This window comes from Saccopteryx bilineata, chromosome X (genome assembly GCF_036850765.1).
Source record: "Saccopteryx bilineata isolate mSacBil1 chromosome X, mSacBil1_pri_phased_curated, whole genome shotgun sequence".
Lineage (NCBI taxonomy): Eukaryota > Metazoa > Chordata > Mammalia > Chiroptera > Emballonuridae > Saccopteryx > Saccopteryx bilineata.
Genome location: NC_089502.1, coordinates 96,507,515 through 96,795,872, shown reverse-complemented (window position 1 = coordinate 96,795,872; position 288,358 = coordinate 96,507,515). Strand labels below are relative to the sequence as shown.

Sequence of the window (288,358 nt, the reverse complement as noted above, 5' to 3'; positions counted from 1 at the left end):
TCCACGCACCTACCGTATGTCTTTTGATTAGATCATTTAAGACATTTATAATCAAGGTTATTATTGATATGGAGTTGTTTTTTGCCATTTTATTCTTTAAAGCTGTATTCCTCTTTTGCTATATTCTTCTTCCCCTTTGATATGTTTACAGCAGGCTCCTTAGCATTTCTTGCAGCATTGGTTTGGTTGAGTGAATTACTTGAGTTTTGTTTTTTGTTTTTTTGGGTTTTTTTTTGCCTGGGAAGCTTTATATTTCTTCTTCAATTTTAAACGATAGCCTTGCTAGATAAAGTGTCTTCATTGTAGGCTCTTGTTCTGCATTACTTTGAATATTTCTTGCCATTTCTTTCTGGCCTCAAGTGTTTCTGTTGAGAAGTCAGATGTCATTTTGGGGGGGCTCCTTTGTAGGTGATAACCTTTTTTCTCTAGCAGCTTCTAATATTTTGTCTTTATCACATAGCTTTGGCATTTTAATTATGATGTGTCTTGTAGATTTCTTTAGATTTCTCCTGAATGGAGTTCTCTGTACTTCTAGAACTTGTGAGATGTTTTCCTGCTTTAATTTAGAGAAGTTTTCAGCTATGATATGGTTGAACAAAATCTCTATCCCTTGTTTTTTCTCTTCTTCTTCACGAACGCCTATGATGTGGATATTATTTCTCTTCATGTTGTCACAGAGCTTTCTTAGATTTTCCTCAGACTTTTGAGTCTCTTTTCTTTTTTCTGCTCTGCTTCTGTGCCTTCATTTATCTTGTCCTCTAACTCGCTGATTCAATTCTCAGCTTCATCCATCCTGCTTTTAATTTCTTCCATTCTGTTCTTCATTTTGGATATTGTATTTGTCATTTCTGACTGGTTCTTTTTTATTATTTCAATGTCCTTTTTTATATTTTCTATGTCTTTATTTAGGTGTTCGTAGTGACCATCTATTGTTGTTTTCAGATCTTTGAGCATTCTAACAATCATTATTTTAAACTCTGCATTTGGTAATTTGGTTATATCTGACTCATTCAGGTCCTTTTCTGGGGATTTCTCTTGATTCATTTGTGTTGCATTTCTCTGCCATCCCATTTAGTTTGTCTATAAGAAGGGTGTGGCCACTGGTGTCCAACGGTTGTGGCCTCTGTGTTCCCTAGGTGTGGTCTGTCTGCAGGCCCACCACCCCCTCTGCCACTGCTGCCTAAGGCATTTGGGTATGGGCATTGCCATTGCCAACCCACTGGGGCTGTCGCTGTGGTTTTTGCCTCTCCTCCACAAGAAGAACTGTGATCACGTGCCTGGGTCTACAAGGCTTGGTGGCTTCAGCCTTTGCCCCACCCTCGCATGAGTGGTTATGCACATGCTTGGGCTGCAAGCCTCGGCACCACAGGTACGGGTGAGCACCTTTGCTCAGCTGTGTGTCTCCACATGTTCTGGGCTTCTGTCCCACCCCTGCGGGAGGAGCCCACCCTGGTCAGCTGCAAACCTCTGTTCCACAGGCTGGGTGGAGCTGGGTGGAGCTGGGTGCCTGTGCTCAGTTGCGGGACTTTACCAGTTCTGGACTTTCTTCCAAACCTTGCAAGAGGAGCCAGTTCATGTGTCGAGCTTCAAGCCTTGGTTCCACAGACCTGGGCGAGGCTGCATGCCTGCACACCCTTGCTCAGCAGCGTGTCTCTGCCCCTTCCAGAGCTCCAACCCTTTCCCTGCAGGTAGGGTTACAGGTGGACCTGCAAATGGGCCTGACCACTTTTGCACTTTCCCTCTGCCACTGCTGCACACCTGGGCCTCAGTTGTGGCCGGCCAGCTTCTGCCCTTGCCGATGGAACTGTGATTCCACTTCCCACCACCACCCACCCTCGGGTGATCCCTCAGCTGTGTGGGTAGGGGCGCTGCATCTGAGATCCTAACACTCAATACTGTAGTCCCGAAAGCTTCCTCCTTCTAAGCGACTCTGCTCTGAGTGCTGCAGGACAGCTTGTTTGACTGTTGTCCTGCTTCCCTCTGCTGGTATTGCTGTTTCCAGGGGAAATATTTGCTTCAGATTTGGGGAGTGACTCAGCCCAGGGGTTACGGTGGCTGTCCCTCAAAGTGTTTCTCCTTGTGCCTCCTAGATTACACTCTCTTCCCACTGATTTGTTCCTCTCCTTTCTCCTGTCCCCCAGAGCCTCAGGTGGGTGGTTGTGAGAGAGGTTTTCTGTGTGGTCCCTTTAAGAAGAATCCTGGTACTGAAAAATCTGTCTCTTTCTCACAAACGGTATTCTCACTTGTTTTGCAGCTAAATACTGTCCCTACGCCTCTTCTAGGCTCTGGGGCTGAGGGCTAGGGCTTTGTTCCTGAGGCTCAGGACCCTCCCCGCTCTGCTAAACTTACTTCCCGACACAGGAGTTTCTCTGGGCTGCTGTTTGCTTTGGGGAGCTGGGCAGGCCTCTGCGTTTCAGCTTTTCCTACCAATCTCAGTGTGGCTTCTTTAGTGTTCCTTGTTTAAAGAGTCCTCTTAGTTTAGTCCAAAGTTGGTTTTTCCAGGTGATGGTTCTTAAAATTATGTTGTAATCCACTTTAGTTCTGGGAGGTGGAAGTTTGTACGTCCGCCTACTCCATCTTCTTCTTGCAGCCAATAATTATTTTTGTGTATCTTGTTAATACTTTCCCTACTGCAAAATTTTTATTGATTTGCCTTTCACATTTAAATCTACAATTCTGGAATTAAATTTTGTCAATTGGGTGTGTTAGATATCAATATAATATATATGCATAAAAAATATATTTTTTGCTTAATCCCTTAATCTTCATTCAACCATCCTTCCATCAGTACATGAGTGGATAAAAACTGTGGTACATTTACATAATGGGATGCTTTAGCTATAAAAAAAAGAAAGTAGGGAAAAGAAAATCTTACTTTTTGTGACAGCACTGATGGATATGGAGATTATTGTGCTAAATGAAATAAGACACTCAGAAACAACAAAAACAATATAATCTGGATTCTCAGTTTCTGAGATTTCATGAAACATAGCCTTTCAGCAATCTTAAGAATATGAGTGGAGCACAGAGTACATTCCTAGCAGCTGTGGCTGATGCAATGCTGTGAGAATACTCTAGCTCCCAGAACCCTTCTGGGCATACCCGAGAAGGGAGCTCACCCGCTATAAAGAAGTGACTCATTGCCAACTGCACAGCTCCCTGATCTTTTCAGCCATTGGCTTTGAAGAACATGCTGTAACACCCTATAGGCTGAACCTGTATATATAAGCTAGCTTACTTCCTGAATAAATCAGATCTGCGTCTCTGAACCTGGTCCTAGGAGTTGGGTCTTTGCGTCTTCGTCGTCCTCACTCCTGGCAGGACTTGTCCACAACTGGCACCCAATGTGAGGCAGGGACCTAACCAGCATCCAAGGGACAGGTGAGTGAGCCTCTGCAATGGAAAACCTTCTCCCTAGTCTCGAGCCCCACAGGCTCAAGCCCTGCACACCCTATTGCAGAGTAGGTGAGTTGAAGTTTGTGAAAAGGATCTTTGTACTTACTGGGCAACTTTCTCTGGTCTCAATCTGTGGATTGCGGATGAGACTCTCTGGGACCCGGATACTTGGACTTGAGCTCTCTGATGCGTTTGTTCGGCTGAGGTGCATGGGGGGCAAACCTTCCCTCTCGACCTCACTTGTGCCATATTGGCAATACATGCCTGTTTGACCAGTGCTCCTGCTGGGGACCCTCTGCCAGCACCTAAGGTCTTACAGGCCATTCCTCTTTCAGAGGAACCCCTAGCTCAGTGTTTGCCTCCCCCTGTAGAGGAAGAAAAGGGTTGGGCCAACAATTTTGATGGACTTGATACATTAGAAACCGTGCCATCAGCTCCGCCACCCAAAGAAGTGGAAGTCACTACTTCTGCATTCCCTGCCGAGGCTCAATGCCCCACCCCAGCCTCTCAGATGCCATTTTCTACCACAGTTTTAACTCCAACACATGCTGCAGACCCATGGGTCAGCCTATATGCCCCCATGTGTCAGCAAAGAGATATTTCCCATGCAGCATTAGGACTAGAGCCCCCTCACCTTTTTTCGGTCAATATAAACCCTACCGCTGCATGACCAGGAAAGCTATCCAGGAAGATGGCCTTCATTCCCCCTATGTTCAGCAATTACTTGAAAATATCAGTGTTGATTTAAATTGTCCCCATGATTGGGAAACATTAGCCCGAGCAGTCCTTAGCATGGGAAACTTAATTCAATGGAAAGCTTTATACAACGAGCAATGTGAAATAATAGGTGAAAGAAATCAAAGGGCTGCTATTAACCTTCCCCGGAAGCCCTCAAAGGAGAAGGGAAATTTGCCTCCCCTGCCGTACAGGCTACCGGAACCCCTCAGTATTAATCAAGTGCGCCTATGTGCCACTAGAGCATTTACCCAAACTAATGCTCATGGAAGGTCCTTAAAGCTTTCCAAATTGCTTCAGGGTCCCAATGAACCTTTTTCAGATTTTCTAGGAAGGGTCCAAGAAGCTGTAAAGTGTAAAGTTACTCACACTGATGCGGTCCCTGCTCTAACTAAAGAATTGGTGTGGGAAAACACCAATAGAGAGTGTAGACAGGCAATACAGCCAATTAGAGCTGTACCCCTAGATGATTGGGTTCTTGCCTGCTGAGATGTGGGCAACAACTCAGCAGTGGCCCTCGCTACTGCTCTTGCAGCCCAGTTCAGTGTCTCCCATTAGGGGAACCAACTGACACAAGGAGCCTGCTTTTAATGCAAGGGCACAGGACATTTTGCACGGCAGTGCCCTAACAGGAAAGGGAGGAATGATAAAAAACCACCTTCTGTGTGCCCCCGTTGTAGAAAGGGATTTCACTGAAACCAAGATTGTCACTCAACCACCACCATGGATGGAAAGCCTCTAGAGCCTTTAAACGGGAAGCAGGGCAGCTCTCAGCCCCGCCTGTAAGAGAGCAACTCCACACAGGAGTCTTTTGGACCTTACCCTTAACCCGGAATAAGGCTTTTCTAACCCTGCGAGTAGAGGGCCATCCCATCCTTGGGCTCATAGATTCTGGTGCTGATGTTTCTGTAATCAGAGAGGAAGATAAAAGGGAAGTCTGGGCCATGCAGCCCAAACTTTTAGTACAAGGAGTTAGTGGAGTACGATGGGCCCAACAAGCCATACGAACACTCCATTGGACAAATCCTGACAGGGTGACTGGAGTTTTCAGCCCTTTATTTATGACTGAATTGCCACATACACTTTGGGGATGGGACATCCTGTCTTTACTCCATGTCTCCATTAACAGCCAGCCCCCTCCCCCAATTCTAAAGGCCACTGCTCAATTAAAAACGCTGGAACTCATTACACTTATATGGGATACCGACCAACCAATTTGGGTTGAGCAGTGGCCATTCACAGTCTCTAAATTAAAAGAATTACACAAACTAGTTCAGAAAAATTAGAAGCCAAACATATTGAGCCTTCTACTAGTCCTCATAATTTGCCTGTTTTTTGTAATTCAGAAAAAGCATCCGAAAAATGGAGATTCCTTCATGATTTAAGGGCTATTAACAAGCACATGGCAAAGACGGGCACTTGACAACCAGGCTTACCACATCCCTCTGCAGTGCCACAGGCTGCCCATATTAAAACTCTAGACATAAAAAATAGTTTTTTCTCAATCCCCCTCTATCCGGAGGACAAGCCTTATTTTGCTTTTACTGTGCCTTCTATTACTCATGCCCTTCCAGCTCAAAGGTATCAATGGGCAGTCCTACCGCAAAGCATGAAGAATAGCCCCACCATTTGCCAGTATTATGTAAGCACGGCAATGCAACCATTACAAGAATGGTGCCTCATCTACCATTATATGAACGACATATTAATAGCTCATGTCAATCCTACAATCTTAGAAGAATGTTACCAGCAGCTCATAACTAATCTGAATGTCATTGGGCTTTCTGCAGCACCAGAGAAAGTACAGACCTTGCTGCCCTTTACTTTCTTAGGGTACTGCATAGGGGAAGAAATAACACCTATTGCCCCTATACTCGCAATCCCTCAACAATGCTCTTTACATGAATTACAAAAGCTATGCGGCCAAATAAACTGGATACATGGATATCTATCTATTTCTACTGCTGAATTAGACCCCCTATTCTCCCTTTTTGTGGGTGACATAGAGCCTACTAGCATCCGCAGTCTAGCTACTAAGCAGCAAAACAGGTTATAGCAAATATCAACACTGCTATTGGCTCTGTTTCGACAGCTAGATTAGAACCTGATCAGCCAATCTCAGCTATTGTCCTAGCCACAAAAGGCACTCCTACATGTGTCCTGTTTCAAACAAACCCCTTTATTGGGTACATTTAGCATATAGTCAGCTATCTAAAATCACCCCCAGCAAGACTGCAATCTACATTCTTGGCCAGAAGCTGTGGTGAGCTTCTGTCACCTTGTATGGCCAAGAGCCTGATGTACTTATTCTGCCAATTCCTCTTGACCATATTCAATTTCTCTTAGCCAATGATTTAGAAATGCAGACACTGTTAGCTAACTATACTTGACAAGTATACAATCACCTCCTCAATGATTGACTCTTACAGACCCTACAAAGAGTCCCCCTACAAACTACCCCTCATTCATATCCAGCATCTACCCCTCTTCCACACAGCATGCTTGTGTTTACAGATGCCAGCCAGTCCTGTTGTGGAATAGTGTTCAAAGCACAAACGGAACACACTAAATTCCACAAATTTAGTTATGAGGGATCCGTACAAGTAGGTGAACTACTAGCTATTTACTATGTGCTACACCTTTGGCAACATCGCCCCCTTAACATTTCTTCAGATAGTGCTTATGCAGTACAAACACTCAAAGACCTTGCCCATTCCACCTTCCAGCCCAAGCAGACATTACTAGATAGGGCTCTCAGCCAGCTTAAAGAACTGTTGGAGGACCGTCAACACCCTTGGTATATTCAGCATCTTTGCTCCCATTCTGGCTTGCCTGGCCCCTAGTGGCAGACAACACACAAGTTGATTGCCTAGTTTTAACAGTCTCTCCTATTGAGCAAGCTAGACAACTTCATGCCTGGTTTCATATGTCTGCCCATTCTCTCAAATCTCTCTTTCCCCATCTCACTCACGCAACCTGCAAACACTTTGTTCATGTATGTAAACAGTGTGGTCCTTTATTACCCTTAGGTCCCCTACAACCACAGGGTGTCAACCCTCAAGGCTTACAGCCTAATGCTGTGTGGCAAATAGACGTCACTCATGTCCCCCAATTTGGCAAACTCCACTACATACACGTAGCTGTAGACACCTCCAAAGCCATCTCAGCCATAGCCTTAGCAGGAGAAAAAACTACACATGCAATTTGTGCCCTTCAACAGGCCATGCTTCGCCTTGGTGTACCTTGGGAAATTAAAACTGACAAGTGGGCCCTGTTATACCAGCAGCCAATTTAAAGCCTTTTGTTCCCAATGGCAAATCACACACCGCCTTGGCATTCCTTATAATCCCCAAGGACAAGCCCTTGTAGAATGGTGACACAGAGACATTAAGCTTTAAATTCAAAAAGAAAGGGGGGATATGCCCTGGGCCTCACCCGGAGAAGTGCTCCTCAGTGCTGTATTCACTCTCAATTATTTAACTTTTGATTCTGAAGAAGAAACTCCCACTTATAAACATTGGGGAGGCCTTTGTAGTCAATCCAGCCTGTTGCCGTTAGTATGCTGGAATGACCCAGCCACAGCTCAGTGGCAGGGACTGCACCCCCTTCTAACACAAGGGAGAGGTTATGCTTGTGTTTTTCCAGAAAATAGCCCACATCCAATTTGGATCCCAGGAAGAAACCTACCGCCATTTCTGGTGTCCCAAGATGACCCCACCAATGACGCCTCCAACACCTGCAAACTGGTCGGTTCAGGAGATGGCCAGCCTCAGCCTTGATGAACAGCCGCCTAGAGGAGGCCAGTTCTCCAGGAAGAGAACTCATAAACAACGAGCTCATAACATAACCTGGGAAGATATGAAGGTGCTAGATGAACAGGCTCAAAGATTAGCCCCTGATGGACCCCCAGGTCCAGGCATTCTGTTCCTCCTCATGTGTGCCATTATCACAGCAAACTCCCAGGCATGAGGATATCCTCGTGTCTAAGTGGCTGTTTCCCACCCTGGCATAATTATGCCTGTTGAAATTAATAGCCCACAGTTTCTAGCAATATGTTCCAGTAACTGCTCCTTTAGTCTCTCTTGTGATAATAGTGGCCAGGAATCCCAAGAGTGGAATGGCACTATATGGGGTAACTTCAGTGACCTAATGCTACTTAAGTTTAATAACACCATCCCCTCAGAGGGATGGGTCCTCCTTCAAAATTATACTATGGGGACTTTGCTGAAAATGGTACTACCAACCAAGGCTCAGTACTTGGCCTACAAGCCCTCCTCCTTCTACCTACCAACAGCTGGGCCCACCCTGCTAACCTTGCCTTCCCAGGTTTACCTCTTTGCCCGTTTCTGTATGACAAACATCTAAGAACACTCCTGAAAGAAGGAAATCCCTGGAGAGACTGACACATTGCCTCTGGCCCAGATGTGTAGACCATCAACCTTGGAGTTTGGCATCAGAAGCTGAGAGACAGAATGGAACCATATACAGTACACAGCCTGCGGCAAGCCATCCGTTCTGTGTTTGGACACTGGGACCTTTGTGGGAAGGGGGTGTGCATGGACCTATGGCCATTTTTTACAATCAAAATGGAACTGTGTTTAACAGCACTAGGAAGTTCTCTGTAACACAATGGGAGGGAAATGACATCCCAACCCCTAGGAGGAATCCCCTGTTTAAGACTCCTGTTCTATTTCCTAACTAGTCAAACATTACAGAAGCTTGCTTCATTGTTTAATCCAGATTATATATTAGCATATATTATAATAGGTATTATAGTTATTTTAGTTCTACTAGGGTTTCGTTGCATAATGCGTAGCATTCAGAAGCTACAACAACAACAAGCTGTCATTCATCAAGTACAAATGGCCTTAATTAAAACAGAAGGAGATGTTGGTGGAACGCAGAGCACATTCCTAGCACTTGTGGCTGATGCAATACTGTGAGAATACTCCAGCTTTCAGAACCCTCCTGGGCATACCCAGGAAGGGAGCTCACCTGCTATAAGGAAGTGACTCAGCTCCAAACATGCAGCTCCCTGATCTTTTCAGCCATTGCTTTTGAGAATAATCTATAACACCCTGTAGGCTGAACCTGTGTATATAAGCTAGCTTACTTCCTGAATAAATTGAACCTGCATCACTGAACCTGGTCCCCAGAGTCAGGTCTTTGCGTTTCCGTCGTCCTCACCCCTGGCAGGACTTATCCACATAAGAACAGATTAAGTTGTTGCAAGGCTACTTCATAACCCAGTTCATTCCTTATTCATATGATTTTCTTCACCATATTTCAGTTTAAAGGTCCACTGCTGAACTACTGTTTCAATGTACACATTTAGAGTTATACAAAGGGATCCCTTAAGTGAATAAAATTAAATTTATGCAGCTGTTCAAAAGAATGAGATTAATTTAAATGTAGTAACATGAAAAAGCACCAATGACTTACTATTAAATTAAAAGAACATGGTGTAGGTCTATATGTGTAATATGATCTCGGTCATTATTTGTATGTATGCATGAAAATTATCTGAAAATATGTCTAATAAAATGTTAAAGTGGTTACCTCTGGAAAGTGGACAGAGGAGAGAGGACAATTTGCTTTTTAAAAAAATTATTGTATTAACATGGTTTCAAGTGTCCCACTCAATATTAGAAGATGACTTGCTTTTTATATTATACTCTACTGTCATGTTTGAATATTTTATTCCTGTGGATATATCACATTACATAAATAAAATGAAAAATAAACTCCCCAGATATAATTTCTAAAGCTTTTCATATGTGATACGTAGATATATCCAACTATTATCCTCTTAATATTTGAGTTTTTATTGTAGAAAATAAAGTAATAATGTTATATTAAAGAATCATCCAGACAGCAAGATGGCAATGGAGTAGGTGGACGTACCAACTTTCACCTCCCAGAACCAAACTGGATTACAACTTAATTTTAAGAATCATCATATGGAAAAACCACTTTAGACTAAACTAAGAAGACTCTTTAACCAAGGAACACTGAAGAAGCCACAATGAGACTGGTAGAAAAAGCAGAAAAACGGATAGGGCTTCCCAGCTTCTGGGAGCAAACAGCAGCCTTGATAGACTCACATGGCAGGAAATGAGTTTAACAAAGAGGGGAGGGTGCTGGGCCCAAGGAACAAAGCCCCAGCCTATAGCCCCAGAGCCTAGAAAAAGCATATGGACAGTATTTGGCTGCGAAACAAGTCAGGATACTGTTAGTGAGAAAGAGAAAGATTTTTCAGACCCAGGATTCTTCTTACAGGGACTGCACAGAAAACCTCTCTCACAACCACTCACCCAGGACTCTGGGGGATGGGGAGAGATCAGAGGACCGAAGTAGCAGGAAGACAGTGTAATCTAGGAGGCACAGGGAGAAACACTTTAAAGGAAAGCCATCCTATCCCTTGGGCTGAGTTACTCCCTAAATCTGAAGTGAATATTTCCTCTGGAATCAGCAATACCAGCAAAGAAAAGCAGGACACCAGCCAAACAGTACCTTTCCTGCTGCATCCAGAGCACAGTTGCTTAGAAGAAGGGAGCCATCAGAGATAAAGTATTAAGTACTAGGGTCTGAGCTGCATTGCCCCCACCCACACTGCTGAGGGGGACAGGGAGAGAGGAGAGAACTGAAGTAGCAGGAAGAGAGTGTAATCTAAGAGGCACAGGCAGAAACAATTTGAGGGACAGCCACCCTAACCCCTGGGCTAAGTAACTCCCCAAATCTGAAGTGAATATTTCCCCTAGAACCAGCAATACCAGGAAAGGGAAGCAGGACTCCAGCCATGCAAGCTGTTCTGCAACACTCAGAGCAGAGCCAATTAGAAGGAGAAAACCTTAAGGACTACAGTATTGAGTGCTGGGGTCTGAGCTGCAGCACCCCCAACCACACTGCTAAGGGCTTGCCAGAGGGTGGGCAGTAGCAGGACGCAGAAGTGCAGTCTTGGCGGGGGCAGAGCAGGGTTGGCCATGACTGAGGCCCGGCATGAGCTCAGTTTTGCCAGGCAGGGGCTGAAGGGGTGCACAAAAGCAATCTGGCTGGCTGCAGACCCACCTGCAATCCTGACCACAGGGGAAAGGTGAAAGCCTGGGAACGTCAGAGACCTAAGGTTGAGAGTGGCCATGCAGCCCTGCCTGGCCCGCAGAGCTGGGGCTTGCATAACTTGCAAGCACAGCTCCACCCATGGGGGCAGACCAAAATCCTGGGAACAGGTGGAGACCTGCAGCTGAGCACAGGTGCGCAGCCCCACCTGGACCATGGATCCAGGGCTTGTGGCCCAAAATGTGTGAACACAACTTCACCCACAGGGGTGGGCCCAAAGCCCAAGAACAGGTGGAGACCCATGGCTGAGCCAAGATGCTCAACCCTGCCCACAGTGTGGAGGCTTGTGATCTGATGCATGAGAACAGCTCCACCCATGTGGGTGGGGCAAAAGCCAGGGAATAGGCAAAGACCTGCAGCTGAGGAAAGGTGCTCACCCCTTCCCATGGTGGCAAGGCTTGCGGCCTTGGGCTCGTCACACAGCTCCATCCACAGAGATGGGGCAAAGGCCAACTCTTGTAGACCCAGGCACATGAACACAGTCACTTTTATGGTGGAGAGGCTGAAACCACAGTGACAGCCGCAGATCTCTGAAGCTGGGAATGCCCACACCTGAAAGCTGGAAGCAGCAGCAGAGGAGATGGTTGGCCTGCAGACAGACCTCATCTAGGGAACACAGAGGCCACACCCATTGGACTCCAGTGGCCACACCCTTCCTATACAGGCAGAGAGAGAAGGAAGAGAAATGCAACCTAATGGAATCAAGAGAAATTTTCAGAACAGGACTTGAATGAATCAGATATAACCAAATTTCCAGATGCAGAGTTTAAAATAATTATTGTTAGGATGCTCAAAGACCTTAGAACAACAATAGATAGTCATAATAAACAACTAAATAAAGAGATATCAAGTATAAAAAAGGATATTGAAATAATAAAAAAGAATGTCAGAAATGACAAATACAATATCAGAAATGAAGACCACAATGGAAGAAATTAAAAGCAGGATGGATGAAGCTGAGGATCAAATCAGAGAGAGGACAAGATAAATGAAGGCATGGAAGCAGAGCAGCAAAAAGAAGAGACTCAAAAAGTCTGAGAAAACTCTAAGAGAGCTCTGTGACAACATGAAGAGAAATAACTTCTGCATCATAAGGGTTTCTGAAGAAGAAGACAAAGAACAAGGAATAGAGACTTTGTTCAATCAAATTATATCTGAAAAATTTCCTAAATTGATGCAGAAAAAAGTCAAACAAGTTCAAGAAGCACAGAGATTCCATTAAAGAGAAATCCAAAGAAATCTACACCAAGACACATCATAACTAAAATATCAAAGCTAAGCAATAAAGAGAAAATATTAAAAGCTGCTAGAGAAAAAAAGGCTATCACTTACAAAAGAGCCCCCATAAGAATGACAACTGAATTCTCAACAAAAACACTTGAGGTCAGAAGGGAATGGCAAGGAATATTCAAAGTAATGCAGAACAAGAGCCTACAACCAAGACACTATCCAGCAAGGCTATCTTTTAAAATTAAAGGAGAAATAAAAAGCTGGTCAAACAACAACAACAACAAAAAACCTTCAAGGAATTAATCATAACCAAACCAATGCTGCAAGAAGTGTTAAGGGGCTTGTTGTAAAGAGATCAAAGGAGGAAAAGAATATAGCAAAAGAGGAATACAGCTTTAAAGAATAAAGTGGCAATAAACAACTACATATCAATAATAACCTTAAAAGTAAATGGATTAAATGATCCGATCAAAAGACATAGGGTAGCTGCATGGATAAAAAATAGGACCAATACATATGCTGTCTACAAGAGACACACCTTAAAACAAAAGATGCACATAAACTGAAGATAAAAGGATGGGAAAAAAGTATTTCACGCAAATGGAAATGAAAAAAAGCTGGGGTAGAAATACTTATATCAGACAAAATGGACTTTAAAACAAAGGCTATAGTAAAAGATAAATAAGGTTACTACATAATGATAAAGGGAGCAATCCAACAGGAAGATATAAACATCATAAATATCTACGCACCTAATATAGGAGCACCTAAATATATAAAGCAGACTTTGATGAATATAAAGGGTGAGATGAACAGCAATACTACAATAGTAGGAGATTTCAAAACCCTACTAACATCACTAGATAGATCCTCAAGAAAGAAAATTAACAAAGAAACAGCAGACTTAAAGGACACACTAGATCAACTCGATTTAATAAATATCTTTATAATCTTTCAACTTAAAGCAGCAGAATATACATTCTTTTCAAGTCTCATGGTACATTCTCTAGGATAGACCACAGGATAGGACAAAAAAGTGATCTCAACAAATTTAAGAAGATTGAAATCATATTGAGCATTTTCTCTGATCACAATGGCATGAAACTAGAAATTAACCACAACAGAAAAACTGGAAAACACTCAAAAAGTTGGAAACTAAATAGCATGTTACTAAATAATAAATGGGTAAAAAATGAGATCAGAGAATAAATAAAAAAATTCCTGGAAATGAATGATAATGAGCATACATTAACTCAAAATTTATGGGACACAGCAAAAGCAGTCCTGAGAGGAAAGTTCATAGCATTAGAGGCATAACTCAAGAGGCTAGAAAAAGGTCAAATAAACAACTTGACCCTGCATCTAAAAGAACTAGAAAAACTACAGCAAGTAAAGCACAGAGGTAGTAGAAGGAAGGAAATAATAAAGATCAGAGTGGAAATAAATTACATAGAGTCTAAAAAAACAATACAGAAGATCGATGAAACCAGGAGCTGGTTCTTTGAAAAGGTAAACAAGATTGATGGACTTTTAACCAGACTCACAAAAAAAAAAAAAAAAAAAAGAGAGAGAGGACTCAAATAAATAAAATTTAAAATTAGAGTAAAGAAATAACAACTGACATAATAAAATTCTAAATATCGTAAGAAGATACCATGAAGAACTGTATGCCTAAAACCTAGACAACCTAGAAAAAATGGACAAATTCCTTGAAACATATAATCTTCCAAAAATTAATCTGGAAGAATCAGAACTCCCAACAAAGAAAAGTCCAGGACCTGATGGCTTCACATGTGAATTCTACCAAATATTCAAAGAAATAACTCCTATACTTCTTAAGCTATTTCAAAAAATTCAAGAGGAAAGAAGACTTCCAAGTTCCTATTATGAGGCAAGCATAATTCTGATTCCAAGCAAAGACAAGCAAAGACAACACCAAGCAAAGACAACACAAAGAAAGAAAATTATAGGCCAATATCCGTGATGAATTTAGATGCTAAAATACTCAATAAAATATTAGCAAACCAGATCCAGCAATATATGAAAAAAATCATACACCATGATCGAGTGGGATTTATTCTGGGGAGGCAAAGCTGGTACAATATTTGTAAATCAATCAATGTGATTCATCACATAAACAAAAGGGAGGAGAAAAACCACATGATAATTTCAATAGATGCAGAAAAAGCATTTGATAAAATCCTGCACCCATTCATGATAAAAAATCTCAGCAAAGTGAAAATACAGGGAATATACCTCAACATTATAAAGGCCATCTATGACAAACCCACAGCCAACATCATACTCAATGGGCAAAAATTAAAAGCAATACCCTTAAGATCAAGAACAAGGAAAGGGTGTCCCCTTTCACTATAGTTCTGGAAGTCCTACCCACAGCAATCAGACAAGGAAAAAATTGGAAAAGAAGAAGTAAAACTATCGTTATTTGCAGATGATATGATATTGTATATAGAAAACGCTAAAGTCTTAGTCAAAAAACTACTGGATCTGGCCCTGGCCAGTTGGCTCTGCGGTAGAGCGTCGGCCTGGCGTGCGGGGAACCCGGGTTTGATTCCCGGCCAGGGCACATAGGAGAAGCGCCCATTTGCTTCTCCACCCCCCCTCCTTCCTCTCTGTCTCTCTCTTCCCCTCCCGCAGCCAAGGCTCCATTGGAGCAAGGATGGCCCGGGTGCTGGGGATGGCTCCTTGGCCTCTGCCCTAGGTGCTAGAGTGGCTCTGGTTGCGGCAGAATGACACCCCGGAGGGGCAGAGCATCGCCCCCTGGTGGGCAGAGCGTTGCCCCTGGTAGGCGTGCCGGGTGGATCCCGGTCGGGCGCATGTGGGGGTCTGTCTGACTGTCTCTTCCCGTTTCCAACTTCAGGAAAATACAAACAAACAAACAAACAAACAAAAAACCCCAAAACTACTGGATCTGATAATTGAATTCAGCAAGGTGGCAGGATATAAGATTAAAACTCAGAAATCAGAGGCATTTTTATACAATAACAATGAACTTTCAGAAAGATAAATTGAGGAAGAAATCCCCTTCACCATTGCAACCAAAAAAATAAAGTACCTAGGAATAAATTTAACCAAGGAAATTAAAACTTGTATTCAGAAAATTATAAAACTTTGATAAAAGAAATCAGGGAAGATACAAAGAAGTGGAAGCATATACCATGATCATGGTTAGGAAGAATAAACATCATTAAAATGTTTATATTACCCAAAGCCATTTTTTAAATTCAATGCAATACCAATTAAAATACCAATGACTTACTTCAAAGATATAGAACACATATTCCACAAATTTATATGGAACCAAAAGATAACAAGAATAGCCTCAGCAATTTTGAAAAGGAAGAATAAAGTGGGAGGTATCACACTTCTGGATATCAAGTTATACTACAAGGCCTCTGTACTCACAACAGCCTGGTACTGGCATAAGAACAGGCATATAGATCATTGGAACAAAATAGAGAACCCAGAAATAAACCCACATCTTTAAGGACAACTGATATTGAACAGGAAGTAAGAGCATACAATGGAGTAAAGACAGCCTCTTCAAGAAATGTTGTTGGGATAATTGGAGAGTTACCTGCAAAAAAAATGAAACTAGACCACCAACTTAAACCATTCACAAAAATAAACTTAAAATGGATAAAAGACTTAAATGTAAGCTGTAAAACCATAAGCATCTTAGAAAAAAACATAGGCAGTATGCTCTCTGACATTTTTTGCAGCAATATATTTGCCAATGTATCTCCACGGGCAACTGAAAAAAAAAAAAGACAGGATAAACAAATGGGATGAGTGGATTAAAAAGCTTTGGTACATATATACTATGGAATACTACTCAGCCATAAGAAATGATGACATCAGATCATTTACAAAAACATGGATGGACCTTGATAACATTATACTGAGCAAAATAAGTTAATTAGAAAAACTAAGAACTATATGATTCCATACATAGGTGGGGCATAAAAATGAGACTCAAAGACATGGACAAGAGTATGGAGGTTACGGGGTGTGGGGGAGGAGAGGGAGCGTGTTGGGGGTGGGCAGATGCACAAAGAAAACCAGTTAAAAGGTGAAAAAAGACAATTGCACTTTGGGTGATGGGAATGCAGCATAATCAAATGTCAAAATAACCTAGAGATATTTTCTCTGAACATATGTACCCTGATTTATCAATGTCACCCAATTAAAATTAATTTAAAAATAATAAATAAAAAATTCCATAAATAAAAAATAAAGAAATGCCCTGGCTGGTTTGCTCAGCGGTAGAGCGTCGGCCTAGCGTGCGGAGGACCCAGGTTCGATTCCCGGCCAGGGCACACAGGAGAAGCACCCATTTGCTTCTCTACCCCTCCGCCGTGCCTTCCTCTCTGTCTCTCTCTTCCCCTCCCGCAGCAGAGGCTCCATTGGAGCAAAGATGGCCCGGGCACTGGGGATGGCTCTGTGGCCTATACCTCAGATGCTAGAGTGGCTCTGGTCGCAACAGGGCGATGTCCAGGATGGGCAAAGCATCGCCCCCTGGTGGGCAGAGCGTCGCCCCTGGTGGGCGTGCCAGGTGGATCCCGGTCGGGCGCATGCAGGAGTCTGTCTGACTGTCTCTCCCTGTTTCCAGCTTCAGAAAGAAAATAAATAAATAAATAAATAAAGGGCAAGATCAACTGCAATACTACAATAGTAGGGGATTTCAATACCCCACTAACATCACTAGATAGATTCTCAAGAAAGAAAACTACCAAAGAAATAGCAGACTTAAATGATATACTAGATCTACTCGATTTAGTAGATACCTTCAGAACTTTTCACCCCAAAGCAGCAGGATATATATTGCTTTCAAGTCTCATGGTACATTCTCTAGGATAGACCACATGTTAGGGCACAAAAATGGTCTCAATAAATTTAAGAACAGTGAAATCGGACGTCAGAGTAATGGTGGGGTAGGAAGCGATACCGATAAATCTCCCCCAAAACTCAACAAGATCTTCAACCGGAAACAGAAAAACCTATACTTGGAGCTTCCAGATGCTTCGCAATACACCCAAAGGTATGGTTGAGTGAAAAATTGGCTAAATATATAACCAAACCCCAAAGGAAATAGGGAGTAAGAAATGCTCCGCCTTCCTCACTAACCTAAACAGGGCGGCTTTCTCTGGTAACTGTGAATATAGAAACTGAGGCGGGCAAAGGGGGTGAATAGATCCAGGCCACGACACAAACGGCTGAACAAGGCTGTGGCACGGAGATCCAAGCCGAGGAAAATCTGATCCTGTGGCAACCCGGGCAATACAAGCTAACACTAGCGCCAAACCCAAACAAAGAAAGACAAGCGGAGCGGCCATTTTACCCGGTCTCCTGGTCGGTGCGCAGTTAGTGGGTGAGAATTTCTTCCTAGGCCTCGAGAGTGGGTGCCCGTGTTGCCCCATGGAGAGGCAGGGTCAGAGGCCTTTCTGTGGGCCGAGGGCAGAGTCTCTGGGCAGCCCCAGCACCCTGGGAAAGCCACGCACGGGAGAGAGTGAGAACTAATTCCAACGGTGGAGATTTTCCGTGCTGGAGGGTGTTTCACTCAGAGGGAAACGCGGCCGGCCTCATATCCTGGTTTGCGCATGCAGATAAGGAGTGAGCGATTCCTCCGAGTGCCTCGGCAGTGCGTGCCCATGTTATCACACAGAGGGGCAGAGTCAGGGGCCTTTGTGTGGGCCAAAGCGGAATCTCGAGCCGCCCCAGCGCCTTGCAAAAGCTGCGCACGGGGACGGAGCGAGACTCAATTCCAACACTGCAACTTTTCCCTGCGGTTGGGGGTTTCACTCAGAGGGTGAGACTGCTGGCCGGATATCCTGGTCGAAGACAGTGAGTGAGAGTTTCCTCCAAGTGCCCCGGAAGTGGGCGCCCGCTTGTGTTACCGGACAGAGTGGCAGAGCCAGAGGTCTTTGAGTGGGCGGAAAGCCCGCCTGATTATGCTAGCAGCTCTGACTGACTGAGCCTTACCCAGAGCCCTGTGCTGAGTGGAAATAGAGTGGGAAGTTGCCAGCTCTTTGAGCCTCTTACTATCCAGGCAGAGGCAGCAGCAACCCCATAGCTGGATTATCAGGCTACTAATTGAGGAAGGAAAGACTAGGAGAAAGGCTCCAGGAACACGGACTCTCTCACTGTCGGAGCCTATAAATGCTAATGTGCTTCGACTGCCAACGAGACTAAAGCACAATACATGACATTGCCATAGAGACTTATCAACTGCAAACCTCTACCTGAGCGTGCCAAAGGGGCAAAACCCGGGGTACAGAGTCACCGACCAGGAAGAGGGAGAGAAAAGAAAAAGCAAGAAGATAACCTCTCAAAATCAAGAATAATCTGCAGACTTTATAACCTATCCCATTTTATTATATTTGTTCGTTTGTTTCTCTTATCTTCATTCTTGATACTTTTTTTCCTCCTCCAATTTGGCCGATTAACTCTACCGGTCTTACACTCTCCTCTCCTTGAACTACACTACCCATAAGTGTTACATCTCCCATTATCTTTTCTCATCTCTTCCTTTCTCTCTATGAGGGTTGCACTCCAAAACCCTTAACTCTCTCTCTCTCTCTCCTTTCTTTTTTCTTCTTTTAGTGGTTCCCTCTTTTTTTCTCTCTCTCTCTTTCTTTTCTCCCTCTATATTAGTTTCTTCCTTCCTCCTTTACATCTCCTCTCATTCAAACCTCAATAACAAACAAATTATCTTATCTGGGACTCAAACTTATGTTTGTGGCATTTTGGGGGGTTTTTACTTCACCTTTTTAACTCACTAGCAGTGCTCCCATTCCTGGCTCTCCATATTATCTAGTTCTTGTTCCACTAAATACAATAGTAATTTTTTAATTTGTCCCCCCATTTTTCCATTTTCCTCTTATTCCTCTCATCATAACTCTTAGACAACCAACACCTAAAAGCAAATCATTTTATTCTTGACCCAAATTTATGCCTTATTTGCTTTTTGTGGGTCCATACTCTCTTTTTTTTCTTTTTTTTTTTTTTACCCCTTTATTACTTTTCCTTAATTCAGGCCCTCCATCACAGGCATTGTTTGTTATAATTCACAGTCCACCACAAGATTTTCTCAAGAAAGAGGGGAGAGGAGAGGAGAGAAAAAAAGGAGGGGGGAATAATCTTTTTTTAAAAATTTTTATTTTATTTTATTTTTCTTTATTTCATTATTAATTTTTTTTAAAAAAACAACTCTTCAATTTTTTATTTTTTTATTATTTTTTTAACTTTTTATTCTTTATTAAATCTCATTAATACTATCAACAAACCACCCTCAGATGCCATTAAGGAAGAGAAAATCAAATATCATGGATACAAAAGAAAGAGAGGTACCACAGCTAGATGAGGAAAAATCTATGGAGAAAAAATTTAATATATTGGAAACCTTGGAGCTAAATGACAGAGAATTCAAGATAGAAATCCTAAAAATCCTCCGAGATATACAAGAAAACACAGAAAGGCAATTTAGGAAGCTCAGAAAACAACTCAATGAACACAAAGAATATATGTCCAAGGAAATTGAAACTATAAAAACAAATCAAACAGAGATGAAAAACTCAATTCACGAGCTGAAAAACGAGGTAACAAGCTTAGCTAATAGAACAGGTCAGATAGAAGAGAGGATTAGTGAAATAGAAGACAAGCAACTTGAGGCACAACAGAGAGAAGAAGAAAGAGACTCAAAAATTAAAAAAAATGAGATAGCCCTACAAGAATTATCTGACTCCATCAAAAAGAATAACATAAGAATAATAGGTATATCAGAGGGAGAAGAGAGAGAAAATGGAATGGAGAACATACTCAAACAAATAATAAATGAGAACTTCCCAAGCCTGTGGAAAGAACTAAAGCCTCAAGTTCAAGAAGCAAACAGAACTCCAAGTTTTCTTAACCCCAACAAACCTACTCCAAGGCATATCATAATGAAATTGACACAAACCAACAGCAAAGAAAAAATTCTCAAGGCAGCCAGGGAAAAGAAGAATACAACATATAAAGGAAGGCCCATTAGATTATCATCAGATTTCTCAGCAGAAACTCTACAAGCTAGAAGAGAGTGGACCCCAATATTTAAAGTCCGGAAAGAGAGGAACTTTCAGCCACGAATACTATACCCATCAAAGCTATCCTTCAAATATGAAGGAGAAATAAAAACATTCACAGATACAGAAAAGATGAGGGAATTTATCATCAGAAAACCCCCACTCCAGGAATTACTAAAGGGGGTTCTCCAATCAGATACAAAGAACAAAAAAAAAAAAACAGAGCCACAAGTAAAAGCTCCAAGAAGAACACAATAAAACCAAATTTAAACTGTGACAACAACAAAAAGAAAGGGGGGGAGAGGATGGAGATTAACAGTAGCAAAGGACGATGGAGTGCAAAAGTACTCACAAAATAGTTCGCTACAATGAACAGGGTAAGGACCCTTTTCATTACTCAAAGGTAACCACCATTGAAAAAACCACCACAGAAGCACATGAGATAAAAAAGATAGCAACAGAGGAAAGATGTATGGAATACAACCAAATAAAAACAAAAGAGAAAAACGAAAGAGAAGGATCAAACAAGACACAAAACTAACAAAAAGCAAGATATAAAATGGCAATAGGGAACTCACAAGTATCAATAATTACACTAAATGTAAACGGATTAAACTCACCAATAAAAAGGCACAGAGTAGCAGAATGGATTAAAAAAGAAAATTCAACTGTATGCTGCCTACAGGAAACTCATCTAAGTAACAAGGATAAAAACAAATTCAAAGTGAAAGGCTGGAAAACAATACTCCAAGCAAATAACATCCAAAAAAAAGCAGGTGTAGCAATACTCATATCGGATAATGCTGACTACAAGACAGGAAAAGTAATCAGAGACAAAAATGGCCATTTCATAATGGCTAAGGGGACACTGAATCAAGAAGACATAACAATTCTTAATATATATGCACCAAACCAAGAAGCACCAAAATATATAAGACAGCTACTTATTGATCTTAAAACAAAAACTGACAAAAATACAATTATACTTGGAGACCTCAATACACTGCTGACGGCTCTAGATCTGTCATCCAAACAGAGAATCAACAAAGACATAGTGGCCTTAAACAAAACACTAGAACACCTGGATATGATAGACATCTACAGGATATTTCATCCCAAAGTGACTGAGTATACGTTTTTCTCCAGTATACATGGATCATTCTCAAGAATTGACAATATGTTGGGCCACAAAAACAACATCAGCAAATTCAGAAAAATTGAAGTTGTACCAAGCATATTTTCTGATCATAAAGCCTTGAAACTAGAATTCAACTGCAAAAAAGAGGAAAAAAATCCCACAATAATGTGGAAACTAAACAACATACTTTTAAAAAATGAATGGGTCAAAGAAGAAATAAGTGCAGAGATCAAAAGATATATACAGACTAATTAAAATGACAATACGACATATCAGAATCTATGGGATGCAGCAAAAGCAGTGATAAGAGGGAAGTTCATATCACTTCAGGCATATATGAACAAACAAGAGAGAGCCCAAGTGAACCACTTAACTTCCCACCTTAAGGAACTAGAAAAAGAAGAACAAAGACAACCCAAAACCAGCCGAAGAAAGGAGATAATAAAAATCAGAGCAGAAATAAATGAATTAGAGAACAGAAAAACTATAGAAAAAATTAATAGAACAAGGAGCTGGTTCTTTGAAAAGATCAACAAAATTGACAAACCCTTGGCAAGACTTACCAAGGAAAAAAGAGAAAGAACTCATATAAACAAAATCCAAAATGAAAGAGGAGAAATCACCATGAACACCGAAGATATACAAAGAATTATTGTAGAATAATATGAAAAATTTATGCCACTAAATTCAACAACCTAGAAGAAATGGATAAATTCCTAGAAAAATACAACCTTCCTAGACTGAGTCAAGAAGAAGCAGAAAGCCTAAACAGACCTATCAGTAGAGAAGAAATAGAAAAAACCATTAAAAACCTCCCCAAAAATAAAAGTTCAGGCCCTGACGGCTATACCAGCGAATTTTATCAAACATTCAAAGAAGACTTGGTTCCTATTCTACTCAAAGTCTTCCAAAAAATTGAAGAAGAAGCAATACTTCCAAACACATTTTATGAGGCCAACATAACCCTCATACCAAAACCAGGCAAGGATGGCACAAAAAAAGAAAACTACAGACCAATATCTCTAATGAATACAGATGCTAAAATACTAAACAAAATACTAGCAAATCGAATACAACAACATATTAAAAAAATAATACATCATGATCAAGTGGGATTCATCCCAGAATCTCAAGGATGGTTCAACATACGTAAAACGGTTAATGTAATACACCATATCAACAAAACAAAGAACAAAAACCACATGATCTTATCAATAGACGCAGAAAAGGCTTTCGATAAAATACAACACAATTTTATGTTTAAGACTCTCAACAAAATGGGTATAGAAGGAAAATATCTCAACATGATAAAGGCCATATTTGATAAACCATCAGCTAACATCATATTAAATGGCACTAAACTGAAGGCTTTCTCCCTTAAATCAGGAACAAGACAGGGTTGTCCACTCTCTCCACTCTTATTTAATGTGGTACTAGAGGTTCTAGCCAGAGCAATCAGACAAGACAAAGAAATAAAAGGCATCCATATCGGAAAAGAAGAAGTAGAGGTATCACTTTTTGCAGATGATATGATCCTATACATGGAAAACCCCAAAGAATCCACAAAAAGACTACTAGAAACAATAAGCCTATACAGTAAGGTCGCAGGATACAAAATTAACATACAGAAGTCAATAGCCTTTCTATATGCCAACAATGAAACAATTCAGAACGAACTCAAAAGAATAATCCCCTTCACGATTGCAACAAAAAAAAATAAAATACTTAGGAATAAACATAACAAAGAATGTAAAGGACTTATATAATGAAAACTATAAACCATTGTTAAGGGAAATTGAAAAAGATATAATGAGATGGAAGAATATACCTTGTTCTTGGCTAGGAAGAATAAATATAATCATGATGGCTATATTACCCAAAGCAATATACAAATTTAATGCAATTCCCATCAAACTTCCAATGACGTTTTTTAAAGAAATAGAGCAAAAAATCATCAGATTTATATGGAAGTATAAAAAACCCCGAATAGCCAAAGCAATCCTAAAGAAAAAGAGTGAAGCTGGGGGCATTACAATACCTGACTTTAAACTCTATTTTAGGGCCACTACAATCAAAACAGCATGGTATTGGCAGAAAAATAGACACTGAGACCAATGGAACAGAATAGAAAGTCCAGAAATAAAACCACATATATATAATCAAATAATTTTTGATAAAGGGGCCAACAACACACAATGGAGAAAAGAAAGCCTCTTCAATAAATGGTGCTGGGAAAACTGGAAAGCCACATGCAAAAGAATGAAACTGGACTACAGTCTCTCCCCCTGTACAAAAATTAACTCAAAATGGATCAAAGATCTAAACATAAGACCTGAAACAATTAAGTACATAGAAGAAGACATAGGTACTCAACTCATGGACCTGGGTTTTAAAGAGCATTTTATGAATTTGACTCCAATGGCAAGAGAAGTGAAGGCAAAAATTAATGAATGGGACTACATCAGACTAAGAAGTTTTTGCTCAGCAAGAGAAACTGATAACAAAATAAACAGAAAGCCAACTAAATGGGAAATGATTTTTTCAAACAACAGCTCAGATAAGTGCCTAATATCCAAAATATACAAAGAACTCATAAAACTCAACAACAAGCAAACAAACAATCCAATAAAAAAATGGGAAGAGGATATGAATAGACACTTCTCCCAGGAAGAAATACAAATGACCAACAGGTATATGAAAAGATGCTCATCTTCTTTAGCTATTAGAGAAATGCAAATCAAAACGGCAATGAGATACCACCTCACACCTGTTCGATTAGCTGTTATTAGCAAGTCAGGTAATAGCAGATGTTGGAGAGGCTGTGGAGAAAAAGGAACCCTCATACACTGTTGGTGGGAATGTAAAGTAGTACAACCATTATGGAAGAAAGTATGGTGGTTCCTCAAAAAACTGAAAATAGAACTACCTTATGACCCAGTAATCCCTCTACTGGGTATATATCCCCAAAACTCAGAAACATTGATACGTAAAGACACATGCAGCCCCATGTTTATTGCAGCATTGTTCACAGTGGCCAGGACATGGAAACAACCAAAAAGCCCATCAATAGATGACTGGATAAAGAAGATGTGGCACATATACACGATGGAATACTACTCAGCCATAAGAAATGATGACATCGGAACAATTACAGCAAAATGGTGGGATCTTGATAACATGATACGAAGCGAAATAAGTAAATCAGAAAAAAACAGGAACTGTATTATTCCATATGTAGGTGGGACATAATAGTGAAACTAAGAGACATTGATAAGAGTGTGGTGTTTACAGGGGGGGAGGGGGGAATGGGAGAGGGATAGGGGGTGGGGAGGGGCACAAAGAAAACAAGATAGAAGGTGACAGAGAACAATCTGACTTTGGGTGGTCGGTATGCAACATAATTGAACAACAAGATAACCTGGACTTGTTATCTCTGAATATATGTATCCTGATTTATTGATGTCACCCCATTAAAAAATAAAATTATTAAAAAAAGAATAAATTAATGAAACCCTCAAAAAAAAAATAAGAACAGTGAAATCATATTGAGCACTTTCTCTGATCACAATGGCATGAAACTAGAAATCAACCACAACAGAAGAACTGAAAAATACTCAAACACTTGAAAACTAAATCGCATGCTATTAAATTATGAATGGGTTAACAATGAAATTAAAGAAAAAATAAAAAATTCCTAGAAACAAATGATAATGAGCACACAAGAACTCAAAATTTATGGGACACAGCAAAAGCAGTCCTGAGAGGAAAGTTCATAGCATTACAGGCATACCTTAAGAAGCTTGAAAAAGCTCAAATAAACAAGTTAAGCTTGCATCTTAAAGAACTAGAAGAAGAACAGCAAGCACAGCCCAGAGGTAGTAGAAGGAAGGAAATAATAAAGATCAGAGCAGAAATAAATGACATAGAGGCTAAGGAAACAATACAGAAGATGAATGAAACAAGGAGCTGGTTCTTTGAAAAGGTAAACAATATTGATGATCCTTTAATCAGACTCAGCAAGGAAAAAAGAGAGAGGACTCAAATAAATCAAATTAGAAATAAGAGTGGAAAAATAACAACTGACACAACATAAATACAAAGGATTGTAAGAAAATGTTATGAGGAAATCTATGCCAAAAAATTAGACAACCTAGACAAAATGGACAGATTTCTTGAAACATGATATTTTAAAAATCCATATAGAAAAATTAGAAAACCTAAACAGACTGATTACACCAAATGAGATGGAAACAGTTATAAAAAAAACTCCCAATAAACAAAAGCCCAGGGCCCGATGGCTTCACAAGTGAATTCTAGCAAATATTCAAAGAAGAACTAACTCCTATCCTTCTCACGCTATTCAAAAAATTCAAGAGGAAGGAAGACTTTAAGCTCTTTTTATGAGGTGAGCATAATTCTTATTCCAAAACCAGGCAAAGATAACACAAAGAAAATTATAGGCCAATATCCCTGGTGAATCTAGATGCTAAAATACTCAACAAAATATTACCCAAATGGATCCAGCAATATATGAAAAAAAAATCATACACCATGATTAAGTGGAATTTATTCTGGGGAGGCAAGGCTGGTACAATATTCACAAATCAATCAATTTGATTTATTACATAAACAAAAGGAAGGAGAAAAACCATGTGATAATTTCAATAGGTGCAGAAAAAGCATTTGATAAATGCTTTTTATCAAATCAGCACTCATTCATGATCAAAACTCTCAGCAAAGTGAGAATACAGGGAACATACCTCAACATGATAAAGGCCATCTATGGCAAACCCACAGCCAACATCATACTCAATGTACAAAAATTGCAAGCAATTTCCATAATATCAGGAAAAAGGCAACGGTGCTCCCTTTCACCACTCTTATTCAACATAGTCCTGGAAGTCCTAGCAACAGTAATCAGAGAAGAAAGAGAAATAAAAGGCATCAAATTGGAAAAGAAGTAAAATTATCATTATTTGTAGATGATATGATATTGAATATAGAGAACCCTAAAGTCTCAGTCAGAAAACTACTGGACATGATAAATGAATTCAGCAAGAACGCAGGATATAAAATTAATAGTCAGAAAGCTGAGGCATTTTCATACACCAACAATGAACTGTCAGAAATAGAAATTAAGGAAACCATCCTCTTCACTATTGCAACCAAGAAAATAAAGTACCTAGGAGTAAATGTAACCAAGGAGATTAAAGACTTGTACTCAGAAAATTATGAAACATTGATAAAAGAAATTAAGAAAGATACAACATTAAAATGTCTATATTATGGAAAGCAATTTACAAATTCAATGCAACACCAATGAAAATAGCAATCACCTACTTCAAAGATTTAGAACACATATTACAAAAATTTATCTGGAACCAAAAAAGAACATGAATAGTCTCAGCAATCTTGAAAAGGAAGAATAAAGTTGGTAGTGTCACACTTCCTGATATCAATTTATACTACAAAGCCATTGTACTCAAAATAGCTTGGTACTGGCATAAGAACAGGCATATAGATTAATGGAACAGTGCAGAGAACCCAGAAATAAACCCACACTTTTATGGACAATTGATATTTGACAAAAGAGGTAAGAACATACATTGGAGTAAAGACAGCCTCTTCAACAAATGTTGTTGGGAAAATTGGACAGCTACCTGCAAAAAAATGAAACTAGACCACCAACACCATTCACAAAAATGAACTCAAAATATATAAAAGACTTAAATGTAAGCTGTTAAACCATAAGCATCTTAGAAGAAAACAGGCAGTAAGCTCTCCGAAATCTCTCGGAGGAATATATTTGCTGATTTATCTCCATGAGCAAAGGAAATAAAAGACATGATAAACAAATGGGACTATATCAAACTAAAAAGCTTTTGCACAGCTAAAGACAATATAAACAAAATAAAAAGAGAAACTATACAGTGAGAGAACATATTCAACAATACATCTGATATGGGGTTAATAACCAAAATTTATAAATAACTTGTGAAAGTCAACACCAGGAAGATAAGCAATCCAATCAAAAAATGGGCAAAAGAAATGAGTAGACACTATTCAAAGAGAACATACAAATGGCCAATGAACATATGAAAAAATGTTCAACCTCACTAATCATTACAGAAATGCAAATTAAAACCACAATGAGATATCTCCTCACACCAGTCAGAATGGCGCCCATCAACAAAACAACACAGAATAAATGCTGGAGAGGATGTGAAGAAAAGAGAACTCTCCTGTCCTGCTGGAGGGAATGCAGACTGGTGCAGCCACTGTGGAAAATATTATGGAGATTCCTCAAAAAATTAAAAATCGAACTGCCTTTTGACCCAGCTATCCCTCTTTTAGAAATATACCCCAAGAACACCATAGCACTGTTTCAAAAGGAGAAATGCACCCCCATGTTTATGGCAGCATTGTTCACAATAGCGAAGATCTGGAAACAGCCCAAGTGTCTGTCAGTGGACGAGTGAATTAAAAAGCGGTGGTACATATATACTATGGAATATTATGAGGCCATGAAAAAGAAGGAAATCTTACTTCTTGTGACAACATGGATGGACATGGAAACTATTATGTTAAGTAAAATAAGCTAGGCAGAAAAAGAAAAATATAATATGACCTCACTCATTTGGGGAATCCAATGAACAATTTTAACTGAGGAACAAAATTGAGATAGAGAAGTGATCAAAGGGACCTCCGGAAAAGAGAACAAAGGGTAAGGGGATGATAAGATGGGATAAACCTGAAAGGAAAGGGGGAGGGCATTTTGGGGAGGGGAGGCAAGGGAAATATTGTGGGGAATACGGGGGAGGGGGAAGCATTTGGGGCAACACTAGAATCTGTGTAAACACAATAAATTAAAATGAATAAAAATATAATAATCATAAAAAGAATCATCCACAATTGAGCTTTGCATTCATTAGGGCAGTTTCACACAAATGAAATATATGATAAGGTCAAGACCCATTAAACGTCAGTCAGAATCTGACAAGGGTTGTTTCACAAAGTTTTAAATTGCAGATCTGGCACTCAATGCCTTTCTGTGGTAATGCAGGTGGTCAGCAATAAACAATGAATATGCTAGTTTGTTCAGTCCTGTCACCCCTATAAAAAAACCTTCCTTTGAAAGTGTCATATTGATGATGGGTTACTGATCAAATTTTCATAAACAAGACAGTGAATACAAATACTTTATTATTCCTTGGTTGGCATTTATTTTGTTAGGTCATTTTCATTTAGTTTGAATTTGGTTTCATTCAGGTAATGTAAAAATTTTAACATATCATAATCCTAGAAAAAAAACATTTTTTTTCTCCTTGGCTATATAAATAACAATATTCAATGTAAAATAAAGCTCAAAGATCCAGCCACTAAATACTGTTTGATATATATCTTCCCACTCTCTTTAGCTGTGAATATATATTTTTATATTTTACATATTGGTTTGTGTTCGTATTTGCTCACAGTCTATCACAAATCTTTTCCCGTAACATTCAATATTGTAAAACATGATTTTTGCCTACTTAACATAGTTGCCCTCTATTTTACTTAACCAACCTTCTATTATTAGACATTAAAAACTATTTTAGTCCTTTAAATTTCTCTATACAAACTGACATACATAAAATTAATTTATTTTACTTTTTATAAAGATTCTTAGAAGTATGAATGTGAGTTTAAAAGATATAAATACTTTTACTTTTAATGAAAGTTGTTCTCTGGAAAAGTTATACCAGTTAAGTCTTACAAGGCCTATAAGTTTCAATTTAGTTTTACATTATCACTGTAACATCATTTTTTTATCTTTATCAATTTGGTAAACAGAAATAGTGTATTGGTTTAATTTGTATTTATGTGATTACTAGCGAGGCTGAAATTATTTTGTTGTACATCAGTTATAACCTTGTTTTTTATTGTAGTCCCAAGCATGTGGTAATGGGGTAGGTAGACACTCATGAATAACTCAAAAACTGTTCATTGATAAACTCTGTTGCAAAAATTTCTTTTAAAAAAAACTTGAACATTTAGATTTAAAATGTAGCATATTGCTTCAAGTTTTTCTGCCTCAGAACTTTGCTTATTTTTCCCTTTCTATATTAAGGATATTTTTGAGAAATAAAAACAAATGTAAAGACAACCGACTGAATGAGAACATATTATCCAATAATACATCTGATAAGGGGTTAATATCCAAAATTTATAGAGAACTTATAAAACTCAACACCAAAACAACAACAACAACAAAAAAAAAACACAAAACAACAATCCAATTAAGAAAATGGGCAAAAGACCTGAATAGACACTTCTCCTAATAGGACACACAAATAGTCAATAGACATAAGAAAAGATGCTCAACATCAGTATCATTAGAGAAATGAAAATTAAAAACACACTGAGATATCACTTCACACCTGTCAGAATGGCTATCATCAATAAATCAACAAACAAGTGTTGCAAGGATGTGGAGAAAAGTGAACCCTTGTGCACCTCTGGAAATGCAAATTGGTGCAGTCATTGTGGAAAGATGTATGGAGTTCCTTCAAAAAATTAAAAATTGAACTGCCTTATGACAGCAATTTCACTTCTGGAAATATAACCAGAGAATCCTGAAACACTAACTCAAAAGAATATATGCACTCCTATGTTCATTGCAGTGTTAATTATAATAGCCAATATTTGGAAGTAGCCCAAATTTCCATCAGTAGATGAATGGATAAAAAATTTGCACTACATTTGCACGATGAAATACTACTCAGCCATAGAAAAAGAAGAAAATCTTGCCCTTTGAGACAGCATGGACGGACCTGGAAAGCATTATGCCAAGTGAAATAAGCCAGCCAAAGAAAGCAAGTTACGTATGATTTCACTCATATGTGAATGGAACCTAATAAACAAAATAAACTAGCAAACAAAATAGAAAAATCCTCATAGATAGAAAAGAGACTGACCGTTGTCAAAGGGGAGGGGTGTTGCAAGGCTGAGTGAAAAAAGTGAAGGGATTAAGCAAAGAAAAAAAATCATAGACAATAGTATGGTGGCTACCAAATAGCCACCATAAAGGGAGGGGGAGTGAATGGAGAGAGAAGAGGATATAACAGTGATAAATGGTGATGAAAGAAATGTTGAATTCAGATGGAGAACAGACAACACAATATACAGATGATGTATTATAGAATGTACACCTGAAACCTGTAAAATTATATTAACAAATGTCACTTCAATAAACTCAATAAAAAAGTAAAACAAAACAAAACAAAAATAAAGGTCATGGGCACAGTTTTGCAAAAACTGCATATTTAATAATGACAATCGCAAGTTCACTTGAATCTGTATTCAAAAACATTCTCAAGGATACATATTTCAACAGTGTAACTTCTTTTTTACATGCAAATTGTATAAATTGAGATTGAAATTAGCTAGCAAGGAAGCAAGACTTTTTGGCAAATACAGTATTTTTTTTTTAATTTTTCTTTTATTAATTTTTTTTTAGAGAGGAGAGAGAGAGAGAGAAAGAAGGGGGAGGGAGGAGCAGGAAGCATCAACTCCCATATGTGCCTTGACCAGGCAAGCCCAGGGTTTTGAACCAGCGACCTCAGCGTTCCAGGCCGACGCTTTATCCACTGCGCCACCACAGGTCAAATACAGTATTTTTTTGTCTCCTGGGAATCCTCTTTTTTACTTGATGGCATTTAACTTTCCTGCATTCCACACAGAAATCTGATAAATAATGATTTACATGCAATTTCAGATTTTAATGTGAATGTACCGAGGTAACGCAGAATATATATAATAACTGGAATTAGAGATTCTACATAAAATATGCTTGACTCTTGAAATAATTCATTTTATTTGTGATTTGTTTTTTGTCAAATTACAAGAATGTACTGTTAAAAGAGGATATTATTTGGTAACCTTCATCTCTTAATAGAGACTGTAAATTGTAATTAATCCACAATGGTTAGGATAGGATTATTTTCATTAATTGAATAATAGGATATTCAACTCTCATGGGGCATGGATTTTCAGTTTTAAAATTCAGCAAGATGCCCTTATCACTACATTTAAATAATTTTTATTTTTAATTTAGAAGACATCAGGATTTTGAAATTCCTTAGTAATGTGTATAATTATTAAACTTAATTGTATAGTGTTCCTAGAATGATCAGAGTCAATGTTTTAGTGATCCTTTTATCTCCTTGAAATTAACTTGTAATTTGGTGACAGACTGAGATTTTGTTGTTATTTTTTCATAGTTTGTTTATGGGAAGCCAGTTTGCTGTGTATTATTTTTGTTAACCTCGAACAAAATTTGAAGCCGAAGATAAGTAATTTTTAATAGGCTTAATTATATCAGGTCCTCTTAATCTTTAGCCTCTTCTTTAGAAAGTTGTTCTAGCAAAAAATAAAAAATATTTTTGTTTTATTTATTCTAGCATGCTGTAGTTCTCATATATATTTTTTGTTAAACTATGGTATTTTTGTTACATAACTTGCGCACATACTAATCAATAATCTCTTAATTTTGTGGAAGGAAATTGAAGCAACTTAAACCATTTGCTAAGGTATTCTTATGAATTCTTTTTTTAAATCTTTTAAAAAAATTATTTATGGGCCCTGGCCAGTTGGCTCAGTGGTAGAGCGTCGGCCTGGAGTGCAGAAGTCCCGGGTTCGATTCCCGGCCAGGGCACACAGGAGAGGCGCCCATCTGCTTCTCCACCCCTCCCCCTCTCCTTCCTCTCTGTCTCTCTCTTCCCCTCCCGCAGCGAGGCTCCATTGGAGCAAGGATGGCCCGGGCGCTGGGGGTGGCTCCTTGGCCTCTGCCCCAGGCGCTAGAGTGGCTCTGGTCCCAACAGAGCGACGCCCCGGAAAGGCAGAGCATCGCCCCCTGGTGGGCAGAGCATCGCCCTCTGGTGGGCGTGCCGGGTGGATCCCGGTCGGGCTCATGCAGAAGTCTGTCTGACTGTCTCTCCCCGTTTCCAGCTTCAGAAAATACAAAAAAAAAAATTATTTATGGACTTTTAGAGAGAAGAGAGAGACAGAGAGAGAGGAGAGAGAAATGGAGGGGAGAAGCAGGAAGCAGTAGTAGTTACTTCCTTCATGTGCCTTCAGCCAGAAAACCTGGGGTTTCAAACTGGAGACCTCAGTGTTCCAGATTGATGCTTTATCCACTGCACCACTACAGGTCAGGCTTCTTATGAATTCTTAAGTTTTACACATTGTTTTTTTTTAAAGAGTTATAGTTTTTTCCCTTATTTATAGTTTAATTTTCTAAAAGTTGTCAGGAAATATAGTATACATAGTTTGAGGCAAATAGGTCTATAAGATGCATGGAAAAAGGGAGCAGTTATTTTTAACTTCTTCCCCTTGACTCCCAACCATCCAAATTTCCCACTGTCCAGAGACAACCAACTTTGACTCCTTTCCTTCTTTCTTTCTGTATCTGCCTCTATATTGTTAAATAAAATCCTTACACTGCTACCTCTTGATTGTAAGTGCTAAAAGTTGTTACCCCACCATCCTCTACAAATTCAGTACCTTATTTTCACAATATAGCTACATAGAAATTTCAATTGAAACAATATTCAGTGTTTAGTTATTATGGCTGTGTAATAGTAGTTAGTCACAGCTATTTTTTCTTTACTGCTTAACTTTTTGTTTTCCCTGGAGTAAGTAATTTTCTTGTTTCTTTGATTAGTTTTCTATGTAAATACAAATATTAATATATCACTCTAAGACTCATCTCCATCCCTTACCTCAATAAATTTGAATATATTAGATATTCTATAGTTTTTTTCCCTTAGGTATTCTATAGTTTTTTTCCCTCCTGAGAAATTTCTCTCAGGAGTTCCAATTTGCTTAAATATGGACAGCTTGCTACCTAGGCATACTCATTCATTCTAGACTATCTTCACCACCATTTAAGACAGTGGTAGTCTACTTGGTCCCTACTGCACACGAGTGGGTGTTCCAGCTTTCATGGTGGGTGGTAGTGGAGCAACCAAAATATAAATAAAAAGATAGATTTAACTATTATAAGTTGTTTTATAAAGATTTATTCTTCCAAACTTAGCAAAAATACAACATAAAGTACTTGATAAGTAATTAATATTTTATGCTTTAACTTGCTGTAACTCTGCTTTATAAATTTTATAAAGTAAAGTTACTTCCATACTTTATAAATCACCATTACTGTGGAACTGGTGGGCGGTTAGAAAATTTTACTACTAACAGAGATACAAAAGTGGGCAGTAGATATAAAAAGGTTGACTACCCCTCGTGTAGATGATGTTTTTCTGAGTTGGTACATTTCAAATCTATATGGTTTTGTAAAACAATGTCACTACAATAAACTGAATTAAAAATTTTAGACTCTGATATACATATATACATATATATGTAATATTTTCTTTGCAGTTAGCATGTGCTTATAAAATATTTAAATTGTAAATACCCAAAATTATATATATTCAAAATATTCATATATATATTTATTAATTTGCTATATTCATGCTTATGTTTACTGTTCTTCAAAGGTATTTTGCGAAAAGCATATATATATCTTGGCATACTAGCACAAGTATCAGTCTCAGTACTCTCCTCTGTAAAATGAGAGTGATGATCTCTATCTGTGAATTGCTGGCATCCCTGGATCTAAAGGTATTTGAAAGATAATATTTTTTAAAAGAAACTTGTATAATGTGATCTAAAGTTAATTTTCTAATTTTTAAAATTTCTTTCCAACTGTAAGGTTGTTTTGAAAATGAGACCTTAAGATAAACAGAGAAATTAACAAAAACTGATTACTTGTAATATTGGAAGTAGCCCAAATACTTTAAACATATCTTCAGCATGCACGATGCAGAGCAAAGGGCAAGCTAATTGTCAAATTCTTGTAAAGGGATTTTTTTAGCTACAAATATTCCAGTAAATGGCATCAAAATTTGGATTAAAAAATACTCCATATTTGTCTTTTTATTCAAGTGTTTTTCTTGTGCAAAACTTTGCAAATGCATACCATAAACTGAGATATAAATTGCAGGTATAATTTTTCTTTAATTTTATATTTAGTCCTGGAACTAACTAAAATGTAAATATTGAAGAATCATGAGTTGTTTTCTTATTCAGAGCTTAGTTTTGTAAATAGCTGTAGGAGAATACAAATAGTTTAAGAGGCAAATATCAATAGGTATAAAGACTTACGGATGGAGCAGAGTAACAGACATCCCTCTATACCATTCCTGTGTTCCACAAACACAGGGCAGTAAAGAATAGAAAGGAAGGAAACACCATCAGCAAAATAATTCTAGAACATTTTCCAAAACTGAAAGACTTGAATTTACAGTTTAAAGGAGCTCAACACAATAGACCCCCCCCCCCAAATAGATCCACATCAAGGCAGCTTTAAGTCACTTGGAACACAAAAGAGATTTTCAAAAATGCAGCTTTCATATAAAGAATCATGAAAATTATAGCATTTATTTTTTCACAGCAATGTTAAACCTAGGAAACAATGGAAGTATGCTATAAAAACACGAAGGAAAAATAATTTCTGACCTACAATTCTACACTACACACAGTGAAACTATGAATTAAGTATGAAGGTGAACTAAACCACCTATAATTTAAAAAACTTTAACTTTCAGTCTCTCTTTCTTGGGAAACTACTGGAGTATTTGCTTACCAAAAAAGGCAACAAACCATAAAAGAAAAAGATATAAGAAAAGGCAAGGAGAACCAAGTCAAGAAAAAGGAAAAAAGAATACCTTAGATCAGGGGTCCCCAAACTTTTTACACAGGGGGCCAGTTCACTGTCCCTCAGACTGTTGGAGGGCCGGACTATAAAAAAAAACTATGAACAAATCCCTATGCACACTGCACATATCTTATTTTAAAGTAAAAAAACAAAATGGGAACAAATACAATATTTAAAATAAAGAACAAGTAAATTTAAATCAACAAACTGACCAGTATTTCAATGGGAACTATGCTCCTCTCACTGACCACCAATGAAAGAGGTGCCCCTTCCAGAAGTGTGGTGGGGCCCGGATATATGGCCTCAGGGGGCCGAATGCGGCCCCCGGGCCATAGTTTGGGGACCCCTGACTTAGATGGTGGTGAAGATAGTCTAGAATGAATGAGTGTTCAGTATGCCTAGGTAGCAAGCTGTCCATATTTAAGCAAATCGAAACTCCTGAGAGAAATTTCTCTGAAAAAAGGGAAGAAACTATAGAATACTTAATATATTCAAATTTATAGAGATAAGGGATGGAGACGAGTCTTAGAGTGATATATTAATATTTGTATGTACATAGAAAACTAATCAAAGAAACAAGAAAATTACTTATTCCAGAAAAAACAAAAAGTTACGCAGTAAAGAAAAAATAGCTGTGACTAACTACTATTACACAGCCATAATAACTAAACACTGAATATTGTTTCAATTGAAATTTCTATGTGGTAACATTTTCTTCTTTATTAGTGCTGAGTAGTATTACATTGTGTAAATGTACCACGGTGTTTTTATCCACTAATGAGCACTTGGGTTGTTTCCAGATCTTGGCTATTTTAAATAACGCGGCAGTGAACATAATGGCACATATATTCTTTTGAATTAGTGTTTTGAGTTTCTTTGAATACATTCCCAGAAATAGGATTACTGAGTTATAAGGCAGTTTCATTTTTAAATTTTCAGATAACTCCATACTGCTTTCCACAATAGCTACACCAATCTGCATTACCACCAACAGTGCATAAGGGTTCCTTTTTATCCACATCCTCACCAACATTTGTTTGTTGGCTTATTGAAAGTCATTTTGACAAGCATGATGTAATATGTCATTGTGGTTTTAATTTGCATTTCTCTGATGATTTATAATACTGAGCATTTTTTTCACATTTCCATTGGTCATCCATATGTCCTCTTTGAAGAAGTATCTATTTCGTTGTTTTTTGTTCATTTTTTAAATTGAGTTGTATCTTTGATGCTGAATTGTGTAAGTTTTTATATATTTTAGAAAATAACCCCCCTTATCAGATTCTTATCAAATGTATCATTGGAAAATATATTGTTTCATTTAGTAGGTTCTTTTTTTTTATATTTTTGATGGTTTCTTTTGCTGTGCAAAATCTTTTTGGTTTGATGTAGTTCCGTTTGAATATTTTTTTTTTTGTTTCCTGTATCCAAGGAGATACCATATTTTCCTATCTATAAGATGCACCTTTTTACAAAAAAATTAGGGTATATAATCTGGGTGCATCTTATATGGTGGTTGTAAAAGTGTGGCATTTCAAACGCCATAGATGAAACTGAGGATGAGGCAATATATGAAGACAGTGATTTGTCTTCAGACACAGATGAGCACAAGCTACAGGATGGAAGTTTTTACAGTGATGAGGAGTTGTATGAATTTTATGATGAATAAAACTTGAGTTCAATAATTTTATATGATACATTTTTTAAAATTTAATTTAGGCAATTAATTTTAATAGGGTAACATTGATCAACTAGAGTTCATAGATTCAGAGAAAACATTTCCAGATCATTTTGACATTTGATTATATTGTATACCTAACACCCAAAGTCAAATTGTCCTCCATCACCTTTTATTTTGTTTTCTTTATGCCCCTCCCCACCCCTCCCTCTCTTCCCTCCCCCTCCCCCATAACCACTGCACTCTTATCTATGTCCATAAGTCTCAATTTTGCGTCACACCTGAGTATGGAATCCTACAGTTCTTAGTTGTTTCTGATTCACTTATTTCACTCAGTGAAATGTTATCAAAGTCCATCTATGTTGTTATAAATGATCCTATGTTATCAATTCTTATGGCTGAGTAGTATTCTATAGGATATACATACCATATCTTTTTTATCCAATCTTCTATTGAAGGGCTTTTTGGTTGTTTCCATGTCTTCCCCACTGTGAAAAATGCTGCAATGAACACGGGGCTGCATGTGTCTTTATGTGCCAATGATTTTGAATTTTGAAGGTATATACCCAGTAGAGGGATTGCTGGGTCACATGGTAGTTCTGTTTTTAATTTTTTGAAAAACCACTATACTTTCTTCCATAATGGTTGTAATGCTTTACATTCCCACCAACGGTGAATGAGGGTTCCTTTTTCTCCACAGCCTCTCCAACACTTGTTATTACCCATCTTGTTGATAAAAGCTCATCTAACAGGTGTGAGGCAGTATCTCATTGCATTTCTCTAATAGCTAGTGAAGATGAGCATCTTTTCATATATCTATTGGCCATTTGTATTTCTTCTTGGGAGAAGTGTCTGTTCATGTCCCCTTCCCATTTTTTTGTTGGATTCTTTGCTTGTTTGTTGTTGAGTTTTGTAAGTTCTTTATATACTTTGGATATTAGCCCCTTATCTGAGCTGTTATGTGAAAATATAATCTCCCATTTAGTTGGCTGTCTGTTTGGTTTTTTGTCAGTTTCTATTGTTGTACAAAAGCTTCTTAGTCTGATGTAGTCCCATTCATTTATATTTGTCTTTAATTCCCTTGCCTTTGGAGTCAAATTCATAAAATATTCTTTAAGGCCAAGGTCCATGAGTTTAGTACTTATGATTTCTTCTATGTAATTTATCGTTTCATATCTTATATTTAGGTCTTTGATTCATTTTGAATTAATTTTAGTACAAGGAGACAAACTGTAGTCAAGTTTCATTCTTTTGCATGTGGCTTTCCAGTTTTCTCAGCACCATTTATTGAAGAGCCTTTCTTTTCTCCATTGTGTGTTTTTGGCTCTTTTATCAAGGATGACTTAACCATATATATGTGGTTTTATTTCTGGGCTCTCTATTCTGTTTCATTGGTATGAGAGTCCATTTTTCTGCCAATACCATACTGTTTTGATTATCATGGCTCTGTAATATAATTTGAAGTCAGGTGTTGTAATGCCCCCATATTCATTCTTTTTCCTTAGGATTGCTTTGGCTATTTGAGGTTTTTTATAGTTCCATGTAAATCTGATGATTTTGTTTTCCATTTCTTTAAAAAAAAGACATTGGAATTTTGATGGGAATTGCATTAAATTTGTATATTACTTTGGGTAATATGGTCATTTTAACTATATTTATTCTTCCTATCTAAGAACAAGGAATATTTTTTCATTTCATTGTATCTTTTTTTATTTCCTTTAACAATGCATTGTAGCCCTGGCTGGTTGGCTCAAGATAGAGCATCGGCCTGGCATGCAGAAGTCCCGGGTTTGATTCCCTGCCAGGGCACACAGGAGTAGTGCCCATCTGCTTCTCCACCCCTCCCCCTCTCCTTCCTCTCTGTCTCTCTCTTCCCCTCCCGCAGCGAGGCTCCATTGGAGCAAGGATGGCCTGGGTGCTGGGGATGGCTCCTTGGCCTCTGCCCCAGGCACTAGAGTGGCTCTGGTCGCGACAGAGCGACGCCCCGGAGGGGCAGAGCATCGCCCCCTGGTGGGCAGAGCATTGCCCCCTGGTGGGAGTGCCGGGTGGATCCCAGTAGGGCTCATGCGGGAGTCTGTCTGACTGTCTATCCCCGTTTCCAGCTTCGGAAAAATACAAAAACAAACAAACAAACAAAAAACAATGCATTGTAGTTTTCATTATATAGGTACTTCACACTTTTGTTATGTTTATTCCTAGGTATTTTATTTTATTTTTTTGCAACTGAAAAAGATATTATTTTTGTGTGTTCATTTTCTGAAGTTTTGTTGTTTGGCATATAAGAAGGCAATAGACATCTGTATATTAATTTTGTATCCTGTGACCTTACTGTATTGGTTTATTGTTTCTAATAGTCTTTTTGGGGAATCTTTGGGTTTTTCTATATACAGGATCATATCATCTTCTAAAAGTGAAACCTTTACTTTTTCTTTCACAATTTGAATGCTTCTTATTTTTTTCTCTTGTTTGATTGCTCTGGCTAGAACTTACAGCACTACATTGAATCAGAGTAAAGAGAGTGGACAATCTTGTCTTGTTCCTGGTTTTAGAGAAAAAGTTTTCAGTTTTTTGCCATTTAAAATGATGTTAGCTGATGGTTTGTCATAAATGGCCTTTATTATGTTGAAGTATTTTCCTTTTATACCCATTTTTTGGAGTGTCTTAAACATTAATGGATGTTGTATTTTATCAAATGCCTTTTCTGCATTTATTGATAGGATCATATAGTTTTTGTTCTTTCTTTGGTTGATATGGTGTATTAAGTTAATTTTTTTAATGTATGTGGAACCATCCTGTGATTCAAGGATGAATCCCACTTGATCATGATGAACTATTTTTTTAATGTGTTGCTGTGTTTGATTTGCTAGTATTTTGTTTAGGATTTTTTCATCTGTATTCATTAGAGATTTTGGTCTGTAGTTTTCTTTTTTTGTGTTGTCCTTGCCAGGTTTTGTTATAAAGGTTATGTTGGCCTCATAAAATGTGTTTGAAAGTATTGTTTCTTCTTCAATTTTTTGGAAGACTTTGAGTAGAATAGGAACCAATTCATTGAATGTTTGATAGAATTCACTAGTATAGATGTCTGGCCTAGGAATTTTATTTTTTGGGAGGTTTTTGATAGTTGTTTTTATTTCCTCCCTGACTGAGTCTAGGAAGATTGTTTTGTTTTTGGAATTTGTCCATTTCTTTTAGATTGTTAAATTTGATGGCATATAGTTTTTTATAGTATTCTATGATGATTCTTTGTACATCTATGATATCTGTGGTAATTTCTCCTCTTTCATTTTGGATTTTGTTTATATGAATTCTTTCTTACCTTATTGAGTCTTGCCCAGGGTTTGTCAACTTTATTGATCTTTTCAAAGAACCAGCTCCTTGTTTTATTGATTTTTTCCACAGTGTTTCTGTTCTCTATTTTATTTATTTCTGTTCTGATTTTTATTATTTCCTTTCTTCTGCTGGTTTTGGGTTGTCTTTGTTCTTTTTCTAGTTCCTTAAGATGTGATATTAAGTTGTTTACTTGGGCTCTCTCTTGTTTGTTCATATAAGCCTGTAGTGCTATGAACTTCCCTCTTATTACTGCTTTTGCTGCATCCCAGAGATTCTGATATGTTGTGTTGTCATTTTCATTTGTCTGTAAATATCTTTTGATCTCTGCTTTTATTTCTTCTTCGACCCACTCATTTTTTAGAAGTATGTTGTTTAATTTCCACATTTTTGTGGGTTTGCTTACTTCTTTCTTGCAGTTGAATTCTAATTTTAAAGCTTTATGTTCAGAGTATATGCTTGGTATAATTTCATTCTTACTGAATTTGTTGATGTTAGTTTTGTGTCCCAACATATGGTCAGTTTGTGAGAATGTTCCATGTACACTAGAGAAAAATGTATACTCTGATGTTTTAGCATGAAATGTCCTGTAGATGTCTATTATATCCAATTGTTCTAGGGTTTCATTTAAGTCCAATATTTCTTTATTGATTTTCTGTTTGGATGAACCATTTAGAGCAGTCAGTGGTATATTGAGGTTTCTAAGTATAATTGTGTTTTTGTCATTTTTTATTTTTAGATCAGTTAGTAGATGTCTTATATACTTTGGTGCTCCTTGGTTTGGTGCATATATATTAAGAAGTGTTATGTCTTCTTGATTTAATGTTCTATTTATCATTATGAAATGACTGTTTTTGTCTCAGATTACCTTTGCTGTCTTGCAGTCAGTATGGTTAGGTATAAGTATGGCTACACCTGCTTTTCTTTAGATATTATTTGCTTGGAGAATTGTTTTCCAGCCTTTCACTTTGAGTCTGTTTTGATCATTGTATCTTAGATGTATTTCTTGATGGCAGCATACAGTTGGATTTTCTTTTCTGATCCACTCTGCTACTCTGTGTCTTTTTATTGGTGAGTTCAGTCCATGTACATTTAATGTAATTAACACTTGAGGATTTTCTATTGCCATTTTATATATTGCTTTGTGATAGTGCTGTTTCTTGTTTGTTTCTTTTCTTTTGGTTTTCTGTCATTTTTTGTTGTTGTTGTTTGATGGTATTCCATATTTACTTCCTTTGTTTTTTTTAAGACATGTGTTTCTGTAGTGGTTATTTCAGGGGTGGTTACCATTTGGTAATAAAAAGATATATATCATAGTCATTGTAGTCTATTATCTCATGAGTAATTCTGAACTACATTCTCCTTTGCTTCTGGTAATCTTTGTGCTCTCCCCTTTTTTGTTTCTGTTGTCACAGATTATGCTTGTTTTTTATTTTATTTATTTTAGTTTTTTTTTGTATTTTTCTGAAGCTGGAAACAGGGAGAGACAGCCAGACAGACTCCCGCATGCGCCCGACCGGGATCCACCCGGCACGCCCACCAGGGAGCGATGCTCTGCCCACCAGGGGACAATGCTCTGCCCCTCTGGGGCGTCGCTCTGCCGTGACCAGAGCCACTCTAGCGCCTGGGGCAGAGGCCAAGGAGCCATCCCCAGCGCCCGGGCCATCTTTGCTCCAATGGAGCCTTGGCTGCGGGAGGGAAAGAGAGAGACAGAGAGGAAGGAAGGGGGGTGGAGAAGCAAATGGGTGCTTCTCCTATGTGCCCTGGCCGGGAATCAAACCCAGGTTCCCCGCCCGCCCACCAGGCCGACGCTCTACCGCTGAGCCAACCAGCCAGGGCCGATTATGCTTGTTTTTATTGTGATCTTGTTGGAGCTTTTACTTCTGGTTTTGTTTTGTTTTGTTCTTTGTATCTGGTCAATAACACCATTTAGTATTTCCTGAAGTGATGGTGTTCTGGTGATAAATTTCCTCATCTTCTCTATATCTGTGAATGTTTTTATTTCCCCTTTGTATATGAAGGATAGCTTTGATGGATATAGTATTCATGGTTTGAAATTCCTCTCTTTCAGTACTTTAAATATTGGATACACTCCCTTCTGGCTTGTAGAGTTTCTTCTCAGAAATTTGATAATAGTTTATATCTTGTATTCTTCTTTTCCCTGGCTGCCTTGAAGACTTTCGCTTTGTCATTAATTTGTGATAATTTGATTATGATGTGCCTTGGAGTAGGTCTGTTTGAGTTAAAGTAACTCGGTGTTCTGTTTGTTTCTTGAATTTGAGGCACTAATTCTTTCCACAGGCTTGGGAAGTTCTCATCAATTATTTGTTTGAATATGTTCTCCATTCCTTTTTCTCTCTCTTCTTCTGAGTTACCCATTATTCTTATGTCACTCTTTCTGATGGAGTCAGACAATTCCTGTAGGGCTTTCTCATTTTTTTAATTTGTGAGTCTCTCTTCTCTTCTCTCTGTAGTATCTCTAGTTGTCTGTCTTCTATGTCACTAATTCTCTCCTCTATCTGGCATGTTCTATTAGCTAAGCTTGTTACCTCATTTTTCAGTTTATGTATTGTGTTTTTCATCTCTGTTTGGTTCCTTTTTATAGTTTCAATTTTTTTGGTTAAGTATTCTCTTTGTTCGTTAAATTGTTGTTGTTTTTTTGAGCTCTCTAAATTGCCTTTCTGTGCTTTCTTGTATTTCCAAGAGTATTTTTAGGACTTCAATTTTTAATTCTCTTCAGTTATCTTCAAGGTTTCAAAGTAATTGAAATTTTTTAGAGACTTTTTATCATCTACCTGAGCTACATCTCTGTCTTTTGTATCCATATTTGATTTCTTTTTCCTTTATTACATTTAAAAGTGGTATTTTAGTAACATTAATAAGAGATAATTTAAAAAATAAAAAATAAATTAAAAGATATAGTGAAAAAATGAAAAATCTATAATGATAAGTGGAACAAAAACTACAGAGGACAAGGAGCAGGAACTGAGAAAAATTGACAAAAGAAATAAAAAATGAAGTAAAAAACATGCAAAATGCCACAAAGAAAAATATAAACCCAAACTATATTAATTTGATAATAAATGGTCAAATGGGAAAAAAAGAAAAAGAAAAAAAAAAAGAAGTAAATGTTCCTGAAATAAAACCCTCATAAAAAGCAAGAATAAAAAATGTAACAACTATGGGTAATGAACTTCAAAATGAAAAGGGAAGAATAAAAAGTAAAGAAAATAAAATGACCAAAATGAAAACAAATTGTTATAAAAATGTAATTTTTTCCTGATTTTGAGAGTTAGATTCTTTCTTTTTTTAACAAGTAGCACTGTATATTGGTTTTTCCCCTGTGGGGCTCTTGGGCAGAGGTTTGTTAGCATGTCACTGTGGCAATGATGTAGGCTGGGCCTCAGTCCCATTTGGTAGGTGGGGCTTGTTAGGGCTTGAACACTCTGACAATGGGACTCTCAGTTTTTTAGGTGCCTCTCCCCACGTCTCTCCCACCTGAGCTAGCAGCCTGGGGACTTAGCTATGAGGTTTGCCCCAGCCACTGTTTTCAGAGCAAGAGACTCTAAAAGCAGTCTGGTCCTTCCTCCAGTACTGCTCAAAACACAGTTCTGGGTAAGGCGGTGCCAACGAGAGCTGCCAGAGAGAACAGACAGACCTGGAAGCCAATCAGATTTATCACCTTTTCAAGGGCCCACAGACAGTTCTAGCACATCCCATTGTGCCGTGGGCTAAGAGCCAATTGCAGATCAACTGACTTTCTAAGGACCCCTGGCTGTGTCTAGCATGCCTCAGTGAGCCACAGATCTAATCTCCACAGGCTTATCTCTCATGCACTGTTTAATAGCCCGCAGCAAGTCACATGCGAACCCAGCCCCCAGGACTCCAACAATGCAAACAGAGGCCTGCACCTGCCCATTCAGTCGCACAGCACCTGTGATCTCAGGCAGAGCCAGGAATGCACTCAGAAGCCTGCATTGGTCCCACAGAAGCACCCCATTCAGGCAGTCCCAGGCCCAAGGACCCCAGCCTGTGCCACGTCCTGCACTGGTGATAATGTAACTGGGAATACACAAAGCTGCTGGTGCCAGTGCTGGCTCAAGCGGGCACCCTACACTGGTTACCTTAGGTGGAGCTTGCCGCCTTAGTGCACGCCCTGCTTCTGCAATCCCAGACAGAGCTGGTATATTCTCTCTTCTTCCTGTGCATCCACCCTAACTCAGCTCCTTCCCCTCTGCCTCAGACCCTCTACTTCAGAGGCTCCAGATGAAAGCACCCTTTCCTCAGATCAGCCAGGAAAGCAAAATACCCCATTCTTTGTCGTATTTTCTTCATATTTCTGTGTTCTCTATTCTGTTCTATTGATTTATATGCTTAGTTTGTTTCTAAAGCCATGTGGATTAAATATTCAGCCACCTTTTTGCCCAATCATACCTTTGTCTGGTGTGTGTACATTTCAGGTGCTCCTGAGATTTTTTCTTAGTGTTTAGTTGTTGAATTTGTTGAAATTTCAAGGGGAGAGATCAGGAGCAGCCCTCATGGTGCCATTTATCTGATGTCACTTCTGTAAGACATTTTTTTTCAAGTTTTGGGCCCCAAAATTAAGGTGCATCTTATATGTGGATTTGTCTTATATATGGGAAAATACAGTATATTGGCAAAAATATTGCTACAAGAAATGTATGAAATTTTACTGCCTGTGTTTTCTTCTAGGATTTCTATGGTTTGTGACTTATCGTTAAGTCTTTAATGCATTTCCAATTTATTCTTGTGTATGGTGTAAGTTGTGGTCTAATTTCATTTTTTTTGCATGTATCTGTCCAATTTTCCCAACACTATTGGAAAGACTGTCTGTACCTCACTGTGTGTTCTTATCTCCTTTGTTAAATACTAGTTTTCCATAAAGGTGTGGGTTTATTTCTGTGTTCTCTGTTCTATTGATTTATATGCTTAGTTTGTTTCTAAAGCCATGCTGTTTTGATTACTATGCCCTTGTAGAATAATTTGATACCAAGTAGTGTGATACCTCCAACTTTGTTCTTTTTCAAGATGGCTGATGCTATTCAGTGTATTTTGTGGTTCTGTATTAATTTTTGAAATATTTTTTCTAGATCTTTCAGATATGCCATTAGTATTTGAATAAAGATTGTGTTGAATCTCTAGATTGTTTTGGGTAGCATAGACTTTTTAGTGATCTTGATTTTTCCTATCCATCAACACAGTATATGCTTCCTCTTATTTATATATTTCTCAATTTATTTCTTAATTATATTATAATTTTCTGAGTACAGGTCTTTTACCTCTTTGGTTAAATTTTCTGCTAAGTACCTTATATTTTTGTTGTTGCAGTAATAAATGGGTTTATTTTCTTATTTTTCTTTGTGATAGCTTATTATTAGTATATTAAAATGACATTAATTTATGAATATTAATTTTTTATTCTACTATTTTGCCAAATTCATTTATTAGATGTAGTAGTTTTTTGGTGGAGTCTTTAGGATTTTTTATATACAGTATAATATCATGTAAATAATGACAGATTTACTTCCTTTTTTCAAATTTGGCTGCTTTTTATTTCTTCTTCTCTGATTTCTTTGGCTAGTACTTTTAGTACTATGTTGAATAAAAATATAAGAATGGTGTAAGCACACATTCCTGTTTGTTCCTGATCTTAAGGGAAATGCTTCTAGTTTTTGCCCATTGAGTATGATGTTTGCTGTAGGTTTGACATTCATGTCCATTATTACATTGAGGTATAATTTCTCTAGTCTTTTTTTTTAATTTATTCATTTTTTTTTAGAGAGGAGAGAGAAATGGAGAGGGAGAGACAGAGAGGGAGAGAGAGAGGAGAAAGAGACACAGAGAGAAGGTAGGGAGAAGCTGGAAGCATCAACTCCCATATGTGCCTTGACCAGGCAAGCCCAGGGTTTTGAACAGGCGACCTCAGCATTTCCAGATCGACGCTTTATCCACTGCGCCACCACAGGTCAGGCCTAATTTCTCTAGTCTTTACTGAGAGTTTTTAATCATAAATGGGTGCTGGATTTTATCAGATGCTTGTTCTGCATCTGTTAATATGACCATGTGATATTTATCTTAATTTGTTTATGTAGTGTATCACTTTTTTGATTTGTAAATATTGTACTAACTTTGTGTCCTCAAAATAAATCCCACTTGATCACAGTGTATGATTTTTTTAATAGATTGCTGGATACAGTTTGCTAATATTTTGTTGGAAGTTGTAGCATCTATTTTCATCAGGGATATTGGCCTGTAATTTTTTCTTTGTAGTATATTTATCTAGCTTCAGAATTAAGATAATGCTGGGGCTTGTAAAAAGAGTTTGAAAGTCGTTCCCATTCTTGAATTCCTTGGAATAGTTTGTGAAGGATATATATTACTTCTTCTTTGAATGCTTGATAAAATTCACCTGTGAAGCCATTCAGTCCAGGAGTTTTGTTTGCTGGGAGATTTTTTTTTTGGGGGGGTGGAGTTTTGTTATTGCTTCAATTTCATGAGTTTTAATTGGTATATTAAGATTTTCTGACTTTCTGGTTTAGTTTTGAAAGATTGTATATTTTTAGAAATTTTTTATATCACCCAGGTTGTCCAATTTGTTTGCATATGGTTGTTCATAGTATTTTCTTACAATATTTTGTATTTCTGTGATGTCTTTTACTTCTGCTCTTTTACTTCTGATTTTATTTATTTGGGTCTTCTCTTTTTTTCTTGATAATTCTCTTAAAAGGCTTTTTAAATTTTGTTTATCATTTCAAATACCAGCTCTGGTTTTACTAAACTTTTGTATTTTTTTAAATATCTATGTCATTTATTTCCACTTTAATCCATTATTTTCTTCCTTCTATTTACTTAAGGTTTTGTTTGTTTGTTGTTATTTTTTTATTTTTTTTATAGGTGTAGGGTTAGATTGTTTATTTGAGATTTTTCTTGTACCTGAGGTAGGCCTGTAATGCTATAAACTTTCCTATCAGAATAGCTTTCACTGTATCCCATAGATTTAGGCTGTTGGGTGTTCATTTTCATTTGTCTTTAGGTATATTTTTATTTCCTCTTTGGTTGCATGTTTTATCCACTCATTGTTTAATAATGTGTCATTTAGCCTGCATGTAGTTGAATATTTTTCAGTATTTTTAATGTAATTGATTTCTAATTTCTTACAATTGTAATCAGAGATGTGTGATATGATTGCAATGTTTCCTTTAAATTTATTAACACTTATTTTGTGTCCTAACATGTGGTCTTCATTTGAGAATGTTCCATGTGTACTTAAGAGAAATTTATATTGTTGCTTTGGTGTAAAATGTTCTGTAAATATTAATTTAAAATATCCAATTCAGTGTGTTGTCTAAGGTCACTGTTGTCTTGTTGGTGTTTTTTTTTTCTGTTTCTTTGTTTTAGTCTGAAGGGTATATCTATTGAGTTCAGTGGGGTGTTAAAATCCCCTACAATGAGCAGATTTTTTTTTATTTATCCCTTAACGTCCACCAGGGTTTTATGTGCTCAGAAGAGACTAATTTTGAATTTTAGTACTCTTAGTCTACATTCTTAAGACTAGCACACACACAAAAAAGTTGTGAAGCTTGAACACTATGCAAATTTTCTAAATAACTAATTTTGAGAATTTGATTCTTTAAACATTTATTGGTGTCTACTATGTGCAAGGCACTGTGCCAGATGCTAAGGAGGTACTAAATTTCCTTCAATAAACAATTTTAAAACTCAATAATTAAACATTTAAGTCTTAAGGTAATATTCTCCATAAGTGTAGACAATGTAGGGTGACACAGGTTTTGTCCAGTATGTAGTTTCATGTGACAGGCTGGCTCAATTTTCACCAAACCCAGCCTCTTTTGAAGATGACAGAGTAAATTTGTCAAGGTAAGTTGTGTCTGGGGCTGTGCTGAAGTAAGTACATGCAGACTGACAGGAGCCAATGGTTAATATTTCTTCAACTTTATGTTGAGAGACATCATTTCATTTGCTTGAAATTAGCCATAGTAAATAAGTATATTTATATAATTTTAATCAACAAATTATACAAATCATGAGCTTTATTTTGTTTAATTTTGTTGCTAAATATTTGCCACTCTATATTTGTCATTTCACTTAACTAGAGATCCAGTTGCTGAACATTTATTAGCACACAATTTGTTGTATTAGATGTTGTTACAAATAATATCAGTCTCTCCATAACTTGAAACAATAAATTTTTATTTCTCACTCACACCACCATGTAATATCAGCAAACAGGGAACTCTGCTCCAGTCAATAACCCAGAGATCCAACTCCTTCCATTGTGGAGCTCCATTATCATCATATGACTTCATTTACCCTGGAACATCTACTTAGAGATAAAACATGGGTGGAGAGAACACAAAGAAGAACACTTCATTTCTATGCACTTTCAATAATGAGAACTAATTACAAGGCCTCACCTAGATGCAAAAGAAACAGCAAATGCTAGACAGTGGATTGACAGAGGAAATAACTTCTTAAAACAATAGAAAGGCTGAGCAAGTTTATTTTTTTCTTCTTCTGGACTTACAAAGACTTAGATTTAAGAAGTAGTAATTATGCTGAACAAGCCCCACTTATGCAACAGAAATTTAATCATTGTATTGATCAAAACAAATCACAAGATAAGGCCATATTCAAGACAAGGAGAAGGAAGCATGATCTTTTGATGGGGGAAATGGCAAAGTTACATAACAAAGGAGCTGAAACACAAAAAAGCCTGACTTTTTTTTTTTAAAAAAAGATGGATTTATTGATTTTGCAGAGAGAAGGGAGAGACAGAGAGAGAGAAAGTGGTGGGGGAGGAACAGGAAACATCAACTCATAGTAGTTACTTCCCATATGTGCCTTGACTGAGCAAGCCCAAGGTTTAAAACTCTTTATTCACTGCACCATCACAGGTCAGGTAAGAAGGCCTGACTTTTAATAATCACTCACACCACACCAGCAGAATTCCAGCAACAGTATTCCCTCTGTTCTTGAAGATACTTTGTGACTTTAAATACCTGTGACAGAGGCCCTAAAGTTCAGTTTAAAGTAGTTTGCCTGATACCTGCAAGACTTAGGGAGAAACCAAAATTTTCCCATAGCTTAAATCTACTGACCTTGTCATAAGTTTCTACATTTACTCTGATTTGTGTTCCAGCCATTTGTTTACTGATCATGTCTTCTTTAACAGGCTACTCCCTTCTTGAAGGAAAAGACTGGATCTTACTTGCTTATATATCTCCAGAAGGATCAAGCATAACTGCACAAACCGGGCTTCAATAAGTGTTGATCTGAATGTTGATCAACTTTTTTCATGTAATCTTCCCTGATAGATAATTATTTCTGATTACAATATTGATTTTCATTCAAGAAAAAGGAAAAAAAAGTGCTGAGGTCTCTTAGAGAATTACTAAAAACTATCCTTTTTTATCTAGGCACACTGTTTCTAACAGGCAAATACCATCTTTCATCTGATATCTATGTTTGTGTCTGGACTTCTAAGAGCAGCCCAAAGAAGGCCAAATACTTACTGGGTCCGGAGAGAACAACAAGAATTGGAATCAAAATTTTCTGCAACATTTTTTTTTAATTTCAAAAAACACAAGGGTATGTAGCCTCAATATTGTGAAGGGCTATGAGCCCTGTCTGAGGAAACACCATACAAAAACAACAAAAGAAAAAATAGCTCACGTAGCATGCTTGACTATAGTATACTCAATCACACACATGCCTCTACCCCCTACCCCTTTTTGAAGTGGCTGTAGATTATGGTAAAGCCATTGGAAAAATTGTAGTAATTTCAATTGTGTTCTACTTGGCTCTGTGCTGCCTCATGACACCATCAGAAAAAAAAAAGGTGTGTGTCAATATACACACTGTTAATTTCGATTCACTCTTGTCCTTTAAATGTGTTTGTAGGACACCCTCTACTCCAGTGATCACCTGCTCATTCTAAGACAAGGCCTTTTAAAATGAGTTTGAACTTCACCAATCAAATTAAGTAGGATATTCATGCAGTTTTAATTTCTCCCTTTTCCAATCCTAGTTTTGATTTGGAAAATTATCCAGTCTTCTCAATCTACTTGTCTATAAAATCAGGTTATCTATTCATATAAAAGAGAAAATCCATGAAAAACACTGATTTTTAAAAAGACTTTATTTATTAATTTTAGAGAGAACAAAGAGAGTGACTGGAAAGGGGAGCAGGAAGCATCAACTTATAGTAGTTGCTTCTCATATGTGCTTTGACTGGGCAAACTGGGGATTTCAAACCAGTGACCTCAGCATTCCAGCTTGACTTTCTATCCACTGTGTCACTGAAAGTCAGGGGAGATTTTTTTTTCAGAGATGACCAAGCTTGTATCAGATTTTAGGCTTTGCCCAGGCACCTAAGCTGAGTAATGTTCCCTCTACCTTAAGTTTCTCTCTGGGACAGAAACAACCCAGTCTTGTCTCACTGCCCATGTTTTACCTTGCTATGCAATTTTTTTGCCTGTACATTAAATATTTTATTTTTCATATTTATTGTCTGTCTTTTCCACTATAATGTAAATTTCATGAGGGCAGGGAGATTTTTTTTTGTGCACTGCTTGTTCACTGTTATAACCAGATAGGAAAGCACCTGGCACATTTCAATACGTATTTGTTGAATGAGTTAGTAATTGTTTCTTACCCATTATGTAGAGCAAATATCTTCATTTTAAAAATGAGAATATTAAGGCAGTGTTTTTATGCTCCTGACATCCAGCATTTAAAAAAAATAAAGTCTCCAATGACTAAGTGTGGTTTTTTTTTCTCTCCCTCAGGTGTGACAGGAAGTGGTCTGGATGTCTTTTTGTATTTGTTAGTAGTTAAATATTTATTTTAAATGGAGTGAGTTATTTGCATTTGAACTAAAAACCTTTAAAATAAATTAATAAATAGCCACCCACCTGACCAGGTGGTGGCGCAGTGGATAGAGTGTCAGATTAGGAGGTGGAGCACCCAGGTTCGAGACTCCAAAGTCTCCAGCTTGAGTGCGGGCTCAGCTTGAACCCAAGGTTTCTGGCATGAGCAAGGGGTTACTCTGTCTGTTGTAGCCCCCCAGTCAAGGTACATATGAGAAAGCAATCAATGAACAACTAATGTGTCGCAACAAAAAACTAATGATGGATGCTCCTCATCTCTATCTGTTCCTGTCTGCCTGTCTCTATCTATCCCTCTCTCTGACTCTCTCTCTGTCTCTGTAAAAAATAAAATAAAAATAAACAAAATAAATAGCTACCCGAGTGACGTCACGGAAATGGCGCCGTGAGCAGCGCGTCCGACAGCTCTCCCCTAAATCACAACAAATTTATCAACTAGAAACAGAAAAATTTATCCTCGGAGCATACCGGAGTTCCACACAAACTGATAGCGAAAGGACTGTTATCACTTGAATCTGAGAGACGAGGGTGTGGAGGAATCTACCGCAGCGACGTTCATTCAAGCCGCGAGGAAGTGCGCCTGTGGTGAGTCAGCCCACATTTGGGAGCCGCGAGCCGCCGCGCGCGCACCTGGTCCAGTTGGGCACCGCTAACATTCCCAGCGGCCCGCACACAGCGAGTGAGAGTCGCCAGCCACCGGTGCCTGGAGCACCCCATTCGCGTGCGTGCCCTGGGCATTCCACGCGCCCAGAGCGCCTTACTGGCCCGCACACCCAGGTGCTCCATTATCCTGCGCCTGGTGCGATCCAGCCGCCAGCGGCAGGGTGAGCGGGAGAGGCTTGGGAGATTCTCTCCGTGGGCGGGGCACCTCACCCAGCCATTCAAGCTAACAATCAAGCGTTGGGGGAGGGGCGCACGCAGGCAGCCTAAAATACCTTCGGAAGCACAGCTGCGACCCAATCACTGAAATTAGCTTAACCCATGAAATCTGCGCACCCTCGGTTCTAATTGATAAGATCTCTCTCAGTTCAGCGATCCAAGACAAGAGGCGTGATATTTTTTAGTGCCTCTCGCTAAAGGGGCGGGGGCAACTTCTGATTGATAGAGCCTCCATATTCAGGGATAAACGCTAACAAGAAGGACTTGGCAGATAATAAGATCTATACTACACTAGTCGCAAGCAGAGACTAGTGCCTCTTCTTCCCTGCAAAAACAGGCTACAAAGTGTGGAAAGCCTGGGTTGAGAGGTCCAACTAAATGATAGGTGCTGAACAGTCACCTTGACAACAATTGACTCCCACCCCCGCCTGATTAAACTGGAGGCCCTGACTGTCAGAGCCTTTCCCAAAGCCTTGCACTGAGTGGGGATAGAGTGGGGATTTCCCAGCTCTTTGAGCTTCTTACTCCCCAGGCAGAAGCAGTTGCAGCCTTATAGCTGGATCACCAGGCTGCTAATTCAGAAAGGGGGGACTAGGAGAGAGAATCCAGGAAAGCAAACTCTCTCATCGTTGGACCCTGCAAACGCCAACAAGCCGTGACTACCAGCAAGACTAAAGCCAATTATATGACATTGCCATAGAATCCCATCAACTGCAATCCCTACCTAAGTGTGACACAGGGGCAGAGCCTTGGGTACAGAGTCACCGACCAGGAAGAGGGAGAGAAAAGAAAAAGGAAGAAGTTAACCTCTCAAAATAAAGAAAAATCCACAGACTTTACAACTTGATCCACTAATTTTTTTTTTTGTTGTTGTTTCTTTCTTCTGTCTTATTGCCTTTATTTCCTCCACATCGGTTCTTCTATTCTCTGCCCATCTTATGCTTCCCCTTTCTTGAACTACACTACCCATGAGTGTTGCATTTTATTTCTCTTCTTCATCCTCACCCTCCTTTAAGGTTATACTCCAAAACACTTAACTCTCACTCTCTCCTCTTTTGTTTTTTGTTTTTTTTTTGTCTTGCTTTATTTTGTTTTTTTCTCTTCCTATTTTATTTCTTCCTTCGTTTTTCTCTTTTTCTTATTTTTTCCTTTCTATTCGTTTTTTCTTTTCTCATTTTACTTTCCTCCCATATAATCCTCAATCACGAACAAATTAGTTAATTTGGGACTCAAGCCTTTTTTTTTGGCTTTATTTCTCTTTTTTGCTTTTGTTTTTATTTTTTTCTTGTTTGTTTATTTTTGTGGCATTTTGGGTCCTCCCAACCTAAGGTCTCCATTGTATTTAATCTTCGCTCCACTTAATACAACAGATTTTTACTTATTATTTTTATTTTTTTCTTCTTTATTATTCTTTTTTGTTCCTTTTTTCTGGTTCCCTCTTATCCCTCTCATTATTTCTCTTAGTTGACCATCACTTACAAGCAAATCATCTTATGCTTGTCTAAGATTTTCTTCCTTTTTTTTTTTTTTTTTTTGCATTTAGTAGGTCCCTATTCCCTTTTTTTGCCCCTTGAACTCTTCACCCCAAATCAGGCCCTCCATTATAGGCACGATATTTCCCTGAGGAGGGAAAAGGAGGGAAAGAGAAGAAAGAAAAAAGATGGAAATAATAAATTATTACTGTTTTTTTTGGAGGGGTGTTTTACCTTTTTTTTTATTTCTCTTTTTTTATTTTTTTTTACTTTTTACTCATTATTAATTCTAATTAGTGCTATCAACAAGATCACCCTCAGATGCCGATAAGAAAGAGGAAATCGAATATTATGGATACAAAAGAAAGAGAGGTAACACAAATAGATGTGGAAAAATCTATGGAGAAAAGACAACATATTGGAAGCCTTGGAGCTAAATGACAGAGAATTTAAAATAGAAATCTTAAAAATACTCAAAGATATACAAGAAAACACAGAAAGGCAATATAGGGAGATCAGAAAACAACTCAATGAACACAAAGAATATATTACCAAGGAAATTGAAACTATAAAAACAAATCAAACAGAAATGAAAAGCTCAATTCACGAGCTGAAAAACGAGGTAACAAGCTTAGCTAACAGAACAGCCCAGATTGAAGATAGGATTAGTGAAATAGAAGACAAAGAACTTGAGGCACAACAGAGAGAAGAAGAAAGAGACTCAAAAATAATAAAAAACGAGAAAGCCCTACAGGAATTGTCTGGCTCCATCAGAAAGAATAACATAAGAATAATAGGTATATCAGAGGGAGAAGAGAAAGAAAATGGAATGGAGAATATACTCAAACAAATAATAGACGAGAACTTCCCAAGCCTGTGGAAAGAACTAAAGCCTCAAATTCAAGAAGCAAACAGAACACCGAGTTTTCTTAACCCCAACAAACCCATTCCAAGGCACATCATAATAAAGATGACACAAACCAATGACAAAGAAAAAATTCTCAAGGCAGCCAGGGAAAAGAAGAGTACAACATATAAAGGAAGGCCTATTAGATTATCATCAGATTTCTCAGCAGAAACTCTACAAGCTAGAAGAGAGTGGACCCCAATATTTAAAGCCCTGAAAGAGAGGAACTTTCAGCCAAGAATACTATACCCATCAAAGCTATCCTTCAAGTATGAAGGAGATATAAAAACATTCACAAATACAGAAAAGATGAGAGAATTTATCAACAGAAAGCCCCCACTCCAGGAAATATTAAAGGGGGTTTTCCAACCAGATTCAAAGAACAAAAGAAAACAACACCAAAAGTAACAGCTCCACCAAGAACACAATAAAACCAAACTTAAACTGTGACAACAAAGGAAAAAAAGGGGGGAGAGGATGGAGATTAACAGTAGCAAAGGACGATGAAGTGCAGAAATACTTATAAGATAGGGTACTACAATGAATATGGTAGGTACCCTTTTCATTACTTAATGGTAACCACCCTTGAAAAAACCACCACAAAAACACTTGACTTAAAAAAGGTAGCAACAGAGGAAAGAAGTATGGAACACAAACAAACAAAAACAAATGATAGAAAAACAAAAGAGAAGAATCAAACTAGATACAAAACTAACAGAAAGCAATTTATAAAATGGCAGTAGGGAACCCACAAGTGTCAATAATTACACTAAATGTAAATGGATTAAATTTACCAATAAAAAGACACAGAGTAGCAGAATGGATTAAAAAAGAAAATCCAACTATATGCTGCCTACAAGAAACACATCTAAGGAACAAGGATAAAAACAAATTCAAAGTGAAAGGCTGGAAAACAATACTCCAAGCAAACAACACCCAAAAAAAGGCAGGTGTAGCAATTCTCATATCTAATAATGCTGACTACAAGACAGAAAAAGTACTCAGAGACAAAAATGGTCATTTCATAATGATTAAGGGGAAGTTGAATCAAGAAGACATAACAATCCTTAATATATATGCACCAAACCAAGGAGCACCAAAATATATAAGACAGCTACTTATTGACCTTAAAACAAAAACTAACAAAAATACAATCATACTTGGAGACCTCAATACACCCCTGACGGCTCTAGATCGGTAATCCAAACAGAGAATCAACAAAGACATAGTGGCCTTAAACAAAATACTAGAACACCTGGATATGATAGACATCTACAGGACACTTCATCCCAAAGCGACAGAGTATACATTTTTCTCTAGTGTACATGGAACATTCTCAAGAATTGACCGTATGTTGGGCCACAAAGTCAATATCAGCAAATTTAGAAAAATTGAAATTGTACCAAGCATATTTTCTGATCATAAAGAATTGATGATCAGAAACTAGAATTCAACTGCAAAAAAGAGGGGGAAAAACCCACAAAAATGTGGAAACTAAACAACATACTTCTAAAAAATGAATGGGTCAAAGAAGAAATAAGCGCAGAGATCAAAAGATATATACAGACAAATGAAAATGAAAATACGACATATCAGAATCTCTGAGATGCAGCAAAAGCAGTAATAAGAGGAAAGCTCATATCACTTCAGGCCTATATGAACAAACAAGAGAGAGCCGAAGTAAACCACTTAACTTCACACCTTAAAGAACTAGAAAAAGAAGAACAAAGACAACCCAAAACCAGCCGAAGAAAGGAGATAATAAAAATCAGAGCAGAAATAAATGAAATAGAGAACAGAAAAACTATAGAAAAAATCAATAAAACAAGGAGCTGGTTCTTTGAAAAGATCAACAAAATTGACAAACCCTTGGCAAGACTCACCAAGGAAAAAAGGCACAGGACTCAAATAAATAAAATCCTAAATGGAAGAGGAGAGATCACCACAGACATCATAGATATACAAAGAATTATTGTAGAATACTATCAAAAATTATATGCCACCAAATACAATAATCTAGAAGAAATGGATAAATTCCTAGAACAATACAACCTTCCTAGACTGAGTCATGAAGAAGCAGAAAGCCTAAACAGACCAATCAGCAGGGAGGAAATAGAAAAAACTATTAAAAACGTCCCCAAAAATAAAAGTCCAGGCCCAGACGGTTATACTAATGAATTCTATCAAACATTCAAAGAAGACTTGGTTCCTATTCTACTCAAAGTCTTCCAAAAAATTGAAGAAGAAGCAATACTTCCAAACACATTCTATGAGGCCAACATAACCCTCATATCAAAACCTGGCAAGGATGGCACAAAGAAAGAAAACTACAGACCAATATCTCTAATGAATACAGATGCTAAAATACTAAACAAAATACTGGCAAACCGAATACAACAATATATTAAAAAAATAATACATCATGATCAAGTGGGATTCATCCCAGAATCTCAAGGATGGTTCAACATACGCAAAATGGTTAACGTGATACACCATATCAACAAAACAAAGAACAAAAACCACATGATCTTATCAATAGATGCAGAAAAGGCTTTTGATAAAATACAACACAATTTTATGTTTAAGACTCTCAACAAAATGGGTATAGAAGGAAACTATCTCAACATGATAAAGGCCATATATGATAAACCATCAGCCAACATCCTATTAAACGGCATAAAACTGAGGACTTTCTACCTTAAATCAGGAACAAGACAGGGTTGTCCACTCTCTCCACTCTTATTTAACATGGTGCTAGAAGTTCTGGCCAGAGCAATCAGACAAGACAAAGAAATAAAAGGCATCCATATCGGAAAAGAAGAAGTAAAGGTATCACTTTTTGCTGATGATATGATCCTATACATCGAAAACCCGAAGGACTCCACAAAAAGATTATTAGAAACAATAAACCAATACAGTAAGGTCACAGGATACAAAATTAACATACAAAAGTCCATAGCCTTTCTATATGCCAACAATGAAATATTAGAAAACGAACTCAAAAAAATAATCCCCTTCACGATTGCAACAAAAAAAATAAAATACCTAGGAATAAACATAACAAAGAACGTAAAGGACCTATATAACGAAAATTACAAAGCATTGTTAAGGGAAATCGAAAAAGATACAATGAGATGGAAAAATATTCCTTGTTCTTGGATAGGAAGAATAAATATAATCAAAATGGCCATATTACCCAAAGCAATATACAAATTTAATGCAATTCCCATCAAAATCCCTATGAGATTTTTTAAAGAAATGGAACAAAAAATCATCAGATTTATATGGAACTATAAAAAACCCCGAATAGCCAAAACAATCCTAAGGAAAAAGAATGAAGCTGGGGGCATTACAATACCTGACTTTAAACTATATTATAGGGCCACGATAATCAAAACAGTATGGTATTGGCAGAAAAATAGACACTCAGACCAATGGAACAGAATAGAAAGCCCAGAAATAAAACCACATATATATGGTCAAATAATCTTTGATAAAGGGGCCAACAACACACAATGGAGAAAAGAAAGCCTCTTCAACAAATGGTGTTGGGAAAACTGTAAAGCCACATGCAAAAGAATGAAACTCGACTACAGCCTGTCCCCGTGTACTAAAATTAATTCAAAATGGATCAAAGATCTAAATATAAGACCTGAAACAATAAAGTACATAGAAGAAGACATAGGTACTAAAATCATGGACCTGGGTTTTAAAGAACATTTTATGAACTTGACTCCAATGGCAAGAGAAGTGAAGGCAAAGATAAATGAATGGGACTACATCAGAATAAAAAGTTTTTGCTCAGCAAGAGAAACTGATATAAAAATAAACAGACAGCCAACTAAATGGGAAATGATATTTTCAAACAACAGCTCTGATAAGGGCCTAATATCCAAAATTTACAAAGAACTCATAAAACTCAACAACAAACAAACAAACAATCCAATTAAAAAATGGGAAGAGGACATGAACAGACACTTCTCCCAGGAAGAGATACAAATGGCCAACAGATATATGAAAAGATGCTCAGCTTCATTAGTTATTAGAGAAATGCAAATCAAAACTACAATGAGATACCACCTCACTCCTGTTAGATTAGCTATTATCAACAAGACGGGTAATAGCAAATGTTGGAGAGGCTGTGGAGAAAAAGGAACCCTCATTCACTGTTGGTGGGACTGTAAAGTAGTACAACCATTATGGAGGAAAGTATGGTGGTTCCTCAAAAAACTGCAAATAGAACTACCTTATGACCCAGCAATCCCTCTACTGGGTATATACCCCAAAACCTCAGAAACATTGATACGTGAAGACACATGTAGCCCCATGTTCATTGCAGCACTGTTCACAGTGGCCAAGACCTGGAAACAACCAAAAAGCCCTTCAATAGAAGACTGGATAAAGAAGATGTGGCACATATACACTATGGAATCCTACTCAGCCATAAGAAATGATGACATCAGATCATTTACAGCAAAATGGTGGGATCTTGATAACATTATAAGGAGTGAAATAAGTAAATCAGAAAAAAACAAGAACTACATGATTCCATACATTGGTGGAACATAAAAATGAGACTAAGAGACATGGACAAGAGTGTGGTGGTTACCAAGGGTGGGGGGAGGGAGGACATGGGAGGGAGGGAGGGAGGGAGAGAGTTAGGGGGAGGGGGAGGGGCACAGAGAACTAGATAGAGGGTGGCGGAGGACAATCTGACTTTGGGCGAGGGGTTTGCAACATAATTTAATGACAAAATAACCTAGACATGTTTTCTTTGAATATATGTACCCTGATTTATTAATGTCATCCCATTACCATTAATAAAAATTTATTATAAAAAAAAATAAAATAAATAGCTACCCATTGTTAGATTCAGGGAGTACTGGAGCTGCCAAAGAGTGTAACTATTGCAGGAACAGTAAGTGCTGATATGGCTCCTGTGAGGCTGGGAACAAAGAAGGTCAGAGACCCTTATCAGAAGTTTAGGTTTGAAATTCGCCACTAAGCTAAAACCGGCCCCTGTTGCTATGCCGGCCCCTGTTGCTATGCTGCGTGTGACCTCCCTAGCCAATAGCTAAACTGCCACATCTGCTTCTGTCTATGCTTGCTCACTTAGGATATATAAGGGCTTGGCTGTAAGCTCCAGGCGCGGCTCCCATTTGCAGCTCCTTGTGGGCACGGTGTCTCCGGACATCTCGAGAGTTCACCCCTGCGCAGGTTAAACTGGCCAATAAAGTAACATGTTAACTCCTGAAAGTCTCCGACATTTGTTCTCGTACCCGGTGGATGCTACATTTTGGGGGCTCGTCCGGGATTCTCCCTTGGCGGAGTTTTGGGTTGGAGACCGGAAGGACAGCTTGAGCTGAGTAAGTATTCACGGAGGATCCTCATTTGGTTTGGTTTTGGGCTCCGGAGCATATAAACCTTAGGTAGTAGGTGGGACGCTGCTGGTAACCTACCCAGGGCTTTCAGAAGCAGGACGCCGCTCTCTGAAATTTGGATATTTGGATTTGTTAACTTTGGGAGTGACCAGTCACATTAGGAATCCGTTTTGCGCTGCGCTGCATTTTGTCTGAGCTCAAATGACTGAGTTGAGTGTGAGAGAGACAAGTGTGTTTCTTGTGTTAATAGTGTGTGTTGCCTGTATCCTACCCTTTCTCATTATTCCTGAGTCATCTAGGATGGGACAACAGGAGTCTGTGCCGGGATCCCCACTCGAGTGCCTGTTGAAGAATTTTTCTGATTTCCAGAAGAGGGCTCAGGGGTACGGAGGTCCGCAGCCAAGTCCAGGTTTCCTCCCGACCTTGAGCCAGCTGGAATAGCCTGCATTTAATGTAGGATGGCCCACAGAGGGCACTTTTGACCTTCCAATTTTGTTTGCTGTCAGAGCCATGGTCTATAGGGCTCCCCACCCAGACCAATACCTGTATATGGATGTGTGGGTAGATGAGGGCAGCCATTTTGTCTCCTCCTCCGGGAGGGCAGCCATTTTGTCTCCTCCTCCGGAAGGGCAGCCATTTTGCCTCCTCCTCCGGGAGGCACCGCTGGCACCAGATGCTGGCCCACGGGCACCTCCTCGCCTCATCTATGTGCCTTTTTCCACTAGTGATTTATACAATTGGAAACATCAGAATCCCCCATTTTCCGAGAAACCTCAGGGACTAATATCTCTCCTTGAGACCATTTTTTAGGACCCATCAGCCCACATAGGATGATTGTCAGCAGATTTTACAAACCCTCTTCACTTCTGAAGAAAGGGACAGAATAATGAGAGAAGCAGCTAAGGCAGTATTAGGAGAAGAAAGGGAAACTTAGGAGGGAAGAAGGGAAATAGAAGACGTTCTCCCATCTCAACCTCCTACCTGGGACCCTAATACCGCTGGGGGAAGGGACGTGCTCCTCCAGTATCGCTGGGCTCTGTTGAGAGGGCTCAAGGCAGCAGCTAGAAAGTCAACCAACTTTAGTAAAGTAAGTAAAGTCATCCAGGGAAGAGAGGAATTCCCAGCAGCCTTTCTAGAGAGACTCATAGGGGCTTATAGAGTATATACCCCTCTAGATCCTGAGGCAGAAGAGAACAGGAGACTAGTAAATATAGCCTTTGTGACTCAGGCCGCTTCAGATATTAGAAAAAAGCTTCAGAAGATTGAGGGGTTCGAGGGAGAGAATAGAAGCAAGCTATTAGAGATAGCCCAGAAGATGTATGTCAATAGGGATGATCCGGAGGTTGGCAGGGCGAAGGAAGTTGCCAAAATTCTGATTGCTGCCACTGCCCAGAAACCTCCTCCCAAAGGGAAAAGGGGACAGCAAAAGGGCCAGGGCTCCATTTCCGCCAGCTCCCAGGAGCCCAATGGTCACCTTAACAGTCGAAGGAAAACTAATAGACTTCCTAGTCAACATGGGAGCCACCTACTCAGTTCTAAAGAAACCACAGGGCCAGATGCAGAAGACAACTACTAAGATAAGAGGGGCAACGGACAAAGCAGAAGCCTACCCATGGGCCACCACAAGAATTACTGACTTAGGTCGAGGCACCATCACCCATTCTTTCCTAGTCATTCCAGACTGCCCTTACCCACTGCTTGGAAGGGACTTATTGCAGAAACTTCAGGCCACCATAACCTTCCGACAGGAGGAAAGCCCTATGGGGAACAAAGAGGCAGAGGTCAGCATAGAAGTAATTGTCCTACTGTCTGAAGAACACTTACTTGCCACCGTCCTAGAAGGTAAGGAGGCTGAGGAAAGGGTTCCAGACACCCTGCGTGCCCAGGTACCTGAGGTTTGGGCGGAAACCAACCCCCCAGGTTTGGCTGCTCACCAACCGCCTGTCCTGGTGCAACTGCTTAGCACTGCTAGACTGGTTAAGATCAGGCAGTACCCGGTCCCAGCCCGAGCTAAACAGGGAATCACCTGGCACTTGCAACGCCTGCTGGAGGCAGGCATCCTTCGAAGGTGCCAATCAGCCTGGAACACCCCGATGCTTCTTGTCCAGAAACCGGGGAGCCAAGACTATTGTCTGGTCCAGGACTTGTGGGAGGTGAATGCACAGGTAGAGACTATTCATCCCACGGTGCCCAACCCGTATACCTTACTGAGCTCATTGCCTCCAACTCATACCTATTATTCTGCCCTGGATTTAAAGGATGCCTTCTTTTGTATTCCCCTGGCACCTCAGAGCCATGGGATCTTTGCCTTTGAATAGAATAACCCAGATAATAGACTAGTGGGGCAGTTCACTTGGACCAGACTACCACAAGGGTTTAAGAATTCCCCCACCATTTTTAATGAAGCCCTCAGCAAAGATCTGCAGGCTTTCCACTTCTCCCATCCGTCAATTGTACTGCTCCAGTATGTGGATGACATCCTCATAGCTGCCAAGGATAAAGGAGAGTGTGAGGAAGCTACCTTGGACCTGCTACAAGATCTCGGGCGAATGGAGTATCGAGTCTCCGCCAAGAAGGCCGAGATTGTGACGCAAACTGTAAGTTATTTGGGTTATAACTTACAGGGAGGACAAAGGACATTATCCAGCCAGTGAATTCAGACGGTCTTGCAGATCCCTGAGCCTACTAACAAGAGACAGGTACGAGAATTCCAAGGTGCAGTAGGATACTGCCAATTGTGGATATTAGGCTTTGCAGAACTAGCTAAACCCCTGCACGAACTGACCAGGGGTAAGGAAGAGCAGTTCACATGGACAGATAAGAAGAAGCAAGCGTTCCAAGCGCTGAAAGAGGCCCTGGCGGCTGCCCCACCTCTGGCCCTGCCAGATCTGGCCAAACCCTTTCAGCTATTTATAGCAGAAAAGGGAGGGGTAGCCTTAGGAGTACTGAGCCAGGAACTTGGGCTGTAGAAGAGGCCTGTTGCCTATCTGTCCAAGAGACTTGATCCTAGAGCCTCGGGATGGCCAACATGTCTGAGGGCACTTGCTGCCACCTCCATACTAGTCAAGGAGGCTAGTAAATTAACTTTAGGGCAGGACATCAAAGTCATTGAGGAACACTACATAGAGAGCAAGTGCTGCGAGCACCTCCTGACAGGTGGCTATCTAATGTGCGGCTAATGCAGTATCAGGCTCAGCTGCTGAACCCTCCATCTGTTCAGTTCCTCAAAACTGCTGCCCTAAACCCAGCGACTCCACTTTGGTCCACAGTTGCAAACAAATCCTTGACACAGTGACTGGCTCCCGCCCGGAATTAAGGATCAAGTATATAGGAAGGCAGACCTGACCCTCTTTACAGACGGGAGCAGTTTTATTAAGGATGGACAGCGACATGCAGGGGCAGCCACTAGGCCACAAGAAAGCTTTCTGCCATTGCTGCCTAAGCCAACGCTACCTCCGGATCCTTGTTATTCCCCAGAAGAAGAGCAGGAAGGGATGCAGTTGAAAGGGAAGAAAAATCAGCAGGGAGAGATAGAGCTTCCAGACTCCCGGCTCTATTTACCCCAGGGAATAGTAAGAGAAATAGTAGGAAGTATTCATACTAGTACCCATCTAGGACAAAACAAGCTAGAACAACTTATTAGGAAGTATTATGTAGGGCCAAACATCAGAGATATTGTCCACTCCATTGTCTCGAGGTGCAGCATCTGTGCCAGAGTAAATGCACAGAATAAGAAGCTACCCCCCTTTATAAGGTATTAGGGGAAAGCTCCGGGAGAACTGTAGGAAATAGATTTCACAGATATGACCCCTGGGAAGTCAGGTTATAAGTATCTACTAGTATTATTAGACACCTCAGGATAGGTGGAAGCATTCCCCACGTGAGGAGAGGCTGCTTCCACAGTCTGCAAAGTCTTATTAAGGGAAATCATACCTAGACATAGCATTCCCCTAGCCCTAGGATCAGACAATGGACCTGCATTCATATCCAGGATATCTCAAGAATTAGCCACGAAGTTAGGTATTAATTAGAAATTGCATTGCATTTATAGGCCCCAAAGTTCAGCACAGGTAGAAAGAATGAACAGGATTCTGAAGGAAACTATAATTAAGCTGAGAGGGGAGACCGGCGAAAACTAGGTTGAGCTCCTCCCTTTCGCCCTTTTTAGAACCAGATGTACCCCCTATCTCAATAAATAGACCCCTTATGAAATCTTATTTGGGCAACCTGTGCCCCTTGTACCTCGATTGACCAGAGGGGAACTAGAGATTTCTAATCATAATTTCCTCAAGTCCTTGCAGGCCCTGCTTCAGAGTAGAAAGAAAGGTCATTGAACTGAAAGCCTGCCAGGCTTCCCGGCCCCATCAAGGGATACGTCTATGCTGTAGAAAGTAGGACATAAGAAGGTTTTACAGGTTACTCAGCAAACTGTTCAAAGACTGTCCAAGAGGCACTTCTAGAAGTACACCACCCAAGGATTGACTCCCACATAGACGGGTCCACACACCATGATCCTGAGCACCCCCACTACTGCCAAGGTAGAAGGCATACCCGCCTGGGTCCACCGCAGCCAGCTGAAGCTTGCAGTCCCAGCAGAGACACCTTTGTGGACAGCGAAGACTGACCCCGCCAACCCTTGTAAGCTGACCCTGAGAAGGACAGCATGCCCTGCTTCAGCCACAAACCAGAAGTTAACTGGTCCACGCATGGCTAATGCCTAGAGGAACTAACTAAGGACTCTTTTAATCAGGCTTTAGGAAAAGGGAAACTAGGATAAAAAGAAAGTCAACTTAATTGTTACTAAAGGTTAAAGATTTTTAAATCAAGAGTTTTGACTAGAAAGGAATTGTATAGTTTTGATAATAGAAAGTATGAAGTGTAGAGGTACTTTTAAAAAGAAAAGGGAAAAGCAAGTTGTTATAAAGGCCAGTTATTTCTGGATAAGAAAGTGCATAAAAGTTGAAGGTTTATGTAAGTTGCAGAAGGTTTGTGCAAGTTGTAAGAAGTTAGTGCAGAGAAGAAAAATACAAGGCAGGACACGTTCCTTGTGTATCAGCCCTGCCCATATTGCAGGAAAGTATCAACAGTTTATTATCTTAAAACAGTGTGTGCTTGTGTACTTTTGCAAAGATATTGTACAAATGTGCTGAAAACATTGTAACCTTGTAGGTTTCGCCTATAAATACCCCTCTCCCCCTGAGCTCATCGCTGACCATTGTGAGAGGCGTAGTAGGCTAATCACTAGCCAGTGTATAAGACCCAATTAGCTTATAGCTACAGCTAAAGTAGAAAATTCTCATGAGCCCCAGCCTTATACCATTCTCCCCACTGATGAAGAATCAAGGGTTTGATTTATGCCCAAAAGAGATGGGGGAATGTTAGATTCAGGGAGTACTGGAGCTGCCAAAGAGTGTAACTATTGCAGGAACAGTAAGTGCTGATATGGCTCCTGTGAGGCTGGGAACAAAGAAGGTCAGAGACCCTTATCAGAAGTTTAGGTTTGAAATTCGCCACTAAGCTAAAACCGGCCCCTGTTGCTATGCCGGCCCCTGTTGCTATGCTGTGTGTGACCTCCCTAGCCAATAGCTAAACTGCCACATCTGCTTCTGTCTATGCTTGCTCACTTAGGATATATAAGGGCTTGGCTGTAAGCTCCAGGCGCGGCTCCCATTTGCAGCTCCTTGTGGGCACGGTGTCTCCGGACATCTCAGGAGTTCACCCCTGCGCAGGTTAAACTGGCCAATAAAGTAACATGTTAACTCCTGAAAGTCTCCGACATTTGTTCTCGTACCCGGTGGATGCTACACCTATTAAACTATTTATTGTGGGAGACAACCTGTAAGCTGACAGAATTCTTACAACCTACGGCTTAGTTTAAGACTAAGCTCTTCTCCACCCTTCTAATACTAAGGTCTTCCACACACCCTTTTAAGACTAAGATCTTCTCAACACCCTTCTAATATTAAGATCTTCCACACACCCTTATACAGTGGTACCTTGAGATACGAGTTTAATTTGTCCTGTAATAGAGCTCATAAGTCAGTCAACTTGTATATCAAACAAATTTCTCTCATTTAAAATAACAGAAATAGTCTGACCAGGCGGTGGCACAGTGGATAGAGCATCAGACTGCGATGCAGGTTAGAGACCCCAATGTTGCCAGCTTGAGCTTGGGCTCATCTGGTTTGAGCAAAGTTCACCAGCTTGGACCCAGGTCGCTGGCTTGAGCAAGGGGTTACTCGGTCTGCTGAAGGCCCATGGTCAAGGCACATATGAGAAAGCAATCAATGAACAACTAAGGTGTCACAACGAAAAACTGATGATTGATGCTTCTCATCTCTCTCTGTTCCTATCTGTCTGTCCTTATATGTCCCTCTCTCTGACTCTCTCTCTGTCTCTGTAAAAAAATAAAATAAAATAAAATAACAGAAATAGATTTAATCAATTCCAGCCCTGTGAAATATCCCCAAACCATCCTAAATTATGAAAAAAGACATGTTTGTTTTGTTTTGTTTTGTTTGTATTTTTCTGAAGCTGGAAAGGGGAGAGACAGTTAGACAGACTCCTGCATGCACCTGACCGGGATCCACCCGGCACGCCCACCAGGGGCAATGCTCTGCCCACCAGGGGGCGATGCTCTGCCCCTCTGGGGCATCACTCTGCCGTGACCAGAGCCACTCCAGCGCCCGGGCCATCTCTGCTCCAATGGAGCCCCGGCTGTGGGAGGGGAAGAGAGAGACAGAGAGGAAGGGGGGGGTGGAGAAGCAAATGGGTGCCTCCCCTATGTGCCCTGGCCGGGAATCGAACCCGGGTCCCCCCGCACGCCAGGCCGACACTCTACCGCTGAGCCAACTGGCCAGGGCCGACATGTTTTTAATTAAGAAACACACACGTATACTTTACCAATGCATAACAAAATATATAAAATAAAAGAAAAAAAGTGTAATTTAGTATTGTATTCTTACCTTGGAGATAGACAAGTGCAGCTAATGGAGGTGAATGGCAGAGGAGGAGGGAGGGAGGAAGGGATGCAAGCACTGTAGACACGTAAATTAAAACTGCACTTTCTTAACACTAAATGTAAACTAAACTGCATTTTCTTTACTTAAAAAAAACTAAAACTGCACTTTCTTTACTTAAAATAAAACCACAAAAACTTAATTGTAAAAAAAATGCACTTTTTTAACTTTAAACTTTACCTAAACTGGATATTATGTATTTTTCATTTAATCATCACCTGTTTTTGCCTTTTTGGCTGCACTTTCACTTGCAGGACTTTTGAATAACAATTTATCCAAAGAGGTTTGCTTTTGCCTGTCTTTTAAAATGTTAAGGAAATGCGACAAACAAGTGTCATTAAAAAGTGCTGAAGCATGACCAGTTGAAACTTTTTCTGGGACTTTCTTTTCAATGAAACTTGAAAGCTTCTCCCACATTGCCAGCATGTCTTTAAGTTCACTTGTAGAAATCCCTTCCTCCGACTCTACCTCCTCCTCACTACTAATCTCTTGCAGAAACTCCGTATGTTGGATCATCTGTAGCTCCTTCAACTCCTCAGTTGAGAGTTCCTCTCATGTTCCTCGATAAGCTCGTTTACATCACCCTCATCTACCTACAGATCCATCGACTTTCTGAGAGACACAATCTCCTCCATTGTTTCTACCTTGGTCTCTGTCTCTGGTTCAAATCCTTTGAAATCCTTGTCTGCAACAATATCAGGCCATAATTTTTTCCATGCTGAGTTCAAGGTTCTTCTTGTAACCTCTTGCTATGCCAAGTCAATAATGCATAAACATATCACAATGTTATAGTGATCTTTCCAAAACTGTTGAAGGGTTAGAATTGTATTCTCAGTCAACTTAAAGCAGCGACAAAACAAGTGCTTTGTGTAAAGCTTTCTAAAGTTGGAAATCACCTCCTGATTCATAGGTTGCAAGATTGAAGTCATGTTGGGTGGGAGATAGAGGACTTTCACAAATTTGAACTCATTGAGAATGTCATCTTTAAGACCAGAGGAGTGGGCTGGAGCATTTTCAAGGATTAGTAATGCTTTCATCGGGAGTTTATTTTCTTGAAGATATTTCTTCACTGCAGGACCAAAGACGAGATTTACCCATTCAAAAAAAGACTGTCATGTAACCCATGCCTTAGCATTGGCACACCACATAACCTGCAGTTCTTCTTTAAGAATCTTGTGAGTCTTAAAGGCTCGAGGATTTTCGGAATGATACACCAGCAGTGGCTTTACTTTACAGTCACCACTAGCATTTGCACATAATGCAAGGGTCAGATGGTCCTTCATAGGTTTATGGCCTGGCAGCTTCTTCTCCTTTGAGGTAATGAAAGTCCTTCGGGGGATTTCTTTCCAAAACAATTCTGTTTCATCACTGTTGAACACTTGTTGGGGGATGTAGCTTTCCTTTGCAATAAGTGCAGCAAAACATGTGATGTACTCCTCAGCTGCCTTAACATCAGCACTCACAGCTTCACGATGCTTCACCACCAAGTGGATGCCAGATTTCTTCTTGAAATTTTCTTTTTTTAAAAATTTTATTTATTCATTTTTAGAGAGGAGAGAGACAGAGAGGAAGAGAGAGGAGAGACAGAGAGAGAGAAGGGGGAGGAGCTGGAAGCATCAACTCCCATATGTGCCGTGACCAGGCAAGCCCAGGGTTTTGAACCGGCGACCTCAGCATTTCCAGGTCGACGCTTTATCCACTGTGCCACCACAGGTCAGGCCATCTTCTTGAAAATTTCAAACCAGCTATGACTTGCCTTAAATATATCTTCTGCTGCCTCTTTTGTGGTTGATGGTTATTTCTTCTTCAAGTTGCCATAAATAATACATGCCTTTTTGCATATTACAGTCTCATTCACTGTATCTCCTGCCAGCTCTTTCTCTTTCACCCACACCAGCAGGAGCTTCTCCATTTCTTCATGAATATTTGTCCTTAATTGGGACAGAATTGTAGTTCCTTTCACTGGATTTGTGCTTTTGATGGCATCCTTTTGTTTAAGGACGGTACAAGTTGTAGATGTATTGCGGTTGTACAGCCTTGCCAGTTCAATCACTCGTACACCACACTCATGTTTTTCTATTATTTCCTGCTTTACTTCTATTGACATCATTCTCTTCTTCTCACCACTGTCCTTTACACTCACTTTTTTTGGCTCCATGATAGCACCCAAAGAAATTTAGTAAAAATTGCAAAAATGATGCAAGAACAAGTACAGTGCATGAGATTTGAGTTGATTCTGCAAGTAACACGTGAGAAAGAACGAGATGCTGGTGTTGTGCTGCCGATATTAGACCAATGCACCAATGCGCCAACTAATGGCAGCTTCCCAAATCACAAGTTGTATCTCAGAATTTCGCTTGGATCTCAAACAAAAATATGGACTGAGTCGCAGTTTATATCTTAAAAAATTTGTATGTTGGTCTGCTCATATCTCAAGATTCCACTGTACTTATTATTCCTGGCACTGGACACTGTTTCTTCTAAACCTTTTGGATGGTTCTTTTCACAGCTTCCCATAATTTCCTCACATGCTCATGCTGATAAGTACTCTTCTAAATATAATAGTTCTCTCTTATATGTGGGAAATATATTTCAATTTGTATTGTAGATGCCTGAAACCACAGATATATTACTGAACTGTATATATCCTATGGTTTTCCTACACATTCATACATATAATAAAGTTTAACTTCTAAAATAAACAGAGAGATTAACAACAATAATAAAATAGAATTATAATGTTTTATTATAGAAAGTTATGTGAATGTCGTCTTGCTTTCAAAATATCTTATTGTATTGAGAGTATTTATTGCTCTCTATCTCTCTGTCTCTCTAAATATCCTATTGTACTATACTTACCTTTTCACTTAAAAGAAATAATTTACAGCTTCTGTTTGGAATATCCAAAATGCCAGCATCACTACATTTGGATTTGGGAATTATTAAGACATAAAATAAGAGTTATTTAAACACAAGTACAATATTGAAACAGTCAATCTGATAATGGGATGGGAAGCATATACAGCATGGATATACTGTACTGGACAAAGAGCAATTCATGTCCCAGGTGGAATGGAGCAGGATATTTCCACATTTCATCATGCTACTCATAACAACATATAATTTAAAACTTATGAATTGTGTATTACTGGAATTTTTTACTTAATATTTTTGAATTATGGTTGACTGTAGGTAACTGAAACAACAGAATATAAAATTGTGGTTAAAGGGGACTACTGTACTCCAGGGAAACCCTCTGCAGTTCTCCTGAAAATTTTTTTTGTACATCTCTCTTCTATCTACATGGTGAACTTTAGTTTCCTTCATCTTCCTTGATGCTTAGCTCCATTTCTTCAACTCAAGGAGTGTTCTTCCCCATCCCTGAATCCTTCCTCCTTGCACTGTAACCTGAATTCTTTCTTCAGGCAGTAAACAATGGCAATCACAGAGCTCATCTTCTTTGTTTTCTGTCTCTTAAGGATGACTGTCTTTATTTGTCTGCTGTCCAATGTCTTGAAAAACATTCCTTTATATATTTTGTGCCATTCCTTAGTTGTTTAAGATAGGGGGATAAGAGTGATGTCACAGAACTGGCAGCACAAGAGATACTCCAAATATGGCCCCTTAAAATTTCAACAAATTCTAAAACTGTGTGCAGAGAAAAAACAACAACAACAGATAAACCTGAAATATACATACACCAGATAGACAAAGGTATAACTGCACAAGAAGGCAGGTCAAATATAGAATCTGCTCACAGAAGAAAAAAAATCCAGAAGACTGAGTCTTTCTCTTTCTTCAGAAACCTAAGGGAAGAAGGCATTGTTGGCACAGACTTTGCTTCAGAGCCAAATCGGGAGAAGAGGAGATACTGGGGAGAAGGAGCTGAGATAGGGGCGATGACCAGAAATGGGGAGCAGGGCCATTTCCCGGTGTCTGTTGCACATGTTATTACAGGTGTTAGGTGCACACAAAGCCCATCATGTGTTCTTAAGTACTGCATGTGAATAGCTCATGGAGATAGGCCCAATGGGGCACTGGGGCATGCTTGATCAGCCCGTGCCACTAGTGAAGTTTAGTCTTGTGCTGCTGGACATGCTGCATCTGTGATCTCTGCCACAACTGCTCTCAAAGCTTGGACACAAGCTCATGGCACACAGCCCCTGCCCGGCCCAGGGCTGTGCATTTAGTGTTCAGAACAGAGGAGGAGGGACTGAACTGTGTCACCCCCGCCTCCCTGTTCTGCATTGCTCCCCTTGCTGTGCAAACAGTGGCTATGGTGAACCCCCCCTTAGCTGGGTGTCCAGGTTCTTCTCTCTTGTGAGAGGCAAGAGTACTCAAGCCCTTCATCTCCTGCTCTGTCGGGATGTGGGAAGGAGCACAAGTGGACCCCTGGTTGGCCACTGCTAGAGCCATTAAATTGCATAGCCCTAACAACAAGACCCTCCTACCAATGTGATGACCCCGTCTGCATCATTATGACAGTGACATCTCAGAAGAACTTCACCCAAGAATCTTGCAGAGGCAAATTTTGTAATATAGCGTTTCCTACCAGAAAAAAAGAATAACTGTCTCTTGTTAGGGTTATTAACATAACCACTCACAAATGTCATTAAAGAAAAAGAAATCAAATATGGATATACAAAACAGAGATGTAGCTCAGATAGATGATGAAAAATCATCCAGAAAAAAAATTTCAATTACATGGAAACCTTGGAACTTAATGACAGAGAATTTAAAATTGAAGGTCTAAAAATACTCAGTAAGATACAAAAAAACACTGTAAGGTAATTTAGTGAGCTCAAAAAACAACTTAATGAACAAAAAGAGTACTGCACCAAGGAAATTGAAACTATAAGAAAGAAACAAACAGAGATGAAAAACTCAATACACAAACTGAAAAATGAGGTAATAAGCTTAGCTAATAGAAAAGGCCAGAAAGAGGAGAGAATCAGTGACAAAGAAAACAGTGTTTTTTGTAGGGCTGGTTGAGCCTAGGTTTGGTGTTGTCTGCCTCCAATTTTCAGCTGTGTTATTTCTAGGTCTTCTTGGGTTGGCATCAGCTGTTATTTGTAATCCACTTTCTGATTTGGGCTGCTTTGAAGTCTTGATTTGTTTATTTTCTTCTCATTTGTCATCTTATTTACTGATCTCAGCAGGGGGCTTATTTGAAACTGTATCCAGGAATGTGGTGGGTGTAACCTGAGACTCTGGAGGCCTTATGTGCTAGTTACTCTCTCTGGGGGGGTGCTTTTTCCACTTCAGTAGGGGGAGGTGTATCTCAGATCTCCATGGAAACCTGAGTTACTGCTTCTCCTCCTCACTTCTTGTTTTCAGCTGTGTCTTGTTGTACTGAGTGGAGCTGGAGAGATATCTGGAGATGTATGATCCAGAAGCACTTTAGTCTTGTGTTATGTGGAAGGATCAACCCCTCCCCCAGCTATGGTTGCCTCCAGCAATGGATGAGTCAGCTTCTCAGGTCCTCCCATGCATTCCTCTGCCAGTCACCGTCTGTCTTTCTCTCCCCTTTCCTTTTGGAAGATAAGCCAACCCTTTCAACTCACCTCATTCCCAGGTTCCAGCAAGAGGCTGTGAGCGATATTTACTACTATTTTCCTCGGCGCTCCCTACCAGGCTCAGTGTGGCTTCTTTGCTTCTTGGTTTTTGAGAGCTGGTCTTGTAGTCCAGAGTTGGTTTTTCATGCTGACTGTTACTAAATTAATTTGTAATCCAGCTTGGTGGTGTGAGCTGGGAGTCTGTGCATCTGTCTACTCTGCTGCCATCTTCCACATTATAGAAATTAAGGCTTATCTAGAAGGAGAGCCCCAACCATCCACCCTGCCACCTGCTGACTTTTCTCCAGGTGTACCTAATCTTGTCTCTTAACTCTTCCCCAAACACATTTTATTAGGTCAACATAACACACATGCCAAAACCTGGCAAGGACAACACAATAAAAGAAAACTACAGACCAATATCTCTAATGAATACAGATGCAAAAATCCTAAACAAAATATTAACAAATTGAATACAATAACACATTAAAAATAATTCATTATGATCAAGTGGGATTCATCCCTGAATCACTAGGATGGTTCAACATACATAAAGTATTAACATAATACACCATACTAACAAAACAAAGAACAAAAACCATAAGATCCTATCAATAGATGCAGAAAAGGCATTCAATAAAATACAACATTCTTTTGTGTTTAAAACACTCAACAAAATGGGTATAGAATAAAAATACCTCAAAATAAGAAAGACCATTTATGACAAATTATCTGCTAACATCATATTAAATGGCAAAAAACTAAAAACTTTTTCTCTAAAATCAGGAACAAGACGAGGCTGCCTACTCTCTTCACTCCTATTCATCATAATACTGAAAGTTCTAGCCAGAGGAATCAGACAAGAGAAAGAAATGAAAAGCATTCATATTGGGTAAGAAGACTTAAAGGTTTCATTTTTTGCAGATAATATAATCCTGTATATAGAAAACTCCAAAGACTCCAAAGAAAGGCTATTAGAAACAATAACCAAAGGAGTAAGGTTGCAGGATACAAAATTAGTGTACAGAAGTCTATTTCTTTCTTATATGCCAACAATAAAACTTCAAAAAAGAACTAAAGTAAATAATCCCTTTTACAGTTGCAACAACAAAAAATATAATCAAATACCTAGGAATAAACATAACAAAGAGTGTAAAGGGCCTATATACTAAAAACTATAAAGCATTATTAAAGAAAATTGAAAAAGACACAGTGAAAGGAAAAAATATTTTTTATTCTTGGATAGGAAGAATAAATATAGTTAAAATGACCATATTACCCAAAGCAATACAAAAATTTAATGCAATTCTCATCAAAATTTCAATGTCATTTTTTAAAGAAATGGAACAAAAAATCATCAGGTTTTATAGAACCATAAAAAATCCTGAATAGCCAAAATAATCCTAAGGAAAACAACAACAACAACAACAAACAAAAAGAAACCACAAAGCTGGAGGCATTATAGTACCTGACTTCAAACTATACTACAGAGACATGGTAATCAAAACAGCATTATACTGGCTGAGAAATAGGCACACAGATCAATAAAACAGAATAGAGAGTCCATAATTAAACCACATATATAGGGTCAAATCATCTTTGATAAAGGAGCTAAAAATATACAATGGAGAAAAGAAAGCCTCTTCAATAAATGATGCTGAGAAAATTGAAAAGCCACGTGCAAAAGAATGAAACTTGACTACAGTTTGTGTCCTTGCACAAAAATTAACTTACAGGCCCTGGCTGGTTTGCTCAGTGGTAGAGCGTCGGCCTGGTGTGCAAAAGTCCCGGGTTCGATTCCCGGCCAGGGCACACAGGAGAAGCGTCCACCTGCTTCTCCACCCCTCCCCCTCTCCTTCCTCTCTGTCTCTCTCTTCCCCTCCCGCAGCCGAGGCTCCATTGGAGCAAAGATGGCCCGGGCGCTGGGGATGGCTCTTTGACCTCTGCCCCAGGCGCTAAAGTGGCTCTGGTCATGGCAGAGCAACTCCCTGGAGGGGCAGAGCATCGCCCCCTGGTGGGCAGAGCGTCGCCCCCTGATGGGCGTGCCAGGTGGATCCCGGTCGGGCGCATGCGGGAGTCTGTCTGACTGTCTCTCCCCATTTCTAGCTCCAGAAAAATACAAAAAAAAATTAACTTAAAATGAATCAAAGTCCTAAATATAAGATCTGAAACAATAAATTACATAGAAGAAAACATAGGTACTAAACTCAAGGAACTTGGCAGTAGAGAACATTTTATGAATTTGATCCCCAATCTAATGGAATAAAGACAAAGATAAATAAATGGGACTACATAAAATAAGAAGCTTCAGTACAGCAAAAGAAAATTACAACAAAACAAAAGACAGCCAACTAAATGGGGGATGATATTTTCAAACAACAGCTCATATAAGGGCCTAATATCCAAAATATACAAAGAATTCACAAAACTCAGCAACAAACAAGCAAACAATTCAATTAAAAATGGGAAGAGGACATGAACAGATACTTTTACCAAGAAGAAATACAAATGGCCAATAAATACTATATGAAAAGATGCTCATCTTCATTAGCTATTAGAGAAATGCAAATCAAAACTACAATGAGATACCACCTCACATCTGTTAGATTAGCTATTATCAACAAGACAGGTAATAACAAGTGTTGGAGAGGCTGTGGAGTAAAAGGAACCCTCATTCACTGTTGGTGGGAATGTGAATTACAACCATTATGGAAGAAAGTATGGTGGTTCCTTAAAAAATTAAGAATAGAAGTACCATATGACCCAGCAATCCTACTGGGTATATATTGGGTTGGGGAATAAGTTCGTAGCGTTTTTACCGAAGACTTTTATTTAAACAAAAAACAATAATTATATCAATAAGTTAATCAATTATATATTCGCCATTGCTGTTTACAACCTCTTCCCACCTCTCGACCAATTTGTTGATGCCGTTCCGCCAAAAATCGCCTGGTCTGGTGTCAAAGAAGTTGTTGAGCCAGTTTTTAAGGACCTCTTTGTTATCGAAGGTAACGCCCTTCATATGGTTTGACAGGGAGCGGAAAAGATGGTAATCGGTCCGTGCAAGGTCCGGAGAATATGGCGGATGCTGAAGGACCTCCCATTCTAGCTCTTGGAGTGCGGCTTTGACAACTTGTGCAACATGGGGCCTGGCATTGTCGTGAAGGAGTATGGTTTGACCATGTCGATCAGGTCTTTTCAGTCGAATAGCCTCATTCACGCGGTGTAGCTGGGCAATGTAGAGCTCCTTGTTGACCGTGGCATTCTTTTCGAGCATTTCCCAGTTCTTCATCGAATTCAGAAGGTCTTCCGCTGTGGCACGTGTCATCGACGTCAAAGTCGCCATTTTTGAACTTTGCAAACCATTTCTGTGCTGTAGACTCGCCTATGACACCTTCTCCATACACGTCGCAAATGTCCCGGGCTACTTCGGCAGCTTTTTGACCTCGATGAAAAGCAAAAAAGAGCAGGTGTCAAAAATGTTGAGTTTTGCCTCCTGGGTATTCCATTTATAAGCCTCAATACTAATAAAAAATTAAATAACTCAAAAATACAATTAACATAGTTTTGTAGAGCAGAAAGAGTTTTATTATCAAATGAATACTTACCCTTTGCCAAACAGCAAACAAATCGTTGTAAAATAAAAGAAAATATAAAAACGCTACGAACTTATTCCCCAACCCAATACTTCCAAAACTCAAAATCATTGGTATGTAAAGACACATGCAGCCCTATGTTCATCGTACCATTTTTCACCATGACCAAGACATGGAAACAACCAAAAAGCCCTTAAATAGAAGATCGGATAAAGAAGATGTGATACATATATACAGTGGTACCTTGAGATACGAACAGACCAATATACAAAATTTTTTTTTAAGATACAAGCTGTGACTCGGTTCATATTTTTGTTTGAGATCTGAGCAAAATTCTGAGATACGATTCGTGATTCGGGAAGCTGCCACTACTTGGCGCGTTGGCGCACGGGTCCAGTATTGGCAGTTTGGTATATGAGTTGACTGACTTATGAGCTCAGTTACAGAACAAATTAAATTCGTATCTCAAGGTACCACTGTACTATGGAATACCACTTAACCATAAGAAATGATGACATAGGATTATTTACGACAATGTGGATGGACCTTGATAACATTATACTGAGTGAAATAAGTAAATCAGAAAAAGCTAAGAACTGTAGGATTTCATACATAGATGAGACACAAAATTGAAACTTATGGACATAGATAAGAGTGCAATGGTTACGAGGAGGATGGGAAGGGAGGAGAGGGAGGAAGTGGTAGGAACAGAAGGGCATAAAGAAAACCAAATGAAGGGTGATGTAGGATGATTTGACTTTGAGTGATCGGTATACAACATAATCGAATGTCAAAATGATCTGTAGATGTTTTCTCTAAATCTATGTGCTCTAGTAGAACAATGTCACCCCTTTAAAATTAATTGTCTAAACAAAACTATAAAAAGAGAGAGAGATAAGGGAAGAACTAAGCAAAAGTGAGTATAGAAAAAAAAAATACTCCTATTTCTAGAGTGGTGAAAAGGTAACCATGGCTGGCATTGAGGGGAATGGGGTGGGACTGTGAATTAATAGGAAATTAGGCTACAGGGGTGATTGGGACCAGGCTAAAAAGGACTGTGAGCATTAAACCAAAGAATCTAGATTTTCATCGTTCAACAACCTCAATTTTCCAGCACAGAAGTTCCATGATTTGATGTGTGTCCTGGACTCTCTAGGAGAAGAAAGTAGCAAGAGGACTCTGCAAGAGACTGCTGAAACCATCCAAGAAAAGCTATGAGTTCCTGAACATGGTTGAGTATGCGGACTAATCCAAAAAACATTTCTCCAGAAGAATCTGCAGTATACAGTGACCAAATGCACACTAAGAATGAATGAGAGATAGACTTTAAGATAAATGCCTCTAGGTTTTTCAATTTGAGAGAATTGATAGGTGTTGTGTCATTAAATGAGATGAAGACAGCAAGCAGAATAGGTTTGAATTATCTTCGTCTCATTGCATTTGGTGCTTTCATGAGTTATTCAGGTGGAAAGTTATAGCAGCCAACTATTCAAGGAGTGAGATTTGAGAGTCAAGAGTACAATGTCATAGTTAGAATGAGCAAATTGGCTTGATCATAATGCATAAAACAAGAAGAAAATAATATAGCATTATTATTATCTGAAAAAACTTTAAAGAGGAATTTTGTGCTTAAAATATCAATCAAGCAAAGATATTTAAGCAGGCCAATTTCTAAGTATGCCAGTTCAGGAGATAAAATTAAGACATATATTCTTTCAGTGAGCTAAGGTATTTAAGGTATCCTCATCAACATTCATGAATTATGCAATTTTATATGGCATAATAATGTTCATCAGTGAAAATGAAAACATTAGACATTATTATTGTAGACTTTCTAAGCAGTGACCACAGGAACAGAAAAGTAAGAGGGTCAGCTACAAGAGATTCTCAGGAGTCAATGCTGAACTTTTTTTCAAAGAGTTGCTATTTTAAGGTCAGCTCCAATTTAAATGTTCTTGGCACTAAATAAACAGGAAGACTTGGGTAAGCCTGAATCAGCCTCATACCCTCAACTGATTTCATCAACCAAGACATATCTAACTTGGGCCATTTTATGAGCCTGTGAAAGTGAGATCTATTTGAGGAAGAAATAACTTAGTTTGACCTTCAAGCTGTGGAAAAGAAAACACTTGCCACTTCAGGAGGACTTCCTCAGAGGAAGCTCTGCCTCAGACAGAAGAAACCCACTGGCATTTTCCAGACATTTTTTGAAATGTCAGAAATATTGGCTGCAACATTTTTATTCATGAGGACTACACATTTGAGCATTATTGGTGGACAACTTGGTTAGTGCCATTTAGCCCAAAGTTCTTACTAGGTTTTTTCCTTCCTTCACTCGCATGGTCCAAGGTGAGTTGTCAGTGTCATATATTATGAAAAAGTTCCTGAAAATTCCCTTCTCCAAGGCTACAAGATATGGGCAAAGAAAATGAGGAACACATGTTTTCTGAATCTTAACCCACTACCCCAGACATGGGATAGTTCTATTCCTCTATTCCAGAATCAGACATCCCACAGCATGATCAATCAATTTTTAAACTGAGACAAAATTTGGTATTTTCATGCCTTTCAGAGTAATCGACAATATCAAGAAACTTGTTGTTCTAGTGCCACCCAATATGAATAATTTTTAAATACACCATAGATTACAAAATGGCTAGGGTTTACAACCATGCATTTTAAAATGTTTCTTTTTTATATTAGTGGAAGTTATGTCAGCAGAAATAAAATATGCACTAGTATACTCTATTCAGGAACCTCTAGACTGGCAAACACAATCCTGAGAATAGATAGTGTTGCTACCCATCCCAGAATAATTGAAAGTTACTTAACAAGGTAAAAGTTGATCTTCAAAGAGCTTAGAAATTATTGGTAAGAGGATTCTGTCCTGGAATCCAGTTTTCTAGATCCTGGGAAAAGAGTATTTAAAAATGATGGTGGAATGGCAGCTGTAGGCCACACTTATATATATCCAGTGCAAGTCTTCTACAATGAACACTTTGACTGAAATGTATACAGTACTCAATAAAATAAAAGCTTTGAGTCTTTTTTATCCAAAATAAACTATGGGTAATGACACATCTCCTTAAGGATGTAGTCCAAATGGTTAGAGAGAAGGAGCTCACATCAAAAGACGACAGCCCTTGTTGCAAACTACTACTGATCCCAAGACTTTTAACATTAGAAGTCACTCCCAAGCTTCCTTCCTTTTAAGGGTTATGGAAGAAAAACAGGGGCTATCAGCAAGATGTGAATTAATTAACTAAACTTGTTCCATAGTTAATATCTGGGCAATTGGTTAGGAAAAGAGACAGTGAGGAGCCCCAAATAAAACTATCTCCTTTACAGTTTTGCTTACTTAGAGGGTTATCTTTGGGAATATCTGGTGAGAGTTTACCTTAGAGGTATGAATACATTATATTACAGTTTTTTGTGGTCATTTTATTGGTTTTTACTACATGCCAGGTTTTATGCTAAGCATTTTATGAGGATGATTCTTACAAAAGATCCTGAGAAGTGGTTCGTATGTCTATTTTACAAGATGAGAAAACTATGAGTCCCTGAGATTAAGTGAATTAACCAAGGTCACTGAAACTAAATCCTACAAGAACCCACACTGAGACTGGTAGAAAAGGCGGAGATGCAGAAAGGGTCGCCCCGCTCCTGAGACTCTCACAACAGGGAGGGCTGTCCAGCAAGTTGTAGGTCCTCATCCCCAAAACCAGAATCCCAGGCTAGAACCCTGGAACCTGGAAGGGGCTTACAGACTATATTTGGCTGAGAAAAGAGCCTAGACACTGATTGGGAGAAGGAGGCAGAACTCTCAGACCCAGGCTCTGTATTAAAGGGACTACACAGAGAGCCTCGCTCACAGTCACTTTCCTGGAGCTCCAGGAGTGGAGAGCGGTGAGAGGACTAGAGTTGCCAGGGTAGAAAGTGGTCTCGGAGGCACAGGGGGAGACACTTTAAGGATGGACACCCTAAACCCTGAGCTGAGTCACTCCCCAAATCTAAAGTGAACATTTTTCCTGGGAACAGCATTACCAGTAGAGGGAACCACCAGAGGCTCACCTGCCCCAGTTAGAACAGGTACTTAGAGGAAGGTAGCACATTAGGGACACAAATGGGGAGTGCAGAGGTGTAAGCTACACCCCCCCCCCCGCACTGCTGAGTGCTCACCAGGGAAAGCGAGCCAGAGGTGGCAGGGCATGGCTGCGGAAGCCAGGGTGGTTTGAGCGAGCATGCACAGGCTGGTCCACAGAGTTGGGAACTGCCACTGCCGCTGCAGAGGTCCGGGCTCACATACAGTCCTGCTCCCTGAGTGGGCCTGCCCTTAGCAGGGGTAGAGGCCCAAGCGTCAGTGGAGGGGTACGTGCGGATATGCACGAGCCCGCCAGTGAGGACGGAAGTCGCAGTGGCCATTGTGTGTGGGGGTCCTAGCCAGTGTGCAAACCTGCCCATTGTGTGGGCACACCTCAGCGGCAGCGGAAGCCGGTTGACCTTGGCGGTGGTTCTAGCAGGTGTGCGCAGCCCCCCCCCTCCCACGGTGGCTTCTGAGGTCTGAGCCAACGCACAGACCTCTGGCGATGCAGATGAGCCCTCCGCAGTAGCAGAGGCTGAGGCAGCCCCAGAAGTGGTCCAAGCAGGTGGGTACGGCCCCACCCATGGGGGTGAAAGCCTCAGTGCCCGTGGCGGTGGCGCGGTTGGCCCTCAGAGGCAGCGGAGGCTGGGGCGGCCACAGAAGCAGTCCAAATGGGAGTGTGTAGGCACACGCGAGCCCAACCAGGGCAGTGGCAGCCACAGAGGCAGGCTGTTGCCAGCAGCACCTGAACACAAGCGCCCCTGGCAGCAACAGCAGCATTGGACCAGGAGATAGACCACACAACAGGAGCAAAGGGGCCACATCCACTGGACCTCTGTGACTACACCCTACTGAGTGCTAAAAAAAAACCCTCAAAATAAAATAAAATAAATAAAACATCTGGATAGAATAATACCTGAAGCTAAGAAGTAGGCCACATCCAATCCATACCTAATCAATGAATTACAGTACTGAGCCCAACAAGTAGCCAGCAAAAAGAGGCAACAGAAAGCAGATTTTAGAGGAATTTGAACTTTTAAAGAACTTCCTGCAGGCCACCAGTAGATAAAAGTAAGCCTAGGAGTACAGCTGATATTTACAATGGCACCTGGACACAGCAGAGGAAGCCACAATATCTGGAAAAAACCCATTATAAATAACTATGGACCTAATATAAGAGTACCTAAATATATAAAGCAGACTTTCATATAAAGGGTGAGATCAAAAGCAATACTATAATAGTAGGGGATTTCAATACCCCACTAACATCACTGGATAGATCCTCAAGAAAGAAAATTCACAAAGAAACAGCAGACTTAAAGGACACACTAGATCAACTTGATTTAATAGATATCTTCAGAACCTTTCACCCTAAGGCAGCAGAATATACATTCTTTTCAAGTGCTCATGGTACATTTTTTAGGACAGACCACATGATAGGGCACAAAAGGGGTCTCAACAAATTTAAGAAGATTGAAATCATATCAAGCATCTTCTCTGATCACAATGGCATGAAACTAGAAATCAACCACAACAGAAAAACTGAAAAATACTCAAACACATGGAAACTAAATAGCATGTTATTAAATAATGAATGGGTTAACAATGAGATAAAAAAATTCTTAGAAACAAATGATAATGAGCATACAACAACTCAAAATTTATGGAACACAGCAAAAACAGTATGAAGAGGGAAATTCATAGCACTACAGAAATACCTTATGAAGCTAGAAAAAGCTCAAATAAACCACTTAACTCTGCATCTAAGAGAATTAGAAAAAGAACAGCAAGTATAGCCCAGAGGTAGTAGAAGGAAGGAAATAATAAAGATCAGAGTGGAAATAAATGACATAGAGTCTAAAAAAACAATATGGAGGATCAATGAAACCAAGAGCTGGTTCTTTGAAAGGGTAAACAAGATCGATGAACCTTTAATCAGACACACCAAGAAAAAAAGAGAGAGGATTCAAATAAATAAAATTAGAAATGAGAGTGGAGAAATAACAACTGATACAACAGAGACACAAAATATTGTAAGAAAATACAATGAAGAACTGTATGCCAAAAAATTATACAACCTAGGAGAAATGCACAAATTCATTGAAACACATAATCTTTCAAAAATCAATCTGGAGGAATCAGAAAACCTAAACAGACCGATTACACCAAATAAGATCGAAACAGTTGTCAAAAAACTCCCAACACACAAAAGCTCTAGGCCAGATGGTTTCACTGATGAATTCTACCAAATATTCAAAAAAGAACTAGCTCCTATCCTTCTCAAGCTATTTCAAAAAATTGAAGAGAAAGGAAGACTTCCAAGCTCCTTTTATGAGGAAAGCATAATTCTGATTCCAAAACCAGGCAAAGAGAACACAAGGAAAAAAAATTATAGGACAATTTTCTTGATGAATTTAGATGCTAAAATCCTCAACAAAAAGTTAGCAAACCGGATCCAGCAATACATGAAAAAAAATCATACATCATGATCAAGTGAGATTTACTCTGAGGAGGAAAGGATGGTACAATATTTGCAAATTCATCAATGTGATTCATCACATAAACAAAAGGAATGAGAAAAACCACATTATAATTTCAATAGATGCAGAAAAAACATTTGATAAAATACAGCACCCATTCATGATCGAAACTCTCAGCAAAGTGGGAATACAGGGAACATACAACAACATGATAAAGGCCATCTATGACAAACCCACAGTCTACATCATAATCCATGGGTAAAAATTAAAAGCAATTCCCTTAAGATCAGGAACAAGGCAGGGGTGCCTCTTTTCACTACTTTTATTCAACATAGTTTTGGAAGTCCAAGCCAAAGCAATCAGGCAAGAAGAAGAGATAAAAGGCATTCAAATTGGAAAAGAAGAAGTAAAACTATCATTATTTGCAGATGATATGATACTGTATATAGGAAACCCTAAAGTCTCAGTCAAAAAACTACTGGACCTGATAAATGAATTCAGCAAAGTGGCAGGATATAAAATTAATACACAAAAATCAGAAGCATTTTTATACATCAACATGAACTGTCAGAAAGAGAAATAAAAAAAGCAATCCCCTTTACTATTGCAACAAAAATATAAAGTACCTAGGAGTAAATTTAACCAAGGAGATTAAAGACTTGTACTGGAAAAATTATAAAACATTGATAAAAGAAATCAAGGAAGACAGAAACAAGTGGAAATATATACTGTGTTCATGGATAGGAAGAATAAACATCATTAAAATGTCTATATTACCCAAAGAAATTTATAAATTCAATGCAATACCAATTAAAATACCAATGACATACTTCAAAGATATAGAACACATATTCCAAAAATTTATATAGAACCCAAAAAGAACATGAATAGCCTCAGCAATCTTGAAAAAGAAGAATAAAGTGGGAGGTATCACACTTCCTGATATCAAGTTATACTACAAGGCCATTATACTCAAAACAGCTTGGTACTGGCATAAGAACAGACAGTATAGATCAATGAAACAGAACAGAGAACCCAGATATAAACCCACATCTTTATGGACAACTGATATTTGACAAAGGAAGTAAGAGTATACATTGGAGTAAAGACAGTCTCTTTAACAAGTGGTGTTGGGAAAACTGGACAGGTACCTGCAAAAAAATGTAACTAGACCACCAACTTACACCATGCACAAAAATAAACTCAAAATGGATAAAGGACTTAAATGTAAATCGTGAAACCATAAATATCCTAGAAGAAAACTTAGGCAGTAAGCTCACCAACATCTATCGCAGCAATGTCTTTGCTGAATTATTTCCACAGGCAAATGAAATAAAAGACAGGATAAACAAATGGAACTATATCAAACTAAAAAGGTTTTGCACAGCTAAAGACAATATGAACAGAATAAAAAAACCACACAATGGAAGAACATATTCGACAATACATCTGATAGGGATTAATAACCAAAATTTATAAAGAACTTGTAAAACTCAACACCAGGAAGACAAACAATCCAATCAAAAAATGGGCACAAGAAATGAATAGACACTTCTCCAAAGAGGACATACAGATGGCCAATAGACAAATGAAAAAATGTTCAACATTACTAAGTATTAGAGAAATGCAAATTAAAACCACAATGAGATACCACCTCACACCAGTCAGAATGGCGCTCATCAACAAAACAACACATGATAGGTGCTGGCGAGGATGTGGAGAAAGGGGAACCCTTCTGCATTGCTGGTGGGAATGCAGACTGGTGCAGCCACTGTGGAAAACAGTATGGAGATTCCTCAAAAAATTAGAAATGGAACTGCCCTTTTACCCAGTCATCCCACTTATAGGAATATATCCCAAAGACACCATATCACCGACTGAAGAAAAGAAATGTACCCCCATGTTTATGGCCGCATTGTTCACAATAGCGAAGATCTGGAAACAGCCCAGTTTTCCATCAGTGGACGAGTAACCCCTTGCTTAAGCCAGCGATCTTGGATCCAAGCTGGTTAACTTTGCTCAAGCCAGATGAGCTCGCGCTCAAACTGGCAACCTCAGGGTCTCGAACCTGGGTCCTCCGCATCCCAGTCCAACTCTCTATCCACTGTGCCACCGTACGGTCAGGCTATTATTTATCACTTTAAATGTAAATGTCTGAAATGCTTCAATTAAAAGGTATAAGGTAGATGAGTGGATAAGTAAGTAAGGCACATATATATGCTGTCTAAAAGAGTCCCATCTGAGAATGAAAGATACACACAGACAAAAAGTAAAGAGATAGAAAAAGATATTTCATGCAAATAGAAATTTAAAAAGCAAGGATAGCAATATTTTTATTTGACAAAGTAGACTTTGAAACAAAGGCTATATAGTAAGAAAAAAGGAAGGACACTACATAATGATAGAGGGAGCAATCCAACAACAGGAGATAACTCTGGTGAACATATACACACCAACATAGGAGCACCTAAATATGTAAAACAAATCTTGATGGACATAAAAGAAAGATCAAGAGCAATACAGTCACAGTATGAGATTTTAACACCCCATTGACTTCGATGGTTAAATCATCCAGACAGAAAATAAATAAGGAAATAATGGTCTTAAATGACACATTAGATTGGTTAGATTTAACTGACATCTTGAAAGCATTTAACCTCAAAACAGCAGAATGTACATTCATCAAATGCACATAAAATGTTTTCTAGGATAGACCATGTTAGGTCACAAAACATGTCTCCATAAATTTACACAAACTAATATCATATCAAGTGTCTTCTCTGACAATAATAATGCGAAACTATAAGTCAATAAGAAGGAAAAAAAAAACCAAAAAAGCACTTAAAGACATAGAAGCTAAATAACATGTTGCTAAACAATGAATGGGTTGACAATGAGATCAAGGAACAAATCAAAAGTATCTTGAAACAAATGAAAATGACAACACAACAACCCAAAATTTATGGAACACAGTGCAAGTAGTTATAAGAAAGCAATTTATAGCATTAGAGGCCTACCTCAAGAATCAAGAAAAATTTCAAATGAACAATCTCATCATACATTAAAGAAACTTGAAAAAGAACAACTTTGAGTAGAAGAAAAAAAATAGTAATAATCAGAGCAGAAATAAACAAAATAAGGAATAAAAATACAAAAGATCAATGAAACTCAGAGCTGATTCTTTGAAAAGATAGATAATATTGACAAACCTTTAACCAGACTTGTCAAGAAAAAAAGAAAGATGACCCAAATGAATACAATTAGAAATGAAAGAGGAGAAGTAACAAAGGACACCAAGAAACATGAAGCACTGTGAGAAAATATTATGAGCATCTATAAGCAAACAGATTGGACAGTCTGGATGAAATGGATAAAATCCTAGGAACATGCAATCTTTGAAAACTGAATCAGGAAGAATCAGAGAATCTGAAGAGACAGATTACAGCCAGTGAAATTAAAGCAGTACTCAAAAAAAATCTTAACAAATGAAAGTCTTGGACAGAATGATTTCACCAGTGAACTTTACCAAAATTGAAAAAGGAACTAATACATTCCTTCTCAAACCATTTCAAAAAATTTAAGAGGAAAGAAGATTCCCAAGCTCAATTTCTGAAACTAGCATTATCTTAATTCCAAAACAAGAAAAAGACACTACAAGGAAACAATATATATAATATGTAGGCCAATATCCTTGATGAGCATAGTTGCTATAATCCTCCCCAAAATATTGGCAAACCAGATCCATCAATACATAACAAAGGTCATACACCATGATCAGTTGGGATTTATTTCAAGGTTGCAAGGTTATTACAACATCTGTCAATCAATAAATGAATCACACATTGTAAACACATAAGTGATAAAAATCACATGATCAGATTAATAGATGCAGGAAAAGCATTTGATAAAACTCAGCATGCATGTATGTTAAAAACTCTCAGCAAAGAGAGATTGGGGGTACATACCTCAACATAATGAAGGCCATATATGACAACCCACAGCCAACATGATACTCAATGGGCAAAAACTACAATCATTTCCCTTAAGATCAGGAACAAGACAGAATTGTCTACTGTCAACATTCATATTCAATATGGTACTGGAAGTCTTAGCCAGAGCAATCAGATGAGAAGAAAAAATAAAAGGCATCCAAATTAGAAAGGAAGAAGTAAAATTGTCATTATTTTCAGATGACATAATATTATATATAGAGAACCCTAAAGATTCCACCAAAAAAATATACTAGAATTGAAAAATGAATTTAGTAAAGTAGCAGGATACAAAATAAATATCCAGAAATCACTTCCATTTTTATACACTAATAATGATCTATCAGAAAAAGAAACTAAGAAAACAATACCTTTTACAGTTGTTTCAAAAAGAATAAAATATTTAGGAATAAATTTAACCAAGGATGTAAAAGACTTGTACTTAGAAAATTAATTACAAGACACTGAAGAAAGAAAGACAAAAAAGTGAAAGCGTATACTGTGTGCATGGGTAAAAAGAATTATCATCATTAAAATGTCCATATCTACAGCTTCAATGCAATTCTTATCAAAATATCAATGATATTTAGTTGTATTTCACACAACTAAACCAAATATTCCAACAATTTATAGAAACACAAAAGACTCCAAATAGCCACAGCAATCTTAAGAAGAACAAAGTTGAAGAATCATGCTATCTAATATCAGCTTACAGGGCATCCTCAGGTTATGACACAGTTCTGTTCCTACAACAGTGATGTAACCAGAATTTTAGTGTAAGCTGAAATACACCCTAGCCTAAGTCACTTACCAATCCTAACACAGTTGTAAAATCATAATCTAAATAATAAAAACACAATTAATTTACAAAAAAAAGGAAACGGACATAAATATAATGTACTGTACACTGTACTGCAGTCTTCCACCATGTGCAACCAAACCAGTTTGCCCACGTGGCCCGTAAGTTCAACACTAACAGTGTAAGCTGAAACACACGTCTCAACTTTTTTTCTTAATTTAATTTTATTTTTTTAATGGGGCGACATCAATAAATCAGGATATATATATTCAAAGATAACATGTCCAGGTAATCTTGTCGTTCAATTATGTTGCATACCCATCACCCGAAGTCAGATTGTCCTCTGTCACCTTCTATCTAGTTTTCCTTGTGCCCCTCCCCCTCTCCCTTTCCCTCTCCCTCTCCTCCCTCCCCCCGTAACCACCACACTCCTATCAAAGTCTCTTAGTCTCACTTTTATGTCCCACCTACGTATGGAATAATGCAGTTCCTGGTTTTTTCTGATTTACTTATTTCACTTTGTATAATGTTATCAAGATCCCACCATGTTGCTGTAAATGATCCGATGTCATCATTTCTTATGGCTGAGTAGTATTCCATAGTGTATATGTGCCACATCTTCTTTATCCAGTCATCTATTGATGGGCTTTTTGGTTGTTTCCATGTCCTGGCCACTGTGAACAATGCTGCAATGAACATGGGGCTGCATGTGTCTTTGCATATCAATGTTTCTGAGTTTTTGGGGTATATACCCAGTAGAGGGATGGCTGGGTCATAAGGTAGTTCTATTTTCAGTTTTTTGAGGAACCACCATACTTTCTTCCATAATGGTTGTACTACTTTACATTCCCACCAACAGTGTATGAGGGTTCCTTTTTCTCCACAGCCTCTCCAACATTTGCTATTACCTGTCTTGTTAATAATAGCTAATCGAACAGGTGTGAGGTGGTATCTCATTGCAGTTTTGATTTGCATTTCTCTAATAACTAAAGAAGATGATGTCTCAACTTTTTAAAGGCTTTATGGGAGTGAGCATCATAAACTTGAAATGTTGTATGTCAAGATTGTCATAACCTGAGGGCCCCCCTCAGGTTACTACATGTATACTACAAGGCCATAGTAATTAAAACAGCATGGTACTGGTATAAAATCAAACACATAGATCAATGAAACAGAATTGAGAGCCCAGAAGTCAACCCACACCTATATGGTCAATTAATATTTGACAAAGAAGGCAAGAATATATAATGGGGTAAAGACAGTCTATTCAATAAGTTGTGCTTATTTACTTGGACTAATGTGCAAAAAAAAAGAAACTAGACCTTCTTTTACTATACAGAAGAATAAACTCAAAATGGATTAAAGACTTAAATATTAGACACAAAACTATAAAAATCTTAGAAGAAAACCTAGGCAGTAAAATCGCAGACATTTCACATACCAGTATGTTTTTAGATATATCTCCTTGGGTAAAGGAAAAAAGAGAAAAAAAATAAACAAATGGGATTCCATCAAACTAAAATGTTTTTTGCACACCTAAAGAAACAATTAACAAAATGGGATACAACCCACTGAATGAAAAAAAAAACCATATTCACCAATACGTCTGATAAGAAATTAATATCCCGAATATAGACCTCAATACCAAAAATAAAAATTCAAATTAAGTTTAAAAATGGGCAAAGGAATTGAATATATATATTTAAAAAGGACATAAAAATGGCCAATAGACATATTAAAAGATGCTCAATGCAAATAATCACCAGAGAAATGCAAGTTAAACCCACAATGAGATTCACCTCATCCCTGTCAGAATGGCATTCATTAATAAACCAACACACAACAAGTGTTGCTGAGGGTGTGGACAAAAGGGAACCCTTGGGCTGGGAATGCAGACTGGTAGAGTCTCTGTGGAAAGCAGTATGGAGTTACCTCAAAAAATTAAAAATAGAAGTGTTTTACTACAGTGATTCCACTTCTGGAGATTTATCCAAAGAAACCCAAAACATTAATTTAAAAGTAGATATGCACCCCTATGTTTATTGAAGCATTATTTACAATAGCCAAGATTTGGAAGCAGCCCAAGTGCCTATCAGTAGATGAATGGATAAAAATATCTGTAGTACATTTACACAATGGAATACTACATGGCCATAAAAAAGATTTTCTCCTTTATGGGCACTTCTTTTTTAAGGACAGCATGGATGAACCTGGAGATCATTATGCTAAATGAAATAAACCAGTCAGAGAAAGACGAGTACCATATAATCCTACTTATATGTGAAATCTAATGAACAAAGTTAACTAACAAGCAAAATAGTGACATACTCATACGTAGGGAGCAGTCTTAAAACTATGGGGAGATGGATGGAGGAGTAGAACAGAAAGGAACAAATGAAATTTCATGGAAATGGACAACAATGTGGTGAATACCAGGGTAGGGGATCATGGTGGTTGAGAGTATGGGAGTATAAAAGGTGATGAACAAGGTTTGACTTGAGGAGGTTGTAATGCCAGTGGCTGAGGCCAGGCAGATTCACCCTGAATTTCAGCAGAGAAACTGCGAAGCCAGAAAATGTCGGACCATTTCCATTCATTGGAGGCTCGCAGAGCAGAGCTAGCAAAAAAGCAAAGGAAAACCGCTTTTTGCAGTGGAGGGCAAGGGATCGGGAAAACCCCATGATGGCAGCAGAGGGAATCAGGGAACCACACCTTGTGATGCGGGAGAGTGATCTGGGAGAATTGTCACCGAGGAAAAGCACCCATAGCTTTTCATAGAGACACACGCATAGCTTTCTGCCACAGACACACGCATAAATCTTGCGAAGTTCTTCAGTCAGGAAACCAGCAAGTAATCATAACCACAACTATTTTCCCCACAGAGATGAATGCACAATATGGTGTACAAAGATGTGTTGTAGAATTAGGCACCTGAAACCTATATAATTATGTTAACTAGTATCACACCAATAAAATCAATAAAAATTATTTTTAGAAGGACTTCAAGGCCCTGGCCGGTTGGCTCAGTGGTAGAGTGTCGGCCTGGCGAGCAGAGGTCCCGGGTTCAATTCCAGCCAGGGCACACAGGAGAGGTGCCCATCTGCCTCTCCACCCCTCCACCTCTCCTTCCTCTCTGTCTCTCTCTTCCCCTCCCGCAGCGAGGCTCCATTGGAGCAAAGATGGCCCGGGCGCTGGGGATGGCTCCTTGGCCTCTGCCTCAGGCGCTAGAGTGGCTCTGGTCACAGCAGAGAGACGCCCTAGAGGGGCAGAGGGACGCCCTAGAGGGGCAGAGCATCGCCCACTGGTGGGCAGAGTGTCGCCCCCTGGTGGGCGTGCCGGGTGGATCCCGATCGGGCGTATGCGGGAGTCTGTCTGACTGTCTCTCCCCATTTCCAGCTTCAGAAAAATACAAAAATAAATAAATAAATAAATAAAATAAAAGGACTTCAAATAATTTTTTATTGAACAATGGAATACTACTCAGCCATAAGAAATGATGACATAGTGCCATTTATGATAACATGGATTGATCTTGAGAACATTATACTGAGTGAAATAAGTAAATCAGAAAAAGCTAAGAACTGTATGATTTCACACATAAGTGGAATATAAAACAGAGACTTATGGATATAAATAAAAATGAAGTGGTTACAAGGGGGAAAGGAATGTGGGGGAGGGGGAAGGAGACTAGAGGGAATAGATATACAATATAATGAATAGTTCAAATGCTATAGAAATGTTCATCTGAAACCTATGTACTCTTATTGATCCAGTGTCATCCTGTTAATGTTAATTTTTTAAATAAAATATTTAAATTTAAAATAAATGAATAAAGAAATAAATGCACTAAATGGTGACTTTTCCAGCTCCAGCTCTCTTCTTGTCCACTGCTTTGATGAGACCCACAGCAACTATCTGCCTAATGTAACAGCACAACAGCCCAGAGGAGAATAGTTATATAAACTCTCAACATACATGAGCTTGCCAGGAACCATATCAACAATGGCAGTGTTATCAGATTAAAGAAGAAACAAAAATAAAACTTTGGGCCTTCTTTCTTCTTTCCAGAACAAGGATCAGCCTTATCCTTTAACTCAGCAAATTTGGGAATAATATGAGCTCTGTGATAAACCAGCACAGGTGCCTATCCAGCACTAATTTGTCTGGATGACTCAGGATAATCACCTGAGCCATCAAGTCAACTGCTTATATTGGTGGGTTAATTTTGTTGTCACCAGTCATATTGCCAGGACAACCGTCTCTGACAGACAGTCTTGACATTGAAGGCCATATTGTCCCCAGGAAGAACTTGATTCAAAGTTTCATGATGTATCTCAACAGACTTTACTTCAGTTGTAACACTTGACTGGAACAAAGGTGACTACCATGGTGGATTTGGGAACACCGCTCTCCACTTGACCCACAGGGACAGTACCAATATCATCAATTTTGTAGACATACTGGAAAAGCCAATGCAGGGGCTTGTCAGTTGGGCAAGTTGGTGGCAGAATGCAAAACAAAACTTCAATCAAGTGCATGGTTTCACTGGCATTGCCATCTATATGGGTGACTTTTCTTCTTTTTACAGAAACAATGAGAGAGAGAAAGAGGGACAGATTGACAGGAAGGGAGAGAGATGAGAAGCACCAAATTCTTTGTTGCAGCTCCTTAGTCATTCATTGATTGCTTTTTTTTTTTTTTTGTATTTTTCCAAAGCTGGAAACGGGGAGGCAGTCAGACAGACTCCCACATGCACCCGACTGGGATCCACCCGGCATGCCCACCAGGGGGCGATGCTCTGCCCATCTGGGGCTTTGCTCTGTCGCGACCAGAGCCACTCTAGTGCCTTGGGCAGAGGCCAAGGAACCATCCCCAGCACCCGGGCCATCTTTTGCTCCAATGGAGCCTTGGCTGCGGGAGGGGAAGAGAGAGACAGAGAGGAAGGAGAGGGGGAGGGGTGGAGAAGCAGATGGACGCCTCTCCTGTGTACCCTGGCCGGGAATCGAACCCGGGACTTCTGCACCCCAGACCGACGCTCTACCACTGAGCCAACCGGCCAGGGCCTGATTGCTTTCTTATTTGTGCCTTGACCAGGGATCTGCAGCAGAGCGAATGACCCTTGCTCAAGTCAGCAACTTTGGCTTCTAACCAGCAACCCTGGGCTTCAAGCCAGCTATCTTTGAGCTCAAGCCAGTGATCATGGGGTCATGTCATGATCCCATGCTCAAGCCAGATGAGCCCTCTCTCAAGCTGATGATCTCAGGTTTTCAAACCTGGGTCCTCCGCATTCCAGTCCGACACTCTATCCCAGGGGTCCCCAAACTTTTTTCACAGGGGGCCAGTTCACTGTCCCTCAGACCGTTGGAGGGCCAGACTATAAAAAAAACTATGAACAAATCCCTATGCACACTGCATATATCTTATTTTAAAGTAAAAAAACAAAACGGGAACAAATACAATATTTAAAATAAAGAACAAGTAAATTTAAATCAACAAACTGACCAGTATTTCAATGGGAACTATGCTCCTCTCGCTGACCACCAATGAAAGAGGTGACCCTTCCGAAGTGCGGCGGGGGCCGGATAAATGGCCTCAGGGGGCCGCATGCGGCCCGTGGGCCATAGTTTGGGGACCCCTGCTCTATCCACTGCACCATTGCTGGGTCAGGCTATGGGTAACTTTTCTACCTTGAACCAAGACATGTTAGCATTTTGCTTCAGCATGCTGTCATTATTACAATAAAAAATTGGCACAAATGCTACCATGTTGGAGTTGTATACAATTTTGTTAATGTAGGTACTGACTTCATTAACAATTTCCTCATATCTCTTCTGGCTATAGGGTGGCTCAGTGGAATCCATTTTGTTAAACACAATCAGTTGTATCTTACTCATTGTACAATTCAAAAGGGCATAATCAAGGTCTGCCCATTCCTGAAAATACTCGATTCAAATTCAGCAACACCAGCAGCAGCAATCAGGACAGTCCAGTGAACCTGATGTGTAGCTGTATTCACATTTTTAATAAAGCCTTTGTATCCTGGGGTACCAATAATGCTCACATAATGCTTGCTGGTCTCAAATTTCCACAGGTAGATATTAATGGTGATACCACACTCACATTCAGTTTTCTGTTTATCCAAGACCCACACATACTTGAAGGAGCTCGTCTCCATCTCAGTAGCCTCCTTCTCAAAATTTTTGATGGTTCTTTCGTCAATCCCACCACACTTTTAGGTCAAATGGCAAGTAGTGGAAGGCGTGCCAAAAACTATGCATCCAATGATGACACTGATATGAGTCTTTTTCTTTCCAATTTTGACTTAGATTTAGCTATGATTTTTGTGATACTTGTGCTCCGGTGGCAAATCCATTGTGAAAAAGCAATACTTAAGTAATTTTATTTTTATAAAGAACTGTTGCTTTTTCCATGGAAGGATGGAAGGAAAGAAGGAGAGAGAAAAAGAGAGAGAAAGAAGAAAGAAACAAAATAAGAAAAGAGGGAAAAAAGGAAAAAGAAAGAAAAGAGAAAAAGAAAGAAGTAGGGAATAAGGGAAGGAGAGAGCAAGAGAACAAGCAAAAAAAGGAGCAAGGAGGAATCTCCAAACAGATCACTGTTTCCCTTTTTGGTATTTTAATATGCTTTAATTGACACAAGAATCTGGAATGCTCTAAAACTCTGACTAAGGGGATGGCCTCCTTGGGTAATTTAAACATCCTTTTTTATTCATAACCTCAGCCACAAAGTTAAATTTGCACCCTGTTCTTTTTTTAAATACATGAGTAAAAAAATGCACTGAAAACCATTACTCTAGCCATAATGAATGATATTTCTCCAGATCTACTTTCTGACAAATAGTACATCCTAAACTAGGTAGCTGACTAAGTCGTTAGTCACAGAAACAGAAGTTTTTCATTTGAAGTCAGTCTTTCCCCCTCTGAGTTGGCCAGCCTGCCCCATCTGTTCTGGGACACTGGAGCTCTATGAGTAAATCAGAAACCTAACTTCAGGGGAGTGAAATACTCAGAGAAAAACCCCAGCATCCTGTACACTCTGACTGTAGCATAACACAAAGACACTTAAGAAAGAAAATGCAAATAACTTGACATAGTGTAAGAATTAGTAGCTTATGTGGCCTTATACTAAGGAGTCTGGGAAGAACCTAATGTCATCTCCCCTAACAGGGTTATGGTCTTCCGAAGTAAGGCTCTAATCCTTCCGCAAATGTCAAGTGATTAAGGGCCCTACAATGTTATGAATCACATATTCATATGAATGTGTAACCTGAAAAAAGTTTTCAAGAGAAGGAGAAAGAGAGAGCAAGAAGAATAATATAGGTTAGGGAGTACGTGTCAGACCCCAAATCAGATCCTTGGAGATTGAGGTGCCTTTAAGAAAGTTATTTTAGCCTGACCAGGTGGTGGTGCAGTGGACAGAGTGTTGTTCTGGAATGCAGAGGACCCAGGTTTGAAACCCCGAGAACGCCGGCTTGAGAGCAGGCTCATCTGGCTTGAGTGCGGGCTCATCAGCTTGAGTGCTGAGTAGCTGACTTGAGTGTGGGGTAGCTGACTTGAGTGTGGGATCATAGAAATGACCTAATGTTCAGTGGCTTGAGCTCAAAGGTTACTGGCTTGAGTAAGGGGTCACTGGCTTGGCTGGAACACCCCGCTCCCAGGTCAAAGCACATATGAGAAGGCAATCAATGAACAACTCTGGTGCTGCAATGAAGAATTGATGCTTCTCATCTCTCTCCCTTCCTGTCTGTCTGTCTCTGTCTGTTCCTCTACCCTTTCTTGCATGTGCACTAAAAAGAAAGTTATTTCACTTCTCTGAGCACCATTTGCACATGACAGTTTATCTTATTCAGTGATCTTACCTCTCTCTCCCTTTGCTTTCTCTTTATTCTAATTCTCTCTCTTTCTCTATTTTTTCTACAAGTATTTGTTGAGCTCCTGCTATGGCTTTGTTCTAGGCATTGGGCATATAGTGTAAACAAAATAAGCTAAGTCATCATTTTATGTATCGTACATTCTAGTGGGAAATATAACAAATAAATTCAGATGGTCCTCACTTGCATTTTTATGATATGCATTAATTTCAGTTACCATTGTTTAGTTAACAACAATTTCCCAATAGCAGAATTCAAATTTCAGTCAGCATTATATATTAATTCTATTAATTGCATAAACTACAAATTTTACTACTAGCTCTCCAGTTCACAAATCACTATGTAAATGACAAATGCATGTTATGGTCAGTGACCAATCACATCGCTTCTTTTCAGTCAATCAGTTACTGGTCACTGTTCATCTGTTGTTCAGTTCACACAAGAACAGCATAGTATGTAATTGTGTTGTCTCCTTGTCTCCCAGTGATAGAAAGATACTGTTGGAAAACAATTTAACATTTAAAGCACTACTACTATTAGGTAATAATCCAGGTTATTGTAATTCTCTGGAATGGAAATGTAAAAATTACATAATTTCATTAATTTGTCCAATGGACCATGAAATTATTTCAACTTTTAAAGCCTATTAGATGAGATTTTATTTATTTATTTATTTTTTTCTTTTAATACTTTTTATTTATTCATTTTAGAAAGGAGAGAGAGAGGAAGAGAGAGAAATGAAGGGAGAAGCAGGAAGCATCAACTCCCATATGTGCCTTGACCAGGCAAACCCAGGGTTTCGAACCGGCAACCTCAGCATTTCCAGGTCGACGCTTTATCCACTGCGCCACCACAGGTCAGGCTAGATGAGATTTTAGACAGGCTATTGGTGCTGCAACCATAGAAAGAGAGAAAGAGTGAGAGAAATTTTCATGCATTTTTTGCTGAATTAAAAAAAAAGACAAACGGTATGCAATTGAAAATATTCAAGCATCTAGCAAGTAGCATGCATATAACATATCGAGAACTTTTATTGTATTGTGTAACTAACTTTACAGGTTTCTAATCAAAGGTAAATGGAGATATAGAAGAAATAGCTAACTTGTGGGAATGTGGACACACTGTTGCTCTTTGAGGGGTTCTAGATTTTCAGCCAGAGAAACTTAGTGAATACAAATTTATGGGCCTAAATAAAGAAAGTGATTATAATGTGCACTGAAATGAGTGAAGGTGACCCAGAGGAAGCCACATGAGTGAAAAACTTCACATTAAAGGAACTCTCAGAAGATTTTCATGACATTGAAAACACAAAGGACAAAATGTTGGAAACTGATCCAACCTTAGAAAGGAGTATGAACAAACTTTCACCAAGGAATATAAATAATAATGTTCTCTCCATGTTGTAAATTTTACAATGAATAAGAAAAGAGGCAAACTCTGCTCAAAAACTCTTCATAAGTTTCTTTATTGTGGCAAAAAAATTTATACTGTGAAATTTATTATTTTAATCACCTTTAAATGTACATTTAAGTTTCATTAAGTATATTCACACTGTTGTGCAACCTTTACCATTATCCATCTCCAGAAATTTTTATCATCCCACAATTAAACTCTATCCATTAAACACAAACTCCCCATTCCTTCTCCCCCTCAGCCTCTGGTAACTATTATTTTACATTCTGTCTGTGAATTAGACTCTTCCAGGTAACCAGTGCAACTCTACAATATTTGTCTTTTAGTGTTTGGTTTATTTCACTTAGCATGTCTTTAAGATTCATCCAGGTTGTAGAATGCATCAGAATTTACTTCTTTTTTGAGGCTAAATAATATTTCATTGTATGTACATATATATTATATTTTGTTTATCCTATTTGGTTGTTTCTATTGTTCGGTTTTTATGAATAATAGTGCTATGAATATTGGTGTGCCAAAATTCGTTCAAGTCCCTGATTTTACTTTTTTGAGTATATACCTAGTACTGCAAGTGGAATTGTCTATTATAGAATAATTCTATATTTAATATTTTAAGGAACTGGCATACAGTCTTCCAGAGTGTCTACACCATTTAATATCTCACCAGCAATGCACAAGGGGTCCAACTTCTCCACATCTTCAACAACACTTACTATTAATGTTTCTTTTCATTATAAACATCCTAATGGATTTAAAGTGCTATATACCATTGTGTTTTGATTTACATTTCTGTAAAAATTAGTAGTGTTGAACATCTTTTCATGTAACTTTTGGCAATCAACTTATCTTCTTTTGAAAAAGGGCTACTCAGCTGATATTTTTATAAAGTAATAAAACATTTTAATTCTCAGTATTCTTTATGTTTAAATATCAGTGCAATAAATATTCATTTACAAGTGTTTTTTTTTCATTTTCCTATACATGTATAACCAACAATAAGAGATTTTTTAATGTTTTGATAAAAAAATTTTAATCGTCATTCATGGAACAATCCTAATTTTCTGTTTATTATTAAGATGCCTTGCATGGTTTCAGCTGGTATGGCCATTTTTATGGTCTCCCACAATTATGCAAAGTAAGGATTTCTTTTAAAGTGTTAGATTGGTGATAAGGGATATAGAAATAATGCAGGATGCCGGATAGAGATGGACTGTGATGGGAGAATGGACTATTTATGTCAGTTTTCAAGAAATGCCACTTTGGGAAAGTAAAATTTGACTAGAAGCCTAAATAGAGTGAGGAAGCCAGCCTTATTCCTACTTATGGAAAGAGCTTTCCAGGCTTGGGGATTAGCAAGAACAAAGGCCATCAAGATGAGAATTTTCTTGGCCTGTTCAGAAATACCAAAAATGTCAGTGTGGCTAGAGCAGACTGAAGGAAAGGGAGAGTGGTAGCAAATAAAGATGAAAAGATAGATGAAGACCAGATTATGTAGGATCTTGTTGGACACGGTATGCACTTTGGCTTTTACTTTAAATTGTTGAGAAGCCATTGGAAGGCTAAGAGTAATGTCATGTTAGTGCACAAGTCATCTGATTCATTAGGGATAAGTTCCTTTAAAAAGAGTAAAGGAGAGAGTGAAGATATTAAAGATTAACTTCACCTACTTCAGGGGTAGTCAACCTTTTTATACCTACCACCCACTTTTGTATCCTTGTTAGTAGTAAAATTTTCTAACAACCCACTGGTTCCACAGTAATGGTGATTTATAAAGTAGAGAAGTAACTTTACTTTATAAAATTTATAAAGCAGAGTTACAGCAAGTTAAAGCATATAGTAATAATTATTATAAAGTACTTTATGTCGGATTTTTGTTAAGTCTGGCAGAATAAATCTTTATAAAACAACTTGCTATAGTTAAATCTATCTTTTTATTTATACTTTGGTTGCTCTGCTACTGCCCACCATGAAAGCTGGAATGCCCACTAGTGAGCGGTAGGGACTAGGTTGACTACCACTGACCTACTTCATAATTTGTGTAATGGCCAGTGTTGGCTTGAGAATGGAAGAGGATAAAAAAGTTCTGGAGACTAAGACTTACTCATAGCTTTGTTGAGCATTCTCTATATATCAAGGAGGCCTCTCAACTTCTTCATCTCACTAAGAGGCTCCTAAAATTTTCTCAGGAAGCTTTCAAAACAAGACACTTCTCAGCCAGATGGAAGACTGAGGGTTCCTAATCAGGAAAACCATCAGTGGACATGAGTGCTCCCAAATTTCCAGAGGAACATCAGCCATATTTTTACACACACCAAGCCAGGTTCACAAGCCCACAGAACACAGATCAAGCATGAGTAAAAATCAGTGAAGCTGGTCCCAGGAGAGTGCTAAAACAGTAAGATTGTGTCCTACCTAACTCCTACTAGCTAATACAATGAGGATATGTGGCCCTGAGTGGCCAGATCTTCAAGAGAAGCAGAAAATCCTGATTACATTCTTGTTTTTTTTATTAATGGCAAGTAATCTAAAATATTTAACAAATCATGTTCTATATATAAATATGTCTGTGACATATGTGGTTATTTCTGATATTAATGGGCTTTGCCCCTCAAATATCCTTGTACCATTTCTTAAGAATATTTGTGCATATAATCAGAACTAGTATCTTTCTCCCACCTATATGTCTTCCAGAGTGAGGCACACTTAATTGAAAATCTCAGTCTTAGAATCATTAAGTGACCTTTTGATACCAAGTTTAATGTACCTTGACTACTTAAAAAAAAAAGGCCTTTATAAAGTTCCTAGATTTGGCAGAACACTGTATTGGGCTGATATTGTTTTTAGCAGCTAAGTATATATTGTTTCTTCAACATGCTACAAACCCTTAAAAGATATGATATCTTTATTAAACACCTTGATACAAAAAGTAAGAAACATCACTAATATTTATTTACAAGGTAAGAATTCACACATACACAAAAATCTTGCACCTGCTACTTTCTAACTGTATAGAACCAAGAAGAGCAAAGCAAATACAGAGAGCATTCTTATTAAAGGTTAAGTAAATTTCCTTTGCATTGAGCTTTCTCAAAAAACTATTGAAATATTTGTAATATTTAAGAATTGTATATATGCAGAGTTTTTTGCACTACTAAGAAAGCTTCATAATTACCCGTTTTAGTTTCACTTTCCTCATTCTCAGTTGTTTCTAAGAAAAGAGAACTTCAAATGGAATTTTGTAATTAGAGATTATATTGTAAGAGAACGGAAAATTATATCAAATCTTTCAGGGTTGGCCTTTTTACAGATTTTTTTAACTTATGAAGGCAATTCAGTCAATTATTTACTTTGAAAAATGTTTCATATATATTTTAAAAAATCCATTGTTATTACACTTTTAAATTCAAAATAAAAGCTAAAGAACTTATAGTACTGTAAACTGCAGTGTCTGTTACTCAGTATAAGGTAGCAGAAAATCTGTATTGTTTATTTCTCCCAGAAACTTTGTTTGATGTAGTTAATTTGTCTCAAATTATTTCATTACTTCTTCTACGAATATCAATTTTACATCAGCGTGGTTGGCTTCTGTAGCAATAGTAGCGTCAGAGCTTCAATGAATTTTGGCATTATTCCAGGTAATGGCAAATGGAACATGTCTCCAATTTCAGAAGAGGGGGAGCCCAGCTCTTCTTACAGGGATAGACAAAGAGGCTTATTTCTCACTTCTTCAGTAATTTCAGGAAAACAATGTTTCTATGTTTATTTTAGGGACATATGGAAATTACAGTGACCCAGAGAGGAAACTATATATTTAGTTTACTGAAGCACTGATACCCAGCATATTCTGATTTTTGAGATGTTTGCTTTTTTATATGTGTTTTTATTTAGAAAATTAAATTTAAGGTGTGATAGTGATCAATAAGAGTACATAGGTTTCAGGTAAACATCTCCATAGCATTTGAGCTGTTGATTCTGTTGTGTTCCGATCAGCCAAAGTCAAATCATTTTCCATCACTGTATATTTGTTGCTCTTACTCCCCTTTCTTCTCTCCCTTGTTCCCTGAAGCCCATAACCCTGGTAACCACTTCACTTTTATCTATGTCCATGAGTCTCATTTTTATATTCCACCTATGTGTGAAATCATATAGTTCTTAGATTTTTCTGATTTACTTATTTCACTCAGTATAATAATCTCAAGTTCCCTCTATGTTGTCATAAATGGCAATAAGTCATCATTTCTTATAGCTGAGTAGTATTTCATTTTATGTGTGTACCATATCTTCTTCATCCAATCTTATATAGAGAAACACTTGAGTTGTTTCCATGTGTTGGCCACTGTAAATAATGCTGCTATGAAAATGGTGGCACATGTGTTTATATGTACCAATGTTTTTGAATTTTTTGGATAGATATCCAGTATAGGGATTGCTGGGTCATGTGGTAGTTCTATTCTTAATTTTTTGAGAAACCAACATACTTTCTCCCATAATGGCTGTACCAGTTTACTTTGCCACCAGCAGTGAAAGAGAGCTCCTTTTTCTGCACATCCTCTCAAACAATTGTTATTACCTGTCTTGTTTCTAATAGCCAATCTAACAGGTGTGAGGTGGTATCTCATTGTAGCCTTGATGTGAATTTCTCTAATAGTTAATGAAGATGAGCAATTTTTATATATCTGTTGGCCATTTATGCATCTTCTTGGGAGAAGTGTCACTTCAGGTCCTCCCCCCATTCTTTTTCTTGACAGAGACAGAGAGTCAGAAAGAAGGACAGATACAAACAGACAGGAAGGGAAAGAGATCAATTCTTTGTTGCAGCTCCTTAGTTGTTCATTGATTGTGTTCTCATATGTGCCTTGCCAGCGGTAGGGTGGGGGCTACAACAGAGTGAATGAGACCTTGCTCAAGCCAGCAACATTGGGCTCAAGCTGGTGAACTTTGCTCAAGCCGGATGAGCTTGCATTCAAGCCTACTGCCTCGGGGTTTTAAACCTTGGTCTTCTGTGTCCCAGTCCAACACTCTATCCACTGCAGCACTACCTGGTCAGGCTTCTTCCCATTTTTAAAAATTTTACTTAGAAAATTTAACCGTGTTACATTGATCAATAAAAGTGCATAGGTTTCAGATAAACATTTCTATAACTTTTGAACTGTTGATTATGTTATATACCCATTACTCAAAGTCAAATCATTTTCCATCACTGTATATTTGTTGTCCTTTACTCCCCTCTCTTCTTCTCCTCTTCCCTCTTCCCCTATGGTAAACACTTCACTTTTATCTATGTCCATGATTCTCAATTTTATATTCTACCTATGTGTAAAATCATATAGTTCTTAGCTCTTTCTGATTTATTTATTTCACACACTATAATGTTCTCAAGATCCATCCATGTTGTTAATGCAATGGATCATCATTTCTTATGGCTGAGTATTATTCCATTGTACATATGTACCACATCTTCTTTATCCAATCTTCTGTTGAGAGACACTTTGATTGTCTTAATTGGATTGTTTGCTTGTTTGTTGTTCAGCTTTGTGAGTTCTTTATATATTTTGGATATTGATTCCTTTTGGAGCTGTTGTTTGTGAATGTCAACTCCCATTTGGTTGGCTGCCTTTTAGTTTTATTGTTGGTTTCTTTTACTATGCAGAAGCTTTTTAGTTTTATATAGTTCCATTCAATTATTTTTACCTTTAGTCCCCTTGTTTTGGGGGTCAAATTTACAAAATGTCCTCTATGGCCAAGGTCCATAAGTTTAGTACTTACGTTTACTTCAATGTGATTTATTGTTTCAGATCTTATATTGCGGTCTTTGATTCATTTTGAGTTAATTTTTGTGCAGGAGGAAAAGGTGTAGTCAGGTTTCATTCTTTTGTTTATAGCTTTCCAATTCTCCCAGCACCATTTATTGCAGACTTTTTAAAAACAATTATGTGTTTGGCTCCTTTGTTAAAGACTATTTTCCCATATGTATTTGGTTTTATTTCTGAGTTTTTGATTATGTTTCATTGGTCTGTATGTCTGTTTTTCTGCCAATACCATGCTATTTTGATTATTGTGGCTCTATAATATAATTTGAAGTCAGGCAATATGATATCTCTTTGCCTATTAGAATTGCTTTGCCTATTAGAGGTCTTTCATGGTTCCATACAAACCTGGTGATTATTTGTTCTATTTCTTTAAAAAATGACATTGAGATTTTAATGGGGATTAAATTATATTTGTATATAGCTTTGAATAATATGGACATTTCAACTATGTTGATTCTGGTTTTTTGTTGGTGTTTTTTAGATGAGGGGAGGGGAAATAGAGAACCTATCTTCTGCATGAACCCTGACTGGTATCCACCTGGCAACCCCATCTGGGGCCAATGCTGGAGTATCAAGCTATTTTTAGGGTCTAGGGCTGATGCACTCCAATAGAGTTATCCTCAGCACCCAGGGCCATGCTCGAACCAATAGTCACTGGGTGTGGGAGAGGAAGAGAGGGAGAAAGTGAGAAAGAAAAGGTGGGGGGAGAAGCAGATGGTCATATTTCCTGTGTGCCCTGACTGGGAATTGAACCCAGAAAGTTCATTCACCAGGCCAATGCTACGAGTCACTGGCCAGGGCCTATGTTGATTCTTCCAGTCCATGTACATGGAATATTTTTTTATTTCATTGTGTCTTTTTCAGTTTCTTTTAATAATGCTTTCTAGTTTTCCATATATAGGTCCTTCATATCCTTTGTTAAGTTTATTCGTAGGTATTTTACTTTTATTTTTATTGCAGTCATAAAAGAAACATTTTTAGTTCATTTTCTGAAGTTTTGGTGTTGCTATATAGGAAAGCTGTAGACCAGCGGTTCTCAACCTGTGGGTCGCGACCCTGGCGGGGTCGCCTAAAGCCATCGGAAAATACATAATGCATATCAGGTATTTACATTCCAAATCATAACTGTAGCAAAGTTACAGTCATGAAGTAGCCACCAAAGTTATTTTTTGGTTTGGGGTCACTGCAACATGAGGAACTGTATTGCGGGGTCACAGCATTAGAAAGGTTGAGAACCACTGCTGTAGACTTTTGTATATGGATTTTTGTTTCCTGTGACTTGACTATATTGGTTTATTGTTTCTAGTAATTCTTAAGTGAAGTCTTTGTTTTTTTGTTTTATTGTATTTTTCTAAAGTCAGAAGTGGAGAGGTAGACAGACTTCTGCATGCACCCAACAGGGATTCACCCTGAATGCCTACTGGGGTCATGCTCTTCCCATCTGGGCTGCTGCTCTGTTGCAACTGGAGCCATTCTAGCACCTGAGGCAGAGGCCATGGAGCCCACCTCAGCTCAGGGACCAACTTTGCTCCAATGGAGACTTGGCTGTGGGAGGGGAAGAGAGATATAGAAAGATAGGGGAGGGGGAGAGGTGGAGAAGCAAATGGACTCTTCTCCTGTGTGCCCTGGTCGGTAATCAAACCTGGGACTTTCACATACAGGGCCGATGCTCTATCACTAAGCGATATATTTGCTGATTTATTTCCATGGGCAAAGGAAATAAAAGACAGGATAAACAAATGGGACTATATCAAACTAATAAGCTTTTGCACAGCCAAAGACAATAAGAACAGAATAAAAAGACAAACTACACAATGGGAGAACATATTTGACAGTACGTCTGATAAGGGGTTAATAACCAAAATTTATAAAGAACTTGTAAATCTCAACACCAGAAAGACAAACAGTCCAATCAAAAAATGGGCTAAAGAAATGAATAAACACTTCTCCAAAGAGGACATACAGATGGCCAATAGGCATATGAAAAAATGCTCAAACATCACTAATCATTAGAGAAGTGCAAATTAAAACCACAATGAGATATCATATCACACCGGTCAGAATGGCACTCATCAACAAAAAAATACAGAATAAGTGCTGGCGAGGATGTGGATAAAAGGGAACCCTCCTGCACTGCTGGTGGGAATGCAGACTGGTGCAGCCACTGAGGAAAACAGTATGAAGATTCCTCAAAAAATTAAAAATGAAACTGCCTTTTGACTCAGCTATCCCACTTTTAGGAATATATCCCAAGGACACCATAGAACGGTTCCAGAAGGAGAAATGCACCTCCATGTTTATAGCAGCAATGTTCACAATAGCGAAGATCTGGAAACAGCCCAAGTGTCCGTCAGAGGACGAGTGGATTAAAAAGCTTTGGTACATATATACTATGGAATACTACTCAGCCATAAGAAATGATGACACCAGATCATTTTCAATAACATGGATGGACCTTGATAACATTATACGGAGTGAAATAAGTAAAGCAGAAAAAACTAAGAACTATATGAACCCATACATAGATGGGACATAAAAATGAGACTCAGAGATATGGACAAGAATGTGATGGTAACAGAGAGTGGGGTCGTGGGGTAGGGAGGGGGTGAGGAAGGAGAGGGAGGGGGGGAGGGGGAGGAGAGGGGCACAAAGAAAACCAGATAGAAGGTGACAGAAGACAATTTGACTTTGGGTGAGGGGTATGCAGCATAATCAAATGTCAAAATAATCTGGATATGTTTTCTCGGAACATATGTACCCTGATTTATCAATGTCACTGCATTAAAATTAATTTAAAAAAGGGCAAAAAAATGAGTAGACACTTCTTCAAAGAGGACATACAGGTGGTCAATAGATGAAAAAATGTTCAAACATCACTAATTATTAGAGAAATGCAAATTAAAACCACAATGAGATACCACCTCACACCAGTCAGAATGACACTCACTAACAAAACAACACATGACAGGTGCTGGCAAGGATGTAGAGAAAGGGAACCCCTCCTGCGCTGCAGGTGGGAATGCAGACTGGTGTAGCCACTGTGGAAAACATGGAGTATGGAGATTCCTAAAAAATTAAAAATGGAACTGCCTTTTGACTCAGCCATCTCACTTATAGGAATATATCTGAAGGACACCATATCACTGACTCAAAAAAAGAAATGCACCCCCATGTTTATGGGAGCATTGTTCACAATAGCAAAGATTTGGAAACAGCCCAAGTGTCTATCAGTGTATGAGCGGATTAAAAAGCAGTGGCACATATATACAACGGAAAACTATGGGGTCATGAAAAAGAAGGAAATATTACCTTTTGCAACAACTTGGATGGACCTGGAAACTATTATGTTGAGTAAAGTAAGCCAGGCAGAAAAAGAAAAATATCATACGACCTCACTCATTTGAGGAATCCAAGGAACAATATGAACTGAGGAATGAAATTAAACCTGAATGGAAGGGGGGAGGGAGCTGTTAAGAATGGTGTAAGGGAGTTTTTGAAGGGAATACGGGGGAGGGGGGATGCATTCGGGGAGACACTAGAATCTATGTAAACACAATAAAAAATAAATTAATTAAAAAATAAATAAAATTCTATTTCTTATTAGATATCAATTGCATATAGCTATATGCTAAGGTGCTAACTAAAATAACAAAGTTTTGTTCCTTTTTTCCTTTCATAAGAATGTCTGCATTTTAACAGAGAAGTTGAAAAATTGGCACCAGCAATTCCCAGAGTAACTCATCTATATTGTCAAGTTTTCTAGCTCTTGGTATATGCAGGAGTAGATATTTAGGTACATGCTAGCTCCCCAAAATCTCACAAATCACAATACATGCATTTTAATTTCTCAACCTGATGGGACTCTAATTTATTGGGTTTTCCACCTCAATACAAAGGCCCCTATTCTGTTATTACTTCATATATTGTCCAGTTTAGCTCCCTTGGTTCATTAATTTTTCTTTTTTCTTTTAATTAAAATTAAAACATTTTTATGGGAACTCTTAAAATATTATGGACCTCCAACAGACACTGACTCACTACTCAGTCTAATGGGTAAGTCAGCTCTGCTCCCTAGCATGTCTTTGTCTGATGAACATGCTTTTTATTTTATTTAGAAAATATATATGTCAAAGATTATTCATCTTGCTAGGTAAAGCTTGGGAGTGAAACCTAAGCAAGATATGTGGAGTGCTAGTTGTCTCTATACAGCACTTTAGTGTCTCAACCTTGACACTATTGACAATTTGTAGTGGATGATTATTGTGGGAGATTCTCTTGTATCGATACATTGTAAATTTTCAAGCAGCAACCCTTACTTCTATCCTCTAAGGTCCACTATCATCTCCCCAGTCATGACAACCAAAAATGTCTTCAGATATTGCAAAGGTCCCCTGGTATGCAAAATAGCCCCTCATTGAGAACTGTTGCTCTACAGGTGCAAATTGAAATTATGACAGTGGATGAGTTATACTTGGGAAATGTTTAGAATAAGAATAGAAAAGAATAAGAGTAAACTCCAAATGTGAGGGACTAGCAAAATAAAAGAAACCACCAGAGTATACTGCCTTGCTTGTAACCTGGGGTACACCCAGAGAATTTAGTTTAAAAAATTCAAATGTCTAAACATCTTGGTGGATAGCAGAGCAAGAGATTTGTAGAACCACTTAGCTGTGTCATCTCAAAGATGAGAAAGTTTCCCACCAACAGAATAATTTGATGCATTTCTTTCTGAAGATAAATAGATTAGAAACCTCTGAAAATTTGCCTAAGCCCCCAAGGTTCTGTGAAATAATTTACATCAGTACAAACAGGGGTCAGATACTACAAAGCCGTAGAGCTTCTTGACTTTTTAAAATTGAATGTCAGATCTGTGACATCTGTGAACTATATCTTGTAGTGTGGGAGATGTCCAAATTCCATGCATCTATTCAAGAGTGATGAAAGAAATATACCCAACCCTGCAGAGATTAGGCCCTATTGAGGAGTCAACTGCCTTGTCCAGGGAGAAGTCTGGACATACTTAGGAAGTGATATTGTCTCAGTTTTCTGGCTTTGAGGAGAAAGCCATTCCCCCCAATTTACTGTGAAAATGACTGGCAATCCTCCACTTGGGAGATTTAATAGAACCATACTCCCGGCTGCCAGGAGACCCACATTTGGGCTCCAGGGTCCAATCCACCTAATTCCTGGTGGCTTTTCCCTGCTGAGATAGGGGCAAAATCTAGGACAGATTGAGACATGTGACTCTGGAGTGTGGGCCAACCTACCACCTTTCCTAAAGCCTGACTGACACATCCCTCTCTGGAGAGATCCAATAACCCAATCATACCAAATCCTCAGGAGGCTTTTTCAGTGACAGAACCTGACAGGCAGCCAGCAGGCAGAGGTATCTGCAGGTGAATCTCAGGATATCTTGGGACTTTTGCTGACCTGCCCCTATGCCAGCTGATGGTAAAAACCAATGTTGGTGTGCAGCTTGATTCTTCCCACATACACCCAAGCCCGGCAGAAGCTGCCACAAATTGTGGACTGCTCATGGCTCTAAACAGGTGGCTGAGGGCCAGCCACAAGCACCATCTTACATTGGCGTATACCAGTTCTTTGTAAAAAGGCCCAGAACCAACACAACAAATGGCCAGCTTCAAACAACATCAAGGCAGGATTTGATCAGGTTCAAAAGCAGCATAAACAAAAGGAGACTTTATCAGGCACCAAACTCAGCTGAAGCAAATTCCACTTACTAGGGTCAGCAAATGCACTACAGCTCTCATGTTTTGGTCAAGATAGAGCCTCACAGTCAGCTAGCCAAATTATTGATCTTTTACACAAAGAGCCAAAAGCAATCAACACCTTAATTACAACAGGAGGTCCCACACAATGCAAACAAGGAACATTCCTGGAGCACACAGCTCAGGTGATCTAGAAGACTGCACTGTTGGACCCAACAGAACACCTACTAAATAAGGACCCCCATGAAGACTGAGAAAAACACCAGATCTATCTAACACAAAGAAACAAATACAAAGAGGGAGCCAAAATGGGGAGAACAAAAAAATCAGGCCCAAATCACAGAAGGGGGAAATGTCCAGAAAAAGAGTTAAGTGAAATGGATGTAAGCAATTTATCAGATATAAAGTTTAAAGTAATGCTTATACAGATACACACAGAACTGAGAACTTCAACAAAGACATAGCAATCATCAAAAAAGCATAGAAACCATAAAAAGAAGTCATAAATGAATAATACTATACTTGACATCAAGAAGGCACAGGAAAGAATTAACAGTAGTTTGGATAAAGCAGAGCATAGAATCAGCAATTTAGAAGATAAGGTATGAAAAAAAATACCCAGTTAGAGCAACAACAACAACAACAAAAATAATGAGTGTAAGGGACCTTTGGGATAACATAAAGCTCAAAAATATCTGCAGGTATATCAAAAGGGTACCAGAGGAAAAAAGAGCAAGCAAGGAATTGAGAACCTAACTGAAGAAAAAATGACCAAAAATTTCCCTAAACTGGTGAAGGAAAAAGACAATTATGTCCAGGAAGGGTCCAAATAAGAAGGACAGAAAGATGCTCACATCAAGACACATAATTAAAAAGAAAAAGGCTAAAGACAAAAAGACAACCTTAAGCAACAAGAGAAAATCAGTTAGTTACTTACAAAGAAGCTCCCATTATACTCTCAGCTGATTACTCAAAAGAAACATTTCAGGCCAGAAGGGATTAGTAAGAAATATTCAGAGTAATGAAAAGAAGGGATTTACAATGAAGACTACTGTACCCAGCAGGGGTATCATTTCAAATTGAAGGACAGGACATCAGAGTAATGATGGTGTGAGAGATACCCTTAATCTCTCCCCTTGAAATTCTAACAAATTAAATAGCTATAAAGCAACCTCAGATGGGCTTGCAGGCTTGCCTGAGAGATACACTCACCAAATGAACTAAAGGTGGGAAGGGTTGAGAATGGGGGTGGGGGAAGAAGATAAGATGCACTCACAGTCAGATCTGGAGAACAGAGAGGCCGAGACTGTCCAGGCTATCATCTTCTGAGCTCCAGAGAGGAGGGAAGCTCAGACTGTCTGGGTCTTGTCTGCAAGGGCTTGGGAGAGAGGAGAAACCTGGAGTGACTGGGTATTATTCTGCTGGGAAGAGTGGTGAGATTGAAGGGCAGGGCAGAAGGAGAGATAATAAACCAAAGCAACAGCAGAATGAGGGGTCACTGGTAGTGTTCCTGTGGTCTGCCAGCAACCTACCTTCAGCACAGAGACAGAGAAAACCGAAGTGTAGACCACCAGCCACCCAGATCCCACCTTCTTCACCTTGTGGGGTACATAGAGTGGCAGACACAGACCTCACAGCTAACTCTCCAGAGCCACTCTCTCCACTAAAGAACAAAAGTGCTCCATATTTGGTCAAGTGGTCTGTTGACACATGGGGAGGAAACCCAGAGGCCTGATACTGCCATTGCTAAAGCCGTAAAGCCTTACTTAAGCCCTCACAATATGCCCCAACCACCAACATGACTACAATCCTACCTACATCATTGGGACAGAAAAATCTCAGCAGAAGTCAGCCAAGGAATTTCATAAAGCTACAACTTGTAACACAGGGGCACCTACTGGAAGAAAACAGAACAATCTCACAAAACTGAATTGTTTTCTTTTCTTTTTCTTTTATCTTCTTTTGAATTTTATTTCAATTAATTTTGATATTTTTTATTCTTTTTTATGTGAATAATTTGTTTGTCCTTGGTGTTTGCTATTTGTTTTTTTATGGGTTTGTCTTTACTTCTCATTATTTTAAAATTTTTATATTTATCATTGTTTTTTTTTGTTTTGTTTTTTGGTTTTTTTTTTGCATTTTTCTGAAGCTGGAAACAGGGAGAGACAGTCAGACAGATTCCCGCATGCGCCCGACCGGGATCCACCCGGCACGCCCACCATGGGGCGACGCTCTGCCCACCAGGCAGTGATGCCCTGCCCATCCTGGGTGTCACCATGTTGCAACCAGAGACACTCTAGTGCCTGAGGCAGAGGTTGCAGAGCCATCCCCAGTGCCCGGGCCATCCCCGCTCCAATGGAGACTTGGCAGTGGGAGGGGAAGTGTGAGACAGAGAGGAAAGCGTGGCAGAGGGGTGGAGAAGCAAATGGGCGCTTCTCCTGTGTGCCCTGGCCGGAATCAAACCCGGGTCCTCCGCACGCTAGGCCGACGCTCTACCGCTGAGCCAACCGGCCAGGGCTATCATTGTATTTTTTATATTTATTTTTCAATTTTTCACTTGTTTTCTGTTAGAGTTCTTAACAATATCACTATCAAATGCCATAAAGGAAGAAGAAATTGAATACCATAACTACACAAGAAAGAAAATAAACAGTTTCCAGAAAGCAAGCTCAATTACATGGAAACCTTTTGGTTAAACAATAGAAAATTTAAAATTGGACTTCTGAAAATACTCAATGAGAGGTGAGAAAACAGTGATAAATAATTTAATAAGTTCAAAAACAAATTAATAAAAAATAAATACATCAACAAAATAATTGTCACTTTTGTTTGCCTGTATATATCTTCCCACATTCTCCATTTTGGAAGTTTTAGTGAGAACAATAAGGCAAGAGAATGAAATAAAATGCATCTATATTGGGAAAGAGAAAGTAAAGGTATCACTTTTTGCAGATGACATGATCTTTTACATAGAAAAGCCCTAAGACTCCACTGAAAAAACTATTAGAAACAATAAACCAATACAATAAAGCTGCAGAGTAAAAATTTAATACACAAAAGTCTACTGCTTTCCTATACATGAATAATGAAACTTCAAAAAAATAAACTCAAAAAGAAATAAACAAATTCTCTTACAGTTGCAACAACAACAAAAGTACCTAAGAATAAACTTAACAGAAAAATGTGAAGGATCTATATACTGAAAACTACAAAACATTATTGAAAGAAATTGAAAAGACACAATAAAATGAAAAAATATTTCATGTTCATAGATTGGAAGAATCAACATAGTTAAAATGGCCATGCTACCCAAAGCAATATAAAAATTTAATTCAATTTTCTAAAAAATAAAATTGAACAAATAATCTCCAGGTTTGTATGGAACCATAAAAAAAACAGAATAGGCAAAACAATTCTGAAAGAAAAAGAATGAAGCTGGAGGTACTATACTACTTGACTTCAAATTACATTATGGAAACACAATAATCAAAACAGTATGGTATTGGCAGAAAAACAGACATACAAACCAATGGAACAGAACTGAGGGTCCACAAATAAAAACATATATATATATATATATATATATATATATATATATATATATATATATATGCAAACCATCTTTGACAAAGGAGCCAAACACACAGTGGAGAAAAAAAACTTATTTAAACAATAATGCTGAGAAAATTAAAAAGTCACATGCAAAATAATGAGACTATTACAGTTTACTGCACAAAAATTAATTCAAAATGAATCAGAGACCTAGATATAAGATCTGAAATAATAAATTACATAGGTACTAAACTTATGGACCATGGCCATAAAGAACAATTTAAAAATTTGACCCCAAAAGGAAGGAAAGTATGGGCAAAAATAAATGAATGGTCTCTTATCCATTTTGAGTTTATTTTTGTGAATGGTGTAAGTTGGTGGTCTAGTTTCATTTTTTTGCAGGTAGCTGTTCAATTTTCCCAACACCATTTATTAAAGAGGCTGTCTTTACTCCATTGTATGACCTTACCTCCTTTGTCAAATATAAGTTGCCCATAGAGCTGTGGGTTTATTTCTGGGTTCTCTGTTCTGTTCCATTGATCTATATGCCTGTTCTTATTCCAGTACCAGGCTGTTTTGAGTACAATGGCCTTGTAATATAACTTGATATCAGGAAGTGTAATACCTCCCCCTTTATTATTCTTCTTTAAGATTGCTGAGGCTATTCGTGTTCTTTTTTGATTCCATAATAATTTTTGGAATATGTGACCTATATCTTTAAAGTATGTCATTGGTATTTTATTTATTTTTTTTAATAAATTTTTATTAATGGTAATGGGATGACATTAATAAATCAGGGTACATATATTCAAAGAAAACATGTCTAGGTTATTTTGTCATCAAATTATGTTGCAAACCCCTCGCCCAAAGTCAGATTGTCCTCCGTCACCCTCTATCTAGTTCTCTGTGCCCCTCCCCCTCCCCCTAACTCTCTCCCTCCCTCCCTTCCATGTCCTCCCTCCCCCCCCACCCTTGGTAACCACCACACTCTTGTCCATGTCTCTTAGTCTCATTTTTATGTTCCACCAATGTATGGAATCATGTAGTTCTTGTTTTTTTCTGATTTACTTATTTCACTCCTTATAATGTTATCAAGATCCCACCATTTTGCTGTAAATGATCTGATGTCATCATTTCTTATGGCTGAGTAGTATTCCATAGTGTATATGTGCCACATCTTCTTTATCCAGTCTTCTATTGAAGGGCTTTTTGGTTGTTTCCATGTCTTGGCCACTGTGAACAGTGCTGCAATGAACATGGGGCTACATGTGTCTTCACGTATCAATGTTTCTGAGGTTTGGGGGTATATACCCAGTAGAGGGATTGCTGGGTCATAAGGTAGTTCTATTTGCAGTTTTTTGAGGAATCACCATACTTTCCTCCATAATGGTTGTACTACTTTACAGTCCCACCAACAGTGAATGAGGGTTCCTTTTTCTCCACAGCCTCTCCAACATTTGCTATTACCCGTCTTGTTGATAATAGCTAATCTAACAGGAGTGAGGTGGTATCTCATTGTAGTTTTGATTTGCATTTCTCTAATAACTAATGAAGCTGAGCATCTTTTCATATATCTGTTGGCCATTTGTATCTCTTCCTGGGAGAAGTGTCTGTTCATGTCCTCTTCCCATTTTTTTATTGGATTGTTTGTTTGTTTGTTGTTGAGTTTTATGAGTTCTTTGTAAATTTTGGATATTAGGCCCTTATCTGAGCTGTCGTTTGAAAATATCAGTTCCCATATAGTTGGCTGTCTGTTTATTTTGATATCAGTTTCTCTTGCTGAGCAAAAACTTTTAATTCTGATGTAGTCCCATTCATTTATCTTTGCCTTCACTTCTCTTGCCATTGGAGTCAAGTTCATAAAATGTTCTTTAAAACCCAGGTCCATGATTTTAGTACCTATGTCTTCTTCTATGTACTTTATTGTTTCAGGTCTTATATTTGGGTTTTGATCCATTTTGAATTAATTTTAGTACACGGGGACAGGCTGTAGTCGAGTTTCATTCTTTTGCATGTGGCTTTCCAGTTTTCCCAACACCATTTGTTGAAGAGGCTTTCTTTTCTCCAATGTGTGTTGTTGGCCCCTTTATCAAAGATTATTTGACCATATATATGTGGTTTTATTTCTGGGCTTTCTATTCTGTTCCATTGGTCTGAGTGTCTATTTTTTTGCCAATACCATGCTGTTTTGATTATCGTGGCCCTATAATATAGTTTAAAGTCAGGTATTGTAATGCCCCCAGCTTCATTCTTTTTCCTTAGGATTGTTTTGGCTATTCGGGGTTTTTTATAGTTCCATATAAATTTGATGATGTTTTGTTCCATTTCTTTAAAAAATCTCATAGGGATTTTGATGGGAATTGCATTAAATTTGTATATTGCTTTGGGTAATATGGCCATTTTGATTATATTTATTCTTCCTATCCAAGAACAAGGAATATTTTTCCATCTCATTGTATCTTTTTCGATTTCCCTTAACAATGCTTTGTAATTTTCATTATATAGGTCCTTTACGTTCTTTGTTATGTTTATTCCTAGGTATTTTATTTTTTTTGTTGCAATCGTGAAGGGGATTATTTTTTTGAGTTCGTTTTCTAATATTTCATTGTTGGCATATAGAAAGGCTATGGACTTTTGTATGTTAATTTTGTATCCTGCGACCTTACTGTATTGGTTTATTGTTTCTAATAATCTTTTTGTGGAGTCCTTCGGGTTTTCGATGTATAGGATCATATCATCAGCAAAAAGTGATACCTTTACTTCTTCTTTTCCGATATGGATGCCTTTTATTTCTTTGTCTTGTCTGATTGCTCTGGCCAGAACTTCTAGCACCACGTTGAATAAGAGTGGAGAGAGTGGACAACCCTGTCTTGTTCCTGATTTAAGGTAGAAAGTCCTCAGTTTTATGCCGTTTAATAGGATGTTGGCTGATGGTTTATCATATATGGCCTTTATCATGTTGAGATAGTTTCCTTCTATACCCATTTTGTTGAGAGTCTTAAACATAAAATTGTGTTGTATTTTATCAAAAGCCTTTTCTGCATCTATTGATAAGATCATGTGGTTTTTGTTCTTTGTTTTGTTGATATGGTGTATTACGTTAACCGTTTTGCGTATGTTGAACCATCCTTGAGATTCTGGGATGAATCCCACTTGATCATGATGTATTATTTTTTTAATATGTTGTTGTATTCGGTTTGCTAGTATTTTGTTTAGTATTTTGGCATCTGTATTCATTAGAGATATTGGTCTGTAGTTTTCTTTCTTTGTGCCATCCTTGCCAGGTTTTGGTATGAGGGTTATGTTGGCCTCATAAAATGTGTTTGGAAGTATTGCTTCTTCTTCAATTTTTTGGAAGACTTTGAGTAGAATAGGAACCAAGTCTTCTTTGAATGTTTGATAGAATTCACTAGTATAACCGTCTGGGCCTGGACTTTTATTTTTGGGGAGGTTTTTAATAGTTTTTTCTATTTCCTCCCTGCTGATTGGTCTGTTTAGGCTTTCTGCTTCTTCATGACTCAGTCTAGGAAGGTTGTATTGTTCTAGGAATTTATCCATTTCTTCTAGATTGTTGTATTTGGTGGCATATAATTTTTCATAGTATTCTACAATAATTCTTTGTATATCTATGATGTCTGTGGTGATCTCTCCTCTTTCATTTTGGATTTTATTTATTTGAGTCCTGTGTCTTTTTTCCTTGGTGAGTCTTGCCAAGGGTTTTTCAATTTTGTTGATCTTTTCAAAGAACCAGCTCCTTGTTTTATTGATTTTTTCTATAGTTTTTCTGTTCTCTATTTCATTTATTTCTGCTCTGATTTTTTTTTTTATAATTTTATTTTTTTAATGGGGTGACATCAATAAATCAGGATACATATATTCAAAGATAACAAGTCCAGGTTATCTTGTCGTTCAATTATGTTGCATACCCACCACCCAAAGTCAGATTGTCCTCTGTCACCTTCTATCTTGTTTTCTTTGTGCCCCTCCCCACCCCCTATCCCTCTCCCATTCCCACCTCCCCCCCGTAACCACCACACTCTTGTCAATGTCTCTTAGTTTCAGTATTATGTCCCACCTACGTATGGAATAATACAGTTCCTGGTTTTTTCTGATTTACTTATTTCGCTCCGTATCATGTTATCAAGATCCCACCATTTTGCTGTAAATGTTCTGATGTCATCATTTCTTATGGCTGAGTAGTATTCCATAGTGTATATGTGCCACATCTTCTTTATCCAGTCATCTATTGATGGGCTTTTTGGTTGTTTCCATGTCCTGGCCACTGTGAACAATGCTGCAATAAACATGGGGCTGCATGTGTCTTTACGTATCAATGTTTCTGAGTTTTGGGGATATATACCCAGTAGAGGGATTGCTGGGTCATAAGGTAGTTCTATTTGCAGTTTTTTGAGGAACCACCATACTTTCTTCCATAATGGTTGTACTACTTTACATTCCCACCAACAGTGTATGAGGGTTCCTTTTTCTCCACAGCCTCTCCAACATTTGCTATTACCTGACTTGCTAATAACAGCTAATCGAACAGGTGTGAGGTGGTATCTCATTGCCGTTTTGATTTGCATTTCTCTAATAGCTAAAGAAGATGAGCATCTTTTCATATATCTGTTGGCCATTTGTATTTCTTCCTGGGAGAAGTGTCTATTCATATCCTCTTCCCATTTTTTTATTGGATTGTTTGTTTGTTTGTTGTTGAGTTTTATGAGTTCTTTGTATATTTTGGATATTAGGCCCTTATCTGAGCTGTTGTTTGAAAATATCATTTCCCATTTAGTTGGCTTTCTGTTTATTTTGTTATCAGTTTCTCTTGCTGAGCAAAAACTTCTTAGTCTGATGTAGTCCCATTCATTAATTTTTGCCTTCACTTCTCTTGCCATTGGAGTCAAATTCATAAAATGCTCTTTAAAACCCAGGTCCATGAGTTGAGTACCTATGTCTTCTTCTATGTACTTAATTGTTTCAGGTCTTATGTTTAGATCTTTGATCCATTTTGAGTTAATTTTTGTACAGGGAGAGAGACTGTAGTCCAGTTTCATTCTTTTGCATGTGGCTTTCCAGTTTTCCCAGCACCATTTATTGAAGAGGCTTTCTTTTCTCCATTGTGTGTTGTTGGCCCCTTTATCAAAAATTATTTGACTATATATATGTGGTTTTATTTCTGGACTTTCTATTCTGTTCCATTGGTCTGAGTGTCTATTTTTCTGCCAATACCATGCTGTTTTGATTGTCGTGGCCCTATCATAGAGTTTGAAGTCAGGTATTGTTATGCCCCCAGCTTCATTCTTTTTCTTTAGGATTGCTTTGGCTATTCGGGGTTTTTTATAGTTCCATATAAATCTGATGATTTTTTGCTCTATTTCTTTAAAAAACGTCATTGGAAGTTTGATGGGAATTGCATTAAATTTGTACATTGCTTTGGGTAATATAGCCATCTTGATTATATTTATTCTTCCTAGCCAAGAACAAGGTATATTCTTCCATCTCATTATATCTTTTTCGATTTCCCTTTACAATGGTTTATAGTTTTCATTATATAAGTCCTTTACATTCTTTGTTATGTTTATTCCTAAGTATTTTATTTTTTTTGTTGCAATCGTGAAGGGGATTATTCTTTTGAGTTCCTTCTCAGTTGTTTCATTGTTGGCATATAGAAAGGCTATTGACTTCTGTATGTTAATTTTGTATCCTGCGACCTTACTGTATTGGCTTATTGTTTCTAGTAGTCTTTTTGTGGATTCTTTGGGGTTTTCGATGTATAGGATTATATCATCTGCAAAAAGTGATACCTTTACTTCTTTTCCGATATGGATGCCTTTTATTTCTTTGTCTTGTCTGATTGCTGTGGCGAGAACCTCTAGTACCACATTAAATAAGAGTGGAGAGAGTGGACAACCCTGTCTTGTTCCTGATTTAAGGGGGAAAGCCTTCAGTTTAGTGCCATTTAATATGATGTTAGCTGATGGTTTATCATATATGGCCTTTATCATGTTGAGATATTTTCCTTCTATACCCATTTTGTTGAGAGTCTTAAACATAAAATTGTGTTGTATTTTATCGAAAGCCTTTTCTTCATCTATTGATAAGATCATGTGGTTTTTGTTCTTTGTTTTGTTGATATGGTGTATTACATTAACCGTTTTACGTATGTTGAACCATCCTTGAGATTCTGGGATGAATCCCATTTGATCATGATGTATTATTTTTTTAATATGTTGTTGTATTCGATTTGCTAGTATTTTGTTTAGTATTTTAGCATCTGTATTCATTAGAGATATTGGTCTGTAGTTTTCTTTTTTTGTGCCATCCTTGCCTGGTTTTGGGATGAGGGTTATGTTGGCCTCATAAAATGTGTTTGGAAGTATTGCTTCTTCTTCAATTTTTTGGAAGACTTTGAGTAGAATAGGAACCAAGTCTTCTTTGAATGTTTGATAAAATTCGCTGGTATAGCCGTCAGGGCCTGGACTTTTATTTTTGGGGAGGTTTTTAATGGTTTTTTCTATTTCTTCTCTACTGATAGGTCTGTTTAGGCTTTCTGCTTCTTCTTGACTCAGTCTAGGAAGGTTGTATTTTTCTAGGAATTTATCCATTTCTTCTAGGTTGTTGAATTTAGTGGCATAAAGTTTTTCATAGTATTCTACAAAAATTCTTTGTATATCTACAGTGTCCGTGGTGATTTCTCCTCTTTCATTTTGGATTTTGTTTATATGAGTTCTTTCTCTTTTTTCCTTGGTAAGTCTTGCCAAGGGTTTGTCAATTTTGTTGATCTTTTCAAAGAACCAGCTCCTTGTTCTATTAATTTTTTCTATAGTTTTTCTGTTCTCTAATTCATTTATTTCTGCTCTGATTTTTATTATTTCCTTTCTTCGGCTGGTTTTGGGTTGTCTTTGTTCTTCTTTTTCTAGTTCCTTAAGGTGGGAAGTTAAGTGGTTCACTTGGGCTCTCTCTTGTTTGTTCATATATGCCTGAAGCGATATGAACTTCCCTCTTATCACTGCTTTTGCTGCATCCCATAGATTCTGATATGTCGTATTGTCATTTTCATTAGTCTGTATATATCTTTTGATCTCTGCACTTATTTCTTCTTTGACCCATTCATTTTTTAAAAGTATGTTGTTTAGTTTCCACATTTTTGTGGGATTTTTTTCCTCTTTTTTGCAGTTGAATTCTAGTTTCAAGGCTTTATGATCAGAAAATATGCTTGGTACAACTTCAATTTTTCTGAATTTGCTGATGTTGTTTTTGTGGCCCAACATATGGTCAATTCTTGAGAATGATCCATGTACACTGGAGAAAAATGTATACTCAGTCACTTTGGGATGAAATGTCCTGTAGATGTCTATCATATCCAGGTGCTCTAATGTTTTGTTTAAGGCCACTATGTCTTTGTTGATTCTCTGTTTGGATGACCGATCTAGAGCCGTCAGCGGTGTATTGAGGTCTCCAAGTATGATTGTATTTTTGTCAGTTTTTGTTTTAAGATCAATAAGTAGCTGTCTTATATATTTTGGTGCTCCTTGGTTTGGTGCATATATATTAAGGATTGTTATGTCTTCTTGATTCAACTTCCCCTTAATCATTATGAAATGACCATTTTTGTCTCTGAGTACTTTTTCTGTCTTGTAGTCAGCATTATTAGATATGAGAATTGCTACACCTGCCTTTTTTTGGGTGTTGTTTGCTTGGAGTATTGTTTTCCAGCCTTTCACTTTGAATTTGTTTTTATCCTTGTTGCTTAGATGTGTTTCTTGTAGGCAGCATATAGTTGGATTTTCTTTTTTAATCCATTCTGCTACTCTGTGTCTTTTTATTGGTAAGTTTAATCCATTTACATTTAGTGTAATTATTGACACTTGTGGGTTCCCTACTGCCATTTTATAAATTGCTTTCTGTTAGTTTTGTATCTAGTTTGATTCTTCTCTTTTGTTTTTCTATCATTTGTTTTTGTTTGTTTGTGTTCCATACTTCTTTCCTCTGTTGCTACCTTTTTTAAGTCAAGTGTTTTTGTGGTGGTTTTTTCAAGGGTGGTTACCATTAAGTAATGAAAAGGGTACCTACCATATTCATTGTAGTACCCTATCTTATAAGTATTTCTGCACTTCATCGTCCTTTGCTACTGTTAATCTCCATCCTCTCCCCCCTTTTTTTCCTTTGTTGTCACAGTTTAAGTTTGGTTTTATTGTGTTCTTGGTGGAGCTGTTACTTTTGGTGTTGTTTTCTTTTGTTCTTTGAATCTGGTTGGAAAACCCCCTTTAGTATTTCCTGGACTGGGGGCTTTCTGTTGATAAATTCTCTCATCTTTTCTGTATTTGTGAATGTTTTTATATCTCCTTCATACTTGAAGGATAGCTTTGATGGGTATAGTATTCTTGGCTGAAAGTTCCTCTCTTTCAGGGCTTTAAATATTGGGGTCCACTCTCTTCTAGCTTGTAGAGTTTCTGCTGAGAAATCTGATGATAATCTAATAGGCTTTCCTTTATATGTTGTACTCTTCTTTTCCCTGGCTGCCTTGAGAATTTTTCTTTGTCATTGGTTTGTGCCATCTTTATTATGATGTGCCTTGGAGTGGGTTTGTTGGGGTTAAGAAAACTTGGTGTTCTGTTTGCTTCTTGAATTTGAGGCTTTCGTTCCTTCCACAGGCTTGGGAAGTTCTCGTCTATTATTTGTTTGAGTATATTCTCCATTCCATTTTCTTTCTCTTCTCCCTCTGATATACCTATTATTCTTATGTTATTCTTTCTGATGGAGTCAGACAATTCCTGTAGGGCTTTCTCGTTTTTTATTATTTTTGAGTCTCTTTCTTCTTCTCTCTGTTGTGCCTCAAGTTGTTTGTCTTCTATTTCACTAATCCTATCTTCAATCTGGGCTGTTCTGTTAGCTAAGCTTGTTACCTCGTTTTTCAGCTCGTGAATTTAGTTTTTCATTTCTGTTTGATTTGTTTTTATAGTTTCAATTTCCTTGGTAATATATTCTTTGTGTTCATTGAGTTGTTTTCAGATCTCCCTATATTGCCTTTCTGTGTTTTCTTGTATATCTTTGAGTATTTTTAAGATTTCTATTTTAAATTCTCTGTCATTTAGCTCCAAGGCTTCCAATATGTTAAGTCTTTTCTCCATAGATTTTTCCACATCTATTTGTGTTACCTCTCTTTCTTTTGTATCCATAATATTCGATTTCCTCTTTCTTATTGGCATCTGAGGGTGGTCTTATTGATAGCACTAATTAGAATTAATAAAGAGTAGAAAGTAAAAAAAAAAAAAAAAAAAAAAGGTAAAACACCCCACAAAAAAAAACAGTAATAATTTATTATTTCCCCCTTTTTTTCTCTCTTCTCTTTCCCTCCTCTCCCCTGCTCAGGGAAATATCGTGCCTATAATGGAGGGCCTGATTTGGGGTGAAGAGTTCAAGGGGCAAAAAAAGGGAATAGGGACCTACTAAATGCAAAAAAAAAAAAAAGGAAGAAAATCTTAGACAAGCATAAGATGATTTGCTTGTAAGTGATGGTCAACTAAGAGATATAATGAGAGGGATAAGAGGGAACCAGAAAAAAGGACCAAAAAAGAATAATAAAGAAGAAAAAATAAAAATAATAAGTAAAAATCTGTTGTATTAAGTGGAGCGAAGACTAAATACAATGGAGACCTTGGGTTGGGAGGACCCAAAATGCCACAAAAATAAACAAACAAGAAAAAAAAAAAAACAAAAGCAAAAAAGAGAAATAAAGCCAAAAAAAAGCCTTGAGTCCCAAGTTAACTAATTTGTTCGTGATTGAGGATTATATGGGAGGAAAGTAAAATGAGAAAAGAAAAAACAAATAGAAAGGAAAAAGTAAGAAAAAGAGAAAAATGAAGGAAGAAATAAAATAGGAAGAGAAAAAAACAAAATAAAGCAAGACAAAAAAAAACAAAACAAAAGAGGAGAGAGTGAGAGTTAAGTGTTTTGGAGTATAACCTTAAAGAAGGGTGAGGATAAAGAAGAAAAATAAAATGCAACACTCATGGGTAGTGTAGTTCAAGAAAGGGGAAGCATAAGATGGGCAGAGAATAGAAGGACCGAGGTGGAGGAAATAAAGGCAAAAAGATAGAAGAAACAAACAACAACAACAACAAAAAAAATTAGTGGATCAAGTTGTAAAGTCTGTGGGTTTTTCTTGATTTTGAGAGGTTAACTTCTTCCTTTTTCTTTTCTCTCCCTCTTCCTGGTCGGTGACTCTGTACCCCAGGCTCTGCCCCTGTGTCACTCTTAGGTAGGGATTTGCAGTTGATGGGATTCTATGGCAATGTCATATAATTGGCTTTAGTCTTGCTGGAAGTAAAGGCTTGTTGGCGTTTGCAGGGTCCAACGATGAGAGAGTTTGCTTTCCTGGATTCTCTCTCCTAGTCCCCCCTTTCTGAATTAGCAGCCTGGTGATCCAGCTATAAGGCTGCAACTGCTTCTGCCTGGGGAGTAAGAGGCTCAAAGAGCTGGGAAATCCCCACTCTATCCCCACTCAGTGCAAGGCTTTGGGAAAGGCTCTGAGAGTCAGGGCCTCCAGTGTAATCAGGCGGGGGTGGGAGTCAATTGTTTTCAAGGTGACTGTTCAGCGCCTATCATTTAGTTGGACCTCTCAACCCAGGCTTTCCACACTTTGTAGCCTGTTTTTGCAGGGAAGAAGAGGCACTAGTCTCTGCTTACGACTAGTGTAGTATAGACCTTATTATCTGCCAAGTCCTTCTTGTTAGCGTTTATCCCTGAATATGGAGGCTCTATCAATCAGAAGTTGCCCCCGCCCCTTTAGCAAGAGGCACTAAAAAATATCACGCCTCTTGTCTTGGATCGCTGAACTGAGAGAGATCTTATCAATTAGAACCGAGGGTGCGCAGATTTTATGGGTTAAGCTAATTTCAGTGATTGGGTCGCAGCTGTGCTTCCGAAGGTATTTTAGGCTGCCTGCGCGTGCCCCTCCCCCAACGCTTGATTGTTAGCTTGAATGGCTGGGTGAGGTGCCCCGCCCACGGAGAGAATCTCCCAAGCCTCTCCCGCTCGCCCCGCCGCTGGCGGCTGGACCGCACCAGGCGCAGGATAATGGAGCCCCCTTGGTGTGCGGGCCAGCAGGGCACCCTGGGCGCATGGAATGCCCAAGGCACGCGTGCGAATGGGGCGCTCCGGGCACCGGTGCCCGGCGACCCCCACTCGCAGTGTGCGGGCCGCTGGGAACGTCAGTGGTGCTCAACTGGACCGGGCGCATGCGCCGCTGCTCGCGGCGGCTCGCGGCGGCGGCTCGTGGTGGCCGCTCGCAGTGGCGGTTCGCGGCGGCCGCTCGCGGTGGCGGCTCGCGGGGGCTCGCGGTTCCCAAGTATATGGGCTGACTCACCACAGGCGCACTTCCTTGCGGTTTGAAAGAACGTCCCTGTGGTAGATTCCTCCACACCCTCGTCTCTCAGATTCAAGTGATAACAGTCCTTTCGCTATTAGTTTGTGTGGAACTCCGGAATGCTCCGAGGATAAATTTTTCTGTTTCTAGTTGATAAATTTGTTGTGATTTAGGGGAGAGCTGTCCGACACGCTGCTCACGGCGCCATTTCTGTGACGTCACATTGGTAATTTAATTGGTATTGCATTGAATATATAAATTGCTTTGGGTAATATAGACATTTTAATGATGTTTATTCTTTCTAACCATGAGCACGGTATATGCTTCCACTTGTTTGTATCTTCCCTGATTTCTTTTATCAATGTTTTATAATTTTCTGAGGACAAGTCTTTAGTCTCCTTGGTTAAATTTACTCCTAGGTACTTTATTTTTTTGGTTGTAATAGTGAAGGGGATTGTTTCCTTAATTTCTCTTTCTGACTGTTCATTGTTGATGTATAAAAATGCCTCTGATTTCTGAGTATTAATTTTATATTCTGCCACTTTGCTGAATTCATTTATCAGGTCCAGTAGTTTTTTGACTGAGATTTTAGGGTTTTCTATATACAATATTATATCATCTGCAAATAATGATACTTTTGCTTCTTTTTTCCAACTTGAATGCCTTTTATTTCTTCTTGTTGTCTGATTGCTGTGACTAGGACTTCCAGGACTATGTTGAATAAGAGTGGTGAAAGTGGGCACCCCTGCCTTGTTCTTGACCTTAAGGGGATTGTCTTTAATTTTTTCCCATTGAGAATGATGTTGGCTGTGCATTTTTCATAGATGGCTTTTATCATGTTCCCTTTATTTCCACTTTGCTGAGAATTTTGATCATGAATGGGTACTGGATTTTATCAAATGCTTTTTCTGCATCTATTTAAATTATCATGTGGTTTTTGTCCTTTATTTTGTTTATCTGATAAATCACATTGATTGATTTGTGAATATTGTACCAGCCTAGCCTCCCCAGAATAAATCCCACTTGATCATGGTGTATTGCCGCAGACCAGCGCGGCTCCAAATAACGGTGCGGAATTAAGGAAACACACTTTGTCAAAACAAAACCGATGGGACCGGGAGGACTCCTCAAACTGCTTGGCAGTATCTGAGTGCCTCATAGCCCCAGTTCACTTTATTATATAGACATATGCAAATCAAAAACCCTGATACAAAGTTACACATCAAAGGCTAAGACAGAAACTCTCCCAAGGCAAAAACAGAATATATTAGTGAAATTTACAAACATCTGAAACAAACAAAGAGTCAGAGGAAGGGCATGTATATTGCTTCCAGCAACCCAAGGAACCAAGTGGAGTGGGTGCAAATACTCAGCATCAAAGCCAAATATGGAGATGGAGGGGGGAGAACTTAGCCTTTTGCTAAGCCTTGAATCTATAATGGCTTTTTGCCATTAATAGTCCACAACAGTGTATGATTATTTCCGTATATTGTTGGATCCAGTTTGCTAATATTTTGTTGAGGGTTTTAGCACCTAAATCAGGGATATTGGCCTATAATTTTTTTTCTTTGTGTTGTCTTTGCCTGGTTTTAGAATCAGAATTATGCTCGCCTCATAAAAGGAGCTTGGAAGTCTTCCTTCCTCTTGAATTTTTTGAAATAGCTTGAGAAGGATAGGAGTTAGCTCTTCTTTGAATATTTGGTAAAATTCACTTGTGAAGTCATCAAGCCCTGGACTTTTCTTTGTTGGGAGTTTTTTGATAACAGTTTTGATCTCATTTGGTATAATCTGTCTGTTTAGGTTTTCTGATTCTTCCAAATTGATTTTTAGAAGATTGTATGTTTCAAGGAATTTGTCCATTTCATCTAGGTTGTCTTAAGTATAAGCCATGAAACCATAAGCATCTTAGAAGAAAACATAGGCAGTAAGCTCTCCGACATCTCTCACAGCAATATATTTGCTGATTTATCTCCACGGGCAAGTGAAATAAAAGACAGAATAAACAAATGGGACTATATCAAACTAAAAAGCTTTTGCACAGTCAAAGACAATAAGAATAGAATAAAAAGACAAACTACACAATGGGAGAGCATATTTGACAATACGTCTGATAAGGGGTTAATAACCAAAATTTATAAAGAGCTTGTTAATCTCACCACCAATCCAATCAAAAAATGGGCAAAAGAAATGAATAGACATTTTTTCCAAAGAGGACATACAGATGGCCAATAGTCATATGAAAAAATGCTCAACATCACTAATCATTTGAAAAATGCAAATTAAAACCACAATTAGATATCACCTCACACCAGTCAGAATGGTGCTCATCAACAAAACAACACATAATAAGTGCTGGCAAGGATGTGGAGAAAAGGGAACCCTCCTGCACTGCTGATGGGAATGCAGACTGGTGCAGCCACTGTGGAAAACAGTATGGAGATTCCTCAAAAAATTAAAAATCGAACTGCCTTTTGACCCAGCTATCCCACTATTAGGAATATACCCTAAGAACACCATAGAACTGTTCCAAAGGGAAAAATGCACTCCCATGTTATGGTAGCATTGTTCACAATAGCGAAGATCTGGAAACAACCCAAGTGTCCATCAGTGGATGAGTAGATCAAAAAGCTTTAGTACAAGGCTCTGGCCAGTTGGCTCAGTGGTAGAGCGTCAGCCTGGCATGCAGAAGTCCCGGGTTAGATTCCCGGCCAGGGCACACAGGAGAAGTGCCCATCTGCTTCTCCACCCCCCTCTCCTTCCTCTCTGTCTCTTCCCCTCCCTCAGCCGAGGCTCCATTGGAGCAAAGATGGCCCGGGCACTGGGGATGGCTCCTTGGCCTCTGCCCCAGGCGCTAGAGTGGCTCTGGTCATGGCAGAGTGGAGCCCCGAAGGGGCAGAGCATCACCCCCTGGTGGGCATGCCAGGTGGATCCCGGTCGGGTGCATGCGGGAGTCTGTCTGACTGTCTCTCCCTGTTTCTAGCTTAGGAAAAATACAAAAAAAAAAAAAAGCTTTAGTACATATATACTATGCAATACTACTCAGTCATAAGAAATTATGACATCGGATCATTTACAATAACATGGGTGGACCTTGATAACATTATACAGAGTAAAATAAGTAAATCAGAAAAAACTAAGAACTATATGATTCCATATAGATGGGACATAAAAATGACACTCAGAGACATGGACAAGAATGTGATGATAATGGGGGCCGCAAGGGAGGAGAGAGGGGGTGGGGGAGGGGAGGGGCACAAAGAAAACCAAATAGAAGGTGACAGCATACAATTTGACTTTAGGTGAGGGGTATGCAACACAATCAAATGTCAAAATAATCTGGAGATGTTTTCTCTGAACATATGTCCCTGATTTATCAATTTCACTGCATTAAAATTAATAATAAAAATATAATAAATTAATGGGACTATACCAAACTAAATCAGTTATGCATAGCAAAAGAAACTGACAACAAAACAAATAGGTAGCCAACTTAATGGGAGATAATATTCACAAACAGCAGCTTGGATAGGAGCTAACATTCAAAATATACAAGGAACTCACAACACTCAGCAACAAGCAAGCAAACAAACTAATTTAAAAATGGGAAGAAAACCTGAACAGATACTTCTTCCAAAAAGACATACAAATGACAAACAGAACCTGACCTGTGGTGATGGAGTGGATAAAGTGTCATCCTGGAATGCTGCGGTTGCCATTTTGAAATCTTGGGCTTGCCCAGTTAAGGCACATATGAGAAGCAGCTACTATGAGTTGATGCTTCCCTCTCTTCCCCCACCATCTCTCTCTCTTTATATATATTCAATAAATAAAATATTTAAAAAATAAGTAAAAAATGGCCAATAAATATGTGACAAAATGCTCATCTTCACGACCTATTAGAGAAATGCAAATCAAAACTACAATGAGATATTGGCTATTATCAACAAGATAGGTAATAACAAGTGTTGGGGAGGCAATGGAGAAAAAGGAATCCTCATTCACTTCTGGTGGAACTGTAAACTGGTAGAGCCATTATGGATGAAGGCATAGTGGATCCTCCAAAAAGTATGAATAGACTTACCATACAACTCAGCAATCCCTCTACTGAGTATCTACCCCCAAAACTCAAAAACATCAGTACATAAAGACACATGCACTCTCATGTTCATTGCAGCATTATTCACAGTGGCCAAGATATGGTAACAACCAAAATGACTTTCAATAGAGGACTGGATAAAGAAGTTATGGTACATATGTACAATAAAATACTACTCAGGCATAAGAAAAGAAGACATGGTGACATTTCCAACAACATGGATTGTTCTTGACATCATTATACTGAGTAAAATAAGTAAATCAGAAAAGCTAAGAACTGTATGATTTTACACATAAGTGAGATATAAAGCTGAGACTCATGGACATAAATATAAGTGAAATGTTCACTAGAGGGGGTAGTGGGGGATGGGTGTAGGTGGAAGGTAGTAAAGAGGGGCTAATATAAGGTGAGAGAAAATGATCTGACTTTGGGTAATGTATATACAACATAATCAACAGTTCAAATGTTATAGATATACTTACCTGAAATCTATGTACTCATTTGATCCATTTCATCCCATTAAATTTAATTTTCTAAATACAATTTTACAAAACTGAAAAACAAGGTGCTTTACAGAGAAAAAAAAGCTAGAGGAGTTTGTTGCCACAAAATCAACATTGTAAGAAATGTTAAAGGAACATTTATGAAATGTTTCATTATGAAAAATGAGAAAAGAAAACAGAGGAACACAGTTAAAAGGATAAAAGGTAATAAAAATATATCTGTCAGTAATCACATTAAATGTAAATGGCTTAAACATTCAAGTAAAAACACATAGGGTAGCTGAATGAATAAGAAAGCATGGCCCTGGCCAGTTGGCTCAATGATAGAGCGTCAGCCGGGTGTGCAGAAGTCCTGGGTTTGATTCTCGGCCAGGGCACACAGGAGAAACACCCATCTGCTTCTCCACCCCTCCCCTTTCCTTCCTCTCTGTCTCTCTCTTCCCCTCTTGCAGCCAAGGCTCCATTGGAGCAAAAGATGGCCCGGGCACTGGGGATGGCTCCATGGCCTCTGCCCCAGGCACTAGAGTGGCTCTGGTGGCAACAGAGCGATGCCTTAGATGGGCAGAGCATCGCCCCCTGGTGGGCATGCCGGGTGGATCCCAGTCAGGCACATGCGGGAGTTTGTCTGACTGCCTCCCTGTTTCCAGCTTCAGAAAAATACAAAAAAAAAAAAGAAAGAAAGAAAGCACGACCCACATATATGCTGTCTGTAAAAGGCTCACCTAAGAATGAAAGATATACACAGATGATATCTCATTGTGGTTTTAATTTGCATTTCTCTAATGATTAGTGATGAGATATCACCTCACACCAGTCAGAATGGCACTCATCAACAAAACAACACATAATAAGTGCTGGCGAGGATGTGGAGAAAAGGGAACCCTCCTGCACTGCTGGTGGAAATGCAGACTGGTGCAGCCATTGTGCAAAACAGTATGGAGATTTCTCAAAAAATTGAAAATGGAACTGCCTTTTGATCCAGCCATCCCACTTTTAGGAATATATCCCAAGAACACCATATCACTGATTCAAAAGGAGAAATGCACCCCCATGTTTATTGCAGCATTGTTCACAATAGTGCAGGTCTGGAAACAGCCCATGTGTCCATCAGTGGACGAGTGGATTAAAACACGGTGGTACATATATACAATGGAATACTATGAGGCCATGAAAAAGAAGAAAATCTTACCTTTTGCAACAACATGGATACACCTAAAAACTATTATTTTAAGTGAAAGAAGCTAGGTAGAAAAAAAAATATCATATGACCTCACTCATTTGAGAAATCTAATGAACAATGTGAAATGAGGAACGGAATTGAGACAGAGGAGGGATCAAAGGGACCAGATGAAAAAAGGACAGAGGGAAAGAGGATGATAGGATGAGATAAACTTGAAAGGAAGTGGGGAGAGCGCTGTAGGGAGGGGGGCAAAGGAGATGTTGAGGGGAATACAGGGGTGGGGGTAATCCATTCGGGGTGACACTAGTATCTATGTAAACACAATAAATTAAAATCAATTAAAAAAGTAAAAAAGAAAAGAAAGATATACACAAAGGCATGGAAAAAGACACTTCATGCAAATGGAAAGGGGGAAAAAGCAGGGATGGCAATATTTATATCTAAAAAAGTAAACTTTAAATCAAAAGCTATAGTAAGAGAAAAAGGATACTACATATTGGCAAGGAAAGCAATCCAAAAATAGAAGTAACCCAGATAAACATCTACACACCCAATGTAGGAGCACCTAAGTATGCAATGCAAATCTTTTTTTTTTTTTTTTTATTTTATAATTTTATTTTTTTAATGGGGTGACATCAATAAATCAGGATACATATATTCAAAGATAACAAGTCCAGGTTATCTTGTCGTTCAATTATGTTGCATACCCACCACCCAAAGTCAGATTGTCCTCTGTCACCTTCTATCTTGTTTTCTTTGTGCCCCTCCCACCCCCTATCCCTCTCCCATTCCCCCCTCCCCACCGTAACCACCACACTCTTATCAATGTCTCTTAGTTTCACTATTATGTCCCACCTACGTATGGAATAATACAGTTCCTGTTTTTTTCTGATTTACTTATTTCGCTTCGTATCATGTTATCAAGATCCCACCATTTTGCTGTAAATGTTCCGATGTCATCATTTCTTATGGCTGAGTAGTATTCCATAGTGTATATGTGCCACATCTTCTTTATCCAGTCATCTATTGATGGGCTTTTTGGTTGTTTCCATGTCCTGGCCACTGTGAACAATGCTGCAATAAACATGGGGCTGCATGTGTCTTTACGTATCAATGTTTCTGAGTTTTGGGGATATATACCCAGTAGAGGGATTGCTGGGTCATAAGGTAGTTCTATTTGCAGTTTTTTGAGGAACCACCATACTTTCTTCCATAATGGTTGTACTACTTTACATTCCCACCAACAGTGTATGAGGGTTCCTTTTTCTCCACAGCCTCTCCAACATTTGCTATTACCTGACTTGCTAATAACAGCTAATCGAACAGGTGTGAGGTGGTATCTCATTGCCGTTTTGATTTGCATTTCTCTAATATGCAATGCAAATCTTGATAAACATAACAGAGAGATACTCAGCAATACAGTCATAGTAGAATATTTTATCATAGTAGGATATTGACATCAATGGTGGCTTTAAATAACTCATTAGATCAGCTAGATTTAATTGATACTTTGTTTTTAAGTGCACATGAAATATTTTCTAGGAAAGACCACATGTTAGGACATAAAACAAATCTCAATAAATTTAAGAAGATTGAATTCATATCAAGCATCTTCTCTGAACATAGTAATTTAAACCTAGAAATCAATCAGAAAAAAAAGCACACAAAGACCTTGAGGCTAAATAAGATGTTAGTAAACAGTAAATTGTTGAATAATGAGATCAAGGAACAAATCAAAAGGTACACTGAAACAAATAAAAATGAGAACACAACAACCTAAAATCTATGGGACATAGTAAAATTGATAGCATTACAGGTCTACCTCAAGAAACAAGAAAAGTATCAAATAAAAAAATCTAATATTACACTTAAAGAAACTTGAAAAAAAACAACAAAGGCCAAACTGAGTAGAAAGAAAGAAAGATAAGAGCAGAAGTAAACAAAATTTCCAATACAAGAGATCAATAAAATCAAGAAAAGATAAACCTTTAACCAGACTCATGATGAAAAAAAAAGAGAGAGTCCAAATAAATAAAATCATAGATGAAAGAGAAGTACAGTGGTACCTTGAGATATGAGCAGACCAACATACAATTCTTTTTTTTAAGAAATGAATTAATAAGAGTGTGGTGGTTACGGGTAGAGGGGGGAGAGGGAGAGGGAAAGGGGGAGGGGGAGGGGCACAAAGAAAACTAGATAGAAGGTGACAGAGGACAATCTGACTTTGGGTGATGGGTATGCAACATAATTGAATGACAAGATAACCTGGACATGTTATCTTTGAATATATGTATTCTGATTTATTGATGTCACCCCATTAAAAAAATAAAATTATTAAAAAAAAAAAGAAAGAAACGAGCTGCGACTCGGTCCGTATTTTTGTTCAAGATCCCAGTGAAATTCGGAGGTATGAGTCATGATTTGGTAAGCTGCTGCTAGTTGGCACGTTGGCATATGGGTTCAGCATTGGCAGCACAACACCAGCATCTTGTTCTTTCTCCCATTTTACCCGCAGAGTCAAATGGAATCTCGTGTGCTGTACTCGTTCTTGCATCATTTTTGCATTTTTTACTAACTTTTTTGTGTGCTATCATGGGGCCAAAGAAAGTGAGTGTAAAGGACAGTGGTGAGAAGAAGAAGAGAATGATGTTGATAGAAATAAAGCAAGAAATAATAAGAAAAAACATGGGCATGGTGTACAAGTGATTGAACTGGCAAGGCTGTACTAGCGCAATACATCTAAAATTTGTACCATCCTTAAACAAAAGGATGACATCAAAAGCACAAATCCAACAAAAGGAACTACGATTCTGTCCCAATTAAGGACAAATATCCATGAAGAAATGGAGAAGCTTCTGCTGGTGTGGGTGAAAGAGAAAAAGCTGGCAGAAGATATAGTGATGCAGACTGTAATATGAGAAAAAGCACGTATTATTTATAGAGACCTGAAGAAGAAAGATCCATCAACCTCAAAAGAGGCAGCAGAAGTTACATTTAAGGCAAATCATGGCTGGTTTGAAAATTTTAAGAAGAGGTCTGGGATTCATTTGGTGGTGAGGCATGGTGAAGCTTCAAGTACTACGTTAAGTTAGCTGAGGAGTACATCGCACATTTTACTGTGCTTATTGCAAAGGAAGGTTACATCTCCCAACAAGTGTTCAACTGTGAGGAAACAGGATTGTTTTGGAAAAAAATGCCCCAGAGGATTTTCATCACCTCAGAGGAGAAGAAGCTGCCAGGCCATAAACCCATGAAGGACTATCTGACCTTTGCATTGTGTGCAAATGCTAGCTGTGACTGTAAAGTAAAGCCACTGCTAGTGTATAATTCTGAAAATCCTTGAGCCTTTAAGACTCACAAGATTCTTAAAGAGAAACTACAGGTTATACGGCACGCTAACGCTAGGGCATGGGTTATGCGGCAGTTTTTTATTGAATGAGTAAATTTCATCTTTGGTCCTGCAGTGAAGAACTATCTTCAAGAAAATAAACTCCTGATAAAAGCATTACTAATCCTTGAAAATGCTCCAGCCTACCCACCTGGTCTTGAAGATGACATTCTCAATGAGCTAAAATTTGTGAAAGTCCTCTATGTCCCACCCAACATGACTTCAATAATGCAACCTATGGATCAGCAGGTCATTTCCAACTTTAAAAAGCTTTACATAGCCCTGGACGGTTGCCTCAGTGGTAGAGTGTTGGCCTGGTGTGCAGGAGTCCTGGGTTCGATTCCCGGCCAGGGCACACAGGAGAAGCACCCATCTGCTTCTCCACCTCTCCCCTCTCCTTCCTCTCTGTCTCTCTCTTCCCCTCCCGCAGCCAAGGCTCCATTGGAGCAAAAGATGGCCCGGGCACTGGGGATGGCTCCATGGCCTCTGCCCCAGGCACTAGAGTGGCTCTGGTGGCAACAGAGCGATGCCCCAGATGGGCAGAGCATCGCCCCCTGGTGGGCATGGCAGGTCGATTCCGGTCAGGCACATGCTGGAGTCTGTCTGACTGCCTCCCCATTTCCAACTTCAGGAAAAAAAAAAAAGCTTTACATAAAGCACTTGTTTTGCTGCTGCTTTGAGGTGACTGAGAATACAATTCTAACCCTTTGAGAGTTTTGGAAAGATCACTGTGACATCATGATATGTTTACACATTATTGACTTGGCATGACAAGAGGTTACAAAAAGAACTTTGAACTCATCATGGAAAAAGTTATGGCCTGATGTTGTTGCAGATAGGGACTTCAAAGGATTCTATCCAGAGACCGAAACCGAGGTTGAAGCATTGGAAGAAATTGTGTCCCTCAGAAAGTTGATGAGTCTGGAGGTAGATTAGGGTGACATAAATGAGTTCATCAAGGAACATGAGGAAGAATTCTCAACTGAGAAGTTGAAGGAGTTACAGATGATGCCACATACAGAGCTTCTGCAAGAGATTAGTAGTGAGGAGGAGGTAGAGTTGGAGGAAGTGATTTCTACAAGTGAAATTAAAGACATGCTGGCAATGTGGGAGAAGTTTTCAAGTTTCATTGAAAAGAAACACCCAGAAAAAGTTTCAACTGGTCATACTTCAGCATGTTTTTTTTCTTCCAGACACAGAGAGAGAGTCAGAGAGAGAGGGATAGATAGGGATAGACAGACAGAAACAGAGAGAGATGAGAAGCATCAATCATCAGTTTTTTGTTGTGACACCTTAGTTGTTCATTGATTGCTTTCTCATATGTGCCTTGACCGTGGGAATATAGCAGACCCAGTAACCCCTTGCTCGAGCTAGCGACCTTGGGTACAAACTGGTGAGCTTTGCTCAAACCAGATGAGCCTGTGCTCAAGCTGGCGACCTCGGAGTCTCGAACCTGGATCCTCCACATCTCAGTCCAATGCTCTATCCACTGAGCAACCACCTGGTCAGGCTCAGTACTTTTTAGTGACACTTGTTTGTCACATTTCTGTAACATTTTAAAAGGCAAGTGAAAGCAAACCTCTTTGGATTGATTTTTATTCAAAAGTCCTGCAAGTGAAAGTGCCAAAAGTGCAGCCAAAATGGCAAAAACAGGTGATGATTAAATGAAAACTATGTAATGTTAAGCTTAAATTTAAAGTTAAGAAAGTGCATATTTTTACAATTAAGTTTTTGTGGTTTCATTTTAAGTAAAAAAAGTGAAGTTTTAGTTTTGTTTAAAGGAAAGAAAATGAAGTTTAATTTACATTTAGTGTTACAAAAGCGCAGTTTTAGTTTACGTGTCTACAGTGCCTACATCCCTTCCTCCCTCCCCCCTCCTCCGCCATTCACCTTCATTAGCCGCACTCGTCTGTCTCTAAGGTAAGAATACAGTACTAAATAACACATTTTTCTTTTATTTCATATATTTTGTTATGCATTGGTAAAGTATACATGTGTGTTTCTTAATTAAAAACATCTTTTTCATAATTTAGGATGGTTTGGGATGTTTCACACAGCTGGAATGGATTAAATCTATTTCAGTTATTTTAAATGGGAGAAATTTGTTTGATATATGAGTTGACTGACTTACAAGCTTGGATACAGAATGAATTAAACTCGTATCTCAAGGTACCACTGTAACAACAGACATCAAAGAAACACAAAGGATTATAGAAAAATATTATGAACAACTATATGCCAACAAATTGAACAACTTGGGAAAAATGGATAAATTCCTAGAAATGTATGATTTTCCAAAACTGAATTGGAAAGAATCAGAGAATCTGAGTAGACTGATTACAACAAATGAAATTGAAACAGTTATCAAAATCTCCCAGCAAATTAAAGTCCTGAACCCTATAGCTTCACAAGCGAATTATACCAAACATTCAAGGAAGAACCAATACCTATACTTCTCAAAATATTACAAAAAAAATTTAAGAGGAGAAAAAACTTCCAAGCTCATTTTATTTTTTAAAAGATTTTATTTATTCATTTTAGAGAAGGGAAAGAGAAGAGTGGGGAGGAGCAGGAAGCATCAACTCCCATATGTGCCTCGACCAGGCAAGCCCAAGGTTTTGAACTGGCAGTCTCAGCATTCCAGGCCCATGTGTTATCCACTGCACCACCACAGGTCAGGCTCCAAGCTCATTTTACGAGGCCAGTATTATCCTAATTTTAAAATCAGATAAAGACACTGCAAAGAAAGAAAATCATAGCCCAATGTCTCTGATGAACATAGATGCTAAAATCTTCAACAAAATATTAGCAATCCAGATCAAGAAATTGATTACAAATGTCATAAGTCATAATCAAGTGGCATTTGTTCCAGGGATGCAAGGTTGGTATTACATTCGCAAATCAATAAACGTGTTACAGCACATAAACAAAATGAAGGATAAAAATCACATAATCATATCAATGATGCAAAAAAAAGTATTTGATAAATTTCAGCACCCGTTTCTGTTAAAAACTCTCAGCAAAGTAGAAATCAAGGGCACATACCTCAACATAATAAAGGCCATATATGACAAACACACAGCCAACATCATTCTCTTTTTTTTTAATTTTTATTTTTTATTAATTTTACTAGGGTAACATCAATAAATCAGGGTAAATATGTTCAAAGAAAACATGTCAAGGTTATCTTGTCAATCAATTATATTGCATATCCATCACCCATTGTCCTCTGTCACCTTCTATCTTGTTTTCTTTGTGCCCCTCCTCCTCCCCCTTTCCCTCTCCATCTCCCCCCCCCATAACCACCACACTCTTATCAATGTCTCTTAGTCTCACTTTTATATCCCATCTATGTATGGAATGATGCAGTTCCTGGTTTTTCTGATTTACTAATTTCACTTCGTATAATGTTATCAAGACCCCACCATTTTGCTGTAAATGATCCGATGTCATCATTTCTTATGGCTGAGTAGTATTCCATAGTGTATAATGTGCCACATCTTCTTTATCCAGTCATCTATTGACAGGCTTTTTGGTTGTTTTCATGTCCTGGCCACTGTGAACAATGCTGCAATGAACATGGGGCTGCATGTGTCTTTACGTATCAATGTTTCTGAGTTTTGGGGGTATATACCCAGTAGAAGGATTGCTGGGTCATAAGGTAGCTCTATTTTCAGTTTTTTGAGGAACCACCATACTTTCTTCCATAATGGTTGTACTACTTTACATTCCCACCAACAGTGTATGAGGGTTCCTTTTTCTCCATAGCCTCTCCAACATTTGCTATTACCTGTCTTGTTAATAATAGCTAATCGAACAGGAGTGAGGTGGTATCTCATTGCAGTTTTGATTTGCATTTCTCTAATAACTAAAGAAGATGAGCATCTTTTCATATATCTGTTGGCCATTTGTATTTCTTCCTGGGAGAAGTGTCTGTTCATGTCCTCTTTCCATTTTTTATTGGATTGTTTGTTTGCTTGTTGTTGAGTTTTATGAGTTCTTTGTATATTTTGGATATTAGGCCCTTATCTGAGCAGTTGTTTGAAAATATCATTTCCCATTTAGTTGGCTGTATGTTTATTCTGCTACCAGTTTCTCTTGCTGAGCAAAAACTTCTTAGTCTGATGTAGTCCCATTCATTAATCTTTGCTTTCACTTCTCTTGCCTTTGGAGTCAAATTAATAAAATGCTCTTTAAAACCAAGGTCCATGAACTTAGAACCTATGTTTTCCTCTATGTACTTTATTGTTTCAGGTCTTATATTTAGATCTTTGATCCATTTTGAATTGATTTTAGTACAGGGGGACAAACTGTAGTCCAGTTTCATTCTTTTGCATGTGGCTTTCCAGTTTTCCCAGCACCATTTGTTGAAGAGGCTTTCTTTTCTCCATTGTGTGTTGTTGGCCCCTTTATCAAAAATTATTTAACCATATATATGTGGTTATATTTCCAGACTTTCTATTCTGTTCCATTGGTCTGAGTGTCTATTTTTCTGCCAATACCATGCTGTTTTGATTGTCGTGGCCCTATAATATAGTTTGAAGTCAGGTATTGTAATGCCTCCAGCTTCATTCTTTTTCTTTAGGATTGCTTTGTCTATTCGGGGGTTTTTATAATTCCATATAAATCTGAGGATTTTTTTGTTCCATTTCTTTAAAAAATATCATTGGAATTTTGATGAAAATTGCATTAAATTTGTATATTGCTTTCAGTAATATGGCCATCTTGATTATATTTATTCTTCCTATCCAAGAGCAAGGAATATTCTTCCATCTCATTATATCTTTTTCGATGTCCCTTAACAATGGTTTGTAGTTTTCATTATATAAGTCCTTTACATTTTTTGTTATGTTTATTCCTAGGTATTTTTTTGTTGTTGTTGCAATCGTGAAGGGGATTATTTTTTTGAGTTCATTCTCAAATGTTTCATTGTTGGCATATAGAAAGGCTATGGACTTTTGTATGTTAATTTTGTATCCTGCGACCTTACTGTATTGGCTTATTGTTTCTGGTAATCTTTTTGTGAAGTCTTTGGGGTTTTTGATGTATAGAATCATATCATCTGCAAAAAGTGATACCTTTACTTCTTCTTTTCTGATATGGATGCCTTTTATTTCTTTGTCTTGTCTGATTGCTCTGGCTAGAACCTCTAGTACCATATTAAATAAGAGTGGAGAAAGTGGACAACCCTGTTTTGTTCCTGATTTAAGGGGGAAAACCTTCAGTTTTGTGCCATTTAATATGATGTTAGCTGATGGTTTATCATATATGGCCTTTATCATGTTGAGATATTTTCTTTCTATACCCATTTTGTTGAGAGACTTAAACATAAAATTGTGTTGTATTTTATTGAATGCCTTTTCTGCATCTATTGATAAGATCATGTGGTTTTTGTTCTTTTTTTTGTTGATATGGTGTATTACATTAACCATTTTATGTTTGTTGAACCATCCTTGAGATAATGGGATGAATCCCACTTGATCATGATGTATTATTTTTTAATATGTTGTTGTATTCGATTTGCTAGTATTTTGTTTAGTATTTTAGCATCTGTATTCATTAGAGATATTGGTCTGTAGTTCTCTTTTTTTGTGCTATCCTTGCCTGGTTTTGGTATGAGGGTTATGTTGGCCTCATAAAATGTGTTTGGAGGTATTGCTTCTTCTTCAATTTTTTGGAAGACTTTGAGTAGAATAGGAACCAAGTCTTCTTTGAATGTTTGATAAAATTTGCTAGTATAGCTGTCTGGGCCTGGACTTTTAATTTGGGGGAGGTTTTTAATAGTTTTTTCTATTTCTTCTCTACTAATAGGTCTGTTTAGGCTTCCTGCTTCTTCTTGACTCAGTCTAGGAACATTGTATTGTTCTAGGAATTTATCCATTTCTTCTAGATTGTTGAATTTAGTGGCATAAAGTTTTTCATAGTATTTGACAATAATTCTTTGTATATCTACGGTGTCCATGGTGATTTCTCCTCTTTCATTTCGGATTTTGTTTATATTAGTTCTTTCTCTTTTTTCCTTGGTAAGTCTTGCCAGGGGTTTGTCAATTTTTTTGATCTTTTCAAAGAATCAGCTCCTTGTTCTATTAATTTTTTCTATAGTGTTTCTGTTCTCTATTTCATTTATTTCTACACTGATATTTATTATATCCTTTCTTCGGCTAGTTCTGGGTAGTCTTTGTTTCTTTTTTTCCAGTTCCTTAAGGTGTGAAGTTAAGTGGTTCACTTGGGCTGTCTCTTGTTTGTTCATATAGGCCTGAAGTGACATAAACTTCCCTCTTATCACTGCTTTTGCTGCATCCCATAGATTCTGATATATCGTATTGTCATTTTTATTTGTCTGTATATATCTTTTGATCTTTGTGCTTATTTCTTCTTTGACCCATTCATTTTTTAAAAGTATGTTGTTTAGTTTCCACATTTTTGTGGTTTTTTTCCCCTCTTTTTTGCAGTTGAATTCTAATGTCAAGGCTTTATGATTGGAAAATATGCTTGGTACAACTTCGATTTTTCTGAATTTTCTGATATTGTTTTTGTGGCCCAACATATGGTCAATTCTTGAGAATGATCCATGTACACTGGAGAAAAATGTATACTCAGTCACTTTGGGATGAAATGTCCTGTAGATGTCTATCATATCCAGGTGTTCTAGTGTTTTGTTTAAGGCCACTATGTCTTTGTTGATTCTCTGTTTGGATGACCGATCTAGAGCCGTCAGTGGTGTATTGAGATCTCCAAGTATGATTGTATTTTTGTCAGTTTTTGTTTTAAGGTCAATAAGTAGCTGTCTTATATATTTTGGTGCTCCTTGGTTTGGTACATATATATTAAGAATTGTTATGTCTTCTTGATTCAGTGTCCCCTTAGCCATTATGAAATGGCCATTTTTGTCTCTGAGTACTTTTGCTGTCTTGTAGTCAGCATGATCAAATATGAGTATTGCTACACCTGGTTTTTTTTGGATGTTATTTGCTTGGAGTATTGTTTTCCAGCCTTTCACTTTGAATTTGTTTTTATCCTTGTTACTTAGATGAGTTTCTTGTAGGCAGCATACAGTTGGATTTTCTTTTTTAATCCATTCTGCTACTCTGTGCCTTTTTATTGGTGAGTTTAATCCATTTACATTTAGTGTAATTATTGACAATTGTGAGTTTCCTATTGCCATTTTATAGATTGCTTTCTGTTAGTTTTGTGTCTTGCTTGAGCCTTCTCTTTTGTTTTTCTATCTTTTGTTTTTATTTGGTTGTATTCCATACATCTTTCCTCTGTTGCTATCTTTTTTCAATCATGTGCTTTTGTTTTTTTTTTTCAATGGTGGTTACCATTAAGTAATGAAAAGGGTTCCTACCCTGTTCATTGTAGTGCCCTATCTTGTGAGTAATTTTGCACTCCATCGTCCTTTCCTACTGTTAATCTCCATCCTCTCCCCCCCCCGTCTTTTTGTAGTTGTCACAGGTTAAATTTGGTTTTATTGTGTTCTTGGTGCAGCTTTTACTTGTGGTTTTGTTTTGTTTTGTTCTTTGTATCTGGTTGGAGAACCCCCTTTAGTAGTTCCTGGAGTGAGGGTTTTCTGATGATAAATTCCCTCATCTTTTCTGTATCTGTGAATGTTTTTATTTCTCCTTCATATTTGAAGGATAGCTTTGATGGGTATAGTATTCGTGGCTGAAAGTTCCTCTCTTTCAGGACTTTAAATATTGGGGTCCACACTCTTCTAACTTGTAGAGTTTCTGTTGAGAAATCAGATTATAATCTAATGGGCCTTTCTTTATATGTTGTATTCTTCTTTTCCCTGGCTGCCTTGAGAATTTTTTCTTTGTCGTTGGTTTGTGCCAATTTCATTATGATGTGCCTTGGAGTAGGTTTGTTGGGGTTAAGAAAACTCGGAGTTCTGTTTGCTTCTTGAATTTGAGGCTTTAATTCTTTCCACAGGCTTGGGAAGTTCTCATCTACTATTTGTTTGAATATGTTCTCCATTCCATTTTATCTCTCTTCTCCCTCTTATATACCTATTATTCTTATGTTATTCTTTTTGATGAAGTCAGGCAATTCATGTAAGGCTATCTCATTTTTTTTAATTTTTGAGTCTCTTTCTTCTTCTCTCTTGTGCCTCATGTTGCTTGTCTTCTATTTCACTAATCCTACCTTCTATCTGTCCTGTTCTATTAGCTAAGCTTGTTACTTCGTTTTTTAGCTCGTGAATTCAGTTTTTCATCTCTGTTTGATTTATTTTTATAGTTTCAATTTCCTTGGTAATATATACTTTGTGTTCACTGAGTTGTTTTCTGAGCTCTCTAAATTGCTTTTATGTGTTTTCTTGTATATCTCTGAGTATTTTTAGGATTTCTATTTTAAATTTTCTGTCTTTTAGCTCCAAGGTTTCCAATATATTAAATTTTTTCTCCATAGATTTTTCCTCATCTATCTGTGTTACCTCTCTTTCTTTTTTATCCATGATATTCGATTTCCTTTTCCTTAATGGCATCTGAGGGTGGTTTTGTTGATAGTATCAATGAGAATTAATAAAGAATAAAAAGTTAGAAAAATAAAAATAAAAAAGAATTAAAAAATTAAAAAAAATTATCCCTCCCCTCTTTTTTTCCTCTCCTCTCCTCTCCCCTCCTTCTTGAGAAAATCTTGTGGTGAACTGTGAATTATATTGTGCTAAATAAAACAAACAATACTATAATGGAGGGCCTGAGTTGGGGAGAAATGATAAAGGGGCAAAAATGGGGTTATGGACCCACAAAATGCAAAAAAGGAAAAATTTTTGGTCAAGAATAAAATGATTTGCTTCTAGGGGATGGTTCACTAAGAGATATGATGAGAGAAATAAGAGGGAAACAGGAAAAAGGGGGAAAAATAAAAAATTACTATTGTGTTTAGTGGAACAAGAATTAGATAAAATGGAGAGCCAGGGTTGGGAACATTGCTAGTGAGTTTAAAAAGTGAAATAAAAAAACCCCAAAGCACCATAAACATAAATTTGAGTCCCAGATAAAATAATTTGTTCATTATTGAGGATTGAATGAGAGTAGATGTAAAGGAGAAAGGAAGAAACTAATATAAAGGGAGAAAAGAAAGAAAAAAAAAGAGGGAACCACTAAAAGAAGAAATAAGAATAAAAGGAGAGAAAGAGAGAGTTAAGGGTTATGGAGTACAACCCTCATAGAGAGAAAGGAAGAAGAAAGAAAAGATAATGGGAGATATAACACTTATGGGTAGTGTAGTTCAAGGAGAGGAGAGAGTAAGACCAGCAGAGAATTAAACGACCAAATTGGAAGAGGAAGAAAATAATCAGGACATAAAGATAAGAGAAACAAATGAACAAATATAATAAAATGGGATAAGTTATAAAGTCTGTGGATTATTCTTGATTTTGAGAGGTTATCTTCTTGCTTTTTCTTTTCTCTCCCTCTTCCTGGTTGGTGACTCTGTACCCCAAGTTCTGCCCCTGTGGCACGCTTAGGTAGAAATTTGCAGTTGATTAGTCTCTATGGTGATGTCATATATTGGGCTTCAGTCTCGTTGGCAGTCAAGGCTTATTAGCATTTATAGGCTCCAACAGTGAGAGAGTCCATGTTCCTGGAGCCTCTCTCCTAGTCTTTCCTTCCTTAATTAGTAGCCTGATGATCCAGCTATGGGGTTGCTGCTGCCTTCGGTGTAGTGCGGGACATCTGGAGACTCCAAGGATAGATTTTTCTTTTTCTGGTTGAAGATCTTGTTGAGTTTTTGTAGAGATTTATTGGTATCACTCCTTACAGCGCCATTACTCTGATGTCATCGCCAACATCATTCTCAATGAGTAAAACTACAAGCATTTCTCTTAAGATCAGAAACAGAAAAAGGGTGTCTGTGATTACCACTATTATTCAGTATAGTACTGGAAGACCCAGCCACAGTAATCAGACAGGAAATGAAATATAAGGAGTCCAAATGGGAAAGAAAAAAGTAAAACTGTCATTATTTGCAGATGACATGATATTGTATATAGAAAAACTAAAGATTCCACCCAAAAACTACTTGTACTAATAAATGAATTCAGTAAAGTACAATAGCAGGATACAAAATAAATATCCAGAAATCACTTTCATTTTTATACACCAATAATGATCTATCAGAAAGGGCAACCAAAGAAATAATACCATTCACAATATCTTCAAAAAGAATAAAAATATTTACCAATACATATAACCAAGGATGTAAAAGACCTGTACTCAGATAATTATAAATACTGAAGAGCCTGACCAGTGGTGACACAATGAATAAAGCATGGACCTGGAAGGCTGAGGTCATCTGGTTCAAAGCCCTGAGGTCACTGGCTCTGAGTGTGGGCTCATCAGCTTGACTATGACTTTGCTGGCTTTAGTGCTGGAATTATTATCATGATCTCAAAGGTTGCCAACTTGAGCCCAAAGTCACTGATGTGGAAAGCCCATGTCACTTATTGGATCAAGGGGATTCTTGCCCAGCTTAAGCCCAAGGTCCAATCCCTAATCCAAGTATGTATAAGAATCAATCAATGCACAACTAAAGTGAAAGCAACTATGAGTTGATGCTTCTTATTCTCTTTCCTCCTTATCTCTTCCTGTATGTGTCTTTCTTTCTAAAGAAAGGAAGGAAAGAAAGAAGATGAAGGAAGGAAGGAAGGAAGGAAGGAAGGAAGGAAGGAAGGAAGGAAGGAAAGAAGGAAGGAAAGAAGGAAGGAAGGAAGGAAGAAGGAAAGAGAGAGAGAGATAGAGAAAGAGAGAAAGAAAGCCTAACCAGTGGTGGCACAGTGGATAAAGTGTCGACCAGGGATGCTGAGGTCTCAGCTTCGAAACCCTGAGGTCTCCAACTTGAACGTGGGCTCATCCGATGTGAGCATAGGCTTACCAGCTTGGGCACAGTGTGGATGGCTTGAGTGTGGGATCATGATTCACTGGTTTGAGCCCCAGGTTGCTGGTTTGACTAGGGGGTTCTAGTCAAGCAAGAGGTGACTAGCTTGACTAGAACCCCCTAGTCAAGGGATATATGAGAAGAAATCAATGAATAACTGAAATTACACAACTATGAGGTGATGTTTTTCATCTCTCTCCTTCTCTCTCCCTTATTCTCTGTCTGTCTGTCTCTCTCTCACACACACACATACAAAAAACACTGAAGAAAAAATTGGGGAAGAAACAAATAAGTGGAACCATATACCATGTTTATAGATAGGAGGAATTAACATCATTAAAATGTTCCTATTACCCAAAGCAATCTATAGACTCAACACAACTTTTATCAAGATACCAATAGTGTATTTTATAAAACTAGAACAAATATACCAAAAATTTGGAACACAAAACACCCCAAATAACCACAGCATTCTTGAAAAAGAAGTTAGAGGAATCATGTTATCTGATATCAAACTATCTTACAAGGCCATAGTAACCAAAACAGCATAGTACTGGAATAAAATAGACACGTTGACCATTGGAAATCAAATCACATATATATGGTTATTTAATATTTAAGATGAGGCAAGAACATACAATGGGGTAAAGATAGTTTATTCAATTAATAGTGTTGGGGAAATTGAACAGATAAGTGCAAAAAAAAATGAAACTAGACCACCTTCTTACACCATACACAAGAATAAATTCAAAATGGATTAAAGACTTAAATATTAGACACAAACCTATAAAAATCATAGAAAAAATCATAGGCAGTAAAATCTTGGACATTTCTCATATCAATATTTTTTCTGATATATCTCCTTGGGCAAGGGAAGTGAGAGAAAAAATAAACAAATGAGACTACATCAAACAAAAAGTTTTTGCACAACAAAGGAAACCAACAAAATAAAAAAGGAAACCACTGAATGAGAGAATATACTTGCTGACACATCTGATAAGAGCTTAATGTCCAAATTTATAAAGAACTTTTAGCCTGACCAGGAGGTGGCACAGTGGCTAGAGCATTGAACTGGGACGTGGAAAACCCAGGTTCAAAACCCCGAGGTTGCCAGCTTGAGCGCAGGCTCATCTGGCTTGAGCAAGGCTCACCAGCTTGAGCTCAAGGTTGCTGGCTTGAGCAAGGGGTCACTCAGTCTGCTGTAGCTCCCCTGGTCAAGGCACATATGAGAAAGCAATTAATGAACAACCAAGGTGCCGCAACGAAAATCGGTGCTTCTCATCTCTCTTCCTTCCTGTCTCCCTCTCTCTCTCCCCCCCCCCGTCACACACACAAAAAAGAACTTACAAAAACCCCAAAACCCCCCCCAAAACCCAAACAATTCAATTTAAAAACTGGGCAAAGGACCTGAACACCTATTAAAAGAGGACATACAGGCCCTGGCCGGTTGGCTCAGTGGTGGAGCATCAGCCTGGCGTTCCGGGGACCCGGGTTTGATTCCCGGCCAGGGCGCATAGGAGGGGCGCCCATTTGCTTCTTCACCCCGCCCCCCCTCCTTCCTCTCTGTCTCTCTCTTCCCCTCCCGCAGCTGAGGCTCCATTGGAGCAGGGATGGCCCGGGCGCTGGGGATGGCTCCTTGGCCTCTGCCCCAGGCGCTAGAGTGGCGTTAGAGTGGCTCTGGTTGCGGCAGAGCGATGCCCCGGAGGGGCAGAGCATCGCCCCCTGGTGGGAAGAGCGTCGCCCCTGGTGGGCGTGCTGGGTGGATCCCGGTCGGGCGCATGCGGGAGTCTGTCTCACGGTCTCTCCCCGTTTCCAGCTTCAGAAGAAAAAAAAAAAAAAGAGGACATACAGAGGGCCAGTAGACATATGAAAAGATGCTCAACATCACTAATCATCAGAGAAATGCAAATTAAAGCCACAATGAGATATCACCTCAGACCTGTCCAAACGGCTATCATCAATAAATCAACAAACAAGTGTTGGTGAGGGTGTGGAGTAATGGAACCTTCATGCACTGCTGGTGGAAATGCAGATTGGTACAGCCAGTGAAAACCAATATGGAGTTACTTTAAAAAATTAAAAATGAAATTGCCTAATGATGCAGTGATTCCCCTTCTGGTATTATATTGTGAGAAGCCTGAAACACTAATTCCAAAGACTAGGCACCCTTATGTTCATTGCAGCATTATTCACAATAACTAAGATCTAGAAGCAGCTCAAGTGCCCATCAATAGATGAGTGATTAAAAAGCTGTAGTACATTGACACAGTGTGGTACATTTAATGCGGCCATAAAAAAGAAGGCAATTTGTCCTGGCAAGATAGCTTGGTTGGTTAGAGCATCGTTCTGAACCACAGAGGTTGCTGGTTTGATTCCTGGTCAGGGCACATGCAAGAACAGATTGATGTCCCTGTCCTCTTTCTCTCTTCCTCTCCCTCTAAAATCAACAAATAAATGATCTTTTTTTAAAAAGAAAGAAATCATACCTTTTGTGACCACATGGATGGACCTGGATATCATTATGCTAAGTGAAATTATCTAGTTGAAGAAAGACAGGTACCATATAATTTCACTCATATGTGGAATCTAATGAACAAAATTAACTAATAAACAAAATAAAGACACATTCATACATAGAGAGAAGGCTGACAACTATGGGGCAGGGAACAGAAGTGCTGGGAGAGGAAGATGGAAAGATAGACCAAAAAAGGACCAAAAAAACAACAACCTCTTATAGATTGGACAACAGTGAGGTGATTGCAGGGCGAAGTAAGGTGGAAGTGAGTATGGGAGCATAAATGGTGATGTATGAAGACCTGACATGGGGGTTGGACATGCAGTAGAGTGTACAGAGATGTGTTGTAGAATTGGGCACCTGAAACCTGTATAATTGTGTTAACTAGTGTCACCATAACAAAGTCAATTAAAAATAGAGTTAAATAAGTTACTTAATAATTGAGAAATTAAAACACCTACAAATAATATACTAGGATAAAATGAATGGAATATTAAACTTTATTTGAGTCAATGTATGAAAATCTACTTTTTACAATAATCACATATAATCCAGGGGGAATATGAAGTAGGGTCATAGAATGTTGATAATTGCTGAATCTGAAGTATGGCTATTTTATTTACTTCATGTGTTTGAAATTTTAATAAAAAGTTTTAATCTAAAAATTATAAATTAGTGAGTTAATATTAGTTGGGAAATATACATGCTTTCTTATTTATCTTTAAAATGAAGAAATTTAGAAATTTGGATATTAGTAATTGACAAACAATAGAATTATGTGAGAAAAATTTTTAAAAATAAGAGATAAGGACAGTCTCACAGTGTATGTGTCTACTTTTTAGGCCACTTTTTAATTTAATTTTTTCAACTACAGTTTACATTTAATATTATTTGGTATTAGTTTTTGGTGTGCAGCATAATAATTAGACAATCATATACTTTACAAAGTTGTTTCCTTGATATTTCCAGTAACTGACAACATGCATAGTTATTACAATATTATTGACTATATTTACTATGCTGTACTTTATATCCTTGTGACTATTTTGCAACTACCAGTCTGTACTTCTCAATCCCTTCACCTCTTTCTCCCAGCAATCACCCCCTCCACTTGGCAATTTTATTCAAGGTTTCCCAGAAATAACTCAATCAGTCATCCACAAATATTTTTTTAGCACTACCATATGTTGGCAACATTCTAGATGGTTGAAATATATCAGGTAATAAAACAAAGATTCTTGCCCTTACCTAAAATTTTGCCTATATATTACATAAAAATTTCTTTATTTGATTTTTTAAAATTTTTATTTAGAAAATTAAATTTAATAGGGTGACATTGAACAATAAGAGTACATTAGTTGGGAAATATACAGGGGTTTCAGGTAAACATTTCTATAGCCTTTGAATTGTTGATTATGCTATATAGTCATCACCCAAAGTCAAATCAATTTCCATCATCATATATTTGTCTCTCTTTATCCCTTCCTCCCCCTCTCCTCCTGGTAACCATTTAACTTTTATCTATGTCCATGATTCTCAGTTTTATATCCCTCCTATGTGTAAAATCATACAGTTCTTACCTTTTTTTTTTCCCAAGTGAAAAAGGAGGGGAGATAGAGAGACAGACTCCTGCAGAAGCCCCCACTGGGATCCACCTGGCCTCTCCCATCTGGGGCCATGCTTGCAACCAAATTATTTTTAACACCTGAGGCTGGAGGCTCCACAGAGTCATCGTCACCACCTGGGGCCAATGTGCTTAAATCAATCAAGCCATGGCTGCCTGAGGGGAAGAGAGAGTGTGAGAAAGAAGAGGGAGGGAGAGAGGGAGAGGAAGGGAGTAGAGAAGCAGATGGTCACTTCTCCTGTATGCCTGACCAGAAATTGAACCCAGAACAGTAGGCTGAAGCTCTACCAAGCCTTTTCTGATCTACTTATTTCACTCAGTGTGATGTTCTCAAGGTCCATTCAAGTTGTCATAAATGGCAATATGTCATCATTTCTTTTTTTATATTTATGTATTTATTCATTTTTAGAGAGGAGAGAGAGAGAAGGGGGGAGGCAGAGAAAGCATCAACTCCCATATGTGTTTTGACCAGACAAGCCCAGGGTTTTGAACCAGTGATCTCAGCATTCCAGGTTGATGTTTTATTCACTGCACCACCACAGGTCAGGCTATGTCATCATTTCTTATGGCTGAGTGGTATTTCATTGTATATATGTACCACATTTTCTTTATCTGATCCTCTATCAAAGGACACTCTGGATGTTTCCATGTCTTGGTCACTGTGAATAAAATTGTGATGAACACAGGGGTGCATGTATCTTTACATACCAATGTTTTTGAGTTTTGAGGATATATCAGGAAATAAAACAAAGATTCTTGTCCTTACCTAAAATTTTTCCTATAAATATTACATAAAATTTCAATCAAAGCTTTTTATATATATGTTTAACCCAGGGGTCGGGAAACTTTTTGGCTGATAGAGCCATAAATGCCACATATTTTAAAATGTAATTCCATGAGAGCCATACAACAGCCCATGTACATTATGCATTATCCAATAAAAATTTGCTGTTGTCCCAAAGGACAGCTGTGATTGGCTCCAGCCACCCACAACCATGAACATGAGCGGTAGGAAATGAATGGATTGTAATACATGAGAATGTTTTATATTTTTAACGTTATTGTTTTTTTATATTAAAAATTTGTCTGTGAGCCAGATGCAGCCATCAAAAGAGCCACATCTGGCTCGCGAGCCATAGGTTCCTGACCCCTGGTTTAACCTATAAGCCTACTTATCTAATTAAAAATTTTTTAAAACTGTTACCTCTTTCTGTGGTTAAGAAATATAAGATTTTATGGTTGAAAAGAAGCTTAGATTTTATAAAATACTACTTCTTATTTTATTTTAATTGATATACTCTTTTGCCTATGTGGAGCCTTTGATAAGTTACAACATGCTTTCCTGAGGCCCAGAAAGGATAAAAGACTTGCCCAGTTTATACTGCCTCAACAAAGATCTCCCAATTGGCACATTGGTACTCTTTTTGCCAAACCAACTTCGCTTCCTAAAGCTGTGGCTACCTGGAAAAAAAATTAAAACTTAAGACATTTCAGTATTTATACATCCTTGGCCTGTCTTTTCTCTCTTCTACTTTATTTTATTTATTTATTTTGCTGGCTCTTCTTGACTTTGTTTATTTTTGTCTTCCTTCTTTCTCTTCCCTCATTGGCTCTAACCGAATCCTACAAATGACTAATGACTAAGATATGCCTTTCTCTTTGGCACTATTATCCCTATATACTGTCATTCCTTAACCATTGTTCAGCTAGGCTCTCTTAATTCAGAAGCTTTAATCTTTTTAGACAATATCCTCTCTTTATTACTCTAAATAACTTCTCAAAACATTTTGTTTATCTTTCAGTTACAATCATATTTCAGATGTCTAGGTACCCAAAAATGAACAAAGAATGGCGATCCCAGGGCTGACAATTTTACTGTTGTATTAAGTGACTTCATGATTCTCTCCTACTTCTTTGCTCTGTAAAGTATATCCCCATTTCATGCAGCCCTGAAGGGTAACCTTTTTCTGTACTCACTGTGTTTTCTGTACTCACTCATACATACTCATGAGTGCATGTTCATCACATCAATAATGTCTAAGATCCCTTAGAAAATATTTAAGGTGAGTTGTAACAATTCATCTACTCAGTTATTATTTAGCCACCTGATCTTTCTCTCTTTCTCTCTCTCTTTCTCCCCACTCTCACAAAGTGTTCAGGTTACCTATTGCTATGTAGCAAACTATACCAAAACATAGTAGCTTAAAGCAATTTATTATCATGTCTCATGGCCCTGTTTGTTGACTGAGCTCACCTGGATTCTTGGAGGTGGTTGTTTTCCGATAACACCAGGAGTTATCTGAAGGATATTGGCTGGATATACAGGATTGCTTCTTTGGTCACATGTCTGGCTCTTCACCTGGGGTGCCTAAAACAGGTAGGGGTTTTCAAGGCATTTCTTTCTCCACACAGCCTCTTCATGTAGCAGTTTGAGCTTTCTCAAAGCATAGTGGTTTCAGGGTAACCAGAGTTCTTGCATGGCAGCTGGCTTTTCCCAGAGTGAGTGTTCCAAGAGACCCAAGTGGAAGCTGCAAGGTTTCCTTTGACTTTAAAAACAAGAGACTACATGAAGGTGTGAATACCAAGAGTTACTGTTCATTGATATCTTTGGTAACTAGCTATCACATGAAGGGAAGTAGAATCTGCAAGCTAAAAATCAATTAACTGTTAGTGACCTGGTTGGTAGGACTCTTTTTTTAAAAACAAATATAATGGCCTAAAATTCAGCTCTCATTTTTTGGTTAAGCATTGTGTACCCAGAGTTCCTTTTAATTAAACAAAAGATAAAAAGAACTTTGAACTTTGATGATTTATACCTATTTAAACTGTATTTACTCTCACATTTATTGGAGCATGTGATAATAGCTCAGACTTTGTTCTGTCAGTGACTAAAGACAATCTTGCCATCTTTCTATAGCTGATAAGCCAAAACAGGTGAGCCCATTCTGCTGATTCACCTTGGCGGGAGTGATTACTACCCAGCTCTGGTCTGGTAAAATTACCTGCTCCTTTAAAATCACCTGCAGCCAGAAACATACCCTGTATCTTTTCAGAAATGGGGTATTAAACACATATGATGAGACATGCAAAAGCTTTTCTTTCCAACAAGAGAGACATTTTGTGAAGTCTTTGGCAGCATGCTGGCTTGCAAAATCATCTGGTTGGCACACTCCTCCTGTATCAAGTTATGGCACAGCCACCTCTACTCTAGAGTTTCAAATTTTCAATTTGCACAACCCTGTAAGATGTGAGTCACTCAGCTCACAAAGTAGGAGGAGGAGGAGGAGTCGGCCATCTGCTAGTCAGGAACAGATGACAAATACTTTTCACTTCAAATTTCCATTCTTATTTCACAATATTTAAGTAAACACATTTTGTAACCCTTTCTTTCAGAGCTCCTTAATGCTTAAAATGTAGTTATTTTTTAAGTAAACAATACACAAAAGCCACCTTCTCTCCACTAAACAATTAAATTATCAAAGTGATACTGAAGATAACCACCACAAAATGTTGTCTGTTTTATGACCAGAACAGAAAGAACACACATCGCAATCAAATGCTTAAGCCTCAAGCCATTTCAGAGCCATTGGGCAATTTCTTGGTCTGTGAGCTCCATCATGCAAAGCTCCATGGTGACCTCTACTGTCTGCTTGCAAGAATCCCTCAAATATCTCATCAAAGACAAAGAGTTTCCAAATAGCATCCATTTAACATTTCTGTGTGTTATGTTATGGGGAAGAAGGAAATAGAAGGAAAAGATAGAAGCTCTACCATTAAATTATAAGAGACAGATTATATCTGTAAAATAACTGGGAATTAATGCAAGACCTAACTAATTCTGTGTTAACTTCAAGCAGTGCAATATGGCTCAAAGTAAAATTTACTCATTTCTTCCCAACCTTTATCTGAAGAAGCTAACAACAACAACCAAAAGATATTAAAATAGAAATAGAAAATTAAAATGAGAGCAAAGTGAATGCAAGTGTGCTAAACATGAAAGGTCAATGTTTGAAGGAATTTTAAATGTGGCTGTGGGCATCTTAAAAGACAGAGGGAAAAAATTAGGAAGGATTGCCTAGACTTTGATATTATTAAGAATAAAGACTAGGCCCTGGCCGGCTGGCTCAGCGGTGGAGCGTCGGCCTGGCGTGCGGGGGGACCCGGGCTCGATTCCTGGCCAGGGCACATGGGAGAGGCGCCCATTTGCTTCTCCACCCCGCCCCCCTCCTTCCTCTCTGTCTCTCTCTTCCCCTCCCACAGCCAAGGCTCCATTGGAGCAGAGATGGCCCGGGCACTGGGGATGGCTCCTTGGCCTCTGCCCCAGGCGCTGGAGTAGCTCTGGTCTCGGCAGAGCAACGCCCCGGGGGGTGGGGGCGTGCCGGGTGGATCCCGGTCGGGTGCATGCGGGGGTCTGTCTGACTGTCTCTCCCCATTTCCAGCATAAAAAAATAAGAAAAAAAAAGAAGAATAAAGACTATAATTTCTCAAATAAAATTATCATTCTTGGTATAAAATTCTAAATGAAACTCCCATGAATGTTTTCTGGAATGTCCCATGTGGTTCAAAGGCTGGAATGCTGCTTAGAATTTGTACTGCTGCTGCAGAAGCAGACTTAGTAAAACGGTCTCTTTTAACTTCTATGAGAAAAGGGGGTATGAAAAAATGAAATATGTCCTGCTGACAAGCAGAGAAAGTGACAAAGGGACCTGCTGGCAACCAGACCATGATGTTCTCAACTCACATAAATAATGCTGCAACAGGCCAATCCATGATCGTATTTGGAACAAGATAAAGATAAAGTCATTGGTAATGACAACAATGACTAAACAACCTCTTTCTATAACTAAAATGAGTACTTTTACCAATGACAACTCCAGCCTTGTCTGTCCTATATGAAAACTATTGAGATGACAAAAACACTAGATTGCCCTTGCTTCTTGAAAGTATCTAATCCAGAATGGTTCATGTTTCGCTCATCCCTCCTGGGAATCAGTTGGAGTAAACCTAATCTTAATTAAAGGCTCCTGCCTGAAACGTCTTTCTAAAACACTCTAGATTCCTATGGTACATGTTCTTTTTTACTGAAACTTGCTTAACAATGACTATTTTGTTCCTGGAGGTCTTTGCTTGTGGGCTTTAATAGCATCAAGCTACTACACACTGAAGGTGATCTGAGAGGGCCTAAACTAATATGAACTAATATGACCAAGTCATATTTCTGTTCTCTGTTCTATAAAATAACAGAGTACAGAGTGCCTGTTGGAGGAGAGGAATGACTATTTTCCTTAGACAACCTCCTCTAAATATTCTTTTGTTTATTCAGGTTTTCAATATGAAATCACTTGTAGATAGTTGAAGATCATACTTTGTCTGGATGTCTAGGAGAGTAAGCTGGTATTCTGTTCATGGTTGAGAGCAGATCTCTGTGCTTTAGGTAATCCTTGATGATACCTTACCAATAAGAGTAGTTTTCATTGCAACAGATATTGCCATTTTTAATCCTGGAAACTTCCTATTCCTCCTACTTTTTCTATGAATTTCTCTCTCAGCTTCAGTGTCCTTTGGCTTCTAACAACATATACCAGACCTGAAGCCATCTCTCAAACACAGAGAACTGGAAATGACCAGGAGTTTACATTCTTCTCCACCCTATACCCCAAGGCTCTTGGCCAATAACCACTGGAACAGGAAAGTCCAACTTCTTTTAAGTTTTGTGAACTCTTAGGTAAAATTTCCTCTCTATAACTCTCTGTAGATCAGGATAAGGCTGGGACTTTTTCTTTGCTTAACTTCCTTCTTATCCTTGTCTTCCTCCTGCACTGCCTTACTGATCTCCCTGGGAGCACTGACTTAATAAATCCTTATTTCAGGCTTTTTTTTTTTTTTTTGCAAAACTCAATCTATGACACCTGTCTAGCTTGCAAAGTAGAAATTATACTATAATTTTTCAGATGAAGTGAGAAAGGCTCAGAAACATTATGAGACCAGATCAAGATTACACAGCTGGTTGCCAGTGGGAAAGAGCTAAAATCCTCATATGATGATCTATCATATCAGGGTGCTCTTTTTTACTATGCTTAACTGCATCTCCTTTGGGACCTTGTACCTAGCTTTATTTCCTGCACACAGAGGAAGGTTCTGATACATGGGGCAGAAAGCAAAAAACCAAATATCTTCTGTCAAGTATATTATGTGTAATTAAATGTTTATGCTGCCATTTGAGGCATGGATATGGTTTTTCTGTCCACAACATGTAGACATTCCTTCTCCATGATTTCTGAACAGAGAAACCCCTAATGTTTATTCTTCACTTCCCAACAGTTTACCACCTCCTCCTAACAATCTGCCACCTCTACCAGCCTTTATGAGACAATATAAAAGTCACAACCTCAAGAGACTGAATGACTTCTCTTCACACCACACAGAAAAATTACTAATATATTATTGTAAGCCAATAATAATTTGATAATAAAAATAATAAATAATAAAATAAAATTTAGGAAAGAAAAAGTCCTATGGCCAAAAATATAAAACCTTATTTGGAATCATGCTCAAGAGAACACCAAATATCCTCCTAGAAGCAAAAGACACATCCCCTTTGCCCCAAGCCTCTTCTCCACTCCTGCTCAGAGGAGTCCTCAGACTGACTTCCAAGGTCCAAAGCACAGGTGAAGTTTTCTGTAGAACATAAGGCTAAACCCAGCCTGTTCAGTCTTTCTCTAAATTTATTAAATTCTTCAAATTCATTAACCCTCCCACTTCTTGGTTTTTGTTTTAAAAAGGCCAACCACTGCATTTAGCCCAAATTCATTGCCTAAAAACTTAGATCTCAGATCCATGATTTAGTCTCCACTTTGAAAAACAAACAACATTCATGGATAAAAGCTTACTTCTATCTGTTACCTTTATCACTCTCTAAAAATTGACAATAGAAGAAACATGTGGAGAAAATAAGTCTCTGATAAAGAAGACAGGAAGAGATTCCAAATTTTGGTCAGGTGACAGAGTATTAGGGAGCCTAAAGGAAAGGGGCTACACACACACACACACACACACACACACACACACACACGCTGGAAAGAGCACTGCAATATCAATCAGAAAATTTGCCACTATTGGCTTTGTAGACATGACCTAGTCATTTCATCTTTCTGGCCTCAGTTTTTACATTTTTAACAAGGAGATAATGCATGTCCCATTAACCTCAAAATTAAATTGAATAGCTCCCTTAAAGGCTTGAAACACACAGGTGTTTCCAAAATTAAATATAATGCAATATTGCCAAGAAGTCTCTGGAAATAAGTAACTAATTGAATAAATAAAAAGAAACTCCAAAGAATTAAAAGCAACTTAATTCAATCGCAACAGGTAGTAATGTGAACAACAAATATTTTCTGAACACTTTCTATGTGCCAGGTATTGTTATAAGTGCTGTACAAACATTGCCTTATTTAATATTTAGAAAAATGAGATTAAGGCTATTATCATTCCTGTGCTACATATTAATTAACTAAGGCACAGAGAGGCTAATTAATGTGCCCAATATTTCACAGATAATGAGTAGTAGAACCAGGATTTGAACTGATAGGTCCACAAAAGAAATTGTTTCTTTGCAGATCCTTAAGTTATCTGCAAGTATAATAAGTAAAGCACTAGCTAATAACAACAATAAAACAATTATTATTCTTACATTGTATTATATAGTGCTAGGTGCTTCATTTCCTTTCTCATTAACATGTGAGCAAAAGAGACTAGCATAGCAAAGTGCACAATTGAGGGGGATATTGTATCTGGCTCTGCCATTTACTAAGAGTGTGACCTTGGGCAAGTTAATTATCCTATGCCTCTGTTTCCTAATTTGCAAAATGGAGAGAATATTGATACCCTCTTTTTTTGTTACAGTTTTAATGAATTAAATGAGTAAACATTTGTAAAGTCCTTAGGATAGTTCCTAGAATATAATAAATGCTATGTGTGTTTGTTAAGTAAATAAATGAACAAACACTCAACACATAATTAAGAATTACACATGTTGTCAGCTCATATCTTCACTCTCTTATGAGTATGTGTAGAGTTGATTATAGGTAGCTCTGCAAGTCATGTGTTAGTTAGAAGTTCAGCTTCACAATCCTGAGGTTTTCCTTCCTCATAGATCAGGCAATGGACTCTTTTCATTTGTCCCCTCCAGGGCCATGTAGCAGAGACAACATCCCTCCTTTTTCCTGTTTTCCAAACTATACAAAGTCAGTCACTGTCAATTTAACCTTCATCTCAAGAGTTGTCTGTTTCCTGCCAGTATCCAGCTACCTCTGTTCTAAATCAGAAATTGTAGTAGGCCCTGATGGGGAAGACCCTGTAGCACTTCAGAGGAAGCAAGGGATTCCAAGATGGTGATGGAGTAAACAGACGTTCCAACCGCTATCTCCCAGAACCAAATTAGATTACAACTTAATTTAAGAACAATCATCTTGAAAAACCAACATTGGACTAAACAAAGAGGACTCTATAACCAAGGATGACAGAAGAAGCCACAGCGAAACTGACAGGAAGGGCGGAGATGCAGAAAGGGCTGCCTCGCTCCCAGGATTAAGAGAGACTCTTGCTGTGGGAGGCTCACCCTAAGATGTTAGGGTGCTCAACCCCAGGCTTGGAGCCCAACCCCAGAGCCTAGAAGAGGCGCCCAGACAAAATTTGGCAGTGAAAAAAGCTGGGTTTCTGTCTGAGAGAAAGAGACAGATTTCTGAGACTCAGACTCCATCTTAAAGGGCTTGTGCAGAAAATCTCATTCACAGCCACTTACCTAGGTCTCCGGGGGAGGGAGAGCTGAGAGGAATGAACTTGCATGAGGAGAGTGTAAAGTTGGAGGCCCAGGGAGAGACAGGGTAGGTGATGACCACACTAACTGCTGTGTTAAGTCATTCTCCAGTACTGGAGTCACCACCTTTCTTGGGTAGAATGTCACTTCAAAGTGGCATCAACTTGGAGATAAACAACTGATCTACCCTCGGGAGTCACTCCTGCTCCAGTAAGAATGAAGGGTCATTCTGAGAGGCCAGGAAGCAGGGGGTACATCACTGATTCAGTTTTCTGGTGTTGAGGCCAGAGCTACACCCCTACACTTTCCCAAGTCTACGACTGGTACTTTCATCTCACAGGAGACTCAGTTAAAACTGTGGGTGGGCAGACCACACCTCTGAGTCTGAGGGGCCAGACCCTATTGAGGTCTGTGAAAAAACTCTGGACAGACTGACATCTGGGGCCTAAGGGTGAAGTCAGACCCACCACTATTCCTACTCTCTGAATTGCTGCAGGCTCTAGACCAGTGGTAGTCAACCTGGTCCCTACTGCCCACTAATGGACATTCCAGATTTTATGGTGGGCAGTAGCAGAGCAACCAAAGTATAAATAAAGAGATAGATTTAACTATAGTAAGTTGTTTTATAAAGATTTATTCTGACAAACTTAGCAAAAATTCAATATAAAGTATTTGGTAAGTAATTATTATTATATGCTTTAACTTGCTGTAACTCTGCTTTATAAATTTTATAAAGTAAAGTTACTTCCCTACTTTATAAATCACCATTACTGTGGAACCAGTGGGCAGTTAGAAAATTTTACTACTAACAGAGATACAAAAGTGGGCGGTAGGTATAAAAAGGTTGACTATCCCTGGTCTAGACTCCAGAGACCAACAAGCAGCCAGCAGACAGAGGCTGTAGAAGGAAAGACTCAGGGAACCTTGACTTTTTAAGTGGACTTTCCTCAGGCCCAGTGTGGGTAAAAGCTGGCCAAGGTGTGCAGCTGGTATTCCCATGCGCACCTGGGCCCAGCAGAGGCACCCATAAACTCTCGATTGATTGTAGCTCCAAGAAGGTTGCTAAGGGCCAGTCACAGGTAATGTCTCTCACCGGTCTGTGCCAGTTTTCTGCCAGGGAGGCACAGGGATGGCACATCTAGTGGCCAGCTGCAGAAAGCATTGATTCAGCACCTAACCACATTTGCTAGAGTGGGATAGTAATGAAAGGATCATCACACCTGGCCCAGCTGAGGTGCGTTCTGCTCTCCATGATCAGCACCTGCACAGTGGCTCACGTGCATTGGATAGAGTGGAGCTTCACAGTCAGCTGGCCTGGGTGCTGGATATCTTACCCTGCTGAGATAGACTTCAAAGGGGGAAAAGAAAGAGGCTTGGAGCACAGACATTCAAATTGTGGGTCCCGGTGAGCCTATTGTTGGGTCTGGATGAGGGGCTTAGCCACTCTCTTGGGGGCACAGTCAGACCTAGGAGAGGACTCTCTAAATCTTCCTCCCTGAGACCACAGTCTCATCAGTGGTAAAATTTTCTGCAGAGAAGAATGACGGCCCCACTCGATCTAAACCTGCTGTTCACCTTGAAGAGAAATCAAATTTGAATACCCAGCAGTGGCTGAGAGATTAGGCTCTGGAGTAAGGAAACAATCCCTGTACTGAGGTATGGCCCAAAAGCTCCCTGAAGTAGGGAGTACCACTAATATTTTATTACCAACCTCAGATGCCCTAATCCAACAAGCTTGTAACCTGTAGAGGGATTGGTTGGGTAAAGCCAGTCTGGGCCCACACTACAGTCTTTCTACAGCAGACTCTGGAAAGAGCTTCAAGAGGAAGTGGAGCAGCTGAAAACTAGAGGGAATTATGACAGAGGTTGCAGCTTTTATGGAGCTGCGGTCAGCTCTAAGCAAGAGGAAGCTGATCCTAATACACATGTGGGCTCCTCTCACAAGACCCAGGAACAGAAAACGCAAACATAAACAGCAAAGAGTAGTAGCTGCAGACAAGTAGCCCACAGCAGTTTTAAAAAACAGATGATGCCAACCTAAGAAGATATAGTACCAACACAACTGCTAATTGGTGGCAGACAGCACCAACCCTAGACTAAGCTAGCTACACAAGCAGTATGCCCAAAGGAGGATCCTATAGGCAGGCAAAATGGGTAGACAGAGAAATGCAACCCAAATGAATCAACAAGAAAAATCTCCAGAGAAATAACAGAATGAGATGGAAGTGACCAAATTACCAGATGCAGATTTTAAAACAATGATTTTTAGGATGTTCAAGGATCTTCAAGCAACAATGGATGGACAAAATGAGCACCTAGATAAAGAGATAGCAAGCATCAAAAAGGACATTGAAATCATAAAAAAAAACAGTCAGAAATAACAAGTACAATATCAGAAATGAAGACTGCAAAAAAAGAATTTATAGCAGGTTGGATAAAGTGGAGGATCAAATCAGCAATTTAGAGGACAAAATAAACAAAAGCACAGAAGCAGAGCAGCAAAAAAAAAGAGGCTCAAAAAGTCTGAGAAAACTCTAAGAGAAAACTGTGACAAGAAGAGAAACAGTATTGGATTTCTGAAGGAGAAGAGAATGAACAAAAATTACAGAACCTCTTTGAAAAAATCATGACTGAAAACTTCCCTAAACTGATAAAGAAAAAAGTCACACAAGTACAAGAAACAGAGTCTTATTAAAGGGAAACCCAAGGAGTCCTACACCAAGACACATCATAATTAAATTACCAAAGTTAAAAGGCAAAGGAAGAATACTAAAAGCTCCAAGAGAAAAGCAGTTAATTACCTACAGAAGAGCCCCCATAAGGATGACAACTGACTTCTCAACAGAAACACTTGAGGCCAGAAGGGATTGGCAAGAAATATTTAAAGTGATGGAAAGCAAGAACCTACAACTAAGACTTCTTTATTCAGCAAGATTGTTATTTAAAATTGAAGAAGAAATAAAAAGCTTCCAGATGAAAAAAAAAAACCCTCAAGGAATACATTACCACCAAACCAGTACTGCAAGAAATGTTAAGGGGCCTGCATTAAAAAGAGAAAATTTTTAAAAATTGAAAAAAAAATGATTGCAGATTTAAAGAATAAAATGGTAATAAACAACTACATATCAATAATAACCTTAAATGTAAATGGATTTCATGCTCTAATCAAAAGACATAGGGTAGCTGCGTGGATAAGGAAACATAACTCGTTCATATGCTATCTACAACAGACCCACCTCAGAACAAAAGATACACATAGACTGAAAGTGAAGGGATGGAAAAAAGTATTTCATGCAAATGGAAATGAAAAAAAAAAGCTGGGGTAGCAATACCTATATCTGACAAAATAGACTTTAAAACAAAGGGATAGTAAGGATTAAAAAAGGTCACTACATAATGATGAAGGGAGCAATGCAACAGTAGGATATAATCATAGTAAATAACTATGCTCCTAATATAGGAGCACCTAAATATATAAAGTAAATTTTGATGGACATAAAGGGTGATATCAACAGCAATACTATAATAGTAGGAGATGTCAATGCCCCATTAACATCAATGACTAGATCCTCTAGACCAAAAAAATTAACAAAAAAACTGTGATCCTAAATGACACACTAGATCAACAGGATTTAACAGATATCTTCAGAACCTTTCACCCCAAAGCAGCAGAATATACATTCTTTTCAAGTGATCATGGTATATTCTCTAGGATAGACCACATGTCAGGACTCAAAACGAGTCTCAATAAATTTAAAAAGATTAAAATCATATCAAGCATTTTCTCTGATCACAATGGCATGAAACTAGAAATCAACTACAATAAAAAAACTGAAAAACATTCAAATACTTGGAGGCTAAATATCATCTTATTTATTAAATACTGAATGGGTTAACAATGATACCATGGAAGAAATAAACAATTTCCTTGAAACAAATGAAAATGAACATACAACAACTCAAAATTTATGGGACACAGCAAAAGCAGTCCTGACAGGCAATCTCATAGCTTTACAGGCATACCCTAAGAAGCAAGAAAAAGCTCAAATAAACAATATAATCCTGCATCTAAAAGAACTAGAAAAAGAAAAACAAAGCCCAGAGGAAGTAGAAGGAAGGAAATAATAAAGATCAGAGTGGAAATAAATGACATAGAGACTAAAAACACAACACAAAAGATCAATGAAACCAAGAGCTGATTCTTTGAAAAGTTAAAAAAGATTGACACACCTTTAACCAAACTCAAGAGAAAAAGAGAGAGGACTCAAATAAATAACATTAGAAATAAAAATGGAGCATAACAACTGACACAACGGAAATACAAAGGATTGTAAGAAAATACTATAAAGACCTATGTGCCAAAAAATTGGACAACCAAGGTGAAATGGATACATTTCTAGAATCATAAAATCTTCCAAAACTCAATCTGAAAGAATCAGAAAACCTAAACAGACTAATTACAACAAATGAAATTGAAACAGTTATCAAAAATCTCCCGGCAAACAAAGTTCTGGACTGGATGGCTTAACAGTTGAATTTTGCCAAGTGTTCAAAGAAGAACTAACATCTATTCTTCTCAAGCTATTTTAAAAAAATTCAAGAGGAGGGAAGATTTCCAAGCTTCTCTTATGAGGCAAGTGTAACCCTTATTCCAAAACAAGGTAAATACACTACAAAGAAAGAAAACTATAAAGCAATATCCTTGATTAACTTAGATGCTAAAATTCTCAACAAAATATTAGCAAACCAGATCCAGCAATACATAAAAAAATCATACATCACGATCAAGTGGGATGTTTTCTGGGGAGGCAAGACTGGTATAATACTTGCAAATCAATCAATGTGATTCATCATGTAAACAAAAAAATAAAAGATAAAAATCATATGATAATATCAATAGATGCAGAAAAGTCATTTGATAAAATATAGCACAGATTTATGATCAAAACTAACAGCAAAGTGAGAATACAGGGAACATGATAAAGGCTATCTATGACAAACCCACAGCCAACATCATACTCAATATGCAAAAATTAAAAGCAATCCCCTTAGGATCAGGAACCAGGCAGGTGTGTCCCCTTTTGCTGCTCTTATTCAACATAGTACTGGAAGTCCTATCCACAGCAATCAGACAACAAGAAGAAATAAAAGGCATCTAAATTGGAAAAGAAGTAAAATTATCATTATTTGCTGATGACATGATACTCTACATAAAAATCCCTAAAGTCTCAGTCAAAAAATTACTAGGCCTGATAAATAAATTTGGCAAGGTGGCAAGATATAAAATTAATATTCAGAAACCAGTGGCATTTTAATATACCAACAATAAACTGTCTGAAAGAGAAATTGAGGAAACAATCCCCTTCACTATTGCAACAACAAAAAAATAAATTACCTAGAAATAAATTTAACCAAGGAGGTAAAAGACTTGTACTCTAAAAATTATAAAACATTGATATAAAAAAACAAGAAAAAAACAAACAAGTGGAAGCATATACCATATTCATGGATAGGAAGAATAAGCATCATTAAAATGTCTATAGTACCCAAAGCAATCTATAAATTCAATGCAATTCCTATTAAAATACCAATGGTGTACTTTAAAGGCATAGAACAAATATTCCAAAAATTTATATGAAACTGAAAAAAAACATGAATAGCCTCAATATTCTTGAAAGTGAAGAATAAAGTGGGAAGTATCAGACTTCCTGATATCAAGTTATACTACAAGTCCATAGTAACCAAAACAGCCTGGTACTGACATAAGAACAGGCATACAGATCAATGGAATAGAACAGAGAACCCAGAAATAAACCCATGCCTTTATGGTCAATTGATATTTGATAAAGGAGGCAAGAGCATACAATGGAGTAAAGACAATCTCTTTAATAAATGGTGTTGGAAAAACTGGACAGGTACATGCAAAAAAAAATGAAACTAGACCACCAATTTACACCATTTACAAAAATAAACTCGAAATGGATAAAAGACTTAAATGTAAGTCATGAAACCATAAACATCTTGGAAAAAAATGTAGGCAGTAAACTCTCCAATATCTTTCGCAGCAATATTTTTGCTGATTTATCTCCACAGGCAAGTGAAATAAAGGACAGGATGAACAAATGAGACTATATCAAACTAAAAACTTTTGCTCAGCAAAAGATACCATGAGGCCCTGGCCAGTTGGCTCAGTGGTAGAGCATCGGCCTGGCATGCAGGAGTCCTGGGTTCGATTCCCGGCCAGGGCACATAGGAGAAGCGCCCATCTGCTTCTCCACCCCTCCCGCTCTCCTTCCTCTCTGTCTCTCTCTTCCCCTCCCGCAGCCAAGGCTCCATTGGAGCAAAAGATGGCCCGGGCACTGGGGATGGCTCCTTGGCCTCTGCCCCAGGCGCTAGAGTGGCTCTGGTCGCGACAGAGTGACGCCCCGGATGAGTAGAGCATTGCCCCCTGGTGGGTGTGCCGGGTGGATCCCGGTCGGGCACATGCGGTAGTCTGTCTGACTGCCTCCCCGTTTCCAGCTTCAGAAAAATACAAAAAAAAAAAAGATACCATGAACAAAATAAAAAGACAACCCACACAATGGGAGAATATATTTGCCAATACATCTGATAAGGGGTTAATTACCAAAATTTATAAAGAACTTCTAAAACTGAACACCAGGGAGGTAAACAATCCAATGACAAAATGGGCAAAAGAACTGAATGGTCACTTCTCCAAAGAGGACACACAGAGGGCCAATAGGCATGTGAAAAAAGGTTCAACATCACTAATCATCAGAGAAATGCAAATTAAATCCACAATGAGATAGCATCTCACACCTGTCAGAATGGCACTCATCAACAAAACAACACACAATAAATGCTGGTGAGGGTGTGGAGAAAAGGGAACCCTCCTGCACTACAGGTGGGAATGTAGACTTGTGCAGCTACTGTGGAAAATATAGTGCTTCCTGAAAAAATTAACAATGGACCTGCCTTTTGACCCAGCTATCCCACTTTTAGGAATATATCCTAATACCAAATCACTGATTCAAAAGAAAATATGCACTTCCATGTTTATTGCAGCATTGTTTACAATAGCCAAGATCTAGAAATAGCCCAAGTGTCTGTCAGTGGATGAGTGAATTAAAAAGCACTATGAGGCCATGAAAAAGAAGGAAATCTTATCTTTTGCAATGGCATGGATGGACCTGGAGACTATTATGCTAAGTGAAATAAGCCAGTCAGAGAAAGAGAAATATCATATTATCTCACTATCTATCCTCTGTGCTCATGCTCTCTCAACCAGGCCTTTTCTGCTTCATAAGATGATGGCTAATTAGTAAATGAAACTATTTTTTTTTAAATCTGGTATTGTCCATTGGTTTTCCCTTCCAAAGACTCTGCACTGAAATATGGGGCTTCTGGTTATGCCATCACTTTATCTCAAAAACTAGGAGAGATTTCTGCTATCCCTAGTATGCTGTTGGTGTCCGTGTTTCAGACCCTGTTCATGTGCAGACCCATTTGTTCCCTGAGGACAGACACTAGGCACAACTTTGTAATCTTTTGTCAATTGTTTTCATTTAGTTTCTTCTAAGGCTGGAATTACAGAGGGTATCTACCCTCCTGATAAGTTGTCGGCAAACTCATTAGTCAACAGAGCCAAATATCAACAGTACAACGACTGAAATTTCTTTTGAGAGCCAAATTTTTTAAACTTAAACTATGATATATAGGTGGGTACATTCCTTATTGAGGTAGCACCCGCAAGTGGTATTTTCTGGAAGAGCCACACTCAAGGGGCCAAAGAGTCGCATGTGGCTCACGAGCCGCAGTTTGCCGACCACGGCCTAGGGTATAATAAATAGTATTAAATTGGTTTGTTTGTTGTTTGTCTTTCATATAAATATAGAAGTTGTATTGCATATACAGTAGTCAGAGAATGAACTGGTTATTCTTTTTATTCCAACTATTATATCTGGTAGTAATAGAAAGAGATCTTTCTATTCTACTCAATTTTGAATCTTGTCTTGAAGAGTAGCTACTTAAGTGACTTCAATTTTATAAGATTCAGTTTCTTCTTCCATTAAAATGCCCACATTATTAGGTGAGTGAAGATTAAATAAGTACCTGTTACACAGTAAGTACTCAATAAAAATTTATCATATCTTCAACCCTTAAAGTCATGCTTGTTGACATTCCATAATGCTTGATACATGAGCAATCTAGTAATGGCTATGAAGGTTTGTTGAATATTCACCAAAGTCATGTCACATGAGCAGTGTTCCAGCCTGCTGCTTACAGAAAATATGCCAACCTTGCTCTGAAGAATGTGGCTACTGTTCTCTTCCCCAATGAGGCCATTGTCCAGAGCCAGAGAAACAGAAACCAGAGTATTTCTCTACTGTGATTTCCAGGTAAGGTGAACAGGACCAGGAACAATTAGGTGGAGCCAAGGAAAAGGTCTTTGGAATCCACCTGAAGAAATTTATCTTGAAAAAGAAGAACATGTTTCCATAATAGCTTCTGCTTTATTAATGCCTTTTCAAAATGCCTGCCATTTGACTGAGGAAAACCTTTCTACTTTCAGTTTTTTCTTCAGGCTTCTGACTTCTCACCTACTTAAATGACTCACTTTTGCTATTCATTGCCCAGGAATGTTGGCTTTGGCAAAAAAAATGGCAAGTTTCTTAAAATAAACACAAGTAGGCTTTCATCTCACAGCAATCACTGCTGGCTGCATATTTCAAATGCTACACAGCAGGATATGTTAAATTAAAATCATAATCTCCCAAGTGAAATCCAAAGCCTGGTTAAACCACATGAAAATTACTCATTCATTTACTTCCAATGAAGTGTATGAGTAAGATCTTCAGCCATTTAATCTCCCAGGTAATGGTTTTGTCCCCTCCCAATTATTCTAATCCATAGTAAATTAAACACATCCAGAAAATGCCATTTAAAAAGAAAGATGTCTATGCCAAATCCCCTTTAAATATGTATATCCTGGAGAGGTAAGTTTGAAATATCTTGTCAATTCTGTCAAGTGCATCTGAAATTTTAACTTTACTCTAAATCAATATAACTAATCCATATGGATTAACAATATCTTCAGCATTATGTTAAATGTTTGGAGTGCTTCAAAAAATATATGACACTGAACCTTCAGAAGCTCAAAGTCCACTGGGCAATCAATAAGATAATGTGTAAAAAAAGTAGTAACAGAGGCTCGATGCAGAGAGTAGTGAAGTGGAGAAAGCAAAGGTCAATTTCCAAGTGAGGCCTGGGGGTCTGACTTTCCCCAGCTGAGTGATTGCAGGGTAAACCTTGAATTATATGGTATTTCTGTTTCCTCAACTATAAATGAGGGATATTATACTAACTTATTGACCTCACAGAGTGGTGATAATGACTAAAAGATAAAGAAGATAAAAATGCAATACACAATGCCACCTATAATATACTGTGAAGTGGGAAAACTTAATAAAGTCTAACCAGTTCAGGTCATCTCAGAGTAATGGCAGCATGAGAGATACTCCTGATCTCTCCTCTTGAAATTTCAACAAATTGAATAGTTATAATGCAGCAAAGCAACCCCAGTTGGGCTCTCAGGCTTGCCTGAAAGATCTGTGCACCTAATGAACTAAAAGTGGGAAGGGTTGAAAAAGGGGATGGAAGATAAAATTCACTTGCAGTCAGCTCCCAAGAGAGGAGAGGACCAGATCATCTGGGTTTCTAAATTTAGGGACTCTGGAGAGGGGAAAAGACTGGAATGACTGGATTTCTTTTTTTTGCCAGTACTCTGAAGAAGGGAGAAGTTCAGAGTGACTGGGGTTTTTTTTCCTCTGCCTGGGTTACAGAGAGGGGATAAAACCTGGAGTGATTGGCTTTCCTTCTGCCAGGAGAAGCAGAAATTCAGGGGCAAAGGGGGAAATACCAAGCCAAAGAAGCAGCAGAATAAGGGATCATGGCCAGTGTTCCCACAGTCTGCCCGTAGCTAGCACTCAGCACAGAGACAGAAGAAACTAAAGTGTGACCCCCCCCACACCCAAACAGATCTCATCATGCTCCCCTAGTGGGTACCAAGAGTGGCAGAGACAGACACTAAAGCTAACTCTTCAGAGTTTCTCTCTTCCCTGAAGAGCAGAGGTGCATCACATCTGCTCCCCTGATTTGTTATAACGTAAGAAAGAGTGCCCAGAGGCCTGAGATCACCACTGCTAAAGCCATAAAGCTGTAAAGACTTCACACACACACAAACCCCACCAACCAATGCAACTGCAGCCCTGTCTAAATCATTGTGACAGAAATATCTCAGAGGTCAGCCCAGAAATTATACACAACTACAACTTGTAATACAGTCCCACTTACTGAAAAAACCCCAACAAAACAGTAACCTCTCAAAACAGAAATCATTGTTTTTCTTTTCCTTCTTTCTTTTTTTTTCCTTTTGAAAATGTTTTTTAGTATTTGCTCTCTGTTTCTGGGGGAGTTTATTTACTTGTCATTTGTAATTTTTTAAATTATTCATTTTATTTTTTCAATTTTTATTTTTAAAGTTGTTTTTTGTTAGACTTCTTAACAATACTACCCTCAAATGCCATCAAGGAATAAGAAATCGAATATCACATCTACACAGGACAGGCAAGTAGTTCAGAAAGAAAATGAAAAATCTCCAGAAAGCAATCTCAATCACATGGGAATCTTGAAGTTAAATGATAAAAGTAAGAATAATAAATAAATTAATGAACAAAATGAGTACTTCATCAAGAAAACTGAATCTTTAAAAAAGAACCAGTGAGCCTGACCTGTGGTGGTGCACTGGGTAAAGCATTGACCTGGAATGCTGAGGTTACTGGTTTGAAACCCCGGGCTTGCCTGGTCAAGGCACATATAAGAGTTGGTGCTTCCTGCTCCTCCCTCTGTTCTCTCTTTCTCTTTCCTCTCTCTCTCTCTAATAAAAATGAATAAAAAAAAGAACCAGTGACAAAGAATTCAAAACATGAATTGAAAAATAAGGTAGCAAGTTTAACTAATACAACAGGCCTGATAGAGAAAAGAATCAGTGACATCGAACATAGGCAACTTGAGATTCTACAGAGAGAAAAAGAAAAGGGAACACTTCTGCACTGCTGATGGGAATGCAGACTTCTGTAGCCACTGTGGAGAACTGTATGGGGTTTCCTTAAAAAATTAAAAATAAAACTGCCTTCTGACCCAGCTATTCCACTTTTAGGAATATATCCTAAGAACACCAAATCACTGATTAAAAAGAAGATATGCAATCCCTCATGTTTATTGCTGCATTGTTTACAATAGTCAAGACCTGGAAACAGCCCAAGTGTCCATCAGTTGACTAGTAGATTTAAAAGCTGTGGTACATATACACAAGGAATAATACACAGCTGTGAAAAAGAAGGAAATCTTACCTTTTATGATAGCATAAATGGACCTGGAGATTATTATGCTAAGTAAAATAAACCAGGCAGAGAAAGAAAAATACCATATAATCTCACATATATGTGGAATCTAATGAACAAAGTGAACTGAGGAATGGAATAGAGGCAGAGGCGGTATCACAGGGACCAGAGAAACAGCTGTCAGAGGGAAGGGGGATCAGGGGATGGGATCAAAAAAGGTGAAGGGATTAGTGAAACTATATATACATAACACAGAGATATAGATAACAAGAAAGCAAATCCTAGAGGGAAGGGGGGAGGGAGTTAGTGGGAGGGGACCAAAGAGGAAATAAAAAGGGACACAGTGGTGGGAGATGAGGGAGTTATATTCAGTTGGACACTTAAATCTATGTAAACACAATAAATTAAAAATTAATAAAAATTAAAAATATATAAAATTAAAAAATTTAAAAAATATTGAATCTTCTGACCTATGAAAAAATAAAGAAATCCAACCATATATTAGAAGTAATTAGGAAACTAATAGCTTTATCATGTTGTGTCCCGGAAAGAATATTAGGCAGCTTATAATATATACATGTAATTATAATTTAAGGTTAAGGAATGAATTGGGACAGGGTAGGGACAAGGCTTCTTTATGGCATACCATTTTATTTCCTTTTGTTCTTTTAACAATGGAAATATATAACTATTCAGAAAGTTAAATATTTTAAAAAGCCAGAATTTCAATTCAAAGCTGAGGAAACAGGTAACTGAACAAGTCTCAAAATTAAGCTGGTTGTGATGTTTTAGATTTGCGTTGGCTCATATCAGATTGGAAGCAGCAAGGTCTGAGCTCTGTGCTGCCTAAGTAGAGACAGAAAGGAAGACAGTGACTGTGGGCCCAATCAAATGTTTAGGAAAATTTTCAGGATAAGAAAAATAAGCATATCATCTCAGAATACGATGCAGTCAAGTAGACATATATAAGAAAGTTCTGTGAGCATTCATTCTAGAACAACGTTACTTTCTTCCACATTTCAATTTAAAATTTTTGCCTGATATGGGGTGGTACAGTGGAAAAAGTGCAGACCTGAAATGTTGAAGTCACTGGTTTGAAACCCTGGGCTTGCCCTGCCAAAGCTCATAGGACAAGTAACAATGAGTTGATGCTTCTCATTCTTTTCCTTCTTCCCTTCTCCTCACCTTTATCTTTCCCTCTCTCTTCACTCTAAAATCAATAAATAAAATCTTAAAAAACAAACAAACAAAACATGGTATTGGCAGAAAAAAAAGACATATAAACCAATAGAACAGAATCAAAAGCCCAGATATAAAACCACATATATGTGGACAAATAATCTTTGACAAAGGAGCTAAAAACACACAATGGAAAAATCAAAGCCTTTAACCAATACACACTTACTTTGCTGGAGGAGGGTATTGTCCCATGGAAAGGTTTTTTTTTTTTTTTGTATTTTTCTGAAGCTGGAAACGGGGAGAGACAGTCAGACAGACTCCCGTATGCGCCCGACTGGGATCCACCTGGCACACCTACCAGGGGCGATGCTCTGCCCACCAGGGGGCAACGCTCTGCCCCTCCGGGGCATTGCTCTGCTGCAACCAGAGCCCCTCTAGCGCCTGGGGCAGAGGCCAAGGAGCCATCCCCAGCGCCCGGGCCATCTTTGCTCCAATGGAGCCTCGCTGCGGGAGGGGAAGAGAGAGACAGAGAGGAAGGCGAGGAGGAGGGGTGGAGAAGCAGATGGGCACTTCTCCTGTGTGCCCTGGCCGGGAATCAAACCCGGGACCTCTGCACACCAGGCTGATGCTCTACCACTGAGCCAACCGGCCAGGGCCCATGGAAAGGTTTTAAGAAGAGAGGAGGAGACCACATTGTTCCAGGGGAGAGAGGCCATGTGGTTGCAGAGGATGCGGGGAGCTGAAAAAATGATACTTGTGTACAGTTTGTCCCCTTGCACAAAAATTAATTCAAAATGGATCAAAGACCTAAATATAAGATCTGAAACTATAAATTACATAGAAGAATATATAGGTACTAAACTCATGGATCTTGGTCATAGTGAAAAATTTATGAATTTGACTTCACAAGCAAGGGAAGTAAAGGCAACAATAAATAAATGGGACTATATCAAACTAAAAAGCTTCTGCATAACAAAAGAAACTGACAACAAAACAGACAGCCTGACCTGTGGTGGTGCAGTGGATAAAGCGTTGACCTGGAATGCTGAGGTCGCCGGTTCGAAAGCTGCACTTGTTTGGTCAAGGCACATATGGGAGTTGATGCTTCCTGCTCCTCCCCCCTTTCTCTCTCTCTCTCTCTCTCTCTCTCTCTCTCTCTCTCTCTCCTCTCTAAAATGAATAAATAAAAACAAAAACAAAACCAGACAGCCAACTAAATGGGAGGTATTTGCAAACAACATCTCTGATAAGGGTGAATATCCAAAATATATAAAGAACTTACAAAGCTCAGCAACAAGCAAGCAATAATTCAATTAAAAAAATGGGGAGAAGACCTAAACAGGCACTTTTTTCAAGTGGACATAAAAATGGCCAACAGATATATGAAAAGATGCTCATCTTCACCAGCTATTAGAGAAAAGCAAATCAAAACTACAATGATATACCACCTCACACCTGTTAGATTGGCTGTTATCAACAAGACAGGTAATAACAAGTGTTGGAGAGAATGTGCAGAATAAGGAACCCTCATTCAACTGCTGGTGGAAATGTAAACTAGTACAACTATTATGAAAGAAAGTGTGGTAGTTCATCAAAAAATTAAGAATAAAACTGCTATATGATCCAGTAATCCCTCTACTGGGTATCTACCACAAAAACTTGAAAACATTTGTATGCAAAGACACATACACCTCCATCTTCATCGCATTCACAGTGACCAAGACATGGATACAACCAAAGTGCCCATTGATAGAGGATTGGCTAAAGAAGAGGTGGTGTGTATATATATATGTGTGTGTGTGTGTGTGTGTGTGTGTGTGTGTGTGTGTGTGTGTATATATCCAAAGGAATACTACTCAGCCATAAGAAATAATGACCCATTTCCATTTATGACAACATGAATAGACCTTGAGAACAGTATACTGAGTGAAATAAGTATATAGAAAAGCTAAGAATTATATGATTATACACATAGATGGGATATAAAACTGAGACTCATGGACATAGAGAAAAGTGTAGTGGGTACTAGGAAAGGGGTTGTGGAAAGGGAGAAGTGAAAGGGAGTAAAGAGGGACAAATATATGGTGAAAGAAAATGATTTGACTTTGGATGATGAGTATACAATATAATCAACAGTTCAAATGGAATAGGAATTGTTGGGAAAATAAGTTTAAAAATTTGTGTTATTTGATTTTGCTCACTTTGATTGTTAAAAATGGTGCTGCCCACATGAATGGCCATTGCCAGGTGATACAGTTAATTACCTTCATGTTTATGAAGGGGCTTGGTTATGCTAATGTGTACTGGAGGAGGGAATTGTCCCATAGAAAGGTTTTAAAAGGAGAGAAGGAGACCACATTGTTCTAGGGGAGAGAGGCCATGTGGTTGCAGAGGATGTGGGGAGCTGAAAGGGAACAAAGGTGGGAGCCTTTGATTCTAGAAAAAATCAGAAAGATTCTCCCAATTGTGGAACAGAAGAACATGCGAGTGGGTTTAGGTGCCCCATGTGTTTGTTTTTACTCGTTGGCCAGTACGAGTCTGGAATAAAGTAAAATGACCCACCATTTCTTGGCTCCATTGATTCATTTTCATCTGTCTGAATTAAATGGGAACCTGCAAAAGCCAGGAGGCTGTGACGGCGGCCGTGGCTACTGGCTTTACAGAAATATTTATTTACCTGAAACCTATGTACTCTTATTGATCAATGTAACCTTGTTATATTTAATTTTCCAAATAAAATTTAAAATAAAGAACTCTAAAAGGGTTATTTGTCTTCTGGGATTGCCTTTAAATGGTAGTGAACAGATAAGCTACCAGGCTGTAAACTTCTTGAAGACCAAATCCATTCATTTCTTAATTTTAAATATAGGCTATACCTAATTTAGAATCTTTCATTTAGCAATTGTTTGATACAGTCTTTAATAAATAAAGAAATAAATTTTGAAGTACAGTAAGATTAAATTTGTTTATAGTACAGTAACAAGAGAGGCTCTATCTGTCAGGACTCCCAAAGTTTTCTTCTAATTTATATTAACTAGAGAATTTTAAAAAGCTAAAATTCTGATGCCTTTAGAAAAGTTTTTGCCCTGTCAGCTCTTTTGTTTTGAGCATGTCCAGAACATAGTTACAGAAAAGACTTTTTTCTTTAACTCCCAAACACACCAATGAGAAGAGATCATGAAAGGTCTTTTGTGTGTCAGTTTATCAGTGACTGAAACTAGACAGAAAATGCATTGGGCTTCTGTTGGGCAGATATAATATATTATGCTCATTTTGTTAAAGATGGCGCTGCCCACGTGGAAGCCGTCGCCCAGGTGATATTAATGTGTGTTGGGGGCAGGCTGTGGGTAGCCAGGATCCTTGTCACCTGAGGCTTGGTTTTAGGACTAAGCCTTTCCCACCCTTTTTCATGTGGTGTGGACTTTATATTTTGTATAGAGACTTTCCTATTTTGTATATCGGATTAAAGGTTTTCATTTCTGCACTATAAAGTGGGGCAGACCGGGAGCTTGCTCTCTCGGTTCCTGAGATTAGCATTAAAGGAGAGAGCAGAGAAAGGCCACATGGAGGAGGCCAGGAGAAGCAGCCAAGATAGTGGAGTGCGGAGTGAGAAGCCAGTTTGTGCAGAGTTTGTGCAGGGAGAAGGAAGGAGATGGGGAACAGAGGTGAATAAGTCTGGTGAGCTAGAAACCTTTGATTCAAAGAAACTCAGATAAAGTCAGTAGCTTTGTGAGCACTGAATGAGTGGGTTTTGGAGCTCAGTGTGTGTTTTTACTTGCCCGCCAGATGCAAGCTAGGATTAAAGATGATGGCCCATTAGTTTTTGGCTCCATTGTTTCTTTACCGACTGTACGAATCCAGTGCAAACCTGCGTGGGCCGGGTGGCTGTGATGGTGGCCGCGGCCACTGGCCTTACAGCTTCAACTGGCTGAAGATACTCATCCTACAACACACAGACTAGATAAAAGAGTAGTTTAGGTCTACAAAGAGGTTCATTGCCCAGCTCTTAGTTAAGTGCCTGGGCAAGCTGTAAAGAGAAGGATAATTGCCCATCATGTATGAGATTCATTATCTTAAGAAAGCAACAACATCAAAATACTTATAGGGTTAAAACTGCTATTTTTCCTTCTCCAAAATGGGATGTGCTTCTGTTTCCTCTGGGCTATTATAAAGGGAAACAGACACACACTATTTAGGAAATGACAGACCTTAGAGAAACAGGAAAACATAAAATGCCTTAGAACTGAATGATTTTCCCATAGGAAGCATTACCTTTACTAAATGAAGGAAGACCATTTGTTCCCCAGTGACTGATAAGCTAAACTGTTGGTTTCCCTGGGGTGACATTGTGTTTTGATTATCTTGCAAATGAAAGAGCTCACAGGACAGGCAAATGGTTGTGAGACACACTGTCATGAGAACAGAGGAAAAGAGAAGCATGTTTATCTCCTCCACTTCCCAATTTATATGCATCTTGAACCTGTTTCTGTACATATAGGGCTCATATTTTTCTTTTTTATTGGGTTTTGGGACTTATGTCCCTGTGTGTGTATTTGTATTTTTTTTCTATTTCCACAATGAGGACATAAAATCAGTGTTTTTCTTCTCTCTCCTCTAAATTTTAAAAGTACTGTTCTACACCTAGTACTAGTCACAAATGTACTGGTAGACCTAGAGGAATCATCATATCAGTCAGGATCCTAGTAGGAAACAGAATTCAACTCATAAGATTCAAATAAACAAACTTTAATGAAGGGACCACTTACTGTGTTATGAGAACAAGTACCAGAGAACCCTTAACATATGTAAGACTATTGGAGCTGGCCTATGGAGGAGGGAGAGGACATCAGTGGAAACTGTAGTCATGGGGGATCTCAGCCACTGCCAGATAAAGGAGAGAAGAGAAAGAATACTTCTGCCAGTTCTCCTTCTCTCCTCTTCTCTCATGCCTGTGCTTCCATTGACCAAATCCTATCAGACCCTGGGGTAATGGAAACCTTTCTCCCAGATCAAAGAGCAAGGCAGAGAAGGACAGAGAATAGAATGGAGTAGAAAAAGGGTGTCAATAGACAATAACCTTTACTCCAGTAAAGACTTCAGCACTTCCTGTGCTCAGCCACACCCACAACAGTGCTCTGAATGAAATAAAGCTGAACACCTATTCTAGAGCAGTCATCAAAGAAGAGCAAGAGAAAGCGTCCACAGAATACTGGTATTTGTGTGTTCTTTATTCTTGCTTTTAATCTTCTGTGCCAGCCTTTGTTCCCTTAACTCTCCCTTCCTCATATAGAATTGTTATTTGATATTTGTACTGATTCCAGCCTCTCTCCCCCACGGAGAATGAGCCCAGAACATTAACAGGTTGGACAACTTTCTGAACTTCAGTTCTGTCTCTAAAAATGCTGGACATGGACCAGATGCCTCCAGGTTTCTTCCAAATGTAAAACAAACCAAAGAAATCGAGATTAATTAGGCCTTCTTTGCTAAGATCATTAAAGAAATAAAAAAGAAGAAAAATAAATAGGGGAAAATATATAATGTTGGGAAGGAAGAATAAACACAGATAGTTAATTTTTAAAAACTGGATTTTTATGGAGCTTTTAAATCTTTGATAACACTCATTGAAATTCTTCTGGATGTGTATGTGGCAGAGGGAGGAGTTCTCAGAAGCAAATTCTAGCCATTCAATTTCAACTCTATTTTTCCTGGGAATACAGAATTTCTCTTAAAGCAGTTAAATTTTCAAAAGTGCACAAGATCAGTTATATTTCACTGAAGATTTTTTATTCATTACTGATTATATCAGCCATTGACCAAAGAAGTAAGACAGCCTTTGCACTTCAGAGACCCTGAATATCTGTTTATTTTGCAACTAAAAAAAGTGAAATGGAGCCAGTACAGCAATTCCTTTCAAGTACTCAAAAATAGAATAATTAGGGAAAAGGGATTTAAGCACAATTATCTTAAATTCCTTTAAATTATTCCACTATTTTCAGATCAGCTTTAAGACATATCCAACCTTGCTTGTATAATATTACTAGAATATTACTGTTTTCTGTTATGAATCCCTGAACTCCTTCAACATCCCAGTTCCAGGAAAACTCGCTGGGCATTTATAAAGAGTAACAGATATAATTATCATGCTTGCCTTCCCTACTCCTGCTAGATTAGGTTAGGAGACACTTGCTAAGGGCCTCCAGAGAATTTGATATTTCCCCAGTAACATTCTTCTAATTGTATGACAACTATTTCTTCAACCTGCTAATGTATCCATCACGATTAGGGCTTCCTGAGCACAGCCTATGTCTGCCTTGCTCACCATTATGCATAACACGAACATAGCATGATAAGTACTCAAAATATTTTCTGAATAAGTGGAAGGAATGAATATTTTTGCCCTCTTTCCCAAATAATAAGTCCTCTTGATGGTCAGGAACTATTCAAACTAAACAAGTACTTTTTACTCATTTCAGGCCACCAATTCAAATTTATCAATAAAAATGAGTATTTTTGTATTACTAACACAGAAATGCTTATATATTTATTTATTCCACAAATATGTATATTTACAGAAGAACCACTATGTGCCAGGTTTGTGTTAGGTGCTAGAAATAGAATAGTAAGCAAAACTCAACAAGATCTTTACACTCATGCAACACGCTTAGAGTTTTATGAGAGACAGGTATAAACAAGATGACAATACAAATTTTAAAAAGTCAGAAATCAAACTATTAAATTGGCAAAATTTAGACAGATAATACCAAATGTTGGTGTGAATGTGCATATCTTGGAATCCTTCTGTCCTGATTGGGGAAATGTTGGCTGGTACAGACATTCAAGGGAGACCTAGAAATATATAATCAAAACAATTGTACTTATGCCATATTATCCAGAAATCCCCAAATAAAATATTGCATGGGACCATAATGATATGGATAGACAGATACATATTCATTACAATATTACTTGTGGTAGTGAAGAGTTAGTAGCAAACTAGCCTCTGACTAAAAGAAAGGTTAGGGAAAATGACATAGATCTATTTCATGGAGATGCTCAGTAGCAAAGCAATGGATCAGATTATGAGTCAGGAATCTATGGCCCATGTGCCAAATATAACCTATCTACTTCTCTGTTGCTAAATAAAATTTTATTGAAATGTGGCCATGTCCATTTGTTTACGTATTGTCTATGGCTGTTTTCACACTACAATAGCAGAGTTGAGTTAAATAAAAATGACATGGCCTACAAAGCCAAAATTATTTAATACCTGATTCTTTACAGAAAATGTTTGATCCTTGGATTAGATGCATTTGTAGAGACATAAATATAATATAAATTATGCATATTATAATATATATTATAATTTGGCTACATTGGGTTCACCTGGGGTAATTTAAAACTTATAATGCCTGGGAACTAGTGCTCAGATTCTATTTTTTTTAATGGTTACAAGTTGGGCTTCAGATTAAAGCTACATTCTAATCTGCAACAAAAATTTTTTAATTAAATAAGGTAACATTGATCAATAAGAGTACATACATTTCAGGTAAACACTTTGATAGCATTTGGAATGTTGATTGTGTTGTGTGCTTATCACCCAAAGTCAAATCCTTTTCTGTCACCATATATTTGTCCCCCTTTAATCCCCTCGCCCCACCACCCCAACCCTGGTAACCACTTCACTTTCATTTATGTCCATCAGTCTCATTTTTATATCTCACATATGAGTGAAATCATGTAATTTGTAGCTTTTTATTATTTCACTTAATATAATGTTCTTAAGGTCCATCGATATTGTCGTAAATGGCAATATGTCATTTCTTATGGCTGAGTAATATTCCATTGTATATATGTACCCAATATTATTTATACAATCTTCTCTCAAGGGGCACTTTGGTTTATTTCATGTCTTGGCTACAGTAAATAATGCTGTGACAAACATAGATATGCACATTTCTTTGTATATCAGTGTTTTTGAGTTTTTTGGGGTAGATACTCAGTAAAATGATTGCTGGGTCATGTGGTAATTCTATTCTTTATTTTTTGAGAAGCCACAATCCTGCTTTCCATAATGGTTGTACCAGTTTACAATCCAACGAGCAGTAATTGAAGGTTCCTTTTTCTCCACAGCCTATCCAATAATTGTTATTACCTGTTTTGTTGAAAACAGCCGATCTGTGTAAGGTGGTATCACATTGTAGTTTTGATTTGCATTTCTCTAATAACAAGCAAAGATGAGCATCTTCTCATACGGTTCTTGGTTATTTGTATGTCTTCTCGGGAGAAGTGTCTGTCTGTTCAGGTCCTCTTTCCATTTTTTAATTGTATTGTTTGCTTGTTTGATGCTGAGCTTTGTGAGTTCTTTATATATTTTGGATATTCACCTCTTATCAGAGGTGTTGTTTGTGAAAATCTACTCCCATTTTCTGGTTTGCTTTTTTCTTTTGTTGACAGTTCTTTTTGCTGTGCAGAAGCTTTTTAGTTCAATATAGTCCCATTCATTTAATTTTGTTTTTATTTCACCTGCCTTTTGGGTCAAGTTCATAAAATGTTCTCTACAGTTAAGGTCAATAAGTTTTGTGCCTATGTTTTCCTCTACGCAATTTATTGTTTCAGACCTTATATTTAGGTCTTTATCTTTAATCCATTTTGAATTAATTTTCATGCAAGGAGCAAACTATACTCAAGTATCATTCTTTTGCATGTGGCTTTCCAGTTTTCTCAGATGTATTTATTGAAGAGGCTTTCTTTTCTCTATTGTGTGTTTTTGACACCTTTGTCAAGGACTATAGTCTGTATCTCTATGGTTTTATTTCTGGGCATTCGATTTTGTTCTATTAATCTGTATGTTTTATTTTCCAGTAATACTATGCTATTTTAATTATTGTGGCTCTATAATATATAATAATTTTCAGTCAAGTAGTGTGATACCTCTGCTGCCATTCCTTTTTAATAGAGTTGCTATGAATATTTGGGGTCTTTTATTATTACATACAAATCTGCGGACATCTTGTGCTATCTCATGATAAAGTGAGATGGGGATTTAATGAGGATTGCATTAAATTTGTATATTGCTTTGGATAATATGGTCATTTTAACTATGTTGTTTCTTCCAATCATGAACATGAAATACTTTTCCAATTCATTGTGTCTTTTTCAATTTCTTTTTTTGTCTTTTATTTTTTATTTATTCATTTTTAAATTGATTTAAGACATTGTTCTTTTTAAATATTTATTAATTTTAATTTATTGTGTTAGCATGGATTCAAGTGTCCTACTCAATATCATTCCCTCACCCTCACCCTCTTAACCTCATTAAACCCCCTTTGCCCCACTCCACCTAACTCCGTCCCCCCTTCCCTCTGGGACTTGCTGTCCTGTTATCTGTATCTATCTGTTATGTATATATAATTTCACTAATCCCTTCACCTTCTTGATCCCATCCCCGCATCCCCCTTCCCTCTGACAGCTGTCCCTCTGCTCCCTGTGATACTACTTCTGCCACTATTCCGTTCCTCACTTCACTTTGTTTATTAGATCTCACATGTAAGTGAGATCATATGATATTTATCTTTCTCTGCCTGGCTTATTTCCCTTAGCATGGTGATCTCCAAGTCTATCCATGCCATTGCTAAAGGTAAGATTTCCTTCTTTTTCATGGCCGCATATCATTCCATTGTGTATATATACCACAGTGTTTTAATTCACTCATCCACTAATGTACACTTGGGCTGTTTACAGATCTTGGCTATTGTAAACAATGCTGCAACAAACATGGCAATGCATATCTTCATTTAAATCAGTGATTTGATGTTCTTAGGAAATATTCCTAAAAGCAGGATAGCTAGGTCAAAAGGCAGTTTCATTCTTAATTTTCTGAGGAAACTCCATACTGTTTTCCACAGTGGCTGCAGAAGTTTTCACCAGCAGAGCAAAAGGGTTCCCTTTTCTCCACACTCTCACCAGCACTTGTTATGCATTATTTTGTTAATGAGCGCCATTCTGACAGGTGTGAGGTAGTATCTCATTGTGGTTTTAATTTGCATTTCTCTGATAATTAGTGACATTGAACATTTTTTCATATGCCTATTGGCCATCTGAATGTCCTCCTTGGAGAAGTATCTATTCAGTTCTTTTCCTCATTTTTTAATTGGTTTCTTTACCTTCCTCGTGTTGAGTTTTAGAAGGTGTTTATAAATTTTGGTTATTAACCCCTTATCAGACATATTGGCATATATGTTCTCCCATTGTGTGGGTTGTCTTTTTGTTTTGTTTATGATGTCTTTTGCTGTGCAAAAGTTTTTAGTTTGATATTGTCCCATTTGTATATTTTATCCTTTATTTCACTTACCTGTGGAGATAAATTGGCAAAAATATTGCGACGAGAGATACTGGAGAGCTTACTACCTATGTTTTCTTCCAAGATGTTTATAGTTTCACAACTTACCTTTAATTTTTTTATTCATTTTGAGTTTATTTTTGTAAATGGTGTAAGTTGATGGTCTAGTTTCATTTCTTTGCATGTACCTGTCCAATTTTCTCAACACCATTTATTAAAGAGATTGTCTTTATTCCATTGTATGCTCTTACCTTCTTTGTCAAATATCAACTGTGTGTCTTTTTCAGTTTCTTTTAATAATGTTTTGTAGTTTTCAGTATATAGGTCCTTCACAATTTTTGCTAAGTGTATTCCCAGGTTTTTAATTTTTGATTTTTTTGCAATTGTAAAAAGAATACTGGGTTGTTGTTTTTTTAGTTTATTTTCTGAAATTGAAATATTGGCATATAGGAAAGCTCTATACTTTTTAAATTGACTTTCTATCCTGCAACTTTACTGTATTGGCTTATTGTTTCTTCTAGTTTTTTTGGTGGAGTCTTAGGAGTTTTCTTTATACAGGATTGTTGGTCAAATAAGTTTGTAAATATGATATATATATATATATATATATATATATATATATATATATATATATATATATATATGTTTGCTCACTTATAGTTTGCATTCAGTGTGGGGACAGGCTGTAAGCAGGCCGGGTCATTATAGCCTAAGGCTTAGTTTTAAGACTAAGCTTTTCCCCACATTCATAACTGTTGCATGATAGGGGGTGATACACTCTCATGAGGAATCCCATTATACCTCAGATAAATGGTATATCAGAGACTTTTTTGTTTGTATATTGGATTAAAGGTTTTTATTTCTATACTATAAAATAGGACAAAGGAGCCCATGCTAGAGGAGAGCAGAGAAAGGCTGTGTGGAGGAGGGGAGAAGCAGCCAAGATGGCGGGGTGCTGAAGGAGAAGCCAGTTTGTGCAGAGAGAAGGAGATAGGGAACAGAGGTGAATAAGGCTGGTGAAGTAGAAATCTTTGATTCTAGGGAATTCAAATAATTCAGTGGCTTTGAGAGCCCTGAATGGAAAGGGAAGTGTTTTCCCACTGTGTGTATTTCTTGCCCGCTGGTGCAAGCTAGGATTAAAGCTAATGGCCCACCAGTTCTTTGCTCCAATGTTTCATTACCGTCTGTCCAAATCAAATGCGAACCTGCATGGGCCAGGCAGCTATGATGGTGGCCGTGGCTGCTGGCTTTACAAAGATCATGTCATGTAAAAAAAGTAATACTTTTACTTCTTTTCTCTAAATATGGATGTCTTTTATTTCTTTCTCTTGCCTGATTGCTCTGGCTAAAACTTCTGGTACAATGTTAAATAAGAGTGGAGAGAGTGGGTAGCCTTTTTTTGATTCTGATTTTAGAGAGGAAGACTTCAGTTTCTCATCAGATAGTATAAGTAATATTTGTTGATGATTTGTCATATATGGCATTTATTATGTTGAGATACTTTCCTTCTATACTCATTTTATTGAGTGTTTTAAACATAAATGGATGTTATATCTTATTGAATGTCTTTCCTGGGTCTATTGATAGGGTCATATAATTTTTGTTGTTTGTTTTGTCAATGTGGTGTATTATGTTAGTTGACTTGCGTATGTTGAAACAACCTTGTGCTCCTAGAATAAATCTCATTGGATTGTGGTGTATTATTTTCTTGATGTCTTGTTTCAATCAATTTGCTAGTATTTTGTTTAGAGTTTTCGCATTTGTATACATTACAGATATAGGTTTGTAGTATTCTTGTTTTCTGTTGTCCATTCCAGGTTTTGCTATCAAGGTTATTTTGGTATTATAAAATGTGTTAGGGAGTATTGCTTCCTCTTCTATTTTTTGGATGACTTGAGAAAAATAATTAACAAATTTTTTAATGTTGGGTAGAATTCAGTAGTGTAGCCATCTGGTCATGGACTTTTGTTTTAGAGGAGGTTTTTTAAGAGTTGTTTCTATTTCCTCCCTGATTATGTGGTTATTTAGGTTTTCCACTTCTTTGTGAGTCAGTCTAGAAAGATTGTGTAGTTCTACGAACTTCTCCATTTCTTCTAGATTTTTGAATTTAGTGGCATATAAACTTTCATAGTATTCTAGTATGATCCTTTGTAAATCTAGAATATCATTGGTAATTTCTCCTCTTTTTTTTTAAATTGTGTTTATATAATTCCTGTCTCTTTATTTCTTAGTAAATCTAGTTAAGGTTTTGTCATTTTTATTGATTTTTTCATAGAGCTGACTCTTTGTTGCATTAATTTTTTTCTATAGTTTTTTGTTGTTTTTCCCTATTTCACTTAGTTCTGCTCAAGTTTTACTATTTCCTTTCTTCTGTTGACTTTGGGTTGCCTTTGGTTTTCTTTTTCTAGTTACCCAGGATGTAATGTTAGGTTATTTACTTGAGATCTATTTTGTTTCTTGATATAAGCCTCTAATAAAATAAACTTCCTTCTTATTACTGCTTTCACTGCATCTGAAAATCTTTGTTATGTCATGTTGTTATTTTCATTTGTCTATATATATATGTTTTGATTTCTGCTTTTATTTCTTCTTTGACCCATTCATTTATTAGAAGTATATATATTGCTTACTTTTTACATTTTTGTGGGTTTCTTTACTTTCTTTTTGCAGATGAATTCCAATGTAAAGCCCTTATAGTCAGTAAATATGTTTGGTATAATTTCAACCTTCCTGAATTTGTTGATGTTAGTTTTGTGGCCCTACATATGGTTTATTCTTGAGAATGTTACATGTATACTGGAGAAGCCATGTATAATTTGATATTCTGGGATGAAATGTCCTATAAATGTCTACCATGTCTATTTGGTAGGGTGTGTCATTTAAGCCAATAGTTTTTTTAAAAATTAATTTTATGTTTGGATGATCTATCTGAAGCCTTCAACATTGTGTTGAAATTTCCAAGTATGATTGTTTTTGTCTGCTTCTATTTTTAGATCAGTTATTAGATATGTTATATATTTTGGTGCCCTCTGGTTTGGTGTATATATATTAAGAAGTGTTACATCTTTTTCATACAATGTCACCTTTACCATTATAAAATATTTATCTTTGTCTCTGGTTACATTTGTTTTTTTTTCTTTTATTATTAATTATGATGGGGTGACATTGATTAATTAGGATATATACATTCAGAGAAAACATCTCTAGGTTATTTTGACATTTGATTATGTTGCATACCTATCACCCAAAGTCAAATTGTCACCTTCTATCTGGTTTTATTTGTGCCCCTACCTCTCCCAACTCCTCCCTCTCCTCTCTCCACCCCACATTTGTTTTCTCAAAGTCAATGTTGTTAGATATGAGTATCTGCTTTTCTTTGGATATTATTTGCTTGGAGAATCATTTTTAAAACTTTCATTTTGAGTCTATTTTTGTCTTTGAAGCTTAGATGTGTCTCTTGAAGGCAGCATATGATCAAGTGCAATTTATTCCAGGAGCAGAAGGATGGTTTAATATACAGAAATCCATCAACATAATACACCACATCAACAAAACAAAGAACAAAAATTATATAATCCTATCAATAGATGCAGAAATGGAACTTAATAAGATTCAACATTGCTTTATGTTTAAACATTCTATAAAACTGTAATAGAAAGAAAGAACTTCAACATAAAAAAGCCATATATGACAAACTATCAGCTAATGTCATACTAAATGGTGAAAAAAATGAAGAATTTTTCTCTAAAATTAGGAATAAGACAAAGTTGTCCACTCTCACACTCATATTCAACAGAGTTCAGGAAGTTTTAGAGCAATCAGGCAAGAGCAATAATAAAAGGCATTCATATCGAGAAAAAAAGTAAAGGTATCATTCTTTGCAGACCACATGATCCTGTATATAGAAAACTCCAAAAACTCGACCAAAAACACTATAAGAAATAATAAACCACTACAGTAAAGTTACAGGGTATGCAATTAATATACAAAATTTTATTGGTTTTCTATATGCCAATGATGAAACTTTGAAAAATAAATTATAAAAAAACAATTCTTTTTATAATTTCAACAAAAAGATAAAAAACTGCCTGACCTGTGGTGGTGCAGTGAATAAAGTGTCAACCTGAAATGCTGAGGTTGCTGGTTTGAAACCCCTGGCTTGCCTGGTTAAGGCATATATGGGACTTGGTGCTTCCTGCTTCTCCCCTTCTCTCTCTGTCTCTCTCTCTCTCTCTCTCTGTCTCTCTCTAAAATGAATAAAATCTAAAAAAATAAAAATAAAAAAATACCTAGAAATAAACTTAACAAAGGTTGTAAAGGACCTATATACTAAAAACTACAAAGCTATTGAAAGAAATTTAAAAAGAAGCAATAAATAGAAAAATATTCCATGTTCATGAATTAGACAAATCAACATAGTTAAAATGGCCATATTATGCAAAGCAATATACAAATTTAATGCAATCCCCATGTGGAAGATGCATCATTTTTAAAAAGAAATATAACAAAAAAATCACCAGATTGGCATGGAACCATAAAAGTCCATGAATAGTCAAAGCAATCTTAAGAAAAAGTATGAAGCCGAAGTTATAACACTACCAGACTTTAAATTATACTGTAGAGCCATGATAATCAAAACAGCATAGTATTGGCCAAAAAAAAGACATATAGACAAATGGAACAAAATTGAGAAAACAAATATAAAACCACATATATGTGGACAAATCATCTTCATCAAAGAAGCCAAAAACACACAATGGAAAAAACAAAGCCTCTTCATAAATGACACAGGGAAAAAGGGAAAATTGGAAAGCTGCATGCAAAAGAATGATACTTTAGTACAGTTTGTCTCCTTGCACAAAAAATAATTCAAAATGGGTCAAAGACCAAAATATAAGATCTGAAATAATAAATTACATAGAAGAATATATAGGTACTAAACTCATGGACCTTAATTGTAGTAAAAAATTTATGAATTTGACCCCACAAGCAAGGGAAGTAAAAGCAACAATAAATAAATGAGAGTTTATCAAACTAAAAAGCTTCTGCACAGCAAAAGAAACTGACAACAACAAAATAAGGCAACCCACCACATGGGAGATGATATCTACAAACAACAGCTCTAATGAGGCCTTAATATTCAAAATGTATAAAGAACTCACACAGCTCAGCAACTATCCAAATAAAATATGAGGAGAGAATCTGAACAGACCTTTCTTCCATGAAGGCATGCAAACAACAAATATATATATAAATAGATGCATATCATCCCTAACTCTTAGAGAAATGCAAATCAAAATTACAATGAGATACCACCTCACACCTGTTAAATTGGCTGTTAGCAACAAGATAGGTAATAACCAATATTGGAGAGGTGTTGGAGAAAAAGGAACCCTCATTCCCTGCTGGTTGGAATGTCAACATGTCAACTTGTAGAACCATTGTGGAAGAAAGTATGATGGTTCTTCAAAAAATTAAAAATAAAACTACCATATGACACAGAAATCCCTCTACTGGGTATCTACTCAAAACACTCGAAAACATTGGTACATAAAGACACATGCACCCCCACATTCTTTGCTGAATTATTCTCAGTGGACAAGAGATTGGAACAATCAAAACGTTCCTTGATAGAGACTTGGGAAAAAATATGTGGTACATATATACAATGGAATAGTGTGTGTGTGTGTGTGTGTGTGTATACTATTGAATACTATTTATGTACAAATGATGACATATTGTCATTTACAACAACACGGATGAAACTTGAGAACATTATACTGAGTGAAATAAGTAAATTTTTAAAAAAAATTAGAAGTATATAATTTCACACATACCAGTAAGTGGTAATAAAACTGAGACTCATGGACACAGATAAAAGTAAAATGGTTACCAAGGGGAGGGATTATGGAGGAGTTGGATGGGGGAAACAGAGGGGTTTGTGGGAGTAGAGTAAAAACGAATGAGTATGCAGTGACAGAGAGTGTTCTGACTTTGAGTGATTGGCACAAAACACAATTAACAGTTCAAATGTTATAGAGATGTTTACCTGAAACCTATGTACTCTTTATTTTGTTATTTATTTTAATTTGTTGTATTTACATAGTTACAAGTGTACCCCCGAATATATCTCCCTCCCTCTCTCCCTTGTTCTCCTTGATACCCCTTTTTTCCCTCTCCTCCACCGCCTTCCCCCTTTTTCTACATAAATTACTATCCTGCCCTCTATCTCTCTGTGTTATGTTTATATTTTTTCAATAATGTCTTTTCTTTCTTTGATCCCCTCCTCTCTTCCCTTTTCCCTCTGGACTCTTTGACGCTTTCTCTGCATCTCTTCCATTCCTCAGTTCTCACTGTTCATTGGATTCCTCATATGAGTGAAGACATATAATATTTTTCTTTCTCGGTCTGGCTTATTTCACTTAGCATAATAGACTCTGGGTCCATTCATGTTGCTGCAAGGGTAAGATTTCCTTTTTTTTTCACGGCCACATATTACTCCATTGTGTATAAGAACCACAGCTTTTCATCCACTTGTCTATTGATGAATACTGGGTTGTTTCCAGATCTTGGCTATTGTAAACAATGCCTCAATAAACATGGAGGTGCATTTCTTCTTTTGAATTGATGATTTGTTATTCTTAGGATATATTCCTAAAAGTGGGATAGCTAGATCAAAAAGCAGTTCTATTTTTAATCTTTTGAGGAATCTCCATATTGTTTTCCACAGTGGCTGCACCAATCTGCATTCCCACCAGCAGTGCAGGAGGGTTCCTTTTTTTTTCTCTGCAACCTCACCAGCACTTTTGTGTTGTTTTGTTAATGAGCACCATTCTGACAGTTGTAAGGTGGTATCTCATTGTGGTTTTAATTTGCATTTCTCTAATGTTTAGTGATGTTGAACATTTTTTCATATGCCCATTGGCCATCTATATGTCCTCTTTGGAGAAGTGTCTATTTAGTTCTTTTGCCCAATTTTTGATTGTTTTTTTTACTTTCTGAGCGTTGAGTTTTACAAGTTCTTTGTAAATTTTGGTTATTAACCCCTTATCAAACATGTTGGCGAATAAGTTATTCCATTGTGTGGGTTGTCTTTTTATTTTGTTCATGGTGTCTTTTGCTGTAAAAAAGCTTTTTAGTTTGATATAGTCCCATTTGTTCATTCTATACTTTATTTCACTTGCCCGTGAAGTTAAAATCAGCAAATATATTGCTGCGAGGGATGTCGGAGAGCCTGCTCCCTATGTTTTCTTCTAAGATGATCATGGTTTCATGACTTACATTCAAGTCTTTTATCCATTTTGAGTTTATTTTGATGAATGGTGTAAGTTGGTGGTTTATTTTAATTTTTTGAATGTATTTGTCTAATTTTCCCATTGTATGCTCTTACCTCTTTTGTCAAATATCAGTTGACCATAAAGGTGGGAGATTATTTCTGGTTTTCTATTCTGTTCCATTGATCTGTATGCCAGTACCAAGGTGTTTTCAGTACAATGACCTTGTAGCATAACTTGATATGAGGAACTGTGATACCCCCCACTTTATTTGTCATTTTCAAGATGGTTGAGGTTATTCATGTTCTTTTTTGGTTCCATATAAATTTTTAGAATATTTGTTCTATATCTTTGAAGTATGATATTGGTATTTTAATAGGAATTACATTGAATTTATAGATTGCTTTGGGTAGTATAAACAATTTAATGATATTTATTCTTCCTATCAATGAACACGGTACATGCTTCTACTTGTTTTTATTTTTCTTGATTTCTTTTATCAATGTTTTATAATTTTCCGATAACAGGTTTTTTACCTCCTTGGTAAAATTTACTCTTAGGTACTTTTTTTATTGCAATAGTAAAGGAGATTGTTTTCTTAATTTCTCTTTCCAACAATTCATTGTAGGTGTATATAAATGCCACTGGTTTCTGAATATTTGTTTTATAACCTGCCACCTGGTTAAATCCACTTACCATTTCTAGTAGTTTTTTGACTGAGACTAGGATTTTCTATGTACAGTATCAAGTCATCAGCAAATAATGAAAGTTTTACTTCCTCTTTTCCAATTTGGATGCCTTTTTTTTCTTCTTGACTGATTTGCTGTAGCTAGAACTTCCAGAACTATGTTAAATAAGAGTGGTGAAAGGGGACACCCCTGCCTTGTTCCTGTTCTTAAGGGGATTGCTCTTAGTTTTTGCCCATTGAGTAAGATGTTGGCTGTGGGTTTATCATAGATGGCCCTTATCCTGTTGAGGTATGTTTCCTGTATTCCCACTTTGCTGAGAGTGTTGATCATAAATGAGTGCTGGATTTTATTAAATGCTTTTTTCTGCATCAATTGATGTTATCATGTGGTTTTTATTCTTCCTTTTGCTTATGTAATAATTCACATTGATTGATTTGCAAATATTGTATAAGCCTTGCCTCCCTAGAATAAATCCCATTTGTTCATGATGTATGATTTTTTTTCATGCATTGCTGGATTCTATTTGATAATATTTTGTTGAGAATTTTAACATCTAAGTTCATCAGTAACATTGTCCTATAGTTTTTTTTCTTTGTAGTGTCTTAACCTGGTTTTGGAATAAGAAGTATATTTGCTTCATAAAAGGAGTTTGGAAGTTTTCCATTCTTTTGAACTTTTTGAAATAGCTTGACAATAGGAGTTAGTTCTTCTTTGAATATTTGGTAAAATTTACCTGTGAAGCCATCAAGCCCAGGACTTTGGTTTGTTGGGAGTTTTTTGATAACTGTTTCAATCTCTTTTGTTATAATTGGTCTGTTTAGGTTTTATGATTCTTCCATGTTGATTTTTCAATGATTATATTTTTCAAGAAATTTATCCATTTCATTGAGGTTGTTCCATTTTTAGGTGTACAGTTCTTCATAGTATTTTCTTACAATCCTTTGAATTTCTGCTGTGTCCATTGTTACTTCTCTTCACTCATTTCTAATTTTATTTATTTGAGACCTTTCTTTTTTTTCTTAGTGAGTCTGATTAAAGGATTATTTATTTTGTTTACCTTTTCAAAGAACCAGGTCTTGGTTTCATTGATCTTCTGTATTATTTTTTTTTGCCTCTATGTCATTTATTTCAGCTCTGATCATTATTATTTCCTTCCTTCTACTTCCTCTATGCTTTACTTGCTGTTCTTTTTCTAGTTCTTTTAGATTCAGGGTTAAATTGTTTATTTGAGCATTTTCTTGCTTCTTAAGGTATGCTTGTAATGCTATAAACTTCCCTCTCAGGACTGCTTTTGCTGTGTCCCATAAATTTTTGAGTTGTTGTATATTCATTTTCATTTGTTTCAAAGAATTTTTTTATTTCTTCCTTGATCTCATTGTTAACCCATTCATTATTTAATAGCATGCTATTTAGTGTCCAAGTGTTTGAATGTTTTTCATTTTTTTTATTATAGTTAATTTCTAGTTTCATGCCATTGTGCTCAGAGAAGATGCTTGATATGATTTTAATCTTCTTAAATTTATTAAGACTTGTTTTGTATCCTAAGATGTGGTCTATCCTAGAGAATGTACCATGAACACTTGAACAAAATGTATATTCTGCTACTTTGGGGTGAAAGGTTCTAAAGACATCTATTAAATCCATTTAATCTAGTGTGTCATTTAAGGTTGCTGTTTCTTTCTTAATTTTCTATCTGGAGGTTCTATCCATTGATGTTAGTGGGGTATTAAAATCCCCTATTGTTATAGTATTGCTGTAGATCTCACCCTTTTTGTCCATCAACATCTGTTTTATATATTTAGGTGCTCCTATATTAGGCACATATATATTTATAATAATTATATCTTCCTGTTGTAATGCTTCTTTTATCATTATGTAGCGACCTTCTTTATTTCTTACTATAGCCTTTGTTTTAAAGTTTATTTTGTCAAATATTAGTATTGCTACCCCAGCTTTTTTTTCCTTTTTGTTTGCATGAAACATTATTTTCCATCCCTTTACTCTCAGTGTATGGGTATCTTTTGTTCTGGGATGGGTCTCTTGTAGGCAACATATGTAAAGGTCCTGTTTTCTTATCCATGCAGCTACTCTATGTTTTTTGTTTGGAGCATTTAATCCATTTACATTTAATGTTATTATTGATATGTCGTTCTTTATTGCCATTTTATTCTTTGGATCTATAATCCTCTTTTTCTCGATTTTTTTCCTTTGCTCTTTCTACAGCAAGCCTCTTAACATTTTCTGCAGTACTGGTTTGGCTGTAATAAATTCCTTGAGTTTTGTTTTTCTTTTGTCTGAAAAGCTTTTTATTTCTCCTTAAATTTTAAATGATAGTCTTCCTGGATAAGGAAGTCTTGGTTGTAGCCACTTGTTTTGCATTACTTTAAATATTTCTTGCCATTCCTTTCTGGCCTCAAGTGTTTCTGTTGAAAAGTTGGATATCATCCTTATGGGGGCTCCTGTATAGGTAATTGATTTCTTTTCTCTTGATATTTTTAGAATTTTTTCTTTATCTCTTAACTTTGATATTTTCATTATGATGTGTCTTGATGTAGGCCTCATTGGATTTCGTCTTATCAGAACTCTCTGTGCTTCTTGAACAGCAGGAAATATCTGTTTATGCTGATCCCAGCAGAGAGCTTCTATGTTTGCTTGTCCCAGAAGGGGATTTCTGTCTTTAGAAGGGTGGAAGTGGGCACATCATTTGTTCTTTTTTTAGTTGAAACTGTATCCAGAAATGTGGTAGGTGTGACCTCTGAGATTCTGAAAGTGTGTTCTGCCCAGTGCCTCTCTGGGGGCAGGGGGCATTCTCAATATAAAGGGGGAGGTGTAGCTTAGGTCTCCCTGGAAATCTGAGTCATTTCCCCTCCCCTTTACTTCCTCCTTTCTGAACAACCTTTCATGCTGATTGGAGCTGGAGAGCTTTTTGGAGGTGGGTCAACTAATTCCATGCTTGGATTTTGCAGGGTGGAGGGAGCCAACCCTCCCCCAGCTTTGGCCACCTTAGCACTGGAGAATAACTCAGGTCAGCTCATGTTGTCCTCTCTCCATCACTGTTTGTGTCTCTATGTTTCAATCTCCCCACTCTCTTCATGCAAGACCAGTCCTCTCATCCCTCTTTTCTCCCAAGTGGCTGTGAGTGATATTTTCTGTGCTAGGCCTTTAAGGCTGCACTTTCTTTCACCAGCAACTTCCCACAAACAAAACTCTTGCTCTTCTCCCCACTCAACACTGTCAGGCTGTCTCCTCCAGTCCCTGGGTTTCTAGCTGGAGCTTTGGTCCTCGAACTGAGAACCCTCACCTCACGGTTTCTCTTCTTGCAATGGGAGCCATTCTGGACCCTCAGCCTCAGCCTCCCCTCACTCTTGGGAGCAGGGAAGCCCCCACCACACCCCCACACTCCCTACCAAGATTGGTGTGGATTCTTCTGTGCTCTTGGTTTTTGAGTCCTGTTCTTTTAGTCCAAAGTTGGTTTTTCATGATGATTGTTCTTAAATTAATTTGTAATCCAGTTTGGTCATGGGAGGTGGCAGTCTGTGCATCTACCTACTCCATTGCCATCTTGGAATCTCTCTGAAACTTATGTACTCTTATTGATCAATGTCATCCCCTTAAATTTAAAATTTTAAATATTAAAAATAAAAGTAAAAGATGTGTAGTTCAGCCTGACCAGGTGGTGGCACAGTGGATAGAGTGTCAGACTTGGATGTGGAGGACCCAGGTTCGGGACCCCAAGGTTGCCAGCTTGAGCATGGGTTCATCTGATTTGAGCAAGGCTCACCAGCTTGAGCCCAAGGTCACTGGCTTGAGCAAGGGGTCACTTGGTCTGCTGTAGCCCCCATTCAAGGCACATATGAGAAATCAATCAATGAACAACTAAGGAACTGCAATGAAGAATTGATATTTCTCATTTCTCTCCCTTCCTGTCTGTCTGTTCCTATCTGTCCCTCTCTCTGACTCTCCCTGTCTCTGCCACAATATATATATATATATATATATATATAGAAAAGTTTTTTTTTTAAAAAATGTGAACTCCATCTGCATCACTAGCTATGAGTTCTTTGGAGTCTTTGATCCTTAGTTTTCTCATCTGTAAAAAGAGATAATAATAATAATACCTACCTCACAAGGCTTCTGTGTAGTATTGATACATGAGTTAATATGTTTGTAAGGTACTTAAAACAATATCTCACAACTATTTAGCAATATAGTGGTATTAGATACTAATGTCATTATCTCTTAATATGTCATTGGATTGTTAACATTTGATCAAGACTATATCTATGTATTGTGGAATATATATATATCTGTGATGGCTAGTCCCAAAGATGACATTAGGCAAATCTACCATTCCCTATACATGCTGCTTTACCTTCCATCATGAGGTGGAATCTGTATCCCTTCTCCTTAAATCTTGGTTGGTTTTACAATTTGCTTTAGTGTAATGTGTTGCAAAAGTGTTACTGTGTAAGTTCTGAACCTAAGGCTTAAGAAGCTTGGAAACTTTGCCATTTCTGCTCTTCTGGAACCCAGTCACCATGTTGTGGGAAAATCCCTATTAGAGAAAAAGAGATAATGTGGACATCCATGGAGGGTTAGACAACATGTGGACAGAGGCCAAGTGGGAGACAGAGGTGCTTCAGCAAATTGCTTATTGGAATGTAACCATGAGTGACACTAACTGGTAACATGTGGAGGAGTGGTTGTTTAAAGCTATTAAGTACAGGGTTGTTTATTATGCAGTAATAGATATTTGGTTCCATTTTATAGATAGATATAGAGTAGCAGTTTCAATAGGGGTAATTCTTCCCCCTTGCCAGAAGACATTTTTCAAGGTCTGGAGACATTTTTGGTCGTCACAATTGAGAAGGTGGGCACCATGCTACTGGTATTTAGTAGATAGAGACCAATAAATACATTGCTAAACATTCTACAATGCACAGGACAGTCTGACACAATGAAGACTGATGTGAAACTAAATGTCAATAGTGCAGAAATTGAGAAACTCTGATATGAAGACCTAGAAGATAATAGGTGACAGGTAGTTAAGTAGATGGATAGATGATAGATAGATGATATATAGATAGATAGATGATAGATAAATAGATAGTTAGATAGATGATTGATAGATAGAGAGATAGATAGATAGATGATAGATAGATAGATAGATAGATAGATAGATAGATAGATAGATATTGAAGTTGATATACAGCCTGGCCTCCTAAGAATCAGATCTGTGTCCCCTTCCCAGTGCAAGCCTCTCAGCCATTTAAGAATCAGCACAGGAACATATTATTGGAGAAGTCACCTGGCTTGTTCCTGAAGGAAACTGTTGCTGAGGACTAGACCTCTTTTATAGAGGGACACAACTTTATGGAGGAAGGAGATGTTAATGAATCAATGTGGGATGCTGGCAGGGTACAGAACTGAAATGCTGTGGAAACCACAAGACAAGAGTTAGGAAAGGGTGATGATTGATAGAAAGCCACAGAGTCCCAGTTATCTGACAGACATATAATGCTAGAGCACTCTGACTTTAGCATGTTAAAGACTGAAGAGTATACTAGTAGCTTCCTGGCTACTCATAGGCCTGGCCAGTTAACAAGTGTCTGCTTATGATAAGGCTGGAGATTGCCAACAAGGAATTGAAGAGGAGATGGAGGACACTTGTTCCTCATGCAAAAGTTCCTACTACCTTCCAGAACTCTACCAAGACCGAGCTATCAGGAGTAGAAGTTGACTTTGCCAACTTCTTAAAATGAGAGCTGATAATATTTTTCTCTTAGGCATGCCTTCCACTGGCTTAATTAAAAGGAACCTCCCAAATACTTCTTCCATAAGGATCTAGCTCTGCACATGTGGTGAGCAGCTGTTTGCTTCTTCCACTGGAGAAGGAAAAATATCTAAGTTCTATATGGTGAACTTTAGTTTAAAAAAAATAATAGCTTTTCTCAAATTTAAGTAAAATCAACACTTCAGAAAGAAGTCCACTTTTTTCCCCCTGAACTTAACATAATCACTTTCATATTACTGCATTCTCCACCCAACCCTCAGGATCAAATCATTTTTGTGTGATGGTGCCTTAGACTCACTGAATGAGTTTCTGAGATTCAATTAGTATTTTACATAGATGTCTTGCTAGTAATTTGTACAAATAGAAATTGTTAAATCTTTAATGTACTTTTTAAAAAAATTTATGGTATTCCTTTTTCCCCGGAAGTTCCTTGTCCTTTGCATGTGCCAGATAGTAGATGACTTCATTTAAAGTTGCTTCAGCACCATCAATATATCACACAACTGACCGTTTTAAAATAACTTTCTGTTAGCAACAATACTCTTATGTATGATACTAGATAAGTTGTTTATGCATTCTCTTCCAGAGCCAATCACGCCTCATTTTACAGCTAGCATATTACAGCTTGGTGTTCAAAGATTGCTGCTCTACTGGGTTTTCCCTAGAATCAAGGATCTTCTTCATCATTGACAAGACCACAAAACAAACTGTACAGGTTGTTCTATCACAGTACTGGGTTCTACTCCCACACTAGTCTTTATTCAGGAATTACTCTTACCACATTAAGAGTTTCATTGTTAAGAAAACATTTGTTATGAACAGACACTTCTCCCAGGAAGAAATACAAATGGCCAACAGATATATGAAAAGATGCTCATCTTCTTTAGCTATTAGAGAAATGCAAATCAAAACAGCAATGAGATACCACCTCACACCTGTTCGATTAGCTATTATTAGCAAGACAGGTAATAGCAAATGTTGGAGAGGCTGTGGAGAAAAAGGAACCCTCATACACTGTTGGTGGGAATGTAAAGTAGTACAAGCATTATGGAAGAAAGTATGGTGGTTCCTCAAAAAACTGAAAATAGAACTACCTTATGACCCAGCAATCCCTCTACTGGGTATATACCCCAAAAACTCAGAAACATTGATACGTAAAGACACATGCAGCCCCATGTTTATTGCAGCATTGTTCACAGTGGCCAGGACATGGAAACAACCAAAAAGCCCGTCAGTAGATGACTGGATAAAGAAGATGTGGCACATATACACTATGGAATACTACTCAGCCATAAGAAATGATGACATCGGAACATTTACAGCAAAATAGTGGGATCTAGATAACATGATACGAAGCGAAATAAGTAAATCAGAAAAAACCAGGAACTGCATTATTCCATACGTAGGTGGGACATAAAAGTGAAACTAAGAGACATTGATAAGAGTGTGGTGGTTACGGGGGGGGAGGGGGGAATGTGAGAGGGAAAGGGGGAGGGGGAGGGGCACAAAGAAAACAAGATAGAAGGTGACAGAGGACAATCTGACTTTGGGTGACGGGTATGCATCATAATTGAACGACAAGATACCCTGGTCTTGTTATCTTTGAATATATGTATCCTGATTTATTGATGTCACCCCATTAAAAAAATAAAATTATTTAAAAAAAAAAAAAGAAAAGAAAACATTTGTTCCTTAAAGTTCTCAAAGAGAAAGATAATGAGGCACAAGCTCATATTTTCTAAGATATAATTACAGTGATAAATTTTTACATGCCCATGTTTATCTAAAAAGTTTGAGATATGCAGTAGAACATTTTATTCTCACAAGGTTTAAGTATTTAGCTAATATTCTAGAAATAGTTTTTTTTTTGGCTAGTATTTAAGAAAAGAACTGACTGTTAATTCTCTAACTATTAACCACTGAACCATTTGTTCAAGGTTGTCAGCTGAATAAATGTAAAAAATGTTCCATTTGGATAGGTCAAGGTTAAAACATTCTCAGATTTAGTCATCTCCAGTGGAGAATAATTTGTTTCTGTTTTTCTTAACTCTTGCCAGAAGAAGCAAAAAGTGATATTATGTTTCATTTTAGTTATATTCAGAGGATGGATGAGTTAAGAATATATGTGACTCCAAGCAAAGAATCAATTAAAACAATGCCTAGCACACTGTAGATGTTTAATAAGTATTTGATATTGAAACAATGTACTCAGTGACACCAAATTTGGTGGCAGACATGGCATCAAAATGCTTAGCCCCAGAGTGCACTTTTTGCTGCTTAGGCTCTGTAGTCATACATTGGTTTATTTTTACATGCAATCCTTTTTTAAAAATGTTTTCTACTATAATTTTAATCTCCAGCCAACTGTGCAAAATGTTTAATAACATACTATTAACAAAGAAACAGTTTTAGAAGAATCACAAGGTGGTAACAACTGTTGCTTTTCTCCCCAGCACCTGATACAAGGTTTCTTGGTACGGCAAGTTGGGTGACAGTGTTTGCTCACTTCCAGTGCCCAGAGACTGAGTATAGGGAAGTAACTATCTTTTGCTATAACCTCAAAATAATAACTGGGCTGGCTTTAAGTATAGTGAAAACAAGGCATCAGCATGAGTGATGTGAACTGACAGTCACTGCTCAGCTTGAAACTGTCTTTACCTCTGATTGGTTGCTCATAGCCTGAAGAGTCCCTATCAGGAACATTTTCTTTAAATATTTCTCTCTGTATGTCTCTCTCCACCCCCACCCCCAAAACCAGTGTCAGTTTGGTTTGAGATGGAAGAACTCAGTATCAGTATACTCAACTATGAGGTACCAAATTTAACCAATTATCTCTAGAAGCAACATGAAGCAGGAACAGCTTAAGGGGTAGGGGGAGGGGATTAAAAAGGGACAAATATACTGTGATGAAGAATTATTTGGGTGATGGGCACTCAGCACAATCAATAGTTCAGATGTTATAAGAATGTTCACCTGAAACCTATGTATTCTTATTGATCAACATCACCCTATCAAATTTAATATTCTAAATAAAATAAAAAAGAAATAAAGTAAAATAAAAATAAATCTTGGAGTAAGAAGAGTCTCCTGAAGGAAGGATTGGGTGAGTAAGAAGTGTGGAGATCATGGTGATGTTTTTAACTGTTACCAATGAAGTTTTTAAAAGGTTAAGATAAAAAATACAAGCTCCAGAGTAGATAGCCTTGGGTTTAATTCCCAACTCTGCTGTTTACTAGCTATGTGAACATATGCATGTCATTTAATATTTCTGGTTCTGTTTCCTCATCTATAAAATGGAGATATATAATAATACCTGTGTTTGTTTCCCCAGGATGCTGTAACAAATTACCACAAATTTGGCAGCTTAAAGCAACAAAAATTTATTCTCTCACAGTTCTGTAAGCCAGAAGTCCGAAATCAAGGTGTTGGCATGGTTGGTTCTTTCTGGAGGTTGTAAGAAAGAATACACCCCATGCTTTTTTCCCAGCTTCTGGTGGCTGCCAGCAACCTTGATGTTTCTTGGCTTGTGGCTACATAACTTCAATCTCTGCATTTATCTTTACAAGAGCTTCTCAATTCTCCCTCCCTTTTCTCTTATGAGGAAACCCGTCATTGGATTAAGGGTCCACTCTAATCCAGGATGATCTCATTTTGGAATTAAAAACTCTGCAAAGAGTTTTTTAAAATAAGGTTATATTCACCAGTAGAGTGGTTAAGACTTGGGTTATCAATTGGAGGAACACTATTTAACTTATTACACTATTACATATGGTTATTGTCAAGGTGTTGGGCAGATAAAATATATTATGCTAACTTTGTTAAAGATGGCACTGCCTATGTGGAAATCCATCACACAGGTGATGGTATTGGTTGCCCTTCTTGCTTGGGATGGGCGTGATTATATTAATGTGTGTTGGGGGTGGGCTGTGGGCAGGCAGGATCTTTGCAGCCTGGGGCTTGGCTTTGGGACTAAGCCTTTCCCACCCTTTTTGATGTGAGGTGGTGCACTCTCATGAGGAATCCTATTATGCCTCAGATAAGTGACTTTGTATCAGAGACTTTCTTTTTCTTTTTTCTTTTTTGTATTTTTCTGAAGCTGGAAATGGGTATAGACAGTCAGACAGACTCCCTCATGCGCCCGACCGGGATCCACCCGGCACGCCCACCAGGGGGCGATGCTCTGCCCACCAGGGGGCGATGCTCTGCCCCTCCGGGGCTTCACTTTGTCGCGACCAGAGCCACTCCAGCGCCTGGGGCAGAGGCCAAGGAGCCATCCCCAGTGCCCCGGCCATCTTTGCTCCAATGGAGCCTCGCTGTGGGAGGGGAAGAGAGAGACAGAGAGGAAGGAGCGGGAGGGGTGGAGAAGCAGATGGGCGCTTCTCCTGTGTGCCCTGGCCGGGAATCAAATCCGGGACTTCTCCATGCCAGGCCGATGCTCTACCACTGAGCCAACCAGCCAGGCCCTGAGAGACTTTCTTGTTTGTATATTGGATTAAAGGTTTCGGTTTCTACACTATAAAGTGGGACAGACCGGGAGCTTGCTCTCTCTCGGTTCCTGAGATTAGTATTAGAGGAAAGAGCAGAGAAAGGCCATGTGGAGGAGGCCAGGAAAAGCAGCCAAGATGGTGGAGTGCTGAGGGAGAAGCCAGTCTGTGCAAAGTTTGTGCAGAGAGAAGGAGATGGGGAAGAGAGTTGAATAAGGCTAGTGAGCTAGAAACCTTTGATTCTAGGAAACTCAGATAAATCAGTAGCTTTGTGAGCGCTGAATGAGTGGGTTTTGGATCCCAGTGTGTGTTTTTACTTGCCCTCCAGGTGCAAGCTAGGATTAAAGGTAATGGCCCATCAGTTATTGGCTCTGTTGTTTCATTACTGTCTGTCTGAATCAGATGCAAATCTGCACTGGCCAGGCAGCTGTGATGGTGGCCGTGACTACTGGCTTTACACAAGGCTTAGTGAGTTTATATACCAAAGATTTCAACATATTGCTTGGAGACAATAAGAGCTTTATAAATTATTACTATGATTACAAACATGTCAATTCTCTTTATTTACAAGGTTATATAGGCTCAAAGAAAGTCCTATTCTAGAGCACAAATATGATTACTATGTGTTTAGTGCTTACATGCCAACATTTTGGTCTCTATTCTCACAGTATTTGTTAGATGGGTGCATATTTGCTGGACTTGTATTTGATTCCAGGAGCTTTACCAATATTAACTCTCTAATATCTAATAAATGCAAAATTGGTGATAAAGTAAAAAATGATATTAAAAGGACCTGAAAAGAAAGATGAAACTTCTGATTTAGACAAAATGGTGTAGGGTCATCTCTCTCTTTTCCTTCATGCTAAATATAACTTAAACCTGAAAATAACTTGACAAAAAGATCAGAAAAATGGAAGATGGACTACAGAACTGGAGAAACACCACAGTGGCAGGGCATCTTTGAATCACCATCCAAAAGAATAAGGCCAAGAAAGCCACCTAGACCTGGTATATTCCAACCCCCATCTATTAAGAGACACTCAGAGGAACACCCATAACAAGCACTCAGCTAAAGAGGCACTCTCCATCTCTCCACAAACAAGAGTACCCTGCTATAGCAACTGCCAGGAAACTTCATTCATCCCTGAAGGAGGGATCTTCCTTTTCCCCACTTACAGTCTTTAGGCAGCCCAGCCAGAACAAGCTTCTTCAGCTCCCTCAAAAAACACTAGCAATGATCACTGGGAGCTCCAGTAGTATGAGATAAATCAAAGTAGACAAAAAGAGCATCTCAAAGTCCCTAAAAATTATGTGACCAGTCCAAAAAGTAGGCCAAGGCCTACATGCTAAGTCTAAATAAAGTACCTCCCTGGTAAACTTCAAAATTGAAAGGCATCCACAGCCTTCTTATGTAATACCCAAATGTCCAGGATATAATTGAAAATCACTTTATATTAGGAACCAGGAAAATAACAACTTGAATGAGAAAAAATATTTAACACCAAAATGAGATGAATCAAATGTAGTTATCTGACAAGTATTTTAAAGCAATCATCATAAGAAATAATTCAACAATAATTTATAAATTATATTGAAACAAATGATAATTTAAAGTTTCAACCGAGAAACAAGTCATAAAAAGAAATAAATGAAAATCAAAAACTGAAAATAACAGAAATAAAATGTTGGCTCAATAAGAGAGTGAAGATGACAAAGGATAGAATCCGTGAACTTGAGAAAAGATTGATAATATTTTCTCAAATGTTTTCATTAAAAAAATAAATTTAACAGGATGATATTAATCAACAAAAGTACATAGATTTCAGGTAAACATCTCCACATAATTTGAACAATTATGTTGTATACTGATCACCCAAAGTCAAACCATTTTCAGTTTTATATTTATCCCTCCTTACACCCTTTCCCCAACTCACTCCCTTATCCCCTACCCCTGGTAATTACTGCACTCTTATCTATGTCTGTGAGTCTCAGTTTTGTATCCCACATATGTGTGAAATCATACAGTATTTAGTTTTTTCTGATTGACTCATTTCACTTAGTATAAAGTTCTCAAGGTCCATCTATGTTGTCTTAAATGATACTAGGTCACCATTTCTTATGGCTGAGTAGTATTCCATTGTATATATGTACCACATCTTCTTTATCCAACCCTCTACCGAGGGGTACTAGGTTGTTATAATGTCTTGGCCACTGTGAACAATGCTGCAATAAACACGAGGGTGCATGTGTCCTTATGTACAAATGTTTTTGAGGTTTTGGGGTATATACCCAATAGGATAGCTGGGCCATATGGTCATTCTATTCTTAACTTTTTGAGGAACCACCATATTTTTTTCCATAATGATTGTACTAATTTACATTCCCACCAGCAGTAAATGCGGGTAACTTTTTTTCCACTACTTCTCCAACACTTATTACCTGTCTTGTTGATAATAGCTAATCTAACAGGTGTGTGGTGGTATCTCATAGTTTGAATTTTCATTTCTCGAATACCTAGTGAACATGAACATTTTTTCATATACCTGTTGGACATTTGTATTTCTTCTTGGTAAAAGTGTTTGTTCATATTTACTCCCTATTTTTTAATTGGATTGCTTGCTGGTTTGTTACAAAGTTTTGTGAGTTCTTTATATATTTTGGATATAAACCCCTTTTCAGAGATGTTGTTTGCTAATATCATCTTCCATTTAGTTGGCTGTCTGTTTTATTGTCAGTTTATTTTCTTGTGCAGAAGCTTTTTAGTTTGATAATTCCACTCATTGATTTTTGTCTTAATTTCCCTTGGCTTTGGGGTCAAATTCATAAACTGTTCACTATTGCCAATGTCCATGGGTTTAGTACCTATTTTATCTTCTATGTATTTCTATTGTTTCAGATCTTATATTTAGGTCTTTGATCCATTTTGAATTAATTTTTGTGCAGGGAAACAAACTGCATTCAAGTTTCATTCTTTTGCATGAGAGCTTTTTAATTTTTCCAGCACCATTTATTGAAGAGGCTTTCTTTTATCCACTGTTTTTGACTCCTTAGTTAAAGACGATTTGCCCATATATATGTGATTGTATTTCTGAGCTCTTGATCTCATTCCATTGGCCTGTGTATCTATTTTTTCTACCAATAACATTCTGTTTTGATTATTGTGGCTCTGTAGTATAATTAGAAGTCAGGTATTGTAATATCTCTGGCTTAGTTCTTTTTTCTCCGTATAGCTTTGGCTATTAGGGTTTTTTTATTGTTCCATACAAACCAGGTAATTTTTTGTTCTATTTCTTTTAGAAATAACATTGGAATTTTTATGGAGATTGCATTAAATTTGTATATTGCTTTGGGCAATATGGCTGTTTTAACAATGTTTATCCTTCCTATCCATAAACATAAAATATTTTTCCATTTCATTGTGTATTTTTCAATTTCCTTTAAAAATTTTTTGTAAAATTAATGAATGGGACTACATCAAACTAAGAAGTTTTTGCTCAGCAAGAGAAACTGATAACAAAATAAACAGACAGCCAACTAAATGGGAAATGATATTTTCAAACAACAGCTCAGATAAGGGCCTAATATCCAAAATATACAAAGAACTCATAAAACTCAACAACAAACAAACAATCCAATAAAAAAATGGGAAGAGGACATGAACAGACACTTCTCCCAGGAAGAAATACAAATGGCCAACAGATATATGAAAAGATGCACACCTTCGTTAGTTATTAGAGAAATGCAAATCAAAACTGCAATGTGATACCACCTCATACCTGTTAGATTAGCTATTATTAACAAGACAGGTAATAGCAAATGTTGGAGAGGCTGTGGAGAAAAAGAAACCCTCATCCACTGTTGGTGGGAATGTAAAGTAGTACAAGCATTATGGAAGAAAGTATGGTGGTTCCTCAAAAAACTGAAAATAGAATTACCTTATGACTCAGCAATCCCTCTACTGGGTATATACCCCAAAACCTCAGAAACATTGATACGTAAAGACACATGCAGCCCCATGTTCATTGCAGCATTGTTCACAGTGGCCAGGACATGGAAACAACCAAAAAGCCCGTCAATAGATGACTGGATAAAGAAGAAGTGGCACATATACACTATGGAATACTACTCAGCCATAAGAAATGATGACATCGGATCATTTACAGCAAAATGGTGGGATCTTGATAACATTATACGAAGTGAAATAAGTAAATCAGAAAAAAACAGGAACTGCATTATTCCATACGTAGGTGGGACTTAAAAGTGAAACTAAGAGACATTGATAAGAGTGTGGTGGTTACGGTGGGGGGGGGGAGGGGGGAGAGGGAGAGGGAAAGGGGCAGGGGGAGGGGCACAAAGAAAACTAGATAGAAGGTGACCGAGGACAATCTGACTTTGGGTGATGGGTATGCAACATAAATGAACGATAAGATAACCTGGAGTTGTTATCTTTGAATATATGTATCCTGATTTATTGATGTCGCCCCATTAAAAATAAAACTATTAAAGAATGTTTTGTAGTTTTCAGTATATAGTCATTTACATTCTTTATTAAGTTTATTCCTAGGTATTTTTTATTATTGTTGCAACAGTAAAAGGAAGTATTTCATTTTTAGTTCATTTTCTCAAGTTTCATTGTTGGTGTATATAAAAGCAACAGACATCTATATATTGATTTTGTATCCTGTGACCTTACTGTATTGATCATAGTTTCTAATAGTCTTTCTGTGGAGTCTTTGGAGTTTTTCTTTTAATTCTTTAAAATCTTTTATTAATTTTTAATTTATTGTGTTTAGATGGATTCAAGTGTCCCACTGAATATAACTCCTTCACCCCCACCCTTATGTCCCTTTTTTATACCCCCTTTGGCTCCCTCCTCCTAACTAACTCCCCTCTTCCCTTTAGGTTTTACTGTCCTGTTTGCTATATCTTTGTGTTATGTATATATAGTTTCACTAATCCCTTTACCTTCTCTGATCCCATCCCCTTATTTTTCTTACCTCTGACTGCTGTCCCACTGGTCCCTGTGATCCTTCCTCTGCCTCTATTCCATTCCTCAGTTGACTTTGCATATTACATTCCACATATATGTGAGATCATATGATATTTTTCTCTCTCTGCCTAGCTTATTTTACTTAACATAATAATCTCCAGGTCCATTTGTGCTGTCACAAAAGGTAAGATTTCCTTCTTTTTCACCACAGCATAGTATTCCACTGTGTATTGATATATGTACCACAGCTTTTTAATCCACTTGTCCACTGACGAAAACTTGGGCTGTTTCCAATTGTAAATAATTCTGCAATAAACATGGGGCTACATATCTTCTTTTGATTCAGTGATTTGGAGTTCTTAGGATATATTCCTAAAAGTGGGATAGCTGGGTCAAAAGTCAGTTCCATTTATAAATTTGTGAGGAAACCCCATACAGTTCAACACAGCAGCTGCACAAGTCTGCATTCCCACCAGGAGTGCAAGAGGATTTCTTTTTCTCCACAACCTCGCCAGCACTTCTTGTGTGTTGTTTTGTTAATCAGCGCCATTCTGACAGGTGTGAGGTGGTATCTCATTTTGGTTTTAATTTGCATTTCTCTAATGATTTGTAATGTTGAACACTTTTTCCTATGCCTATTGGCCATCTGTATGTCCTCTTTAGAGAAGTGTCTGTTCAGTTATTATACTATCCTTTCCTCCCCAGAATAAATCTCACTTGATCACGATGTATGATTTTTTGCATGTATTGTTGGATCCGGTTTGCTAATATTTTGTTGAGAATATTAGCATCTAAGTTCATCAGGGATATTGGCTTATAGTTGTTGTTTTTTTTCTTTGTAGTGTCTTTACCTGGTTTTGAAATGAGGATTATGCTTGCCTCATGAAAGGAGCTTGGAGTTCTTTCCTTCTCTTGAATTTTTTGAAATAGCTTAAGAATGATAGGTGTTATTTCTTTTTTGAATATTTGGTAAAATTCAACTGTGAAGCCATCTGGTCCCAAACTTTTGTTTGCTGGCAGTTTTTTCATAACTGTTTCAATTTCATTTATTGTAATTGGTTTGTTTATGTTTTTTTTTATTTTTCCAGATTGAGTTTTGGAAGATTTTATGTTAGGAATTTTTTCATTTCACCTAGGTTGTCCAATTTTTTGCCATACAGATTTTCATAGTATTTTTTTTACAATCCTTTGTATTTCTGAGGTGTTAGTTGTTACTTCTCCACTTTCATTTCTGATTTTATTTATTTGAGTCTTCTCTCTTTTTTTCTTGATGATTCTGGTGAAAGGTTCATCAATCTTGTTTACCTTTGCAAAGAACCAGTTCTTGATTTCATTGATCTTCTGTATTGGTTTATTAGCTTCTATGTCATTTATTTCTGCTCTGATTTTTATTATTTCTTCCTTCTACTTCCTCTGGGCTTTATTTATTGTTCTCTTTCTAGTTCTTTTACACGCAGGCTTAAGTTGTTCATTTGAGCTTTTTCTTGCTTCATAAGGTATGCCTGTAATGCTATGAACTTGCCTCTCAGGACTGCTTTTGCTGTGTCCCATAAATTTTGAGTTGTATGTTCATTTACATTTGTTTCAAGGAAATTATTTCTTTCTTGATCTTGTTCTTAACTCATTCGTTATTTAGTAACATGCTATTTAGCATCCAAGTGTTTGAATGTTTTTCAGTTTTTCTATTGTAGTTGATCTCTAGTCTCTTGCCATTGTTATCAGAGAAGATGCTTCATATGATTTTAATCTTCTTAAATTTATTGAGACTTGTTTTGTAATATAACATGTGATCTGTCCTAGAGAATGTACCATGAGCCTTTGAAAAGAATGTATATTCTGCAGCTTTGGGGTGAAAGGTTCTGAAGATATCTATTAAATTCATTTGATCTAGTGTGTCATTTAAGGCTGCTGGGGTTTTTTTTGTTAATTAATTTTCTGTCTGGATGATCTATCCATTGAGTTAGTGAGGTATTAAAATTCACTTCTATTATATATAGTATTGCTGTTGATCTCACCCTTTATATAAATCAAAATCATCTTTATATATTTAGGTGCTCCTATATTAGGTGCACAAATATTTACAATGGATATATCCTTCTGTTGGATTCCTCCCTTTATCATTATATAATAACATTTTTATCCCTTACTATACAGCCTTTCTTTCAAAGTCAATTTTGTCAGATATAAGTATTGTTACCCCACCTTTTTTTTTCATTTCCATTTGCATGAAATACTTTTTTCCAACCTTTCACTTTTAGTCTATGTGTATCTTTTGTTCTGAAGTGGGTCTCTTGTAGACAGCATATGAACAGGTTCTGTTTTCTTATCCATGCAGATATCCTATGTCTTTTTATTGCAGCATTTAATACTTTTACATATAAGGATATTATTGATATGTAGTTCTTTATTGCCATTTTATTCTTTTATTCCACAATGCTCTTTTTCTTGATTGTTTTTCTTTGCTTTTTTTTATAACAGGTCCCTTAACTTTCTTGCAGTACTGGTTTGGTGGTAATGAATTCCTTGAGTTTTATCTTGGTTTTTTTTTTCTGAGAAGCTTTTTATTTCTCCTTCAATTTTAAATGATAGCTTAGCAGAATAAATAAGTCTTGGTTGTAGGTTCTTGCTTTGCATCATTTTGAATATTTCTTGCCAACCCCTTCTGGCTTCAAGTGTTTCTGTTGAGAAGTCAGATGTCATCTTTATGGGGGCTTCTTTGTAGGTAATTAATTGCTTTATCTGATCTGCTATTAATTCCTTCTAGTGCAGTCTTCATTTCTGATATTGTATTTTTTCATGTCTGACTGATTCTTTTTTATGATATTATTGTCGTTTTTGATGCTTGTTATCTCTTTATTTAGGTGCTCATTATGTCCATCTAGTGTTGGTCTAAGATTCTGAGCATCCTAAAAATTATTGTTTTAACTCTGCCTCTGGTATTTTGGTTAATGCCATCTCATTCAGTTCTTTTCCTGGGGATTTCTCTAGTTGACTCACTTAGGTTGCATTTCTCTGTCTGCCCTTTTTGTCTATGTATTAAGTAGTTCTGTCTGACTTTGAAATTTTTGTGTGGTCTGAATGAAGAAGATGGGCTTGGTGGTACTGTCCTCCAGGCCATTTGTTTTCCTTGTTCTAGGAATGCTTCTTGAGGGTATGGTTTTCTGTCTTCTTGTATGTGAGTATTAGATACAGTTGGTCCTTTTGTGGGTACATTTATCCCTTCAGGCTGGCTGACTCTAAGGGCGAACTTTGGTTATGTGTATTACACACTGTGCAATGTCTGTCCTGATGAGCATATTTATTCTCTACAGTGTCTGGTGCCTGCTAGACTCCACCTTTGGGTGTGCTGCTTGTATAGGTAGTTGAGTCTAGGATTGGTGTTGTCTGTCACCCACCACCAGTAATGTTGGCTCTAGTTCTTCTTGTGATGGTGTCAGTTGTTGTTTGTAACTTGCTGTGGGTTACCAGTCTGCAGCTACTGGAATTTTTGCTGTTTTTGTCTGCATTTTCTGTGTCTGAGTACTGTGGGAGGGGCCAACCTTTGTATAAGTACCAGCTTCCTCTTGCTTAGAGATGACCACAGCTTCATAAAAGCCCCGAACTCTGTAAGATTTTTCTCCACTTTTCAGCTGCTCCTCCTCCTCTTGCAGCTGCCTGGTCTTCCCACAGAGTCTTCTATAATAAGACTGGAGTGTGGGCTCAGATTGGCCTTACAGAGCCTACAGCTCTACAGGTTGCATGCTTGGGTTAGGGCAGTTGAAGTTGTAAATTCAACATTTGTGGGACCCCACTACTTCAGGAGTCTCTTGATCTGGAGCTCAGTACAGGGAATATGGCTCCTACTTCAGAGCTTGGTCCTTCAGCTGCTGATGGATACTCAAATTTTATTTCTTCCCAACAAGGTGTAAAGCCAGTAGTCAGGGCCACTATCAAAGCAGCCTTCTGGCCCATGCAGGTTCGCATTGGATTCGGACAGTCGGTAAAGAAACAATGGAGCCAAAAACTGGTGGGCCATAGCCTTTAATCCTACCTTGCACCCGGCGGGCAAGTAAAAATACACACTGGGCTCCAAAACCCAGTCACATTCAGTGCTCACAAAGCCACTGACTTATCCGAGTTTCCTAGAATCAAAGGTTTCTAGCTCACCAGCCTTATTCTCCTCAGTTCCCCATCTCCTTCCTTATCCCAGATACAAACTCTACACAAACTGGCATCTCACTCAGCACTCCGCCATCTTGGCTGCTTTTCCTGGCCTCCTCCACGTGGCCTCCTCCCACTGCTGGCTCTACTCTCTCTGCTCTCTCATGCTAACCTCAGGAACCAAGAGCGACAAACTCCCACTCCGTTCCCATTTTATAGTGTAGAAATCCAAACTCTTAATCCAATATACATAATAGGGAAGTCTCTAATACAGAGTCATGTCTCTGAGCCATGATAGGATTGTACCACCTCACACCAAAAAGGGTGGGACAGGCTTAATCCCAAAACCAAGCCTCAGGCTACAACAATTCTCAACACACATTAATATCACCTGGGCAACGGCCTCCTCGTGTTGTCTTTAACAAAGTGAGCATAATACATTTTATCTGCCCAACAAAGGGGAACAGCAGTTTCAGACCAAGTGTGGCTGACACTCCTATAAAGCCAGTAGCCACGGCCACCATCACAGCCTCCTGGCCCATGCAGGTTCACATTAGATTTGGACAGATGGTAATGAAACAATGGAGCTAAGAACTGGTGGGTCATTAGCTTTAATCCTAGCTTGCACCCAGTGAGCAAGAAAAACACACAGTGGGCAAGCACTTCCCTTTCTATTCAGGTCTCCTGTTGGGCAGATAAAATGTATTATGCTCACTTTGTTAAAAATAGGCGCTGCCCATGTGAGGCCATCACCCAGGTGATATTAATGTGTGTTGAGAATCCTTGTAGCCTGGGGCTTGGTTTTGGGATTAAGCCTTTCCCACCCTTTTTTGATGTGGGGTGGTACAATCCAATCATGCCTCAGAGAAGTGACTTTGTATTAGAGACTTCCCTATTTTGTATATTGGATTAAGAGTTTGGATTTCTACCCTATAAAATAGGGAAGGAGCGGGAGTTTGCGCTCTTGGTTCCTGAGATTATCATTAGAAGAGAGAGCAGAGGAGAGCAGAGAAAGGCCAGGTTGAGGAGGCCAGGAGAAGCAGCCAAGATGATGCAGTGCTGAGTGAGTTGCCAGTTTGTGTAGAGTTTGTATCTGGGATAAGGAAGGAGATGGGGAACACAGGAGAATAAGTCTGGTGAGCTAGAAACCTTTGATTCTAGGAAACTCGGATAAGTCAGTGGCTTTGTGAGCACTGAATGTGAGTGGGTGTAAGACCAGGAGCCATCATCGTGACCATTCACATGCAGGTTCCCATTGGATTCGGGCAGGCGATAAAGAAATGGCAGAGTCAGAGGATGGGGGGCCATCCTATTTATTGGTGTCTCACCAAGACAGGCAAACCACAAAAGAAGACAAGGGAAAAGCAGAAAACCAGCTCTTCCCATGAAGGGCAAGGGATCAGGGGAGCCCCTGCAATTGTGATAGCAGGAACTGTGTGTCTGAGCTCCTGGTCTGTCCCACATTATAGTGTAGAAAACCAAAATCCCTTAATCCAATATACAAACAAGGAAGTCTCCAATACAAAGTCACTTATCCAAGGCATAATTGGATTTCTCATGAGAGTGCACCACCCAGATCATACAATCAGTCAAGGGTGTGGGGAAAAGCTTAGTCCCAAAACCAAACCTCAGGCTACAACAGCCTGGCCTGCTTATAGCCTGTCCCCCACACCCATTATAAGTCACAAGCGAGCAAACATATATATCATGTTTACAAACTTATTTGACCAACAGTGGGTCTTGGAGCCCAGTGTGTGTTTTTACTTGCCCGCCGGGTGCAAGCTAGAATTAAAGACTATGGCCCGTCAGTTTGTGGCTCCGTTGTTTCTTTACTGACTGTCCGAATCCAATGCGAACATGCATGGGTCAGGTGGCTGTGATGGTGGCCCTGGCCTTGGCCACTGGCTTTACATCTCCCAAAGCCACTGACTTATCTGAGTTTTCCTAGAATCAAAGGTTTCTAGTTCACCAGTCTTATTCACCTGTGTTTCCCATCTCCTTCTCTCTGCCCAAACTCTGCACAAACTGCCTTCTCCTTCAGCATTCCACCAGCTTGGCTGCTTCTCCTGGCCTCCTCCAAGTGGCCTTTCTCTGCTCTCTTACAGCATGGACTCGTCCTAGAAAGTAATCACTCTTCTCTAATGATGATCTCAGGAACCAGAGAGAGCAAGATCATCCTGGTCTGCCCTACTTTATAGTGTAGAAATCAAAACCTTTAATCCAATATAAAAACAAGAAAGTCTCTGATACAAAGTCATTTATCTGAGACATAATGGGATTCCTCATGAGAGTGTACCACCCCACATCATGCAATCAGTGAAGGGTGTGGGGAAAAGCTTAGTCTTAAAACTAAGCCTTAGGCTATAACCACCTTACCTGCTTACAGCCTGTCCCCACACCCAATGCAAAATATAAGCAAGCAAACATATATATCATATTTACAAACTTATTTGACCAACAACTCCCTTCTGCAGAAGTTCTTTCAGCTGTTGAGACCCTGGTTTCAGGGAGGAAGACTGAGAGACTCCTCTCCTGGGCTGACTGTTCCCCTCCCGAAGGTGACTAAGCCCCTCAACAGTATCCAATAATAGACTCACAGGGACCCACACTTTATTTATTTATTAATATTTTATTTATTGATTTTTAGAGATAAAGGAGAGAGAGAGAGAGAGAGAGAGAGAGAGAGAGAGAGAGAAGGGGAGGAGCAGGAAGCATCAACTCCCATATGTGCCTTGACCTGGCAAGCCCAAGGTTTCGAACCAGCAACCTCAGTGTTCCAGGTCGACGCTTTATCCACTGCACCACCACAGGTCAGGCGGGACCCACACTTTAAATGTCCATGTTCTAGGCTTCTCTCCCTTCCCCCTGTGGAATCTAGCCCAGCAGGACAAATATTCAGCACCCAGACCAGCTGACTATGAAGCTACACCCTTTCAAATGCACATGAGCCACTGTTCCGGTGCTGATCACAGAGATTGGATCTCACCTCAGCTGCACTAGTTGAGAAGAGATTTTCTAGGAAGGGTTGTTTGGTTTTGTACCAATGCTTTCTGCAGCTGTCCCCTGGATGTGCCAGCCCTGGGCCTCTCAAGCATGAACTGAGCACTGACCAGTGGGAGACACTGCTTGTGACTGACCCTCAGCAAGCTCTTTGGAGCTACAAGCAATTCAGAGTTTGTGGCTGCCTCTGTTGAGCCCAGGTGTATATGAAAATACCAAGCTGCACTCATTTGCTGGCTTTTACCCACTCTGGTCCTAGGAGAAAGTCCACTCAAATGGCCACTGTGTGTTACCTCCTGCACCCTGTCTGCTGGCTGATTGATGGGCTCAGCTGATGAAAAACCTCTGCTAGAGTTTAGAGCCTGCCCCAATTTAACAATTAGGAAGGGTGGTGGGTGTGGTTCCACCCCTTGGGTCCAGGTGTCAATCTGTTTAGACTTTTTTTCACAGACCAGTAGGGTGAGGCCCCAGGATCTGGTGGGTGTGGCCTCTGCAACTCAGAGGTGTGGTTTGCCCGCCCGCAGTTTCAACTGTGCCTCTTGTGAGGTAGAAGCACCAGTCTTGGACTCAGGAGTGTATGTGGGGGAGCTCCAGTCTCAACACCAGAAAACTGACTCACTGACGCACCCCTTGCTTTCAGGCCTCTGAGAACGACCCATCGCCATGATGGGTAGGAGAGACTCCTGAGGGCAGAGCAGTTGCTTTTCCTCAGGCTGGTGCCACTCAGAGATGATTGTTCCACCCAAGAAAGATGGTGGCCTCAGTACTGGAGAATGACTTAGCACAGGGGTTCCAGTGGCTGTTCCCCACAGTGTCTCTCCCTGAGCCTCCAACTTTGCACTCTCCTCCTGCAACTTCAGTCCTCTCAGCTGTCCCCCACCAGAGCCCTGGGTAAGTGGCTGAGAACGAAGTGCTCTGCACAGGCCCTTTAAGACAGAGCCTGCATCTCCAAGAGTTCTGTCTCTTTCTTGCAGACAGAAACCTGATTCTTTTCACAGCTAAATGCTGTCTGGGTGCCTCTTCTAGGCTCTGGGGCTCTGAGCCTGGGGCTGAGGACCCACACCTCTCAGGGAAACCCATCAAGTTGTGTGAGCCCCATTGGACTCTCAGCCGCCACTCGCTCCTGGGAGTGGGGCAGCCCTTCCTGCATCTCTGCCCTTCCTACCATCTCGGTGTGGGTTCTTTGGTGATCCTTGGCTAAAGAGTCCTCTTAATTTTGACCAAAGTTGGTTTTTCAGGATGATTGTTGTTAAATGAAGTTGTAATCTACTTTGGTCCTCTGAGGTTGCAGTTGGAACTTCCACCTACTCCATTAACATCTTTCTTGAACACTTTTGGGGTTTTCTATATACAAGATCATGTCATCTGCAAAAAGTGATACCTTCACTTCTCCTTTCCCAATACTGATGCCTTTTATTTCTTTATCTTGCCTGACCACTCTTCCTAATAATTCCAGAACTATGTTAAATAAAAGTGGTGACAGTGGGCAGCCTTGTTTTGTTCCTGATTTGAGAGGAAAAGCCTTCATTTTTTTCACCATTTAGTATAATATTAGCTGATGGTTTTTCATATGTGGCCTTTATTATGTTGAGGTTCTTTGTTCTATTCCAATTTTATTGAGTGTGCTAAACAAAAGGGATGTTATATCTTATTGAATGCTTTTTCTGCATCTATTGATAGGATCATATAATTTTTGTTTTTTGTTTTGTTCATGTGGTGTATTGTGTTGATCAATTTCTATATGTTGAATCATCCTTGTGCTCCTGGAACAATCCCTCTTGATCACGATGTATTTATTATCTTTTTTATGTGTTGTATTCAATTTGCTAATATTTTGTTTAGATTTTTTCATCTGTATTCATTAGAGATATTGGTCTGTAGTTTTATTTTTTTGTGTGTTGTCCTTGTCAGGTTTTGGTATGAGGGTATTGATGGCCTCATAAAATGTGTGAGGAAGTATTGTTTCTTCTTCAACTTTTTGGAAGACTTCAAGAATGATAGGAACCAAATATTCTATGAATGTTTGGCAGAATTTACTAATGTAGCTATTTGGTCCTGGACTGGCACTTTATAGGTTTTTTATAGTTGTTTCTATTTCCTCCCTACTTATAGGTCAATTTAGGCTTTCCACTTCTTCATGGCTCAGTCTAGAAAAATTGAATAATTCTAGAAATTTATCCATTTCCTCTCAATTGTTGAATTTGGTGGCGTATAGTTTTTCATAGTACTCTATAATTACTCTTTGTATATCTATGATATGTGTGGTAATTTCTTCTCTTTTTTTGAATTTTTTTATTTTTTTTATTTTTTACAGGGACAGAGAGAGAGAGTCAGAGAGAGGAATAGATAGGAACAGACAGACAGGAATGGAGAGATGAGAAGCATCAATCATCAGTTTTTTGTTGCGACACTTTAGTTGTTCACTGATTGCTTTCTCATATGTGCCTTGACCGCGGGCCTTCAGCAGACCGAGTAATCCCTTGCTTGAGCCAGCGACCTGGGGTCTAAGCTAGTGAGCATTTTTTATTTTTCTCAAGCCAGATGAGCCTGCACTCAAGCTGGCAACCTCAGGATCTCAAACCTGGGTCCTCTGCATCCCAGTGCAATACTCTGTCCACTGCACCACCGCCTGGTCAGGAATGAATATTTTTATAGGAGTCATTTCTCTTTTTTCCTTAGTGCAGTTAGCCAGGCATTTCTCAATTTTATTGATCTTTTCAAAAACCAGCTCTTTGTTGTATTAATTTTTTAAAGATTTTTGTTGTCTATTTTGCCTATTTCTGCTTTAAGTTTTACTGTTTTTTTTTCTCCTGCTGATTTTAAATTCTTTGTTTTTTTGTTTTTTTTCTAATTCCTTAAGATGTAATGTTAAGTTGCTTACTTGGGCTCTCTCTTATTTCTTGATATAAGCCTATAATAATAAAAACTACCCTCTTACTAACTACTTTTGTTACATCCAGGAATTTTGATATGTCATGTTGTCATTTTCATTTGTCTATATAGATATTTTAATCACTGGTTCTATTTCTTCTTTGACCCAGTAAATTTTTTAGAAGTATGTTGTTTCATTTCCATACCTTTTTGGGTTTCTTTACTTTTTTTTTACAGTTGAATTCTAATTTCAAAGCCTTATGGTCAGAGAATATGCTTGGTATAATTTCAATCTTCCTGAATTTGTTGAGGTTAAGTTTGTTGCCAAGATTTGGTCAATTCTTGAGAATGCTTCATGTGCACTGCAGAAAAATGTATACTCTGAAGTTCTGGAATAAAATGTCCTGTAAATGTCTATTATGTCTATTTGGTCTAGTGTGTAGTTTAAGGCTGATATTTCTTTATTGGTTTTCTGATTGAAAAATCAATCTACAGATGACGTCAGAGTAATGGCGGAGTAGGAAGCGATACCGATAAATCTCCCCCAAAACTCAACAAGATCTTCAACCAGAAACAGAAAAACCTATACTTGGAGCCTCCAGATGCTTCACAATACACCCGAAGGTATGGTTGAGTGAAAAATTGGCTAAATATATAACCAAATCCTGAAGGAAATAGGGAGTAAGAAATGCTCCGCCTTCCTCACTAACCTAAACAGGGCGGCTTTCTCTGGTAACTGTGAATATAGAAACTGAGGCGGGCAAAGGGGGTGAATACATCCAGGCTGCGGCACAAAGGGCCGAACCAGGCTGTGGCACGGAGGTCCTAGCGGAGGAAAAACTGTTCCTGTGGCAAGCCGGGCAATACAAGCTAACACTCGTGCCAAACCCAAACAAAGAAAGACAAGCGGGGCAGCCATTTTACCCATTCTCCTGGTTGGTGCGCAGTTAGTGGGCGAGAGATCTCTTCCTAAGCCCCAGAAGTGGGTGTCCGTGTTGCCCCACAGAGAGGCAGGGTCAGAGGCCTTTCTGTGGGCCGAAAGCAGAATCTCTGGGCAGCCCCAGTGCCCTGGGAAAGCCGCGCACGGGAGGGAGCAAGAACTAATTCCAACAGTGGAAATTTTCCGTGCTGGTGAGAGTGTCACTCAGGGAAACGCGGCCGGCCTCATATCCTGGTGTGCGCGTGCAGATAGGTAGTGAGCGATTCCTCCGAGTGCCTCGGCAGTGCGCGCCCATGTTATCGCACAGAGGGGCAGAGTCAGGGGCCTTTGTGTGGGCAAAAGCGGAATCTCGGGCCGCCCCAGCGCCTTGCAAAAGCCGCGCACAGGGACAAAGCGAGAGCGAATTCCAGCGCTGCAAATTTCCATGCGGATGGGGGTTTCACTCAGAGCGTGAGACTACTGGCCGGATATCCTGGTCTGCGCGCACAGATAGTGAATGAGAGTTTCCTCCAAGCACCCCGGAAGTGGGTGCCCGCCTGTGTTACCGGACAGAGTGGCAGAGCCAGAGGTCTTTGAGTGGGTGGAAAGCCCACCTGATTATGCTAGCAGCTCTGACTGACTGAGCCTTACCCAGAGCCCTGTGCTGAGTGGAAATAGAGTGGGGAGTTGCCAGCTCTTTGAGCCTCTTACTATCCAGGCAGAGGCAGTAGCAACCCCATAGCTGGATTCTCAGGCTACTAATTGAGGAAGGAAAGACTAGGAGAAAGGCTCCAGGAACACGGACTCTCTCACTGTCGGAGCCTATGAATGCTAATGAGCCTTGACTCCCAACGAGACTAAAGCACAATACATGACATTGCCATAGAGACTTATCAACTGCAAACCTCTACCTGAGCGTGCCAAAGGGGCAGAACCTGGGGTACAGAGTCACTGACCAGGAAGAGGGAGAGAAAAGAAAAAACAAGAAGATAACCTCTCAAAATCAAGAATAATCTGCAGACTTTATAACCTATCCCATTTTATTATATTTGTTCGTTTGTTTCTCTTATCTTCATTCTTGATACTTTTTTTCCTCCTCCAATTTGGCCGATTAACTCTCTGCCGGTCTTACTCTCTCCTCTCCTTGAACTACACTACCCATAAGTGTTACATCTCCCATTATCTTTTTTCTCCTCTTCCTTTCTCTCTATGAGGGTTGCACTCCAAAACCCTTAACTCTCTCTCTCTCCTTTCTTTTTTCTTCTTTTACTGGTTCCCTCTTTTTTTCTCTCTCTCTCTTTCTTTTCTCCCTCTATATTAGTTTCTTCCTTTCTCCTTTACATCTCCTCTCATTCAAACATCAATAACAAACAAATTATCTTATCTGGGACTCAAACTTATGTTTGTGGCATTTTGGGGGTTTTTACTTCACCTTTTTAACTCACTAGCAGTGCTCCAATCCCTGGCTCTCCATTTTATCTAGTTCTTGTTCCACTAAATACAATAGTATTTTTTTAATTTGTCCCCCCATTTTTCTGTTCTCCTCTTATTCCTCTCATCATAACTCTTAGACAACCAACACCTAAAAGCAAATCATTTTATTCTTGACCCAAATTTTTTCCTTATTTGCTTTTTGTGGGTCCATACCGCCACCCTTTTTCTTTTTTTTTTTCTTTTTTTTTTTTTTGCCCCTTTATTACTTTTCCCTAATTCAGGACCTCCATCACAGGCATTATTTGTTATAATTCACAGTTCACCACAAGATTTTCTCAAGAAAAAGGGGAGAGGAGAGGAAAAAAGCAGGGGGGGGAATAATTTCCTTTTTTAAAAAATTATTATTTTATTTTTCTTTATTTCATTATTAATTTTTTTTAAAAAAACAACTCTTTTGGATTTTTTTTTTAACATTTTATTCTTTATTAAATCTCATTAATACTATCAACAAAACCACCCTCAGATGCCATTAAGGAAGAGAAAATCGAATATCATGGATACAAAAGAAAGAGAGGTAACACAGCTAGATGAGGAAAAATCTATGGAGAAAAAATTTAATATATTGGAAACCTTGGAGCTAAATGACAGAGAATTCAAGATAGAAATCCTAAAAATCCTCCAAGATATACAAGAAAACACAGAACGGCAATTTAGGGAGCTCAGAAAACAACTCAATGAACACAAAGAATATATGTCCAAAGAAATTGAGACTATAAAAACAAATCAAACAGAGATGAAAAACTCAATTCACGAGCTGAAAAACGAAGTAACAAGCTTAGCTAATAGAACAGGTCAGATAGAAGAGAGGATTAGTGAAATAGAAGACAAGCAACTTGAGGCACAACAGAGAGAAGAAGAAAGAGACTCAAAAATTAAAAAAAATGAGATAGCCCTACAATTATCTGACTCCATCAAAAAGAATAACATAAGAATAATAGGTATATCAGAGGGAGAAGAGAGAGAAAATGGAATGGAGAACATACTCAAACAAATAATAGATGAGAACTTCCCAAGCCTGTGGAAAGAACTAAAGCCTCAAATTCAAGAAGCAAACAGAACACCGAGTTTTCTTAACCCCAACAAACCTACTCCAAGGCATATTATAATGAAATTGACACAAACCAACAGCAAAGAAAAAATTCTCAAGGCAGCCAGGGAAAAGAAGAATACAACATATAAAGGAAGGCCCATTATATTATCATCAGATTTCTCAGCAGAAACTCTACAAGCTAGAAGAGAGTGGACCCCAATATTTAAAGTCCTGAAAGAGAGAAACTTTCAGCCACGAATACTATACCCATCAAAGCTATCCTTCAAATATGAAGGAGAAATAAAAACATTCACAGATACAGAAAAGATGAGGGAATTTATCATCAGAAAACCCCCACTCCAGGAATTACTAAAGGGGGTTCTCCAATCAGATACAAAGAACAAAAAAAAAACAGAGCCACAAGTAAAAGCTCCAAGAAGAACACAATAACACCAAATTTAAACTGTGACAACAACAAAAAGAAAGAGGGGGAGAAGATGGAGATTAACAGTAGCAAAGGATGATGGAGTGCAAAAGTACTCACAAAATAGTTTCCTACAATGAACAGGGTAGGGACCCTTTTCATTACTCAAAGGTAACTACCATTGAAAAAACCACCACAGAAGCACATGAGATAAAAAAGATAGCAACAGAGGAAAGATGTATGGAATACAACCAAATAAAAACAAAAGATAGAAAAACGAAAGAGAAGGATCAAACAAGACACAAAACTAACAGAAAGCAAGATATAAAATGGCAATAGGGAACTCACAAGTATCAATAATTACACTAAATGTAAACAGATTAAACTCACCAATAAAAAGGCAGAGAGTAGCAGAATGGATTAAAAAAGAAAATCCAACTATATGCTGCCTACAGGAAACTCATCTAAGTAACAAGGATAAAAACAAATTCAAAGTGAAAGGCTGGAAAACAATACTCCAAGCAAATAACATCCAAAAAAAAGCAGGTGTAGCAATACTCATATCGGATAATGCTGACTACAAGACAGGAAAAGTACTCAGAGATAAAAATGGCCATTTCATAATGTCTAAGGGGACACTGAATCAAGAAGACATAACAATTCTTAATATATATGCACCAAACCAAGGAGCACCAAAATATATAAGACAGCTACTTATTGACCTTAAAACAAAAACTGACAAAAATACAATCATACTTGGAGACCTCAATACACCGCTGACGGCTCTAGATCGGTCATCCAAACAGAGAATCAACAAAGACATAGTGGCCTTAAACAAAACACTAGAGCACCTGGATATGATAGACATCTACAGGACATTTCATCCCAAAGTGACTGAGTATACATTTTTCTCCAGTGTACATGGATCATTCTCAAGAATTGACCATATATTGGGCCACAAAAACAACATCAGCAAATTCAGAAAAATTGAAGTTGTACCAAGCATATTTTCTGATCATAAAGCCTTGAAACTAGAATTCAACTACAAAAAAGAGGAAAAAAATCCCACAAAAACGTGGAAACTAAACAACATACTTTTAAAAAATGAATGGGTCAAAGAAGAAATAAGTGCAGAGATCAAAAGATTTATACAGACTAATGAAAATGACAATATGACATATCAGAATCTATGGGATGCAGCAAAAGCAGTGATAAGAGGGAAGTTCATATCACTTCAGGCATATATGAACAAACAAGAGAGAGCCCAAGTGAACCACTTAACTTCACACCTTAAGGAACTAGAAAAAGAAGAACAAAGACAACCCAAAAGCAGCCGAAGAAAGGAGATAATAAAAATCAGAGCAGAAATAAATGAATTAGAGAACAGAAAAACGATAGAAAAAATTAATAGAACAAGGAGCTGGTTCTTTGAAAAGATCAATAAAATTGACAAACCCTTGGCAAGACTTACCAAGGAAAAAAGAGAAAGAACTCATATAAACAAAATCCAAAATGAAAGAGGAGAAATCACCACGAACACTGTAGATATACAAAGAATTATTGTAGAATACTATGAAAAACTTTATGCCACTAAATTCAACAACCTAGAAGAAATGGATAAATTCCTAGAACAATACAACCTTCCTAGACTGAGTCAAGAAGAAGCAGAAAGCCTAAACAGACCTATCAGTAGAGAAGAAATAGAAAAAACCATTAAAAACCTCCCCAAAAATAAAAGTCCAGGCCCTGACGGCTATACCAGCGAATTTTATCAAACATTCAAAGAAGACTTGGTTCCTATTCTACTCAAAGTCTTCCAAAAAATTGAAGAAGAAGCAATACTTCCAAACACATTTTATGAGGCCAACATAACCCTCATACCAAAACCAGGCAAGGATGGCACAAAAAAAGAAAACTACAGACCAATATCTCTAATGAATACAGATGCTAAAATACTAAACAAAATACTAGCAAATCGAATACAACAACATATTAAAAAAATAATACATCATGATCAAGTGGGATTCATCCCAGAATCTCAAGGATGGTTCAACATACATAAAACGGTTAACGTAATACACCATATCAACAAAACAAAGAACAAAAACCACATGATCTTATCAATAGATGCAGAAAAGGCTTTCGATAAAATACAACACAATTTTATGTTTAAGACTCTCAACAAAATGGGTATAGAAGGAAAATATCTCAACATGATAAAGGCCATATATGATAAACCATCAGCTAACATCATGTTAAATGGCACTAAACTGAAGGCTTTCCCCCTTAAATCAGGAACAAGACAGGGTTGTCCACTCTCTCCACTCTTATTTAATATGGTACTAGAGGTTCTCTCCACAGCAATCAGACAAGACAAAGAAATAAAAGGCATCCATATCGGAAAAGAAGAAGTAAAGGTATCACTTTTTGCAGATGATATGATCCTATACATCGAAAACCCCAAAGAATCCACAAAAAGACTACTAGAAACAATAAGCCAATACAGTAAGGTCGCAGGATACAAAATTAACATTCAGAAGTCAATAGCCTTTCTATATACCAACAATGAAACAACTGAGAAGGAACTCAAAAGAATAATCCCCTTCACGATTGCAACAAAAAAAATAAAATACTTAGGAATAAACATAACAAAGAATGTAAAGGACTTATATAATGAAAACTATAAACCATTGTTAAGGGAAATTGAAAAAGATATAATGAGATGGAAGAATATACCTTGTTCTTGGCTAGGAAGAATAAATATAATCAAGATGGCTATATTACCCTAAGCAATATACCAATTCAATGCAATTCCCATCAAACTTCCAATGACGTTTTTTAAAGATATGGAGCAAAAAATCATCAGATTTATATGGAAGTATAAAAAACCCCGAATAGCCAAAGCAATCCTAAAGAAAAAGAATGAAGCTGGGGGCATTACAATACCTGACTTCAAACTCTATTATAGGGCCACGACAATCAAAACAGCATGGTATTGTCAGAAAAATAGACACTCAGACCAATGGAACAGAATAGAAAGTCCAGAAATAAAACCACATATATATAGTCAAATAATTTTTGATAAAGGGGCCAAGAACACACAATGGAGAAAAGAAAGCCTCTTCAATAAATGGTGCTGGGAAAACTGGAAAGCCACATGCAAAAGAATGAAACTGGACTACAGTCTCTCCCCCTGTACAAAAATTAACTCAAAATGGATCAAAGATCTAAACATAAGACCTGAAACAATTAAGTACATAGAAGAAGACATAGGTACTCAACTCATGGACCTGGGTTTTAAAGAGCATTTTATGAATTTGACTCCAATGGCAAGAGAAGTGAAGGCAAAAATTAATGAATGGGACTACATCAGACTAAGAAGTTTTTGCTCAGCAAGAGAAACTGATAACAAAATAAACAGAAAGCCAACTAAATGGGAAATGATATTTTCAAACAACAGCTCAGATAAGGGCCTAATATCCAAAATATACAAAGAACTCATAAAACTCAACAACAAACAAACAAACAATCCCATAAAAAAATGGGAAGAGGATATGAACAGACACTTCTCCCAGGAAGAAATACAAATGGCCAACAGATATATGAAAAGATGCTCATCTTCTTTAGCTATTAGAGAAATGCAAATCAAAACGGCAATGAGATACCACCTCACACCTGTTCGATTAGCTATTATTAGCAAGACAGGTAATAGCAAATGTTGGAGAGGCTGTGGAGAAAAAGGAACCCTCATACACTGTTGGTGGGAATGTAAAGTAGTACAAGCATTATGGAAGAAAGTATGGTGGTTCCTCAAAAAACTGAAAATAGAACTACCTTATGACCCAGCAATCCCTCTACTGGGTATATACCCCAAAAACTCAGAAACATTGATACGTAAAGACACATGCAGCCCCATGTTTATTGCAGCATTGTTCACAGTGGCCAGGACATGGAAACAACCAAAAAGCCCGTCAATAGATGACTGGATAAAGAAGATGTGGCACATATACACTATGGAATACTACTCAGCCATAAGAAATGATGACATCGGAACATTTACAGCAAAATGGTGGGATCTTGATAACATGATACGAAGTGAAATAAGTAAATCAGAAAAAACCAGGAACTGCATTATTCCATACGTAGGTGGGACTTAAAAGTGAAACTAAGAGACATTGATAAGAGTGTGGTGGTTACGGGGGGGGAGGGGGGAATGGGGGAGGGAAAGGGGGAGGGGGAGGGGCACAAAGAAAACAAGATAGAAGGTGACAGAGGACAATCTGACTTTGGGTGACGGGTATGCATCATAATTGAACGACAAGATACCCTGGACTTGTTATCTTTGAATATATGTATCCTGATTTATTGATGTCACCCCATTAAAAAAATAAAATTATTTAAAAAAAAAAAAAAGAAAAATCAATCTAAAGTTGTTAATAGTATGTTAAGATCTCTAAGTATGATTGTGTTTTTGTCTGTTTCTATTTTTAGATGTTAGTACATGTCTTATCTATTTTGGTACTCCCTATTTCAGTGCTTATATTAAGAAGTGTTATGTCTTCTTGATACCATGTCCTCTTTACCATTATGAAATGACCATCATTATTTATGGTTACCTTTTTTGTTTTGAAATCAGCATTATCATATATGAGTATGACTACACTTGCTTTTCTTTGGGTATTATACACTTGGAGAATCACTTTCCAGCCTTTCACTTTGAGTCTACTTTTGTTCTTGCAACTTAGATGTGTCTCTTGAAGGCAGCATGCAGTTGGGTTTTGCTTTTTGATCCAATCTGCTACTCTGTGTCTTTTCAGTTGTTAGTTCAATCCATTTTCACTCAGCATAATTATTGACACTTGAGTATTTCTTATAGTCATTTTATATATTGCTTTCTGATAGATCTGTGTCTCATTTGGCTCTTCTCTTTTGTTTTTCTGTTAGTTTTTGTTTGTTGGTATTCCATAGTTCATTTCCCAGGTTTTTTATTTGTTTGGTTTTTAGGTACATGTTTCAGTAGTTGCCTTTCCACAGGCTGTTAACATTAGATTATTAAAAGAAAAATTGTCATAAATACAAGAATCTACTATCTTATGAGTAATTCTGCATTCTATTTATCTTTGTTATGCTAATCTTTATCCTCTGCCCTATTATGTTATTGTTGTCACAGACTCCTTGTTTTTATTGTAATCCTGTTGGACCTTTTACTTGTAGTTTTGTTCTGTTTGGGTCTTTGTATCTGGTCAAATAACCAATTTAAATATTTCCTGCAGTAGCTGTTTTCCAGTGATAAATTCCCTCAGCTACTTTATGTCTATAAAAGTTTTTATTCTTTGTATTTGAAGGAGGGCTTAGATGGATATTGTATTATTGGCTGTTAATTTTTCTCTTTCAGTACTTTAAATGTTTGGATCTACTCTCTTCTGGCTTGTAGAGTTTCCTCAGAGAAATCTGGTGAGAACCTAATGGGCCTTCCTTTATGTTATATTCTTCTTTTCCCTAACTGCCTTGAGGATTTTTCCTTTGTCATTTATTTGTGACAATTTCATTATGATGTGCCTTGGAATAGTTATGTTTGGGTTGAGATAACTCAGTGTTCTGTTTGCTTCTTGGGTTCAAGGCTGTAACTCTTTCCCTAGTCTTGAAACTTTCTCATCAATTATTTTTCTGAATGGGCTCTTCATTCCCTTTTCCCTCTTTTCTTTTTCCAATATACTCATTATTATTACATTGCTCTTTCTGGTGGAGTCAGACAGTTCTTGTAGAGCTCTCTCACTTTTTTTAAATCCACAAGTCTCTTTCTTCTTCTCTCTGTAGTATCTCTAGTTGCCTGTTATTGATGTTACTGATTCTCTCCTCTTTCTGGCTTGTTATATTGGCTAAACTTGCTACCTTATTTTTCAGTTTATGTATTGAGTTCTTCATCTCCTCTAGGTTATTTTTTTAAGTTTCAAACTCTTTGGTGAAGTCTTTTTTTTTTTGTTTATTAATTTGTTTTTGAGCTCATTAATTGCTTGTCAGTGTTTCTTCTCATCTTACTATTTTTCCAAACTTCAATTTTGAATTCTCTGTCATTTAACTCCAAGGTTTACATGTAATTCTTTTTTTTTTCTGAAGATTTTTTATTATATATCTGAACTACATCTCTGTCTTGTTTATCCATAATATTTGATTTTTTTCTTCCTTGATGTCATTTAAGAGCAGTATTGTTAAGAACTGTAACAAGAGACAACTAAAAATTAAAAATTAAAAGTTGAAAGATTACTGTAAAAAATAAAAATTCTAAAAATAATAATAATTTAAAAAGACAAACTACAGACAAAAAGAGTGATAACTAAGAAAAAAATGGAAAAGTAAAACCAAAATCAAACAAAACACCAAATAAAGATAACAAAAAATACAAAAGTTTGAAGAAAAATGTCATATGAGAAAAAAAGAAAAATGGGAAAGGAGAAAATGAAAGAAATAAAACAAGAGTAAAGAAAAGATATCAAAAATAAAACACAAAAATAAGAATAAAAAATATAATAATTAATGAAATTGAAATTCAGATGGTAAAAGGAGAAAAAAAGGGAAGAAAAAAAAGAATTTTTTTTTCAGCTTTGAGAGGTTACTTTTTTATTTTTCCAGTCGTTGTTGCTGTACTAAAAGTTTTTTGTCTGTGAAAATCTTGAACAGAACTCCTTTGAGACATTGCTGTTATAATGATGTAGGCAGGGCCACAGTAGCATTGTTGGGTGGGGCATATTGTGAGGGCTTTACAGTTTCACATTTAAGGCTTTGTGGCTTTATAGCTTTTCAGTTTTATGGCTTAAGCAATGGTGGGTTTAGGTCTCCAGGCACTTTTCCCCACAATTCAGCAGACCAGGGGATCAAATTCATACATCTCAGCCTCTCAGGGGAGAGAGTGGCCCCATGGAGTCAGCCTTGGGGGTCTTCCACTGCCATTCTTTTACCTCAAGGGAAGGAAGGCAGGATCTGAGAGGTTGAAGGGCTGCACTTTGTCTTCTCCGATACTGCACAGGGCTGTGGGTAAAGTGCAAGCTGTGTTCTGTAGGTTGAGCATGCTTGGGCACTGTGAGCCAAGAGCACTTGAGTGCAGCATGAGCTGAGGTCCATGGGCTAAACATGCACTGATTGAGCAGGCTTTATTGTCATGTGGGCCAAATTCTGTGGGCTAAGCATGCAGTGAGTGAGTACATGCCAAGTGAAGTATGAGCTGAGACCATGGGCCCAGCATGAACCACCAAAGAAATGGGGGCTGCAGGCTGTGTGCACACTGAGCACCACCCAATCACAAGCAGAGTCAAGCGATGCAGGCAGACCATAGAAACCCAGGCCATGACCTTGCACTCAGTTTCACTCACCTTAGTTTATCTCCTTCCCCTCTGACCTCAATCTCTCCACCTCTCCTGGCTCAGAAAATAACCCAAGCTGAATGAGCCTTCCTCTTTCCTTCAGTCCAGCAAGGAAAAACTAAATATATGGTTCTCTGGCTTCTCTCCTTTCCAGAGCCCACTGTGAAAGCATTTTGTCGTCTGTCTCCCTTTTCAAACCATCTTACCTTCAGTCCTTTTGCCAAGTGGATCATTCAGGCAAAGCTAAAAGCCTATTTGGGATTCTTTGGCCACATTACAGTTGCTTAATTTGTTAAAAATTTAAGGGGAGCAACCAGGAGTATCTTTCATGCTGCTATTTCTCTGACATCACCATACTCATATATTTTAAAAACACATATCTGAGGCCCTGGCAGGTTGGCTCAGTGGTAGAGCGTCAGCCTGGCGTACAGAGGTCCCGGGTTTGATTCCCGGTCAGGGCACACAGGAGAAGCACCCATCTGCTTCTCCACCCCTCCCCCTCTCCTTCCTCTCTGTCTCTCTCTTCCCCTCCCGCAGCGAGGTTCCATTGGAGCAAAGATGGCCCGGGCACTGGGGATGGCTCCTTGGCCTCTGCCCCAGGTGCTAGAGTGGCTCTGGTTGCAACAGAGCGATGCCCCAGAGGGGCAGAGCATCACCCCCTGGTGGGCAGAGCATTGCCCCCTGGTGGGCGTGCCAGGTGGATCCCGGTCGGGCGCATGCGGGAGTCTGTCTGACTGTCTCTCCCCGTTTCCAGCTTCAGAAAAATACAAAAAAAAACAAAACCCAACAACAACACATATCTGAAACAGGTCTTTTATTTAGAATAAATAAAAAACTCTTAAAATTCAATACAGTGGTACCTTGAGATACGAGTAGACCAACATATGAATTTTGTTTTAAGATACAAGCTGTGACTTGGTCCATATTTTTGTTTGAGATCTGAGCAAAATTCTGAGATACAAGTCATAATTCAGGAAGCTGCCGCTCGTTGGCACATTGGAACATGGGTCCAGAATTGGCAGCACAACACCAGCATCTCCTTCTTTCTTATGTATTACCCACAGAATCAAGTCAAATCTTGTGTACTGTACTTATTCTTGCATCATTTTTGCATTTTTTACTAACATTTTTTTTGTGCTATCATGGGGCTGAAGAAAGTGAGCATAAAGGACAGTGGTGAGAAGAAGAGAATGGTGTCGATTGAAGTAAAGCAAGAAATAATAGAAAACCATGAGCATGGTGTACGAGTGACTGAACTAGCAAGGCTGTAAAAACCACAATACATCTACAATTTGTACCATCCTTAAACAAAAGATGCTATCAAAAGTGCAAATCTAGTGAAAGGAACTATAATTCTGTCCCAATTAAGGATAAATATCCATGAAGAAATGGAGAGGCTTCTGCAGGTGTTGGTGAAAGAGAAAGAGCTGGCAGGAGATACAGTGATGGAGACTGTAATATGTGAAAAGGCATGTATTATTTATGGCAACTTGAAGAAGAAAGAACCATCAACCTCAAAAGAGGCAGCATAAGATACCATTAAGGCAAGTCACAGCTGGTTTGAAAATTTCAAGAAGAGATCGGACATCCATTTGGTGGTGAGGCATGATGAAGCTGCGAGTGCTGATGTTAAGGCAGCTGAGAAATACATCACACATTTTGCTGCGCTTATCGCAAAGGAAGGCTACATCCCCCAACAAATGTTCAACTGTGATGAAACAAGATTGTTTTGGAAAAGAAAATGCCCTGGAGGACTTTCATCACTGCAGAGTGGAAGAAGCTGCCAGGCCATAAACCCATGAGGGACCATCTGACCCTTGCATTGTGTGCAAATGCTAGTGGTGACTGTATTGTAAAGCCACTGCTAGTGTATTTTTCATCCTAAAAATCCTCAAGCCTTTAAGACTCACAAGATTTTTAAAATAAAAAATGCAGGTTATATGATGCGCTGATGCTAGGGCATGGGTTATATGACAGTTTTTTATTGAATGGGTAAATCTCATCTTTGGTCATGCAGTGAAAAAATATCTTCAAGAAAATAAACTCCTGATGAAAGCATTAGTAATCCTTGATAATGCTCCAGCCCACCCACCTGGTCTTAAAGGTAACATTCTCGATGAGTTCAAATTTGTGAAAGTTCTCTATATCCCACCCAATATGACTTCAATCTTGCAAACTATGGATCAGCAGGTCATTTCCAACTTTAAAAAGCTTTACACAAAGCACTTGTTCTGCCGCTGCTTTGAGGTGACTGAGAATACAATTCTAACCCTTTGAGAGTTTTGGAAAGATCACTATAACATCGTGATATGTTTACGCATTATTGACTTGGCATGGCAAGAGGTTATAAGAAGAACCTTGAACTCGGCATGGAAAAAGTTATGTCCTGATGTTATTGCAGACAGGGACTTCGAAGGATTCGAACCAGAGACCAAGACTGAGGTAGAAGCGTTGGAGGACATTGTGTCCCTCGGAAAGTTGATGGGTCTGGAGGTAGATGAGGGTGACATAAATGAGCTCATTGAGGAACATGAGGAGGAACTCTCAACTGAGGAGTTGAAGGAGCTACAGATGATTCAACATATGGAGCTTCTGCAAGCGATTAGTAGTGAGGAGGAGGTAGAGTCAGAGGAAATGATTTCTACAAGTGAAATTAAAGACATGCTGGCAATGTGGGAGAAGCTTTCAAGTTTCATTGAAACGAAACACCCTGAAAAAGTTTCAACTGGTTGTGCTTCATTCAGCACATTTTAATGACAGTTGTTTGTCATACTTTTGTAACATTTTAAAAGGCAGGCAAAAGCAAACCTCTTTGGATTGATTTTTATTCAAAGTCCTGCAAGTGAAAGTGCCAAAAGTGCAGCCAAAAAGGCCAAAATAGGTGATGATTAAATGAAAAATACCATATGTAATGTTAAGCCTAGGTTAAGTTTAAAGTTAAGAAAGTGCATTTTTTTACAATTAAGTTTTTGTGGTTTCATTTTAAGTAAAGAAAGTGCAGTTTTAGTTTTGTTCAAAGGAAAGAAAATGCAGTTTAGTTTACATTTAGTGTTAAGAAAGTGCAGTTTTAGTTTACGTGTCTACATTGCCTGCATTTCTTCCTCCCTCCCTCCTCCTCCGCCATTCACCTCCATTAGCTGCACTCGTCTGTCTACAAGGTAAGAATACAGTACTAAATAACACTTTTTTTCTTTTATTTTATATATTTTGTATGCATTGGTAAAGTATACGTGTGGTTTTTTTAATTAAAAATGTCTTTTCATAATTTAGAATGGTTTGGGGATGTTTCACAGGGCTGGAATGAATTAAAGCTATTTCAGTTATTTTAAATGGGAGAAATTTGTTTGATATATCAGTTGACTGACTTACGAGCTCAATTAAAGAATGAATTAAACTCATATCTCAAGGTACTAGTGTATAAATAAACATTTAAAAGTTACTTTGCATGATGGACATACAACACAATCAACAGTTCAAATGCTACAGAAAGATTTACCTAAAACCTATGCACTCTTATTGATTAATGTAACCCCATCACATTTTACTTTTTGAATAACTTTTTTTAAATGAGTGAAAGACACTAATAAGGACTGCAACAGAGGATATTCAGATGGCAAGTAAGCACATGAAAATTTGTTCAACATCATTAGCTGCTAGAGAAATGAAAATTAAAACCATAATTAGATATCATTAAACACCTATCAGAAGAATTAAAATTAAAAAATATTAATAACATCAAAATGCTGATATGGATATGGAGAAACTGAATCATTCATACATAACTGAAAAAAAATTTAAAATGATACAGCCACTCTAAAAAACATTTGGTAGTCTCTTAAATATGGTAAACATGAAAATAACTTTATTGCCCAGCAATCACATTCATAATATGAAAGCTTAAATTCACACAATAACCTGCACACTAATATAATACTCCAAAACTGGACAATAACCAAAGTGTCCTTTAACCAGTTAAGCAGTTAAACCACTCTTGACACACTCATATCATTGTATATTACTCAGCAATGAAAAAGAACAGACTACTGATACAAGTAATCACTTTTATGAATCTGTAGAGAATTATGTTAAATGGAGAAAAAAGCCCACTCCAAATGGTTACAAATTGTATTATTCCTGTTATATAACACTTTGAAAATGTAAGATTTTAGAAATGGAGAACAAATTAGTAATTTCCAGGGGTCAGGTATGGTGGTGGATATACCCATAAAAAGGCAACAGTATATATATAAAAAATGGGAAGAGGACATGAACAGACACTTCTCCCAGGAGGAAGTACAAATGGCCAACAGATATATGAAAAGATGCTCATCTTCTTTAGTTATTAGAGAAATGCAAATCAAAACTGCAATGAGATACCACCTCACACCTGTTAGACTAGCTATTATTAACAAGACAGGTAATAGCAAATGTTGGAGAGGCTGTGGAGAAAAAGGAACCCTCATCCACTGTTGGTGGGAATGTAAAGTAGTACAAGCATTATGGAAGAAAGTATGGTGGTTCCTCAAAAAACTGAAAATAGAACTACCTTATGACCCAGCAATCCCTCTACTGGGTATATACCCCCAAAACTCAGAAACATTGATACGTAAAGACACATGCAGCCCCATGTTTATTGCAGCATTGTTCACAGTGGCCAGGACATGGAAACAACCAAAAAGCCCGTCAATAGATGACTGGATAAAGAAGATGTGGCACATATACACTATGGAATACTACTCAGCCATAAGAAATGATGACATCAGATCATTTACAACAAAATGGTGGGATCTTGATAACATGATACGAAGCGAAATAAGTAAATCAGAAAAAACCAGGAACTGCATTATTCCATACGTAGGTGGGACATAAAAGTGAAACTGAGAGAAATTGATAAGGGTGTGGTGGTTACGGGGGGAGGGGGGAGAGGGAGAGGGAAGGGGGAGGGGGAGGGGCACAAAGAGAACTAGATAGAGGGTGACAGGACAATCTGACTTTGGGTGATGGGTATGCAACATAATTGAACTTTAAGATAACCTGGACATATTATCTTTGAATATATGTATCTTGATTTACTGATGTCACCCCATTAAAAATAAATACAATAAAAAAAAGAGTGTGGTGGTTATGGGGGGAGGGGGGAAAGGGAGAGGGAAAGGGGGAGGGGGAGGGGTACAAAGAAAACTAGATAGAAGATGACAGAGGACAATCTGACTTTGGGTGATGGGTATGCAACATAATTGAAAGACAAGATAACCTGGACTGGTTGATCTTTGAATATATGTATCCTGATTTATTGATGTCGCCCCATTAAAAAAATAAAATTATATAAAAACAAAACAAAACAAACAAACAAACAAAAAGGCAACAGGAGGGACTACTGTAGAGATGAGTAAAACTCTGCTGTTTCTGGACTGTCCTGACATCAGCATCCTGACTGTGATATTGGGTACACAAGTTCTCTATAGTATTTTGTACAACTGCATGAAAATCTACAACTCAAAATAAAAAGGTCAAATCAAAAAAGATTCAAGATGGTAACCTTGCACATGCAAATAGAATAAATTATAAGAACATTTCTCCAAGGCAAAGAGCAAATTCTGTGACATAGAATGAAAAGTGTTTCGCTATGCAGCAGAGAGTAAACTACAAAGAGCAGCAGAAAAAATGACCAAATATAGGAAAGTTTGCTCACAGAATTAACCTGCATCTTTGTGAGCATGTCATGGCCTCGATTATAGTTAAAGCCATGGTTCAGTTTTGAAACTTGTAGACTTACATTGTGGAACAGTTGACTCCAGCTTCAGGTGGTTCCATAGAGTCAGGGTCTGTTCTAATCTGCAAATATCAAAGGGACTGGTGGGATGGTGTGAATGTGAACATGTGGATGCTAAGGATCTCTATACATCTCTTGTGGAACCATCAAGAATGAGGTTATCGAGATGATGTCAGAGTAATGGCGGGGTAGGAAGCGATACCAATAAATCTCCCCCAAAACTCAACAAGATCTTCAACCAGAAACAGAAAAACCTATCCTTGGAGCCTCCAGATGTTTCACAATACACCTGAAGGTATGGTCGAGTGAAAAATTGGCTAAATATATAATCAAATCCCGAAGGAAATAGGGAGTAAGAAATGCTCTGCCTTCCTCACTAACCTAAACAGGGCGGCTTTCACTGGGAACTGAGAATATAGAAACTAAGGTGGGCAAAGGGGGTGAATAGATCCAGGCCGTGGCACAAATGGGCGAACCAGGCTGTGGCACAGAGATCCAAGCCTAGGAAAAACTCTTCCTGTGGCAACCCGGGCAATACAAGCTAACACTCGTGCCAAACCCAGACAAAGAAAGACAAGTGGGGCAGTCATTTTCCATGATCCCCTGGTTGGCGCGTGCAGATAGTGGGCGAGAGATTCCTTCCAAAGCCCCGGGAGTGGGCGCCCGTGTTATCCCACAGAGAGGCAGAGTCAGAGGCCTTTGTGTGGGCCGAAAGCGGAATCTCCGGACTGCCCAAGCACCCTTAAAAAGCCGTGCATGGGGAGGGAGTGAGAACTAATTCCAATGCTGGAACTTTTCTGTTCGGGTGGGGGTTTCACTCAGAGGGTGAGGCGGCCGGCCTGATATCCTGGTCTGCGCATGCAGATAGTGAGCGAGAGATTCCTCCTAGTGCCTCAGCAGTGTGCGCCCATGTTATCCCACAGAGGAGCAGAGTCAGGGGCCTTTGTATGGGCCAAAAGTGGAATCTCGGGTCACCCCAGCACCTTGAAAAAGCCGTGCACGGGGACGGAGCGAGAGCCAATTCCAACGCTGGAACTTTTCCATGCGGGTGGGGGTTTCATTCAGAGTGTGAGACTGCCGGCCTGATATCCTGGTCTGCGCACGCAGATAGTGAGCGAGAGTTTCCTCCAAGCGCCCCAGGAGTGGGCGCCCACCTGTGTTACTGGACAGAGTGGCAGATTCAGAGGTCTTTGAGTGGGCAGAAGCCCCGCCTGATTATGCTAGCAGCTCTGACTGACTGAGCCTTAACCAGAGCCCTGTGCTGAGTGGGAATAGAGTGGTGAGTTGCCAGCTCTTTGAGCCTCTTACTATCCAGGCAGAGGCAGCAGCAACCCCTAGCTGGATTATCAGGCTACTAATTGAGGAAGGAAAGACTAGGAGAAAGGTTCCAGAAGCACGAACTCTCTCACTGTCGGAGCCTACAAATGCTAATGAGCCTTGACTGCCAACGAGACTAAAGCACAATACATGACATCACCATAGAGACTTATCAACTGCAAACCTCTACCTGAGCGTGCCGAAGGGGCAGAACCCGGGGTACAGAGTCATCGACCAGGAAGAGGGAGAGAAAAGATAAAGCAAGAAGATAACCTCTCAAAGTCAAAAATAATCCGCAGACTTTATAACCTATCCCATTTTATTATATTTGTTCGTTCGTTTCTCTTATCTTTATTCTTGATATTTTTTTTTCCTCCTCCAATTTGGTCGATTAACTCTCTGCCGGTCTTAGTCTCTCCTCTCCTTGAACTACATTACCCATAAGTGTTACATCTCTTATTATCTTTTCTTTCCTCTTCCTTTCTCTCTATGAGGGTTGCACTCCAAAACCCTTAACTCTCTCTCTCTCTCTCTCTTTCTCTCCTCTTTTTTCTTTTTTCTTCTTTTAGTGGTTCCCTCTTTTTTTCTCTCTCTCTCTTTCTTTTCTCCCGCTTTCTCCTTTACATCACCTCTCATTCAAACCTCAATAATGAACAAATTATCTTATCTGGGACTCAAACTTATGTTTGTGGATTTTGGGGGGTTTTTACTTCACTTTTTTAACTCACTAGCAGTGCTCCCATCCCTGGCTCTCCATTTTATCTAGTTCTTGTTTCACTAAATACAATAGTAATTTTTTAATTTGTCCCCCCATTTTCCTGTTTCCCTCTTATTCCTCTCATCATAACTCTTAGTCAACCAACACCTAAAAGCAAATCATTTTATTATTGACCCAAATTTTTTCCTTATTTGCTTTTTGTGGGTCCATACCCCCTTCTTTTTTCTATTTTTTTTTGCCCCTTTATTACTTTTCTCCAATTCAGGCCCTCCATTACAGGCATTGTTTGTTCTATTTAATACAATATAATTCACAGTTCACCACAAGATTTTCTCAAGAAAGAGAGGAGAGGAGAGGAGAGGAGAGGAGAGGAGAGGAGAGGAGAGGAGAGGAGAGGAGAGGAGAGGAGAGGAGAGGAGAGGAGAGGAAAAAAGGAGGGGGGGAATAATTTCCTTTTTTTTAATTTTAATTTTATTTTATTTTTCTTTATTTTGTTATTAAATTTTTTTAAAATAACAACTCTTTTCAATTTTTTTTTCCTTATAGCCATTTTCAGGGACCTTAATGACTTCAAACGTCTTTAAGGCTCGTAACATGGCTTTACTATTGCCAGCTTTCTCCAAATTTCTGCAGAAAATTTTTTATTTTTTTAACTTTTTATTCTTTATTAAATCTCATTAATACTATCAACAAAACCACCCTCAGATGCCATTAAGTAAGAGAAAATCAAATATCATGGATACAAAAGAAAGAGAGGTAACACAGCTAGATGAGGAAAAAATCTATGGAGAAAAAATTTAATATATTGGAAACCTTGGAGCTAAATGACAGAGAATTCAAGATAGAAATCCTAAAAATCCTCCAAGATATACAAGAAAACACAGAACGGCAATTTAGGGAGCTCAGAAAACAACTCAATGAACACAAAGAATATATTTCCAAGGAAATTGAAACTATAAAAACAAATCAAACAGAGATGAAAAACTCAATTCACGAGCTAAAAAACGAGGTAACAAGCTTAGCTAATAGAACAGGCCAGATAGAAAAGAGGATTAGTGAAATAGAAGACAAGCAACTTGAGGCACAACAGAGAGAAGAAGAAAGAAACTCAAAAATTAAAAAAAATGAGATAGCCCTACAAGAATTATCTGACTCCATCAAAAAAAAATCGTTTACAAGGTTTATGTCCTCTTGCTGGATTCCATTTTCTATCTTTGTGTACATTTCTTCTTTGTCTTCTACTATTGCCTTTGTTTTAAAATCTATTTTGTCAGATACATATATTGCTACCCCAGATTTTTTCTCCTATCTGCAAGAAATATCTCTTTCCATTCTTTTACTTTTAGTCTCTGTGTATCTTTTTTTATTAAGTGAGTTTTTTGTAGACAGCATATATATGCATCTTGTTTTCTTATACATTCAGCTGCCTTATGTCTTTTGATCGAAACATTTAATTCATTTACATTTAAAGCAATTATTGATAAATACATATTTATTGGAAGTTTTTCTTTTAAGAATGTTCCTATTTTTTTCCTGTTCCTCCTCCTCCTCTTCCTTCCCCTTCCTCCTCCTCCTTCTCCTCCTCCCCTTCTTCTTCTTCTTCTTCTTCTTCCTCTTCTTCCTCCTCTTCAGAAGCCTCTTTAACATTTCTGATAATGTTACTGATTTGCTTTTTTTTTCTAGAGAGCTCTTTATCTTTCTATTTTAAATGATAGCCATGGTGAGTAAAATAGTCTTGGTTGTAGGTCTTTGCTTTTCATCACTTTGAATATTTTATGCCAATACTGTCCAATCTGAAATGCTTCTGTTGAGAAACAGCTGACAATCGTATGAGATCTCCCTTGTAGGAATTTTCCTCTTTTTTTTTCTCTTGCTCTTTTTAAGATTCTCTCTCTGTCTTTAAATTTTAACATTTTAATTTTAATGTTTCTTGGATTGGTCCTCTTTGGGTCCATTTTGTTTGGGACTGTCTGTGCCCTGGACTTGTGTTTTTATTTTTGTTGTTATTGGTTTTTACCTTTCCCCAGGTTATGAAAGTTTTCAGTCAATATTTCTTCAAATAGGTTCTCAATCTTTTGCTGTCTTCTCCTTTAGTACTCCAAAGTTAAGACCTTTACTATTCTCATTCTTGTAATTATTTTTTTCTTGTTGCTTTGATTGGGTGTCTTTTTCTACCTTGTCTTTTAAATCACTGATTTGATCCTCTGTTTCATCCAACTAACTGTTTATTCTTTTAGTGTATTCTTGATGTTAGATATTATTGTATTCTTCTTTTATGAGTCTTTCTTTTTCATGGTTTCTATGTCCTTTTGCAGGCTTTAGTGTATTTTAAAACCATTACTTTGAGCTGCATATGCGATAAATTGTTTACATTCATTTCATTTAGCTCTTACTCTGGAGATTTCTCCTGCTCTTTCATTTGGAGTCTGTTCTTTTGCTCTTCACTTTGGTTACCTTTCTGTGTTTCTTTCTGTGTATTATGTAGATCTTATATAAATTCCAGTCTTTGTGGCATGGCCTTATTATATAGTGGGTAGCCTTATGTAGTAGATATTCTGTGAAATCCAGTTGTATTGTCTCTTTGTTCACAGGAGCTGAGTGCTCCAGGAATGTCTTTTGTGTGGGTTATGTGGGCCCTCCAATTGTAACTGGGTCTTGATTGCTATTGGTCCATTCATGTGTGAGATTCACACTCAGTCTGGCTGACTGTGAGGCTCAAAATCCACCACAGCATGTGAGCTGCTGTGCAGGTGCTGACCTCACAAAGCAGAATTTACCTCGGTAGCATTTGGTGACTGCTAATATCAACTTTTGGATATGTTGTCTTGTGAAGCTCTTTGGATTTTGCTCTGATGTTATTTGAATCTGCCAATGGTTTTATTGATTCTGAGTCTCTTGGTAGAGACTCTGGTTTAAGCCAATGTTAGATGTTATCTGTGTCTGGCATTGGCAAACTGTTTGGAGCCATAAGCAATTCACAGTTTGTGGCTGCCTCTGCTGGGCTTGGGTTTGTGCAAGAAGAATCATGCTTCACACCAAGATTTGCTTTTATCAACATTGGGCCCAGGGGCATGCCAACAAAACTCCCAATACACCCCAAGATCTGCCTCTGCCTGCCTACATCTGTCAGTTGTCCGTTAGGCTCAGTCACTGAAAAAGCCTCTGGTGGAGGTGGGAGGATGTGGTTAGTGGATTTCACATAAAATGGGGTATGCCAGTCAGGCTTCAGGGTAGATGTGGCCCTCAACCCAGAGTACACAATTCAGTAAGACCCAGATTTTGCCCCAAACTCAACATGGCAGAGCCACTAAGAGTCAGGCAAGTGGGGCATACAGAACATAGGTATACTGGATGTTGAAAGGGTGGTTCTATCAGATCTCCCATGAAAGAGAAGTGCCAGTCAAATTTACAAGAAAGTGGGAGGAGTGGCTTCTGCTCCAATGCTGTACAGCTGAGTCACTGATACCTCCTGAGTCTGTCTAAACCTCTACACCGCATACAAGGCAGTTGATTCCTCAGCAGGGCCTAAGTTCTGCAAGGAGGAGCAAGTGGGAATTCAGACAGTGGTGCATTTGTTTTCCTCCAGGCTACTAGCACATGAAGTGGAGTGCTCCACCCAAGAACAATTGAGTGTTTTAAACAGGAAGGGATATTGTACCTTATCAAATGCCTTTTCTGCATCTATTGATAAGATCATATAATTTTTGTTCTTTGTTTTATTGATGTGGTGTATTATGTTGATCAATTTCCACATGTTGAACCATCCTTTTGCTCCAGATATGAATGCCACTTGATCGTGATGTATTCTTTTTTTAATGTGTTGTTATATTTAATTTCTTAGTATTTTTTTTTTTAGAATTTTTGCATTTGTATTCATTAGAGATATTGGTCTGTAGTTTTCTTTTTTTGTCTTGTCCTTGTCAGGTTTTGATATGAGGGATATGTTGCATTCATTAAATGTGTTGGGGAATATTGCCTGTTGTATTTTTTGGAAGACTTTGAGAAGGATAGGTACCAAATCTTCCTTGAATATTTGGTAGAATTCACTAGTGTAGCCATCCGGTTCTGGACTTTTGGTTTTGGGGAGGTTTTTAGAGTTATTTCTATTTCCTCCCTGCTTATAGGCCTATTAAGTTTTTCTACTTTTTTATGACTCAGTACAGAGAGATTGTATAATTCTAGAAATTTATCCATTTCCTCTAGTTGTTGAATTGGTAGCACATAATCTTTCAAAATATTATATAATAATCTTTTGTATATCTTGATTTCTATGGTGATTTCTCCTTGTTTTTTTTCAGATTTTTTATGAGTCATTCCTCTTTTTTCTTTAGTGAGTCTAGCCTGTGATTTGTTGATTTCATTAATTTTTTCAAAAAGCCAACTCTTTGTTTTATTTATTTTTTCTATAGTTTTTTTGTTCTCTATTTCATATAGTTCTGCTCTAAATTTTACTATTTCTTTTCTTCTGCTGATTTTGAGTTGCCTTTTTTTCTTCTCCTAGCTGCTTAAGGTGTGCTATTAGGTTGTTTACTTGGGACCTCTCTTGTTTCTTGATATAAGCCTGCAATGATATAAACTTCCCTATTTTTTATAATAATTTTATTTTTTTAATGGGGTGACATCAATAAATCAGGATACATATATTCAAAGATATCAAGTCCAGGTTATCTTGTCATTCAATTATGTTGCATACCCATCACCCAAAGTCAGATTGTCCTCTGTCACCTTCTATCTTGTTTTCTTTGTGCCCCTCCCCGCCCCCTTTCCCTCTTCCACTCCCCCCTCCCCCCCGTAACCACCACACTCTTATCAATGTCTCTTAGTTTCCTTTTTATGTCCCACCTACGTATGGAATAATGCAGTTCTTGGTTTTTTCTGATTTACTTATTGAGCTTTGTATCATGTTATCAAGATCCCACCATTTTGCTGTAAATGTTCCGATGTCATCATTTCTTATGGCTGAGTAATATTCCATAGTGTATATGTGCCACATCTTCTTTATCCAGTCATCTATTTTTTTTTAATAAATTTTTATTAATGGTAATGGGATGACATTAATAAATCAGGGTACATATATTCAAAGAAAACATGTCTAGGTTATTTTGTCATCAAATTATGTTGCATACCCCTCGCCCAGAGTCAGATTGTCCTCCGTCACCCTCTATCTAGTTTTCTCTGTGCCCCTCCCCCTCCCCCTAACTCTCTCCCTCCCTCCCTCCTGCATCCTCCCTTCCCCCACCCCTGGTAACCACCACACTTTTGTCCATGTCTCTTAGCCTCGTTTTTATGTTCCACCAATGTATGGAATCATGTAGTTCTTGTTTTTTTCTGATTTACTTATTTCACTCCGTATAATGTTATCAAGATCCCACCATTTTGCTGTAAATGATCCAATGTCATCATTTCTTATGGCTGAGTAGTATTCCATAGTGTATATGTGCCACATCTTCTTTATCCAGTCTTCTATTGAAGGGCTTTTTGGTTGTTTCCATGTCTTGGCCACTGTGAACAGTGCTGCTATGAACATGGGGCTACATGTGTCTTTACGTATCAATGATTCTGAGTTTTGGGGGTATATACCCAGTAGAAGGATTGCTGGGTCATAAGGTAGTTCTATTTGCAGTTTTTTGAGGAACCACCATACTTTCCTCCATAGTGGTTGTACTACTTTACATTCCCACCAACAGTGTATGAGGGTTCCTTTTTCTCCACAGCCTCTCAAACATTTGTTATTACCTGTCTTGTTGATAATAGCTAATCTAACAGGTGTGAGGTGGTATCTCATTGTAGTTTTGATTTGCATTTCTCTAATAACTAATGAAGCTGAGCATCTTTTCATATATCTGTTGGCCATTTGTATTTCTTCCTGGGAGAAGCGTCTGTTCATGTCCTCTTCCCATTTTTTTATTGGATTGTTTATTTGTTTGTTGTTGAGTTTTATGAGTTCTTTGTAAATTTTGGATATTAGGCCCTTATCTGAGCTGTTGTTTGAAAATATCAGTTCCCATTTAGTTGGCTGTCTGTTTATTTTTATATCAGTTTCTCTTGCTGAGCAAAAACTTTTTATTCTGATGTAATTCCATTCATTTATCTTTGCCTTCACTTCTCTTGCCATTGGAGTCAAGTTCATAAAATGTTCTTTAAAACCCAGATCCATGAGTTTAGTACCTATGTCTTCTTCTATGTACTTTATTGTTTCAGATCTTATATTTAGGTCTTTGATCCATTTTGAATTAATTTCAGTACACGGGGACAGGCTGTAGTCGAGTTTCATTCTTTTGCATGTGGCTTTCTAGTTTTCCCAACACCATCTATTGAAGAGGTTTTCTTTTCTCCATTTTGTGTTGTTGGCCCCTTTATCAAAAATTATTTGACTATATATATGTGGTTTTATTTCTGGACTTTCTATTCTGTTCCATTGGTCTGAGTGTCTATTTTTCTGCCAATACCATGCTGTTTTGATTGTCATGGCCCTATAATATAGTTTGAAGTCAGGTATTGTAATACCCCCAGCTTCATTCTTTTTCTTTAGGATTGCTTTGGCTATTTGGGGTTTTTTATAGTTCCATATAAATCTGATGATTTTTTGCTCTATTTCTTTTAAAAAAGTCATTGGAATAAACTTCCATATTAATACTGCTTTTGCTGTGTCTTGGAAACCTTGATATGTTGTGTTATCATTTTTATGTTAGTATATATCTTTTGACCCCTTTTTTTATTTCTTCTTTGCCCCATTATTTTAGAAGTATGTTGTTTAATTTCCACATTTCTGTGTGTTTCTTTACTCCTGTTTTACAATTGAATTCTAATTTCAATGCCTTATGATTAGAAAATATGTTTGGTACAATTTCAATCTTTGTGGATATGTTGATTTTCATTTTGTGGCCCAATATATGGTCTATCTTTGAGAACTTTCCCCACACTCTGGAGAAGAATGTATAATCTGGTATTTTGAGATGAATTGTCCTATTAATGTCTTTTATGTCCATTTAGTCCACAGCAGGGTTCGGAAACCTATGGCTCACAAGCCGGATGTGGCTCTTTTGATGGCTGCATCAGGTTTGCAGATAAATCTTTAATAAAAAATTAATAATGTTAAAAATATAAAACATTCTCATGTATTACAATTCATTCATTTCCTACCACTCATGCTCATGGTTGTGGGTGGCTGGAGCTGATCACAGCTGTCCTCCGGGACAACACCAATTTTTTATTGGATAATGCGTAACGTACACGGGTCATTGTATTGCTCTCATGGAATTACATTTTAAAATATGTAGCATTCATGGCTCTCTCAGCCAAAAAGGTTCCTGATCCCTGGTTTGATTTTTTGTATGGATGATCTATCTAAAGCAGACAATTGTGTGTTGAAATCTCCAAATATGATTCTGTTTTTGTCTGCTTCTATTTTTAGATCAGTTAGTAGATGTCATATATGTTGCTGCTCCCTGGTTCAGTGCATATATATTAGGAAGGGCTATATATTATGAAATATCCATCTTTGTCTCTGGTTACATTTGTTGTCTTGAAGTCAGCATTGTCAGACATGAGTATAGCTACACCTGTTTTTCTTTGGGTATTATTTGCTTGGAGAATTGTTTTCCAACCTTTCACTTTGAGTCTACTTTTGTCCTTGAAGCATAGACGTGTCTTCTGAAGACACCATATGGTTGGATTATGCTTTTTGATCCAATCTGCTACCATGTGTCTCTTTATTGGTGAGTTCAATCAACTTACAATTAAGGTAATTATTGACACTTAAAGATTTCATATATATATATATATATATATATATATATATATATATATATATATATATATATATATTTCCCTCCTGGTAGCTCTGGGTCTTGTTTGGTTCTTCTCTTTTTTTTCTGTAAGTTGTTTTTGTTTGATGGTATTCCATACTTCTTTCCTCTGTTTCTTCTTTTTTTAAGCTGTTTGTTTCATAATGGCTTTTTTGTGGGTGGCTACCATTAGGTTAAGAAAAAAATGTTCATATATACAAAAGTTCTTTGTCTTATGAGTGCTTCTGTACTCCATCTCTTTTACTACTTCTGATCCTTATCCTCTCACCTTTTATGTTATTGTTGTCACAGAATATACTTGTTTTTATTGTGACCTTATTGAAGCTTTTATTTGTAGTTTTGATTTGTTTCTTGAATTCAAGGCCCTAACTCTTTCCATAAGCTTGAAAAATTCTCATTAATTATTTGGTTGACTAGGTTCTCCATTCCCTTCTCCCTCTCTTCTTATTTTGATATACCAATTATTCTTATATTACTCTTTCTGATTGATTTAGATAATTCTTGTAGAGTTTCATCATTTCTTTTTTAATTCATGGGTCTCTATCCTCTACTCTATGTAGCATCTCTAGGGCTTGTCCTTGAAGTCACTGATTCCTTCCATTATCTCACTTGTTCTACTAGCTAAACTTGCTGCCTCAGTCTTCAGTTCATGTATTGAGTTCTTCATTCTTTTTTTAGTTTCAATCTCCTTGGTGCAGTATTTATTTTGTTTATTAATTTGTTTTCTGAGCTCATTGAGTTGCTTATTGGTGTTTTCTTGCATTTCATTGAGTATTTTCAGGAATTCAATATCACTTAACTCCAAGATTTCCATGTGATTGAGATTTTTTCTGGGAGATTTTTAATTTTCTTTCTGAACTATGTCTTTGTCTTGTGTAGACATGGTATTCCATTTATTCTTCCTTGATGGCATTTGAGAGTGGTATTGTTAAGAATCTTAACCATAAATAAATAAATAAATCTAAAAATACAATAAAAAGTATAAAAATTTATAAATTATGACCAGAAGAAAAAATAACACAAAAGGATGATAAAAAAGAAAAAGTCAAAAAAATCAGAAGCAAAATACCCATCAAAATATAAGATTAAAAATATAAAAATTGAATAAAATAAAATTGAAAGGAGAAAAAAATTATAAGAAAAATAAAAGAAAAATGAAAATCAGGAAAAAGAAAATATAAACTTGAGTTTTGAGAGGTTTCTTCCTATAGGTGTCACTGTATTACAAGTTTTAGCTATGTGAAGTTGCTGGGATGCCCTCTGCTGAGATTTTGCTGTTGCAATGATGTAGGCAGGGCTGCAGATGCATTAATGAGTGAAGTATGTTATGAGGGCTTTGCAGCTTCTGGTTTTTAGCTTTAAGGCTTCTGCAATGGCAATCTCAGGCCTCTGGACATTCCTGCCCATGTCTCAACAAACCCAGGAGCCAGATACAGACCACCTCTGTTCTTTAGGAGAAAGAGTGGTTCTGAAGAGCTACCTGCAATGTTTGTCTCTGCCATTCTTCATATCATGAGGTGAGGGAGGCAGGATCTGGGAGGCTGGGGGCTACACTTTAGTTTTCTCTATCTCTGACAAGTACAGGCTTCAGGCAGACTGCAAGAATTCTGGCCATGACCCCACGTTCTGGCCGCTTTGGTTCATCTCCCCTATAGCCCTCTATCTCACCTCTCCTCCCAGCAGAAGGAGACCCAGTAACTCCAGGTTTCCCTCTCTGTGCCCTTCAGACAAAATCTAAACTGCCTGAGCTTCCCTCCTCCCAGTATGTCATTAAGAAATAAAAACAAAACAGTCACACTCCTTGTTTGTCTCCTCCCTAGAGCCAACCGCAAATGCATTTTATCTTTGGCCCTTCTTTTCGACCCATTCTACCTTTATTCCATCCATTGTGTGAATTTTTTTAGTCATGTCTATGAGCTTAGCTGGGGTTCCTTTGCTGCATTGTAATTGTTTGATTTGTTGAAATTTTAAGGGGAGAAATCAGGAGTATCTCTCATGCCACAATTATTCTTCATAAATTCTTCATTGTAACCCATGATCTTAAGAAGACGATGGTCTCAGAAAATAGATTTATCCTGGGATATCTGATTATTTTAGCTAGATGTAAATAATTTGGGGTCCTGTTTTCCCATTTCTTCTTCTTTGTTCACAGTTTTGGTTCCCATTTCTTCTGTTCATATAAGATCACGTGTTCCTCAAATACTTCATCATGTACTATGTTGCAATTTTATTTTTATTATAATGAGAAGGGTTATTTATGATCTTTATTCCTGCCCTAAAGACAGGTACCCATACTGGGACAATCTGAAGAAAAATAGTCTATCAAAACCAACAATCTCTCAAGGGCATGATAAAGTCTTTGCTAATCTCAAATCTTCTAGAAATCATTTTCTCCAAAAATCTTAGATCTCAAAGTTCTGCTGTTAGCTAGAAAGGTCTTTCTTCATGCTGTTTTCTGTACTCAGTGGAACTCACATGACACTGGCTTTTTCAATCTGTATTTAGGCACACCTGATTCAATTTGATAACATGACGTGTTAGTAGACAGTTATAAGAAAAAAGCTATAATTGTTTTGATGACAATAATTGAGGCTAACTGTGAAAATTTCTAGGATATTACATTCCTATTGATGAAGCATGAATAATCCATCACTTGTGTATTTTAAGAGTTCTGTGCAGCTTATTTTTTCTCACATCTGCCCCTCCTCCTTCACTGGTTCTCAAGTCTCTTAATAACATTAGCTACTGTCACCTTCTGCTTTCCTCAGCACTATTTAATATGAGCTGGAAGACTTCCACCCCAGCCTTGCTACATTCCCATCCATAGAGCAATGAGAACCTCTGCCACCAACAACTGAGTCAAGAGTTACTGGTGCAACCATCTGAGTGTCTCCAGCTACAGAACTGAGCTTTCCCAGTACTTTTAGCTTTTACCCAACCCATTTGGTCTAGGTACACTAGAGCTCTGCCAGCATAGGGACAAGTCTCTAGACCAAGTAATTCTCTCCTCTTCCAAGTAACACACACAAACACACAAGCTATCACGAGAGACTTGTGTTGTTTTCTTTAGTTTACTCTCTCATGAAACTGGATTTTATGCAAAATTGATCAATTCACTGAAAAGTTGAGAGGGCTCAGAGACCTTGTGAGAATTTGAACCAAAATCCTTCATTATAACCCATGATCCTAGAAAGATGATGATCCTAGAAAATAGATTAAGTTCACTGAAGAAAAGCCATTCTGAACAACACCTAGTGGGAACAAAGAAAGGAGTAAATTGGTCTTGCAAATAAGATTCTGCTAATAAATGCAAAACAACTAAAAAGATGAAAGAAGAAAGGAACTAACTAATTAGAAAGCACTAAGTTTACAATAAAAATACAATAAAGAACAATACCACCACTAATATAAAACCACAAGATAATAATTCATGAGTTCATACTGATTAATGTACTCCAGAGTTCAGACTGCTGGAATAGAAATAAATTATTTTCCAAAGTGAATAAATGGGACTCTTCCTTCTCAAATTTATTTTTCACATTGAAAAAAGCCACGTTAAGTCAGAAAATACAAAGAAAGTGACTCCTTTACTTCACTCTTCCTTCCCAAAATAGATATTAATCTGCAGCTGACTAAAGCAGGAAGTTGTAGAAAGCAGCAGATGTTATGGTGAATATTCCATTCTGCTCACTGCTCAGGCCACAGCTGAAAGTTTATACAATTAAATAATCGAGGTGTCCAAATTGACCAGGAAAAGATAGACTCTAAAAGGTGAAAGCTTCTTGTCTTCAATAAGAGCAGGAAAGCCCTGGCCAGTTGGCTCAGTGGTAGAGCGTCGGCCTAGCGTGCGGAGGACCCGGGTTCGATTCCCGGCCAGGGCACACAGGAGAAGCGCCCATTTGCTTCTCCACCCCTCCACCGTGCTTTCCTCTCTGTCTCTCTCTTCCCCTCCCGCAGCCAAGGCTCCATTGGAGCAAAGATGGCCCGGGCACTGGGGATGGCTCTGTGGCCTCTGCCTCAGGCGCTAGAGTGGCTCTGGTCGCAACATGGCGACACCCAGGATGGGCAGAGCATCGCCCCCTGGTGGGCAGAGTGTCGCCCCATGGTGGGCGTGCCGGGTGGATCCCGGTAGGGCGCATGCGGGAGTCTGTCTGACTGTCTCTCCCTGTTTCCAGCTTCAGAAAAAATGAAAAAAAAAATAAGAGCAGGAAACTTATACAATAAGCAGAACCCAACCAACACCTCATCAAACTAGAAAAATCCCACCATAATATTTAACTCTGCTATTGAAATGAAAATTTCTGACTCACTCCAAAACCATATAAACTGTCACATCAATTGCCAGTCAAAGCAGACATTGCCTCCTTTGGATTCTGAATTTATATTGTCCAACCTTCAGCCAAAGGCTTCCTAGAGAGCTCATTAGTTGGCTTTAGGAGATTTTTTTTTTAACATTGTAAATGAAATTCTGAGTTCATGTGCATTTTTCTGCGAAGAGGTCCAAAAGTTCCAGAAGGTTTTTAAAGATTACCCTGAACCTCAAAAAGGTAAAGACAATTAGACTAACTTTAATGATACTCCATAATGCTTCTGTTAGCATAATTTCAAGGGAAAATGAGCCATAAACTTAAATTTCAACTTAAGCAAGTTCTAAACTCCAGCTTCAGAAAGAATTTTCATGGTATCTATACATCTAGAACCAGAATGATGACTTCTCTGGACTACATCATTTTTTTTCTAAGGCTACAAAGTGAAATGAACACTTGCACAACCTGTATCCTACCAAATATGCTCCCAACACCCTCACCACTGTGACCTTTTATTTCCCAGAACCCCCTGACTCCAGTTTCACTGGGAGAAATGGGGTGACTGAATAAAGAAAAAAAATATAGGATGCCTGTTAGGGTTTGGAGGAAGAAATAGAGCTGAAAGCAAAACAAACAAACAAAAAACACAACACTGGGTGGAAAGGAAGACATGGAAAGGGGGAAGAAGATGAACAAGAAAAAAATAGAGAAGAAACATTGAGAAGAAAAAAATATGGGTCTGGGGGATAAAAACTAACATGAGGTATGACAAGAAGATAGAGGGAAGAGAGACAAATGTTTTAACGAAGAGAATAAAAGTTCTTATCAAGATGGGGAAAAGATAAAGAGAGTTATTTGGGGAAAGGAAGGAAAAAAATGAAAGAATGTGAGAAATAAAAAGAACAAAGGGATAACGATATTTTAAAATTGTACAAAACACTACTAAGTGTAATTAACAAGTATGAATATCATTAGTCTGTGTTATATATAATATGACAGAATCCCATGTCTCTTTGTTAATAGCCAAGTTTAACAAGCTTACATAGTTGGTCCAGAAAAACTATGATGCACAACCCCTTGTGTGTCCCATGGTCCACTTTTAGAAAAGAGAGAGGGGCAGGGAGTGAGGGGCCTGTTAGGAAGAGCACTTCCATCTAGCTGAAAGTTGTCCCAGTGGCAGTTCCACGGATCTTTTTTAAGCCATTAGATAGTGTACAAGAAGACTGAAGAATCCAGCAAAAATACTGCATAGCTTGAGCTGTTATCCAGGAATCCACATTCTTAACTGCTCACTAGGTTCGTGTGAGCTCCACCATAATAGCAACTAGTGTCCTGCACCTCCCGGACCAAAACAGGAAGGATCAACAATATCAAATTCCTGTACGGTAAGGAAAGTATGTAGAGTTAGAACAAGAAATAGCTTTGCAACCATTTGAAATAACCCATGTGTTACCCCAATAAGTACATGGGCCATTGTGGGTTGATTCAGGAGTGGGGCATTTTTCTGTTGCCCTATGCTTTTATGTGTATCATATGTCTACTTTGTAAATGACGCCTCCATGAACATGATGCTTTGTTCAGTACATAACCTGAATGCTTACAGATGGATGCTCTGACAGTAACCATTAGTAAATACTTTATTTGTAAGCACAAGCACCAAGCACTTTAATACATAATCTCTAACCCTCAAGAGACTAGAACAACTATTATGGGGTTAAAAAGTTGGCCTAAATTCACATAGCTAGAAAGAGGCAAAGAGAAAATTCAATCCCAAACAAGGCAGATGCCAAGACCCTAACTCTTTTCCCTCTCCCTACACTGTGCTGCCTTCCTTTCTAGGGCAGATTGACCTACTGAGAAGACAATCTCATTTATTTGGGTATTGCAGTAACCTCTTGGTTGAGGTTCCCTTTGTGTTTCAGAATAAGAGTTTATCAGGGCTCCAAGAACAATATCAAATTTCCAAGTTGTTTTTCCTCCACTTAAGATGGGCTTAAGAAGAGGAAAATGTATACTGTGTTAGCAAAACATAAATTTATTTATACAAATAAAATTATTTTATCCTACTGATTTAGCCCTTTAATCCTAGAAGCTGATGGAGCCCAAGTCTGAGAATCACCACACAAGCTTTCCCCTAAGGACTGATTGGCCCCGTGAAAGCTTTGAGAGCTGGGGAACACAGATTTTCCCCACTTTCTGGGTTTTTTTTTTTGTCTATTTGTTTTTTGTTTTTGTTTTGTTTTTTGCATAGAATTGCAGCTAACCTAGCCATGCCTAGATGACTCAGTTGGTTGGAACATTGTCCTGATTTGCTAAGGTTGTGAGTTTTATTCCCAGTCAGGGCATATACAGGAACAGGTCAACATTTCTGCCCCTCTCTCTATATGCTTCTCTCCCTAAGAAGGTAATAAATAATTTTTTTAAAAAATAATTACAGCTAGCTTTAAACAGCAGCTCTAATTTTGCTTGTACCTGGCAAAGTTACAAAATCAGTGACTTTGCTTCAAAACTTAATGGTTCAAGGGCTCCATCTTGAGGCATGTTCTATTTCTCTCAGTGCTTCTGAATTTGGGAAGAGATGTGAAGCGTGATTAGAAATTTTACTGCATAGCATGACGACTTCTATTTACTAAATGCTTTCTTCAGCAAAAATTCAGGCTATTGAAAAATAACATGGTCTTGAGCAGATATAATAAACTCTTTTTTCAAATCATGGCTCCTCTTACAAATATATGTATCTTTTAACAATAATCAAAGTATGAAAGCCATTTTTTGTTTGTTTGTGTTTACAATAAGTTGTCATCCCCAGTTGTTAGAAACAGCTCATACAAGCCACACAATTAGAATTGCTGGGTTCCACAGGAAAGTGCAAGTTAAATCACCAAACAGCTCTGAGAGCTGAGACCACATTTAAAATCCTCTGAGACCCTTTAAAAGATCTTACTTCCAAGTGATCAATCAGAAACTTGGACCGTGATTCAGCTTCCCAGATATAGGTGGGCATACTTTATGGCAGAAAGCCCCTGGACCAACTAACTGCCCTACTTAACCTTTCAAACTCATTAACAAAGCCTTTTACCTACCAGCCAAGTGCTCTTCCTGGAACTCAAGGCAGAGCAAGTGTAAATCCCATCCAAGAAACCTTTTCCACTGAGAAATATTCTGGGTCTTTTCAGTTGTATGAGGGTTTCAGCAGACCCCTGAACATACCATGCATCTTCACACTTCTATGCCTTTCTCTATGTTGTTTCTTCTGTATGAATTATCACCACCACACCGCTTTGCCATTGCTATCAACATTACAGTTTGCTTGTTGAATTCCTACCCAATCTCTCAAAGCATATAATTCAAAAATTCTCTCTTACTAGAATGTGAGCACCTTCAAATATCATCTTATTTATTTTGGTATCCCCAAAAACTGTCTCAGGGTTCTGAAGACAATAGAAATATAATATATGTTATAAGATAATGTTGTCTTATCAACAGGGGAAATACTGTTAGCACAATTACTAAATGATGTACATAACTAAAACATCTAGTATAAGATAGAAGGAAAAATAACAGATGGCCAAAAAAAAGGTTAAAATACAAAATAAGGTACTAGATTTCCTTAAGAGTCAACCATTTCTTTCTTCTACCCCTTCTCAAATTCCAAATAGTTATCCCACAAAAAGATAACCACTTCACAAAGAAAGCTTGCTCTGAACTTTTGTAGTTACATATTTTTTGAACAAGATGGAAGACAATATAAAGAGAAGAATGGGGGAATTTCCTTCTAACCCTAGTGCCTACCCAACTCCTCCACTTGGATGTCTTCTAGACTCTTAAATGTAAGATGTCCAATATGAAACTCACACCTTAACTTGGAGTTGGGGGGTGGTGCCTATGGCTCTCAGGCCAAATCCGGACCACTACTTTCTTTTTGTAAATAAAGTTTTGTTTGAACATGGCCATGCTTATTTGTTTATATATGACCTATTGCTGTTTTCATGATACAATGGAAGAGCTGAGTAGTTGCAGAGTCAGTTTGACCCACAAAACCAAATATTTACTATCTGGCCCTTTACAGAAAAAGTTTGCGAAGTACTAGATTCTTTTTTTTTTTTGTATTTTTCTGAAGCTGGAAACAGGGAGAGACAGTCAGACAGACTCCCGCATGCGCCCACCCGGCACGCCCACCAGGGGCGACGCTCTGCCCACCAGGGGGCGATGCTCTGCCCCTCTGGGACGTCGTTCTGTTGCGACCAGAGCCACTCTAGCGCCTGGGGCAGAGGCCAAGGAGCCATCCCCAGCGCCCAGGCCATCTTTGCTCCAATGGAGCCTTGGCTGCGGGAGGGGAAGAGAGAGACAGAGAGGAAGGAGGGGGGGGTGGAGAAGCAAATGGGCGCTTCTCCTATGTGCCCTGGCCGGGAATTGAACCCGGATCCCCCGCACGCCAGGCCGATGCTCTTCCACTGAGCCAACCGGCCAGGGCCCAAGTACTAGATTCTTAACCATCCAGATTGCCCTGTTAACTTTGTTCTTCATTTTAAAAGCTTGCACTTCTGTCCATACAGAGGCCCAACTATAATCCTTCTCTCCTCTCATCCTCACCCACATTGCCAAAGTACTGCTGTTTCAACCTTTTAAACATCTCTAAGAATTTTGCTCTATCTGCATTTACTACACTGGTCTAGAGTAGCATCTTCTTTAACCTGTATTGTTGCAGTATTCTATGTGCTCTCCTCATCACTACTGAATGAACTTTCTAAATGATAAATGTGATTGTTATTTCCTTAATTAAATCTTTGAATAACTTTTCATTGCCCTTAGAATAAGGTATAAAATTCTCAACATGGTCTACAAAGCTCTTTGTGACCTCACCTAGTTTTCCTCTCCAGCTTCATCTCCAGCAACATCCCTTGCCTTCCAGATGTACCTCTCCACACCATCTGGCTTTTAATACATATATAATAACATGTTTTAAATTATATAGTTTATATTTATAAAACTGTAATATAAGTATAAATAATTACACTAAATATGTCATATATAATATAAATTATATATACAGATTGCAAAATATATGTATAATTTATACATTTTAATTTATTATTTATAATATTATATATATTTATAGTAACTTATTACAGATTTCAGTTGCCTGACTCTCCTCATAAGTTATAAGCTTTGTAAATGCAAGAGATGTTCATACCATTTCCCATCCCATTCAGAGTAGACAGCACATGATATGTGCTCTATACTACAGAGAATGGAGCTTTCCTACCCAGGATCTTCCTCACCTTCCAAACATCTGCTTCCTCCCCTTCGGTAACAACATCAAAGGTTGGGGTAGCCTCCATAAATTCATTACCATTACTGTGTATTTGTTTCACTTCCCACTTTCCATTGTTCTGCTCTTTATCATAGTGGTGTGCAAATTGCACTTCCCAGGCTTTGGTTTAGATTCAACTAGTGGGAGGCCCTGGAAAAAGACTGGAAAAAGAGGAGTAAAGCAATGTATTTCTCACATGCTCATATTCTCTATCTCTCTCTTTTTGCCTTTAAGTGGCATCTCCAACAATGGTTGTGTTCCTCCATGGCCAAGGTTCGAGCTGTTGCTAAAGAGACCTTGCCATGATTCCAGCCACCTAATTAAACCCTGGCTCCTCAACTCTGATAACACTGTTTTTTCCAATGTCCCTTTAGCTCTGGGGATACTTCTTCAATTTGCTCTTTGGATTAAATTATTTCCACTGTTAAATTTCTTTAATTAAATTACCTGATGTAATTTTATTTCCCTGACCTGTTCTCTGACTAACATAATTACTGCAATTATTTTCTTACATTTAAAATTCTATCTGAAATTTATATATATTAAAGAGCATCTATATTAACCACATAATATTGGGATATATCTCACAAGACAGAAACCAAAACCTATGTAAAAGTACATGCTAGAGAATGAGTGTGAAATGCTAGATTTATGGAAAGAAGGAAAGACCATGAGCATGTAATCAAAAGGACATTGATTTGTTTTACCAGTGGAGGCATGGAAGAAAAGCATTTATCTGAGGTCTCAGGTTCAAAACCCTGATGTTGTTAGCTTGAACACAAGCTCATCAGCTCAAGTGAGGGATCACTAACATGATCCCAACATCATTGGCTTGAGCCCAGAGGTCACTGGCTTAAAGCCCAAAGTTGTCTTTAGCTCAAGTTCATGAGCTTGAGCAAGGAGTCACTGGTTTGGCTTGAGTTCAGTCAAGGCACATGGGAGAAACAGTCAATGAACAACTAAAGTGATGCAATTATGAGTTGATGCTTCTCATCTCTCCTCCTTTCTGTCTCTCTCTCTCTCTAAAAAAAAAAAAAAAAGAACACTGGCTTGTGACATAAAGTTTGAACACCAAAGTTTATTGTAATAGACAAGCTCTACTCTACAAAGTGGAAATGAAAAAAGGGGCATAATAACCAAATTCTAAATAAAGGCAAAGTTCAAAAAAAGGTATCCTCTGAGACACTAGTCTTTAAACATTATTTTACATTAACCAGTACTGTAAATTACCTTTACAAGGTCTTGGTGGGACAAAACCCAAATGGCAGAAGCAGAGGATTTCTAGTACACATAGAATAGTAAAAATTTCAGACAGAGATATGAGACAGACAAGAGATTTCAAATTAAAACTGATTCCAATTTTACAGACCTAAGTACAATCTGACATACAAACAAGACAATTACAGTACAGAGATATGGCATGTACTTGGCCCTTAACTCTGAAGACAATGAACACAGAGCCCAGCAATTAGTATGGCAAGACCTTACAGATTACAAAACAAAGAAACAAGTGTAAGATCCAAAATTCCATTCTATTTGAGTTTAAATAAGTGCTCCTTACATATTCAATTTTAAAGCAACAGTGCCCAGAGCATTTAAATACAGGAATAAAAATATTTTTTTAATTCAGTACTAGAGCTGGCATTTCCAATTTTTACACACAAGAACTTAATTTAAGCCTCAAAAGAGCCACATCTTGGCTTTCCTAAATTGATATCATTTCATGGATTTATATACATGAGATGACCAATTAGCCAGGGGCTATTCTTAAGAGTGTACAGTGTGTTACTTATTCTTTTACAATATCAGACAAAAACTGAAATAAACCAGAATCAAACACACCATAAAGGAACCTCTAACTTATTATACAATATTGTAACCTGGGATTTTAGAGTGCAACCAGACCAGAAAGATGTCCACCTAATTTTAGTCAGGGCATTTCATGACTAGGTGTAGTAGAGGATGAAATCAGCAGAACTTCCCTAAATAAATACACACTTAGATGCTGTTTGAGAATTACTCTAGTCAGATCTTCCAGGGTGCCCTAGTCCAGTGATCATTTCAAAAAAAAGAATAAGGAAAAAACAAAATGATAGTTCAGAAGGCTGTAGCCAAAACATTAAAAAAAAATCAGAAATATTCAGGATCCAGTCTAGTTTCTGATATTCATAAATGTGTGTTAATGGACTTTACTGAAGTACAACATTTCTCCCTAAAATTGCCTTTAGTTTTTTTAAGAGCCAAATTAAACCTGACCAGGCAGTGGCACAGTGGATACAGCATAGGACTGGATTGCGAAGGACCCAGGTTTGAGACACTGAGGCCGCCAGCTTGAGCATGGGCTCATCTGGTTTGAGCAAAGCTCACCAGCTTGGACCCAAGGTCCCTAGCTTGAGCAGGGGGTTACTCAGTCTGCTGCAGCCCCACGGTCAAAGCACATATGAGAAAGCAATCAATGAACAACTAAGGTGTCGCAATGAAAAACTAATGAGTGATGCTTCTCATCTCTCTTTGTTCCTGTCTGTCTATCCCTCTCTCTGACTCTCTGTCTCTGAAAACAAAAATAAAGAGCCAAATTAAGATCTACTTAATTACAGTATTAAATCCAGTTATAACTTAGCCTGGTAATTTGCATAAATACAGCAAGAATAACAATCAGGCCCTGGCCGGCTGGCTCAGTGGTAGCGCATTGGCCCCGTATGTGGAAGTCCTGAGTTTGATTCCTGGCCAAGGCACACAGGAGAAGCATCCATCTGCTTCTCCACCCTTCCCCCCCTCTTTCCTCTCTATCTCTCTTTTCCCCTCCCGCAGCCAAGGCTCCATTGGAACAAACTTGGCCCAGGCACTGAGGACTGCTCCCTGGCCTCTGCCTCAGGTGCTAGAATGGATCTGATTGCAATGGAGCAACGCCCCAGATGGTTAGAGCATCACACCCTGGTGGGCATGCTGGGTGCATCTTGGTCAGGAACATGCAGAAGTCTGTCTCTCTGCTTCCCCACTTCTCACTTCAGAAAAATACACACACACACACACACAAATAGCAATCATATTGACTTTTTACAATCTGCTTTGCTGGAACTTTATAAGAAATTTTCAGATTGAATTTTAATTAACTCCTCAGAGCACACACAAAAGCCTAGTTACACAGTTGCCATTAAGCTCTGACTGCAATCTCTTTGAAAATGCCCTTCTTTGTCACACTTATAACAAGTTTGTGGTCACAATGTTGGAGCAAGTACCTGGGCATGATATAATTTAGAATGTACATTTTGACAAGCTCTAATCATTTCTGCCATATTAGGGTGTTGCCTCTTAAGAGGAGCCAATACCTTTTGGCAATCAGCATTTGCATTCTCATAAGCCAATTGTAGGGTCAGCACCTTTGCTGCTTGTTCTATCTGTCATAAGATGGCAGTTTGCAAGTGATTTATGAAATCAATATAGGATTCCTTAGGTCTCTGTTGGATGCTTGCAAAAGAACTCATAAAGGCCTTGGTATCTGAAATCCAAACCCATGACGTAAAAGCTGCTGTAAAAACCTGAGAAAAAGCAACATGGTTCATACAGGTCTGAGTCTGGGGAGTGCCATAAACCCTGGCTTCTGGGAGCACATCTACACCAATTGAAACTCCCACATTCAGATTCTCTACCTCTTGTGTCTGATCTGCATCCAGGTATTCTTGTAGCCAGACACTGTACTAAGTAAGCAGTGGTGGTTACTGCTTTAACTAACTCCATCCAGTCCCATGGGGTCATTTCATAACTTGTACCAATTGCCTCAATCATTCCTTGGTAAATATGCTTTGTACCACATTTTCGGTAATACTTTTCCTGAATTCCATAAAAATCAGGAAAGGGAGACTCCCATGTCTAACAGGCTATCTGGGCAGGTGGATTACTGGAAATGCCTGAAAGCAAACTTTGCTGTGCTCCACACTCTCACCAAACATCAATTGATCATACATACAGTTTGTGGCAGAGGTGGCAGTGATTGTAATTGTGGCTCAGGGAGGGGCCTTTGTTGTTTGGGGAGGATGCATGTGAGGTTATGGCTCATCAGTAGGGGGAATCTGGTGGTTCCTTCCCTGAATCAGGCATAGTGCCAATCAACAATGATTCCATGTTATTATGTGTTGTACAGTCATTGGCCCTAATAATTTGCTGAGCCAGAGCCCCATTTGCTCCCAGTCTTCACTGTATAGGCTCCCATCTTTTAGATACCAAGGACACTGTTAATGCAATATAATAAGCAACTTTGTGAGTTGTACATTAATGACCTTACACCCCGCATTGCAGAGGAAGCCATGACGTTGCAGCTTATGCTTGTACTGCTCTGGGGTCAGGGAATTCCCAGTGATGGTCATGGTAAAGAAATGGGGAAAGGAAGAAAAAATGGGGAGTTTTCTGGTTTGAAACCTATTTGACCTCATCAAAGATATTTGGAGGCTACCTCCATTATCTGTGTCCCACTTACTGGGATGTGTCTGATGTCATTTCCCTTTGCCAGGCTTTGGAAGGTTTTACCACTTGTTATTTGGTTCTCATCTCTCACTTGCAGCACCAACTTGTCATGGTGATGATGACTATTTGGAGACCACATGGAGTGCACTAAGGGACTGAGGATAGACCACCTCACAATCCCCTATATAGGTTTCATAGGATGGCCCTTATGGACCAACTTCCACCTCCCAGAACCAAAGTGGATTACAAACTCATTTTAAGAACCATCATCTGGAAAAACCAACTTTGGACTAAACTAAGAGGACTCCTCAACCAAGGAACACTGACGAAGGCACACTGAGACTGGTAGGAAAAGTGGAAACATGGAGAAGGCTGCCCAGCTCCCTGGAGCAAACGGCAGCCAGGAGAGACTCACATGGCGGGAAGTGAGTTTAGCAGAGAGGGAAGGGTCCTGAGTCCCAGGAACAAAGCCCCAGCCTGCAGCCCCAGAACCTAGAAGAGGCGTATGGACAGTATTTAGCTAAGAACAAGACAGGATACTGTTTGTGAGAAAGAGACTGATTTCTCAGACCTAGTCTTCTTAAAGAGACTGCACAGAAAATCTTTCTCACAACCACTCACCCAGGTCTCTGGGGGACAGGGAAAGAGGAGAGGACTGGAGTAGCAGGAAGAGAGTATAATCTAGGAGGCACAGGGAGAAACATTTAGAGAGACAGCCACCCTAGCCTCTGGAACGAGTCTGTCCCCAAATCTGAAGTGAATATTTCCCCTGGGAAAAGCAATACCAGCAAAGGGAAGCAGGACACCAGCCAAACAAGCTCTCCCACGGCACTCAGTGCAGAGTCACTTAGAAGGACGGAGCTTTCGGGACTACAGTAGTGAGTGTTAGGGTCTAAGCTGCAGTGCCCCCACCCACACGGCTGAGGGCTTGCCCAAGGGCGGGCGGCGGTGTGACATGAAAGTGTGGTTCTATAGGCAAGGGTGGAAGCCGGCTGGCCACCACTGAGGCCCAGTTGTGAGCTCAGCCTTGCCCGGTGCGAGAGGAGGGGACGTGCAAAAGGGGTCAAGCCAAGCTTCAGGCCGCATGCAATCCAGCCTGCAGGGGAAGGGCAGAAGCCCCTGAAGGGGTGGAGACCCACCCTTGAGCAAGGGTGCAGGAGCACAGCCTTCCCATGCCTGTGGAGCCAAGGTTTGTGGCCTGACTTAGAAACCAGCTCCTCCTGTGAGGGTGGAGCCAAAAGCTCAGAGAAGGCGGAGTCCCACTACTGAGCCCGGGCACGCAGTCCTGCCTGGCCTGTGGAGCCAAGGCTTGCAACCTTCCCATGAGTGGGCTCCTCCTTCAGGGATGGAGCAAAAGCCCGGAATCAGGTGGAGATCCACAACTGAGCATAATGCTCACCCCTGCCCTCAGGGCAGAGCATAACACCACCCACGGAGGCAGGGCAAAGACAAAGGTGCTGAGGCTTGTACACCTGAGCACATGATCATAGCCACTCCCTGAGGGAAAGGTGGAAACCACAGCAACAGCCCCAGTGGGCAGGTACTGGCAACGCCCATACCTGAACTCCCTAGGCAGCAACAACAGACGGGGTGGCAAGCCTGCAGACAGACCACATCTAGGGAACACAGAGGCTACACTGCTTTTTTTTCTATTTCTTTTAGATGAATGGTTAAGTTGTTTATTTGAGCTTTTTCTAGCTTCTTAAATTATGCCTGTAATGCTATGAGCTTCCCTCTCAGTACTGCTTTTGCTGCGTCCCATAAATTTTGAGTTGTTGTATGCTCATTATCATTTGTTTTTAGAATTTTTTTATTTCTTCTTTGATCTTATTGTTAATCCATTTGTTATTTAACAACTTGTTATTTAGTTTCCATGTGTTTGAGAATTTTTGAGCTTTTCTGTTGTGGTTCATTTCTAGTTTCATGCCATTGTGATCAGAGAGAAATGCTTGATATGATTTCAATCTTCTTAAATTTGTTGAGACCACTTTTGTGCCCTAACATGTTGTGTATGCTAGAGAATGTACCATGAACACTTGAAATGAATGTATATTCTGTTGCTTTAGGGTGAAAGGTTCTGAAGATATCTATTAAATCTAGTTGATCTAGTGTGTCCTTAAATCTGCTGTTTCTTTGTTAATTTTCTTTCTTGAGGATCTATCTAGTGATGTTAGTGGGGTATTGAAATTCCCTACTATTATAGTATTGCTGTAAATCTCACCCTTTATATTTATCAAAGTCTGCTTTCTATATTTAGGTGATCCTATATTAGGTGCGTAGATATTTATAATGGTTATATCTTCCTGTTGGATTGCTCCCTTTATCATTATGTAGTGACCTTCTTTATCTCTTACTATAGCCTCTCTTTTAAAGTCCATTTTGACTAATATAAGTATTTCTACCCCAGCTTTTTTAAATTTTCATTTGCATGAAATATTTTTTTTCATTCTTTTACCTTCAATCTATGTGCATCTTTTGTTTTGAGGTGTGTCTCTTGTAGACAGCATATGTTTGGGTCCTGTTTTCTTATCCATACAGCTACTCTATGTCCTTTGATTGGGTCATTTAATTCATTTACATTTTTTCTTCTTTTTTCTTTTACTTTTACTCTCATTCGGTTGTCATTTACAAACAAATTATTTTATTCTGTATTTAAATTTTTCTTTGTAGCATTTTTTGTTTCTTATCTCTTTGACATTTCCCCCAACTCTAGCTTTCTGTTCTATGTAGTTTTTGTTCCACTTAGCACAAACTTTTTTTTTTTTACAGAGACAGAGAGAGTCAGAGAGAGGGGTAGGTAGGGACAGACAGGAACAGAGAGAGATGAGAAGCATCAATCATTAGTTTTTCATTGTGACAACTTAGTTGTTCATTGATTACTTTCTCATATGTGCCTTGACCTCGGGCCTTCAGCAGACCGAGTAACCCCTTGCTGGAGCCAGCGACCTTGGGTCCAAGCTGGTGAGCTTTGCTCAAACCAGATGAGCCCACACTCAAGCTGGCAACCTCTGGGTCTCAAACTTGGGTCCTCTGCATCCCAGTCCGATGCTCTATCCACTGCGCCACCGCCTGGTCAGGCAAAAAAATTTGTATTTTATCACTGTATTTCTTCAATTTTTTAAATCATCTCTTATTAGTGTTATTAGCAATACCACTGTCAAATGCCATTAAGGAAAAAGAAATAAAATATTATGGATGCAAAAGACAGAGATATAGCTCAGATAGATGAGGAAAAATCTATAGAAAAAAATTTTAATTGCTTGAATACCTTGGAGGTAAATGACAGAGAATTAAAAATTGAAGTCTGAAAAATACTCAGGGAAATAAAAGAAAGTGAGGAAAGGCAATTTAGAGAGCTCAAAAAACAACTCAATGAACAAGAGGGGATTGAAACCATGAAAATGAATCAGAGATGCTAAACTCAATTCATGAACTGAAAAATGAGGTAACAAGCTTAGTTAATAGAACAGCCAGACAGAGGAAATAATTAGTCACATAGAAGACAGATAACTAGAGACACTACAGAGAGAAGAGGAGAGAGACCTACAAATTCAAAATAAATGAGAAAACCCTGTAGGAATTGTCTGACTCCATCAGAAAGAACAACATAAGAATAATGGGTATATCAGAAGAAGGAAGAGAAAATGGAATGGAGAACATATTCAAAAAAATAATAAACAAGAATTTCTGAAGCCTGTAGAAATAATTAGAGCCTCAAATTCAAGAAGCAAACAGAACACTGAGTTATCTTAACCTAAACAAACTTACTCTAAGGCACATCATAATGAAATTATCACAAACCAATGATAGAGAAAAAATCCTCAAGGCAGCCAGAAAAATGAAGAATACAAAATATATGGAAGGCCCATTAAGTTATCATCAGATTTCTCAGCAGAAACTCTACAAGCCAGAAGAGAGTAGAAAACAATATTTAAAGTTATGAAAGAGAGGCACTTCCAGCCAAGAATAACATATCCATCAAAGCTATCCTTCAAATATGAAGGAGAAATAAGAACATTCACAGATATAGAAAAGATGAGGAAATTTATTACCAGAAAACCCCCACTCCAGGAAATACTGAAGGTGGTTATCCGACCAGATACAATGAACAAAACAAAGCAAAACTGCAAGTAAAAGCTACATCAAGATCACAATAAAACCAAGACTAATCTGTGACAACCAAAGCAAAAAAAAGAGAGAAGACAAAGATTGATAAAAGCAAAAAAAAAGATGGAATGCAGAAGCACTCATAAGATAATGTACTACAATGAACATGATATATATCTTTTCTATTATTCAATGGTAACCACCCCTGAAAAAATCACCACAGAAACACAGAGCTTAAAAAAAGAAGAAACAAAGGAAAGAAGTATGGAATACAACCCATCAAAAACAAATGATAGAAAAACAAAAGAGAAGAACCAAACAAGATACAAAGCTTAAAAAAAGAAGAAACAAAGGAAAGAAGTATGGAATACAACCCATCAAAAACAAATGATAGAAAAACAAAAGAGAAGAACCAAACAAGATACAAAGCTATCAGAAAGCAATATTTAAAATGGCAGTAGGAAACCGTCAAGTGTCAAAAATTAAATTAAATGTAAATAGATTTCACTCACCAATAAAAAGACACAGAGTAGCAGAATGGACTAAAAAAAATCCAACTGTATGCTGCCTTCAAGAAACACATCTAAGCTACAAGGATAAAAACAAATTCAAAGTGAAAGGTGAGAAAACAATTATCCAAGCTAATGACATCCAAAGAAAAGCAGGTGCAGCCGTACTCATATCTAATAATGCTGACTACAAGACAGCAAAGGTTATCAGAGACAAAGATGGTCATTTCATAATGATAAAGGGGACATTGAATCAAGAAGACATAACACTTTTTAATATATCTGCACCAAACCAAAGAGCACCAAAATATATAAGACATCTACTAACTGACCTCAAAATAAAAACCAACAGAAATACAATCATACTTGGAGACCTCAATACACCGCTGACCACTCTAGATCTTTCATCCAAACAGAAAATCAATAAATATTGGCCTTAAATGAAACACTAAAACAGTTGGATATAATAGACATCTACAGGGCATTTCATCCCAAAGTGCCAAAGTATACATTTTTCTCCAGTGTACATGGAACATTCTCAAGAATTGACGATATGTTAGGCCACAGAAAAAAATTTAAAAATTCAGAAATATTGAAATTATACCTGTAAGCATATTCTCTGACCATAAATCTTTGAAACTAGAATTCAACTTCAAAAAAGAAGTAAACAAACACACAAAAATGTGGAAATTAAACAGCATACTTCTAAAAAGTGAGTTGATCAAAGAAGAAATAAAAGCAGAGATCAAAAGACACATAAAGACAAACAAAAATAAAAATACAACTATCAGAATATCTGGGATGCAGCAAAAGCAGTAAAAAGAAGGAAGTTCATATCACTACAAGCCTATATAAACAAACAAGAGAGAGCTCAAGTAAACAACTTAACTTCACATTTTAAAGAACTAGAAAAAGAAGAAGAAATGCAACCCACAACCAGCAGAAGAAAGAAAATAATAAAAATCAGAGCAGAAATAAATGAAAGAGAGCAGAAAAATGTAGAAAAAGTCAATAAAACAAGGAGCTGGTTCTTTGAAAAGGTCAACAAAATTGACAAACCCTTGTCAAGACTCACTAAGGAAAAATGAGAAAGGACACATAAAAACAAAATCCAAAATGAAAAAGGAGAAATCACCACAGATATTATAGATACACAAAGAATTATTGTAGAATACTATGAAAAACTATATACCACCAAATTTAACAATCTAGAAGAAATAACTAAATTCCTAGAATACAATCTTCCTAGACTGAGTCATGAAGAAGTAGAAAGCTTAAACAGACACATAAACAGAGAGAAAATAGAAACAACTATCAAAAATTTCTTCAAAAATATAAGTTTAGGGCCAGATGGCTATAATAGTGAATTCTATCAAACAATCAAAGACAACTCGGTTCCTATTCTACTCAAAGTCTTCCAAAAAATTGAAGAAGAAGCAATACTTCCAAACACATTTTATGAGGTCAACATAACCCTCATATCAAAACCTGGCAAGGACAACACACACACACACACACACACAAAAACAAAACAAAACAAATACTACAACAACAACAACAAAGAACCAGACCAATATCTCTAATGAATACAGATGCTAAAATACTAAACAAAATACTAGCAAATTGAATACAACAACATATTAAAAAAATAATTCATCATGATCAAACGGGATTCATCCCAGAATCTCATGGATGGTTCAACATACGCAAAACAGTTAATGTAATACACCACATCAACAAAACAAAGAACAAAAACCATATGAACCTATCAATAGATGCAGAAAAGGCATTTGATAGAATACACCATTTTATGTTTAAAACACTCAAGAAGGAAGTGACGTCACGGAAATGGCGCCGTGAGCAGCGCGTCCGACAGATCTCCCCAAAATCTCAACAAATTTATCAACTAGAAACAGAAAAATTTATCCTCGGAGCATCCCGGAGTTCCACACACACACTGAAAGCGAAAGGACTGTTGCCGAGGAGGGAATACGCCTGTGGTGAGTCAACCCACACGTGCAGCTGCCCGCGCCGCGTCCCGGGGAGTGCCGGCAACCACCAGCGTGCTCTGAGAAGCCGCGCGCGCCCCCCCCCAGCCGCGTCCCGGGGAGTGCCGACAACCACCAGCGTGCTCTGAGAAGCTGCGCGGGCGAGCCGCCCCGTCCCGGGGAGTGCCGGCAACCACCCGTGTGCTCTGAGAAGCGGCGCGCACGCGCCCCGAGCCGCCGCCTCCCGGGGAGTGCCGGCAACCACCGGCGCGCTCTGAGAAGCCACGCGCGCTCCGTGCAGTCCGGGAGGGGCGCCAAACCTGTCTTTCCTAGTCAGGAGATTCTCTCCGAGGACGGGGCACCTCATCCAGCCATTCGAGCTAACAATCAAGCGTTGGGGGAGGGGCGCGCAGGCAGCCTGAAATACTCTCTGGAGCACAGCTGCGGATCCAATCACTGAAATTAGCTTAACTCATGAAATCTACGCACCCACGGGGCTCTAAATGATAAGATCTCTCCCAGTTCAGCGATCCAAGACAAGAGGCATAATATTTTTCAGTGCCTTTCACTAAAGGGGCGGGGGCAACATCTGATTGACAGAGCCTCCATATTCAGGGATATACCTAACAAGAGGGACTTGGCAGATATTAAGATATATATAGCAAGCAGCCAATAGGGCATCTTCTTTCCAGCCAAAACAGGCTACAAAGTGTGGAAAGCCTGGGTTGAGTGGTCCAACTGAATGGTAGGCACTGAACAGTCACCTTGACAACAATTGACTCCCAGCCCCACCTGATTACGCTGGAGGCTCTGACTGCCAGAGCCTTACCCAGAGCCTTGCGCTGAGTGAGGATAGAGTGGGGATTTCCCAGCTCTTTGAGCCTCTTACTCCCCAGACAGAAGCAGTGGCAACCTCATAGCTGGATCACCAGGCTGCTAATTCAGGAAGGGGAGACTAGGGGAGAAACTCCAGGAAAGCAAACTCTCTCTCATTGTTGGACTCTACAAACGCCAACAAGCCTTGACTACCAGCAGGACTAAAGCCAATTATATGACATTGCCAGAGAATCCCATGAACTGCAAATCCCTACCTAAGAGTGACACAGGGGCAGAACCTGGGGTACAGAGTCACCGACCAGGAAGAGGGAGAGAAAAGAAAAAGGAAGAAGTTAACCTCTCAAAATCAAGAAAAATCCACAGACTTTATAACTTGTTCCACTAATTCTTTGTTGTTGTTGTTTCTTTCTTCTTTCTTATTGCCTTTATTTGTATTTCCTCCACCTCGGTCCTTTTATTCTCTGCCCATCTTATGCTACCCTTTTTTGAACTACACTACCCATGAGTGTTACATTTTATTTCTTTTCTTCATCCTTACTCTCCCTTAGGGTTACACTCCAAAACCCTTAACTCTCACTCTCTCCCCTTTTGTTTTCTTTTTTTGTTTTGTTTTTTCCCCTTTCCTTTTTTTCTTCCTTTGTTTCTCTCTTTTTCTTATTTTTTCCTTTCTATTCGTTCCTTCTTTTCTCCTTTTACTTTTCCTCTCATTTAATCCTCAATCACGAACAAATTATTTAATTTGGGACTCAAGTTTTTTTGTTTTTGTTGTTTGTTCTTTTTTTTTCTTTTTTTTTCTTTTCTTTTCTGCTTTTGTTCATGGTTTTCCTTTATTTGTTTGTTTTTGTGGCATTTTGGGTACTTTTCACATTGCTTTTTAACTCACTAGCATTCCTCCCAACCCAAAGTCTCCATTGTATTTAGTCTTCACTCCACTTAATACAACAGATTTTTACTTACTCTTTTTATTTTTTTCTTCTTTAAATATTTTTTCTCTCTTTTTTTCGGTTTCCCTCTTATCCCTCTCACTATATCTCTTAGTTGACCATCACTTACAAGCAAATCATTTTATGCTTATCTAAGATATCCTTCTTTTTTTTTTTGCATTTAGTAGGTCCCTACTCCCTTTTTTGCCCCTTGAACTCTTCACTCCAAATCAGGCCCTCCGTTATAGGCAGTTTTTGTTCCATTTAGCATAATATAATTCATAGGTCATCACGATATTTACCTAAAGAGGTGAGAGGAGGGGAGGAAAAGAAAGAAAAAAGGGGAAAATAATAAATCATTACTTTTTTTGTGTTTGGAGTGTTTTTCTTTTTTTTTCCCTTTTTATTCTTTATTAATTCTAATTAACAATACCAACAAGACCACCTTCAGATGCCAATAAGAAAAAGGAAATCGAATATTATGGATACAAAAGATAGAGAGGTAACACAAATAGATGTGGAAAAATCTATGGAGAAAAGATTTAACATACTGGAAGCCTTGGAGCCAAATGACAGAGAATTTAAAATAGAAACCTTAAAAATACTCAGAGATATACAAGAAAACACAGAAAGGCAATTTAGGGAAATCAGAAAACAACTCAACGATCACAAAGAATATATTACCAAGGAAATTGACATTATAAAAACAAATCAAACAGAAATGAAAAACTCAATTCACGAACTGAAAAACGAGATAACAAGCTTAGCTAATAGAACAGCCCAGATAGAAGATAGGATTAGTGAAATAGAAGACAAGCAACTTGAGGCACAACAGAGAGAAGAAGAAAGAGACTCAAAAATAATAAAAAACGAGAAAGCGCTACAGGAATTGTCTGACTCCATCAGAAAGAATAACATAAGAATAATAGGTATATCAGAGGGAGAAGAGAAAGAAAATGGAATGGAGAATATACTCAAACAAATAATAGATGAGAACTTCCCAAGCCTGTGGAAAGAACTAAAGCCTCAAATTCAAGAAGCAAACAGAACACTGAGTTTTCTTAACCCCAACAAACCCACTCCAAGGCACATCATAATGAAGATGACACAAACCAATGACAAAGAAAAAATTCTCAAGGCAGCCAGGGAAAAGAAGAATACAACATATAAAGGAAGACCTATTAGATTATCATCAGACTTCTCAGCAGAAACTCTACAGGCTAGAAGAGAGTGGACCCCAATATTCAAAGCCCTGAAAGAGAGAAACTTTCAGCCAAGAATACTATACCCATCAGAGCTATCCTTCAAGTACGAAGGAGATATAAAAATATTCACAAATACAGAAAAGATGAGAGAATTTATGATCAGAAAGCCCCCACTCCAGGAAATACTAAAGGGGGTTTTCCAACCAGATTCAAAGAACAAAAGAAAACAAAACCACAAGTAACAGCTCCACCAAGAAAACAATAAAACCAAACTTAAACTGTGACAACAAAAGAAAAAAAAAGGGGGAGAAAGGATGAAGATTAACAGTAGCAAAGGACGATGAAGCGCAAAAATACTCATAAGAAAGGGTACTACAATGAATATGGTAGATACCCTTTTCATTACTTAATGGTAACCACCCTTGAAAAAACCACCACAAAAACACTTGACTTAAAAAAGGTAGCAACAGAAGAAAGAAGTATGGAATACAAACAAACAAAAACAAATGATAGAAAAACAAAAGAGAAGAATCAAACAAGATACAAAACTAACAGAAAGCAATTTATAAAATGGCAATAGGGAACCCACAAGTGTCAATAATTACACTAAATGTAAATGGATTAAACTTACCAATAAAAAGACACAGAGTAGCAGAATGGATTAAAAAAGAAAATCCAACTGTATGCTGCCTACAAGAAACTCATCTAAGCAACAAGGATAAAAACAAATTCAAAATGAAAGGTTGGAAAACAATACTCCAAGCAAACAACACCCAAAAAAAAGCAGGTGTAGCAATACTCATATCTGATAATGCTGACTACAAGACAGAAAAAGTACTCAGAGACAAAAATGGTCACTTCATAATGATTAAGGGGACACTGAATCAAGAAGACATAACAATCCTTAATATATATGCACCAAACCAAGGAGCACCAAAATATATAAGACAGCTACTTATTGACCTTAAAACAAAAACTGACAAAAATACAATCATACTTGGAGACCTCAATACACCGCTGACGGCTCTAGATCGGTCATCCAAACAGAGAATCAATAAAGATATAGTGGCCTTAAACGAAATACTAGAACACCTGGATATGATAGACATCTACAGGACACTTCATCCCAAAGCGACAGAGTATACATTTTTCTCTAGTGTACATGGAACATTCTCAAGAATTGACCATATGTTGGGCCACAAAGACAATATCAGCAAATTTAGAAAAATTGAAATTGTACCAAGCATATTCTCTTATCATAAAGCCTTGAAACTAGAATTCAACTGTAAAAAAGAGGAGGAAAAACCCACAAAATTATGGAAGCTAAACAACATACTTCTAAAAAATGAATGGGTCAAAGAAGAAATAAGTGCAGAGATCAAAAGATATATACAGACAAATGAAAATGAAAATACGACATATCAGAATCTCTGGGATGCAGCAAAAGCAGTAACCAAAGGAAAGTTCATATCACTTCAGGCCTATATGAACAAACAAGAGAGAGCCGAAGTAAACCACTTAACTTCACACCTTAAGGAGCTAGAAAAAGAAGAACAAAGACAACCCAAAACCAGCCGAAGAAAAGAGATAATAAAAATCAGAGCAGAAATAAATGAAATAGAGAACAGAAAAACTATAGAAAAAATCAATAAAACAAGGAGCTGGTTCTTTGAAAAGATCAACAAAATCGACAAACCCTTGGCAAGACTCACCAAGGAAAAAAGACACAGGACTCAAATAAATAAAATCCAAAATGAAAGAGGAGAAATCACCACAGACATCATAGATATACAAAGAATTATTGTAGAATACTATGAAAAACTATATGCCACCAAATACAACAATCTAGAAGAAATGGATAAATTCCTAGAACAATACAACCTTCCTAAACTGAGTCATGAAGAAGCAGAAAACCTAAACAGACCAATCAGCAGGGAGGAAATAGAAAAAACTATTAAAAACCTCCCCAAAAATAAAAGTCCAGGCCCAGACGGTTATACTAGTGAATTCTATCAAACATTCAAAGAAGACTTGGTTCCTATTCTACTCAAAGTCTTCCAAAAAATTGAAGAAGAAGCAATACTTCCAAACACATTTTATGAGGCCAACATAACCCTCATACCAAAACCTGGCAAGGATGGCACAAAGAAAGAAAACTACAGACCAATATCTCTAATGAATACAGATGCTAAAATACTAAACAAAATACTGGCAAATCGAATACAACAATATATTAAAAAAATAATACATCATGATCAAGTGGGATTCATCCCAGAATCGCAAGGATGGTTCAACATACGTAAAACGGTTAACGTAATACACCATATCAACAAAACAAAGAACAAAAACCACATGATCTTATCAATAGACGCAGAAAAGGCTTTCGATAAAATACAACACAATTTTATGTTTAAGACTCTCAACAAAATGGGTATAGAAGGAAAATATCTCAACATGATAAAGGCCATATATGATAAACCATCAGCCAACATCATATTAAATGGCGTAAAACTAAGGACTTTCCACCTTAAATCAGGAACAAGACAGGGTTGTCCACTCTCTCCACTCTTATTTAACGTGGTGCTAGAAGTTCTGGCCAGAGCAATCAGACAAGACAAAGAAATAAAAGGCATCCATATCGGAAAAGAAGAAGTAAAGGTATCACTTTTTGCTGATGATATGATCCTATATATCAAAAACCCCAAACACTTCACAAAAAGACTATTAAAAACAATAAACCAATACAGTAAGTTCACAGGATACAAAATTAATATACCGAAGTCTATTGCCTTTCTATATGCCAACAATGAAACATCAGAAAACAAACTAAAAAAAAATGCCCTTTATGGTTGCAACAAAAAATAAAATAAAATACCTAGGAATAAACATAACAAAGAATGTAAAGGACTTATATAATGAAAACTGTTCCCTATTCAGTGCCTAACCAAGTAGGGCCTCCATAAACATAAGGAAGGAAGAAATGGAGGAATGAAGAGAGGGAGGGAGGGAGGAAAGAAGGGAGGGAGGGAGGAAAGGACGGAAGGAGAAAGAGAGGGAGGGAAGGAGGAAGGGAGGGAGGGAGGAAAGGGAAAGAAGGGAGGAAGGGAAAGAAGGAAGAAAGGAGGAAATGAAAGAATGAATAAATAAATGAATAACAAATATAGGTAGCCTGACAAGGCAGTGACACAGCAGATAGAGCATTGGCCTGAGATGCTGAGGAACCAGGTTCAGAAGTCAGCTTGAGTGCAAGGATCTTAGATATGACCCCATGGTTGCTGGCTTGAGCCCAAAGGTCTTCGCCTTGAAGCTCAAGCTCACTGTGTTGAGCCCAAGGTCACTTCTCACGCAAGGGGTCACTGGCTCGGCTGGAGCCCTCCAGTCAAAACACATATGAGAAAGCAATCAATGAACAAGTAAGGCACTGTAACTACGAGTTAATGCTTCTCATCTCTCTCCCTTCCTGTCTGTCTTTCCTGCCTCTCTCTCTCTCTTGCAAAAAAATAAAAAAAATAATAACATAGCTAATTTCACTGGCCAACCAGATCTCTCCAGCTGCAATGCCTCTCACCACTACATCACACAAACCCCACTATTTCTATAATCCATTCATTTTCTTTCCCTTTCTACTTTATCTCCCCAAGTCATCACCTAAATACACTCTTGTGTTCCAGTTATCTATTGCTACATAACAAACTTCCTCAAACATAGTAGTGTGGAACAACAACAATCATTTGTTTTTTCTCTCCCAGTGTGGGGATTGACATCTACTTGATGGTTTCTTGATCAGAAACTAATGTATTCACAGCCAAGTACTGGCTGAAGATAAGGGCATCTCAAAGATCTCTTCACTCAAAGGTCTGTATCTGGACTGGAAAGACTCAGAGTGAAGGCGTGAAATATCTGGGGCTCCTTAAACATCTCTACCTCCATATGGTCTCTCCAGTATGGTAGCTTCAAGATAGTTGGGCTTCTTATGTATTGGCTCAGAGATCCAAAGGTGTGGGGAGACACACACACACACACACACACAGAGAGAGAGAGAGAGAGAGAGAGAGAGAGAGAGAGAGAGAGAACCCATCAAATTTTATGATTTTGACTGAGAAGTAACACTATATTCTGTTCCTTAGAAGCAAGTCACTAGAACCAGGTTATATTCTGATCTTTAAGAATACTTCACATGATAATTCAGTTTGATTTTTGCTTCCTTATAAGGGCACATGCTCTGTCCTCAGCTTAGCCCTAAAAAGGCGGTGTCCCAAGCCTGTGGCCAGTATTCTCTGTCCCTCAGTGTTACAAACACTTCAAAACATTATTTAACATAATCATCTTAAAAGTGCAAGGAAGTTGATACTCTGCAATGTAAATATGAAAAACAAAAATGAAGTTCAGACAATTTAGATAACCTACCATTTCCCCAGCTCATACTGGTGGAGCCAAAGATGAACTCATTTTTATCTGACTCTGTATTAGTTTCCTGGGCCATAATAAATTATGATAAACTTGATGACTTAAAATATTTGGCCTCATAGTTTTGGAGCCCAAAAGTCTGAAATGTAGATGTCGGCAGGGCCACACTCCCTCTGGAGGCTGTGGAGGGAATCTTCCTAGTGTTTTCCAACATCTGTTGGCTGCAGGTGTTCCTTGGCTTGAGGCACTACAATCTCTGCCTCTGTCTTCACATGGCAATCTCTTTCACTCTGTGTCTGCATCTTCCCCTCTTCTGTCTCTTATAAGGACACTTGTCATCAGTTTTAGAGCCTACCGACAGAATCCAGGATAATCTTCCCAGTTTAAGATCCTTAATTTGATTATGTCTGCAAAATCTCTTTTTTCCAAATAGAGTTACACCACATGTTCTGGTGCTTAGGATGTGGGCATGCCTTTGGAGAAGCTACCATTAAAACCACTACAGATTTCTTTCTGCCCACAGGCCACTCTGCCAACCCATGGCCCATCAGGGGAAAGTAAAAGTGGATGTTAAACCTTTAGTATAGTTGTTAAGACGGCTAATGCCAATGTTGGACAGGCTAGGTGTCAGGCTTCACTCTACCTCTTACAAGCAACTGAGTGACTCTAGGCAAGCTTATTAATCTCCCTGAGCCTTGATTTGCTTGTTTTTAAAAACAAAAAAATAAGTGTTGCTAAGAGGGTTGTGAGGATAATGGCTGTGTTAGGCTTGTTCATGAGTTTACCAACTGCAAGCACTTTGCTTGATAGGTGCATGGATGCATGGCAGTGCCACGTGTGTGTGGTCCGTGTAAGATTGTGGGTGCTTTCCCTGGGTGGCAATTCTCCCAGATCACTCTCCCGCCACCGTGAGGTGGATTTTCCCTGCTCCCTTGCCCTTACTGTGAATAGCAGACTTTCCTTTGTTTACTAGCTCTTTTTCATTTCCTGTTTTCTTTTGTTGTTTATTCTCTCGCCTGTCTTTGCAAGGCTCCAATAAACGGGTATGGCCTGACACTTTCCAGCTCTGCAGTTCCTCTACCATCTGCCTGAATTCAGTGAGAACCTGCCTGGCCTCAACCACCAGCATTACAGTGTTAAATGAGCAGATGATGTGCTTGGCTCATTTTTCCAAAATTTTCCAAAATTCAGCCACTTCTCACCACCTTCCTAACCACCACTCTGGTATAAGTATCATCTCTCAGCTAGGTTTGGCCACAGCCTCTTCACTAGCTTCCTTGCTTCTCCTGTTCTTTCCCCACATGGCAGCCAAAGGGATCTTTCAAAAATGAAAGTAAAAAAATAAATAAAATAAAAATGGAAGTCAGATCACATCTGAACTCTGCTCAGAGCCCTGCAGTAGCTCCCATCTTGCTCAAAGTTAAAACCAAAGTCCTCTCCATGGTCTGTATCAGACTCTATACAATCTAGCCCTCTGTTACCTTTCTAATATTCTTTCATACCACCTCCCCCTTACTCTAGAAACACTAGCCTCCTTGATGTTATTAGACTCTACCAAGTCTGTTCCTGCCTCAGGGCCTTTGCACTTACTGTTTCTCTTGATAGCCACATGGCTCACTCTGGCTCACTCTTTCACTCTATCCAGGTTTCTGCTCAAATATCACCTTATAAGAAATATTATAAACCTATATGAGGATAGTACTTTGCTCTTTGCTGTGAGTTGAATTGTATCTTCCCAAAAGATTTGCTGATATCCTAACCCTCAGGACCTATGAGTAAGAACTTATTTGGAAATAAGACCTTGTAGACACAATCAAGTTAAGATGAGGTCATATGCCATCAGTGTGGGCTCAACATGGTTGGTGCCCTTATAAGATAAGAGCCATGGAAACACACAAGAAAAAATACCATGAGATTGGAGGTATGTGCTTACAAGATAAAGAGTACTAAGGATGCCGGAAACACTAGAAGCTAAGAGAAAGGCTTGGAACAGATTTTCTTCTAGAGCCTTCAGAAAAAGCATTGCCCTGCCAATACTTTGATTTCAGACTCTGGCCTTCAGAGCTGTGAGAGAATAAATTTGTGTTGTTTTAAGCCATCTAGTTTGTGCTAATCTATTATGGCAGCCCTGGGACACTAATACACACCCTCACCCATATGAGTACACTCCTTTACCTGATTTATTTTTCTTTGTATCATTTAACATATTATAACAATGTTTGTTAATTTTTAGAGTGTATGCTCCAGGAAAACAGGGATTTTGTTTATTGCTGAGATTATCAGTGATTACAACAGTGTTTGGTACATAGTAAGGGCTCAATAAAGACGTGTTATTTAAACATATTGCTGAATGTTAGTAGAGCACTAAGCATGTGATTGGCACATGGTAAGCCCTCAGTAAATTATAATAATTAATGTTATTGTTTTCATCATTGTCACTGGGCCCTTTTCCCTCAGATAAATGTTCTTCTTCACATATAGCTCCTTGCCTACCAGCCTTTGGTCTTTTGATTCTCTCCACTTCCTCAAGGTGGCAGGATTCACTCAGAGAATATCAAGAAAGGATTTCAATAATTTTTTTTTTTACTTTATATCCTCCAATTCCTAGTCACAGAGCCCTAAAATTCAATAAATACATGAACTGAAAGAAACCATAATACTCCTTTTGGTCGCTGAAAGCTTGCTTTGAACTTTTGTAGTTACATATTTTTTGAACAAGATGGAAGACAATATAAAGAGAAGAATGGGGGAATTTCCTTCTAACCCTAGTGCCTAATCAACTCCTCCACTTGGATGTCTTCTAGACTCTTAAATGTAAGATATCCAATATGAAACTCACACCTTAACTTGGAGTTCGGGGCGGGGGGGGGAACTATGGCTCTCAGGCCAAATCCGGACCACTACATTTTTGTAAATAAAGTTTTGTTTGAACATGGCCATGCTTATTTGTTTATATATGACCTATTGCTGTTTTCATGATACAATGGAAGAGCTGAGTAGTTGCAGAGTCAGTTTGACCCACAAAACCAAATATTTACTATCTGGCCCTTTACAGAAAAAGTTTGCCAAGTACTAGATTCTTAACCATCCAGATTGCCCTGTTAACTTTGTTCTTCATTTTAAAAGCTTGCACTTCTGTCCATACAGAGGCCCAACTATAATCCTTCTCTCCTCTCATCCTCACCCACATTGCCAAAGTACTGCTGTTTCAACCTTTTAAACATCTCTAAGAATTTTGCTCTATCTGCATTTACTACACTGGTCTAGAGTAGCATCTTCTTTAACCTGTATTGTTGCAGTATTCTATGTGCTCTCCTCATCACTACTGAATGAACTTTCTAAATGATAAATGTGATTGTTATTTCCTTAATTAAATCTTTGAATAACTTTTCATTGCCCTTAGAATAAGGTATAAAATTCTCAACATGGTCTACAAAGCTCTTTGTGACCTCACCTAGTTTTCCTCTCCAGCTTCATCTCCAGCAACATCCCTTGCCTTCCAGATGTACCTCTCCACACCATCTGGCTTTTAATACATATATAATAACATGTTTTAAATTATATAGTTTATATTTATAAAACTGTAATATAAGTATAAATAATTACACTAAATATGTCATATATAATATAAATTATATATACAGATTGCAAAATATATGTATAATTTATACATTTTAATTTATTATTTATAATATTATATATATTTATAGTAACTTATTACAGATTTCAGTTGCCTGACTCTCCTCATAAGTTATAAGCTTTGTAAATGCAAGAGATGTTCATACCATTTCCCATCCCATTCAGAGTAGACAGCACATGATATGTGCTCTATACTACAGAGAATGGAGCTTTCCTACCCAGGATCTTCCTCACCTTCCAAACATCTGCTTCCTCCCCTTCGGTAACAACATCAAAGGTTGGGGTAGCCTCCATAAATTCATTACCATTACTGTGTATTTGTTTCACTTCCCACTTTCCATTGTTCTGCTCTTTATCATAGTGGTGTGCAAATTGCACTTCCCAGGCTTTGGTTTAGATTCAACTAGTGGGAGGCCCTGGAAAAAGACTGGAAAAAGAGGAGTAAAGCAATGTATTTCTCACATGCTCATATTCTCTATCTCTCTCTTTTTGCCTTTAAGTGGCATCTCCAACAATGGTTGTGTTCCTCCATGGCCAAGGTTCGAGCTGTTGCTAAAGAGACCTTGCCATGATTCCAGCCACCTAATTAAACCCTGGCTCCTCAACTCTGATAACACTGTTTTTTCCAATGTCCCTTTAGCTCTGGGGATACTTCTTCAATTTGCTCTTTGGATTAAATTATTTCCACTGTTAAATTTCTTTAATTAAATTACCTGATGTAATTTTATTTCCCTGACCTGTTCTCTGACTAACATAATTACTGCAATTATTTTCTTACATTTAAAATTCCATCTGAAATTTATATATATTAAAGAGCATCTATATTAACCACATAATATTGGGATATATCTCACAAGACAAAAACCAAAACCTATGTAAAAGTACATGCTAGAGAATGAGTGTGAAATGCTAGATTTATGGAAAGAAGGAAAGACCTTGAGCATGTAATCAAAAGGACATTGATTTGTTTTACCAGTGGAGGCATGGAGGATAAAGCATTTATCTGAGGTCTCAGGTTCAAAACCCTGATGTTGTTGGCTTGAACACAAGCTCCCTGTCCCTGGAAGCACAACATGTAATCTGCTATCTTGAATCAGTTTCTCCTAGAAGCAGACCTTGAGATGAGTATTTGTGTGCAAATGACTCATTAAGGAAGTGCTCCCAGAAGAAGCCAGCAAGGAAGTAGAGGAAGCAGGATTAAAAAAAAAGGGAGGAAAACAGGCAAGATATACTTTCATGTAAAGTTCCAGACTCAGTCTAAACACTAGGAGGATTTCAAGAGTGTCATTTACACTTTATAGTTTGTTCTGATTGGAGGCAAGGGAGCTGGGTTTTGTTTTCCTACACCAATCTTTCATTGGCAGCTTGGCGGTGAAGAGCATGGGAACGGTAATTACTGGCTTTTCCAATTAATGGTGTGCCAGGGCCAGTTTGCACTTGTTCCTCAGAGGCAATTACTCCCAACTGGGAATTCAATACTGTTAGGTTGGTAGCTTGAAATCAGCCATAGTGAGAGTATTTACGTCATGGAAAATGGTAAATTTTACGAACCCAGACTTTGATTGGAGGAGGTTGTTTGGTTTGTTTGTGTTTTGTTTTGTTTTTACAAGACCAGTTACTAAACATTTACTAACTCTGTAGACATGAGGTAGCTCTTGTGCCCCAAGAATAATCTTTTGAAAGTCACTTTGAATTGCCCGTCATTACCAGCAAAGCCTGCAGATGTTTGGGAATAGTCACACAGCATTAATTAAATAAATGGAGTACATCTGAGTAGGATGCCAGCAGTGTTTATTCACTACACCAACACAAATCTATACTGCCTCAACATGGACCTACCTTGGGTATGTCTTCCCTGAGCAAACAACCACCAAAACAGCTCAGGCTCAATGTCAAGCCAGGGAGCACCTCCATTACCGAGTCTCCATGCTGAACTTGGAGGTTAGCGTGACTGGATCAACTCCGCCCCCAAACCCTATCTGCTCCCCCACGTGCATTTATTCCAGGGGTTGGTAACAATGAGGAAGAAAAGGGGGCATTCCCCTCTGCTTGGCCCCATTCATGATTCAATGTTTAATCAAGAGCATTCAAATGACAGTATCTTGCCCACTGACAAAGAAGACAAATAGAAATCAAGGTGTTTTCTTTCCATAGAGAAAAGAACAAAGAACAATATACAACCATTACAGCCATTGACTTACTGTGGGTGACTAGCTCCATTTCCATGGAAACAGAGCAGAACAGGAAAAAGAAAGGCTTTTTAGAATAATAGAAAGCTTTGTATTGTGAGTTGCTTTTTTAAAATAAAGCCAGCAAGATGCCCCATTCTCTCAATCCTGACCCTTGCACTGCACTCTGGAGAAGCCAGCAGATGGCAGGACAAAATATCAAGGGGGGACCTGCCTGCCCACCAGGCCTCCCAAATAACCAAGGCAGTCTGAGCTAGCAGGAGACCACACAATGTCAGTCCCAAAGAGGGAGAGAAGTTTAGGGGAAAAAACCCCACAAAAAGTTACCATCAAGGGAAACAAAGCCTCATTGCAAAGAACTAGTTGCTTTTATAGGTCCTTTTCACTAGAAAATAATTATGTATGTGCCTTACAGAAATGCTGAAATATTTTCCCTCATTGAAATATTATTTTGAAAGTATGGTAGAGCTTTGGATATTGAGGTGCTACAATTGCACCCATTCTCTTCCATCTTCTTTCCTGGGCACTTTAAGGGAGATTCTGGCAGAGTAGACTGGCATGAGGCTTGGGTTCTATTTTACATCTAGGGTTCACTCCAGAGTCCAACTGCATCTGTGGGCACTCCACCCTCTGGCATCTAGCTGGGCACATAGAGCTCTCTCCTGAGCAACCCAAGGGGCAGCCAAGCAGCAACCTCTCCTGTCACATTCTGATCCACTTTAGGCTAGTTTCATTGAAAAGAACCATTTTAAGAGAATCAAAGAACTCTACACCCCACACACAACTGCCATGGAGAGAAAAAATAAAAATGAGGAGGAAAAACAAACCATCATTATATATGATAAGTGCCGACTTCTCTTTTCAGAAAGTTCAGGTTGCCTTGGTAACCATGACTCAGGAGTTGCCATGGTTATGAGTTAAGTTGCTAAGGAAACCTAATTTCATATGCAAAACTTGAAGAAAATAAAAAGAGTTCTAAGGGCTTCTAAGTTTTGTTGAGTAGTGGGGTTCCTCCAAAGGCAGTCTCTGGGATGAGGACTCAGGCAAAAGTGATTCCTGCAGCAGCTGTTCCCAGGAGAAACTTGTAAGGGAGTGGGGTAAGACCCAGCCAGGCTATGAGTTTAGGTGATTCCCCACCTCAGCTGATTCCACAGGGAGCTCTGAGGCAAAAACTGCTCTTTAGTTTGCTAAGTCTGGAGGCGAGCTAGCTAGGCTTTTGTACTTCCACATCTGTCAAGATGTTGGCTAATAGTCACCCAAGAAACATAAATTTTAAGGCACTTCTGGCCTCATTATCCCAAAGGGAGGCCTCTGCCAAAAATTGCAGGTACAGGCGATTAGCAGCAAAGCCCACAAAAAGTAGGGGAGAGGCATATCACACCAGCAAATGGGGCCTGAGGACTTCAAGAGTATCACCAACAACATCTCTCTACAGTGAGGAAATTGAATTTTCCAAATAAAATCAAGCTACTTGATAACATGAAAACAAGGGTGGGGCATGTCAGGGGAGACAGGTAAGGCAAGCGAGACACTCACTTTAGTCACAAAATTTAAGGAAGCACCAAAAATCTCAGCAATTAAGATAAATAATATTGCCTGACCTGTGGTGGCACAGTGGATAAAACGTCGACTTGAAACATTGAGGTCACTGGTTCAAATCCCTGGCCTTGCCCGATCAAGGCACATATAGAACACAACTACTGCTAGTAGATGCTTCTTGCTTCTTCTCTCTCTTTTTCACTTTCCCACTCTCTCCCTCCTCTCTCCAAAAATCAATAAATAAAATTAAAAAAATATAAATAATATCTTTATGCAATATTTTTCACACTTTCAAACATCTCCCAGAAGTCTGTTTTACCCCAAGGATAACCACCAGCCCTAATATTTATTATAAATTAATAAATTTATTTAAATTAAAAAAAGTTAATTCAATTATCCCACCTCACCCTTCACCTGTGGCAACCACAAATTTATTCTCTGTAGCTATGAGTTTGCTTGGATTTTTTTGTTTGTTTTGTTTTTAGATTCCACACGTAAGAGAAATAACACTGTATTTGTCTTTCTTTGACTTATTTCACTCAGCATAATACACTCAAGATCCATCCATGTTGTTGAAAATGGCAAGATTGCATTCTTCTTTATGGTTGAATAATATTCCATTGTGCATGTATATTACAATTTCTTTATCCATTCATCCATCGATGCACACTTATATTGTTTCCACATCTTGACTATTGTAAATAATATAGTGAACACGGAGGTGCATATATCTTTTTTGTTTAATTTATTGGTGTGACATTGGTTTAAAAAACCATACAGGTAGTTAACGTTTTCATTTTCTTTGGATAAATACCCAGAAATGGAATCACGTGGTAGTTTTATTTTAAATTCTTTTGAAGAACCACCATACTGTTTCCATAGTGGCCATATCAACTTACATTCCCACCAACACTGCACAAGGTTTCCCTTTCTCCATATCCTTGCCAAAACTTGTTATTTCTTGTTTTGTTTTGTTTTTTATAATAGTCATTCAAACAGGTGCGAGGTAATATTCTATTTGATTTGCATTTCCCTGATGATTGATAAGGTTGAGCATCTTTTCATTTACCTGTGGCAATCTGTATATCTTCTTTGAAAAAAATGTCAAAAATCAAAATTAGTTTTAAAAACTCCATGCTAAAAAAAATAGCAATATTTTTAATAAGGACAGGATCCTACTCTGCCTCACTTGCTTCACCCTAACCCTGGTTCTTTTCATTTATAATAGACAGTTGGCCAATGGGCTGCAGATTGCCAATTTGATTTTTTTTAATATTGCATAAAAATATTATGCATCTTGATTGCTAAGTGTTTTGGCACCCTCTTAAATTTTGCATCCCAAGTGAGTGTCCCACCTGCATCACCTTAGTCCCAGCCCTGCTTAGGTGAGTGACAGCTTCCTGAGAAATGAGCACATGCGAGCATTTTTGTCCTATGACAACTACTTACCTTAGCGCGTGTGCACTTGTATGTACACACAGACACACACAAAGAATCCTTAAATTCTTCCCTTTTCTCACTCTCCAACCCAGATTGTTTTTTCTTTTTTCTTTTTTTTGTTTTTTGAGACAGAGAGAGAGACAGATAGGGACAGACAGACCTGAAGGGAGAGAGATGAGAAACATCAATTATTTGTTGTGGCATCTTAGTTGTTCATTAATTACTTTCTCATATGTACCTTTACCAGGGGGCTACAGCCAAGCCAGCAACCCCTTGCTCAAGCCAGCGACCTTTGGGCTCCAGCCAGCAACCATGGAATCATGTCTATGATCTATGCCCAGGTCAGTGACCCTGTGCTCAAGCTAATGAGCCTGCATTCAAGCCAGCGACCTTGGGGCCTCAAACCTGGGTCCTCCATGTCCTAGGCCAACACTCTATCCACTGTGCCACTGCCTGGTCAGGTTCCAACCAGATTCTTAATCCCTAGGTGTTAAGAAGTTTTTTAATGCTTTCAGTTACATAAATAAAGCTCTAAATGTACGTTTTATGCCTTTTAAAAATCTGACAGGATGGGGGAAATGAGATGCTGACTAAAGGATACAAATTTCCAGTTATAAGAGGTATAAATTCTGAGGATATGATGTGCAGCATATTGATTGTAGTTACTTGAAATTGTATTGTATACTTGAAATTTGCTAAGAGAACAGATCTTAAATGTTCTCACCACACACAAAAGAAATTGTAATTATGTGAGTTAAAGGATGTATTAAGTAACCTGATTGTGGTCAACATTTGACAATATATACGTGTATCAAATCATTTTATTGTACGCCTTAAAATAACACAATTATTTAATAAATCTGGGGAGAAATCCTCCACCTCCTGGGAAGACCCATCTCCCACATTGATCATTCCTTCCTGAAGGGTTTATCCTAAATTCAGATGACTAACTTATCCTAATTTGCCCCAGGACTTTACAAGATTTAGCACTGACAGTCTCAAGTCTTAGAAAATTCCTCAGTTCCATGTCAGCAAAATCATCACCCTACTTATCATGCTGCTTCTCTACAGGAGAATTTTGCCTTTATTTTAGATTCTGGACCCCAGGAAAGGATTCCTGGTCCAGTCACTACTATTCCTACATAACAAATATCCCCAAACATGGTGATGGAAACTAACAAACATTTTATTCTGCTCATGATGCCTGTGTGTCAAGAGTGTGGACAGAAGGCAACAGAGACAGCTTATCTCCGCTCTGCAATTTCTAGGGCCTCCACTGGGAAAACTCAAAGGCTGAGCATGACTCGGCTATTGGCTAAAACTTTAGCTGCACTGTCATTCAGAAGTCCTCTTCATGTCTTCTCATGTGGTCCCTCTGAATGAGATACTTTGAGTTTCTCAAGAGCATAAAGGCTGGTTCCAAGAGTGATCATGACAAAAGACTAAGATAGAGGTACAGAGCAGTTTTATGATCATGCCTCAGAAGTCATGTAGCATAATTTTATTCACATTCTGTTGTTGAAGCAAAGAGATTTACCAAGTTCAAGGGGAAGGGAAAGAGACTCCACCTCTTAATGAGGGAGTGGCACAGATGTAGAGGAGCACATGAGTTGAACGATATAGTTTCATCCATCTTTGGAAAATGCTATCTGCCACAGTCATACAAATAACAAGGTATCTCCAGAGTAAGTGAGAAAGTGAATAGCCTCCTGTTCTCAGCATGGCCTTTAGCCAGGAAGAAGAACTTCACCAGAACCCAACCATGCTGGCACCTTTATCTCAGGCTTCCAGTCTACAGAACTGTGAGAAAATAAATATTTAAGCCACTTAGGCAGTGGTGTTCAGTTATGGTAGCCTGAGCTGACTAAAACAACTTCTTCCACAAAGCTCATGGTCCCAAAGTGCTTGCAGCAGTGTGTACACTGGGAGGTGGTGCCTGCCCTCTGACCTCCAATTCAACATGCTCACCAATGCTTAGAAAGGACCCCAGAGCTACCAGGTACTGGCCAGAGGAACTGCTGGCTTGGTTGTCCAAGCCCATGGATGGAGTGATCCCTCCTAGAGTGCTTTCTGCCTTGGAGTAGGCAGAAGCTAGGGATCCTCTCTCCCCAGAGTGTTCTATCTGACCTTCTGTGCAAATTCTTAAACTGCACCTAACTGTTAAATGTTTTTAAGAGCTAAATTGCATACCGTTAAATCCACATAATTTATAAGAAAAAGGAAAAGCAATCAGAGGCCTTATTGGAATTGGAAGACATACTTTTAAGCTTTATTGACAGTAAAAGCATCAAAGCCTCATTTTGTGTGGGTGTTTTCAAGGCCAAATTAAGATTCCTGAGGACATTTTAGAGATATAAATTTCTGCTTCTTTAAAAACTTAAATACTCAAGGGACAACACAAATCCTGTATGACTTTAATTCTTCTGTTAAATCTGTAAAAAAAAAAGAAAGGTGCTTTTTTGCATTACAGTTTAAGTCTTAATAGTGAGGAGAGAGAACAATCCACAATAAAGTATAATAATAGCCTACTAAAAGAAAAAAGAAGCTAAGCAGATGAACAGGATTTATTAATGGTTTCTGTGTAGTCAGAATTTAAAAAGTTCCAGTGTGATCTGCTGGTACATCTACCAATTTTCATACAAAATTTGTATTTTTATGTTTTTTTTTTTAGATACTGAAAAGTAAACCAATGATCATGTGTGTTCATTTTGTTGTTATTGTTGTCAAACTATCTGTTCACACACCCTAAAAATAAGCTGTTTGTTCTTTATATTTCATTCAGACTTCTTTAAAATGACTCAGTTTTCATAAAAGAATAAATTAACAGCCCCATACCATAATGGATTGATATTTAATTAAGAATTATACCAATTGCTCAACACCAGGAATATAAACAATTCAATTTAAAAATGTGCAAAGGAACTGAATAGACACTTCTCTAAAGAGGACATACAGATGGCCAATAGGCATATAAAAAAACATTCAATGTCACTAATCATCAGAGAAATACAAATTGAAACCACAATGAGATACCACCTCACACCTGTCACAATGGCACTCACTAACAAAACAACACATAATAAGTGCTGGCGAGGGTGTGGAGAAAAGGGAACCCTCCTGCACTGCTGGTGGGAATGCAGACTTGTGCAGCCACCGTGGAGAACAGTATGCTGTTTCCTCAAAAAATTTAAAATGGAACTGTCTTTTGACCCAGCTATCCCACTTTAAGGAATGTATCCTAAGAACACCAAAACACTAATTCAAAAGAATATATGCACCCCCATGTTTATTGCAGCATTGTTTACAATAGCCAAGATCTAGAAACAGCCCAAGTGTCTTTCAGTGGATGAGTTGATTAAAAAGCTGTGGTACATATACACAGTGGATTATTATCCAGCAATTAAAAAATAAAATTTTGTCATTTGCAAAATCATGGATGGACCTAATGAGTATTATGCTAAGTGAAAGAGAAAGAAATACCACTAGATTTCACTTATATGTGGAATCTAAAAAATGAAACAGAACAGAAACAGACATAGATACAAAGAACAAACCAATGATTACCAGAGGGGAAAAGATCGGAGAGATGGGTGAAATAAGTGAAGGGGATTAAGAAGTAATAAAATAAAGAAGTTATAAAATAAAGAAGTCTCCTGCTTCTCTTGAAAACCTACCCACCTCTATGTGAACCTGCCTAGTTCTGAGAGATAAATTATCTAGTCAGCCCTGTCACCACAGCCACTGCCATCCACCTCCTAGAAGCAGAGCTACTAGCCAATGAGGAGCCAACTGCAAATGTTTGAGTGAGGCCAGCTGAAACCAACAGAACTTTCCAACTGAGCCCAGCCCAGGTTACTGACCTGCAGACCTGTAAGCTCACACCTAGTGGTGTAGGAGACGACTCTGCACCAGTATAAATGGCAGTTAATTGCAGAGCAAGGGTTAATTGGAGATAGGAGATCTTGGGGTGAGTTGGCCATGGAGAGACACTGAACTGGGTTACTCAAGTGCATGTACGCAGGATTCTTGGAGGAATGCCTGCAAGAACCAGATGTACTTTGTGATTGATAAGCTCTGAGACTCTGACTCTTCTTGTTTCCTTGTTCATGAAAAGAAACAGTAGATGTGCAGAGCTGGGGATGAAACAGATGGAAAAAAAGGCTTGTGTAACTTTCTAGTTTTGATTGCTGAGCTATGTCTTTTGGAACTCAATAAATATTCAGAGGTGCTGTTTCTCGGGGTTGATTCCATGTAAGAGTTTCAGCTCTCTGCCTGGTGTATATAGAATCTGGTGTGTCTTTTCCCTTGCAAGTCCAAACCGTGAAGAAATTCATAACATAGTGGTGTGTTAAAAGCCACTATGGTTTGGAATGGTTTACCGTGCAGCAATGGCTAAATAACACACAAATTCTCAAGTTTTTATTTCTTTTAAAATTTAAAAAATGAATTCTTTTTTTTACAAAGTCAAAGAGAGGGACAGACAAGCAGGAAGGGAGAGAGATGAGAAGCATCAATTCTTCATTGCAGCACCCTAGTTGTCCAATTATTGCTTTCTTATATGTGCCTTGACTAAGGGGCTACAGCAGAGCGAGTGACACCTTGCTCAAGGCAACAACCTTGGGCTCAAGCCAGATACCATGGGATCAAGTCTATGATCCCGCACTCAAGCTGGTGAGCTTGTGCTCAAGCTGGATGAGCCTGTACTCAAGCTGGCGACCTTGGAGTTTTGAACCTAGGTCCTCTGCATCCCAGTTTGATGCTCTATCCACTGTGCTACCACCTTGTCAGGCAGAAAATGAGTTTCTTAATAAGAGAAGTAACAAAGGGCATGTGTATCAAGTAATATTAGTGTCCAATAATCTCATAATTGCTATCACTTTTGATTTTTAAAGCATATTTTGTGCTTGTCTCTTCCCATGACAACACTGTGAGTTGGTAGAGGTTAGGTTAAATGAAGGGTGTGACTCATCATGTCATAAAAGAAGTTATTTGTAATACTTGTTCCAGATTGATAAGACAGACTTTATTCAGGACCATTAGTATAACTGTAAGGACCACTGCAATGGGGTTTTCCAGTTAAGAAGGGTTGGAGTCAATTCAATGCAATGATAAAAAATGGGAATTTATAGCCCAGGAACAGGAAGTAGGGGTGTCATTGGATGAAATATTTTTAAGAATCCTAACAGGATTCCTGATGAACACAAGCCACAATGATCAGACATCACTTGAGGGCTGGTGGGATATGAGAAAACTTATCAGATATAGAGGATAATCAGATGGAGGATTATGAGTAAACTGATTTAAAAAGTCTTGCTAAAATTAGACAATGCAAAAGTGAACGTGGAAGCTTAAAAGTCAAGGCCTAGTTGGGAATAAGATTCAGATGAGCCTGCCTCACTGAAGTTTGGTCAAGGTGAGACTCTGTTACTGGTGAAGGGACAAAACATCAAAATAGGCACTTTCAGCCTCTGTTTTTCACCCAAAACTGTCAGGTATAGCAAGCAAGTGGCCAAAGCAATCTGCCTGCACAATCACTGATCCTGAAGACTTTAAGGTTTTCCTCTGTGTCTAGGGTCCTCAGAGTATAGCCTGCACCTCTCACTCTCCTGTGCCCCTTCCCAGGAATAATGCTTTGTTCATTACAACAACAGAAGTATAGCAGCCAAATCCAGCTCCAGTGCCACTGCACAGGGCTGCACATTCAGAAAGGCCTCTGTGCTGAAAAAGTTAGCACAGCAGGCCTATCTGCTTATCCTGGAAAAGGCCTGCTTATAATGTCAGCCCTTGTCTGGCATCTAGGAATCTGGATTTTTTGGAAGGTTCCCACCATTTCTACCTGATAAAGGTAGCTAATTGTACCTAGACTGTACAAATATTAGATTTGTGTGAACACTTGTTTTTTATCTTTTGATCTGGAATTTAGGTACATACCAGGCAAGGGATGCCTATTTGACCACCCCTCAATAGGAACCCTGGATTCTGAGTCTCTAATGAGATTTTGTGGTTGGGAATATTTCATATGTGCTGTCACAACTCATTCATGATTCCTCTGCGAAAAGACTCTTGGAAAATTTTACCTGGTCTCCCCTAGACTTTACTCAATGTGTCCTTTTCCTTAGCAAATTGTGCTTTGTCTCCTTTCACTGTGATAAATCTTAGCCAAATGTTATTAAGCAGATAACAGAAAAAAGGTCTCATGGGCAATAACTGTAGGAAATGCTACATATTCATTACCTTCTTAGAAATTTACAATGCATATTACCATATTATTGTCTCTGAGAAATCTTGTAGTGGGAAGAGGTTTATGATTTTTCATTCAAACTTTGTCAACATTTAGCATATATTCTTTTTATTAATTGAATCTACTGGGATGACATTGGTTTAGAAAACCATACAGTTTTTAAGTGTACAACTCAATATAACATGATCTTTCTTATGTAGCTATTGGGTTAAAAAGAAAATAAAAACACAATATGTGGGTATTTTAAGAGTGAAAATGACAACACTGCATCTCAGATATTATGGCATCAAAATTATCCTCAGATGTATAATCATAACTTAATTGATTATGCTAGTTTTAAATAGATTTTAAAATATCAATTAAATATTCAACTCTAGGAATTTATCAGAAGATACCAAAACAATCTTAGGAAAATCAAAACAATAAAAGTAATAGAAATCATAAATAAATTAAAAAGATGGAAAATGGAATTTTTCTCCAAAAAATAGATGAAACTTTGCCAAATATAACTTTAAGAAAGGAGGGACAGAGTAATGGCGGAGTAGGAAGCGATACCGATAAATCTCCCCCAAAACTCAACAAGATCTTCAACCAGAAACAGAAAAACCTATACTTGGAGCCTCCAGATGCTTCACAATACACCCGAAGGTATGGTCGAGTGAAAAATTGGCTAAATATATAACCAAATCCTGAAGGAAATAGGGAGTAAGAAATGCTCCGCCTTCCTCACTAACCTAAACAGGGCGGCTTTCTCTGGTAACTGTGAATATAGAAACTGAGGCGGGCAAAGGGGGTGAATACATCCAGGCTGCGCACAAAAGGCCGAACCAGGCTGTGGCACGGAGATCCTAGCGGAGGAAAAACTGTTCCTGTGGCAAGCCGGGCAATACAAGCTAACACTCGCGCCAAACCCAAACAAAGAAAGACAAGCGGGGCAGCCATTTTACCCGTTCTCCTGGTTGGTGCGCAGTTAGTGGGCGAGAGATCTCTTCCTAAGCCCCAGAAGTGGGTGTCCGTGTTGCCCCACAGAGAGGCAGGGTCAGAGGCCTTTCTGTGGGCCGAAAGCAGAATCTCTGGGAAGCCCCAGTGCCCTGGGAAAGCCACGCACGGGAGGGAGCAAGAACTAATTCCAACGGTGGAAATTTTCCGTGCTGGTTAGGGTTTCACTCAGGGAAACGCGGCCTCATATCCTGGTGTGCGTGCGCAGATAGGTAGTGAGCGACTCCTCCGAGTGCCTCGGCAGGGCGCGCCCGTGTTATCGCACAGAGGGGCAGAGTCAGGGGCCTTTGTGTGGGCAAAAGCGGAATCTCGGGCCACCCCAGCGCCTTGCAAAAGCCACGCACGGGGACAGAGCGAGAGCGAATTCCAGCGCTGCAAATTTCCATGCGGTTGGGGGTTTCACTCAGAGCGTGACACTACTGGCCGGATATCCTGGTCTGCGCGCGCAGATAGTGAATGAGAGTTTCCTCCAAGCACCCCGGAAGTGGGTGCCCGCCTGTGTTACCGGACAGAGTGGCAGAGCCAGAGGTCTTTGAGTGGGCGGAAAGCCCACCTGATTATGCTAGCAGCTCTGACTGACTGAGCCTTACCCAGAGCCCTGTGCTGAGTGGAAATAGAGTGGGGAGTTGCCAGCCTTTGAACCTATTACTATCCAGGCAGAGGCAGCAAAAACACCATAGCTGGATTATCAGGCTACTAATTGAGGAAGGAAAGACTAGGAGAAAGGCTCCAGGAACACGGACTCTCTCACTGTCGGAGCCTATGAAAGCTAATGAGCCTTGACTCCCAACGAGACTAAAGCACAATACATGACATTGCCATAGAGACTTATCAACTGCAAACCTCTACCTGAGCGTGCCAAAGGGGCAGAACCTGGGGTACAGAGTCACCGACCAGGAAGAGGGAGAGAAAAGAAAAAACAAGAAGATAACCTCTCAAAATCAAGAATAATCTGCAGACTTTATAACCTATCCCATTTTATTATATTTGTTCGTTTGTTTCTCTTATCTTCATTCTTGATACTTTTTTTCCTCCTTTAATTTGGCCAATTAACTCTCTGCCGGTCTTACTCTCTCCTCTCCTTGAACTACACTACCCATAAGTGTTACATCTCCCATTATCTTTTTTCTCCTCTTCCTTTCTCTCTATGAGGGTTGCACTCCAAAACCCTTAACTCTCTCTCTCCTTTCTTTTTTCTTCTTTTACTGGTTCCCTCTTTTTTTCTCTCTCTCTCTTTCTTTTCTCCCTCTATATTAGTTTCTTCCTTTCTCCTTTACATCTCCTCTCATTCAAACATCAATAACAAACAAATTATCTTATCTGGGACTCAAACTTATGTTTGTGGCATTTTGGGGGTTTTTACTTCACCTTTTTAACTCACTAGCAGTGCTTCCATCCCTGGCTCTCCATTTTATCTAGTTCTTGTTCCACTAAATACAATAGTATTTTTTTAATTTGTCCCCCCATTTTTCTGTTCTCCTCTTATTCCTCTCATCATAACTCTTAGACAACCAACACCTAAAAGCAAATCATTTTATTCTTGACCCAAATTTTTTCCTTATTTGCTTTTTGTGGGTCCATACCACCCCCCTTTTTCTTTTTTTTTTTTTTTTGCCCCTTTATTACTTTTCCCCAATTCAGGACCTCCATCACAGGCATTGTTTGTTATAATTCACAGTTCACCACAAGATTTTCTCAAGAAAAAGGGGAGAGGAGAGGAAAAAAGGAGGGGGGGAATAATTTCCTTTTTTAAAAAATTATTATTTTATTTTTCTTTATTTCATTATTAATTTTTTTTTAAAAAAAAACTCTTTCTGATTTTTTATTTTTCTTAACTTTTTATTCTTTATTAAATCTCATTAATACTATCAACAAAACCACCCTCAGATGCCATTAAGGTAGAGAAAATCAAATATCATGGATACAAAAGAAAGAGAGGTAACACAGCTAGATGAGGAAAAATCTACGGAGAAAAAATTTAATATATTGGAAAACTTGGAGCAAAATGACAGAGAATTCAAGATAGAAATCCTAAAAATCCTCCGAGATATACAAGAAAACACAGAAAGGCAATTTAAGGAGCTCAGAAAATAACTCAATGAACACAAAGAATATATGTCCAAAGAAATTGAAACTATAAAAACAAATCAAACAGAGATGAAAAACTCAATTCACAAGCTGAAAAACGAAGTAACAAGCTTAGCTAATAGAACAGGTCAGATAGAAGAGAGGATTAGTGAAATAGAAGACAAGCAACTTGAGGCACAGCAGAGAGAAGAAGAAAGAGACTCAAAAATTTAAAAAAATGAGATAGCCCTACAAGAATTATCTGACTCCATCAAAAAGAATAACATAAGAATAATAGGTATATCAGAGGGAGAAGAGAGAGAAAATGGAATGGAGAACATACTCAAACAAATAATAGATGAGAACTTCCCAAGCCTGTGGAAAGAAGTAAAGCCTCAAATTCAAGAAGCAAACACAACACCGAGTTTTCTTAACCCCAACAAACCTACTCCAAGGCATATCATAATGAAATTGACACAAACCAACAGCAAAGAAAAAATTCTCAAGGCAGCCAGGGAAAAGAAGAATACAACATATAAAGGAAGGCCCATTAGATTATCATCAGCTTTCTCAGCAGAAACTCTACAAGCTAGAAGAGAGTGGACCCCAATATTTAAAGTCCGGAAAGAGAGAAACTTTCAGCCACGAATACTATACCCATCAAAGCTATCCTTCAAATATGAAGGAGAAATAAAAACATTCACAGATACAGAAAAGATGAGGGAATTTATCATCAGAAAACCCCCACTCCAGGAATTACTAAAGGGGGTTCTCCAATCAGATACAAAGAACAAAAAAAAAACAGACCCACAAGTAAAAGCTCCAAGAAGAACACAATAAAACCAAATTTAAACTGTGACAAAAACAAAAAGAAAGAGGGGGAGAAGATGGAGATTAACAGTAGCAAAGGACGATGGAGTGCAAAAGTACTCACAAAATAGTTTGCTACAATGAACAGGGTAGGGACCCTTTTCATTACTCAAAGGTAACCACCATTGAAAAAACCACCACAGAAGCACATGAGATAAAAAAGATAGCAACAGAGGAAAGATGTATGGAATACAACCAAATAAAAACAAAAGATAGAAAAACGAAAGAGAAGGATCAAACAAGACACAAAACTAACAGAAAGCAAGATATAAAATGGCAATAGGGAACTCACAAGTATCAATAATTGCACTAAATGTAAACGGATTAAACTCACCAATAAAAAGGCACAGAGTAGCAGAATGGATTAAAAAAGAAAATCCAACTATATGCTGCCTACAGGAAACTCATCTAAGTAACAAGGATAAAAACAAATTCAAAGTGAAAGGCTGGAAAACAATACTCCAAGCAAATAACATCCAAAAAAAACAGGTGTAGCAATACTCATAACGGATAATGCTGACTACAAGACAGGAAAAGTACTCAGAGATAAAAATGGTCATTTCATAATGGCTAAGGGGACACTGAATCAAGAAGACATAACAATTCTTAATATATATGCACCAAACCAAGGAGCACCAAAATATATAAGACAGCTACTTATTGACCTTAAAACAAAAACTGACAAAAATACAATCATACTTGGAGACCTCAATACACCGCTGACGGCTCTAGATCGGTCATCCAAACAGAGAATCAACAAAGACATAGTGGCCTTAAACAAAACACTAGAGCACCTGGATATGATAGACATCTACAGGACATTTCATCCCAAAGTGACTGAGTATACATTTTTCTCCAGTGTACATGGATCATTCTCAAGAATTGACCATATGTTGGGCCACAAAAACAACATCAGCAAATTCAGAAAAATTGAAGTTGTACCAAGCATATTTTCTGATCATAAAGCCTTGAAACTAGAATTCAACTGCAAAAAAGAGGAAAAAAATCCCACAATAATGTGGAAACTAAACAACATACTTTTAAAAAATGAATGGGTCAAAGAAGAAATAAGTGCAGAGATCAAAAGATTTATACAGACTAATGAAAATGACAATACGACATATCAGAATCTATGGGATGCAGCAAAAGCAGTGATAAGAGGGAAGTTCATATCACTTCAGGCATATATGAACAAACAAGAGAGAGCCCAAGTGAACCACTTAACTTCCCACCTTAAGGAACTAGAAAAAGAAGAACAAAGACAACCCAAAAGCAGCCGAAGAAAGGAGATAATAAAATTCAGAGCAGAAATAAATGAATTAGAGAACAGAAAAACTATAGAAAAAATTAATAGAACAAGGAGCTGGTTCTTTGAAAAGATCAATAAAATTGACAAACCCTTGGCAAGACTTACCAAGGAAAAAAGAGAAAGAACTCATATGAACAAAATCCAAAATGAAAGAGGAGAAATCACCACGGACACCGTAGATATACAAAGAATTATTGTAGAATACTATGAAAAACTTTATGCCACTAAATTCAACAACCTAGAAGAAATGGATAAATTCCTAGAACAATACAACCTTCCTAGACTGAGTAAAGGAGAAGCAGAAAGCCTAAACAGACCTATCAGTAGAGAAGAAATAGAAAAAACCATTAAAAACCTCCCCAAAAATAAAAGTCCAGGCCCTGACGGCTATACCAGTGAATTTTATCAAACATTCAAAGAAGACTTGGTTCCTATTCTACTCAAAGTCTTCCAAAAAATTGAAGAAGAAGCAATACTTCCAAACACATTTTATGAGGCCAACATAACCCTCATACCAAAACCAGGCAAGGATGGCACAAAAAAAGAAAACTACAGACCAATATCTCTAATGAATACAGATGTTAAAATATTAAACAAAATACTAGCAAATCGAATACAACAACATATTAAAAAAATAATACATCATGATCAAGTGGGATTCATCCCAGAATCTCAAGGATGGTTCAACATACATAA

The 288,358-nt window shown here is 38.2% G+C and overlaps 2 non-coding genes and 2 pseudogenes across 2 annotated transcripts; 1 reads left to right on the top strand and 3 right to left on the bottom strand.

Annotated features, from left to right (window-relative positions):
- Positions 1-32,316: 32,316 nt before the first annotated feature.
- Positions 32,317-32,392, top strand: TRNAS-GGA (transfer RNA serine (anticodon GGA)). The gene has a single exon. It is a non-coding gene; the product is annotated as a tRNA-Ser (tRNA).
- A 60,144-nt stretch (positions 32,393-92,536) lies between these two features.
- On the bottom strand, positions 92,537-92,612 carry TRNAP-GGG (transfer RNA proline (anticodon GGG)). The gene has a single exon. It is a non-coding gene; the product is annotated as a tRNA-Pro (tRNA).
- Positions 92,613-93,212: 600 nt separating this feature from the next.
- On the bottom strand, positions 93,213-210,264 carry LOC136317738 (elongation factor 1-alpha 1 pseudogene; annotated as a pseudogene).
- A 21,777-nt stretch (positions 210,265-232,041) lies between these two features.
- LOC136318029 (small nucleolar RNA SNORA33) lies at positions 232,042-232,159 on the bottom strand (annotated as a pseudogene).
- Positions 232,160-288,358: the final 56,199 nt, after the last annotated feature.